The 288,358-nt window shown below is 39.7% G+C and overlaps 2 protein-coding genes across 3 annotated transcripts; one reads left to right on the top strand and one right to left on the bottom strand.

Moving 5' to 3' along the window:
* Positions 1-21,090: 21,090 nt before the first annotated feature.
* slc23a4 (solute carrier family 23 member 4) lies at positions 21,091-165,492 on the bottom strand. The gene is made up of 13 exons (XM_028791533.2): positions 165,304-165,492; positions 145,908-146,057; positions 137,855-138,012; positions 89,315-89,474; positions 70,530-70,711; positions 65,696-65,816; positions 63,180-63,336; positions 53,515-53,768; positions 48,267-48,431; positions 30,964-31,072; positions 30,161-30,256; positions 25,653-26,018; positions 21,091-21,381 (listed from the first exon to the last, which is right to left on the bottom strand). Exons 1-12 carry the CDS (start codon positions 165,349-165,351, stop codon positions 25,747-25,749), a joined length of 1,872 nt encoding a protein of 623 aa, XP_028647366.1. The 5' UTR covers positions 165,352-165,492; the 3' UTR covers positions 21,091-21,381; positions 25,653-25,746.
* Positions 165,493-191,353: 25,861 nt separating this feature from the next.
* LOC127529183 (intestine-specific homeobox-like) lies at positions 191,354-213,960 on the top strand. 2 transcript variants are annotated; one of them, XR_007935868.1, is made up of 4 exons: positions 191,354-191,700; positions 199,954-200,111; positions 209,458-209,574; positions 213,411-213,960. XR_007935868.1 is itself a non-coding variant. In XM_051932102.1 (4 exons), exons 1-4 carry the CDS (start codon positions 192,025-192,027, stop codon positions 213,618-213,620), a joined length of 663 nt encoding a protein of 220 aa, XP_051788062.1. In that variant the 5' UTR covers positions 191,937-192,024; the 3' UTR covers positions 213,621-213,960. The 2 variants fall into 2 exon arrangements, 1 of the variants encoding a protein (XP_051788062.1); XM_051932102.1 differs by lacking the exon at positions 191,354-191,700 and adding an exon at positions 191,937-192,202.
* The last annotated feature ends 74,398 nt before the right edge of the window (positions 213,961-288,358 follow it).

Here is a 288,358-nt window from a genome sequence, read left to right on the forward strand (position 1 = left end):
TCATTACATATCAAAAACTTTTGCTCAGCTGCATTCACATGCTATTTGTGTTTTTGGAGTGCATTCTCACCTCAGGGGATTGGTTGGATTTTTCTTAGAAACGCAAGGTCACTGCTAATTTGTTACTTGCTCTGCAAAAACAAGTGATTAAAGATTAACTGTGTTTTTTCTTTCTGAAAATAACATAAATTGAACAAAACAAAATTTCTCTTACTTCGCAAATGCAATTCAACCATACAAATGGCTTTCTGGCAAACTTGGTTATATTTTTGTATTTTATATTTTACTTTTTACTATGGTAAAAAGTCAAAGTCAATGTTCCATCTGAGAATTCAGTTGACTTTCTTTTCTCTGAAATGTCCAGCTCGTGCTTCCAACTTCATAGGGTGATCACATGAAATTTTGACTTGGAAAATAATATTACTTGTCTGTCAATTGCATGCGAATGCAGCCCCCAACCTCACCCTTTACATGTCCAGTGTTTCTGATTTAACAGAGTGCAGTATGCTGACCCATATCTAGTTTGCCCATTTTGATTTTGTTTTAGGTTTCAGCTGCAACATCTGATAATGGAATTTGAAGAATGTATGCAGCACTAATATTACATTGCCGTGCAGATTTTCTTTTGTTCAAAATGTTCAAAGCAAATTGCAGTTTAGGGCATTTCCCATTATATATTTCATATCTGCATTGTTTACAATATTTTTTTAATACTGGAATTTATAGAATTTTTCATTAGCTGTTTTCTTACAGTTCTTTGTTGAAATTTCACTGTTCTTATTTGTAATATTTTTTTTGCATTGACATTTTTTTAATTCCAAAAGTACTCTTCAAATCTTTTTTTTTTTGATTTCTTTAAAATCTGATAGGAAGCAACATACTTCAGCCATATGTCTCAAATTTTGCTTCCCTTTGGCACCTACAGCAACAAAATGTGGCAGGGAAGCAGAAAATGGCAGAAGGTATTTTATCAGATTTCTCTAGCCATCAAACTAAAGTTTTAATTAGTTAAAACTAGGGGGCTCTGCCCCCTGCTTGCTTCACTCGCCAAACCCCCAGGTTTGGTCCTGTGGAAATACAATTTAAAGTGTTATTTGAATTTTGATCCCTTGTTTCGTCTTACAGCATGATAATGCAACGTATAACTAGCCGTGAGTGAATATCTTTTCTTTGTGTCTTATAAATAAACCGACTTTTTCAAATGTTTGTCCTTGTGTTTTGTTAATTGTCATTGCAAAAGCTATTCTCATGGGAAACTGTAAACATTTTAATATGAATGGCATATTAAGATCTCCTTTTTGCCCGAACACCGTTTTCAGTTCATTCAATAAAAATAAGACTTTCTGAGAAAACAATCTACTTACGAAATTGTGAATATCCAGAGCCGATGTATCAGGTGGCATTGCTTTTTTTTCTGGCCATTGTGGATTGTACGTCATTGTAATAAATAAATCTGGCCGACCGTTAGTTCTGGATATTGCCATTGCATCATGATAAAACTGTTACAATGCTCTTGGACTACATTGATATGATGATGGTAATATTACTGCTTTACCTATTTTGAATTTGTCTGAACTAGTGATATTTGAATTTTGAACGTGATCAATGAGACCTTGCATATGTTCTGTTCTAAGTTTAGCTTGATTCGATTTAATAAAGAAGAGATGATTAGCTGCGACTTTTACATACTATACGTATTAATAATGTATTGTTGTGATAGACATTGAGATGGTAGAACTGGGTTAAATACATAGGAACGTATGGCTAATTTTGACCCGAAATACTGTGTGGGTGTTATGCGTTTTTCTGAATGTGTGTGTTTCATATTCTACGACCATCCTGTTTCGCCATCTGGGAAAAGCAAAGGAAAGAGTAAAGGGTTGGCATGTGGCGATGTATTTGACATTAATGACGAATCATGCTTTGCCTTTGAAAATATACAACTATCTACTCTGTCTTTGATATGTCCGTCTTTCAAAATTATTATCACTGAGAATTCGGATTCATATAGAAATCCAAGAAAATTTCTTTGTTCGTGTTTTGCTGATACATTTCATGTAAAGTGCGATACTTTTGAACGTATGGATTTGTATCTATTATTGGCTGTATAATTTCTATTACGTTGGATCGTTTAACTCTTTTGATTCTATGTTGCATCGGTTTTCCATGATCATAAATATACACCTGACGAAATTGTATTTTTTTCGACATTAAACTTATCGTAGCTTTAATTGTTGCAGGAACACAGATTCTCATAGCGTATGGTCCATTATTGTGTACATCAACATTTTGTGCATTGAATGATGCTAACGCGAAAAGTTTATTATAGACGCATATATTTTGCCTGTAGTGTTTGTGGATTTCACTTTCAGCAAACAATTAAGCGTTTAATTCTTGCGGAAATGCCTCTTCATTGGGAAGCAGCAGTACTTTTCCCTAATGGCAACATGAATTAGACGATCTACAAGTCTCCGAACTTAAACTTTAAAGCCTTACAATATCTACATACTTCCAACAAATCACCTATGTCCATATATGCGATCTCTTTTTGCTGTTCCATTTTTTCACCTAGAAATAATTTCCGTTTGTTTGCATGAATGCGATCTGTACTCTTTTTCTTTGACACTTTTGAATTTTAGTACTGTCATATTTTTTAAACTTGCTCTGTGTGTGTATCGTGGCAAGTTTTTTTTTGAGCCTTTCGAATTCCACTGCTTTCATAATCTGTAACCTGTTCTGCATGCGTATGGCACCAACATTTTTGAACATCTTTATGAAGTTCTACTGTGTCTTTTACTCTTTGTCTTTCATTTCTGACCCCGTTTGGACCTGCAAGGTTTTCAATTCCACTTGTTCCCGGCTGATTATTACTTTCCTTGCCTAGGTCACTGTCTCATGGGAACATGCTTCCAATGGATGTCAGTATGACGTGACTTGACTGTGTCACGGGAAGTGAAAGTGTCTCTGCCTCTCTGAAGTGTCTCACTGTCTCTCTTCAGAAGATCACGTCTCATCGCAAGATTTTTTTTTATAATAGAGAGATAAGATGTAACATTTACAATGGATATGAAAAGAAAAAAGCAAGTAATAGTATAGTAAAGCAGGAATTCAGTTCGATATTTTTTCTAAGCCAAGTTTAGTATTAGGACTTTCTGGGATTTGATTAATTGAAGAGATTTACAATAAGCACATTCTGAAAATAAAAGAATTAAATGGGAGTTTACGTTTTAACTATTTACACTGGTAGATGAAATATTTACAGAATAATAATGAGATGCTAATACAGAAAAATACAGAGTTGTTCAAGTCTACATGCAAGTAGCATGTGCTAAAAACAAGAAAATTTGATAACTAGAGATCTGGATAAACCAACTGGTAATCTTAATGCAGAAAGTCAAAAATAAGGTGCAATATGATAAAAAATGTTGAAATGTTTCCAGCTCTGTCTTGCAAAGTGTACAACTGCCATCCAGATTTTGAAAAGATTTGACTAGTAAATGTTAACAGGGTAAGTCCTAAGTAATATTTTATAATGGATCTTTGAGGCTTTGGTAGGAAATTTCTTCCAGTTCATTCCGTTCCTAATGATAGTTCTCCGAGAAAAGAGAGCTTTTGGTTGACTGTTTTTTTTTGTTTGTTTTTTTAACAGGAAATTCTTGATTCTTGATGAATTGTGTTGCAAACTTAGGGAGATTGTGGCACTGTGATGGGTCAAATTTTAGGCTTGCTATGATTGGCTGATATCATTCCAGCTTAGCCAAACATGCACACTTTGGCTTTCCTGAAGGCACATTTTGAAAAGTTTCTGCTCACACAAACATGTGGGTATGTATGTGTGTGTGAATACATTTTTTTGTTTTTAAATTCAATCTTCTGTGTTTTATTGTTTTTAAAGCTTTTATTTTTTTTCTTCATTGATGTTTACTTTTTTGTTGGCCGGAGGATGCTCATTGTAGCTATGATGAAAAAAAAGCTGCCTGACCTCAGTCAACTAGCAGCATCTAGGAAGTCCATGAGTGGCTGGAAACCACCTTATTAGAGCAAACTGAAAAAGAGTCTCCTCAGAAGAGAATATTGGCTACCTGTTTGTGTTAGTATAGAAAGCAGCAAGGAGAGAGATGTATGCAAATATAACAGCTAATCAAATCAGTAAGTCTAAATAATAAGAATTTGTCATTTTAAAATACCCCAAATAAATACCACTAAGTGAGGGAAGTAAAAATAGATTTTTTAGTTGTAATTAGTTGATGTTTTCAACTTACTATGGCTGAGTGCAACCAAGATGGGCCTTTATTTTTGGATTAACCGAAACAGCATTCCACATGTCGAAATAAGGGTTAGGACCCAGCATTCATGACATAATAAAGTGCACAGTGTTTTGGTAGGGTGAATGTGCAAATGCTCAACTGTTAAACTTAATTTCAGAAAACTGTATATATTTACTACATTTTCTAACACCTAGAAATATGAATTGACTTTTTAACATTAAACCTTGGAGATTATAGTCAAACCAAAAAACCTCATTATATTCACAGCTGGCTTTCTCCATGTCATTCTTTCGACTTAGTTGGTATAATCTGATAATCTATAAATATGTGTCACCTCTATCTAAAGTTTAATGATACAAAAATTGCTTAAATGTCAGTTATTTAAAACATTTAATGAGAAAGAAAGTATGTGATGCACAACACTGAATGAATGAATGCTGAGAATATGTTTATTATTTGAGAGTTTTTGGTTGTAACACATTTAACTAAATCCCAAAACTCCTAGGATAGACTCCAAGTGCATGTGGCCACATAATAACAAAATCAAGCCTTTAGAAAATGGACAATCAAACACTGCATAAGTACACCTGCATATTTAAAAATATTAGATGCATGTTCAGATAAATATTGCACTAAAAATAAATAAAAATAGTGTCTTATCATATTTTCTGTGACTTTTTCATTTTCCTAAAATTCTGTTGAAGATCTAGATGACAACAATCAGTAAAAATATTTATGACTTCGCCAGTGACACTTCATTGAATTTAAGGCACAGGTCTGACTGAAGCCCTCTGTCCTTTGGTTAAGATATTGTAATGTGGACCTGACAATTTGATTTTAGGTACCATCCAGTTGAAAACTAATTTAATTTCAAATCAAATTAAATTTTATTGGTCACATACAAATTACACATACAATACAACATGTAGTAAAATGCTTAGTTGCTAAATGCCAATCACTATGCATTTAAGAAGAAAAGTCATCAGTCAGTCATTTTCCAGCCATCTTAGTCCTGAACAGGGTCACATGGGTCTGCTGGAGCCTATCCTAGCTAGCTCAGGATAAAAGGCAGGAACAAACCCTAGACAGGGTGTCAGTCAATCGCAGATTTAAGGAGAATATTGAAGGATAATGTCAATAATACATGATTTTATAAAATCAACAAAATCATTAACAGAATTTTAATTGATTTTGATTTATTGCAGTCAATGATTCTTTACAGTTTCCTTGCATATCTCATCACTTATTTTCCTGCCAATCCTCATGAGTTTTTTAGTCTGTGCTGGGCATTCCCATACTATTGTACTGGCACCAAGATGTTTGCTGTCACAGATTCACTTTGATATTTTCTGCTGGTCTTGCAGTAATCATGATGGTTTGCATTAACTCGTTTGAAGCAGATTTTTTTTCCTGTCATAGCTCTAGCCTTTTTTCTTCAGAGGAAACTCAACTGATGTGAAAGATATCAAATATGTTTTTTTATTATTCAAATTTTGGAAAACATATAACTACCAGAGGTATACACAATATATATTTTATTATTTGGAAGTGTATTTACCATTCAAAGCAACTGTTATATGCATTTGTAAATTCACACTTTAAAGTTTTTTCTACCTGTTCAATCAAGAAATATCAAAGGGATCAATGCCTGGATATTCTCCCCAGATGACATTGCTCTCACACATGCTCGGGGACATTTCACCAGCAATGTCATTGTTGATTTTTTGTGACAACTCAAAATCTCATTTAACATTACAGACTCCATCAACAATGCGAAACTGGCTAGGATTTCTTTCAAAGAGAGTGACACACAGTATTTGCTGGTGCTGCAAGGAAAGATGCAGAACTCTGTTCTTCTTGCAGTCTGTGCTGCCATCTAGTGTAAAAACTATGCAATGCATTCTGGGCAACTTTTCTCGACATTTAGTTTTATCGCTATTTCTTGATGCCATCCAGCTTTTGTTTTCACCACCCATTAAAAGAGTTTCAACAACATTTCATTTCATCTCATCACAAAAATGTTTTGCTTCATGTCCGCAGTAAAACAATTTGATATTTTTTTCAGCTTAATTAATGACTTCTAAAGTACTATTTAGGTTAACATTACTTGATTTTCAGGTAATTTGGACATACCGTATATACTCATGTATAAGTCAGGTCTTGAAGCCCGAAAATCATAAAATCAGACCTCGATTTATGCACCCATTCAAAAATACGACACTTAAATTTTTTTTTTTTTTACATCTTCTTGCCTCTTTCAATCTCGCAACAGCTTCTCAGGTGCATCGAAGTTTGTTGCAGCAGTGCAGTTACCAATTTCTTTCGCCACTTCAATGACTTTCAATTTAAAACCAGCTTCATATTTCCTTCTGATCGAACACTCCATTTTAGATAAGTAACGCCAATTTAATAAAGGTGTATGAGAGTGTGAGATACAAAAAACACAAATCAGTGCAAACGTTGCTTTGGAATAGTTTGGGTATTACCGTGTGATCACATAGGCACAATAGAGAGAGTGAGAGGTTAGGAGCACAAGCTGATACAGTGCATTGCCGCACCAACATAGAAAAAAAAGGTAGTGTGCTCCGTGGTTACTCTCTCAGGTGGGCGTTAGCATAAATCTCTTGGACCAATAGCTTCAGTTTTCCGCATTTAACTTATACGACCAACATTATAAAATACCAGAAATTATACGTTAAATTCAACTCCTGACTTATCCAAGGGAGAACTTATATACGGTACATAAAAAATGCTTATTTTTTCCCTCCACAGTCATACTATTTTGGCATACATTTTAATTTTATAATAAGAAGCCTACTAGCCTTATTTACATTTTTCCAGCATGTATGCCTACTAGGTTAGCAAAGAGTGATTTAGACAGGTTTTGGTTGCTGTGCCCACTTCCACCTAGAAATTAGCTTTAATGCTGTTCTTAGATGCACAACGATAATTCATCTCTTTGATTTGTTAGTTATGTCTTGTATGTAATTTTCCTAAATTTGTTTTTAAAAGTACTACTATGGATTCCTTATATACAATATATATGTACAGTATATAATATATGTAATACAGTATGTATAAAATATATGTAATATATGTATTTCAGTGTTATTTTACTTTGCTCCCCACTGATTTACTTTACCCATAAATGTCATCCTTACGAATTCTGAATAAAAATATTCAAAATGTTTGCTGTATTCCTAATTTGGTGATACTGTTTTTAACATTCTGTAAGTAACTGTATAATAATTCTCATAATAGAAGTTGCTATATTAAATAAACCCAGACTGAAAAAGTTTTTTTTTTTTGTTTTTTTTTAGCATTTTATGCTTTCATTTATTCTTTTTCTTCCTTTAATCCCTGATGAGCTCAATACAATGTTTTGTATTGCTGTAAACCTTTCTCTCTGCTTCTTTCCTAATTACCTAAAGAGATTTTCTCTGGCAGCTTGACTGCATAGAAAAGCAGTGGTTGGATTTAGCCAATCCTTAAAAGAGAAAACAAAAATGTAAACATTAATGCTAAGCAAATTTTTCATTTTCTAAATTAATTATCTTTTGTTTTATAATATGAAAAAATAGTGTTTCTATATGTTTATTAGTTGGTTTTTGCTAAATATTTCAATCATATCAGTCATAAACCAGTTGCAAAAGGAAGCATATTGTGTATGTATACAGTAACTGATATGTGTGCACTTTTTTGTCCCCTTTTTACTGGTTCAAATCCCGTAAATGCCAAAAGTGACTCTACTTCGTTGGGCCCTTGTGCAAGGCCCTTAACCTGCAATTGCTCCGTCCTTGGTATGATGTTAATTTGCACGTAGCCCTGCATGTAGGCCCTCCAACCTGCAGGGAAAAACTTTGGGATTGGTGGCACAATTGGCACTCCAGCCACCATAAAAAAACATCACACTGGTTTCATTCCATCTGAACTAGTGTGGTGCTGAGGTGTCACCCATTGCATGGCTGTACTCGGGTCCTAACCTAGGGTCCTGAGTTGGTTTTTCATATGATGAGTGCAGCAAAGAGCTGAATCAACACCTGCTCCTAACCTAACTTTACCCACTCTAACCTCTGCTGAAACTTTCATGTAGTTAAATATCTATGAAGATCATGAGCTTGACATGGTCATGTTTTGAACACTGGAGCTATAATGCTCCAGTGCCATCATTTTATATTTACAGATGTACACATTTTTCTGTCTGTGGTATCTTAAGTTCATTTTGAAGAACTTTTTCAAAAGAGGGTAATGCAGTGGCTGAATGTTTAGCACTGCTGCTTTACAGATCCAACATCCTCAGTCTCAGTACCACCTGATTGTTGTCTCTGTGAAGTTTGCATGTTCTCTCCATGGATTTTCCCTGTGTGGATGGACATATGATTGGACCCTGAGGTGGACTGGCATCCTTTCCAGAGTTTGTTACTGCCTTATGTCTTGTTTGGCTGGGATAGGTTCTGGCCCTCTGTAATCTAGAACCAGATTAAGTTCTTAAAATGAAAGAAAATATGAACAAATGTATCCCCAGTATTTGTTTGAAATTATTTTTAAGATTCTTTTTATTTCTGAAAAACAGAAAAATTAAATCACTTATGAGAAGATCTCAGTCACAATATGACTAGGAAGTCTATGTGAAGTTTTCTGCACTTTATGCATGTTGATATCATGTTTAGTTCCGCCACATGAGCGCTTCATGTTTGTTTTCTTGCTTATAAACTTGGACAGATGAGCAAAGATGTACTGCCAATAGAGCATAAGAAAATAAATAAGCTGTATAAACCTTTTTACAATATTTCTGTAGTTGTTTTGAAGCTGATTAATGTTAGTGTCAAGGAGAAGGCTGAAGAATGTTAATGTAAAAATGCAAATCTAGGAAATCACCCTCATCTATAGGTGCTTGGTGTATTTGTCTTGTTTAATCTTGGTGAGGCTGTATCACAAAGTTACTGCAAAGACACAGCCATGATGGTTACATAGTTCAGGCAACAGAGGTAGACAGTCTTGTAATCATTACATTGCTGGGAAAAAAGTAAAAAGGAATCAGTACATCATTTAGGTTTAGACATGATTTTGAGTGAGAAAAAATTGAGAATCAAAACCACTATGATTTTGGGTTGGTTCTGTTGAAACTCTATCCAATGTATTTCATTTATTTAAGATAACAATTACATTTTAGGCTGTAAAAATCCTACCCAATCCAAGTACTCATATGTGTTAGAAAAATCTCAGTTACTTCAAAACAGTAGGCTTTAGGATGCACACAAGAAGCCTCATTTATAAAAGAAGTACGCAAACAGATTTTGTTTTAAAATCCATTAATTTATTCATACATTAGAATCAATGTATAATGTCATTTATAAAACTAGAAAGTGAAAAAGTTTTTATATGATTGAAAATTGAAAACCATGCATATGAGCTTTTCTTCATGGATGTGCAACAGTAAGCTGCTCCTTGCTCACTTCAAAGTGGGATGACTTATTCATGATGGTATGAGATTTGTACAAAAGCAATGACAAACAAGCACACAAAGAGTAAAACTTCAACTAACATCACATATGAAAACCTTAAAACCTAAGGACAAAGTGGAGAGCCAAAATGATCATCCATTAACATATCGATATTGTCCAGCAGAAGGGTGATGCAGAAAGGCTATTCAGACCATGGTACAGAAGAAGTGTTTAATTTTAATTTAATAAAACAAAAAAAGAAATTATATTATTGTGATTTTGCTGTGGAAAATAACAAAGATGTTTGGTTATATTAAATATCGCTAAGTAAAAATATGGTATTACTGGGTGTAGCATTGCTAACATCACTAATCAAGGTAGTGTGTTCACTACATATATGGACCGAAATCTTGGAAGAGATGCAAGTGATGGCTGCACTTATTTTGCTGGAGACCTTTGCCAAAAGCACATTTTGCCATTATAGGGACTGGTTAGACTTTTTCACTCATGGTAATGTGTTGCTCATGAGTCGTTATTGCCTGTAGAGAACAATCCTTATGGACTTCTGCTAGCAGCTGCACTCAACCCTTGAGAGTTCTACCACAAACAGCCACATCATTCCAGTGGCGGTTATAAGCTTCTCTGTATTTTCCATTTTTCAGAGGGAATTTGCAGTCAGACCTGGAGTATCTCACTCTACTATCAGTAAAAACTTAACCTGGTGTGAGACGGTTATTCTTCTCCTATGATGAAAGATCTCAAGATCCAATTAAGAGGTCATTTGAACAGAAGAAGTGCTTTCCAAATATGCTACAATGCAAACACCTTCAGTGAGTAAACACATGTGTAAACAGGAAACACTAACAACTAACATTGTTTAAATTATCTGTCATTTCACATGTCTTTTTAAGTATGGGTAACTTCTTGGCCTTATATAGTATTATATCCTATTAGACAGAAATATTTAAGTGTGTTCTTCAGGCAGAGAAAATGTTCTTGTTCACAAACATACACATTTAGAATGATTTGTGATTTATAAAACAGCCATGAGTTAGAAAAATGAATTTGTGAGTACGAGCATATAATGCAAAAAATTTAAAGCTTTCAACAGCATCCAATCTAATGTAAATGGCAGTGTGGTCTAGCTCCCTGTTTAGAGTTTGCACACTGTATTTCTACCTTCTCTTCAGACACCCCAGCTTTTCTGCTATATTTTTGATCCCCACTCTTGACATACTGGTCTGGTTTGTCAGGATCATTAGAGCTATGATGTCAGTAATCTTGTTAGTTAATCTGTGACTCAATACTGCTAAGATGAGCTTTGTTCACCTGTACCTGAAATATAAGATACAGTACATGGCTTCAGGCTATGGATGTACTGTATATATACATTTCAGACAGAAATTATAATAAATAGGAATGCATAAATTAAGGATCTTATCTGAAGAATTTATACAGTGACCATGGCACTCTTATAAATATAACATCTTTCTTTACATCATTGTCTCATTCCTTAAAACAAATGTTGTCATATGTTACTAATTCTCATTGAGACAAGAAAACAATGCACCTCTTCTATATCTGGCAATTCTTCTTTTAATTAAATTAGTTGTTATATAGTTCTGCTTTTTTCTATTTATAAGCCTTGGCACTGAACCAATTTACAAATACAGTATAGTTTCATTAAGATGAAAAAATGACATACTATAGTACACAAAAAAAGCACTGAACCCAAACAATCATTCTTTTATATAATCTGAAGTTATGTCAGATTTTGATGATTAACATCTTTAAGGAGCCCTGAGTTTGTTGTATTAAGTATTGTTTTGATCAAGAACTTGTCTTCTGTACTAACTTGTTTTTTCAGTTAATATAAAAGTAAAACTGGCTTGTTCAAGCTACACTGGGAACTTCAGCTAAGGCTCTACACTGACAAAGCTTGTGTTTCATCTCAGAAATACATTTCTGCCTCCTAGCCTAACTGATTTTTCAAAAACAGATTTTCTGCTGAAAGATATTTCTTTACTTGACACCAATAGTGCAGCAGCACTCAAGCAGAACACCACGCTGTTAAAACACTTGGGATGACTTGTCTCTTGCTACTGGAATGATTTATCAAGGCGTTTCTGGTTTTTCAGTCATTCTTTGAAGTCCCCCTTAGTAACATAACATATTCATGTTTCTAATTGTTCTCTTTTGATTTTTAAAACTGTGCTGGATTCCATTTAAAAGGGTTTAATTTTATATATTTCTCAGAGATCACTAGAAAATTAAGAAAATGAAAATATCATTTAATAAAACATCACACATAGAACCACAAAAACTTCTGTAACAAAAATAATGTATGTAAATTATAATGGAAAAATATACTATATTTAAGTAAGAGAAGCCAAGGACAGATTTCAAAACAGATGTTAAAACCAAAAAAGGTAGGTGTATACATTTTATACAGCATATTACATGTGAAAGAGGAAGGGGGACGTTCTCATAGTGATCTTCCCCACCCAGATTAACAATATAGAGACCAACAATATTAAAAAAGGGATATTTTACTTTTAAAAACACCAGGAACAGATAAACAGCAAAAGAACACAGAATTACAAAAGACATGACAAGCCTGCAGCTTCTCTGGGTTTTCTTTGTAGGTTTTGATTTTCATACTTTCGGGAAGCTTACCCAACTGAAAATAACATAAAGCACTTCTTTCTCTCCCCTCTTCTCTACACCTTTCTCTATTTCTAAAACCTTGCCTATGTTCTGCTCCTCACAGATGCTTTGCCCCAAGTTAACTCTATCTTTCTAGAGCCACTTGCCGGAGACAACCTTAAAAACACTTCAGATGCCCATTTCAATTCAATCTGGAGTCGTTTCCAAGATCAGTGAAGGGTTGATTAAGTCTTAAGGACAACAATCCACAGTGCTTTCTGGCAGGTGTGGCACATGGCTGGGGGTGGTGCCCAGCCGGGACGCCCAGGAGGACAGGAGGAGGGCTCATTCCTCCTCTGGACCACGAGGGGGCGGCCGCCCTGGTTCCTTTGAGGGACACGGGTGCAGGGCTTGGAAGCCCAACCCTGTAGGAGCCCGTGGTCTCCGCCAGGGGGCGCCCCTATGCCTGAAGGATCTGGAACCCCAACACTTCTGCCACACCAGGAAGTACTGGGGGGAAGAAGATTGGGAACACCCGGAGGGCTTCCGGGAACACAGCCGGCACTTCCGCCACACAGGGGAGTGTCTAGGGAGTGTCAGGGATCACCTGGAGCCCATCCGGGCACTTATAAAAGGAGCCGCCTCCCTGCAAAGAAGGACTGGCGTCGGGTGAGGAGTGGAAAAGGTTTTGGAGGCAGGAGAGAGGAGGCGGCCTGACGAGCAGGCAGAGAGAGTGAGAGCCTGGACTTTGGGGGAGATTGGTGCTTTGGCACTGGGTTGGTGCACTTTATTGAACTGTATATTAGTGTAAATAAACGTGTGGTGGACTTGAATATGGTGTCCGTCTGTCTGTATCCGGGCAGCTTATCACAGTGGCGTAGTCGGCAGGAGGGTCTGCCTGGTTCAAGGCAGGAACCTGTAGAGAAAAAATGTTCTGTGAGCAGCCCAGCGCAGCAGCAGAACCCCCACACGCGCCGCGGGAGCGACGCATGCACAACTCCGCGGGAGCGATTCTCCTCTGGGACTGCCAGTGGTCTGCCAAAAGGCTCTGATCCCTGGGTGCGGAGGAGCACCAACGGGCGTGGCTGGAGTGCAGCAGACTCCGACCGACGTGCTGTCGGAAACAGCGGCCAGGACGGTATCGCTGAAGGAAAGACCAGTGTGCAGCAGATACGGCTGGATGACGGGATCCGGGAGGTGAGTGCCCTGCATAACAGCGGTCTGCCCTGCGGGGTAGGACTCCCCTCTTTTGTTACCGGCAGGGTATGCCCGGATCCACGTCTGTGGCAGAGGCGTGCTGGTCCACGGGCCGTCGGCAGCACGGAGGCGGCAATCGGGAGAGCTGCAGAAAGTATGGAGCTGCAACTCCAAGAGCCAGAATGGCGCCGCACCAGGGGCAGTAGAGCCAAAATGGCGGCAGACCAGGAGTCCCTCCTCATAACAGGCACGGGAGCCAGCGATTGGTCGGAGGCGAGAGCAGGGAATGTCTGTCCTGTGCTCCAAAGACACCCGAGTGGGCTGCAGGAAAGAGCCCACGGAGAGCAGTCGGCGAGTGGCGCCGCCTGGAAGGTAAACACACCGCCGACTGTCTCTTCCTCTTTGGCAGCGATACTGCAGGAGCTGCAGAGCGAGATCCAGCTCGTGCTGTTGCTGCTGGCCGAGCGATGTGCCCTCCGGGCGGAGACGCTGGACTCAGGAGGAATGGCAGTGGCGTCGGATCAAGAGCCGCAGGCAGGAGGGGATCGGCGCCCTGCAGGAGCTCCTGGACGGAGAGGCACAGCGGGGAAGGTAAGGGAGACCGACCCCGTGAAGCTCCGGACGCCAGCGGGGCTGGGTCTGCCCTCTTACAATGGGCAGATCCGAACTGTCGCGGCATCCCACAGTAAACGGAGGAAGCGGCTTGGGGAAGCCAGTTCCTCCGATAAGGGAGGACGTGCAGCTGGGTGCGCACGTTCTTCAAAGTGCCCTAAAGAGCAGCCAGCAGCTGTAGCTGACAATAAGGAAGGCTCACTGCTGGCTGTACTTTTGTCCATGTCTGCGGCTCTACAGGCGCTGGTGGTTGATCAGTGTTCTGTGGAGTCGCATCCACAAGTGCTAGGTGCCCTCCGTGCTGGGGAGCAGATGCTGGAGGGGAAGCCAGTCGCATCAGAGGAAGCGCTGGAAGAGCGGACGGACCGGCGCGGCAAGCAAACCTTCGGCCGGAGAGGTACGGCGGGAACGGTAAGTTTACTGGATCCCGTACAGCATGTTGGAGGTCCCACCGACAGGATCCGTGAACCCCGTGACCGGAGTCCAAAAGGGGGATCTCCTACAGAAGATGTGGTGGTGAGTGCTGCGTGCAGGGTGAGGGGGCTAGCAGGACTTAGGCTGTTAAGTGCCCTGGGTCCTAACGCCCTCTGCCCTAAGCCAGCCGCAGCCTCGAGGCGAATTAAAGGGACGCAGACGCGACGGGTCTCTTTTTATGCTATAAGGAGACTCAGTCCGTCACCGCGTCCAAGAGTAAAAGGGGGAGCCGAGGGAAGAATGCCGGTTCCTCCGATAAGGGCAAACGTGAGGCAGGATGCTCACGTTTGAAGAAGGGCCGCCCTCTGCGGGTGCAGAGGGCAAACCCATGGAAGGCTGAGGAGACGGGCGCGCGTGCGGTCCCATCCGGTGTCCCACCACGAGGGGCAAGGGTGTCACGAAAGGGGGGCCGAGCTGGCAAGCACCGGGGTGCCGGTCAAAGGGGGGAGCATTGCCCGTATAGACGTCAGAGAGATGCCGAGTGGCGGCGTCAGGGCAGCGTCTCCGCCCCTTGTTCTGTCTTCTTTTTTATAGGACCGGACCCTGGAACGAAGTGTGTCGGCTTCCCACCGAGGAAAACCTGCCCTCGCGGGATTGGCCGCTGGGCCTAGGGGCCTCAGCTTGCGGTGGGGTACTGTGGCACGTGGCTGGGGGTGGTGCCCAGCCGGGACGCCCAGGAGGACAGGAGGAGGGCTTATTCCTCCTCTGTACCACGAGGGGGCGGCCGCCCTGGTTCCTTTGAGGGACACAGGTGCAGGGCTTGTAAGCCCAACCCTGTAGGGGCCCGTGGTCTCCGCCAGGGGGCGCCCCTATGCCTGAAGGACCCGGAACCCCAACACTTCCGCCACACCAGGAAGTACTGGGGGGAAGAAGATTGGGAACACCCGGAGGGCTTCCGGGAACACAGCCGGCACTTCCGCCACACAGGGGAGTGTCTAGGGAGTGTCGGGGATCACCTGGAGCCCATCCGGGCACTTATAAAAGGGGCCGCCTCCCCGCAAAGAAGGACTGGAGTCGGGTGAGGAGTGGACAAGGTTTTGGAGGCAGGAGAGAGGAGGCGGCCTGACGAGCAGGCAGAGAGAGTGAGAGCCTGGACTTTGGGGGAGATTGGTGCTTTGGCACTGGGTTGGTGCACTTTATTGAACTGTATATTAGTGTAAATAAACGTGTGGTGGACTTGAATATGGTGTCCGTCTGTCTGTGTTCGGGCAGCTTATCACACAGGCAATGAGACAAAGCACCCCTGAGGCTTCTGTAGCCTATCAAGAGCCAAGTCTTTTGGGCAGATTTAAGGCTACCTTACTTAAAAGGGCAACACAGTTCTACTTTTTACATTAATTACCCATATGCTGCCAAATGAAAGGCTGGAGAATAATCATTGGCTTCCACAAGTCCTCTGAAGACCCTAACTCTGAAAGGTCACCACAGTTCCATTTCAGACAATGAACTATGTGCTACCCTTTTCTGGCGTTCCTGCCAACCCTTCATAGTACAGTAATCCCTCCTCCATCGCGGGGGTTGCGTTCCAGAGCCACCCGCGAAATAAGAAAATCCACGAAGTAGAAACCATATGTTTATATGGTGTGGAGGATTGCCGGCTTTCCAGTCCGGCCCTCACCCCCAGGCCGCTAGGAGGAGCCCTCCGGACAGCATATTGGTGCCCCAAGTTCCAGCAGGGCCTCATGGACTCTGTAGTTTCTATACACAGCCCTGCTGGATACCTTGGGGGCCGCCAGGAGTCGCTGTGAAGGGCCTCATGGACTCTTGTATGCCCTATAACCCGGGAGTGCATGTCAGTCACGTGACTTGAGGAAGTGACGTGCTCCCGGGATGAAGAGAAGGACTGTTTGCCCTGACCCGGAAGGAAAACGGACTTGTGGGTTTGGCTTGGAACCATTTCCGGGTCAGGGGCTATAAAAGGACTCTGGGTAAGCCCAGACATTTGAGCTGAGCTGGGAGGAAGGTGGGCTAAGTGTCTGGGAGTGGAGGATTGTGTTTTGGAGAAATAGTTTATTAAGTATATGAGTGTGGTGTGTGTAGTGCTTGGTGCACTGTACAATAATAAAATAAATAGAAGTTGTACTTTTACCTCGTGTCAAGAGTGGTACCTGAGGGTTCAAGAGGTGGACAAAAGCCTCATCTGTTACAATGGTTATTTTTATATTGTCATGCTTGGGTCACAGATTTGCGCAGAAACACAGGAGGTTGTAAAGAGACAGGAACGTTATTCAAACACTGCAAACAAACATTTGTCTCTTTTTCAAAAGTTTAAACTGTGCTCCATGACAAGACAGAGATGACTCTGGAACGCAACCCCCGCGATGGAGGAGGGATTACTGTACTATGAAGGGTTGGCAGGAACGCCAGAAAAGGGTAGCACATAGTTCATTGTCTGAAATGGAACTGTGGTGACCTTTCAGAGTTAGGGTCTTCAGAGGACTTGTGGAAGCCAATGATTATTCTCACAATTAAAAGAATGCAAACATATCTTCCTCTTCAAAGGAGTGCATGTCAGGAGCACAGAATGTCACATAGATAGAGAAAACAATCTCTAGCAAACAAATCAATAGGGCTGTTTGGCTTTTAAGTATGAGAAGCACCGCGGCACAAAGCTGTTGAAGGCGGCAGCTCACACCCCCTCCGTCAGGAGCAGGGAGAGAGAGAGAGAGAGAGAGAGAGAGAGAGAGAGAGACAGTTTGTTTTTCAGTCATGCGAAGCACTGTGCAGCATGTCGTTTCAGGAAGCAGCTGCACAAAAGATAGCAACGGGAAGATAATCTTTCAGCATTTTTAGACGAGCGTCCGTATCGTCTAGGTGTGCGAACAGCCCCCCTGCTCAATCCCCATACGTCAGGATCAGAGAAAGTCAGCGCAAGAGAGAGAGAAAAGTAAGCAATCTAGCTTCTCAGCCATCTGCCAATAGCGTCCCTTGTATGAAATCAACTGGGCAAACCAACTGAGGAAGCATGTACCAGAAATTAAAAGACCCATTGTCTGCAGATATCCGCGAACCAGCAAAAAATCCGCGATATATATTTAAATATGCTTACATATAAAATCCGCGATGGAGTGAAGCACGATATAGCGAGGGATCACTGCATATCTTTTCCCGAAGTCAAGAGCCAGGAGTCACCTTGTATCTAGTGCAACTTAACTTGGGAACAAGCAGTAGTCAACAAACCAAAAGAAGTCATCAGAACTTAACATCAAAGCCTAAACTAAAAATCAAATTCCTCAAATGAAAATGCCTTATTTGTTAACAAATCACCATCTTATATTGTATAGGGAGAAAAAGATAACATAATATGTCACAGGACCAGCAATGAAAACAATATGGCCATGCAAAGATCGACACAAACTGGCAGAAATTCTAATAAAACAAAAAGCGAAATGGTATTGCAAGAAAATCAATGCAATATATTAACAATTACAAAATTATACATTCAAACATCCTTTAAATTGGGCTTCCTCATGTTCTCTCACTTTTTTTTTTAAACATATCAAGCTGTTCATTGTCATCGCTTCACTGAAGCACCCCTGTGTGGTAGATTGGTATACCAGATCTTGGACAGGCATCAAGAGTTGGTTTCTATTTATGCACAATGCTGCTGGGACTGGCACCCTGTGGACCCCTATTGGATTAAGCAGGTTTGAAAATAGAATGATACTACCTATAATTAATGTTCTTGTACTTTTTATTGTGAAAATAAGATAAACCCTGTTCAGGTTTTTGTTAAGAATGCTATAACAGTTTGTGCATACTATAGAACACAGCCTCCAGCAAAATATTCTGCCTGAATGTGACAATGGACAGCTTCTACCTCAAAAGAAAAAAGACAATGAATGACACATCAGACCACAACTTGCTTCTACCTGTAGGTTAAAAAAGAAATAACTTTGAAAATAAACTCATCTATTTCTGGTATGTACAGAAATCATCTACTAAATGATGCTTTGTCCACGCAGTTTTCTTGGACAGAAAATTGTTTCTTACCACAGTTGATAAATACCTGTGCCAAAGATTTTGACAGCCGTATTCACATTAGCTTGCTAACCTGGCTTGTAACAAATATTTTTCAACCTGTGCAATGAGAATGTTTTCAGTTGGAAAAATAATAATTTGATAGAAAGCCAGTTTATTTTGTGACGTCAGAAACGTAGATGTGTGGTGGTGTGATTTTTGTTTGCTTATTGAATGCGATTCCTTTTGCTACACACTTTAGGAAACATTTCACATGATCACACATTGCAGAATGTGAAGAGTGCAAAGCAAAAAAGGTTTTCAGCCAGTAATGGACTGTACACCTTAGTGTCTTTATTTTTCTTAAATGAGTTCCTCTGCAATAGCACACTTTATTAACATTATACTTTAAAGTTGAATCAGCAATACCTATTACCCTACCATAGAATGACAAGATGTCTAAGGTTACAAATAAAAAATAATGAGTCAGGCTTTAACCTAGAAAATAGGCCATCCTGAATAAATGAAAAAACAACCATCTACAGAATACTGTAAAGAGCACAAGGGAGCCTGTGCTCATATTATTTTTGTTTTTTCCTTGATTTAAAAATTTTCAGTGTTTAAACATCATATTATAATTCAACTTAATTTTAAATGGGTTTACTAGTCACTTGTTTCACATAATAATCTTTATTATGCTATTAACTGACACCTCATCAATGCAATGAAGCATCTCAGTTTCTCTGGTCTATCATATGTATGCATTGGGAAAAATGAGAAACACGTACATCTGTTACAGCAAAAAGTAAAGACGTGTACCATATATTTACAAGCTTTAACACATCTTGAGTCTTTGCAATAAATTTTTAATATGCTGATCATTTTCATCCATGATCAAACTTCCTTAATCTAATCTAGAGTTGCAGGTCCCAGGACAGACCATAGCAGCACTGAGTGCAGTTCACAACAGAGCACACTCACATACAAACTAGGGTAGTCCAAAAAAAAAAAAACCTAACAAATTCCAGTTCTCTCAAAGGCTAGTTTTCTTCATCATATTTATAGCAAACACACAAAATGTTTAAACAACATTTAGAGACCAATCCATTTGGAAGTTTTTAATTCATTTGAACCTTACAGCAGACAACTCTCCCACACGTGTAGGTCTACAACATTAGCACTGTCTATGAAGAATTAGGAAAATTCTTGCAATGGATTGCAACCAATCAAAGAATACACGGTTTGTGTTTCTTTTCCTTTGCCAGTGTGTCATTTGTTTGATAAAACTTACTCCCCTTTCTACTGTGTCATTTACTAACATTCATTATGTGTGCCAACAGTTCACAAAAAACATTGGAAGATTGGATCATCTGTTCACTGTTCTGACGATTCCTTGAGAAATGACTGAGACTTTTCTTTATCTTTTTCCATAAGGACATTGAAGAAGGATGTTGTTCTTTCTGTTAGCAGATCCTCCAGCTTTAGCTGTTCAGATCCTTATGTCAGCTTAAGGTGTCAAGGAATGTCCGGTAATGTTGGCTACTCCAGTCTTTCCACCATCTTTGCCTCCGTTTGTGCTAATACTCTGTCATCAAAAATGGCTAAAATAGAAACTCATACTTACTGTATGACTAGAATGTTCTTGAAACTCCTACTTAATACTTGAATTTTCTGAAAATTCCACCTTAGCAGTAGAATGTTTTCTGTTTCATTTTTTTAATTGTTTATTAATCATTTAGCCAACAAGGAACCCCGTACATGTACGTACATAGTAACAATACAAATAAAATGTTCAGAATGGTGTGAACTTCAAATGTTTCGCAATCAGGCTGAAATTTCTCAATCCCTAATAAACAAAAATAAGCCATATGAAGAAATATTTCCACAAACATCAACTCTTTGCATTGGTTTCTGGATCATCCTAATATATACTTACACTCAATCTGAGGATACCAGTTAAACCACCAAAATTTTTTAGGATGTGGTGAAGAAAAAGGCATTTGAACTCATGAAGAATGCACAAAATAAAGTCAGTCAGTCATTTTATAAGCCACTTAGCTCTGAACAGGGCCGTGGAGATTTGTTGGAGCCTATCCCAGCTAGCAAAGGTTGCAAAGCAGGAACGAAACCTGGGGCAGGGTGCCAGTCCACCATAGGGTGAGCACACACACACACCAATCAAACACTAGGGCCAATTTAGGGTATCCAATTCACCTAAACTGCATGTCTTTTGACTGTGGGAGGAAACCGAACCCCACAAAGACACAGGGAGAACATGCAAACTCCATGCAGGGAGGACTGGGACTCAAACCCTGGTCTCCTTACTGTGAGGCAGTAATGCTACCACTGAGCCAGTCTGCACTTATCTCTTTAAATCATTTGCATTTGCAATTTTGCAATGTTATTAACATTTAGTATTTTAAAATACCACTTAATCTTCTTTCCATTACTCAAAAAAAATTTAACTCAAAAAATAATTACTGATGTCATCTTCTTTAGACTGCAACTGGGCCTTTAGTAGAAATATCTTTGCCAAACCAACTCCAAAAACTGGAGGAAAGTCATCTTTCAGAGGAAAGACCTGAAAAAAGTAAAGTATACTGTATATTTGGGCTATTTGCATTTCTTCCTCTTCCATTTTTCTTGGATTTTTTAGGACATCTAAAATAATATTGTACTTTCTGAGTGCTGTCCTGTCCTGTTTTTGCTCATGTCATAAGGCTGTAGCCTACCTGCAAGATGAATTGGATTAAACAGGCAAGATGATGGATTGTTTCCTCCTTTCACAGCTAAAAAGAACTATTGACACCCTTAAACCAGACCCCAGTCCTCTGGATATTGTACCACCACGTCTCTTAGTGGAAGCCTTTGATGTGTTGGGCCCACCTTTACTAGCCATTATCAATGATTCTTTTTTTTTTTTTTTTTTTTAATATTTTTATTTTATTAATTTTCATTGTAATCATTCCATACAAACAGATCGATTTATAACCCAACAAATTTGAAAACAAATCAAACCCCACCCCTGAGAAGGAGAGCTAGCTTTTTAATAAGGCAACATTAGACAAAAGAAGGGGAGAAGTAAATATCTATATAAATAAGAGATGGAGAAGGGAGTTAAATGCAATAATAGTTATTTCTCTTATTCTAAAATAATATTGATTAAATCCTGCCATGTTTTGAAAAAATTTTGTACAGATCCTCTAACTGAAAATTTGATTTTTTCCAATTTCAAATAATATAAAACATCGGTTTCCCACTGACTTATAAGAGGAGAATTAGGATTCTTCCAATTTAACAAAATAAGTCTGCGTGCCAAGAGTGTAGTGAATGCAATCACCGTTTGCTTGTCCTTCTCCAATTCCAGTCCATCTGGAAGGACACCAAACACAGCTGTTAGTGGGTTAGGAGGGATTGTGATACTAAAGCTGTCTGAGAGGCACTTAAAAATTTTTGTCCAAAATGATGTTAGTTTGGTGCAGGCCCAGAACATGTGACCCAGTGAGGCAGGAGCTTGGTTGCAGCGCTCGCAGGTTGGATCCTGGCCTGGAAACATTTTGGACAGTTTTAAGCGAGACAGATGAGCTCGATATATAATTTTTAGTTGAATAATTCTATGCTTTGCGCATATAGAACTCGAGTGAATTCTCTGCTTTGCTACCTTCCACTCCTTTTCTGATATATTGATTAAGAGATCTTCTTCCCAATGTCCTCTTGGATCTTTGAAAGGTAGGGACTCTAATAAGATTTTATATATTGCGGAAATAGTGTTTGTTTCCTCGGAATTGAGCAGTATTTTTTCCAGCATTGTGGAGGGTGCAAGGTGGGGGAAATCGGGCAATTTCTGTTTAACAAAATTTCTAATTTGAAGATAGTAAAAGAAATGTGTAGCTGGGAGGTTAAATTTTGAACGTAATTGTTCAAAAGATGTAAATATGTTGTCTATATAAAGATCTCTGAGCATTTTAATCCCAAAACTTTTCCAGGTATTAAAAACTGAATATACTTGCGAAGGTTGAAAGAGGTGGTTCCCTTGCAGAGGTGCCACTGATAAAAGATTTTCCATCTTAAAATGCTTCCTAATTTGGTTCCATATTCTGAGTGAGTAAAGCACAATTGGGTTATTAGTATATTTGCGATAACTTTCATTTATTGGAGAGCAGAGCAGGGAATATAAAGAAGTACTACAGGATTTTACTTCTATTGCAGACCAAGCCTGTGTATGTGCATTTATTTGTGTCCAGGTTTTTATGGCTTGTATGTTTGCTGCCCAGTAATAAAACTGAAAATTAGGTAAAGCCATGCCACCTTCTGCCTGAGGTCTTTGTAGGGTCGCTCTTCGGATACGTGGGTGTTTTGAGTTCCAAATGAATGAGGTTATTATTGAATCTAACTGTTTAAAAAACGATTTATTGATATATATTGAAATGTTTTGAAATAAAAAGAGAAGTTTAGGAAGGATATTCATCTTAACAATGTTAATTCTTCCGGCTAGAGTGAGATGAAGGGTTGACCATCTATGCAAGTCTTGCTTAATTTTTTCCATACAGACGCCAAAATTTTGTTGATAAAGAGCTTTATGTTTACTTGTGATATTTACCCCTAGGTATTTAAACTGATCTGCTATGGTAAAAGGTAGGGTGTCTAATTTAATATTATATGCTTGTGAGTTCACTGGAAAGAGTATACTTTTATTCAGATTAATTCTAAGACCAGATATCTTTTGAAATTCTGTTAGTGCTGTTAAAACAGCAGGGACAGTGTTTTCTGGGTCCGATATATATAAGACCATATCATCTGCATATAGAGAAATTTTCTGTTCCAGTCCTTCTCTGACAATCCCCTTTATCTGATAAGAATTTCGGCAGTGAACCGCCAGTGGTTCAATAGCGATTGCAAACAACAGTGGCGACAAGGGACATCCTTGTCTGGTACCACGTTCTAGTTTAAAGTAGTCTGAGCAAATTTTATTAATACAAACTGAAGCTTCTGGACTGGTATACAGTAGTTTGATCCAAGCACAAATATTCGGGCCAAACCCCAATTTCTCCAATGCAGTGCATTATCAATGATTCTATTAGTTCGGGAGTTGTGCCCTCATTTTTTAAACAAGCTGCAGTCCATCCCCGTCTAAAAAAGGCAGAATTAGATCCTGGAGTTTTAGCCAATTTTCGTCCAATTTCCCAACTGCCATTTCTGGCTAAAATTTTAGAAAGAATTATTTATAATCAATTGGTTGATCACCTTAACTCCAATAATTTATTTGAGATCTACCTATCTGGCTTCAGGCATTATCATAGTGTTGAAATGGCACTCCTGAAAGTGTTCAACGACATCTCTCTTATTACTGACTTAGGTGATGCGGCAGTCCTTCTCCTCCTTGACCTGTCCACTGCCTTTGACACTATTGAACATGAGATATTGCTGTTGCGGCTTGAACATCTAGTTGGGCTTAAAGGGGCTGCTTTTAACTGGTTCAGGTCATATTTAACTGGTAGACAATTTTCAGTGACTTTTAATTCATCTTCTTCATCTACTGCTCCTCTTAAATATGGTGTTCCTCAGGGATACATTTTGGATCCTATTTTAATCTCCATATACCTTCATCCTATTGGAGCGATTTTTAGGAAATTTAACATTTCTTTTCACTGCTATGCTGATGATACTCAGGTTTATATTCCTGTCTGCAACTCTACAACAAATCAGCTCCACAACTGTCTGTCTGAATTAAGATCCTGGATGGCTAATAATTTTCTTGATCTAAATCAAAATAAAATGGAGGTGCTTATAGCGGGTCCATCAGCTAAACCCCAAATTGGTCTTGGACTTCTTGGCTCTTTCTCTGTCTTTTCCAAACCTCAAGTCCGCAATCTTGGTGATACCTTTGATAGTAACCTCTCTTTTGAGAAACAAGTAAATTCTGTAGTCAAGAGTTGCTTTTTCCAGCTTCGTTTATTAGGTAAGATAAAGCCTTTTTTATCTTCTAGGGATCTTGAGATAGCTACTCATGCGTTTATCTTTTCTCGCCTCGATTACTGCAACTCGCTGTATTCTGGGATTAATAAATCCCTGATACACAGGTTATAGTTGGTCCAAAATGCTGCCGCTCGCTTTCTGGTTGGGGCAAGAAAGTATGACTCTGTGTCTCCTATATTAGCTTCTTTACACTGGCTGCCTGTCAGTTTTCGAATTGATTTTAAAATCTTGTTGCTAGTTTTTAAATCTTTACATGGGCTTGCTCCTGCCTATTTATCTGAACTGTGTGTTTTACATCAGCCATCTAGAGTGCTTAGATCTTCTGGTCAGCTGTCTCTGGTTGTCCCTCGTATCAAGTGTAAAACCAAGGGGGACAGGGCTTTTGCAGCTGCTGCGCCTCGCCTGTGGAACGCTTTACCTCATCACATAAAGGAGTCGTCTACAATTGAACTGTTCAAAACAAGACTAAAGACTCATTTCTATTCACTTGCATTCCATGACCTTCAGTAATACTGATGGTTTCCTCTTTGTGATTATATAACATTACTTCTATTTTTTATGTGTATAACATTACTTCTATTTATTATATATTTTATTTTATGTTCATATATTTTATTTCTATTTATGTTTTATGTTAATTTGTTTTGTTTTTCTTTTATTCTATTATTGTAAAGCACTTTGGCCACAGGGCGGCACGGTGGCACAGTGGGTAGCGCTGCTGCCTCGCAGTTGGGAGACCTGGGGACCTGGGTTCGCTTCCCGGGTCCTCCCTGTGTGGAGTTTGCATGTTCTTCCCCGTGTCTGCGTGGGTTTCCTCCCACAGTCCAAAGACATGCAGGTGAGGTGGATTGGCGATTCTAAATTGGCCTGGGTGTGTTTGTGTGTGTCCTGTGGTGGGTTGGCACCCTGCCCGGGATTGGTTCCTGCCTTGTGCCCTGTGTTGGCTGGGATTGGCTCCAGCAGACCCCCGTGACCCTGTGTTCGGATTCAGCGGGTTGGAAAATGGATGGATGGACTTTGGCCACAGCATTACTATGTTGTTTTAAATGTGCTATATAAATAAATTGACATTGACATTTAATTATTCAACGGTTTAATGTGACCATTAAAAAAAACAATACATATTTTCTGTATAGTCTAGAACATTTCTGATAATGGCACTATATCATTTAGAGTGGTGTGTCATGAACAGCTTGTGTCAGGTTTACATTTTTGTTTATGTCATTTTCTTTAACAGTTTCCAGTATGTCAGCATGATCCTTTTTTGAATTGCCATGGTTGCTTTTGGGACAAAATGGAATAAACCGAATCCATGAAGCAAAACATGGTTGAGACCCAATGCGAAAGGGAAAGTCATAAACGTCTGATGGTACCAAGATTTCATCTAAATCATCTTCGTGGATCTTCTTCCAAGTTAAGATTCCCCGTTCTTGTGCTGAACCTAAAACAAACACATTAGGAAAATTTCAGAGATGGCAAATTAAATTCATGTCATGATAATCACCTCTAAACAGTATACAGTTATCTCACAGAGATCAGTTGTTAGAAGTTATTTTGTGCAGAAATACAGCCGTACAATGTTTAGTGATAGTGCATTCAATTGAATGATCATTATTTTGATATTTCACAGTACAGAAACTTTTACTGCACTTTTGAAAATCAAATCACAAAGGTGGTTGTAATTGGTCATCATAAATTCACATGAGTATGAATGAGTCTAGGTGTATATGACAGCTTGCTCTGTAATACAGTGACATCCATATATAAATTAAAATTTCATGTGATAATAGAATAATACACTCATGAAATATTTTAAGCTACAGTATGTCATAGTATAAGTGACTTAAATATTATTGGATGTTATTAAAGAGGAATAAAGGTCTGACATTATTTCCTTAATTTTTACATTTAAATCGGCAAAATTTACAGTTTTAATGAAGGCATGTAGACTTTTGATATACACTCTACATAAAATATATTTAGAATATATTGAGACAATATATTTAAAAAAATATATTTATGCTTTTTGGAAAAATTAATTCATTTCATTAAAATGGCAGTAACTTGTTTCAAAATATAATGCTGTATATTGTATGATATAACATATTTTTTATGAATAAAAATCAGTTTTTAATTTCTGATGAAAGATTTCTCATACTGTGAATACTATGATATCCAAGAGTTGACTGCAGTAAATATCACACTTTTCAGAATTCATCCACTTAAAAGTTCTTCTGATTTCTGACTGTGGAATTTGTCAAGTTTCATAAAAATTATTCTTTTGTAAAGTGACATATGACTACCAAAAAACAAACACAAGTCAGTCCGTGTTGATTTTCTGCCCCCTCTACTGACAGGAAAATTATTTTGCAATTAGTAATCTCTGGTGGTGGATTAGGTAGTTGGTATCTATTCCATGAGAAGCCATGGATAGCTTAAGCCACAGTAGCAACTAGCGCTTGTAACAGCTCTATTTAAGCTATAATTTAAGATGCATAATAACTAGCTTACAAGAACTAGCAAAACCAAATGTAATGCTAGTAACGGACATTTATATTACTCAAAGTCTCTTTAAAAACTGCTTTCATGGCATGCTACACTTGACATTAGAATCAGTGGCCCAAGAAGAGCCAGATGTTAGCATTATTTCATAAACACTATGTATTCTAGCTAGATTCTAGCTATGCCAGGTGACTAATAGGCACATCCCATAAATCACATGTAAGCTTTCATATGGCAGAACTTAACTGGAAAGTTTGAATAGCATTGCTCATAAGCCTGGAAGTTATCAAGCTAAATATAAATGGTGATAAAACACAATACAATGATCAAAGAAAGTCCAGCATTTGGTGCATGGCCCCGTAATGAGTAACAGTCAAATCAGCTGACAGTTTGCTCAAAATAAAATTCTGAGCTTGGAATCTTGTGTTTATGTTTTAATTTGCACCTTAAAAACCTGGAGAGTGTCACAATTTGAAAAGGTCCATCCATTCACCCATCTTTCCATCCATTATCAAACCTGTTTTATCAAGTTTGGAGAGCATTGTGAAAAATGCCATGCAAAAAATAAACCAAATATAGCAAATATTCCTGGATGAGAAGGAAGTTTTCCCAATTTACTTAAATGGAAAATAGCAAAATAATACACTATTTATTATTGAATGTGCTGTACTCTGTATTTGTATTAAATGTTCTGAGAAAAGCTGACTTTTAACTATTCATTTTTTATAATTCTTACATTTCCAATAGTTGTTTTTCCATTAAGTGATGCGTTACATGGTGTAGCCACCTTCTTCATTCTGATCCTGGATCTGAATTATGTGCCCAGTCATGTCTGTGCGGAGTTTGGACATTCTCTCCATGTTTTCTTGGCCTGTTTTCTAAATACTCAAGTGTTCCTTCAGCATGCCCAAAAACATGTTGATCATATTCTAAATTGAGCCACTTAGTTTGGTTCTGTGTGTAAATGGGTCCTGTGATGGCCTGGCACCAAGTCCAAGGCTGTTTCCTGCCATGCATCTAATATTACAGCTCTGAACTGAAGTAAGTGGGTTTGAGAATACAATTTTATGTGCCAGATTGTTAATATCCTTCAAGTAAATTGCTCTCCCCACATTCAGAAAGTTTTTTCTGGGTGTTCCGGTCCTTTGTCAAATCAAAAAGGTGGTTGTAATTGGTCATCATAAATTCACATGAGTATGAATGAGTCTAGGTGTGACAGCTTGTTCTGTAATACAGTGACATCCATCCAAGGCTGCATCCTGCCTTGTTTTTAACAGTGGCATTTCTGAATTTTGGACCAATGGGGCACAGTCCATCTAGATTTTGTGCAAATAAGCAATAAGCTTCATTAAAATGTTTATAACAACTCTCAACTTTGCTATCTTATGCCATTTTTTCCAATATTCTGTCATGTGCTCAATGTATTTTCTTATCTAGGAAAATATTGCCTTTGTACCATGTGAAGTTGTCTTAGTGTCAGAAGCTGCAAGCCTGTTTCTGGCTGAAGGGTCTGGACGAATTGGCCCTGCAGTGTTCTCATAGGCCTAATGAATATTCCAGTTTAGTGATAGGGTTTGAAGGCTAGAGCCACTTATTCTCAGCATTAAAAATGAGGACTGTTTTTTTGTTGTTTTTTAGTCATGCATTCACACTCCTGGTTCAAGTTTTTCCATGTAAAGGTTATGCAGTGCAAACTAGAGATGAGGTACAAAAATGTTTGCTAAAGGCAGCCACTGCAATTTTCAGGAAAGAAAATGCAGATTGATATCAGGAGGGCATCAAACACAAGACATTATGTTGATGGAACGCAGTGGCATCTTAATCTTTACCCATTGCTGAGGAGGACTGCCTGATGGGCACTTCATTTTAAAAAAAGTCCACAAGGAAGCTATATGTACTTCTTCCACTTCATGGAAAAGAGCCAAGCCGTATGATGCCCATGTTTAAAGATGTGCAGAGTCCTGATGAAGAAACAACAGGTATGTGGAATATCTCTTTTCTTTCAACTGTTTGCCTGTGTAGTGCTGTCCAGCAAACACCTTGGCTGCATAGTGGTTATTGCTGCTGCCTGACAGTCCCAGAGACTTTTGCTTTAATTGTTCATTGTATATAATCGGTGTGTTCTCTCCATGTTATAGTGGCGTGTCCTTTTTTCACGTCAGATTCTGCTGTTTCAATTTGGGCAGCTCATAGTCAATACATTTTACTGATCAGAAAGTGGTTGTGAGGCTGTTATTTTATTTAACATTTAAATCTATATTGCTGCATTTTGTAGATGATGATGATATAGGCCAGGTACCACCATCCCATTATTTAATTGCTTTTTGTGAAGGAAATGGCTGTTTGAACTTCCACATGTACTAATTAAGAGGGGTACATATTATTAGTTCTGTTAATTAACCAGATTATTCCTGCTAAAAATGGCACTGGTTTCCACTGCTGCCTGAATATACTCAGATTACCCAATTTTGTAAAAACTGGGATAAGATAGTTCAGTGAACCATTTAATATACATACATTGATACTGTATATATCCATTGATGTATTTTTGACACCATAATTTATGGTGGTTGTTGCAGAAAAGTGACTCAAACAAGTGAATTTATACTATGATATTAATGCTTTAACAGTGAAGCATCCACAATGTTGAGATGACCAGTATTTACTCACTGAGAGAGAGAGAGCTTCTTCTTCTCTATGTTATCCTACTCTGCAATGTTTTCATCATTGACAAATAATAGTTGTGAATCAACAAAGGTCGGGTACTTTTTAATGAAAATGTGATTTCCCTAGCTTATTCCATTCTTGAATAATTTATAGACAGATGGACCAGATGAAATCATTTATAAAGAAATAGGAATGCTAAAAAACAAAACTACATTTTGTATTGGAATATTCAAATAGAAAAGAGGAATTTAAAGCACATTTTATTCTGAATTTTAGTATCTTGAAAAATACTCTAAAAGAAATTTAAGAAGTGACATTGTTTTGTATTTCTAACCTTAAAGCCCATACCTCTATAGAAACATTAAAGCTGTCATTTTAGAGTGGAACATGAATGAGTTAAGGATACCTACTTACCTGGAATAGTGTTATCCAACACAAAGCCAAAGAAGCCCCCAACAAACATGCCAGTAGTCAACAGAACTGTAATCACCTGGTCAAGCTCAACCACTCCTAAAAGAGAATTCAAGAGGATGTATTGAGTGTTGTATTATGATTCTTTGACTGACATCTCTTACAGTTTGTGATTTATTTCTATATTAACAATCCGTAATTTACAAGAATATATTGTAATTTTAAGTTCACAATGGCACAGCAATGTGATACCTTTTCAAACATGCTCTCAAACATGAAAGTATATTGAATATCACGTTCTCCAATTCTGATTATTTGAAAGGGTCCGTCAGTGCTACCATTGTATGTTTCAGCTTCCCTGTGAACTTACAAGAAATAAAGGAGGGCCATGAAATGGATTCGCTGATGCTTTAAGTAGAAATTAATGTTCGTGGAAAACATTTAATAATTCAACTTATTGTGGGCTCCTCAATTTGAATATGCTTATAGTACTAGACATATTTACATTATGTTATCACATTAAAATACTGCACTTTATTTCATTTCTAAAAATGTTTCTTCAGTAATAAGTTAACACCTTAAGTAACAAAGCCGAGCAAATGCACATATTGTAGTTTTTGTAATGGAGTAATGGACATTTTCAAGCTTGGTTGTTTGTGCTAAATACCTCTTATTCAGTGTTCTGTTACTTGCATGTATTGTCATCCTTGAAGATTTTTAAGAGCAAATAAAAATTAAGGAGATCAGTTCCACTTACATGTCACAACCATGATGTTCTTCAAAGTAGCTAGCATACAGAAACTAACCTGTCTCAACTGATGATGGGTTCTTAATAACCCAATTTGGAATAACCAGTCCACAAAACATGGAGAATCCAAAGATGAAGATATTCCTTGATGAATTCATATCTGTATACTGGATTTAGGGATGAAAGAAAGAAGCAGAGTGTGTTCACTTTTTTGATTCAAAATTAGAAATGCTGTACAGCTTAATACAAGCTAAAACATCTGAACAAATATGATGTAGTATATGCTTACCTAATAATCCAATTTATGAACTGGTGGAGAGCTTAATAGTTTAATTACAATTCAGTACTTTACTATAAACTGTGTTTGTTTTAAAGTATGGAAGCTTGTACTACATGGATAAAAGACAAAGTACAGGAAAGCTGAGTATCACAAGTAAAACCTTCATATATCTAGAAAAAAAAAATCCATCCAGTCACAAGGAGTTGCTAAAACTTTAAAACCAATCAAATGAATGAATGAAACAACAGTACAAACCACTGAGTCATCATGCCATTCAGGAGGTTTGCTTTGGAAGCTTAATATTTTTATTCTTTTTTGGATACGGATGACACCCATTTCTGTTTATAACACAAAATAATAAGTCGCTTTGATTATTAAAACATATAACATTAGATGACTTAAAATTATTTGTCCTTATATTTGAACACAAAGTTTTACTGCTTTTTTTTCTGGGTAGAATGCCTGCAAATAACACGTAAATACTATGACAGATCTTAATTTGAAATACTTTGGCTGAAATCATAGCAGACTAATTTAGTGCAGATATAAAGTTTCTTTCAAATGTTACTTTTCCACTTTAAAAACTTTTTTATCTACCTGAAACATACTGCAAAATTAAGGCAATTCCTTAATACTCAGGATATAGTCAAGTAAATTTGTTAATTTACATATGTAGAACAGACTATATGACTATATATTGACTAATGCTGTATCATCAGGCTGTTTAAAACATTTGATTTTTGATCTATATTTAATTTAAAAATCTGTAGGAAGGATCAAAATTAAAACTAAACACTATGATACTTGTACCTCTATATTAATTTCTAGTTAAGTATAGAGCACATTTTATAATCTTTTTTCTACATTTAAGATCATTAGTGCCCACCCTACCACACACACACACACACACACACACGCACACTATACCATACATAGCTTATTATTAGATGCATTACTAGACATAGATTGCAATTGCTTTTAAAATTCCCAGAGTAAACTACTGTACAAGAATAAAGGTTTAAGTTATAGAATGTCCAAGTTCTATAAATTATACACCTGCCAATGAAAGAGATGTCCCGTATATATCAGGATTTTAGTTAAGGCTAAATACTTATTATTTTAGCTGTTAGCAGGCCTGTTTCATACAAGTTTTAGAAGTACATAACAATATTTGCAATTGTCTTTTCCAATTTCTTGCTTTTCTTATTGTTCTGCAGTATTGTCTGACCAAACTGCCAATTTAATAAAACTTGCTTTTCTGAACATGGAGTGAGAACTTAGAATTAATAGTAAACTTAGCAGTAATGGAGACAGATAGACTAGTTTTAGTCTTTTAGGTTGAATTCCATTAAACTCATTAACACTGCCCACTAATACAATGCCTCTCTTTTTAAGAATGATAGAATAATGGAAGCCTGCTAGACAAATTCAAATATATTAGTAACATCATTGAGCAAAGTCCATGCAAATGGCATATTCTAATTATCATTAGGAATTAGGAAATTAGGAAACCAGATATCTGTCTATCTGTCTGTCTAGCTCTTTATCTACAGTATCTATATAGAGTATATACAGTATACACGTTCATATATATATATTAAACATATATAAACAAAAGACCTATGTGTGTATGGAGTAGTGTGTTTGGGCTTGTGCTGGAGAAAGAAAAAAGGCTGGAAGGCCAACTGATGTACAGAATTTCCCTGTAGGGTGAAACCCCACCCCTTCCAGCCCTCGTGGTATATAAGGACATCAATGTTCAAACAAGGACCCACTTTGAATGAACCTGGAGCATTGATGCTCTACAGATATTTATGATTATGGTGAAGCACTTAAATAATGCTTGCAACCATATTTTCCTCAAAACCAGCTGTAATTAATCAGTGATTCCCTTGGACCCCAAACTTCATTTTCTGTCTTTGTCACATTTTACTCTGGGACATTAGACAAGAGACTCTTGATAGCATAATGCATGCTCTGTTTGCTTTTCATGATTAGAAAGGACATATCCAGTAACAGAGCTAGAAGTACCTGTGAACAAAGACCACCCTATTAGGTTAAAGCTAAATCCTAGTTGTCTCCCTTCCAGTCTGCAACCATTATAAAAGAAGCTGGATGAAGAGCGGCCGTATCACTTCCAGGCATGAAGAAGGTACTCAGCTAATACAGTATATTAATAGTACTTAGTTTACACAGTATGTTAGCTGTAATAACTAGGAGAAAAAGAGAAAAGAAAATAAAGCTAAGAAACACACTGGAAACCTATTGTGTTTTATACTGTAATTTGGAAGAGCCCAAGGCACTGTAATTCATAATCAAAAAATTTTATTTTAAGAAACCTCTGGTAGGACTTTGTGTTTTGGTTGTCTGAGCAGCCCCTGCAGTGTATATACTGTATAAATTATACCATATTTCTTTGTTTTTCCATCATTATGTTTTATGTTTATGTTGCGGTTTTTTTTTTCATAATATTTGTGCAATTTCTGCATTGTACTCTAGGCTTAAATTGGTAGGACATTGATGTGACACAGCATCACAGGATAGCCCCACTGGGTTTATCCTCTAGATGCAGTCTTTGTGTGGAAATGCAAAATGTTGCTTCTTTTTCCTCTGCAGTTTTTCTATAAACTTGAGATTTTACTTACTTACTTACTTACTTACTTTCTTTTCATGCACTCTGGTTAGCAGTGAGAGTATCTGAGAGATCAAGTAGCATAACATCTAAATAACACTACATGCAGGGAAAAAATGACAACTTGGCAAATGAATATGAGGCCCAGCAGTTCAGTTTGTATCCCTTATGGAGCACCACTTTGGTTCTAGAATAGGGAATGGTTGGGATACCTTTCTAATTTTCTGCAAAGAGATTAATTTTGAGTCTTTTCAATTTATTTTCAGTTTTGTGAAGAATTCAGGATGGTAAAGGAAAGTTACATCTGTCCTTAGGGACTACTTCAAAGAGCTCAATTCAGTTATTTTTAAATCAGCTTATTGTCATTATAAAGTTCAATACAATGAAACCTACTTCGGAAGAGTCCCAATGGTGCATAAAATGCTGTAACAATACGGTAAATTTATCCACTTCAAATAAATAAATATCAGACAAAATATGCAAATTGTATCAGCCAGAGCAATTAACAAATAGATCATATACGCAGCAGACCAACAATCAAAGCAACTGATAGTACAGATGCTTACATATTGAAGGTCAAGATTAGATCTGTATGGGAGATAAATGGGCAAAATGTGGTAAAATTTAGAAATTCTATTCACACAATTATTTTATGGATGTTTAAGAATGTATTTGTTCATCTTTTGGACAATAGATAAAATACTAAAAAGATTTTTCAGGGTAATACAACAATAGGAAAATTCTGAATTTGTCCTTTAAAGTCATTTACTTTTACCTTTAACTTTCCACATTTTCTCTTGTAGGTGGTGCTTATTTTTAGTTAGCTAACTGCCCTCATATAAACAGAACCCATGCCCCCACTTAAGTGAATGAATGAATACCTGTAAACAAAGAATGCTAACAGACAAAAATCATTTAAAAACTCATTATTGACATTTTTCTGCATGGATGAATGATAATTACAGGTGAATAAATCAATACAATTGTTATGTGCATCTGTCAGGCCTGGTTTGGAAAAACCGTTAAGCATGCTATTGACTAATGCATTGATAGAAAATTATATTTTGTTCTTTTCTCAAACTGTACCATTTAGCTGTAACAAGTAGCTGCTTACAGACCATGTGTCTCAGAAACAACTGTCACATTTAAAGAAAGGAATGAAAGATAAGAAATTAAAAGCATTTTAACCCTACAATTTACAAGAGCCATAAATGTAAATCTGGATATATGGCATTTATGGACTTATAACTTTAAATATGTATCTCTCTGAATGTTTCAGTCTTACCCGTCCTTAGATGTACAGTATGTCTGTAATTAGGTATTATGCATGAATTCTAGTTAAAATATTCATACTTGAAGAAAGAGAACTATTGAGAAAAGAACAAAGGAAATTAGCTTGGTTGATTAGCAATTCACTCAGCTGAGCCTACTAATAAATTTTTATCAGAAAGGACCAAAATTAATTAAATCAATCATTCAATCTAAAATGTAATAAATTACAAAAAAGTAAAGGATTTTCTCAATTGACTATGTTTATTTGTTTTGCTTATTCGATTTTTTATTGCATCACAAGAAGCTGTGTTCCTTAGCTCTTTAAAGAATATGACAGGATCCAATTTGAATTAAATTCAATGCATCTTTTTAAATGGATTTCCACTTATAAGTTTGGTGCTCTATAGAAGTAAGTACAAATATATTGTAATATGGTTAGATGACATGCACAGAAACATTAAATATAAAGCTAATGAAGACAAAACTCAGATAATATATGCAAAAAAATGAAATATATAGAAAGAGTGTTTCCAGCTTCCCCCTGGTCAGCTGCATTCTGAAATTTTATGAGAAGCAACTTGATTTTCTTCATAAACAGGCTCTCATATTTTTATAAATGTAAAATTTATTTCTTATATTACAACGTTTGTAACTTATGACTCAAGTATTTGTTCTGAGCATCAGTCAAATTGGATATAGTTATGAATCACTAATACTGATTTCAAGTTCATTGTCATGTGTATACCCTACAAAGAGATTCTTACTTGGGTGTCTTCCATAGACTAGTGGCAACAGAAAAACGTCAACGGCAGAAAATAAGTACAACACTAAATAATATGTAGAAGAACAAACATGAGCATTACAGTAATAATGTCCTAGTTATGCGTATTATTATATTTCTTTACTGTTGTCAATTTCAGTCCCATTCTTGTTGGTAGGTATAGCTTAACAAATAACACATGCTGCATTCTAAAATACAGTTCACTTCACTAAACTGGAACAAAAGGAAATTTGGTTTAAAGTATACAGCTAGGTGACACAACGATTACAACAGCTATCACACAGCTCTGGAGTCTTGTGTTCAAATCTTAATTCAGTCTCAGTTAATGTTGACTTTACAGGTTCTGATAATGTCTTCTTCATTTTTTCATCTCTGGGTACTCTGGTTTCCTCCTACATCAGAAAGTTGAGAACACTACTAAAAATAACGGTTCTTTAATGGCATTTCATTGTTCTTTTCTGGCTTGTATGGGTCCTTGTAGAACTATTGCTTGACAAAGCACCATTTCATTCTGGGAAGGATTTTTTTGCATATCAAGTTGGTTCTTTGTGCTTTGAAAAACTTCCTAATGTTTAGACAAAGAAAATAAAAACTGAAATATTTTTGTTTGTTAGGATGCCTAGCAGGACACTAACAGATTAAAAATCCTGAATTTAGTCTGTGGTATTTTATGCAGCAAGAGTTCTTTTAAAATCTGTTCATGGTTATTTACTGTATAGAGTCTGTTAAAGATCAAAATAAATAAAGGTTCTTTCTGGAAGCTTCATGCAGATGAGTCTTTTTGGAACCATAAATGTAGAACCACTATGGCACCTTTAGTTTTAAGAGTGCAGGTTAGGGTTAATGGAGACACTAAATTGTCCCTGCGTGAGTGATGATGAGAGTGTTATGAAAGTACCCTGCAGTACACTGGTGCCTTTTTCAAGGGCGATTACCTATGTATGTCCAGTATGCCCTGTTTACCCATAACCCTGAAATTGTAATACATCCCTTTACACCCTGAGCAATCTCTGCACGAGGGGGCTACCACAAAATAAAGCCTTATTATTCAAGAAATAAAGGCAGGACAGTCTTTCTTTTCTCTAAAACCTGACAGATAACTTCTCAAATGTGACAGAATATGTGTTTGTGTCAAATTTTAATATTCCTTTACTTAGAATCTACTGCTAAACTAGGAAAAAAATAGGTACTCACAGTATTTTTTTTTATTTTTGTTTTCAAATACTGTATATCTCATATGCAAGTAATGTCAGGGCAGTTTTTCACCTCTGAAGTGTTTCCAGACATGTCAACTGTACCTGTCTAAAATTTCATGTTTATAACACAAACATATAAATAGTTACAGAATTTGACACCATGAGTCCTCCTCCCTTATCCAAAACCTCTCCAAACGGCAATCCAGGTTCAGAACAATTTTATTGCATATTAAACAGTAAATCATATAAAAATACCTTTGCATAAACATTTTCTTGCAACACTAATAAATGTAGGTGAAGAAATATGCATTGTAATATACTGCAAGGGATGGCTGGCAGCATTACCCAGCCAAGACATCCATGAGAAGGAAGGACCAGGGGAGAGAGCATGCACAAGGCATTATCTACCCCAGAGCACTAGATGGCAGCACCCCTGGATTGCAGCAGGGCCTCAGATTGTAGCAAGGCTACATAACTTGACAGTTGGGTTGGCCTTCTGGACTGTCCGTCACTTTATAATGTTGGCTGGGTGGGTGTTTGTGAATAGCCCTTCAGGCACCTTTGGTGACGTCCCAGTGCTGGGAGGACCCCGCCCGGTAAATATTCCAGTTGCCTGTTGCCGGCGTGAGGTTTCCATAACAACCGAGAGGGGCAAGGATGTTTCGGCTGGAAACTTTTTCTTTTTAAGGGGAATGGAGGATCAAGGAAAGGGGGAGGAAAAAAGGAAGGAAAAGGCTGAAGGCAAGGCGGTGACTATCCATGCTCAAAGAATCATTCTTCACCCAGGGATGTCTACTATTTGTGGGTGGCCACCCTGAAGAAATAATCAGGTGACGAATCCCCGAAAAGAGGCCAAGTACTGGTGTTCTCCAGGTGCTCCCGTCTGGTGAGTCGGATCCCTGAGTTTGCATTTCTTCGTGAAGAGAAGCCATTTCGCCAGATGACTGTTGTGTTTCCTCCTGCCATACGGGAGGAACGGAACTGCAGGGTTTATTGTTTTCTTATATGTGGAATAAGTTAAATCTTTCTTTTTGCATTCTCAAAGAACAGGTTTTTTTATTATTTACTTTTTTTATTGTCTGTGTCAATCCGGGGGTTAGGATTTGGGCATCTAGTGAAGGGGTTCACTAATGAGCACTCAGGCACCGGGCAAGTAAATGTAAACAGCAAATGTCAATATATTTATCAGTCCCACTTTCTGTTGCACTTTATTTTTTGGCAATTATTTAACGGCATGCATAGGGGCAAGAGGGGCAGAGGACCAAATATGGTAATGCTATTATATCCTTCAAATATCGTCCACTCCCCTATCGGGTTGTGAAGTGTAGGAATCGCGTTCCCATATTTTGCAGTTGCTACAGAATGGTGCCCTCTCTGAGGAGGTATAAGAAGCATCTTTCATATTTTGGTTCCCTTTAGCCCATTCACTAAAAAAAAAAAGTTAATCATCCATGATGTCTTTAGGGCAATTGGGGCAGGCGATTGCCTGGCCGAGTGACTGCTTGTGTGAAGAAGTGGTAGCCAGTAGCCGCCACGTTACGGTGAGGGCACATTTGGCCGTCCGAGAGAGAGCGAGCCTGCTTCAATCGATGTACCTGAGTTATTCGCCCGGACCTGGGGCCTCATGTATAACGCCGTGCGTAGAACTCACACTATAACATGGCGTAAGCACAAAAGCGGGATTGTGCGTACACACAGAAAAATCCAGATGCAGGAATCTGTGCGCACGCATACTTTCACGTTCTTCCACCACATAAATCCCGATCAGCGTGAAAAGTAACGCACGTGCACGCGCCTTCTGTCCCTCCCCAACTCCTCCCAGAATTACGCCTCTTTGAATATGCAAATCAATATAAATAGCCTTCTGTGAAAAGACAATGGGAAAAGCACGGGAGAAAATATAAGAATTTCAGCGAATACCATGTGGAGGCAAAGGAAAAACGTACTATTTGTTGGTTTAAACAGTGGTATAATCAACAAAAGGAAGCTGATCGAGTGACAGAGTGTCGGAGAAACTCGAAGGCTCAACTTCACACAGTCGCACAGTGCCCGAAATAAAAAAGAAATCACATATCAAAGTCGCCGTGAAAAAGCGAGTCGTAGCCCACCGTCTGAGTGTCATATGAAAGCATATTAGGGTACAGACAAAAAAAAGGCACACAGTGGGGAAAAAAGCACGAAATGTCAACTTTAATCTCGAAATTTCCACTTTAATCACGTAGTTTATTTTGCCATTAAAGTAGAACATCATAAACTTCATCTTAAAATCGTTTAATTTACTAGTTTCTCAAATCCCATTGTAACTAAAGTGGCATGTTAAATGCTTTGTTCTGTATTTGATCTTCTATGTGCTCTATGTGTATGAATCACTACCTGCTTTTTAAACGGGCTTTCTCTTTCTCCGACAGGACACATAATCCATTACATTCGTGATATTACAGCTCTCTGAATAATTAAAATACTGAGATGTATACGTGATATCTTTTTCATGATGATAGGAATGAAAGCATGTTATTAAACATGGGAACACGGTGGCGCAGTGCTTGTTCATGTGTCACGCAAGAGGCTTGCTGCGCCATGCGCAACCTTCAATGAAATAATTTATCACAGCAGTACTGTCTCTTTCAAACGTACTAACCTCCAATTCCTGTCCTTACTTTTCTTTCTCCAAAAACTCAATCGCCACACAATAAGCTATGTAATAGACGTGAAGCCATCTGTAAGCTTAGAACTTCGATTCTTCAAAACTTTTAAGGAACATTGAAATATCTTAGTAGTACATGTTTAATTATTATATCCGTCTATCTTTCCAGTGTCGCGTCAGCACCAGCAAGAATACAGCGCAAGGCAGGAACAATTACTGAACTAGCTAGCGCTGCGGCACCGTGTCCTCACATGTTTAATTATTAACAATACAGATTATTTAAATGAAGTTAAAGTTTTATCTGCATAATATAATCAACATGTTTTGCTGCATTACGTCTTAGAAATGAATACCGTCATCACATGTAAATACGCGCTTTATAAAGTGGCGCAGGTTGTGCAATATTATAACTGTAGTGCAAGTTTACAGTGGGGTAATTGTACTTATAAGTACAAACAGTTCTACAAGGAGCACTTGATGGACTGATTTAGTGCGTTTAGAGTTCTTGGGATGAAACTGTTTCTAAACCGCGAAGTCCGTACAGGGAAGTCTCTAAAGCGTTTTGCCGTGGCTCAGGCAGCATCTGCTTCATGCTGTGTACCGATAATTCTCTTTCCAATCAGCTGCTGCTGTGATTCCCCACTCAGATACAGTGATATAAATACTCCGAGTGGTGCAGTGAGAGTAATGTGGAAAAAGATGATCTGCTGTGGCAACCCTTAACGGGATCAGCTGAAAGAAGATGCAGTGAGAGTTACAACGCTAAAGCAGTTATGGTATTTGGAATACTATGGCTATTCCCTGGACCATTATATTGCTGCAGGTTAATTACAATCAGATGCATTACACTAATAAACAATATGCAGTTAATTTCAGTGTATTTATAAAGCCGCGCCAGGAATGTGGATCTAAGAAAGAAAGGGTGATCACAAAGGAACAGTAGCACTGCTTTGACGCTGGGTGCCGCCAGTCTGCAAAACCGGGTGGATAAATTGCGTACGCCAAGGAATGAGTTACCGTGGAAATGTGTGTGGCTTTACGCCAAATTTAGGTTTTATACATCGCGATTTGAGCGCGGAAAGGTTCGTACGCAACATTTCTGTGCGTACGCACCGTTTATACATGAGGCCCCTGATGAGGTGGATAACGATGGCGCTCCGCCCCTGCTTGCTGAGATTATGGAGTGGATTGAAGCACTTCACAAGCAGATCTCATTCATGGCTGACAACATCCTATCTCGCGAAGATGCTTTGTGAAATTATAAAGATGACTCTATGGAAAAACTGCGAGAATATGCAGAGGAGCAGATTATTGGGCTGGAGCTTGATGTTGTGCAATGCCTGGAGAGGCGTGATCAGCTATGGAAGGAACATCTTCGGTGTGAAGTGTGGAATAATCTGCGTTCATCTGGATCAGTGAACGCGCATTCCACTCCCCGGGAGGCAGCCCGCACTGTGCATTCGTGTACTCTGCCAGCCGTACCGTCCCTTCGCATGGAGTTTCCTGAGTTGGGAGAGTCATATACCTCAGAGGACATAATTAATTTCGTTGAACAGGCAGATGCTTTTCTGTCTGTTGCTCCAATGGGGGAAGATGAACTTTTGGGGGTGATTAATGCCTCCTTGAAGGGACATGCGAAAAGTTGGTGGCAGGCGAGCAAGCAGACCATCCACGCCTGGGATGCTTTTAAGAAGAATCTCCCAGAAGATTATGAGACTGAATTAGAAGAAAAACTTTGGTCCATGGTTCAAGCGCCAACACAGAGTATCCGAGATTTTGCCTATGATTATAGGGCTCTATGTTTGAGATGGCGGCGACTTGAGATGAAGGAACAAGAAGTAGTGCTTTGAATATTGAATGCCTGTAACCCCCGTTTGGCTGGGGGGCTGAGAGGGATTGTGACCACTGTGGATAGTTTGGTAAAGGTTGGGTGTGTAGTCGAACGTGATTGGGCATCTAACAAGGGCTACTGGGAGAGAGTTCATGCCAGTTAAAAGGAAACCCAATCCACGAAATCGCCCAAGCAATCAAAAGGTGGCCAGACTGAGGCAGACATCTAAGTAGTATCCACTATAGCTACCCTCTTATTGATCCCGGTCCATATTCGAGGCTGGGGTGTGGACGCAGTAGTAGATACAGGTAGCCATTTCACACTAATGCAGAAAAGCTGGTGGAACAAAATAACCAGACAGAACGAAAAACTCCTGGCTACCTCGACCATTAAGTTTATCATGGCCGATGGAACGGAGCACCGGGCCCTGGGTAAGGTCTCGCTGAGGTATTTACTCCATTATGTGGCTTGGAGGATGGAAACCTATATTCTGGAGGATGCGCACCTGTCATTGCCTTTGCTTCTTGGTGTAGACTCTATCACTGCAGTAAAGATGACCATTCATTTCCATCTTAGAAAATACATGGTGCCAGGCAGTGGGGAGCATCCCTTTGTAGCAAAGGTCCGGGAAGAACTGCATGTGGCATACTTGGGATTTTATGCTGCAGAGTTGGAGGCCTGTGAGACCAAAGATCCGAATATTGTTTCAAACCAGCTGGATGAAGTTAAACCTCTGCTTCGCCGATGGCCGAATGTATGGACGGAGAAGCTGGGGGCAACACGAGTGGTTACCCACGACATCCAAACGGTGAATGAGGTTCTGGTGCATCATCGCACTTATCGAGTCTCGCCCCTAAGGAAAGGGATTATTAAAGAACATATCGGCAAGATGTTGGAACAAGGGATCATCGAGCCTTCATCGTCAGCATGGGCGGCACCTATAGTTTTGATAAAGAAAGCAGATAGAACATACAGATTCTGTGTGGACTACAGGGGACTTAATGCCAAGACACTCTTAGATGCATACCCCATGCCTCAGGTACAGGAGATTTTGGAATCCCTGCACAGAGCGGCCATCTTTAGTACATTAGATCTACACAGTGGTTATTGGCAAGTGCAAATGGGGGAAGGCAGCATACATAAGACCGCGGTTTCCACACCAGAAGGTTTTTTCCAATTTTGGGTCCTGGCCTTTTGCCCTGAAGAATGCGGGGGCAAGTTTCCAGCGTTTGATGGAGCAGGTTTTGCGTGGGTTGATTGGGAAGATATGTTTTGTCTATATAGACGATATTATTGTTTTCTTCCTGACCTTCACCAAAACCTCCGGGATTTGGACCTTGTCTTTCAGCGACTGGGGAAAGCCCGACTGACGTCATTTTTTAGGACATGTGGTATCAGGAAAGGACGTTGAGGTTGATCCTAAGAAAACCTCAGCTATTCAAAACTACCCTTTGCCCTCTGATCTAAAAAGTTTACAAAGGTTGCTTGGTCTTGTGGGCTGGTATCATAAGTTTATCCCACGGATGGCTGACATAGCTGCCCTGCTCAACCACTTGAAGAAAAAGGAGCATTTCCTGGAACTGGACCACAGAGTCCCAGGAAGCGGTGGACCAACTAAAGGCAGCACTGCAATGTCCGCCCATCCTGGCTCAACCGGACAAACAGTTAACTTTCCAAGTACACACTGATGCCAGCAATGTAGGGCTCGGGGCGGTCCTCATGCAAAATATGGACGGAATGGAGAAGGTGATTGCCTATGCATCTAGGAGTCTGTGAGGCCCTGAAATCAACTATTCTGCTTCTGAAAAAGAGTGCTTAGCTGTGGTTTGGGCAATAGAGAAATGGCGTCATTTTTTAGAAGGGGTGGAATTTGAAGTATATACGGATCACAATGCCCTGACCTATATTTTTAATCAACCCAAAATGTCATCACGCCTTACCCGGTGGCTATTGCGCCTTCAATCATTTACATTTAAAGTTTTTTACCGAAAGGAATGCAGCAACATTGTTCCAGATGCATTGTCAAGAATACCAGAGATGACAGGGGTGGTGTGTATGGCTATAGCACAAAGCCAGTGGTGTGCCCTGCCTTTAAGTTTACAGGATATTGCACAAGCTCAAGATACCTATCTGGCCTGCTTGGAGCTTAAGGAGAGTGTTGCTAAGGCTGAACCTGGCCACATTCATTTCAAGGAGCTACAAGGGGTGCTATATCTAAGATCTACCATCTAAGAGCGGGGGCACCAAGCTCCAACTGTTACTCCCAGAAAAATATAGACTGAAATTTCTATACTATTATCACAATAGCCCTTTTGGTGGACACCTGGGAAAGTTAAAAACCCTACTGAGGTTACTAGAAGTGGCATGGTGGCCGTCGGTCCGCAGAGATGTGTGGGACCACTTTAAAAAAGTGTTAGATCTGTCAAAAGTATAAAGCTCCACCTGGTAAACCAGCAGGGGAGCTTCAATCCATGATTCTTTCAGAGCCAGGAGAGATGTTGGGAGTCGACTTGATGGGACCACTGCCATCTTCTACCACCAAGAAAACTATATTGATGGTGGTAGTCGACTATTTTTCTAAACGGGTAGAGCTTTTTGCTCTGTCTGATGGTAACACTCACCCGATCTGCACCCTCTTAAAGAATGAGATTTTCACTTGGTGGGGGGTCCCCAAGTTCATTGTATCAGACCGTGGTCCTCAGTTCACCAGTGATGTAATGGAAAGGTTATATTTTGCTTGGGGGGTAAAGTGAAGATTGACAACAGCATACCATCCCCAGTGCAATCTAACAGAGAAGTTGAACCGGACCCTAAAAACAATGGTTGCATCCTACATTGGAGATTGTCATCAAGACTGGGACAAATGGCTTCCTGAATTACGGTTTGCCATTAACATGGCGGAGCACGAGCCTTTGGTTGAAACTCCTGCACTGGTTGCCCTGGGTCGTCAAATCAGAGGCCCACTTGATCGGTTAATGGAATCTGTCCCTTTGCCAGATACACCCCAATATCGTATGCTGGCAACCATAGAGGAGTTACAAAAGAAGGTACAGGCTAGGTTGGTGAGGTCAACCTCAAGACAAGCCAAGTGTTACAATGGCCGTTGTCGGAAAGTGCACTACGAGGTGGGAGACTTGGTCTGGGTTCGAACTCATCACCTGTCTGATGCTGCTCGTAAATTTACCTCTAAGCTTGCGCCCAAATGGTTAGGACCAGCTATTATTTTAAAGCAGCTTGGACCGAATAATTACCGGGTACAGAAAGGGACTAACTCCGAGTCCAAAATAGATACGGTTAATGTAAGTAGCATTAATCCATATTTCGGTCCCCCCTTGGGGAAACCTGTGGGGGGGAACTATGTAGCAAGGCTACATAACTTGACAGTCGGGTTGGCCTTCACTTTATAATGTTGGCTGGGAGGGTGTTTGTAAATAGCCCTTCAGGCACCTTTGGCAGGCCCGGTCTTAGGTATTATGGGGCCCTAGGCGAAAGGGGGGGTCCAGGGGCCCCCTGAGGGGGGCGGAGCCCCCCTAGAAGCTCTGTGAAATGCGTGAAAATTAGACCAAGGAGTCGATCCGGGGCCCTAGGCGGTCGCCTACTTCGCCTATGCCTAAGGCCGGGCCTGATTGGGACAAATAATGCTGTAGTATATTTAAGTATATATGACAATTGCTCACTCGGACAATTTGTTTTGGGGGCCCCCAAGAAGGCGGGGGCCCTAAGCTATAGCTTGTGTAGCTTATACGTAAATCCTGCACTGACCTTTGGTGACGTCCCAGTGCTGGGAGGACCCCGCCCGGTAAATATTCCAGTTGCCTGTTGCCAGCGTACGGTTTCCATAACAACCTAGAGGGGCAAGGATGTTGCAGCAGGAAACTTTTTCTTTTTAAGGGGAATGGCAGATCAAGGAAAGGGGGAGGAAAAAAGGAAGGAAAAGGCTGAAGGCAAGGCGGCGACTATCCACGCTCAAAGAATCATTCAGGATCTTTCTCCACCCAGGGACAGCTACTATTTGTGGGTGGCCACTCCGAAGAAATAATCAGGTGATGAATCCCTGAGAAGAGGCCAGGTACTGGTGTTCTCCGGGTGCTCCCGTCTGGTGAGTCGGATCCCTGAGTTTGCATTTCTTCGTGATAGTCCGCGGAGAAGCGTTCTCAAAGAACAGTTTTTTTTTTATTATTTACTTTTTTTATTGTCTGTGTCAAACAGGAGGTTAGGATTTGGGCGTCTGGGGAAGGGGTTCACTAATGAGCACTCAGGCACCGGGCAAGTAAATGTAAACAGCAAATGTCAATATATTTATCAGTCCCTCTTTCTGTTGCACTTTATTTTTTGCCAATTATTTAAGGGCGTGCATAGGGACAAGAGGGGCTGAGGACCGAATATGGTAATGCTATTATAACCTTCAAATATCGTCCACTCCCCTGTTGGGTTGTGAAGTGTAGGAATCGCGTCCCTGTATTTTGCGGTTACTACAAGATTCCTACAGGGCTGCATGGGACATTGAGTTCTGTGGGTGTCACCAGGGGGTGCTACTGGGACTGGGGAGCCCTATTTCATGGGGTTTCTGTCACAGAGTTCAGTGCTTTCAGATCATGTGTATGGAAGACCGGAAGTACTCCTACATAAAAAGGAGCTGCCTGCCTCAAAAGGATAAGCCAGAGTTAGGTGGAAGGTTGACAAAGCCTGCAATGAGGAGTGGAGGAGGCAGTGAAAGAGTGATTGAGATAGAGAAGGGGAAAAGAGTTATTGTGTGCTACTGTGCTTATTGTACTTGTGGCTGTGGCGGGAAATGCTTTATTCAAAGAGTTTCCTACAATAAAAGACTCTTTGTGCCTTTTAACTTGTATCCGTGCCTGTTACACATTATATGTAATATATACATATTATGCATTATAAAGTGTACATTATTGCTGCTTGATGGTGCCACTGTCAATATAACAAATAATACTTTCGAGTAACAAGGATCTACACCGATCAAAACGAAACTAAATACAAATCATACAGAGTAATTGCTCAGTAATTGCTTAGCGGACTCAAAATTTGCCAGGTCTTTGGAGTTAGCCTCCAAAACTTTGCTCAAAGGGCATATTGGTTGACTTGAAGCCATTTTTTCTGGAAAATAAGTGAAAACGATGCTCAATGATGTTCTTTGATGTTCTGCTATTGTTTTCTATTGCGTCTTTGAGAGACTTATAGTTGATTAGGCATGCCCCAGCTGTGTCTCATTATGTTCTTATATGGACATCTACATATCGTTGGATACGTCACAGTCGCTGCCAACCTATGGTATAAGGCTTGTGAGTGTGTGACCTATTGAATCCTAGCTAATGACCCAGCAATGTGAGGTGGTTTCTACCAAAGGTGGCCTGCATCTCCTCTTATTTGGAGGATATCTCATGATTGATGTTTCGTGCAATAATGTGCTTGGACTTGTTTTGATCACGGGAATATACTGTAAGTACTGATGTGTCACTTGTAGATATTTGCTGTTGGGTTGTGAAGTAATATGTGAGAGCACATGAAAAATCAGAAGAAAGGTGTAATGCTGTTTTCTGTTTTCAGCCTGTAGGTTGTGTTTGCTCGGTCAGTGGGTGGGTTCATCACATTGTTTGAAATCTGTTGATTGGGATGTTTTGATTGATGCATAACACTAGGGTATTCCTTTTACAGAATAACTACTATGATTTTTTCAAAATAATTTTGTGACAATTTATGAAACACCACTTTTAATAAATCTACCATATTAAAAGTCAACCATAAATGTTGTAACAATTTGATTACTACTATCCAAAAAAATTCTGTGAAGTTTATAAGCAGCTATACTAGCTGTTTAACTACTGTATATAAGAGTATGCCATATCCAAGGATGGTTTCTTTCTTATACCAGTCACAGTCAAGGTAGGCTCCATATTCCTTAAATCATTATGAGGAAGATTGCTGATAGGATTTTAAGTTTTAGTATAAATCACAAAATTTAGCATTATTTTACACCAGTAACGGCACACTGCATGATAACGTCCAGTGAAACCACTTGACTTGAGCGTTCATAGCTTTCCTAGTCTTTCTCTGTACATTTAGCATTTGTTTGCTCTGAGGTTGCTGTGCTTGCTGCTTCCTGAGCAGCTCTTCTTTTCTCCACCCTAGCGGCCCACTTCTTCTCTTCTTTCGTTGACATCTTTTCACGTTAAAACTGATTAAGTCAGTGTTTGTGTTGTAGTTGCGTTTTTTTCTTTAATTTTTCACTTAAGCTGGCACTTAAGTCTTCAATCTGCCTCAAGAATGATTTAAGATATGAAGAGGTAGGGGAAGTGACAGTGAAGGTGGTAGGGATGAGAACGGCACCCATACACATGTGCCGCATGGCTGCCCTGCTGGCCGCTGCCAATAGTTGATTCTACAATAAAATAAAATAAAAAGAGGAATAACCTTAGTGGTCAATCATCACCCTGAAAGCGGATAGTAGACGTCACGTATTATATGTGTACCAAATTTCAGGTCAATAGGTCAAACGGTTTGCGAGCTACAGGTGATTTAAAATCCTGGACAGACAAACAAACAGGTACGGTAGTGTATTATATATAAAGATAGTGCCTCTTCTAGACCACACCATCACAAAGAAAATTGCAATTTAAAATAACAAAGTAGAATTCAAAATCATTTAGTGCATGCTAAACATCAAGTAAAATTAAACTAATAATACATGAATAAGAGTAAGTAAATACCTGAAGGTTGGAAATTCCAGCAGCAGTTATTACTCCAAACATTACAAGAAACATGCCTCCAATAACTGGAGTGGGAATTGTTGTAAAAATAGCGCCAATCTTCCCAAACAGTCCCATTATTATCATTAGGAATCCACTGGCTACAATTACTATCCTGCTACCAACCTGTAAGTGGAAGGCAAAAATATATTAAATGTATTAACAAAATTATTGTAAAATGTATAAATGTAAATTGTGTCCAAGAGAAAATGTTATTGTCTTCTTAGATGAAAGAAACCCAATTACAGCTACAAAGAAATATTGAAAGTAAATTCAGAGCAAACAGGATTACTGTGGTGCAAATTGTCAGTACTGCTACCTCACTGCTCCAGAAGCCTGGATTTGAATGCTGACCCGGACACAGTTTGTGTGGAATTTCGGTGCTCTCTATGTGTTTGTGACCATTTTTCATGATGGGGTCAGATTCAGACCCTGGAGAGACACGAAATCGGCATGGTTTTGTTACAGCCTCTTTCTCCATTAAATAGCCAATTACTGCTTTTATTTGAACAGACTACATTTATTTAATTATAATTGACTTGCTTTTTAGGACTCAGACCTTTTAATTGTTTCTTTTTTATTAACTAGCAGCTAAACAAAAATGAAATGTAAAATGAGCCAGCATATGACCACCTAAGAAGACGACCTCAGAATTCAACCAATTTAGTAATTAGAAGCCAAATCTTGTTGTTAATGAAACCAGTTATTTAATTCCATGCTTTGCTGGTGCTGATATTTTGACACACAAGTCATTTTCAAAAGTGATTTTCTTTTACCTGAGTGCACCAGTGAATCTTTCTTCACCAACAGATGCCCCACAGCCACTGGACCCAATGACCCTGCCCAGCAACCAGTTCATGCAAGCATTGATCAGGGAGCAAGAACACACCCCTGACAAATCTCAGAATCAACTGAGAAAAACACAGAGGTTGTGCCTCCACTCTGCACCGCACGTGTAGAGGCCGTCCATGACATCCAGCAACTTCAGGGGGATTCCGCAAAGTCTCAGGATATCCCACAGGGCAGATCAATCAACTGGGTCAAACGCTTTACAAAATCAACAAAGACTGCAAAGAAACTCTGCAGATATTTTGTTTGTGCTTGAGGAGAACACTCAGTGCCAGGATGCAGTCAATGGTAGACTTCTTAGGTGTAAAAGTAGACTGCTCTGGTTGCTGGGTAGGTGAGCAAGTGACCACTGGTCCTATTGAGGATGACCCTAGCAAGGACCTTACCTGGCACCAAGAGCAGTGTTACCATCCTGCAGTTGCAGCAATCCAGGCAATCACCATTCCATGACAAGTCCCATTTTCCAGTCAGTTGGGATGACGCCAGTCTCCCAAATGGAAGCAAAGATTGCTTGCTATGACAGGAGGACAGCCTTACTACCAACCTGGAGAACTTCACCCTGAATACCACAGATCCCTGCAGCCTTCCCTAACCTAGCTGGCCTTGACTTTGCTGACAACGCTGGGATTTTCACAGAGTCAATGGAAGCTATGGAAGATCTCCCGGGGCTCTTGAGAGACTGAGCGAGGGGTCTCAGTGTCTGGGGTTGCGAATGTCTGGGATAAAAACTAAGATCCAGGCCTTTAATGACCTCTTGAGCATAGTAATCAGTAGTGTGTGTAGTAATCAGTAGTTGAGGGGAGATAGTGTCGACCATGTTGATATATTTATTTAATTCGGCATTGACATTCATGTCTCTGGTGACTCTTTCTATGAAGTCAGTAAATGGATTAGGAGAGCATGGGGAGGCTTGAGATCGCTTGATAGGGGTGTGTAGTACTCCTGATATATTTGCAAAAGGACAAAGGTTCAAGCCTTTGGAGTCCTGGTGTTCCCTTTTTTGCTATATGGTTACAAGACATGGACGCTATCCAGTGACCTGAGACGAAGACTCCTTTGGTACTGTGTCTCTTCTGAGAATCCTTGGGTACAGTTGGTTTGACTTTGTGTCGAACAAGCGGTTGCTCAAGGAGTCCCAAGTGAGGCACATTACCAGCATTGTGAGGGAGTGTCAGTTATGGTACCATGGCCATGTGGCCTGATTCCCCGAAGGTGATCCGGCTTGCAGGATCCTCTTTGTTGAGGACCCGAGCAGCTGGACCAGGCCAAGGGGATGCCCATATAACACCTGGCTGTGGAAAATGGATGGTCATTTCTGGAGGGTAGGACTGGACCTTGTGTCTTCCTGAGGGGGTGCCAACCTGGATCCCTCGCTGTTTCGTTGTGTGGTGGGAGCGGCAACACATTGTACCAGTGCATGCTCCCTTGCCTGACCTTAGCTTAAGGTACCATCAAAATGTTTTGTTGATCAAAATATATTGATATTTCTCAGGCTTTCACCTGATAGACACATGCTTGTTGTATTGGCTCACTTTACTATATTACTATTGTTTGATTGTTGATTAAGGGAAAAATAATTTAGGGTTGTAAATCTTAAAAAGAAAGTCAATTAAAATTTGGGTAAAAGAAGTGTGGCTTGAATGAAAACCTGCTGCCAGTGTGGCCCTCTAGGATCTGAGTTTGACATCTTTGCCCAAGAAGTTCACACATTAGATGGATGAATGGATGGATGGAAATTAGATTCATTGGCAAACCTATATTATTCTAGTTTGATTCCAGTGGGTGTGTACATGAGTATGCCCTCTAGATTGGTGCCCCATTCAGGGCTCTTTCCTGCTAGGGTAGGCTTTCATTTTTTTAGCTGTGAAATGTTAAAGGCAGACTAGAAAAATAATGAGTAGATGTGTGAACAACATAATGACTGATGAGAAATCACAGTGACAAACTACTGTGTATGGAATTCTAGAACTGAAAGCAGTTAATGCAGTTGAGTGTCATGATGCAAGTGCAAATTGACTTACGACCAATGTGAATAGAATGGAATTCAAGTAGCAACTCTATTTATAGCCAACAGAGGGTGCTACAGAGTGAATACTGGACCTTAAATAGTCTCAGTAAAAGTACAGTACTGCAGGGAAGTAGGGAACTACTATTAAAGTATAATAAGCACACCCACGTCAATAGAGGGCAGTGTGTCTGACTACTTTAAGTTATAGAGGGAGGACAACCTGCCTGGTGTCAGTATACTTAGACCTAGTCTACACTAAAATCGATAACACACCTATTTTATTAACTTTGGTCATCCATCTATACTGAAATGGCATTTTTGGCCATTGAAAACAAATCTTTTCAAAATACTCTCCCAAGTATATAAATTTGAAAATGCCAGGTCTCACACAGCACTGTGGAAGGAATAAACGGAGCTTTACAATGTAATCACTTCATTTTTTATGTTAATTGCCTTTGTGATCTCATCTTTAGTGTAGAATAGTCTTTTCCTGACTTCTCTGCGTCAGCCAATACTGTTGGTAAAGGAAAAGTGAAAACAGTTATTTTCAAATATATTTGTTTTAGTGTGGAATAAGGTTTATATAGTATCTATGGCTCATCTAGAAACAAAAAAGTGATTCAGGAGCATATCTGGAAGTAAAAAGAGACCACAGTGTGAAAGGTGTGTGGGGAGGTCTGCTCAAGTGCTTTGAGTATCTGGATCAGACCCCCAAGATTGCAGAAAGGCCCGGCTCCATGGGGGTGTTAGGCTGTTGTTTTGTTTTGTTTTTTTTTAAATGTGTTATGTTTTCAGTTCTTTCTGTTATGTTAACCTTCTATTAATAAATTCCTTTCATATTTTTTACACCTTTGGCCTTATGAGTGTTTATTTGAGTTTAGGGCAAACTGATAAGCTTCTCTACAGTTCACACCAGTAAAGTTCCTCTTCTTACTGCCGCAGTGTCCCACTTCGTCTTAGCCATTTGAGACTACATCTCACACTGACTGACAAGAATGAACATTGGCTGAATGATGTAATCAGTGGAGGACACAACAGATGTGCAGAAAATGTTAATGTTGCACAAAAGTGAAAATAAAAATTGCAACAAATTGAAAAGGAAAAGGCAGACCAAGTCATGCATGTCTCTATAAGCTTTTATTACTCAGTAACACATTTTGTGCTTAAGAAAAAATAAAACACAGCAGAATTCAAAAATAGAATTGACCAAAGTGACCCAATGAACTCAATATGAAAGTACCTCCCTCTAGCTTTTATTATATACAACAAAGTGAAATAATCAAAGAAACAAAACTAGATGTGTTGAAATCGGCCTCTGAATGATTCATCCATTTCCTGAAGCTATTTCAACCCTTTGCAGGCATGCAGGAATTTAAATCTGAACAAACAAGCTTTCTGGACTGAATGGTCTCCTCTCATTTGTCAAATTTGTTATGTTCTATCATGCAACATTAGGCACAAGGAAGGAGAGAACACTTCATAGGACATACAGTCCTTTCAAGTCACCCTCACAGACAAACTAACGGTCGTTAATGATAAATATTATTGACAAATCTTTGATTTCTTTTAACGTGCTTGTGTGAAAATAGTAAATAAGTCATTTTCAGTGTACTAGATATGCTATGCACATTTGTCAAAAATGCTAAGTTTTGCATGAACATGGTACAATGTTGTCAGATTTGTGCATGCCAGGCTTCAGCTTTGGAATAGATTCTAATCAGAAACAATATATCGAGATCACTCTATATTTGATGGGTTTTTCTGACAAACTCTTATAAAAACAAGAATTTAATGACAGCTGGGTTTCTCTTTAGCTGTCACAAAATATTGAAGTATATATTCACTGTGCTTTTACATTGTCAGAACTGGGCATTACATGTCAAACTAAGATGAGATTTCCAGAGAAAATGTTTGACAGGTTAACAGTATAGATGTATGACAAGTTAAAGTAATTTACACAAGTATGAAAAACTTCCAAATTTCAAATGAATTAATGTTTTATTAATAAAGCATGATGAGAAAACCATCACCATTCATTTTCATGCAAGAGGCTTTATTCATCTCATTTTATAAGGATAGGTAAGACAATCCTAATTTGGCAGTGTTATTACAGTAAAATATAGGATTTCCACTGCTATTTCTTTTCTGTTACATTGCATTTTTGAAATGACAGCAGTAGGGTATTTTATTACCTTGAGACAAATAAAACTCTTTCTTTGAACTATTTAAATCATTTTATGTTGTCACCTAGGAATAAGTGAAAATAAATTTCTTGATTCTCTATGTTCTCAAGAACAAAACAAAATGCTTACATGCCTTTCTCTGTAATAACTAGATGCTTTCACAACCTACCTTGGTGATCCCTAGTGCTCCTACATTTTCACTGTAGGAGGTGGTCCCATTTCCTGTCCCCCATGCACCTGCCAGGAGGCATCCAATTCCTTCAATTCCTATTCCCCTATTGATGGCATGTTTGGGTGGTGGAGGAGCACCAGAGAGTCGAGCACAAGCATGGTAATCCCCAACTGATTCTACCATGGAAGAAACCACACCAGCCAGAATTCCAAACACACCAGCTGCACTCACAGTTGGCTTGCCCCACTGACCTGAAAAAAATACAAAAGCATTGTTACTGTAAAGAAATTGACTGTTTTACAATCATCTGCATATTAGGTTAGACTTTATTATGACAGAGGAAACTTTGTTTGCAGCTTGAGAGTAACAGAACATTAGAACATTAGAAAAACGTAGATGAGAAGAGGCCATATTTCAATCCACCTAATTCCTCCAAAACAACATCATGTCAACTCTTGAATATCCCTAGAGTCGTACTGTCCACCACATCACTTGGCAATTTGTTTCATGTGTCACTGTGTGAAGAAAAACATACACACATTTGTGACAAATTTACAGTTAATAACTTTGCAGTTTTATTGTTGAACTCATTTTAAAGTAATAGTCACAATCCACTGTACTAATTCCCTTCACAATTTTAAACACTTCAATCATATCACCTTTTAATCTCCATTTGAGTAAACTTTCCTTTCCCCTGATGTCCGGGAACCAGGCTATTTGCTCTTCTTTGGACTTTTTCTAGTGCTATGTCTTTTTTGTACTCAAGTTGAAGCCTCAACAGTGAGTTATAAAGCTTGAGCATAAGCTCCTTGGACTTGTACTCCACACATCGTGCTATATAACCTGATGAGTCCACTATGACTCCTAAAAGTCCTTCTTATAAGCAGTAATTTCATTTTAGACCTCCCATTGTGTATTGAATCCTAACATTTTTACTACCTACCTGTAAACTGCCACAAATTTGCCCAAGCCTGTATGCTGCCCAAGTCCCTCTGTAACGATTCAAAGAATTCTAGATTTTCCATCAATTTACCTAGTTTGGTATCATCTTCAAACTTAACCAGCTTGTCATTTACAGTATATACCTATACAAATCATTTATATATATTAAAAATAGCGGCGGCCCTAGCACTGACTTCTTTGGGACATCATTCTTAATATCACTAAATTCGCAAGGTTACTTGCACCATAACCCTCTGCTTCCTGTGTTTTAGCCAGTTTTGCACCCAACTACACACTATGCATACTAAGATAGGATCTGCCCTATCCTAGTTATCACCTTTTTTATATAATGGAAAGATATTTTTGTCCTAAGGAATTTCCCCAGTGTTCATATGGTTTATATAACATAAGGCATTGTTACACTGACTCAAGAAAATATGCCAAGACTCTTCCCATGATCATTTTGATTGCATGTACTGTACGAAAAAACAAATAGTTGTTGCAAGAAGCATCACTATTCACTCAGCCTAAAAATGCAATTACATGAATCAAATACCTTACTGTATATAAGCTGATATTATAATTAATACATGTATATTTTTGGAAGTAGGGTGCACATGACAGTGGGGCAGTCTTGGCTAAATCTATATTTCAAATGAGAAGGCAATAGTGGAAAGTGGAGGATCCTCTAAGTATGGGTGTGGATGCCCTGCTTCTTTGAAATTAGCTTTTGGAATAGTTACTCAATTGCCTTTGAAGCAAGAGAGAAGTCAAGAGAGATCATAGATTTGGGCCAAACCATTGGGTGGCAGCAGAAAAGTTCTTATGTGATGAAACAGTTGGTGCCTGACCCCTTAATCAGAAATGAAGACTCTAGATTGCTGGGAAACATAAAGCCACAGGAATGAGTTTTTTGTGGAATGACCCCATAACTCTTAGAAAGTGTTCTTCATCCCAGGGGTGAATACTAGGATTGTTCTGGAAGTTACCAAAGAGTGGCGTTTCAGAGTCACACCATGCTGGTGACCTTAGAACTTGGAGTCAGGAAGTTAGTTGGGACAAAGCTTGAATCAAAGGCAGACAGTGTGGATGGAGTTAAGAAATGGGAGTATGAGAGAGCAGGAGGTGACTAAGAAATACGAGTGCTGCTTAAGACACCTTGTCTTGTGCTGGGAATTTTAGGGCAAACCACAAGAGACAGACCTGAAGCTGTAATATCAGGCTCTTTGGGGCAGAAAGGATTTAATTTGATTCAGTTGGTAGTCTTTGTTCTTGGTTAAAATGATGCACATTGTTGCTCCCCCATGCCAATAGTTACAAATTTTGTAATAATAACAGATTTGTGATTCACAGATTGTCATGTTTCATTTTCTCTATTTTAATAACTTATTATATATTTAACTAAGACATGACAGTATATTCTGAGTTTAAAGATGCTAAATAAGTGCAGGTGTAGGAAACTGAACCCATGTTAAAAGCTGGTTCACAGTAATCACAACTTTGTAGTATTTGCTTTCCTTAACAATACATATGCATTAAGTGGCCACTTTGCTGGGTATGCCTTTTCATTAACATATATAGTCTTCTTCTGCAAACAGATAATCACAGAGATACATCTCAGTATTTGCAGCATGTAGACATGGTCAAGAGGCTTAGTTGTTTTTGACCAAACATTAGAAGACATGTTTCAAGTAACTGGCCATGGTATTGTTGTTGCCAGAAATGGTGATTCTAACATCTCAGAAATCTCTGGGTTTCAGGTGGTACTCCTTTGTCACTGTTCTGGCACTCTGCTGTGCTGTAAGCATTTTAGCAAAAAAAACTGAAACCATGATAATCTATATTACGTGACAGAACACTTTAATATAGTTCACACTGCTCATGTATAAAACAAGCAGGAAAAAGAAGATGCAGAGGATTTACTGATGGTGATCAAGTAAGAGTAAGTAAATGTTATGTATATGTAGAGTTTTTATTTTCTTATACAATATCTTTGTTTATTTTACATGTTTTTGGCTTGTTTAGGGGTCATGGTTATGTAACAAATCCAAGTCTGTTATTGACTTTTAATTTTGGTTTTGAGTTGAAGTTACTATTTTTCCATATTGTTTATTTCTTATTTTTCAACACCATTTTGTTTTTCATGGGTGTCTCCATTATGGGGATTTTGTGGTTGGTTTCTAACCATAATGCTATAGTAGGGCAACGAGAGATGTGGCATTATTGTTAAACTGGTCAACGTTCTGCACTTTCAGGTTGTTCAAGATTGCAAATACTCAAATAAAAACTTTCCATGTGTCTTTTGTTATAGTCTTTAGTACTGTATGTATAGGTCTTTTTGAAATTACTTTTTACTTTTAGATTTGTTTGAACTTTTTTGGAACTGGTGCCTCAATTTCTGATATCTCGGCTTTGATGCTTAGCCTGATTTTCAATTTTATCTCCCTGTCCTTTATTCACTTGCTTTCATGGCCATTTTTCAGTTCCAAGTGTGACACCACTTTAAAGCTTTAGAATCTATGAAAATTGAATTCTCACTTCCACATATATTGCCTCCTAAGTTTTTTTTTTTCAAAATTTGCAGGCTTTTGGAGCATTCATGAGTCAGTTTAAAGGATTTTGTGTTTGCCAAGTGACTCCCATTAACTGAAAAAGTTCTTAGTTTCCAGCAATTGCTATTTCTGTATAACAGCCTTGCCAACGTAACACATACAGTAAAAACCAATATGTGAGACACAAGTTTTCTTAAAATTATCATAATAAAAATACCAGTAAACACACCAGTTACAGACTCCCTAAATATTTGAACTATATTTCAGTGAATGTATGGAATTCTCCAATTCTCCACAATCCTCAGTCTGTAAATAAAGATTGAAGAGCTCCCCACCACACTGCCTTTTACCTAAACAGGCACTAGCTGTACCATTGTATTCACCCCTGACATTTTCAAACTCCCTTAATCCAATGTCTCAAAATGCTAATTGAATAATACCTTGTTTGTTAAATATCTGTGATACAGTGCAGCATGGGAGTCAGTAGTTAATTGTGTTAATTGTCCATCCATTACTGGGTCACTGAAGTTTACCACCTACCCCAACAATATGAGGTACAAGGCAACTACTCATTCTGGATAGGGTTCCAGATCTGTGAAAATGCTACAGTGTGTAAAAGAAATAAATGTAACTAAATTGAAAAGGTAAACATCTAAATGTGCAATTTTCATTACAGCAAATAAAACCATTAGCTACTTCATAATTAAAAACATATTAAGTTAACACATGTCAAAGCTCACAGGTGTGTTCCAAATTATTTTCAGTGCTACAGTAACACAGTAGAAAAGCTTTATGTAACAATTTTTTGTCTGTTAAGCTTTTAAGTTATATTGCCTTTTGTCTAACTATTCTCAATAGGATGAGTTCATCTTTAGTATGCAGTCCCCAGCTAGCACTTGACCTTCAGCATGAAGTATCAGGTATCTTTCTATGTAACCTATGTAACCTAAAACAGGATGATCTAATGTCCCACATATGGACCTATATGTACTAGATTAACATGTTATCAGCTATATAATAAATATTTCCATCTATATCATTACTCTATAAAGCCTTAGTTTAACAAAGGATTTTCAGCATAACCTTATTTGTAATACAAGACTAACCTTGTGTTTGTGTCTCCAAAGGTATCTTTGTTTAAGATACCATTATATTTGTATATATTGCTGAAATCTGAAGAACCTTTTTATGTAAGTCAAACCTGGGTCAAGAGGTTTTCCCTATCACACAGTCATCTCTCAAAACTGTTTTTTTCACAAAGCAAATGTTCAATAGCTGCCTAACTCCTTTGTTTCCAGTCTGGTAATACCAAACAATCTACTGTATAATAAAGCCTATACGATGATTTTAAACCATTAGGTCTTTTTGTTATGATAAGTGTGAGGTTGAAGGAATCACATGTTTAATATTGAATGTTCAGGATCAGGAGATAAACGAGTGTCAAAATTAACAGACAAAAGTTGCAAACAGTGAAGTCAAAGGGCATTAATTCTATGGCCAAAAAGACATCAAAACCTCAGGCAAAAACAAGGCTTAAAGTCAAAAATACTAATGCTAAAGCCAATACCAGCTTTTGAAGCATGACTCCCAGTGACACCATCCATCCATTTTCCAACCCGCTGAATCCGAACACAGGGTCACGTGGGTCTGCCCAGTGACACCCCCCCAACAATTGATCGTTGTTTAAATCAACTGTACCCCAAAGTGACAGCATCCATATCAAATTAAAATACCATTGTGATGGCTACTAAACAAAATGCTAAATAAAATTACCTTTCTTTCAGAATAAGTACCAAAATAAAATACTATTAATAATAATACATTTTTGTATAGCATCTTTCCCATGCTCTTAGAGCTTCATAGACATTCAAAATGAACAACAGGACATATGCAATACTGGAATCAAATAATATAATCAGAAACATTAAATAAAGATAAATACAGGAAACACAAAGCTTTGAATTAGAGAGTCAACAAAACAAAATGAAAACACAAAATATGCAAAATACTTCAAGAAACCCTGAATAAATAAGTTTTAAGTTGTCTTTTAATGAAATGAATTGAGTCAGCTGATTTCATTAATTTGGGGATGTCATTCCAAAGTCTGGGTGCAATAGATTTGAAAGCTATATCACCCATAGAGCACAGGTCAGTATGGGGCAGAATGAAATTACCAGAATCAGTGGACATTAGTGGGTAGTAGACAGGAGCATAGTGATGGAACAGGTTACTGATGTAGCCTGTTCCACGGATATTTAAAGCTTTGTAGGTTATTAATTAAATGTTATACTCTTATAAGACACCAGGAGCCAGTGAAGACAGAGCAAGATGGATGCTTGCTGTTGCGGTCTATGTAAATACTCTTGCAGCAGAGTTTTAAACCAGATGGAGCTGTGATAAAATATAAGAAGAGGCACCTGCAGTTACAATAGTTAATGAAGGATGTCATAATTCATGTTTCTAATAATTCAGTTTCTCAATATTAGAAGAATAAAAGAATGAGCGAACATGCAATATGTTATGAAGGTGTAAGTAAGAAAGTTTCAATGGGGTCCTTCCTGCGTGGAGCTTGCATGTTCTCCCCGTGTCTGCGTGGGTTTCCTCCGGGTGCTACGGTTTCTTCCCACAGTCCAAAGACATGCAGTTTAGGGGAATTGGAGACCCTAAATTGACCCTAGTGTTTAATTGGGGAGTGTGTGTGCTCACCCTATGGTGGACTGGCACCCTGTCCAAGGTTTGTTCCTACCTTGCACCCTTTGCTAGTTGGGATAGGCTCCAGCAAGCCTGCAGGTTAGGTGCATTGGCGATCCTAAATTGTCTCTAGTGTGTGCTTGGTGTGTGGGTGTGTGTGCCCTGCTGTGGGCTGGCACCCTGCCCAGGGTTTGTTCCTGCCTTGCGCCCTGTGTTGGCTGGGATTGGCTCCAGCAGACCCTGTGTTAGGATATAGTGGGTTGGATAATGGATGGATGGATGGCTGGATTGATAGTTATGTTGCAGTTTAATTTTAAAAAGTTTTGTTCCAACCAGGTTTTAATTTCACTGAGGTAATTTGTGAGCTGAGAAAACTGAGAAACGTTCAATTTTAACACTGAAATATATTTGAGCATCATTCACAAAGAAATGATAACCGAGTCCAAAGCTACAAATAATATGGCAGGGGAAAGTATATCAATAGAGAACAGTAGAGGACTCAGGACTTGAGGAACTCCTTGTGTTACTAGTGCTGAACTGGACGTGCTGTCACCAATCAGATAGGGGATAAACCACTGGAGGGCAATGCTAGAAATAGCCAGAACGGACAGTAGAATATCATGCTTGACAGTATCAAATGGTGCACTAAGGTCTAACAGAATTATTATACAAATTTCCCCAGAGTCTGCTGCCATTACATACTCAAAGCAGAGTAGTTTCACATCTGCTTTGAAACCACGCTGAAAGGGTTCCATCAGCTATTTATTAGAAGTTAAGTAACTAGAAAGATGCTATGTTTATATTCTGGAATATTTTACCAGTGTCATTGTGCACTGTATATAATAACCACAAATATGAAGCAAATTATTTCAGTAGAACCTGCATGTATGTATACAAACAGAATCTAAAATGATATATGTATTTTCTCTTGGTAAAGCATGACTTGGGTCAAATATTCTAGATCATCATTATGTCAGAGCGATTCAGAGGGATTCCTTTCAACAAGTTCGTTGTTGTCATCCAGTATAAAACATCCTATAACTGTATGTACAGTACAAGGGTTTGCTAGAGTCTTCTCAGGCTAGTTTCTAACTTTATTATATCACTGATATACTGTATGTCACATTCACATCATGAATGACTTATCTTAAACGCTCACACTAGATAATTGGCAATTAATTTGTCCTGTTTAGCTGTATAAATAATTAAACAAATTATGTTTAAGGATGTTTTGGTACCATTCTTTATTCATAGCTCTTGATCGGGGCACCACCAGTGCAGAGCTTGCTCAGGAATGGCAGTAGGGAGGTGTGAGTGCATCTGCACGCACAGTGAGGCAAAGACTTTTGGAGGATGGCCTGGTGTCAAGAAGGGCAGCAAAGAAGCCACTTCTCTCCAAGAAAAACATCAGGGACAGACTGATATTCTGAGCGCTACAATCAGTCCTATGCCATGCTAACAGTAAAGCATCCTGAGACCATTCATGTGTGGGGTTGCTTCTCAGCCAAGGGAGTGGGCTCACTCACAATTTTGCCTAAGAACACAGCCATGAATAAAGAATGGTACCAAAACATTCTCATAGCAATTTCTCCCAACCATCCAAGAACAGTTTGGTGATGAACAATGCCTTTTCCAGCATAATGGAGAAATGTGTCTGTGACGATGCGGGTTCTGCTGTTCTGCTGATGCTCCCATCTTCTGTTTGGGAGCCCTTGAACCCAACACCGTCGGTAATGTTACCGATGAGCTAGACAGTGAGGCAATAATAGCAAGGGGATGATGTAAAAAGTGCAAAGTGCTTTTATTTCAATAAATCAAAACAAGTGTTCAAATCAAGTGCAGTGCATTCAAAGTCTTCATTAAATAAATAATCCATAAAAGAAATGTGGAGGTTACAAACAATGCAAAAAAAACAATCCTTTAAAACAAAATTAAAACGTTGTTCAGGAAGCAGTCTTAAAAAACAAATGCCAAGCCAGGAGCTTCTTTTCAACTAGCATCTCACCTGCTTCTCCCGTTAGGGCCCTGCAGCAGGCGAGACGCTCTCTCTGCAGCTGACCTTTTGCCTACTTCTGCTACTGTCAGTCACCTTACCGATCCTTGGCTCCAGTCGGCTCCCCTTGATAGTGACTTGGAATTCCCCAAAGACCACGCTGGAGACACCACATCCCAAGTCCCGACTCCTGCTACCTTCCACGGCCTTAAGCGGAGAGTCACTTCCGCCCTTCAAACTAAACTCTACGGAGTGACCACCTCAACTGCTTACCTGGGTGTTGGCCAAACACCCAGGCTGCCTGCTCAGCTGCCGCGAGCCTGCTCACGCTCGCTCACCCACACCTGCTTGCTTGCTCGCTCGCTCGCTGCTTCCTCCTGCAACCTCCATCTTTCTCTTTCTTTCTTCCTCATTCTTTTTTCTCCCTTCTAACCATCTCGGGCTTCTCTATATATAATAGACGTGGCAGCTGTGGCAATCAACAGTTCCCGGGATCAATTACGCTGCGGACCGTCCCTCACCTGTGCACTTAGGTGAGAAACGCCCGCAGCACGAATCCTTCCTGGAAACCGCTTCAGCCACACTGCCACGCCCCTCGCTACGCTGCGAGCGCGGTGATTATTCATTTAAGACAAACTGGTCTTTGCTTGGAGAGCTGTGGACCCACAACACCACAGTGTCATAAGGCAAAAGTGATAACTAAGTGGCTCAGGGAACAAAACATCACATTTTTGGTCTAAGGACAGGGAACTCCCCAGATCTTAATCCCATTGAGAAGTTGTGGTCATCCCTCAAGAGGCAGGTGCACAAACAAAAACCCACAAATTGTGACAACCTCCAAGCATTGATTATGTAAGAATGGGATGCCATTAGTCAGGATTTGGCCCAGAAATTGATTGACAGCATGCCAGGGTGAATTGCAGAGGTCTTGAAAAAGAAAGGCCAACTGTGCAAATATTGACTCTTGGCATAAACTTAATGTAATTGTCAATAAAAGCCTATGAAACTTATGCAATGCTTGTAATTGTACTTCAGTATAACATAGAAACATCTGAGAAAACAATCTAAAAACACTGAAGCAGCAAACTTTGTAAAAATTAATATTTGTGCCATTCTTAAAACTTTTGGCCATGGCTGTATATCCACACTCTCACATAGGAGGAAAATTTAAAGTGGCCAGTCTGCTTGAAACACATGTGTTTGAGATGTGGGAGGAATTGCAGGTATTGGAAGAAAATTCAGGCTCTACACAGATATTGATACAGACATGTTACAGAACTAAGAAGCTAATAAGTATAATTATAAACAGTTGAGAGACATATATTTCAAAATGAATGCATTTGAACCTCATAGCTCCAGACAAGAACAACACATTAAAAATACTATCACCAATACAAATAATATATCATCATAGAGAAAATGATTTCTCAACAGTATTACTGGATTGGATGTCTAGTAACTTTCATAACTATCAAATTCCTTACCTGGGTAGGGGAATCGAAACCATGGTGCTCTACCAATGACATTTCTTTTGAGATCAGTCCGTGCCTGGTAGCCGTATGCCTGGGGATCTGATGTCAAGACATTATATTCCGTGAGTATGTAACAGATAAGCCAAGACATTGTGATTCCAAGGAGAACCTGCAAAGCACAATCTATTGTTTAACTGTCTTAAATACACTTCACTACACATGGGGTAGCCATGAGAAGAGGATAAACAGATATAGAATGTCTGGGATGCTTGTGCTTCCCACATTATCAAGTTAATAAGGCCAAACTGCTTGACTTTGTGAAGGTCATGTCCTCAGCCAAAACAGAAGTGGTGTAACAATACCTGCAATTTCAAGGAAAGGCTCTCCATACCCTTTGGAATAGATTTGGAAGGCTCTGAGTAACAGTACCACAGGAAGACTGGTAGATTGTGCAATAGCACACATTTCATTGTTTTCCATGATCTAAATTGACAGATGATGTTTCAGAGCTTGCTGCTACGACTTGAAGAGTCTGAAATCTATACATGATATAAATCAAGAATTCTTTAAAAGACATTCTCACTGCTTGATATCAAATTAATTTGAATACAATTGTGTAGTCTAGTCAACCTTCTCAAGTGACAAGCCATCAAGTCAGTGTGTACTAGTCGCTTATGCTACTTTTTAACAACAGTATGACAAAGTGACAATACATGAAAAAGTTTCTGTCGACTGTCTTACTTTTCATAATAAACTTATCAAGTGCCATTTTCCAGAACGATAATGTCAGACTACACATGAAATACAGAAGACATACTGTATGTGTTGTAAGTACCTACTCCCAGTATCTAACTGGAGAGGTGTAACATGATCCTTATTATGAGGCCTCATGGTTGATTAACATATTTACATCATCTGTGGCTTTAAAAATTTATTTGAGACTTATTTTATCAAAACATTACATCAGTTGGTGGTGGCAGTTTCCCCTGGCTCTCCTTAAAATTCCCCAAATGTCAGTTTCATTCACTGAAGTTTTGTTTTTACCCCCATGTTCCCCCATGGATTGAAATTAAAAAAGTCACTCTGGAATATACTCGCGTATAAGTCGGGTCTTGGAACCTGAAAAATCAATCATAAAATCAGACCCCGACTTATACGCCCATTCAAAAATGTGACACTTATTTTTTTTTTTTTTTACATCTTCTTGCTTCCTTCAATCTCGCACCAGTTTCTCAGACACATCGAATTTTGTTTCAGCAGCACAATTACCAATGTCTTTTTCCACTTCAATGACTTTTAATTTAAAACCAACTTCATATTTTCTTCTGATCAAACGCTCCATTGTACAGTAAATAAGGGATGCTCTTATGATAAAGGTGTATGAGGGCGCGAGATACAAAAAACACAAAACAGTGCAAACGTCGGTTAGGAAAAGTTCGAGTATTACCATGCGGTCATGTAGGCACAATACATAGAAAACAAAGTCAGTGTGCTCTGTGGTTACTCTCTCAGGTGGGCGTTAGCATATCATAATCTCTTGGAACAATAGCATGAGTTTTCCGCATTCGACTTATACGATGACATTATAACATACAAGAAATTATACGGTAAAATCAAGCCCCGACTTATCCGTAGGAGAACTTAAACGCGAGTGTATACAGTACCCAAATTTATGTGGTGATTATGTCATGAATATTCAAAATGGCACCTCTTAAGCCATGCATGGTTACTAGAGGGTGTTGAAGGGGAGTAGCTAAAAGCGCATGCACACACGCATAGTTCTAAGTTCAACTGAGAATTATAAAGGAACTTGGTGTAGGACCTGGCATATGTACAGTTTTATAAATCCCTTTTTTTGTACATATGTCTTTTATGCCATTCTGGCATAAACAGCATTTTAGTATTGAATCTATGCAAGGCATGAGGCCCCAGCTCTTTATGTTTTTTACATGCTTATCTATATCAGGCTATTTTATTTACAATCTCAGTCTTATATTTTCAGATTAAGGGAGAAAACTGAAGGACCCAGAGAAAATCCACCCAGATAAAGGTAACTGTTTATTTTGCACAAACAGTTTGACCTGATCAAGACTTGAAGACATTATTCTCTAGCAAAGAGACAGTGGTGAAAACAACTGTGCCATTCTCTATATTGGAAAGGAAGGAATCCAGAGGAATCCACAGAATGATTAGGTAGCCTTTAGAGAGATGCACTGTATGTGCTGACATGTTTTGGGTGTCCAGAAAGTAACTACTAAGTGCACCAGATCAAAGAAAAGGATATGAACAGAAGCATTGTTACTTCAAGTCCCAAAATTATGCAGTGGTTCTGATGTCATTAAAACCCATGTATTTATTCCCCTGGTTCCACTTTACTGTAGCTTATAATTCCTTAACACACTCATTGCCATAGTTAAGAAGTATGTAATGCTTTTACCATTAATAAAATCAACATATGGAGAAATCAAAGAGATAGAATCTGTGTTATTTTAAAAAGTTCAAAAAATAATCTCAATGTGATTACTTACTGGTAGAATTTGAAAGATGTATACTTGAGTGAAGTGAAATTTTTTGGTTTTGCTGTAAGTAGGAAGTGGAACTGGCAGATGCCGTAGATACTGAGAGAATAGCACAATGAGAAATGTAGTCCTGTAACATGAAAAGAGTAATAATATTATGGAATACTATGTGTGCCAAATTGAAACAAATATATATATAGTGTGTTATTTCAAAACATTTTTAAAAACTGTTTTTATTTAACAATAAAACTTTTCTGAATGTCTCTTTTAATACCACAGTTATTTATTTTAAAATTCCTCTTTTCATGATGGTTTTATAATTTACAGTCAAGACAAAGACCACCAGGCTGAACATGTTCTTATTGGTTAATCCTTTGCTGTTGATTACATTTCTCTGATTGCAGGTGACAGACTATCAAAGAACTTTAGTGCTGCTGCTACTGAGTGTGGTATCTCTGTATCCCAGAGCCTCTACCCTGGAGCCCCAAGTAGGTGGAGCTAACTTACTTGACAATACATGACATTATTTGACTCAGATAACCCTCCCACAATGCTCACCTTAAAAATAGTGTAAAAGGCTGCCGTTCTAAAGGTATACATCTAGACTCTATTGGTGCCCATTGGAGTTAACTCCACCTGCGTGGACTGCCCACAGGAGTCTACTCCACTTACTTACAGCTCCATGGTGGAGGATCTGGGCTGCAGAAATATATACTTATTGCTGCTTCACTTCCTACTGACAAAGACGAGGAGGCAGCTGGAAGATGGGATAGTTAGTTTTTCAAACAAAATGGAAAGAGATCATTTAACATATGATACTATCTTGAGTAGTACTGATGATCTATTGGAAATATTCCAGACAGATAATAAACACTAAATAAACACTATTACCACAAAACTTGCCCATAAAGAAATCACATAGGCCATCCACAGCTAGAAATTCTAGGTGGCATGTTTCCACTTATCTTTCCGTGCACAGTGCTCAATCAACTTTAATATCCAAAGAACTTCTTCATCAAAGTAAATCTTTTGGAGAGTTCCATTATTCCTACATTGTTAGAATAATAACAGATTGCTCATTAGATTGGTGGAGCTACATGCTTGAGTGCAAGTAACCCACTCCTGCATTCTATGAAACTCAACACATTCAACATGTCAAGTTGAGACTTTCAGAGAGAAGATAAATAACAGGCCTGTACAGGAGATGTGGATCACACACAATGAACATGAGAAAGAGATAGACAGACAGACAGAGTATTACGTTAAAGGAACAGGAACAGTTTGAGAGTAACGATATTTTGTCTTTGGTGTGTATTGTTGCTTTATGAGTTGTTTCCTGTGGATTGTAACAACAGGAAAGTGTAACTTAGTTGTTAGGCTTTTAAAGTAATATTCATTTTTGTTTAATAAATGTGCCTGTTGCTTGGTACACATTACAATATGTTAAACATCACTATATATTTTGTCTTCAAAACTAACTATTGCAATTCTTACTGCCTCAGTGTTTCCCATTTTGAATGCAAGTAGTGCTGAAAATTTCTGGTAGCCCACTGCCTACAATGATGTAAAAGTACTGATCAGGAAATGATTAAACAATAGGAATAGGTCTAGCCTGTTGGTTTTGATTGACATGATGAGGTAATCACCATGAAAAGAGGAATTCAAAAAAATAATGCTGATAATAAAATAGCCATTCGGAAATGTGTAGTTAGATACAGATGAGTCTTTAAAAATAAGGCCATTTTGAAACAAAGCCTATGGTAATGAAATATAAGGTAACTGCACTATTGAGGCGGAATGGTGGTGCAGTGGGTAGCGCTGCTGCCTCGCAGTTGGGAGACCTGGGGACCCGGGTTCGCTTCCCGGGTCCTCCCTGCGTGGAGTTTGCTTGTTCTCCCCGTGTCTGCGTGGGTTTCCTCCGGGTGCTCCGGTTTCCTCCCACAGTCCAAAGACATGCAGGTTAGGTGGATTGGCGATTCTAAATTGGCCCTAGTGTGTGCTTGGTGTGTTTGTGTGTGTCCTGCGGTGAGTTGACACCCTGCCCGGGATTGGTTCCTGTGTTGGCTGGGATTGGCTCCCGTGACCCTGTGTTCAGATTCAGTGGGTTAGATAATGGATGGATGGATGCACTATTGAACCAAATATAAAACAATGACATTGTATTTCATAATAACTAGATGATTTTCATTTATTTATGCATTTTTCACAATTTAATGACTCATTTACTGTATATATATCTCTGTACTTTTTCATGTCATTGTTTATTTTAATTCTCTTTTCATTTATTTCATTTTGGTACAAATATTATTCCATACATCATCCTTATCAAACATCACATGAAACGAATATATTTTTAATTGTGCTGTTAAATTAACATGGTTCAGAAATGTTGATTCTTGCAATATTTTATTGACTTTAAAATCAGAAATATTCCACACTTGCTACTTTTCAACTTTTACAAAAAAAATATTTGCTTTCTGATATAGTGGTGCCATGATAATAATCTATGTGTTAATGTCAGTGGCACCAATAAAGTGATTACCAGTTTCAAAAAGCAGAACGGAGACTACACTCCTTTTTATATCAGACTGTAAATACTGTAAATATGTTCAACAGTTTAAATTTCTTGGAATTACCATCACTGATGATGTAAAGTGTATATAAATACATAGCAGTACCATTAGTGTTACCATAATTTTGACTCATCCTGTATATCTGAATCCTGCCTAATTAGTGTTTTGGGTTTTCATAATCATTTTGATGTTTCCTTTCTGGTCTTGTTTGTTTTATGGCTACACATTGACTCATGCTTTCTAACCTTTTCTATTTTTTGGTCACACTATTTTCTTTAAACAACAGAATGGATTTTTAACTATGATCTTTAACTACAATTTTTAAGTAAAATCACATTATTGATAATATAAGGGTGTAATCATATTTAGCTGACATAATCAATGTTATACTGAATGACATAATAGAAATTGGATTAAAATTAACATACATAGAATTAGGAATAAAATTAATTTGTTTACTCTAGATGCAAATACCCAGTTATAAACCGAGAATAATAATTCAGATTTACACATGGACTACACACAAGATAATGAAAAAAATATTGAATCAGTTAACAAATGTTGTAAAATAAAATAGAGCCTTGAAAGAATTTTTGAAACCTACTATTAAAACAATGAGTAAATGACAGCATAATGTTCAGCTATGGGTTCATTTTTGCTTCCTTTTTAATGCTGTTATAGATTCAGTTGAGTTATATTTGAGCAAAGCAGAGATGGAAAAAGCACAAGATGAAATTAATTAATTGGGACAAAGTAAAGGCATTCTTAGGATGTATGCTGAGGTCAGTCAGAATACCAAGAGGAAGTCAGAAAAGCAAATTGTCAAAACCGAAAAAAATACTATTCAAAAACCTCACCAGAAGTTCAGTAACTAGAAGAAAAACTTAAGTTTTATTTTTACAGAAATATCCTCAAACTAGGACACCGCTAATTTTTTCTGGCCATTTCGGTTTTCTTCTAAGTTCTAAGGACATGCTCTCTGAGTGAGGATATTTGTGTGATTGAGTATGCCATGTGACAGTGTTGGTTCTTGCTTTGTGCTCAATAGTGGCAAGACAGGCACAGGCTCTTTACAACTATGAAACAGGATAGAAAATGTCTGTGTAGGCAGATGCATTAACTATTGGCATAAACTAATGTAATAATCTGTATATGTCATCTAAAAACTTGACTAACTTGTCAGAGGTTACTATTATTTGCATTTATTTTATGGAAGATACGTGAATCTAAGAACATTGCTTTTAAAATTAATATTTATCATGACATTAAAATCCTCATGCTTACAATATAAATGTAAAACACTTCACAACTTATTTTTTTGTCCTTTTTTAATTGAATTACTGATTATCTGTAAAGCTATAAAATAAAACTGTCTGGCACATCTCTTTTTTGCAGTCAGTCATTTTACAACCCGCTATATCCTAACACAGGGTCATGGGGGTCTGCTGGAGCCAATCCCAGCCAGCACAGGGCACAAGGCTAGATACAAACCCCAGGCAGGGCACCAGCCCACCGCAGGGCACACACACTAGGAACAATTTAGGATCACTGATGCACCTAACCTGTATGTCTTTGGACTGTGGGAGGAAACCAGAGCACCCAGAGGAAACCCACGCAGACATGGGGAGAACATGCAAACTCCACGCACAGAGGACCCGGGAAGCGAACCCAAGTCTCCTTATTGCGAGGCAGCAGCGCTACCACTGTGCCACCTTCTTTTTTTGCATCTTCTCTTTATTTAATAGTTATACATTTCAATTTTTTATTAATGCAAATAAAAATTAAAAATTTAAAACTCACTAGCAGTTCTAATTGTATGCTATCTGCATACTGTATGCATAACCCTGGACTGCTTAATAGTACGCAATTTCTAGTAGACCTACCTCTGTTTAAATATTTATAAAATCCAGTTTCAGTGATGTTATATACAGTATATATATATATAATTTTTTATAAAATTAATTAGTTTCCTTCTTAGCAGGAATTAATATTCATATTGCAAATTTCACCAAGAGGCAGTTAAGGTTAAATATTTAAAATGGTCAGGTTTAGTGGAACTACAGTTTGAATATTAATGATGCTGTTTCTTCAATGATGACATACTTTAAACATTTATGAGTTGTTTTACCTTAGAACATAGTTGCAATTAATCTGGTTTTTTTTTTGCTTTTCTGATTTGACTTATATTAATTTACATTAAAGTTAATTAAAAAAAATTCAACTTTCGAGTGCTTTATCATTAGTCCTTTTATCAGCTGTGTATCACTCACATGGCTGCAATTCCCCAGTGTTTCCCAGCATCATTACCAGCTGAGTCAAACAGTGACAGCCCAATGAGGGAGATGGTGGGTGCAATAGTCAATGGCCCAATAAAGCTCATCAGTAGGCCGATGAGACCAGAGAATCCTACAAAGATCTGGAAACAGGAGGCAACCATGATAGATCCCTGTAGCTGCAAAAAAAGAAAAAACAAATCATTATAGTACTAGGTATATTGAAACCTTAGTTAATACTATAAATTATTGAAAATGCATTGTTGACCAAAAATATACTAACCATGAGTCATTTTATTATCTCTGTCATCCTCTATTTAGATACAGTATTTAAGCTTATATGTCTAAAATAAACAAATGCATAACCATGTTACATTATTAGGAATAGTATCTAAGTTTCCAGAAATAGACTATTACTCTCCAGTGGCCTTATGTATAAATGGTGTGTACATACAAAAATTTTCCATACACCCGTTTCCATGCTCACTTCAAGATGTATAAAAACTAAACTTTGCATCACATTGGCAGCCAGCCAATTAAAATATCTAACCATCACATCTTGCAAAACCCCCCAGTAGAATTTTATAATAAATATGCCTCGTCTGAAGAGCAGCATAGGAGGGACGAAGAAGAAGGGATGAAGACATTAGGAGAACAGAGCAACCAATTATTATTATTCTTGCAATAAATACCATGCTACTTTTAACTTTCTATGCTTTGTCTTAATGTCTAGAGTGATTGAAGTAATAAGGTTGATTTCTTTGAGCACCTGGTGCAGCCAGAGGTTTGCCATTACCTCTGTGCTGTGAGGTTTATTAAGGCTGTGGGTGAGAGCTCCACCCCATAGTAGGGAACAGTAAATAAAATAAGGCACTCATGGCTGATAAATGGCCTATAGTCAAGGATGCTGAATCTGCGTATGTTTAAATGTATTCTTGGAGACCAAAAGTAATATTAAGGTCTGAGATATCTTTAAAACATTGTATGTTGTTCGTGCCGATAATAAGTAAGTCTCTTGAAGTGCCAAGAGAGTGACAGGTTGTGTTATTCCTAAGGCACTTGTGTGGTTTAAAGTGTTAGAGGTTAACCAGTTGTGTGTGTGTCATTCATGGGGCACTGTTGTGGTTAGGTTCTGTGTGTATGTAAGTCTCATGAAGTGCTAGAAAAGTGACAAGTTGTGTTATTCATAAGGCCCCTGTGCGGTTTAAAGTGCTAGAGATGAACCAGCTGTGTGTGTGTCATTCATAGGGCACTGTTGAGTTTCTGTGTGTATGTGTGTGTTAATCTTAAGGTGTAACAGTAGACCAACCCGGTAATGAATCTGATGAGTACACTTACCCCTAGGTAAAGGGTAAGTAGAGAGAAATACCACAATAATACACACAGCACTTATATTCCTTAGTTCATTGACCACATCTCTTAAAGCATCCACTATTGCATTTTGTGACTGCAGAATAGCGTCTGTCAGCACAAAGCCAGATGATCGCCCAGTGGTTTTTGAGGAAGAGGTTTGTGCATAGCAAGGACCTGAAGATGTGCTGGGCATAGCAGCACCACCACCACCTGGTGGTCATCTTTTGCAGTATTGTCTGAAACAAAATAAACAGACAGTGGGCTGTGACTTGCCTTCTTACAGTGACTTTGATATCTGACCACTTCTTTCTTATTTCGGGCACTATGTGACTTTCTGAACTTGAACTTTCAAGTGTCTCCGCCACACTGTACTACTCCTTCAATTTCTTATTGTTGCTTTTACCACTGCTAAAGCCAGCAAACAGTATATTTTCTTTAGCTTCCACTTCGCATTCGCTAAAATTCCTCTTTTTTTCCACATGCGTTTGCCGTTGTCTTTTAATGAAACTTTGAATGGAAGGGGCTATTTGTATTCATTTACATATTCAAATATGCAAAATTTAGACAGCAGTCGGGGTGGGGCTCTATGCACGTGCATATGCATTAAAATTCACGTAGTTTGGGATTTATAAAGGGAAAGTGCATGAATCTTTGCTTATTCAGTTTTATGCATCTGATTTTTTTTTTTTGTGTATACGCACATTTCCAATTTTCAATGACATTTCCATTCTCTGTTTGTCATGTTTTATTGTGAATTCTACACATGGCATTATATATGAGGCTCCAAATATGGAACCATCTGAGTTTCTCTTCACTTGATGTGTTTGGTTGGCATTGTTTTTTAGTGAGTGCCACTATTTTGCATATATGTTGCAAGTCAGCACAATCCTGGAAGTCGTGCTAGGTGACATCTTTGGTGTACTTAAACTGACACTACATGTTTATCAGAACCCAAATTTGTGGATATGTTCTTAAAGCCTTTTTGTAATTGCATTGTGCAATAGAACAGCAATTAGATTTATTGACTATGGGTCACTAGGTAATTTTGACTTCAGATTTTGTTTTATTTGTTTTGACTTTGACAGTGTATTATCATTTGTTCTTCTTTCTATGATTCCCCACTTATTTTTGACTTACAACTTATCTCCTTGTCCACTCTGTTCAAATAATATGTTTCAATATTGAACACTGTCAATATGGTAATAAAATGTGTTTACATGTGAAATTTCAGAATATGTAAACATGATTACAGTTAGTTAGGCAGTCTCCCAAATTCTCAAAAAGATACATACATTAATTTGTGTACTGGAAGCACTGACAAAAAAAATTAAAGGAAAAATCCCTGGAAATAACTAGTCCAGGAATGATTGTTGCCAGCATGGAAGTGTATTGGCTTTTGTCTAGTCTCCTGAATCATGTTATCAGGCCTCCACAGGGATGCCTAAAATTGCTAGTGAGTTTTTTGGGGATGGTTGCATTGGGGTTTAAAGTAATGTTTTTCACATTGTTTATAAATAAGACTCATAATATTTAATTTGTGTGATGTGTTACTACTACAATAGGATGATTTAGATAAGATGGTTGACAGACCCCTGAGGAGAACCCAAGGAGAACCCAAGATAGAAAAATAGAAGTAGCTGAGATGAGGATGTTGAGATGTGTGGACTTACAAAAATCAAAAATTTAAAATTAATGAACATAGCAAGAGTTGTGGAAATCTTGAAGAAACTCCAAGAGAAAAAGCTGCAATGGCGTGTCTAGAAGTAGAAGAAGATACAGTTTTTAACTGAACAGGATAGATTCAATTACAATGCAAATGTGGATCTTACAGGCTAAAGAAAATGATTTTAACGTGGCTGGGATGAAAAAATGTTTTCCTTGGAGAAAGTAGTTTGTGGGCTGATGGGATATATGCAGATTGACTGATGAATATGCTGATCAGACATATGCAAATCTAAAAAAGCACCCTCAAGCATCCACTTACATAATGCTATGGTTAATTCATTGGTTGAGCTTTAAGTTTAAGATAAAATTGTGCGTATAGGCTACTAAGAAGATATAGAATAAGGAATTAAGATCATTTCAGTTAGTATAACATTGTAATAGCTACATAGTAATGTTTGATATGAATAACATGACCATTGATAAGTTATGGGTTTTTCAAGTTTTAATCAGCTTGCAACAATTGCTTTGTTTCTGTAAATCTTACATCATCAGACACCAAGGCACTATACATAAAAAAGAGAAAGTGTGAAAACTTTGGTTCTTGTGATATGAAACTTGCTTAGTGATTCTTCAGGTTGTTTCTTCTTCTGAAAATTGCCACCTGTAAAGGCTCATTTACTGTTCTATTTCTTGTCACCTGCAACACTCACTGATGTCTGTTGAACTGCGTATGTGTTGTACATGCAATTTTTTTCAGAAATGCTACAAAGTCTGCACATGTGAATTGACATCCAGTGTCTGACACAATGGTACATGGATTTCCCAATCTGCTAAAGACTGACGGGAGGAAATCTATAACATTTTGAATAGTGATATAAAGCAGTGAAGGCAACTTCTGACCATTTGCTATGATAATCCATGAGGGTTAGGGCATAGCGACAATTTCAGACAGCTGTTTCAAATGGTCCCATTATATCTATGGCCAACTTTTACTAGGGTTTGAATGGAAATGGCACAGGTTTTAAAGGTGCAGCAGAGGATTGGCTGTCTAGTTAGAACATTGGCACAGTTGACAATTTTGAGCTGACACCATATCATTTATACCTGGCCACCAGTATAGCTCACACAGGCGCTGTTTGGTTCTCACAGTGCCTTGGTGACCTTCATGAGCAAGTGCTATCAAGGTGTAGTGCAGAGAAGTAGGAATAATGAGACAAGTACTATAGAATACAAATTTATCTTGTGCGATGAATTCATGTTGTGATTGGAAATATGGATGCAAAACTGTGTCAACTGCATTAAGAGAAGAAGGCCAACAATGGGTCATCTGATTTTACAGAGCAGACAACGCACTACAGAGACAGAGGCAGAGGCAAACTCCCCAGGTGACAGGGCAGTTAAAGCAAAAGATAACTCAGATTCAGATTCAGAAATGTCTTCAGCAGCAGTAGGTAAGGGCAAGCAGGAGATACAATAGGCAATGTAATTCTGTGACCCAGGATGATTAGCAACAGTATAGTTAATAATAATTCTTTGCATTTATATAACACTTTTCTCACTACTCAAAGGTTAAGGGCCTTGCTCAAGGGCCCAACAGAGCAGAATCCCTTTTGGGATTTTATGGGATTCGAACCAGCAACCTTCTGATTGCTAGTGCAGATGCCTAGCCTCAGAGCCACCACTCCACCTAAAAACGCAGCAGTCATACTGCCCAACATGCAATACATATGCCTGCATAAGCAGACCCTTTTGAGGACAATAGAGTGGTCAACATTTGATGATCAGTGTGGAGAGTAAATTTACAACCCACAAGAACTGTATTTTCTTCATTTTTCAACATCCCACACACATCCATGGAGCTCTTTTTCGACTGTAGAATATTTATTTTCAGCAGCACTAAGAGTCCTAGACATGAAGGCAACAGTCCGTTCTGTGTGGTCAGGATGGACTTGAGCAAGGACAGTATTGAGTCCATAATCAGACGTGTCGGTAGGAACTACAATAGGTAAATCAGGGTCAAATAAAACCAAGGCTAGACTGTCAATCAGTGTCTGTTTCATTGACATAAAGCTGTACAGAGCTTCCTCAGATCAGGAGAATTCCATATCTTGGCGGTGGCAGGCATGTAGGGGTTCTACAATGGTGTCAACATTTTATATTCTAATACCAAGATAAACGTCCAAAGAATGCACCCAACTTAAAAACATCAGGTGGATCTGGAAGACACAGAAAACCAACAAGATGCTCTTGATCAGGCTGTTTCCCTGGTGCTCTAACATTATGACCCACAAAATGAAGACTGGCCTGATTGAAATAACTTTTTGAAATGACAATTTAACTGCAATCCTGCATCTTTTATGCATTTATGCTAGAAGTGTCCGATCATGGTGAGCTTGTGTTCATCCCCACAAAATTATATCATTTAAGTAGTTAGCAACCCCTGCAAGATCATAGCGAGCATCTTTTGAAAAGCAGATGGACCTGAACAACCCTTTATGAGTAATAAAGGCAGTCAGATCAAGGCTGTCTTCATGAAATTAAAACACTGCACTTTCACAATCAATAGTAGACAACACTAAAGCTCCTCTCAGCAATGATAGAATTTCTTCAATGTGAGGAAGAGGAAAGCGGTCTGAAATGATACTTTTATTAAGCTCTCACAAGTAAACGCACATGCAAATACCACCAGTCCTCGTTTGGACCACCACAATGGGCGAGACCCAAGGAGAGGTATAAACGCTTTCAATAATCCCTGCTTGAAGAAGGCGATTTAGCTCTGCACTAACGTCATGCTGAACTGACATAGGTAAATTACGTAATTTTTGTCATGCTGAAGTAACACAGTCTAATAGTTTATTTTTGTGTATGAAGCCTTTTGCACAACCTAGGGTATGAAGAGGTAAAGGAGCTATAGAAAGGTTCATCACAGGAGTTTGTGGTAGCACATGGTAAGACAGTACTGCTGTTAAAGCACAAATGTAGACCCTTTAATAAATCCATGCCCAATCCAGACTCCACTATGAACACTGATGTAGAGCATTAAACATCATCTTTGGACACAGTAACAGGTAAGCAGCCAAGCACAGGGAATGGAGAATGTGAATAAGTTACTAACTTAACAGAAGGTGGCAGTAAACATTCTCCTTGAAAGTTTGCATCGTATATACATTTAGGCGAAATGGATATTGTCCTCCCTGCGTGGAGTTTGCATGTTCTCCCCGTGTCTGAATGGGTTTCCTCCAGGTACGCCAGTTTCCTCCCACAGTCCAAAGACATGCAGGTTAGGTGCATTGGCGATCCTAAATTGTCCCTAGTGTGTGCTTGGTATATGGGTGTGTGTGTGTGCCCTGCGGTGGGCTGGCACCCTGCCTGGGGTTTGTTTCCTGCATTGCGCCCTGTGTTGGCTGGGATTGGCTCCAGCAGACCCCCGTGACCCTGTAGTTAGGATATAGCGGGTTGGATAATGAATGGATGGATGGATGGATACTGATGATACAGAAGTCACAGTTAGATCCACAAGTGCAGTAGCAGTTGAAGTTTTCATTGTGACACTGCAATGGATTTTCTCAGATGCTGAATGGTCATTTAAGTAAAGAAGTTCAGGTAAGGCAACTTCCTGCACAGGGCATTTTTGCAAACAACTGTAAACCCATGCAAAATGGCCAGTCTTTTGGCAGTTTTTACATTTAGCAGAAGCAGCGGGACAGTTTTTATCATTCACAAGATGCTTAACAGATTCACAGTGATAACAAGCTGGAACAGAGGCAGCTGGAGGCACAGCAGTGATGGTAACCACGGGCAAAGTTAGTATGTAAAGTTTGTACTGGAACTGGTCTATCTCACAAAATAAACTTTGTCTGCTCACCAGGCAAAAAAAGTCTACTTCTTTACATAAGAGCTCATCAAGTTAAGAGAATATCATGTCCAATGAAGACAAATAGAACCACCTGCAAGCCAGCTCATTTGTACTATTGACCACGTGCTTTTATAGATCAGACATCTATAAAATCAGGCACATACAGAGACCTCAAAAGTGGCAGTTACATAAGTGAAGTTAACAGGACACATAGGGGTCAGGAAAGCATTCATAATGAAGTTAAATAATTTATTCCAGGTTTGCCAATACAGTTCTACAGCACAGGAGTACACATAAAGTGGATTCAGAAAGTATTCAGACCCCATCACTTTTTGCACATTTTATTGTATTATAGATTTCTTTGTAAATGGATACATTTGCCATTTATGTCCCTCAGTCTACATTCAATAACCAATAACATGCTTTAGAAGGGTTTGCAAATGCCTTTGTAAATTAATATATTCTGATTAATTTTGGCATTCACTAATTTATGTGGCACTGACGTTATAATTTTTGAATATTAATTTTTAGCATTGATTTTAAGCAGTATTTATTTTTTAGTTACTGAACAGAACTTACTGGTAAATAAATGTAGTACTTGCACATGGAAGGGATAAATAAGGTAGTCTAAGATAATTATATCATTCTTTATAAATGCTATGGTGAAATATCTTCTGTGATGTGAAAGAGTGGGTGGTTAGAGGAGAATGTCCAGGAGTGAATGAGGTAGCACATCTCTTAAAACATGTGGCACAAACGGTCTTTGATACAGAAGGGTCTGGGATTTACATTGTAGTAGATGGAATTCTGATGTTTATTGCACTTATCATTTTGCATACCATATATGATACTATACTGGAATCTTGTTTACTCTGTTATAAAACTGAATGGTGCAATATAAAATAAAGATTTTCTAACAAGCTTTGCCCACTTCAGAAATACATATATAGTGAGAACAAGTAAACTCCACACAGGAAGTGACAGGCCAGGAGTTGAATACAGAATGCTAGAACTTTGAAACTTATCACTCACTTATCACTGCACCACCATAGGAAATACTCATTCTGCTGGAACTTACATAGCAAGTACTCAATGATTTATTATGTGGATAGTTTTTTTCCTATTATAGCCTTTCTCATCCTCTTTTCACCTGAAAGGGAAAATGTGTTTGAATCTATACATTTCTACAAAAGCAGCATCAAAAGGTAGAGCAGTACTGTACTTATCCTTACAGCGTAAAAGGATGATAACAACAAAATCATAATCTTACCAAAGCAGCTTTATAAACCATAAACACACTAATTTAATGTATATCCTAAAACAAATTGATTAATGTACAAAATGCAATACAATGGAAATATAATAATCATACTTAAACATCCCTAGTGTCCTGTGTACTATGTCCATGCCACTGTATGGAAAAAATGCAACATCACCATCCTCTTAATGGACGTCATCATTGAGATTATCAAAGGAAAAAAACAACACAGAGAACTTTTTAACAAGCTAGGGGCAAACATAGAGGGAGTCATCAATCAGTTAATTTGTGGTAGTAATCAATAGAGAATGATTATTTGCTAAATTTTAATGCCAGTTTTAATATAAGGCCACTTGGGAAACATATATTTTGACATTGAATTAAATCAGTCTTTATAAATGTTTTTAACACCTAGAATTACAGTCATGTTGTTTGTTTAATTTTATTTTGCTTGGTCTGTATCTCCTATACTACTCTAGTTAGAGGAACATCTTGGCAATGATCTTATCAGACCTGCCTCTACTGTAAAAAATCTTGGTGTCATTTTTGATTCCTCCCTCACTTATTCCGCCCACATAAATCACATTAAGAAACTTTCTTACTTTCACCTCCGTAACATATCCCGTGTTCGCTCCTTCCTCTCCTTCTCTAATGCTGAGAAACTTGTCCATGCTTTTATCACATCCCGCATCGATTATTGTAATTCCCTACTGGCAGGTGCCCCTTCTAATCTTATATCACAGCTCCAGCTTATTCAAAACTCAGCTGCAAGAGTCCTTACCCGAACCAGCAGCAGCGAGCACATCACACCCATCCTGCTCCGTCTTCACTGGCTCCCTGTGTCCTACAGAATCGAATATAAAATCCTACTAATAACCTACAAAGCTTTAAATAACCTCGCACCAAACTACATCAGTGACCTTCTCCATCACTATGTGCCTGCCCGCCCACTAAGGTCCTCTGATTCTGGTAATCTTGTTGTGCCCCTCACTAATCTACACTCCATGGGTGACAGGGCCTTCAGCTGTATAGCACCCAGACTCTGGAATGACCTACCAAAATTAATCAGGTCAGCTGACTCCATGAATTCTTTTAAAAAACAACTCAAAACTCATCTGTTCAGGAAGGCTTTTAGCTCTACTTGACTTTATTACCTTTCTCTCAGTTTACTTCTCTGTCAAGATGCTAATGTAACCTGTGTGTGTGTGTGCTAGACCATCAATTATGTTGTCTGTTTTTTTTTCAGAATTTACTGTCTTAATCTTCTTTATTTATTTATCTGGTTTGTACAATGCTATATACTGTATATTCTGCCATTCTTTATTATATTCTGTAAGTGCCTTGAGAATGGGAAAGGCGCTATATAAATAAAATGTATTTTTATTATTATTATTAACATTGTTATCATTATTATTATTGTTGCTGTTGTATTTGTTTTAGTTGTTTACTGAAAGGGCATTTACGACTGAAGCCAGGAAGCACTTGGTTACGTAGTACATTGTGGGAATCTGGAACAAACTGCGGAGTTAAGTAATTGAAGCAGAAACCTTGACAACCTTTAAGAAGATTTGGTTGAAATATGGGCACTAGATAGCTATTAGCTAAACAAACATGCTTGTTGGACTGAATAGTCTCCTCTTATTTGTCAAATATGTTCAAGCAAAAAAGAATTTATATTGATCATTACTACAAATAGCACAAATATTCCCTAAGAATTAAAAGTAAAAAAAAAAGAAAAAGAAAACTAAATTAGCCTACAATGCTTTTCAGCATGTTTATAATCTCTGTTCTGTTACATCTGAAAACTAGGCTACTCAAATGTTTCAGATGTTTTTTTACAGTCCTCTACTGCTGAATCTTTTCTACACCTTTGACCAGTTTTTGAACTAAAGCAATGAGTGTTGTAAATGGTAGTCTGCTGAATTACATTATTTACAGCATTTATAGTCTATGACTTTTCCCCTTCCTTTGGAAAAGTGAGGTCTGCAGTTGATTGGCACCTTATTGAGCTGGGGAGACTAGGAAGAAGTTGCACAAAAATGTTGCATAAGAACGTTTCCACATTCAAATCGCGACATATAAAACCTAAACTTGGCGTAAAGCCACGCACATTTCCACACCCTGGCGTACGCAAGTTCTGCGCTCAATTTTGCAGACTGGCGGCACCCAGCGTCAAAGCAGTGCTACTGTTCCTGTGTGGTTACCTTTTCTTTTTTAGATCGACATCTCTGACACGGCTTTATAAATATACTGAAATTAACCGCATATTGTTTATTAGTTTAATGCATCTGATTGTAATTAACCTGTGACAATATAATGGTCCACAGAATGGTCAAAATATTCCAAATACAATAGCTGCTTTAGCGTTGTTACTCTCACTGCACCTTCTTCTTCTTCTTCTTTCAGCTGCTCCAGTTAGGGTTTGCCACAGCGGATCATCTTTTTCCATATTACTCTCACTGCACCACTCGGAGTATTTATATCACTGTATCTGAGTGGGAAATCACAGCTGTACAGCAGCTGATCAGAAAGAGAATTATCACTATACAGCATCTAGCACACGCTACCTCAGCCATGCTGTCTATTGAACTGTTCTCATACAGCAAACGCTTCACAGCCTTTCCTGTACTGACCTCGTGGTTCAGAAACAGTTTCATCCCAAGAACTATAAACGCACTCAATCAGTCCATCAAGTGCACCTTGTAGAACTGTTTGTACCTATAAGTACAATTACCTCACTGTAAACTTGTGATACAGTTATAATTTTGCACAACCTGAACCACTTTATAAAGCGCATATTTACATATGATGACAATATTATTTTTAAGATGAAATGCAGCAAAATATGTTTATTATATTATACAGATAAAACTTTAACTTCATTTAAATAATCTATATTTTGTTAATAATTAAACATGTGAGGACATGGTGCCGCAGCGCTAGCGAGGCGCTGGCTCTCCATTAACGGATTGTTCCTGCCTCGCGCTGTATTCTTGCTGGTGCTGGAAGGATAGATAGATAGAATAATTAAAAACGTACTACGAAAATATTTCAATGTTCCTTAAAAGTTTTGAAGAATCGGCATTCTAAGCTTACAGATGACTTAACGTCTATTACAGAGCTGATTGTGTGCCGATTGGGTATTTGGAGAAAAGTAAGGACAGGAATTAGGGGTCAGTTTGTTTGAAAGAGACAGTACTGCTACAATAAAGTATTTAATTGAAGGTCGCACATGGCGCAGCAAGCATCTTGCGTGAGACATGAACAATCACTGCATCACCGTGTTCCCATGTTTAATAACATGCTTTAACTCCTATCATCATGAAAATGATATCATGTATACATCTCAGTATTTTAATTATTCAGAGAGCTGTAATATTACGAATGTAATGGATTCTGTGTCCTGTCGGATGAAGAGAAAGCCCGGAAGCATGTAGTGATTCACACACACAGAGCACAAAGAAGATCAAATACAAAACATAGCATTTAACATGCTACTTTAGTTACGATGGAATTTAAGAAACTAAACATTAAACGATTTTAAGATGAAGTTTATGATGTTCTAATTTAATGACAAAATAAACTACGTGATTAAAGTGGAAATTTAGAGATTAAAGTTGACATTTCGTGCTTTTTTCCCCACTGTGTGCCTATTTTTTTTCTCTGTACCTTAAAAAGATGGTGGGCTACGACTCGCCTTTTCACAGCATATTTTGATATGTGACAACTTCTTTTTAATTTCGGGCAGTGTGCGACTTTGTGAACTTGAGCTTTCGAGTTTCTCAGGCACTCTATGTCACTTGATCAACTTCCTTTTGTTGTTTATACCACTGTTTAAACCAACAAATAGTATTTTTTTTCCTTGCCTCCACTTGGTATTCGCTGAAATCCTTATATTTTCCCTCGTGCTTTTGCCATTGTCTTTTCACAGAAGGCTGATCTTAAGGTCTACTTATATTTATTTGCATATTCAAAGAGGCATAATTCTGGGAGGAGTTGGGGCGGAACAGCAGGCGCATGTACGTGCGTTACTTTTCACGCTGACCAGGATTTACGTAGCGGAAGAACGTGGAAGTTGGTATTCGCACAGATTTATGCATCTGGATATTTCTCTGTGTAAGCACATTTCCGCTTTTGTGCTTACGTCATGTTATAGTGCGAATTCTACGCATGGCGTTATGCATGAGGCTCCAGGTTTTTCAATGTTTTACAGATTATTAATTTATGGATGAAGCACATCACTATTTATTTGGACATTGTTTTGATTGTTTTTAATAAAAACACTGAACACTTTTGCACCTTCCCCTTGCTTCATGTGGTGTCCTCATCTGTACAGTTCATCTCAGTCATGACTATCAACGATGTTGGGTTGAAGAGGCTCCACAAATGAGGAGATGGAGCATGGAGCCAGACCCGCACGTCACACTCCCATGTTTACGAGAAGTTATTGCCTATAGTCAATGCAATAATGAGTAAAGTAAACAGGTGCATGTGCTCCCATCCAAAGTTTGCTTTCTCTCTCTCTCTAGAAGTGTTTATCTTTACTCAGCCCCTCCAAAGGTGCTTTTTCACTGAGAAAAGATAAGAGATGACCTTAGCACTTCCAGCAGATGAGTCAGCCTCCCTTTCTATCCTTTTTAACTGATTTCACCAACAACAAAATAACGCAGACAACTTCAAGCTACTTTTATTGTCATATTGCAAATGAGAGATAAGCAGTGGAAAAAAATAATCAGGTTCTTAAAGAACTTGTAATGAAGGGATCATCAAATAGCTGTCCACAGGTTATGTCCAGACCACATGCAAGCTTTCTTTAGCCCCATGACTTCCTCTAAAACATTTTTAAGTTACTGTGTTTTAAACTGATATAGAATGTATAAAAGTCAGGCATCTACATCTATGGTGTTATCAGTGTTCCCAGAAGGAGATGTTTCATCTCGCAGGGCACTCTGGATATCATCGAGAGGAATTGCAGCGTATGGCCTGATGGGAACTGAGAAGGATGGCTGCGAGGGCTCTGAGGGCAGATAAGGAGGCATTTGTTAGAAGAATCTGTGAGCAAGTGACACACCATCTATGGTCTAGTGACACACATCCTGCTTACAGAGGAATTGAAGCATTATTCGAATCCGAATCTGTTCCTCGGAGAGTCGCAGTCAGAGCAGCTGATGGAACGGTGTTTACAGATGACACTGGAATTGTGACCCGCTGGGCTGACTACTTTGAGCAGCTTTTTAAAGCTGATCCTCCAGCTAGGACGTTTGATATCAATGGGTCCATGGTTCTTGAGGCTGATCCTCCAATTAGCTGTGACCCACCCAATCTCACTGAGATTGCACAGGTGGTGAACCAGCTAAGGGTAGGGAGGGCTGTAGGGATCTATGATATCTGGAGTGAACTTCTCCAGGCTGGTGGTAAGGCTGTCCTTCTGGCACTTCAAGCAATCTTTGCTTCCATGTGGGAGACTAGCGTCATCCCAACTGACTGGAAAATGGGACTTGTCATCCCTATCTGGAAAGGGAAGGGTGATCGCCTGGATTGCGACAACTACAGGGGGATAACACTGCTTTCAGTACAGGGTAAGGTCCTTGCTAGGGTCATCCTCAACAGGATCCTTGATCACTTGCTCACCTACCAACGACCAGAACAGTCTGGTTTTAACACCTAAGAAGTCTACCATCGACCGCATCCTGGCACTGAGAGTTCTCATGGAGCGCAAACATGAATATTGGCAGAGTTTCTTTACAGTCTTTGTCAGTTTTCGTAAAGCGTTCGACTCCGCTGATCCAGCTGCCCTGTGGGACATTCTGAGACTTTGCGGGATCCCCTCAAAGTTGCTGAATATCATGTCTGACCTGTACACAGGTACTGTGAGTGCTGTGCAGAGTGGAGGCAAAACCTCTGCATTTTTCCCAGTTGATTATGGGATTTGTCAGGGGTGTGTTCTTGCTCCTTCTCTGTTCAGTGCTTGCATGGACTGGTTCCAGGGCAGGGTTGTGGGGTCCAGCGGCTGTGGAACACCTGTTGGCGAAGAAAAATTCACTGATCTTGACTTTGCTGACAATGCTGTGATCTTGGTGAAATCAGTGGAGCCTCTGATCGGGGCTCTCGAGAGACTGATCAAGGAATCTGAGTTTCTGAGCTTGCGAGTGTCCTGGATAAACACCAAGATCCAGGCCTTTAATGACCTCTTTGGCACAGCAGTGTGTCTATCTGTGGAGAGGGTGTCTACCTTATTGAAAAGTTTACTTACCTCGGCAGTGATATTCATGTCTCTGGTGACTCTTCCTATGAAGCCAGTAGACGGATTGGGAAAGCATGGGGGGTCATGAGGTTGCTGAAAATGGGATGTGTGACGCTTCCGATATCTATTCAAAAGGATGAAGGTCCAAGTCTTTAGAGTCCTGATGACCTGAGACAGAGAGTGGACTCCTTTGGTACTGTGTCTCTTCAGAGAATCCTTGGGTACCGCTGGTTTGACTTTGTGTCGAATGAGTAGTTGTTCATGAAGTCCTGAATGAGGCACATTACCTGCATTGTGAGGAGCGTCAGTTACGGCACTACAGTCAAATGGCGCCATTCCCAGAGGTTGGCTTGCAAGATCCTCATTGCTGAGGACCCGAGTGGCTGGGCAAGGCCAAGAGGACACCCACGTAACACGTGGCTGAGGCAGATAGTGGGTCATTTCTGGAGAGTGGGACTGGACCATGTTCTGCCTGGGGGGTTGCCAACCAGGATCCCGAGCTGTACCAGTGCATGCTCCTCAACCTGACCTGACCTGACCTACAAAACAGTCAGCATTGTCAGTCAATTTATTAATAGCTAGGGATATATGATCACAACCATGCCCCACAAGACTTTGGCTGTTAACTGTCAAGACATGAACACAATGTGCAGAAGCTGCAGCACATAGGTGCCTTTTTCACAAATGTAATCAGGTTTTTTTTTTCACAAAATCCATCAGGTTTTCACTAGTAAGTTCCAATAAAATGGCTATAATACACTTTTTTAATAGCTTTGCATCAGTGAAGGATTTATTGTGCTGGTCTGTGTAGTTTGCAACTCATTGATGTTGCATTAGTGAACAGTTGAGTGCTTTCTGGCTATTGTCATAGTTTGCTCAAGGTCTCAGTTTTCCAGCACTGGACCTTAGACTGTGGTGATTCATTGAAGGTGCCATATCTCTGAAGATAATGGTGTCTTAAATTGAACTCTTTTAATGCCATTACAAAGTGTTTTGGTCCATTCATCATTGAAATGTTAGTCCTTTGTATCGGTTGTCCTCCTAAGACAGAGATGATTATGCTAGATAACTCCATTTTTAACAGTACCAAAAATTACATACCTCAATTTTGCATGGATATGACTCTGACATGGTTTAACATGTGTGTGATGTGAATAACTGGGTGAAAGCGTCCAGAAATGAAAGAGGGAGGGTATCTGTTAAAGCGCATGAAGTGTGTGTGATGCTGGGGCAAGTCACAATGGGACATGGCCCAAACAGTATTTGGTCTGGGCCCAGGTCAAATCTTTTCTGATGACTACTACTACTATAATGGAATTTCTTGGGTAATTCAAAATGTTTTCAAGGAAATGGAAAATACAGTACATATCAATGGAGGACTAAAAACTAAAACAGGAGATGACATTTTTTTAAGATAGATAGATAGATAGATAGATAGATAGATAGATAGATAGATAGATAGATAGATAGATAGATAGATAGATAGATAGATAGATAGATAGATAGATAGATAGATAGATAGATAGATAGATAGATAGATAGATAGGTACTTTATTAATCCCAAGGGGAAATTCACATACTCCAGCAGCAGCATACTGATAAAAAACAATATTAAATTAAAGAGTGATAAAAATGCAGGTAAAACAGACAATAACTTTGTATAATGTTAATGTTTACCCCCCCGGGGGTGGAATTGAAGAGTCACATAGTGTGGGGGAGGAACGATCTCCTCAGTCTGTCAGTGGAGCAGGACAGTGACAGCAGTCTGTTGCTGAAGCTGCTCCTCTGTCTAGAGATGATACTGTTCAGTGGATGCAGTGGATTCTCCATGATTGACAGGAGCCTGCTCAGCGCCCATCGCTCTGCCACGGATGTCAAACTGTTCATCTCCATGCCTACAATAGAGCTTGCCTTCCTTACCAGTTTGTCCAGGCGTGAGGCATCCCTCTTCTTTATGCTGCCTCCCCAGTACACCACCGCGTAGAAGAAGGCACTCGCCACAACTGTCTGATAGAACATCTGCAGCATCTTATTGCAGATGCTGAAGGATGCCAGCCTTCTTAGGATGTATAGTCAGCTATGTCCTCTCTTGCACAGAGCATCAGTATTGGCAGTCCAGTCCAATTTATCATCCAGCTGCACTCCCAGGTATTTATAGGTCTGTACCCTCTGCACACAGTCACCTCTGATGATCACGGGGTCCATGAGGGGCCTGGGCCTCCTAAAATCCACCACTAGCTCCTTGGTTTTGCTGGTGTTCAGTTGTAGGTGGTTTGAGTCGCACCATTTAACAAAGTCCTTGATTAGGTTCCTATACTCCTCTTCCTGCCCACTCCTGATGCAGCCCACAATAGCAATGTCGTTAGTGAACTTTTGCACGTGGCAGGACTCCGAGTTGTATTGGAAGTCCAATGTATATAGGCTGAACAAGACCGGAGAAAGTACAGTCCCCTGCGGCGCTCCTGTGCTATTGACCACAATGTCAGACCTGCAGTTCCCAAGACGCACATACTGAGGTCTGTCTGTAAGACAGTCCACTAATTCAAACTGTCTACAGCAGCGGTGGTGCTGGTGGTGCAGTGGTAGCACTGCTGTCTCGCGGTAAGGAGACCTGGGTTCGCTTCCCAGGTCCTCCCTGCGTGGAGTTTGCATGTTCTCCCTGGGTCTGCGTGGGTTTCCCCTAGTGCTCCTGTTTCCTCCCACAGTCCAAAGACATGCAGGTTAGGTGCATTGGCGATCCTAAATTGTCCCTAGTGTGTGCTTGGTGTGTGGGGGTGGGCTGGCGCCCTGTCCAGGGTTTGTTCCTGCCTTGCACCCTGTGCTGGCTGGGATTGGCTCCAACTGACCCCCGTGACCCTGTTTTAGGATATAGAGGGTTGGAAAATGACTGACTGACTATCTACAGCAGAAAACTGTTCAACACCATCATCCCCTCAAAACTTGTCTTGAAGCTTGATGACCTTGGGTTGGGGACGACCATCTGCAGATGGATTTTCTCTTTCCTGACAAACAGGCCCCAGGTGGTGAGAGTCGGCAAACACACATCCTCATCACTCATTTTAAACACAGGAGCGCCGCAGGGCTGTGTGCTTAGCCCCCTCTTGTATTCCTTGTTCACCCACGACTGTGTTGCAAAACATGGCACAAACACCATCATCAAGTTTGCAGACGACACAACCATCATAGGCCTTATCACTGACAACGATGAGACGGCCTACAGAGAGGAGGTGCTGGCATTGAGTAACTGGTGCCTGGATAACAACTTGTCTCTTAACGTCAGCAAAACCAAGGAGATGATCGTGGACTATCGGAAACAACAAGGCAGAGAACACCAGGCCATCTATATCAGCGGCGTAGAAGTTGAAAGGGTTAACAGCTTCAAGTTCCTCGGAGTAAACATCACCGAGGATCTCTCGTGGACCCTTCACATAGACACTGTGGTTAAGAAAGCTCGCCAGCGGCTGTACTTCCTGAGGAGGCTGAGGAAGTTTGGCATGAATGCCAACATCACCTCAAACTTTTACAGGAGTGTGGTCGAGAGTCTGCTGACAGGCTGCATTACCGTCTGGTATGGGAGCTGCTCTGCCAGCAGCCGGAAATCACTACAGAGAGTGGTGAAGACAGCAGAGCACATCACGGGCAAGAGTCTTCCTGCCATTGAAGACATTTACCTCCATCGGTGCCTGCGTAAGACAAGCAGCATCATAAAGGACCACAGCCATCCAGCACGCCAGCTGTTCTCCTTGTTACCATCTGGCAGACGATACAGGAGTCTGGCTGCTCGGACTACAAGACTTAAGAACAGTTTTTACCACCAGGCCATTCAACTCCTCAACAGCAACACCTGAACACTTACATACACTTACATTACACCTACATTGCAATACTCATACACAAACTGTACCTGCACACACTCTGAATACTGACTGGAACATGCATCTGCACTTTATGGAATATGCATCTGAACTTATAAAACATTATCTGTGCAATAACTGTCATTTGTACTTGCTGCTCATCCAACTCATATTGCTCTATAACTTCTTTTATATGTACACATTTTATTTTATACGGCTTGTCTATTTTTAACTTGTAAATTTTTAATTATTTTTTTAGCTTTATTGGATCTAGGCTGAGTGACTTGTTTTTCTTGTCATACACATTTCATTGTATGTTGACCCTGTGTTAACCTATATATGACAAATAAACCTAAACCTAAACCTAAACCAAGAAAACATCTTTGTGCGCAATAATGTTGCCTTCAAGGTAAAGACTAACTAAAACTGTTGCTTTACGAATTAGTCTTAATATTTCAAAGAACAGAACTTCATTTAGAATGGACAAACTTAATGCTGTATGTACCATTTTATACATATTACACCATTGTAAATGAATGAAAGAAATCTAACCTCCCGTATCCTTGTTTGCCAGATTTCAATATATTCTGGATCACTGGTATTCACAAGACTTGCATTGCTAGTCCAAGCTGGGCATTTCCATTCAGGCATTGAGAGAACAGCAAGTGTGGGTGTTAAAAAGGCAAATGTACCACCCTGGAGAATAGGTAACCTGTAATTAAAAGGAACAGACATTTAGAGCAGCAGACAAAGAATTAAATTATTTTAGTTATTAAGTGTTATATTATTAAGTGCTATGCCTTCTAATACTTTAATAAAGAATTTACAACCCACTCATAACAGATTCATGCCAGACACTTCTGATTTCTTATTTATCATATTTTGATTTTTATAAATAAAATGTACATTCTTTATTTTCACATATTAATTTTGAATCAAAGTCATAATGGACTAGATCAGAATTTTTATTCTTATTTTTATTCTTTTAAATACTTTCAACCCAAGCAAGATACTGAACTTTCTTCATCATTATTCTCAATTTTTCATTGTCATTTTTGGAATCAATTTAAAAATGTCATGTAGTATTACAGACTATAATGAATGTTCTATTACTTGAAATACATTTTGCTTTGAAATAAGCTACTGTACTTAATGCTTGATTTACATGCAAGTAATAATTAATTGTAAGCTGCTCTACATTAGGTTAGGTTAATGATTTGCTTCTTATTTGTAAAATCACTGGCAAGTGCAAATGTAGATCAAATGTTAATAATGTTCTGAAATGGTTTCATAACTATTACAGATAATTAAACTTAATGCATGATTAAGCAGTGTGAAGGACTCTGTAGGGAAACCCTAAAGAAAAAAATCACTTATGGAAATTTTATTTAATTTTATTTTTATGTAAATGTTTAAGTCAAAAATTGGGATTACATAATTTAAATCCCAGTAGCTGTCTTTGCGAAGTATGGATTTTTTTCTTATTTCTGTTTGGGTTCTTTGCTGGGTACCCTAGTCCACCCCAAGCCACCTCCCACCAAGGCATCTTTGTATGTATATATAGTGTATACAGCATAGGGTCCGAGGATTTTATCCCAATACCTAAAGGCAGTCAAGGGCATTGTTTAGCCTGTATAGGTCTGTGCGTTCCTCCATGGATATGCCTCCCCAGATCATCACTGACCCACCACCAAACCAGTCATGCTGAACGATTACAGGCAGCATAATGTTCTCCACAGCTTCTCCAATCCTTTCACATCTGTCACATGTGCTCAGGGTGAACCTGCTGTCATCTATGAAAAGCACAGGGCACCAGTGGTGAACCTGCCAATTCTGGAATTATATGGAAAATTCCAGTTGAGCTCCATGGTGCCAGGCAGTGAGCACAGGGCCCACCAGAAGACATTGGGAACTCAGGCCACCCTCATGAAGTCTGTTTTTGATTGTTTGGTCAGAGACATTCACACCAGTGTCCTGCTGGAGGTCATTTTGTAGGGCTCTGGCAGTGCTCGTCCTGTTCCTCCTTGCCCAAAGGAGCAGATACCGGTCCTGCTGATGGGTTAAGGACCTTCTACAGCCCTGTCCAGCTCTCCTAGTGTAACTGGCTGTCTCCTGGAATCTCCTTCATGCCCTTGAGACTGTGCTGGGAGACACAGTAAACCTTCTGGCAATTGAACGTATTGATGTGCCATCCTGGAGAAGTTAGGTCCAGGTATCGCCTCATGCTACCAGTAGTGACACTGACCATAGCCAAATGCAAAACTAGTGAATAAACAGAAAAAATCAGGAGGGAAAAATGTCAGTGGTCTCCACCTGTTAAACCATTCCAGTTTTGGGGGTCGTCCGCCACACTGTGTCAAAGGTTTTTTTTTTCTTCTTTCATGTTATTTGCATATTGTATATGTTGCTGTGTAGGGGGGTGAATTTATGGATCCGTTCATTGCCATTTATTTTTGTGTAGATTTATAAGATTAATTTAATATAGTTATTTCCACCTTTGCTGATATTAGGTAAATTATATTTTACAAATCTGACAATATCACAGGAAGGGGTCAGAGGGCAGTTTAGGGTTGACCTGCTATCTGACTCAAATACACCACCAAAAGCATGGTGATGTATAGCGTTATCGTCCAGGTAAGGGTTAAGCATGCCTTCTTTCTGTCTATAATATTTTCCATTTTAATGGAAAGTACTATAGACAGATAGAAGGCATCGCAATGGGATCTGCATTATCAGGACTCTTAGCTGAACTGGTTATGCAACGATTTCAAAGCGCAGCCCTAACTCAGTTCAAATTTAAATTCTGGATACGCTACATAAATGATACATTTATCATATTAAAAAGTAACCAGTGAATGAATTCTACAACCACATCAACTCAGTATTCCCCACTATCCAATTCATAATGGAAAAAGAAATGAATGGACGCATCGATTTCCTTGACATTTCTATTGAAAGAGGTAACCACGCCGGTTTAATTACAAGTGTTTATCTCAAGGATTGTTATATGAAAAAATACTGCACTTTTCCAGCAACCATCCTTCATCACATAAACGGAGTTGTGTTAGGACTTTGTTCAAAATGTAAGGTACCAGAATGGACATAAAAAAGAATTAAAGACATTATCTCTTTCATCGGCATGGTGGCGCAGTGGGTAGCGCTGCTGCCTTGCAGTTGGGAGACCTGGGGACCTGGGTTCGCTTCCCGGGTCCTCCCTGCGTGGAGTCTGCATGTTCTCCCCATGTCTGCGTGGGTTTCCTCCGGGTCCTCCGGTTTTCTCCCACAGTCCAAAGACATGCAGGTTAGATGGATTGGCGATTCTAAATTGGCCCTAGTGTGTGCTTGGTGTGTGTGTGTGTTTGTGTGTGTCCTGCGGTGGGTTGGCACCCTGCCCGGGATTGGTTCCTGCCTTGTGCCCTGTGTTGGCTAGGATTGGCTCCAGCAGACCCCCGTGATCCTGTGTTCGAATTCAACGGGTTGGAAAATGGATGGATGGATCTCTTTCATCTGTTCACATCAAATAACTATCCCAAGACATTTATTAAACAATGCCTATATAGGAGACTCAGACCTCAGCAAACAGTGGACTCCAACTTGGTCCCCATTGCACTTACCACACTCTCCCTTATCATTGTGGCGTGTTAGAAAGTACAGCATGCGTCCTGTCCAGATCTGGGATCAAGACAGTGCACAATCCGGCAAACACTTTACAGACAGTCCTTTTCAATGTCAAACGTAAAAATTGCACCAGAGAGACAAGAAACACAGTTTACAGCATTCCATGCAGTGCATTCCCATTGGTATACACAGGACAAACATCTAAAACATTTGCAACACGTATACAGGAACATTGGAATGCTGTATGAAGGAAAGATCCATGGTCTCTGATTTACACATATGTTTAACTGGGACATTGTGAAAGTAAAATACAGGGGCAATACAAAGAGTGCCAGAGATCTGGCTTAATTGTGGATCTCTAATGAAAACAACAATTAATAGACAAATGGACTTGAACCGAGCATATGAAGACTTAAAAAGAAGAACATCTAAATAATAAAAAAGACTTTATGACCATAACCTTCTGAACTCTACCTTACTAATCCACTTAATCCCCTTACAACCTCGCCCTCCAACCCACACCCTGCACCTGCTATATATTGCCTTTGATTCCTGAATGTATGATCATTTTCCTCTGATGATAGCATGTGGCAGGTTGTTGAAAGCTTAGGAATAAAAAACTACTTTAAGATACGTAACTCATTTTCTCGCTTTGTGAATCTCTAACTACAAATATGCAAACCATATCACAGACCTACTCTTCCATACATATATATATATATATATATATATATATATATATATATATATATATATATATATATATATATATATATATATATATACTAGCTGTGTAAGCCCGTGCACGGGGTCCTAGAAACTATTGAAATCGTCAGAAAAAAAAAATTAAAATGTAGAGATGTCAGGTAATTGAAAGGAACTACTCTGGGCATCTCTTTCCTAGGAGGTTTTGTTTTTGCCGACATGCTCACATCATTTGTGCATTAGCGGCTAAGCGACTGTCTTTCTTCAGAGGTTTTGTTTTACCAACATGCTCACCTCGCTTGTGTATTAGCAGCGGGAGGAAAAGTAAAAGGGATACCGTTTTACTGATGTACCCTCTCTTCGGATGTTTCGTTTTGCCGACGTGCTGGCCTTGCTTGCGTATCCTCGGAGGTGGAGCCCTTAGTCCGACTCCACCTCTTACTTCCGGGCCGGAAAGACACACATACGTCCATGCGTAGACGTTTACATATAAGATACTGCATATATATATATATATATATTGTTGGAATATGGCCGGCCGTTCATCCCGGCCAATACCCCCAGGCTGCCAGATGGAGCCCTCTCCTGCAACATGGAGGTGCCCCGAATTCCAGCAGGGCCTCATGGACATTGGAGTTTTACTGCACAGCCCTGCTGGATACCATGGGGACCGCAAGGGGATGCTGCAGGGAGGCCCAGGGATTGCTACGTGCACTATAACCCGGAAGTATGTCCTAGTCACAGGGACAGAAGAAATGACGTACTTCCGGGATGAAGAAAAGGAGTTTTCACCTTACCCGGAAGTGTTAAGAGCCACATGGGCTGAGGAACAGAAACACTTCCGGGTCAACAAGTATAAAAGGACTGTGGGAAATCCCAGCAGTGAGCCGAGTTGGGAGGAAGGGTGACTCCGCTGCTGGGAGTGGAGCATTGTTTATTGATTGTGTATTTGTTTATTGGAGTATTGTGGAGTGGAGGGTGCTTTGTGCACATTTATTATTATAAATAAAGTCCATCCATCCATCCATCCTCTTCCGCTTATTCGAGGTCGGGACGCAGGGGCAGCAGCTTGAGCAGAGATACCCAGACTTCCCTCTCCCTAGCCACTTCTTCTAGCTCTTCCGGGAGAATCCCGAGGCGTTCCCAGGCCAGCCGGGAGACATAGTCCCTCCAGTGTGTCCTGGGTCTTCCCCGGGGCCTCCTCCCGGTTAGACGTGCCCGGAACACTTCACCAGGGAGGCGTCCAGGAGGCATCCTGATCAGATGCCCGAGCCACCTCATCTGACTCCTCTCGATGCGGAGGAGCAGCGGCTCTACTCTGAGCCCCTCCCGGATGACTGAGCTTTTCACCCTATCTTTAAGGGAAAGCCCAGACACCCTGCGGAGGAAACTCATTTCAGCCGCTTGTATTTGCGATCTCGTTCTTTCGGTCACTACCCATAGCTCATGACCATAGGTGAGGGTAGGAACATGGATCGACTGGTAAATTGAGAGCTTTGCCTTATGGCTCAGCTCCTTTTTCACCACGACAGACCGATGCAGAGCCCGCATCACTGCGGACGCCGCACCGATCCGCCTGTCGACCTCACACTCCATTCTTCCCTCACTCGTGAACAAGACCCCGAGATACTTGAACTCCTCCAGTTGGGGCAGGATCTCGCTCCCAACCCTGAGAGGGCACTCAACCCTTTTCCGGCTGAGGACCATGGTCTTGGATTTGGAGGTGCTGATTCCCATCCCAGCCGCTTCACACTCAGCTGCGAACCGATGCAGAGAGGGCTGAAGATCACAGCCTGATGAAGCAAACAGGACAACATCATCTGCAAAAAGCAATGACCCAATCCTGAGTCCACCAAGCCGGACCCGCTCAACACCCTGGCTGCGCCTAGAAATTCTGTCCATAAAAGTTATGAACAGAATCGGTGACAAAGGGCAGCCCTGGAGGAGTCCAACTCTCACTGGAAATGGGTTCAACTTACTGCAGGCAATGCGGACCAAGCTCTGACACCGATCATAAAGGGACCGAACAGCTCTTATCAGGGGGTCTGGTACCCCATACTCTCGGAGCACCCCCCACAGGATTCCCAGAGGGACATGGTCGAACGCCTTTTCCAAGTCCACAAAACACATGTAGACTGGTTGGGCGAACTCCCATGCACCCTCCAGGACCCTGCTAAGGGTGTAGAGCTGGTCCACTGTTCCACGACCAGGACAAAAACCATACTGTTCCTCCTGAATCCGAGGTTCGACTATCCGATGGACCCTCCTCTCCAAAACCCCTGAATAGACTTTTCCAGGGAGGCTGAGGAGTGTGATCCCTCTGTAGTTGGAACACACTTTCTGGTCCCCCTTCTTAAAGAGGGGGACCACCACCCCGGTCTGCCAATCCAGAGGCACTGTCCCTGATGTCCATGCGATGTTGCAGAGACATGTCAACCAAGACAGCCCTACAACATCCAGAGCCTTGAGGAACTCCGGGCGTATCTCATCCACCCCCGGGGCCCTTCCACCAAGGAGTTTTTTGACCACCTCGGTGACCTCAGTCCCAGAGATGGGGGAGCCCACCTTCGAGTCCCCAGGCTCTGCTTCCTCATTGGAAGGCATGTTAATGGGATTGAGGAAGTACTCCCCACAACGTCCTGAGTCGAGGTCAGCAGCACACCATCCCCACCATACACAGTGTTGACACTGCACTGCTTCCCCCTCCTGAGACGCCGGACGGTGGACCAGAATCTCCTCGAAGCCGTCCGAAAGTCGTTCTCCATGGCCTCCCCAAACTCCTCTCATGCCCGAGTTTTTGCCTCAGCAACCACCGAAGCCGCATTCCGCTTGGCCTGCCGGTACCTATCAGCTGCCTCCAGAGTCCCACAGGACAAAAGGGACCGGTAGGACTTCTTCTTCAGCTTGACAGCATCCCTCACCGCCGGTGTCCACCAACGGGTTCGGGGATTGCCGCCACGACAGGCACCGACTACCTTACGGCCACAGCTCCGGTCAGCCGCCTCAACAATGGAGGCACAGAACATGGCCCATTCGGACTCAATGTCCCCCACCTCCATCGGGACATGGTTGAAGTTCTGCCGGAGGTGGGAGTTGAAGCTACTTCTGACAGGGGGCTCTGCTAGACGTTCCCAGCAGACCCTCACAACACGTTTGGGTCTACCAGGCCTGACCAGCATCCTCCCCCACCATCGGAGCCAACTCACCACCAGGTGGTGATCAGTTGAGAGCTCCGCCCCTCTCTTCACCCGAGTGTCCAAGACATGTGGCCGCAAGTCCGACGACACGACCACAAAGTCGATCATCAAACTGAGGCCTAGGGTGTCCTGGTGCCAAGTGCACATATGAACACCCCTATGCTTGAACATGGTGTTTGTTATGGACAATCCGTGATGAGCACAGAAGTCCAATAACAAAACACCACTCGGGTTCAGATCGGGGGGGCCATTCCTCCCAATCACGTCCTTCCAGGTCTCACTGTCATTGCCCACGTGAGCACTGAAGTCTCCCAGCAGTACGAGGGAGTCCCCAGAAGGTATGCCCTCCAGCACCCCCTCCAGGGACTCCAAAAAGGGTGGATACTCCGAACTGCTGTTCGGTGCATACGCACAAACAACAGTTAGGACCCGTACCCCACCCGGAGACGGAGGGAGGCTACCCTCTCATCCACTGGGGTAAACCCCAATGTATAGGCTCCAAGTCGGGGGGCAATAAGTATGCCCACACCCGCTCGGCGCCTCTCACCGGGGGCAACTCTAGAGTGGTAGAGAGTCCAGCCTCTCTCAAGGAGATTGGTTCCAGAGTCCAAGCTGTGCGTCGAGGTGAGCCCGACTATATTTAGCCAGAACCTCTCAACCTCGCGCACTAGCTCAGGCTCCTTCCCCTTCAGAGAGGTGACATTCCACGTCCCAACAGCCAGCTTCTGTAGCCGAGGATCGGACCGCCATGGTCCCCACCTTCGGCCACTACCCAACTCACACTGCACCCGACCTCCTTGGCCCCTCCCATAGGTGGTGAGCCCATGAGAAGTATTAATAAAGTCATTTTGGACTTTTATCTGATGTTTGGCGTCTGATCAGAGGGTTCAAGGGAGCGAGGGCGCCCCCTATCTGTCACAATACATATTGGCAGACGGCTGGGAGATGCCTCTACAGTGGAAGGACCAGGAGAGAGAGATTATTCATGGCATTATCTCCCCAGCAGTGCCTTGGACTCCCACAGGGCTCCATGAGAGTTGGAGTTTGGTGCAGCCTTGTTGGGTTCCGTGGGTGTTGCCAGGTTGTGCTGTAGGTACTGCTGAGCCCTTTTTTGCAGCACTTCCACCACATCCAGAAGTGGTGCTGGAAGAAGGTCACCAGACACCTAGAGCACTTCCAGGTACCCTATAAAAGGAGCTAGCTGCCACTACCTCAAGAGCCAGAGTCAGAAGCTGAAGGACAGAGCTTGCCAGGAGGAGTGAAGGTGGAAAGAGAGGAAGAGAAAGAGAAAGGGAAAGAAGAGTGTTGTGTGCTGTGTTTTGGAGCTGTGAACTGTTCTGTACAGGTGGAAAACAGGGGGAGAAGTATCTCATGGGAAAAAAATAAGCAGTGTGCTGAACTTGTATCCTTTGTGTTATATTGATATACAGTGCATCCGGAAAGTATTCACAGCGTATCACTTTTTTCACATTTTGTTATGTTACAGCCTTATTCCAAAATGGATTAAATTCATTTTTTTCCTCAGAATTCTACACACAACACCCCATAATGACAACATGAAAAAAGTTTACTTGAGGTTTTTGCAAATTTATTAAAAATAAAAAAACTGAGAAATCACATGTACATAAGTATTCACAGCCTTTGCTCAATACTTTGTTGATGCACCTTTGGCAGCAATTACAGCCTCAAGTCTTTTTGAATACGATGCCACAAGCTTGGCACACCTATCCTTGGCCAGTTTCGCCCATTCCTCTTTGCAGCACCTCTCAAGCTCCATAAGGTTGGATGGGAAGCGTCGGTGCACAGCTATTTTAAGATCTCTCCAGAGATGTTCAATCGGATTCAAGTCTGGGCTCTGGCTGGGCCACTCAAGGACATTCACAGAATTGTCCTGAAGCCACTCCTTTGATATCTTGGCTGTGTGCTTAGAGTCGTTGTCCTGCTGAAAGATGAACCGTCGCCCCAGTCTGAGGTCAAGAGCACTCTGGAGCAGGTTTTCATCCAGGATGTCTCTGTACATTGCTTCAGTCACCTTTCCCTTTATCCTGACTAGTCTCCCAGTCCCTGCCGCTGAAAAACATCCCCACAGCATGATGCTGCCACCACCATACTTCACTGTAGGGATGGTGCCTGGTTTCCACCAAACGTGACGTCTGGCATTCGCACCAAAGAGTTCAATCTTTGTCTCATCAGACCAGAGAATTTTCTTTATCATGGTCTGAGAGTCCTTCAGGTGCCTTTTGGCAAACTCCAGGCGGGCTGCCATGTGCCTTTTACTAAGAAGTGGCTCCCGTCTGGCCACTCTACCATACAGGCCTGATTGGTGGATTGCTGCAGAGATGGTTGTCCTTCTGGAAGGTTCTCCCCTCTCCACAGAGGACCTCTGGAGCTCTGACAGAGTGACCATCGGGTTCTTGGTCACCTCCCTGACTAAGGCCCTTCTCCCCCAAACGCTCAGTATAGATGGCCGGCCAGCTCTAGGAAGAGTCCTAGTGGTTTCGTACTTCTTCCACTTATGGATGATGGAGGCCACTGTGCTCATTGGGACCTTCAAAGAAGCAGAAATTTTTCTGTAACCTTCCCCAGATTTGTGCCTTGAGACAATCCTGTTTTGGAGGTCTACAGACAATTCCTTTGACTTCATGCTTGGTTTGTGCTCTGACATGAACTGTCAACTGTGTGACCTTATATAGACAGGTGTGTGCCTTTCCAAATTATGTCCAATTAACTGCAGAAACAGGTGGATTCCAATTAAGCTGCAGAAACATCTTAAGGATGATCAGGGGAAACAGGATGCACCTGAGCTCAATTTCGAGCTTCATGGCAAAGGCTGTGAATACTTATGTACATGTGCTTTCTCAAATTTTTTATTTTTAATAAATTTGCAAAAATCTCAAGTAAACTTTTTTCACGTTGTCATTATGGGGTGTTGTGTGTAGAATTCTGAGGAGAAAAATTAATTTAATCCATTTTGGAATAAGGCTGTAACATAACAAAATGTGGAAAAAGTGATGCGCTGTGAATACTTTCTGGATGCACTGTATGTATATATACAGTAAGGTGGAAAACGTTCCAAGAAATCCCAGCGCTAAATGAAACAGTGTTAAACAAGGTCATCTTAACACGTAAATAATGGGGATAGGTGAAACAAGACAGAGAATAAATTTTTTTTTGTATTATTTTGTAGCATGTATAATTAAATACTTTTTTGTTACATTAATTATAAAAAAAATTATTGCTCTTGTTGATTTTTATTCATAAATCATTCATAAAAATCAAAAATATTTGAGTAGATACATAATTTATGATTGCGCTGAGGTAGGTTCCTCCTCATTTGACACTTTTTTGTTTTTTTGTGAAGAGTCATCTAACGTCATTTGCCTTTTTCTCTGCCATTCAGCAAGCAATTGTCGATAGCAATGTATCAATGACGCTTCATCTTGCCTTTGAACTTCTAGCAAAATTTGGATCGTTTTGTATAAACTGATCCATTATTTCCGTAATAGTGGATAAACATTTTTTTAGAAAATTGTTGAAAGTTCCTTTTGTTCCTCATCTTCAGAAACGCTAATTTCGATAATTTGGCGTTCAACTGCATCTAATTGTCTGAGCACCTGTGTTTTAGTTTCCAGCGAAATGCTTTTTCTTGTCACATTACTTTCTTTTTCTTTACAACCACTCATCCATCCATCCATTATCCAACCCACTATATCCTAACTACAGGGTCACAGGGTCTGCTGGGGCCAATCCCAGCCAACACAGGGTGCAAGGCAGGAAACAAACCCCAGTCAGGGCACCAGCCCACTGCAGGGTGCGCACATACACACACACACACACCAAGCACACACTAGGGACAATTTAGAATCACCAATGCACCTAACCTGCATGTCTTTGGACTGTGGGAGGAAACTAGAGTACCCGGAGGAAACCCACACAGACATGGGGAAAACATGCAAACTCCACGCAGGGAGGACCCTTGAAGCAAACCCGGGTCTCCTAACTGCGAGGCAAAGTACTACCCACTGCGCCACCCTGCCACGCAACCACTCATTTTAAAACTAAAAAGGGATAATTGTTATTTATTACAGTAAAATAAAATGTTACATTTATATCCTTACACAATAATGAAGGAAGTGTGAGATGGGATGAAGATCATCATCATGGTGCGACTCAAACCACCTACAACTGAACACTAGCAAAACCAAGGAGCTGGTGGTGGAGTTTAGGAGGCCCAGGCCCCTCCTGGACCCCATGATCATCAGAGGCGACTGTGTGCAGACGGCGCAGACCTATAAATACCTGGGAGTGCAGCTGGATTATAAATTGGACTGGACTGCCAATACTGATCCTCTGTGTAAGAAAGGACAGAGCCGACTATACTTCCTTAGAAGGCTGGCGTCCTTCAACATCTGCAATAAGATGCTGCAGATGTTCTGTCAGACGGTTGTGGTGAGCGCCCTCTTCTATGCGGTGGTGTGCTGGGGAAGCAGCATAAAGAAGAGGGACGCCTCACGCCTAGACAAACTGGTGAGGAAGGCAGGCTCTATTGTAGGCACGGAGCTGGACAATTTGACATCCGTGGCAGAGCGACGGGCACTCAGCAGGCTCCTGTCAATCATGGAGAATCCACTGCATCCACTGAACAGTATTATCTCCAGACAGAGGAGCAACTTCAGCGACAGACTTCTGTCAATGTCCTGCTCCCCTGACAGACTGAGGAGATTGTTCCACCCCTACACTATGCAACTCTTCAATTCCACCCGGGGGGGTAAACGTTAACATTATACAAAGTTACTGTCTGTTATACCTGCATTTTTATCACTCTTTAATATTGTTTTTATCAGTATGCTGCTGCTGGAGTATGTGAATTTCCTCTTGGGATTAATAAAGTATCTATCTATCTATCTATCTATCTATCTATCTATCTATCTATCTATCTATCTATCTATCTATCTATCTATCTATCTATCTATCTATCTATCTATCTAACGTCGATGACCAATCATAAATGAACAGTGACACAGCAGGCATACGTAATGTACTGCACTGCATTGTTATCAAATGCGCCATGAGACTGGATGCGACTATTTAATTAAGTTGTGTGATTGCGGCAAAAAACAAGCTTTTATGTGACTACAAAGTGAATCCATGAAAAATTAGAATAACAAAAACGTGTAATACCGAATCAGCATTTAATGGAGCAGCGTTAAGCGGGGTCTTACTGTATATATATATATATATATATATATATATATATATATATATATATATATATATATATATATATATATACTGTATATATAAAGGCCTCAAAAAATTTAAGGGAATACTTAAATCACACATCGATGACACACATTAATGAACGAAATATTCAAGTGGAAAATCTTTACTTTAATCACACAGTTTGTAATGGATTATAACTTGGATTATAACAGACCCATGGAGATTTTTAAATCCAAACTCAAGAGCATATTCCTTCTTCTCATTAGTACATCATAGTTATTCAAGAATTGATTATTTCTCAGGGGTCTCTTCAGGAATATTCTTGGAAACTCTGAAGGCTTTTTAAAGAGGACACATTATTTCATATCTTTTCCACAAAATTAAATTGGAAAACAAGAAAGCATCAGAGCTAATCAGCAAAATTACCAGAATAGATTGGGTTGTGTGGCGCTTCTGATATCTGAGCAATATATGAAGGTCCAAGTCTTTAGAGTTCTGGGGCCTCATGCATAACGCCGTGTGTAGAATTCGCACTATAACATTACGTAAACACAAAAGCTGAAATGTGCTTATGCAGAGAAATATCCAGATGCATAAATCTGTGCGTTCACCAGCTTCCACTTTCTTCCGCTACATAAATCCTGGTCAGCGTGAAAAGTAACGCTTGTGCACACGCCTGCTGTCCCGCCCCAACTCCTCCCAGAATTATGCCTCTTTGAATATGCAAATCAATATAAATAGGCCTTAAGCTCAGCGTTCTGTGAAAAGGCAATGGCAAAAGTACGAGGAAAAATAGAAGAATTTCAGCGAATACCAAATGGAGGCAAAGAAAAACGTACTATTTGTTGGTTTAAACAGTTATATAAGCAACAAAAGGAAGCTGATCGAGTGACATAGAGTGTCAGAGAAACTTGAAAGCTAATGTTCACAAAGTCGCACAGTGCCCAAAATAAAAAAGAAGTTGTCACATTTCAAAGTCGGCGTGAAAAGGCAACTCGTAGCCCACCGTCTGAGTGTCATATGAAAGCTTATTAGGGTACAGTGAAAAAAAAAGACACACAGTGTGAAAAAAAGCACGAAATGTCAACTTTAATCCCGAAATTTTCACTTTAATTACGTAGTTTATTTTGTCATTAAAGTAGAACATCATAAACTTCATCTTAAAATCGTTTAATTTACTAGTTTCTCAAATCCCATCGTAACTAAAGTAGCACGTTAAATGCTTTGTTTTTTATTTGATCATATATGTGCTCTATGTGCCTGAATCACTACGTGCTCTTCCTCCGACAGGACGCAGAATCCATTACATTCGTAATATTACAGCTCTCTGAATAATTAAAATTCTAATAAGTATATGTGATATCATTTTCATGATGATATGAGTTAAAGCATGTTATTAAACATGGGAACACGGTGGTGCAGTGATTGTTCATGTCTTACAGCAAGATGCTTGCTGCGCCATGCGCGACCTTCAATGAAATGCTTTATTACAGAAGTAGTGTCTTTTTCAAACGTACTAACCCCCAATTCCTGTCCTTACTTTTCTTTCTCCAAATACCCAATCGCCACACAATCAGCTCTGTAATAGACATTAAGCCATCTGTAAGCTTAGAACGCCGATTCTTTAAAACTTTTAAGGAACATCGAAATATCTTCATAATGTTTAATTATTCTATGCATCTATCCTTCCAGTGTCACGCCAGCCACAGGATGAATACAGCGCGAGGCAGGAACAAACCGTGAATGAAGCTCAAGTTTCTCGCTAGCGCTGCGGCACCGTGTAGTTAAATGTTTTATCTGTATAATATAATATTGCTGCATTTCATCTTAAAAATGATATCATCATCATATGTAAATACACGCTTTATAAAGTGGCTCAGGTTGTGCAATATTATAACTGTATCATAAGTACAATTACCTCATGGTAACTTGCAAGTACAAACAGTTCTACAAGGAGCACTTGATGGATTGATTGAGTGCGTTTAGAGCTCTTGGGATGAAACTGTTTGTGAACCGCGAGGTCCGAACAGGAAAAGCTCTGAAGCGTTGGTCAGATGAGAGCAGTTCAAATAGTGAATGGCTGAGGCAGCATGTGCTTGATGCTGTATACCGATAATTCTCTTTCCAGTCACTGTAGATCTGTGATTCACACACAGATACAGTGATATAAATACTCCGAGTGGTGCAGTGAGAGTAATATGGAAAAAGATGATCCGCTGTAGCAACCCCTAACGGGAGCAGCTGACAGAAGAAGAAGAAGAAGGTGCAGTGAGAGTAACAACGCTAAAGCAGTTATGGTATTTAGAATAGTTTGACCATTCTGTGGACCATTATATTGTTACAGGTTAATTACAATCAGATGCATTAAACTAATAAACAATATGCGGTTAATTTCAGTGTGTTTATAAAGCTGCGTCAGGGATGCGGATCTAAAAAAGAAAGGGAAACCACACAGGAACAGTAGCACTGCTTTGACGCTGGGTGCCGCCAGTCTGCAAAACCAAGCAGAAAACTTGGGTACGACAGGGTATGAGCTACAGTGGAAATGTGCGTGGCTTTACGCCAAGTTTAGGTTTTATACATCGCGATTTGAACGTGGCTATGTTCTTACGCAACATTTCTGTGCGTAAGCACCATTTATACATGAGGCCACTGGTGTTTCCTGTCTTGTTATATGGTTTGCGAGACAAGGACGCTATTCAGTGACCGGAGAAAAAGACTGGACATCTTCGGTACTGTGTCTCTTTGGAGAATCACAAGGTTCCAAAAGGGGTACATTACCTGTATTGTGAGGGAGCATCAATTATGACACTACAGCCATGTAGAGCGATTCCCCAAGGGTGATCCGACTCGCAGGATCCTCATTGTTGAGGACTCAAGTGGCTGGACCAGGGAGACTGATGGTCACTTCCAGAGGGTGGGACTGGACCATGTGTCTGACAGAGAGATGCCAACCAGGATCTCAAGCTTTTTCATCATGTGGTGGGTGCTGCAACGCACTATACCAGTGCATGCTGGACTACGTGTACAATCTGAATCAGCTGCAAGTATCATTCATGCTACCAGCAGTGACAAGGACACTAGCAAGTCACAAAACCAGAGAGGAATCAGTCAGGGAGGATAAGAAGAAAGCAGTTGTCTGTGGTCACCACCTACAAAACCATTCCCGTTTTGGGGTTTGTCTTGCTGTTGCCTCTCCAGTGCACCTGTTGTCATTTTCATTTACACCAAAGCTGCTGAAGTTGATTCACAATGGCTTATGCTTCCTAATTGGACAGATTGATATACCTGAAGCTTAATTGACTTGGTGTTAGACCATGATGATTTAGTGTTCCCTTAGTTTTTTTGAGTAGTGATATATATAATGTGCTAGAATTCAGGATTTTAAAGAAAATGACATTTCTGTTTGTTGTTTAGTGTAATGGGCTATAAATTAGTGTTTCAAAGAAAAGGCAAAACTCCTGGAAAATTCTGCTACAGGTTAATGTTGATGGCTATCTACAGGACATAAATATTTACCTGTTTTGCAAAAGAGTCACCTGCTTTGAATAATCAGACTGCTTTGATTAGTATCTCATCCACATACAATGTGGTGATACAGAACTGCCTGCTTCATTTAAAAATTAACGAGTTCTGGGGACATTGGTTTCTAATCAGGTACTTCCTGATAGCTGACAACAATAGTATTGTTGAACCAAAGTAAATGTGTTTACACAATTGTTCTGCAGAGGAAATTGGCATGCACCATTGTTTAACTGATAATCATGTTGATCTATGAAGAGATTGAAGCATTTATATATTTCTGGGTAAATGAGAATAAAGATAGAAGAGAGAAGTACGGCCTGAGACTTGTGACTGCTTCTTAATTCTTTTATGCTTTTGACAGCATATCGCTGTGGCTACACCCTGTGACAACAGTGACATGTACCTCCAAGGTTTTCCTGTATATACAGAGAGAGAGAGAGAGAGAGAGAGAGAGGGGGGGGGGGGAGAGAGAGAGAGAGAGAGAGAGAGAGAGAGAGAGAGAGAGAGAGAGAGAGAGAGCTGGAGTTTCTGCCACTAGGTGGCAGCATAACCCTTAACATCCTCCTTTTTCGGCTCTGAAGTAGCATATAACCTCCATTTTGTTCTCTCAGGTGAAGGCTGGCATCCACTTCCCAGACTATGATACTATTCTGCCCTCGCGATTGCGTATTCGTGCAAAGCTAGACAGATAGCGAACAATAACTCCAGTAAACTCGTTTCTTGTTCAGAGTGAGGCTTTTACTGATAAATCTTTCATTCTTGATTGTAAAACTACAAAACACAATACAAAGGGTGCTTTTAGTACAATGTTCACACCAATCAATCCATAAAGAAATGCATTATAAAAAATTTAGTTAACTGTAGCAGATAAACATCTTAACAAACATTTACAAAATAATTATTTAATAGACAGACTTAACGGCATATCTTCGCCAAGGCTTAACATGAAAGAACTGGTGTCATGAACAGCATTCAGAACTTCACTAAACTGCTTTCTTAAGAAACGTGAATTGAACAACTTGACAACGTCAATACTTAAAATGATCGCTAGGTGGCAAACCTTAAAATAAAGTGTGAACAGAATAATACAGAAGGTGGGCTGTTGGCTGCAGCAGGTGCTCCGGCTTATTCTCTACTGTGGCTGTATCAGTGCATCTTGTTGCATTGCCTCACTATGTTCTGTGCAAATTTCAAGGAATTACATGGGCTTGATCAGTGTGGATTCAGCAAGTCTTCCTAGTTGCATTGTTATAGGGTACCCTCTTAATAAACCAAATTGGAGCGAAGAGCTAATTACTGTATTTGAGGGAACTCCCTGATCTCCAGATGCTGGTTCTATCATCTGGAAGAGTCTTCATTTGGATATTTATTCCCACATTCAGCTCAGGAAGATTTCTAGCAGTTTTATCACAAGTTGGCTTAAAATTTGCATGTTACAATGCATTTTATTAGGAACCTCCTTAACTACTCACAGTTCAAGCAGCACACCATCAGTTTTTGTACAGGGCTGGTATCCATTCCCACTGTAGACATGCTTCTCTAAAGCAAGATTGCTTTCCATGAATCACCCTTCTACAAACGCTTTTAATGATTTTTGCCGCAGGCTCCACTTTGACATTCGCTTTGGGGTGTCTTGGAGAGGAGATTATAAAAGAAAATCTAGACCTTTGTCAGTGATGACCTACCCTATTTTACTGGACGTACCCGGTAAAATGAGCTTTGCATCTTTTGATGGTGATGTCTATTGATAGATCATTTGATTTCTCAGAAGACTGAGTAACGGTCCATGATCAAGAGATAGTCCTTACTCACATACTTGAATAGGTCAATGATTAAAATTTGCCAAGGACATGTGGCAAATGGGGTGATGTCATTGTCTCTTTCTGCTGTTAATGTGTATTATTCATTGCATTCATTGCATATGGTGCACTGTCCTGTGAAGTCTTTAATCTTCCTTTATATATTCGGTTTCTCGTGAGCCTGTCTGAAACATGTTTCACCATTTATGTGGCACCAATGAATCCGCGACAGCATCTTGGAATGCAGCTACTTGGGAATAAAGACATGGTGACCTTTAAAAAGTACCCCATCCTGTAGGCTGATTTCATATTCGGTAGGCCCAGGGCTCTGTAATAGCCATATGTGTTTCTGTTTTCTTATCAGGCCATCCACTGAGCTATTTTGACTGTAGGGTCTTGGGGTGCTCATTGTTCTCAGTGAACTCTTTGATTTGTATCAGATACTGGTATGTGACATTCTACCTGATTTATGTTGTCTATATTGAGCAACTCCTGGTACATGTTTCAGACTGAATGCTGAACATATGGCCTTGTATGAGCATGCTGTAGCCCTACTCAGCATGTCACCTCACATATACTGCATATTCAGGTCTAGGTTGAAGATCACTTTCAAGATGTAATTCTGAAGTGAGAGCAACATGCTTTGAAGCCACTAAGTAGTGATTTGTTAAAGGGTTGTGACTAGCAGGGTGTGGTCAGTTTCTACAGAGAATTCCATCCATCCATCCATTATCCAACCCGCTGAATCCAAACACAGGGTCACGGGGGTCTGCTGGAGCCAATCCCAGCCAACACAGGGCACAAGGCAGGGAACCAATCCTGGGCAGGGTGCCAACCAACCGCAGGACACACACAAACACACCCACACACCAAGCACACACTAGGGCCAATTTAGAATCGCCAATCCACCTAACCTGCATGTCTTTGGACCGTGGGAGGAAACCCACGCAGACACGGGGAGAACATGCAAACTCCATGCAGGGAGGACCCAGGAAGTGAACCCAGGTCCCCAGGCGTCCCAACTGTGAGGCAGCAGCGCTACCCACTGCGCCACCGTGCCGCCCCTACAGAGAATTCCCTCCTGCCAAAAAATTAACTGTGAAATCGGTGAGAGGCAAACATGATACTCATACATTCTTTCTCCATCTGTACACATAATTCTGCTCAGTTGGTGAGAGAGTCCTAGAAGCAGATACAAAGGATTGTCCCTTATGCAGCACACAGTAGCTGAAGCCATTCTGGCTGGAGCATTTTTCACTATTATGATGTACTAATGATGTAATATATCTGGAATGGTTTGCAGTGACCGGGCTTTTAACCTTGTTAACTGCTGTCTGGTGCTTCAGCACACATATATAAAGTATATGTGTGTGTGTGTGTGTATACTTGCATACATCCATCTTCTATTGTCCTTATATTATAAATAAATTGTATTGTTTTCTTTATTGCAACAAGCATGTTTGTGTTATTTGTGAAAATAAGTCTGTCATCATGACTAGACCACAACAGAGAAAGTGAAAGTGTTTAAAGTACACTTTTGCCAATTTATGAAACTTGCTCATAAACTGTACAGATCTGTTCATATTTCTGGCATCTCATTTGAAAGTGAAACAGAGATTCCTCACTCAACCCCATTTAATTTGGCATCCCTCATTAATTGTTTTAATACATTTCATATTAAATTGTTTTAATACAATTTAATAATTGTCAAAGGCGAAATTGATATTTAATTAACTGACTGATCATTCAACCCCTCTTCCTACACTGCCCTAGGGCCTAGTGCCCCATGTCATTAATTTTAAAAAACCCATAACTTATTGAATCTCTTATAAAACAATCCTGGTACAGCAAATGTTGTGTTCCGTTGTAGTTTCTGTCAGAATGCTAGTGGGAGTGTTTAAAAGTGTGTTACCTGATAAAAGGTGAGGAAAATAATTCTTGAATAAAAGAATGTCATTGTTGGATTGAATATAAGTGTTTGCCTGTTGTAAAATAAAGAAGTTAACGTTTTGAATTACCCATGGCTGGCTAATTATTTTACTCTGCTCCGGTCACAACAGCATGATTCTGCTACCATAGTCATAATGTGCTACAAAAAGCCTTTCAGTTGGTTGGAATGTTGGTGTAGTAATCAAAAATGCACTTCACTCCTGATTCCATTCTGACTCCTACTGGATATGAACAAAGTTAAGAAGTGGCATTTAAATGTTCTTAATCTTTTAGGATCAAAACTTAATAGCCACACACTTAATCTACCTGTATTGTTTTTATTATTGCTTCTGGTTAAGTTAAGATTTAAAAAGTCATCTTTTGACATGTAAGGCTGTAAATTGATTAGCCCACTCTAGACTAACACAATGTAATATTGTCTATATTCAAAAGCACAAGATGTAGATCTATTTAAAACTGCTAAAAAAGGCTAGCTTTTAGCTATAGAGCCCACAGACTGTAGAATGCTCTATGTACCAGTGCTTCACAAATTCATTTTGCAGCCTCAACTTTAAATAAGACAATTAACAAGATTAAGATATGATTGTTTACATACATTTTTTTGCAATTGGAACAGGGGCAGCTTAAGTGACTTGATCTCAGTCATATACTGTAATCAGTTAGACTGCATTTTTAAAGTCCAAAGCTCTAACCATTACAGCCTCCCTAAACTGACCTAAAATAAGCAAGGATGTGTACATGCACAGGTCTTGTGTCCTGTCCAGGACTGTTTAATTGACTTACAACCAGTACTGATGTCATGTGCTAGGACACTGCACAAGTTTGTCATAAAACTAGTGGATATGGAAAATGGGCAGACCTTTCTATAATGAATTCTATCTCAGTAATGCTTTATGGGCTCAGGTAATGAAATGGAAAACCACATAAATTTAATTCTTTTCAAATTTCGTAAGCAGACAAAATATGGATTGTATAGCCTAACTTGAAAAGTGCACAAAATGAAGCTTACAGTAACATGATGTTCTCAAAACTGTTAAATTCAATTCATAGTTGTGAGGGGTATGAAACAATCCCAGCAGTATCAGACTCAGGGCAGGACTTAAATTCAGGATGTTGAATTTGTGAGGCACAGTGCCACCATGCCACTCACCAGAAAGAAGCAGAAATGAATAATACTTAAGCAGGGTATTTCATAGAGAACAGAAATCTGGTCTAAAGATTTTAAAGAAATTATTTCACATGCTCTAAAGAAAACAGAGGCTATGGAACACTATACCTGTGCATTGCAGGTGAGGGGACGCTGGCGCATGGATGTTGTTGCCGCTCCTCCCTGTTAACAACACTTTTCGCAAAATTCGCCTTAATTCTACACTTTCTTACGCTTGTTTTATTTCTTTTATTGTATGTATAGTTCGTGGATACAGCTGACTCGAATTGTATAGATTTGGCTTAATATTTACAGATTTTATGGACTCTACTTTGACTGGGAACAGCTGAGTCTGTGGATCACGGGACGAGAACCTACGAACATTTCTTTGTACCTGGCAATCTAGAACCTCGGGATGATCTGTCTCCATGATTATATTAAATTCACTATGCTGATCTGCTCCCGTTTCATCTTACAGTACTCTACGACTGGGAACTGATCTGATGTTCATATTAATCTGGCTTTTGGTTCCGGGGCGATTACACCTGAAATTACCAAGCGTTACTGTTTGTGGCTGTGTATTGGAACCTCCAAATCCTGCTACCTCCTCCTGCTATGCTTTCTGCTGCTTGCTATCGCCGCTCACATATGCTACCACACCAACTTGTCCTACCGGATCCGCTGTGCTGTGCTGCTTCTCCACTGCTATTCAGATAAGTACTGCTCAGTATCATGCTAAAATACTCTCATGACAAGCTCCTTCTTATTAAACAGTTTGTCCAGAGCAAATGGTCTGACTGGAACATCCTAAAGGACGCCGGTATTTTGCAGCGCCCAAAATATATACATCGCGGTTCAGGTCGCCGCCACCGCCGGGCTGCGAATGAAAAGACCACCGGCAGCATTTTCTCAGGAATACGCCGTCCTTCTCATGACCCTGGAAATAGAAGTGTCAGTGTGCCAAATTTACATTATGTGGAAATAGACCCTGATCGCAGCTCTGTGCAAAAAGAAGCCTCATTAACTAATATTGCACTGTTTAACTCGAGGTCTCTTAATGGCAAAGCATTGGTGCTGTCAGAACTCATCACTGACACCAAACTTGATATTCTGTGTTTAACGGAGACTTGGCAAAAATCAAACGAATTTGCGTCTCTCACAGAGGCGACTCCAATTGGTTTCACTTTCCACACAGAGCCTCGCAGCTCAAGACAAGGTGGTGGGCTTGCAGTAATTGTCAGAGCAGACTTAAACATCAAATGAATCCCAATTGACTGTCCATTGTCTTTTGAGTGCCTGGCTCTTAAACTAATAACGAAATCAGGTCCTGTCTCACCCATTGTTCTTTATCGTCCCCCAAAATACAATGCATCCTTCATATCCGATCTGATTGAACTTTTGACCCATCTAAGCTCTTACTCTCAGAGAATTATCCTTCTTGGTGATTTCAACATCCATATTGACACACCCACATCTAAACTGAGAAATGAATTCCTATCCTTACTAGACTGTTTTGACTTGACACAACATGTTGATTTTCCAACCCACTCTGGTGGTCATATATTGGATCTGATCTGCACTTCTGGACTATCTGTTGCCAACATTTACAGCACTGATTTGGGACTCTCTGACCATAAAGCAGTATTTTTCACTGTTTCCCTGCCTTTCCCTCCTCTTACCTGTAAACGACAAATTTCTTACAGAAACCTTAAAAATATCTGTCCCTCTATCCTTTCTGGATCCATTTCTGATCTTTTACTGTCTTCAGCTTTTCCATCAACACTAGATAGTCTTGTTGACCACTATAACTCAGCCCTTCATTCAGCATTAGATAAAACAGCTCCTTTAAAACATAAGGAGGTTTCCTTTAAATGTTCTACTCCTTGGTATAATTCAGAATTGTGATCTATGAAAGCAGCTGGCCGATGTCTTGAGAGAATGTCACGTAAGACTGGCCTCACCGTGCACATCCAGGCTTTCTCTGACCACCAAAGAGCTTACAGAGAAGCACTAACTTCTGCCAAGAACACCCATTATGGCAGAATAATAGAAAGTGGCCATGATAACCCAAAGGTTTTGTTCTCTGTAGTTAATAAACTGCTCGAACCCACATCTGGCCCAACTACCTCTTCTAGTGAAGTCTGTGAGGAATTCCTCCACTTTTTCCGTAACAAAATTAACAATCTAAATAATTCAACTAACATAAATACATCATCTGTTTATATCTCTCCCTGTTTTCCCACTCCATCCAGCTCCTTCTCTAAGTTCTCACCAGTCACATCTGCGTTTGTTAATAACCTGCTTGTGTACTGGACCCCATCCCCAGCACACTACTTAAATCCTGCCTTCATGCCATAATCCCGACTGTTATAACAATAATAAACTCATCCCTTGATACTGGCTCTGTGCCACTCACTTTTAAAATCGCTTCTGTAACCCCAATGTTATAAAAGTCTGGTCTTGATGCTGACAATCTTAACAATTTCTGGCCTATTTCCCACTTACCTTTCCTGTCAAAAGTTCTTGAGCATGTTGTAGCTTCCCAACTCACCAATTACCTAACCTCTAATAATTTGATGGAACCCTTTCAGTCTGGTTTCAGGGCGCGGCACAGCTGTGAAACTGCTCTGCTACGGGTAACCAATGATTTGCTTATGGCAGCAGACTCTGGACAAACCAGCATATTAATTCTGTTAGACCTCAGTGCAGCATTTGACACTGTCAGACATGACATCCTACTGTCCAGAATGGAGAACATGCTGGGTATCTCTGGCACTGCCCTCCAGTGGTTCAAGTCCTATCTGACTGATAGGCAAGAGTTTGTTAGTCTTGGCAACAGCAGATCCAGCTCAGCGCCGGTCACACAAGGAGTCCCTCAAGACTCTGTCCTCGGTCCACTGCTTTTCTTTATTTACATGCTTCCCCTTGGCCATATTATCCATAGCTATGGACTGGGTTATCATTTTTATGCAGATGATACTCAACTCTACTTCAATGTTAAAAGTGGAACTTCATCAGAGCTTTCTCAGCTCACAACCTGCCTTAGTGAAATTAAAACCTGGATGGAACTCTTTAAAATTAAATTGCAATAAAACTGAACTCCTGCAAATTGGGACTAAAATGCAACTTAATAAAATGAGCTCCTTCTCAGTCTATCTTGGTGGTGATCTCATCAGACCTGCCTCTACTGTAAAAAATCTTGATGTCATTTTTGATTCCTCCCTCTCTTATTCTGCCCCCATAAATCACACTAACTTTCTTACTTTCACCTCCGTAACATATCCTGTGTTCGCTCCTTCCTCTCCTTCTCTAATGCTGAGAAACTTGTCCATGCTTTTATCACATCCTGCATCGATTATTGTAATTCCCTACTGGCAGGTGCCCCTTCTAATCTTATATCACAGCTCCAGCTTATTCAAAACTCAGCTGCAAGAGTCCTTACTCAGACCAGCAGCAGCGAGCACATCACACCCATCCTGCTCCATCTTCACTGGCTCCCTGTGTCTTACAGAATCGAATATAAAATCCTACTAATAAACTACAAAGCCTTAAATAACCTCACGCCAAACTACATCAGTGACCTTCTCCATCACTATGTGCCTGGCCGCCCACTAAGGTCGTCTGATTCTGGCAATCTTGTTGTACCCCACACTAATCTACACTCCATGGGTGACAGGGCCTTTAGCTGTATAGCACCCAGACTCGGGAATGACCTACCGAAATTAATCAGGTCAGCTGACTCCATGAATTCTTTCAAAAAACAACTCAAAACTCATCTGTTCAGGAAGGCTTTTAGCTCTACTTGACTTTATCACCCTTCTCTCAGTTTACTTCTCTGTCAAGATGCTAATGTAACCTGTGTGTGTGTATGCTAGACTATCAATTATGTTGTCTGTTTTTTTTTTCAGAATTCACTGTCGTAATCTTCTTTATTTATTTATCTGGTTTGTACAATGCTATATACTGTATATGCTGCCATTCTTTATTATATTCTGTAAGTGCCTTGAGCATGGGAAAGGAGCTATATAAATAAAATGTATTATTATTATTATTAATTAGGAAACACATCCTTTCTTAGGAAAAATTTTTAAAGCATAATTTAATAAGTACCATCATGCACCTAGCAAGTAAAGCAATTAAATCAAAAATCAAATATATTTTTTTCAATTCACTGAGTTCCAATTCCTATCCTTTTTTTGAGACTTTCGAATCTTCGTACTTCTATAATCTCTAACCTGCTCTGCATGTGTACCACGCCAACGTATTTGAATTATTTATGACGTTCTATTTTGTCATCTACTCTTTGTCTTTTATTTCCGGTCCCAGGCGTGGTTAAATCTCTTGACACAAAGACTTGTCTCGTGAGATGTGAAAGTGTCTAACTGAGACAATCACATCTTGTCTCCTTGCAAGATTTTTTTTATAATAGAGAGAAATGTTTAATAATGGATAAGCACTTTGAGTGACATCCTTTGTATGAAAATGCGCTATAGAAAAAGATGTTGTTATTGTTGTAAGAAATTATTTGATCCTCTAAACTTGATCTCTCTACCACATCATTTCTGAAAGTGGAATACCATCCTGGCAGTATCAGGCACAAAGCATGAAACAAACATGGATATGAAAATATAGGAAGAATTTGCAAGTTTCTCTCAAAGAGCAACCTGGCAAGGCTAGGGTAGCTATACAGCAGCACTAGTCGCTGCACCACTTTACTGCCTTAAAAGTAAATCATGCTACTACATATTTAAAGGTGTTTAAGAAACAAAACATATCATCTGTTATGTGTTACTCTAGATGTTAAAATATAGACATCTAAACTGATAAAGGATTAAAAATGCAAGTATATGCACTATCCATCCATCCATTATCCAACCCGCTATTTCCTAACACAGGGTCACAGAGGTCTGCTGGAGCCAATCCCAGCCAAAACAGGGTGCAAGGCAGGAACAAATCCCAGGGCAGGGTGCCAGCCCACCACAGGATACACACACACTAGGGACAATTTAGGATCACCAATGCACCTAACCTGCATATCTTTGGACTGTGGGAGGAAACCCACACAGACAGAGGGAGAACATGCAAACTCCACACAGGGAGGACCCAGGAAGCGAACCCAGGTCTCCTTACTGTGAGGCAGCAGCGCTACCACTGCACCACCCTGTATATGCACTAATTCAGCAAATTTTTAGGAACACTATACAATTACTGGCTAGGGTCTTACTTTGCTCTCAAAATAGCCTTCATGGCATGAATTCCACAAGAAGCTGAAAACATTTCTTTGAAATTCAGGTCCACGTTGACATGATTGCTTCACACAATTTCTGCAGATTTTCCAGTTATGCTGTAACTTTCCTGTTCTACCACTGAAGAAGACTGAACTTATTGTAATGTTCATGAAACTAGTCTGAGATGACTATTGCTTTGTGATAAGGTGCATTATCTTGCTGGAAGTAACCATTAGAAGATGGGTAAATTGTGGCCATGAAGAGGTACTTTGTTAGCAATAATGCACTCACTTTGTCTGTGACATTCAAGCAATGATTGATTAATATTTACAACTCCAGAGTGTGCCCAGAAAGCATTCCCCCAACCTTTACACCACCACCAGAGGCCTGGACTGTTAACAGAAGACATTTTTTGCCCGTTCTGGAATCTGATGTGAGCATTAACAGAAGCTTCTGATCTGTATTTGCATGATTTTATGCATTACAATGCTGGCACATGATTGGCTGATTAGATTATGGATAAGCAGTTCTGCAGGTGTTCCTAATAATTTGTTTAGTGAGTGTACATTTATATTTAGTGATAAAAGGTTATTTTTTCAGTAGATGATTGATCCATTCAATGCATGCACATTGCAGAATCTTTAAGAATTTTAAGGATAGCTTTATGTTATTTTCCAAACAGTAATGGAAGCCTTTGGTCCAGCTGTCTATAGAGTTAGCACACATAATAAATAACTAGAGAACATATTAACCTAATAAAAAAGAACAAATGTGTAAAGATTATTTCATTTGGGAAAATTTAAGAAGGTTCACAGAAGCATAAAGTTTAAGCTCGATGAAGGCTATACAACTGAAATTTTGTGTTTCTTACATTTTTTGTTTTTTTTTATTGTGTCTAACCTAATGTCTTAGTTCACTCAGAATGTTCTTACTAATAATTTCTGTTAGCACAGGTAGGACAGCTTAAGAACTCTAGATGTCTCGGACCTGTTTTGTCTCACTCAGGAAGCAACCATAAAATAAAAAACCATCCAACAAACAAGAGAGACAAAATTTCTCAACCTCATAAAAAAATGGAAAACGACCTTAGAACAGGAAGTGTCAGATCCTGGAGGGCCACAGTAATTCAGTCATTATTTTCACAGTTAATGAAACATGTTATCTAATTGCACAGCTTCTGCTCTCATTCTGCCGTTTTTAACATTTCTAATATTTTAGATTTAGCTTATGTGAGAACATAACATATTTTCAGGACCAGAAAAGATTAGTATATCTTGTTTCTTTTCTCCTTCTCTATATTTTTTCTTAATTAATTTTATGCTTCACACTGGTATACTCTTGATTTCCCTTGTTATCTGCATCTCAGGTCCAGGTGGTAGTTAGTTAGAAAAAGAAACAGTCTCAGAACAAAATGGTTTAAGAACAACAGTAAAAGGAACAATAAAGTGTTCTGAATCTTACTAACTGAATGAATTTCATCAAAATTAATACCATGTTCCATTACGGACAATAATTATCTACAGAATAAAAGTTGGTAAGAGCAAGAACCTGCAGTCTCTGTAGACCTCCAGGACCAGAGTCTGAGAAACTTGCTCCACAATGATGACCTCTTGTGGACACTGCCCTGAATGCAGTAATAAATGTGATAAGCACTAGACTGGGACAGTGTGCTGGTGGACCTTAAAGTGACAGGAAGTCTGCCCAAGAGGCTGTCGTAGACATCAACTTGGATGATGTTTAAAGACATTGACCTTTCACAGGAAGCCAAATAGACAAATGAATCCAGCATGACTGAGTTTTAATTTCCCCCTGGTGTGGTCGCGCTGCTCATTTGAGATCACTCAGAAAGTTATTTTCAGATCTTCTTAATTGAATATTGTACCAGCACAACATGAGTTCTCTTTCTTTAAATATTTTTTTCATAAACAGCCAGATGTCACATTGGAGATATGCTATATATGAGAAGTAGTCTCTCAGCTCCAAAGAAAATGGTTCAAATCTCAGATTGGTCAGTTTACTGTGGTATTTTCCTTTGTATGTTCCAGTTTTATTCTATCATCCCAAAGACATTCATGTTAAGTGAATGATGTCTTTAAATTGAAGTGGAGTGTATGAAAATACTAAAAAAGCACTATAATATTTCTGCCTTGAACTGAATGCTGCCAGGATAGGATCTTGCTACCCGTGACTCAAAAGCAAAAAGAAAGTTTAGAAAATCAAGGGTCAGAGAGGCATATACTGTATTTGACTGTGAATTTAAGTTGTTTATTTTGCTAGTTTCATTTCTTTTATTTCCCTAAGCATTTATGTTTCTAACAAATTAATAAATTAAAAAAGACCAAATGCATTTTTAAATGATTTTAGTGAAGGAAACTGATTCAAGGGAAACAACTACTAAGCCAGGAAAATAGCACCAGAAGTAACTGTTTTGACTAAACAAGTCATATTTAGGAACTGATAGGTTCAGTATCTAGAGTGCTCTCTCTCAAGAACACACCAAAAGGACACGTCTGCAGACCTTTGAAATATTTAGTACTGGCATAACTTAGTGACAGGTTATGTACAAAACTACACTGTTCCATTGTGTTAAATGTCTTTACCTTATTCACTGTGTACAGGGAAGCCGGAGAGGTTTGTAGACACGAAAAAATAAGTTTTACTAAAATGTGCACATCTGGGGTTTTAAATAGCATCTCAATACATCCAAACAGTTGCATTTCTTATTAAGTATTAATTAACTTGGCAATGAATAGCCCCTTAATTTACTGTTTTGCCTCCATTTGCCAGTATAACTGAATTCAGTCCCTTATTCTGGCAGTGCATGTGTTAAATCTTTGTAGACTCTTTACAGGCAAAGTTCACACTCTGAATCAGTTCAGTAAAGGTTTAACTTCCTTCTAAAAAGAATGTATAACATTTTACTCATAAGAGACTGTCTTTAAGGAATACATTATTTTGTGGGTGAGACATTTGTATAAATATAAAATATGGAATGAAGTTTATGCCTTAAGGGTCAATAGGGCACAGCCCCACACCATATATTGTGCAAAATAAGTTCAGATTCCCCACACCGCTGCTCTTAATAAGCAGGTTTAGAAAATGAATGGGTGGATGGATGAATAGAAGTAATAAGATTCCTTCAGTTTTTTAACCTACATATTATTAAAACGTTTATAATAATATAATAATTTTGTCTTCTTAAGCATTTTTTCCAATTTTCGAAAATATTCTCAATGTCATTTTTTTTTCTAGAAAATACTTGTTCTTGTAGTATGTGAGCTGAGAGGCTGGACCAATTAGCCTGACAATGTTCTCTACTGTATACTCTTGGATATGAGTGCAGATGTGGAACCTGAACTTTTCAGTTTAACAATGAATGCTTCAAGGTCATCAACCATATTAAGATGAGCCTTTGAACTTCTGATTCAAGCATTTCCCAGTTAAGGCCATGAAGAGGCACAAAAATCTAGTAAATCTTGTTTCCTTAAAGGCAACCACAGTAATATGAAAAAAAGAAAAGTGAACAAAACCAGTAACAAATTGTTCACAAGACATTGCACCACAGAATGATTTTACCCACCACTGAGGAGACCTGTGTTAAATTTGAAAAAGCCACCAAGAAAGCCTACCTGTTCTCCTTCCACTTCACGATAAAAAAGCCAGCTGTTTGATGGTCCTGTTTTAAAGAAGTTCAGTGTCTTGGTGCAGAAAGAACAGTCATTTATGTAGAAAATTATTTTTCAAATTGTTTAGTGCATTAGTAGTTAATGTTTCTACTGAGATCAAGTCTTGAGTCATATGTACTTGAGGTGTTGCTCCTTTAATTTTGACAGTTTATGTCTAATAAATTTTCCTTAGCAGCAGGTGGTTGCAAGGCTCTCACTTAACATTTAAATCTATTTTGCTGTATTTTGTCACATGAGAATGATGTCAGAGAGTAACACAATGATTTGGCGCCAGTCGGGACAGACCAGGCATCAACATCTCATTGTTTTATGATTTTTTTTGTAACATAAAAGGTGCATGAACTTGCATGTTTCACTAATAAATAGCAAATGGATGAGAAGTCAAGCAAAATGACACCTTTTATTGGCTAACTAAAAAGATTACTATATGTACGCTTTTCTTGCTTGAAGAATGGGCCTGAGTTTTCTCGAAAGTTTGCATAATGGATAACACGGTACAACATCCTAGTACTAAAAGGGTCAGAGATATTATTAGTTAGGTAAAATAATGTTTAGGTTAGCCAATTCTGTGCACATGCAGTAGAATTCTGGTATGGTTCCACCAGACTTTTCCTGCCAAAAATACTATTTCATGTTTGCATCATATAAGTTGATAATTCCAAATCAATACATACAGAAAGCTCTATGGTATTTGCATCACAACTGGAGGAATTACACCACAAAATTAAAAACACAAGGTGTTTCAAGTTGGAGTGTAACTTGTCAGAATGAATTATTGTATTTTTGTACAATAAGTCAAGTTGGTTTAAAAATGTTTATAATTTATTAGATTCAATGTGAGCAGTCAAAATGGCTTGAATTCAATATTGGAATCTTTATTTTGCTCCTAGCAGTAGTGTTTGAGAGGAACCAGGTACCATTGTCTCCCTGAGTGGTTCATAAATTATGTAAACATATCGACATTTAAATTATCTAAACACATGTTTCTATTTCATGTCATTTTATTCTTAGCGGAGAGTATTTTGATTATTAAAAGTGCAGACTTTTATTAAGAGTGCAGATTTTATTTCCTTTGGCTGATTTTACGGTTTTTGCTTTTTTATTTTGTTTTCCATATCACAGTGACTGTTCCAGAAGTACTTGGCTCAGCTTAGTCTGCCAGGAATGTGCAAAGTTTAGTACAGGTGGATATTTTGGAGATGATCTCATTTGTTATGTGGAAGTCATTATACACTGTTAATGCCATCATATCACACAGATTGTGCTTTATAGCAATGTACATTGCATAGCTGGTTTCTTCGTCTTTCTTTACAGTGACTCGAACTAGACTGTAGAAAGTTATTTAAAGATTTTTTCTACACTTAAATAGACATGAAAGTAATACCACTGAAGGCAAAAAGTAGTGACATTACAATGTTTCACATAGGTTTCATTCCTGAAAGGTAAAGTGGTAAATATACAGGCCATTCAGACCAACAAAGCTCACCAATCCTATCCACTTAATTCTTCTAAAAACATCAAGTCGAATTTTAAAAGTCCCTAAAGTCAAAAGTCTACCACACTACTTGGTAGCTTATTCCATGTGTCTATGGTTCCCCGTGTAAAAAAAAACATCCTAACGTTTGTGTGAAATTTACCCTTGACAAATTTCCAACTGTCTCCTCATGTTCTTGATGAGCTCATTTTAAAATAACAGTCTCAATCCATCCATCCATTTTCCAACCCGCTGAATCCGAACACAGGGTCACGGGGGTCTGCTGGAGCCAATCCCAGCCAACACAGGGCACAAGGCAGGAAACAATCCTGGGCAGGGTGCCAACCCACCGCAGGACACACACAAACACACCCACACACCAAGCACACACTAGGGCCAATTTAGAATCGCCAATCCACCTAACCTGCATGTCTTTGGACTGTGGGAGGAAACCGGAGCGCCCGGAGGAAACCCACGCGGACACGGGGGAGAACATGCAAACTCCACGCAGGGAGGACCCGGGAATCGAACCCAGGTCCCCAGATCTCCCAACTGCGAGGCAGCAGCGCTACCCACCGCGCCACCGTGCCGCCCCAGTCTCAATCCACTGTACTAATTCTCTTCATAATTTTAAACACTTCATTTATGTTTTCTATTAATCTTCTTTTACTTAAACTGAAAAGGCTCAGGTTTTTAAATTTTTCCTCATAATTCATCCGCTGTAGTTGGGAATCAACCTAATCGCTCTACTCTGGGCTTTTTCTAGCACTGCTATTGGTAGTCTGGACACCAAAACTATCCAGATGAGGCCTCACCGGTGCATTATAAAGTTTGAGCATAACCTCCTTGGACTTGTACTCTACACATTGTGATATATAATCTAACTTTCGTTTTGCCTTCTTAATGGCTTGTGATCACTGCCTACTACGACTCCTAAATACTTCTCATAAGGTATACTTTCGACTTTCAGACCTCCCATTGTATATTCAATCCTAACATTTTTACTTCTTACATATAGTACTGTACATTTACTTACATTAAATTTCATCTGCCTCAAATTTGCCTAAGCCTGTATACTGTCCAAGTCCCTATGTAAATATTCAACGGATTCCAGATTATTTGCTAATCCATCTACCTTGGTATGATCTGCAAACTTAACCAGATTGTTACTTATATTCCTATCCAAATCATTTATGTACAGTGTATTAAAAATAGCAGTGACCATAGCGCTGACCCTTATGCAACACCACTCTTAACATCAACCAATTCTGATAGGGTTCCTTGCACCATAACCTTCTGCTTCCTGTATCTGAGCCAATTTTGCACCCATCTACAAACAACACACTGGACTCCCATTTATTTTAGTTTGACGTTCAACCTCTCATGTGGCACCTTATCAAAAGCTTTCTGAAAGTCAAGATAAATAATATCATATGTTCCATTTTGATCATATATTTCTGTTGCCTCCTCATAGAATTCCAGCATGTTGGTAAAACACGACCTCCCTCTTCTGAACCCATGCTGACTGTTCAGTACTGTTCTTGCCATATGTTGTTCAATCTTTTTTTTTAATAATTCCTTGCATTGATTTACCTGTGATGCACATTAAGCTTACTGGCCTATAATTGCTTAGATCTGCCCAGTCACCCTTTTCCTACAACAGAATATTTGCCATTTTTCAGTCCTTTGGAATTTCCCCAATGCGTAGTGACTTCCTAAAAATATGTGTCAAGGGTTTATATACTGTATGTACTCAGTAACCTCCCTCAGAACCCAAGGGTAAATATTATCTGGTCCTGTTGATTTGTTTGATTTTAGGTTAAAATGGGACATTCATAAAATAGAGGACATGCTCAGTATTCCCACTCTTGGACTTCCACTTACACAGATAAGGCCAAGAGAGCTCTTCAGACTCCTTGCTACTGGCATAAATGTCACCCTTTAATTACTCATTTTCTTTTATTTATATGGTTACATTAGGAATTATACTATTTAGTAGTATTAAATGTACGTACTTGTCTTTTAAAGGAAGGAATTTTGGAAATTAATTCTCAGTTTTGTATGCAAGAATAAAAATTTTCTTAAAAGATTAAAAAGTACAGATGCACTTTCTTTCAAATCTGCTGGCTTTGCCAAATGAACATTTATGTTCAGTTTGTGACATTTCTTAAATATCAAAATTTTTGGTTGCTTGCTTTTGGTGTTAAATAAATTTCAAATGTACTAATTTAATTTTACCTATATAGTAATATATTTTGAACTTATGATTTTTATTGGTCTTCTTTACTTTAAAACTAATATTATATTCATTGCGATTTTTATAGATAACTTACTTGTTTAACAATTGATGATCTTTAATTTGCTTTATAGAGATGCAGATTTTGAGATTTTGCAAAGCGGAATATAAGTAGGTTCAGATGGCTTTAATAAAGAGCAATCCATTGATATGCGCTCAGTAGCCCCATCTTGGTTTGATTTATTCCTCCATACAGATGGTTTTATCTTTGAATTTCATTGTCTGCTGTCTTTACTTTATAATGTGGCTTTGGTGAACAAATAACAAGGAGGGATGATTCATTTTTATTATCTTAAATGGATGTGTTAAACACAAATAATACATAAAGAAAATTAAACATACTCACACATTCTCAATCCAAATGTAATCTTTAATTTTCTAATTCTTTAATGTAGCCATTTTGTTAACTCACTTTAAAATACCATTGTGCCTTCATATCCCATAATCATTTATGCTCTTTTCCAAAATAAAATTATGTTAAGGCTGATTTTTCAGTGTTCATTTTCTTGAATTTGTATAATTTAATGCCATAGTTATGGGTCTTTAAAGTTATTCAGAGTTCATATCATTGTTTTTAGTTCTACTGCCAAAAGAAGGGGGAAAAAGTGCTGTGCCTTTTCCATCTCATGTCCACTGTAGATAACTCTACAGCGGCTTTCCAATTATTATAATGACCTGAGTGCTTCTTTTAACTAGAGATGCACAGCAAAGAACAGTTAACAAATTACTCAATTAGTGCATATAACATAAAGATTTGAATCAAACTCATTCTATTCACATGTCCATACAGCACAGCACATCTGTCAGCTGACACCAGTTTCACAGTTCTTCATTACAGTCCTGTTTAACATGTGCTTGTTGGCAGTGATCAATGGGGAGCTGCTGTTAAAAAGAATTTCATTTTCTACTATAAACAGTCTAGCACAGTGTTCCCAAAGTCGATCCTGGAGACCCACTGTGGCTGCAGGTTTTTCTTCCAACCAGATTCACAATCATTGATAACGGTAACAACTGATCTAATTTAATTAGCTGACCTTTTTTTTGTATTCTGCATTCAGAAAAACACAAAAGTATGTTTTTACATTTATAAGACATTTAGAAATATTTCTATATTTTTCTAAAGCTGTTAATGCTTAACTCTCTTTTGTTGTTTTCCCATTATTTTCTCCTTTTCCTGTGTATTTTCCTCCCTTCATTTAACCCTAATAGTGACATTTAACAACCAGCTAGTGATGGGCCGCTCGATACTTTGGTTTCAACACTGTCGAGCTTTCCAAGCACTGGAGCTTGAAGCGCTGCTTCAAGGCTTGTTTCAAATGCGCCCGTCACATGATTTTGAGGCACGCTAGCGTAATGACGTCATTGATATCTGCGCAGTCAGCAGTCGATTTGGTCAGTTGCTTGTCTGTTGAACTGCTTTGGCTCAAAGCGTTAAAGCTGTTGTCCTTGCTACAGCGGAAAGGTGTGCTGATGCAAGATTGAATCCTAATCGGGGCTCGCATATGTTAAAATAAGGATTTTGTATAAAACAGTTATCCATCCATTTTCCAACCCGCTGAATCCGAACACAGGGTCACAGGGGTCTGCTGGAGCCAATCCCAGCCAACACAGGGCACAAGGCAGGAACCAATCCCGGGCAGGGTGCCAACCCACCGCAGGACACACACAAACACACCCAGCACACACTAGGGCCAATTTAGAATCACCAATCCACCTAACCTGCATGTCTTTGGACTGTGGGAGGAAACCAGAGTGCCCGGAGGAAACCCACGCAGACACGGGGAGAACATGCAAACTCCACGCAGGGAGGACCCGGGAAGTGAACCCGGGTCCCCAGGTCTCCCAACTGCGACGCAGCAGTGCTACCCACTGCGCCACCGTGCCGCCCTAAAACAGTTATGTTGTACTTATTTGTAAGTTAACAAATATATTTTGGAGACATTACGAATGATTTACATGTACACCTTTTTCCTTGGTGCAGAATCGTGTCCACCTAGAATCTGTAACAAATTGATGAGCATATTTTGCGTAAGGTAGCATGTATTATAACAATCCAGAATCAACTCTACCCCATGTCGATCATATCAGACAGGCTAACAAACGCTTCACTAAAGCCGAAGTGGTCATTACACCAGTATATGTGCAAGACACTCCTCATTAAACGTTTTTACTATTCAATTATTCCCAGATCTGTAGTTGATTTGTATTATTGATTTCCAAAAAGCAATGTGAGTAAAAGCGTGTGCTGCATAACTAATCACAACTGTCTTTCAGCGCCATCAACAGTGTCTTCTGCAATTTAAGGAAAGCCTCGGGATTTCTGCGTTAATGAGACAAAAAAGTTGTAAAGAAACTTTGCGAATTCATCCAGAGGTGAACATAAAGATCACTCAAGTACTGACAAGAAGGAGCAGCTGGGTAAGCACATCTGGAGCCAAACTTTCAAAAAAGCACCTGACTTTGTCAGCAACATCCTTTCCTTGTGAATGCATCTTATCAAAGGCTGCGCTGGGGGGGGTAAATAAGTAATCTTCCGAACTGCAGCACAACAGAGTAAATCATTGATGTAAATAGAATTATTGAAAGACAAGGCTTTTGTCGTTTCTGTGTTCTTAAACCATCTTCCAGTTCCACAATCCCCTGCACTCACTGTCACATTTAACGTTCCCTGCTCTTTACCTGTCTTGTCACCCAAAGCATCAACAGTCAGTTTCATTCAAGGCTTTACCGTCCTAACTTTCACAGATATAAAATATGACACACATTTCCTCTACATACGTGTCCAATAATAATAGTAAACTGACAGGAACGAGAAAAAGCACAAGATGGGAATATTCATGACAAAAGCCTACTTATAATGCAATACCCAGGTTCTTAATTGAAATAATCCCATGGCAATTCATCAGTTTCCTTTATCATCAATTGTGTATGAGTTTTATTAAGATAACTCCTAAAATTCAACCCAGAATAGTCCCATCTTTGTAGAATATAAAGAAATGTGTCACTATGGAAAACAAATCTGGAAAATGCAAAGTAAATTTGTTGCACATCCTACAAAAACCAAGAAAAAACCTACACTTTCAGCCCGTTTGATATTTCAAATTAAGTTTTAATAAAGAAATAGTTTGCAATAAACCAAAAACATGAGCGGACAAAGTAATTTGTACAAAAAAAACAACCAGTTCTGTCCAGTTGCATCAATGAACATTTACAGCTTCATATTTGTGTATTTGGAGACCCTGATTCATACTGAATTTGTATTGTAGAAAACAAACTACTGTCCAGCATGCCTAAATGTGTCTTTTTGTTTCTGATCGCTATACGGCACTTCCAACTTGGGACAATTCGCTATAAACAGTTTCAGCCAATCAGCGCCTTCTAAACATGCAGAATGACAGTGTGAACCTTTATTGTAGCGGCGCAGCATCTTCGTTTCAGTCAGTCATTGTCCTGTTAGACTATTTACTGTTAAGTGCTGCTTGAGGTAGCGTTTATAGTACAACAGGTAGCCTACGTAGTTCTTAAATCAATATTGAAATGCACACACAAGTCTCCTAAATTATTTATTGAAATGCCTACGTTTACAGTGTCCGTTTTAGGAAGTCGTAGTTTTTACTTGTTCCCGTTATTAGGAATTATAATTTCTCAGTGTCACATATTATTCATTACTACTTGCGAGTCCCGCATCATTGAGATTCTGTTTTATATTAATTGAACCGACTATAGCAGACTTGTCATCTCCTTAAAATGACTTTATTGATTTGATATTGACAATTAATCATAAGGTCAAAAATCAAGGAGGATATGAGTTTGCATGGACTGTGCTGTTTCTTTTTTTTCGTGACATCGCGTCAGTAGAGAGTGTGTCAAGTTAACAATGCATTCTGTCCTAAATGACAGCACACACGCTTTTTGATATTTTCTAAAGGCCAATGTGTCTCAATTTGCTCATTAATATATTTTGACAGTGTATTTAAGTGAGAATGATTATAAACATATTAACCATGTTCATTTCCCATGTAGATATGTAACGTTTGGTGAGCAAAAGTAACAACACATATAATAGTTATGTTGCATTGTTTATGATTAACAAAATTCATCGTTTATCTGAACTGTTCTACTTATACAGTCGATTTATTCCACTTCTGAAGGTGTACATTGTCGGCATTCTCCATTGCGTTTGCCCCCAGTGTAACGTGTGCCAGTGCAACTGAGGGGTGGCAGACAAGCTCACGTAATGGGTGACAAGGCACATCCTCACCCTGATGCCCACATTACAGTACTTTAGTGCAAATTTAAGAGCATATCACATTAGACTATTGGCAGTGTAATGTATTGTAGCTACAGTACTACTGTTTTTACTAGCAATTCTTCTAGTTATTGCAAAATTTAGAGTGACAGTTAGTGATGGACCAATCGCATTTCCACGAGGTGTAGTCTAGTTTGGTTGAAGAGTTTAATTCAAATACTGATATATGCTGGTTTTACATTGGAATTAGAATATGAATGTACATTGTGCGGATTAAATTCCCGATTAGGAGTCTAACACCATCCAGGGCAGGCTCCTGTCTTCAGGTTTTCAAGGAGCATTGTTGCATAATCAATCAAATGCCTCAGGCAACAGAAATCTGCATTCCCCAGACAGATGCTGACCTGATTTGTTATCGAACACGACACCTGGAGCTGTGCGACTGGCGCAATTGTTCAAGCCACCGTTACGCATACCTTAGGTGCCTGCACTGATTACCGTTGTTTAGAAGTAAACGTATCTAGTCAACGTTGACCCAATTACTGCAGGATAATTGCTTGCTAAGCGTATGCTGAGTTACAATTCTTGACATTATTGCCAATTATAATTTTGACTTCAAAGATGTCTATCACAACTTCATAGACATTCGTCCACAATGCTCTGATAAGACTTTGAACTGTTGGAATGTGCTGTTAATACAAACGGCCAAGAGGTGTCACTAGAGAAGTGAGTGTCAAATGCTTCAAAACTTCGATACAATTTCCGACACCATTGCTTCAAACGTTTTGATGCTTTGTGAGGCTTCACTCCGCCCATCACTACAACCAGCGCAGCAGACACTGACTTGACTTCAGTGTCAGACTAACTAATTAATAAATAATCAATTAAATAACCAGAACACCTGGAAAAGCAGAATGAAAATTAGGTTGAAAATAATGTTAACAGCTACATATTCCCCAAAGAAGTGCTTATTGCATTTTAATAAAAAAACTTTGTAATTTCTAAATTGACTCCAAAACACAGAAACTGGCAAATGATAACTCTCTTAATTAGGCTAAGAGTCCAATGAAAAATGGAACTTGGTTGGAACAAAAACCTGCAGCCACAGTGGGTCCCCAAGATCGAGTTTGGGAACCACTGGTCTAGCAGAGTGTGGATGCTCTCCATGGTGTACAGACCACAGTTTTTTCTAAGAGATGAGGTTTCACTTACTTCACATTATGTTTAATGTGGCATTTAGCAGATTAACAAAAGTAAATTACAAATAAATGATGATGTAGGAACAAGCATTTTTTTGCAGTTTGCATTATTTAATATTAATTACAATGTAAAAACAATAAAGAATGCTCTTCAACTACGCAATAACCAGAAAAGAAAGCTTTATATGTTAAAAACACATTTACTTATATTCAATATACTGTAAACAGGGTGGGAGCATGTGCTGATTACAGCCTGTTGCCGCACCCACCGTACGACAAACCAATCAGATTGGGACCCGAGTGCAGTGGGCGACACCTCAGCACCATACTGGAAGAATGTGATGTTTTTTACAGTGGCTGGAGTGCCAATCCTGCCACCAACCCCAAATTGTCCCTTGCAAGTTGAAGGACTGGATTAAAAGGCTGGATGCAGGTCAATATAAATAGCTAAAGCTACTTACTCTTTCTAAAAAGAAAATATCGTTTTTAATATGTGAATTAAGTCTCCTTTGTTGTTGCCACATTAACAAGGTGAGGTACATAAAATACAATACTTATTCACTTCAAAAATTCATCAATTCATTCATCAGGCGCAGAACAGCCTCGTACACATCCACACTCACTCATAAACATGGGATAATTTAAAGTTACTTTGAAGATGCAATGCAAATTTTAATTTGTCACATATATTTCAAAGTAATAATAACATAAGGACACAGCAAAACAATTCACATCTCTGTTCATTTAGATTTTTCAAGATATTGCTGAGTTGAGATTTCCCAATATGACTACTGTGTACAGCACTTTTCTATGATTCTCTATGTGAAGAAATACTTTTTAACACTAATATGACATCTACCTTATACAGCTTTCCTCTGTGAGACCAAGTTTTTGTGGAATAATTGTTTTTAATTTAACAGCTGGCATGTACCATAAGGAATTCTTTTACTCATCATCCTCATCATCACCATCATCATTATTTCTTATACTAATGAAGGTCATTCTAGAAACATGCTGAGCTAGGTTGACAAGGCCAATTTTAACCCCAGCAGTTTTTTTCAGCACCTTCTGCGTAACGCTGAGAAAGATAATCCCACTGGTATTATGTTGGTCTACCCTTGAGTCTTTTCTCAGTGGGCATGCACCATTCAAGTTTGCACCAAAGGTCACAGTCTGATGAGGCAGAGAAGACAATGCCATCTGCAAACAGGGAGAGATACAGTCCTTAGGTTTTCAAACTAGATACTCTCCAATCCTCATCTTCACCTTGATATTCTGTCCATGGAGATCATGAACAGGACAGGAGACAAGAAAACATCCTTGAATGGACTTGGCTTAATGCCACACATACAAACACCACTCACACTCCTCAATATGAGAAAAAGATGGCATGCAGCAGCAGTGCTCCAAAACCCAAATTCGTTAAACCACCTTTCACATGATGCTATGGAGTACATGATCATAAGCTTTTTCAAATCTGAAAAGAAAATATCCCAAAGTATCTTAGCAACCACAAAGGTTTTGTCTACTGTTTCACAGGCAGAACAACCTGTGCCTAGTTACGCCTGTATCTAGACCCCAACAATCAAACATTTAAATTTTCTATTGCTCCTAAGTATCACGGAGATCATATGCTGCACCATCTTTAATATACATTTAAATCTAAATTTTTACCATTGCTCCTTCTTCCCATATCTAACATTTTCCCCAACCTGCTAATTTAAGACTAAAATGAATGTAAAAGATGGTTAGTTTTTTTTTTAGAGTAAAATGAATGTAATAGAGAGTTTTTTTATATGTTCTAGCCACAAAATCATGACTCTTGTAATATTATTATTTGATCCTAATGGTTCGGTAATCTCTAATTTCTGAATTTTGTCTTGATTATTACAGAACATTACATCTAGGAATGATTCATCTCTGGTTATTGTTTCAAGTACTGGATTAAAAATAATCACTGATTACATGTATGAAGTCCTGTTCCTGTGCTCCACTATTAGTAGGTTTTTGCCTGGTTTTATTGCCTTTATTTCTTATTTTCCATTACTGTACCATCTCCAGTTCCACGGCTTCTACTATAAATAGCATATATTTAATTCACGTATGAGAAATTGCAGCTTTGTAACAATGTGTATCACTTAAAAACATTCTGAGCTTAATGTACTGGTTAAGACAAAACAGAATAATTGCTTATTATATATGGTACACCATAGCACATTCATGTAAGAATTTTTCCATTTCTTGATACACTTTATACATTTCATGAATGTCACTGATATGTGTTTTTTATGACTATCAACCTCAATCAAAAAATAATATTTCAAAAATTAGGTATTAACCATTGAATTTTGAAATAACACAATACACTAGTTTCTCTTGTTTAATAATACACACTGTTGACTAATCACATGGCACATTATCCTGGGATTTTTACTCCAACAGTTTGTTTTCTCACAGAAGCGTTATTCATTGTAAAAGTCTTCCAGAAGTTTAAAAAAGCGGCCACGCAGATTTATCAGTTAAATGGCAAACTTATTTCTGAATACAATACTGTTCCATTGATAAATGTATTGAGTCTTTGTGAACATTAACATTCTGTACTTCTCCAAAACTTAAAATGAGTAAACAAACATGCAGTATAAACTGCTTTGGTTAGAATATTGCAGCACTACTACGAAAAGGTCAAAGATCTGAAACAGTTCTCTAGTTTCTTTTCATGTGAAGGCTCACTGTGAACTGCTTGCAAATGATGCTGGTGCAACACTGCACGCCTAGTCAGAAGGAATAAACGTGTATCTTATGAAGATGACTCTCGATAGGAGGGCCAATGAAGTGCTCAGACTGTAGGTTGAAGTCCTGGTAAGGGCACAAATTAAGTGAACAGAATAGGATGAGTTAAGAGCAGTAATCTGTTCTGAGGGGCAGAGTAAAGTGGAACTACAAGGGATTAAGACACTGAGTAGAAACTTGGTCGTGATGCAAGTTCCAATAACCAAATGACTACTCCATCCAAAAAGATAATTTTTGTATCTTTTACTCACTCTGCATTATCTGTAGTGATGACAGAAAAATAATTTTAATATCATATTTTCATAGGGAATGGAGATAACAAAATTCCTGCTCCAATGGGCTACAAAGGAGACTTAAATCAAGAAACGGTGAACAGTATCAAAACATTGTAATTTTTGGATTCCTGTAATTTTCTTCCTGGGTGAAAATACTTTATATGCACCCATTAAGCTTTACTAGAACAAAGCACAATATAATCTCAATTAGGATATGCTGTGATAATAGAGATTATAAACCAAAACTAAGATATCAGAGTATAGCTGACAAAGTCTCTGTCCAAGTGCGAAGCAGTTCTCATTATGTAGAGCATTTCCTTTAAGTGCTCTAGTGTTTTTCTGGAGCTTTCAACATTTTGATTTACTTTGTGTTTGCTCATGGCTAACAAACTATGTCTGCCCAAATGGCACGATTAACACATTTTTTGCATTTCAGTGGAATGTCAAACTTTTAGAAAGTGATCCTGAAATAATAAAGTGGATGGAAACTTTTGAAACAAAACAATATTTTCAAATTTATCTATGCTAGTGTACCAGCTCCTAGTTTGTATAAGGTAAGTGGCTGCTGAAATGAATGTGGCAGTTTCTTAGTGTGTGGTGAATTTAGTAATGCCGGAGCATTTTAAATTGTGACTCCACATTGTGGAATAATTGGATTACAAAATGGGAGTGTGTACTGAGAATTTTAAATTGTGGCATCTCTGTAGGCACATTTAGGTCAGTCATGATCATGAAAATGTTGTTGATGATTAATTGTCATAAAAAATTATTCAAAATTATGTTTTATTAGTTTTACCAGTGTAACCTAACTAGTACAAGTCTAGTATTACTATAATTATTCACACACACCTGATTAAGAAGAGGCTATTTATTAACACCAAACTTTAGAATATAAAAAGATAAATGCATTTGTAAATATTACAGTACTTCCATTTCTGAATATATCTGTTATCATCCATCTTGTAGGTCCTCCTCATGCAGGTTGCACTTTGTGTTTAATTACACCTCCTGCAGTGAGACAGTTAGGTAACAAACAACATTTTGCAACATTCCAGAGTCTGGTGTTGGCACTGAAATTTTCAGTAAGACCCCAGCAGCAAATGAAAACAAAGTACTACCAGCGCTACTACAGATTGTGCTGAAAGATCCAGGGACACTTTTCCAGTATATGTTGAAGGATCAACCAAATGCAATGGATTTGTTGAATATAGCCAACCCATCCACTCAGCAGGCTGAAGTTCCCAACTTCTGTTAATACAAACAGCTTAGTGGCTCATTGGCACAATAGATGAGGTGCATGGCTGGAATACAATATGATGAAATATGCTTTTTTTAGGAAAATATTCTAGTATAGCTGGTTGTTGTTTAAGCTTTGAGAAATAGGTTTTCAAATGTGCAGTGTGCATTCACCTGTATCAGGACACATTTCTCTTTTTCTAATTTTTGCCCACAGAATGCCCATTCCCCCAATGCTGCAAGAATAAGCAGTAGTGCTGTAGATATGAAAAGGGCTAAAAAGTGGCTGATTTTGTCAGTTTCTGTTTGATTTTCAGTCTTCTGCCTTAACTTGAGAAAAAAGAAATAAAGTAAAAAGGAATTTGAATGATGGTCTGGGGTTAACTTTAGTAAGTTAGATAACGCTTGCCCAATGGAGAATATACCTATGCTCACCACCCATTACATTAGACAGACAGACAGACAGACAGACAGACAGACAGACAGACAGACAGACAGACAGACAGACAGACAGACAGACAGACAGACAGACAGATAGATAGATAGATAGATAGATAGATAGATAGATAGATAGATAGATAGATAGATAGATAGATAGATACTTTATTAATCCCAACGGGAAATTCACACACTCCAGCAGCAGCATACTGATAAAGAAAATATTGAATTAAAGAGTGATAACAATGCAGGTATACAGACAGACAATATCTTTGTATAATGTTAACGGTAGTCCGATGTATATAGGCTGAACAGGACCGGAGAAAGTACAGTCCCCTGCGGCGCTCCTGTGTTGCTGATCACAATGTCATTAGTTGTCAAAAAGTAAGTGAGCCATGTAAGGGAGGACTCCATAGTGATTTATGATCTTAATTGAGAAGAGATGTACTCACAGATTTAGACATTGGAGTGTACTTGAAAATCATAAACAGATTGTCAATTAATTTTCATGAAACCAACATTTGTATAATAGATTTAACTTATAGTAAACAAAAATGTGTTCAAAAAGGATGTAACAACAATAATCTTGTAAAAAGAAATCTCTTGACATTTGAAAGTGAATTGTGGATTCAAGCAATTATGTAAGATGATTATGGTCAGATAAAATTTTTGCAAACGGACAATTATGTAATAATCGCAACAGACTCATACACATCTAAGCATTAGCATTTGATAAAGCAATGTTAATTACAAATAAATGACAATATTGTAAGCATATTTAAAATCTTGGACACATCTTGTATTGCTTTATCACTTTGGTCAATGAGGAGAGTGACTTTAACTCATTTTTTCCAACATTGGTGGGCAAACCTGTGCACAAATGATTAATCAAAAGGTTCAACTTACTTACACAGAAGAAGCCAAATTGCATAATATCCATTGTTTTCTTTGCTATTGGATATACATTATGGCCTGTAACAAAGACCAGAGGGACACTCTACTTCAAAAGGAGCACTAGTGCTGGACCTCAGAAGTGGAAAACAACCTGTCAGAGAGTTTAGCATGAGTGCCAAATAGAGTCCAAGCTTTTTAAAGGACTGCAAGGCACAGAAATGGGAAAGAATGAATGTCTTTCTTACAAACAAGAAGAACTGACTGATTACCAAGTCTTAGAAAATATATTTTATAATAAAAAGGCAGCATTTATATGCTGCTTGTTCATGATTGTTTGATTGATTGTTGGAATCTTGAAATTCCCTGTTTTTTTTAATTTTGAAATTCAGGTTTTACGGAATTGGCTTTGTTGTTTAAGGGTTGCCTTTTTATGCTACCATTTTATTTACTTTTTTACTTTTGTTTTGTTTAGAGAAGTTTTTAAATATAAAGGAGTAGGTTTTGTTATTGTGGACTAGGGTTTTTATGGCACCATTCTCCTTCTTGTTAAATATTTTTCAGGCTTTATTTCATTTTGGCCTTGAAGTCTGATTCTTGAGTTTAGGGCAAGGTCTTTTTGTTACGAAGCCTTATAGGAGTACAGGGACCTTTTTTAAGTATTATTTGAGTTTTGAGAGCTAGCAACTGATACCACTAGGCACTTGTAGTTGTTAGTATTACTTAAGCTAAATCTTTAGCATTTATAACTTTATATTGCCATATTAAGCTTAGGAGAGTATAAGCTCTATCCATTTAAGAAGGTCATTTCCAGAGGGTGGGAGTGGACCACGTGCCTGCCCGGGGGGTTGCCAACCAGGATTCCAAGCTGTTTTGTCATATGGTGGGTGCGGCAAAGCGCTATAGCAGTACATGCTCCCCAACCTGACCTGACAGTGCTTCAGACTCTCTAATACATCCCACATAAATACTGTATCTATATATGTAAGCTGACAGAAAGAGTGCTGTTATGAGAAGATTTACCTAGTTAATGAGGTAATATACCCATGGATTAAAAAATGGAAAATCTCACAAAATAAATGGAAGCATGAGTTTTTCTGGTTCCTCCCACAGTTTACAGATAAGCACAGAGGATGACTGGCAATGATAAAGTGGCCCTTTATGACCATGAATGAGTATGTGTATGAGTACACCAAATTCCTACCCATGTTTTTTTTCCTTGAGCCAATTGCTGTCAGATAGGGCTTTGATTTATTAATTTTTATAAATATGAGTAGGCACAGAATGTTTTTTTATTGTTCAACAACAATGATGAATGAAATTTACAAATGTTTCAGCAGACCTCAGTGTGACTCTGCATCTGACTTGTTTCTTATTCCTCCCCAATGTTTAATCATTTTTCCCTAACACTGGTGATTTAGCTCTGCACTTAAGTACTTTTTCTGGTTGCTGAGTATGGGTGAAATACTAATTGATACACAAACTGGATTTCTTAGTTGCCTATCTAGAGTCACAGGAAATTGCATTGCAGCAGGTATTCACTCATGTTCTAGTTGGGCCTAACATACAGCGCCCAACAATCAGTGTTCAAAAAAATAATACCATTGGAGGTAGTCAGAGGTCTGCATTGAATAATGGACCTGGCTATACATTACTTTTTGTGATATGTCTGCCTTGTTCACTTTTCAACTCTGACCATACTACCTTCCCTAAAAGAATGCAAGTTTAAATTACAGTATATTCATGTTCTGGAACTAATGTACACTGACAAGGAGCAGGTATCTATTTGTCTGAGTTACAGGAGGGAACAGCCTAGTATCACTGCCATGAATAACAATTTAGGGTCACCATCGTACAAGGCACACTCATATACACTTCAACACTAACCCATAAGGAACCATGAAAAAGTAGCCATTAACCTAAACTAATGTGCATATGTTTGCAATAAAACCCATGTATGCAACAATAATTTTATAAGGTATGATTTCTTTCAACTAAACAGTTAATCATGTAATTGAGGACACCAGTGGAATCTAAGGGGAAGTTCATTAAAGGACTGAAGCCAGGAAGCACTTTTTTTATGCAAAGAGTTGTGGGAATCTGAACAAATTACTGAGACATGTAGTTGAAGCAGAGCCCTTGACATCCTTTAGGAAGTATCTGGATGAGGTACTGGGACAGCTTAGCTTTTAGCTAACAAAAGAGTTTGGTGGACTCAATTGTTGGGTTCACAATTGCTTCACAATTGTCTGGTTTCTTATGTTGTATATTCTTATGTATCTACACACACCAAAAAAACCTGGTGCCACAGAGCTGCTGTATTTGACTCAATATTTCTGTCCATTCATAGTACATGTAAACTCATGATTATGACAAATATATTTTGAAGTAAGGTAGCTGTACTTACTAATCATGGCACCAGGATTTTGCTTAATTGGCACATGCCAGTTAGAGATTCACTGTACTCAGTCCATGTGACGTTAATTTCCCTTTAAACAGATATAATATGCCTGATGACTTCAACTCAGGTGACTTACAAAGTCAGGATACAGGAGAGTATAGCTGTTTACGTAAGGTGATCTTATATAGCAGTAAGGGGCTAATATGTACACCACACACAGCCTCTTTTCTAACGTTTTGACATTGTAAGCCATAATAAGATTAAACAAAGTATTTGTTAAGATCTTGTTACAAAACAGCAAATGAATGATAGCTGCTCCTAGGTAGGCCTTATTATAAAGTATTTTCAAATGCATTATTTATAATTAATAATACTGTACATATTAGCATTATAGGAAAAAAAAGTCATACATCTCCACCCCATGACACCAAATACATTTTTGTGTACTGTAGTACTAAAGTGATGTACTGTGTTAAGCCATTATGAATGCAATGAGAAGTCAAGCAAAATGGCAACTTTTATTTATTTTTATTATGTATTTACTAGACAAAGAGCCCGTTTCGACAACGTAAGATGAAACGGGCATGAGTGGAATACTAAGTAATAAGTATAAGCAGCACAAACCTGATATAGGTGTATTGAATGAATGCGTAATTAGGCCTGGAGCTGTAGTCGAAATCGTCTTTCAAGCCTCTAGAGCTTTAATCGAAGTCACCTTTCTTTTTGAATTTTCGCGGCCGTAAATCTGCCGCCTGCCTCAATGTCGGTCTCGTAAGGTTTTTCGGGTAGCTGCGCAGAAGGCGACTGCGCATTCGGCTTCAGACATGCGCAGAAGGCACCTGCGCATTTGGCTTCGGACGGACCCTGCCGCGATGTTCGTCGAAGTCGCCTTTCTCTTTGAATTTTCGCGGTCGTAAATCCGCCGCCTGACGTGATGTTAGTCGAAGTCACCTTTCTCTTTGAATTTTCACGGCCATAAATCCGCCGCCTGCCGCGATGTCGGTCTTGTAAGGTTTTTCGGGCAGCTGCGCAGAAGGCGATTGCGCATTCGGTTTCGGGCATACGCAGAAGGCGACGTGCGCATAAGGCGACTGCGCATTCGGCTTCGGACGGACGTGAGTGAGTGAGTGAGTGAGTGAGTGAGTGAGTGAGTGAGTGAGTGAGTGAGTGAGGAGACTGGCAAATTATATATAAGATCTACATTTTGTCTGAAGAAGGGGCTTGGGCTGTCTCGACAGCTTGCATATTATAATCTTTTTAATTAGATAGATAGATAGATAGATAGATAGATAGATAGATAGATAGATAGATAGATAGATAGATAGATAGATAGATAGATAGATAGATAGATAGATAGATAGATAGATAGATAGATAGATAGATAGATAGATAGATAGATAGATAGATAGATAGATAGATAGATAGATACTTTATTAATCCCAATTAGTGAATGAAGGTGCCATTTTACTTGACTTCTCACTGTTGTACACTGAAATACTTTACAAGCTTAAGTCTCAGCTGGCTTAGTGTAATAGTATGGGCAAAAATAATTTTTTAATTAAAGATAGAATATTACAAACACACAATACAAGTAATACTTGAAACTGTAACATTTTAATAAATGCAAATAATTTTATAATGTAATTACACAATGGTCAATTACTGTGTATTTGGGAGTTAGTAGTTTACTTCATACTGTAATGTTAAAAGTATTAAAAGCTTAAACATATTCATTCTTTAAAGTTTATTTTTTCTTTTTACTAACCTCACTCCTAATGTGACCTGCAGCAGAGTGCATATTCCTGAGACAAAAAAGATGGTGCTGATAAGGTGGCTCTGGGTTAACGTGTCATGCTCCAAGCACAGTTCTCTTGACAAGATAAGAGGGATGGCAAGGATACCTCCGAAGGCTGTCAGGTAGTGCTATAAAGTAAAGAAGAAATATTGCACTCTAATGAATGTGAGAGAAAATGTTATAAATGAATATATAATCATATATGTGCAGTATAATCAATGAATTCATTTTATCAGCTTGAGCCATCACAGTGTAATTTATAATACAAGATTACAAGATAATGTCAAATTTAATAGCTGAGTAGCAGTGTAATATTAGGAATAAAAACAAAGAATAAATACCTGATATGTACTACCTGTAGACCAGAATGACCCTCAAACTATTTCTAACCAGTCGTACTCAGCAAGTGTGAAAAGGAGCTAAATTGCAGGTATATAGCAACAGTGATAAAGATGGTGATAGCAGAATAAAACACAATGTACATTTCAAAGAAATTAAAAATCCGATGATTGGTTAGTAGTAGAAGTTGATACAAAATATAGTTTATGCTATTTTCATGTATGCATAACATCTTATATAGATGTATGCACATAGACAGCTATGTATGTCTTTCTCTCATACAAACTATATATATATATATATATATATATATATATATATATATATATACAGTGGTGTGAAAAACTATTTGCCCCCTTCCTGATTTCTTATTCTTTTGCATGTTTGTCACACAAAATGTTTCTGATCATCAAACACATTTAACCATTAGTCAAATATAACACAAGTAAACACAAAATGCAGTTTGTAAATGGTGGTTTTTATTATTTAGGGAGAAAAAAAAATCCAAACCTACATGGCCCTGTGTGAAAAAGTAATTGCCCCCTGAACCTAATAACTGGTTGGGCCACCCTTAGCAGCAATAACTGCAATCAAGCGTTTGCGATAACTTGCAATGAGTCTTTTACAGCGCTCTGGAGGAATTTTGGCCCACTCATCTTTGCAAAATTGTTGTAATTCAGCTTTATTTGAGGGTTTTCTAGCATGAACCGCCTTTTTAAGGTCATGCCATAGCATCTCAATTGGATTCAGGTCAGGACTTTGACTAGGCCACTCCAAAGTCTTCATTTTGTTTTTCTTCAGCCATTCAGAGTTGGATTTGCTGGTGTGTTTTGGGTCATTGTCCTGTTGCAGCACCCAAGATCGCTTCAGCTTGAGTTGACGAACAGATGGCCGGACATTCTCCTTCAGGATTTTTTGGTAGACAGTAGAATTCATGGTTCCATCTATCACAGCAAGCCTTCCAGGTCCTGAAGCAGCAAAACAACCCCAGACCATCACACTACCACCACCATATTTTACTGTTGGTATGATGTTCTTTTTCTGAAATGCTGTGTTCCTTTTACGCCAGATGTAACGGGACATTTGCCTTCCAAAAAGTTCAACTTTTGACTCATCAGTCCACAAGGTATTTTCCCAAAAGTCTTGGCAATCATTGAGATGTTTCTTAGCAAAATTGAGACGAGCCCTAATGTTCTTTTTGCTTAACAGTGGTTTGCGTCTTGGAAATCTGCCATGCAGGCCGTTTTTGCCCAGTCTCTTTCTTATGGTGGAGTCGTGAACACTGACCTTAATTGAGGCAAGTGAGGCCTGCAGTTCTTTAGACGTTGTCCTGGGGTCTTTTGTGACCTCTCGGATGAGTCGTCTCTGCGCTCTTGGGGTAATTTTGGTCGGCAGGCCACTCCTGGGAAGGTTCACCACTGTTCCATGTTTTTGCCATTTGTGGATAATGGCTCTCACTGTGGTTCGCTGGAGTCCCAAAGCTTTAGAAATGGCTTTATAACCTTTACCAGACTGATAGATCTCAATTACTTCTGTTCTCATTTGTTCCTGAATTTCTTTGGATCTTGGCATGATGTCTAGCTTTTGAGGTGCTTTTGGTCTACTTCTCTGTGTCAGGCAGCTCCTATTTAAGTGATTTCTTGATTGAAACAGGTGTGGCAGTAATCAGGCCTGGGGGTGGCTACGGAAATTGAACTCAGGTGTGATACACCACAGTTAGGTTATTTTTTAACAAGGGGGCAATTACTTTTTCACACAGGGCCATGTAGGTTTGGATTTTTTTTTCTCCCTAAATAATAAATACCATCATTTAAAAACTGCATTTTGTGTTTACTTGTGTTATATTTGACTAATGGTTAAATGTGTTTGATGATCAGAAACATTTTGTGTGACAAACATGCAAAAGAATAAGAAATCAGGAAGGGGGGCAAATAGTTTTTCACACCACTGTATATATATATATATATATATATATATATATATATACATCCATCCATCCATCCTCTTCCGCTTATCCGAGGTCGGGTCGCGGGGGCAGCAGCTTGAGCAGAGATGCCCAGACTTCCCTCTCCCCGGCCACTTCTTCTAGCTCTTCCGGGAGAATCCCAAGATGTTCCCAGGCCAGCCGAGAGACATAGTCCCTCCAGCGTGTCCTGTGTCTTCCCCGGGACCTCCTCCTGGTTAGACGTGCCCAGAACACCTCACCAGGGAGGTGTCCAGGAGGCATCCTGATCAGATGCCCGAGCCACCTCATCTGACTCCTCTCGATGAGGAGGAGCAGCGGCTCTACTCTGAGCCCCTCCCGGATGACTGAGCTTCTCACCCTATCTTTAAGGGAAAGCTCAGACACCCTGCAGAGGAAACTCATTTCAGCCACTTGTATTCGCGATCTCGTTCTTTCGGTCACTACCCATAGCTCATGACCATAGGTGAGGGTAGGAACATAGATCGATTGGTAAATTGAGAGCTTTGCCTTTCGGCTCAGCTCCTTTTTCACCACGACAGACCGATGCAGAGCCCGCATTACTGCGGATGCCGCACTGATCCGCCTGTCGATCTCACACTCCTTTCTTCCCTCACTCGTGAACAAGACCATGAGATACTTGAACTCCTCCACTTGGGGCAGGATCTCGCTACCAACCCTGAGAGGGCACTCCACCCTTTTCCGGCTGAGGACCATGGTCTCGGATTTGGAGGTGCTGATTCCCATCCCAGCCGCTTCACACTCGGCTGCGAACCGATCCAGAGAGAGCTGAAGATCACGGCCTGATGAAGCAAACAGGACAACATCATCTGCAAAAAGCAGTGACCCAGTCCTGAGTCCACCAAACTGGACCCCTTCAACACCCTGGCTGCGCCTAGAAATTCTGTCCATAAAAGTTATGAACAGAATCGGTGACAAAGGGCAGCCCTGACGGAGTCCAACTCTCACTGGAAACGGGTTCGACTTACTACCGGCAATGCGGACCAAGCTCTGGCACCGATCGTACAGGGACCGAACAGCTCTTATCAGGGGGTCCGGTACCCCATACTCTCGGAGTACCCCCCACAGGATTCCCCGAGGGACACAGTCGAATGCCTTTTCCAAGTCCACAAAACACATGTAGACTGGTTGGGCAAACTCCCATGCACCCTCCAGGACCCTGCTAAGGGTATAGAGCTGGTCCACTGTTCCGCGACCAGGACGAAAACCACACTGTTCCTCCTGAATCCGAGGCTCGACTATCTGATGGACCCTACTCTCCAGGACCCCCGAATAGACTTTTCCAGGGAGGCTGAGGAGTGTGATCCCTCTGTAGTTGGAACACACCCTCCAGTCCCCTTTCTTAAAGAGGGGGACCACCACCCCGGTCTCTCAATCCAGAGGCACTGTCCCTGATGTCCAGGAGTTGTAGAAGCGTGTCAACCAAGACAGTCCTACAACATCCAGAGCTTTGAGGAACTCCAGGCGTATCTCATCCACCCCCGGGGCCCTGCCACCAAGGAGTTTTTTGACCACCTCGGTGACCTCAGTCCCAGAGATGGGGGAGGGAGCCCACGTCTGAGTCCCCAGGCTCTGCTTCCTCATTGGAAGGGATGTTAGTGGGATTGAGGAGGTCTTTGAAGTACTCCCCCCACCGACCCACAACGTCCCGAGTCGAGGTCAGCAGCGCACCATCACCACCATATACAGTGTTGACACTGCACTGCTTCCCCCTCCTGAGACGCCGGACGGTGGACCAGAATCTCCTCGAAGTCGTCCGAAAGTCGTTCTCCATGGCCTCCCCAAACTCCTCCCACGCCCGAGTTTTTGCCTCAGTAACCACCAAATCTGCATTCCGCTTGGCCTGCCGGTACTGCCTCCAGAGTCCCACAGGACAAAAGGGTCCTATATACATATAGTATATGGGCGGCACAGTGGCGCAGTGGTAGCGCTGCTGCCTCACAGTAAGAAGACCTGGGTTCGCTTCCCGGGTCCTCCCTGCGTGAAGTTTGCATGTTCTCCTTGAGTCTGCGTGAGTTTCCTCTGGGTGCTCTGGTTTCCTCCCACAGTCCAAAGACATGCTGGTTAGGTGCATTGGTGATATTAAATTGTCCCTAGTGTGTGTGCCCTGCGGTGGGCTGGCACCCTGCCCGGGATTTGATCCTGCCTTGTGCCCTGTGCTTGCTGGAATTGGCTCCAGCAGACCCCTGTGTTAGGATATAGCGGATTGGATAATGACTGACTGACATATAGTATATAGACACTGACGTCCGAGGTTCGATCCCCGCGAGGGGAGCAGTAGAGTGTGTACGCCTGATGAGCCCAAATGAGGGCGAAACACGTGTCGTGTACTCTTTGCATTATTTGACAGCAAACTATGCAACATATACTGTATATGTATATATAATATACAGTATATACTGTGTATATATGGAGTACGTATAAAACATAAAACTAAGATATTAATAAACTAATGTCTGCAGTTTTATTGGTACAAACATCGAAGTAACACTAGTTCAATTGGTAATTCAAAATTGGCCCTTGTGTAAGTGAGAATGTCGGTGTGTCAGTCAGTGAGTCATGTAATGAACTGGTGCCTTGTCTCCTGGTTTGTGCCTTATGCTATCAAGCTGTCAGCCCCTAAAGTCGTATATTGAATTGAGCAAATTTGAGAATGACTTGTCTAACTGACTCAAATCTGTCAATTTATCTTCTGAATTGCTTACTCTAATTCAGTGCTGCAGATTCTGTACCAGATGTGACTGGTTCAGTGTAAGACCCTATCCCTGGAGCTCATCCGAGAATGTCATAATCCTAATCATGTGCACAGGCAAATTCATGTGTATAAGGTAAATGTGTAGATGCCAGAAGAAACTGAAGAACAATGAATTTATCCATAGACACAGCGTGTGGAGCTCCTCTGCTGACCAGTGCCTCACTGAGCCAGTAAAATATGTCATATTTATTAAATAATGTTTTTCTCAGCATATTTTGTATATTTGTAATAGGTATTAAAAATGACAAACTGGAAGGAAAGTAGTAAAAAAGCTTCAGAATTTATTTATTTTACATTTATTTATTTTTACATTAAAGTATAGATTTTATAAAGCATGTTTTTTTCATTACAGGATCCTGTAGAACCTGAAGACTTTGGCAGGAAACCCCAGATGGAAAATCAGTCCAATGAGGGGCATTCTCACCTTTATAATTTACAATCACCAGTTATCCTAACACACACATCTTTGGGATAAGCGAGAAAACACACATGCACAGGTAGCCACCAACCATTCAGTTAACATGATTCCAATTTATTATTTTAAGGTATGAAAAAACAGTACATACAGTAGGTATTTGTACATTACAGGACTGATTCATTATGTGAGGCCATCATTCTTTCAACCTGCAAGGCATGTCATTTTTTGTTTCCTTCTCATTATTCATTTCTGTATTTCTTAACAGTGTGGACATTTTTTCTCCCCAAACCCTAGACATAACTTCACAAAATACCAGTTTAAGTCTACCAATGACTCTTTTATTTAAGATAAATACTAGTACATTCATTTTTTTTCTCTTGTCTTAATCCTTTTTCCTTCCCCACTCCTTTCCAGGTGAGCTCTGTCCAAATCCACTCCTGACTCTGACTCATCTGGTGGAAGCAGAGGATTTTCTTATCAAGCCAGACCTGAACTACTTTCAGCACAAAAATATTGCATTCATGAATAACTTCTGGGTCAAGTGAAACCTCTACAGGACAGCTCCCTCTAGCAGCTCCCAAGTATTCCAGCAGCTTCCATTCAGCCTTGTGGGTGGCCAAATGGGAGTTTGAATAGACAGGTGCTGCCACCACCATACAAAGGGTTCACATGGCCCCAGAGACAGTGTCCATTTTAACAGTGTCCCTTCCAGGTACAGTTCACTTTAGTAGCGATGGACACTGTGAGAAGGACTTTAAAGGCACAGTGCTAATGAGCAACTTCAAGACACAACAAGAGAGCAGGGAATGGGAAGTTAAGCTCATGCTAAAATTTAACCATAGTTTAAACAGAGATAAGAGTTTTATGGCCAGATATGTGGATTGTTTGCATATCTCTGATTCACCCAGACAGTTTGACTACAAACCCACATTGTATGAAAAACTCATCAAAATCTTCAGAAGACTTTGGTGGACAGTTATCTTATCAAAAGATTTTAACTATACAGTACATTGTTCTCCTTTCCTGTTAAATGAATCTGGAGGCTGGAGAGGTCTGATAATTTTTTACATTGAAGATAAACCACTTAAAGGTTTTCCAATGCTTTCTTTGTCCTAGTGTCTATATAAACACAGGGAACTGCAGTTTCTGTATTACAACCTGCCTAAAGAAGGAGCCTCAGTTGCCTTGAAAGCTTGCATATTGTAATCTGTTCAATTAGCCAATAAAAGGTGTAATTTTGCTTGACTTTTCTTGGTGCAGAAAAAATTCTCTGCAACTTAACATCAGCAAAACCAAGGAACTGGTTATTGACTTTCACCCCACCAAAGAACCTATATGTCCAGTCATTATTCAGGGAGTCAATGTTGAAGCAGTGCACTCTTACAAGTATGTTGGGGTCCACATCAATGACAGGGACTGGTCTAGTAACACAGAGGCTCTTTTTCATAGGATAATACACTGCTTTAATCTGGGTAATGACATCCTTCACATATTTTACAACTCTATGATGGACAGTGCAACCTTCTACCCTGTGGTGTGCTGGTTGAGTAACATCACTTCCAAAGAGGCCCACCAAATCAACAAGCTAATTAAAAGTGAAAGCTCAGTTATGGTATGCACTCCAGACACCCTGGAGGTAGTAGCAAAGGAGAGAATTGAAGAAAAAATGACTGCTGTTATGAACTCTCTAACACACTAACACTGAGGACTTTCAGCCAAATGAAATAATGCCTGACTGCAACTGTGCCTGCAAAGTTAGAAGTTTACTTTCTTTTTAGTCATTCCGGTGTGTGTTCAGACTATAACGTGTGTGTATATATGTACATTTATGTATTTATTTATCTGAATAGCTTCTGTAAAAAGCCAAATATCTATCTATCTATCTATCTATCTATCTATCTATCTATCTATCTATCTATCTATCTATCTATCTATCTATCTATCTATCTATCTATACCAGGGACATGTGATTATAATTGTTTCTTCTTGCACAGATCTAGTTTCATTAATTTGAATTCAATGCCCGATTGCCCCTGTGATGATTATACAGTATATTCTCAATGTATTTTCATGGGCTTTTCTCCAAGTAATATGAATTTCCTTTCTCATTCCCAAAGGCATTCAGGTAAATTTAATCAGGGATTTCAAAATGGCCACATGTGGCTATGCGTGAAGGAGCACTGTGAGGACTGGCACTCTGTACAAAACTTATCCTGTCTAGTGCCCGATGTTGTTGAGAGAAGCTTCAGCCTCTTCCATGATCCTTACTTGATTAAGTGGGTGTGTGAAAACTGTCTTAATCTCCTAGTAATGGAAGTCCACTAAGCATTATTATTTTCAGACATATTAACAGAATAAAAAAAAATATTTGAAATTGTATTTTGCAATTTTTCGGTTTGTAAAAATGCTTACAACAATTTATAAATACCACAGGACTCTAAGAGTTTTAAGAGTGAGTTCAAAAATGTGGGAAAAGTTAAAATTATTCAACAGCAAAGAAAGAATTTAGATTTTTATGGTAACACACCTGTGTCCCAAGAATGATGCAGAGATACCAGGGAGGCACATCAGTTACACAATATGTGAGTTTATTTCTGTCCTCATACTGTGCACCACCTGAACTCACTTCTTCTTTGTCATTCAATTGAATGGAGCAAAACTGCTCTCCATTTTCATTCTGCAAAAAATCAGAGAAACATTTTCAAAGAGATTAATTTTATAGATAGAGAAAGACAAATAATATCAAGTAAGAAAATGCATGATGAGACTTGGTTAGCTGGTTTGAAAGTAGGTTAAAAGATATTGTTACAAATTTATTAATTAGCTATTTTTGTAACAATGAAATTGCAAGCACTAGTAGTATATGTGTTTTTAATACAATTTTATTTCCTATAGCTGTTGGCTGCATCCAAATATGATAGCAGATTAATGTGACGGTATGCCATTTAAGTGTCAGAGAAATATTGAATCATTATAATCTTTAGATAATGCAGCCTTGAAGTTGTATTTATAAATACTGAGCAAAGACTTAGTCACAGTTGCATAAATTTATACCAAGTAATCTTTTATTCAATTCTTTATAAGTTGCTTTTATTTTTTACTTTTATATACCTGAACATAATGTACTTACCCACTTCGATGTCAGCTGCACAAAAGAGTGTGGAATTTAACAGAGGCAACAACCAGACTGATAATATATAACAAGACTTAACCCTACATTCTCTACAGAAAGGGTCAGATCAGAGCCTACCTTGAAAGGTGATGAATAAATAACCAATAGCCTTACTGCCTTAATAAATAAATAATTAATATCATTATTAGTTAATTGAATAAACAAATACAAATCTAATGTCATACGTCATATTGTTATACTTGGTCATCCAGGCCCGCTTGCATCTGACCCTGGCCTGTATTATAATAATATAATATAAAAATATAACAATAATAATATAATACATAATAATATGTATAATAATATGTGTCCTGTAGAGAGGTATATTTGCCTCAACATGCATGACTACAGGTGTTTCACTGTTTTGGTGGTGGTGGAGTCAAACAAGTAAAAGAGAAAATTTAAAGTATATCCAAGTTCAAATAAATACTATCAAGGTGAAACTGACAAAGAAAACAGATTTGCAGTTGAAGTCACACAAAATGTTTCTCTGTTTTAAGAGAGATGAGTCTGCAAATTTCCCAATGTTTTTCAATAGAACATTTTGAAGTTTCAAAAATGTGTATAGCACCCTGTAGTTGAGTTGTGTCAATGAAAATTGAACTTTTTCAACAACTTTCCCTGAGGAATAATTGTTGCAGATTTCAACAAAATTGGTAAATTGGGACTTGGGTTGTTTCATAAAGACAGATAAATTTGGCTATGTGTATTACTGTATATGTGAACACACCTTAAAAAATAATAATGATCAGTACAAAAACCTTAAGAGTTCTTATACATGGTTTGTTGACAGCTGTGTTTTATAAGACATTCTTGGGAACACAGGAGAGCTCTACAGATTTACAGAATCTCAAAAGACCCAAATATGGCACTGAAAGACTTAGGATGATAGCAAACTAAGGTTCCTCTGTAAAAGACAACTCTAAAAGATTTATGTTGAAGGGTCAATTTAGTTCTTTCAAAGAGGCATAGATGTTCTTTGCAACAATTTTATAAATAAAGGAATGTGGTTCCTTTCTTAATACTTGATGTAGTGACACAAATACTTAAAGTAATAAAACATTTAGAACAATTGCTGACCACAGAATAACAAAGAAAAAACAACTTTGCATACCCTAATGCAAATGTGATGAACAATAGGTAACAACAGAAATCCACGTAGTAAAACCAAAATAACAATATTTAATCTGTTTCTGCAGTGCACCTACTTTAATATAAACAACTACATAAACAATAAGACAGCGTTACTGCTACATTCACATTCAGAGAAGAACACAGAAAAATAATTCAAAACATCTTTTGTACTTAGAATCATAGTGGTGCAGAGGATAACACTCATGATTTGCAGATCAAGTCTGGGTTCAAAGTACCTGGTTACTGACACTATGGAGTTCACATTTTCTCCACGAATCTGCAAGAGTTTTCCTGTACATACACCTTCTCTATATCTTCCCACATCTCAAAAGACATCAAGGTTAAACTAACTAGCAAATCTAAATTGTCTATGTGTGCCTGACTAGTGTGGACAGCCATGTAGTTCACTCATAATCAATGCATTGTAGTGGTTTGTGTATTCAGTCAGCTTTCTACTCACATAACTTGGTAATGAAATAATATTCTTCCTAATTTTTATTATGGTACATTGCTTCCAGCTTTCATTATTGTGAGAATGTATTTACCCCTCCTCGAACCGCCACCTTATCGTGTCCCAATGATCCTAGGAGCTCTGTTGTCCGGGGCTTTATGCCCCTCGTAGGGCCACCCAAGGCAAACTGGTCCTAGGTGAGGGATGAGACAAAGTGCGGTTCAACAGACCTCCTATGACGAATAAAAAATTTGGACGGCGTTTTCCCTCGCCCGGACGCGGGTCACTGGGGGCCCCCTCTGGAGCCAGGCCTGGAGGTGGGGCTCGTTGGCGAGCGCCTGGTGGCCGGGCTTGCACCCATGGGGCTCGGCCGGGCACAGCCCGAAGAGGCAACGTGGGTCCCCCTTCCCCTTCCCATGGGCTCACCACCTATGGGAGGGGCCAAGGAGGTCGGGTGCAGTGTGAGTTGGGTGGTGGCCGAAGGCGGGGACCGATCCTCGGCTACAGAAGCTGGCTCTTGGGATGTGGAATGTCACCTCTCTGAAGGGGAAGGAGCCTGAGCTTGTGCGTGAGGTTGAGAGGTTCTGGCTAGATATAGTCGGGCTCACCTCAACGCACAGCTTGGACTCTGGAACCAATCTCCTTGAGAAGGGCTGGACTCTCTACCACTCTGGAGTTGCCCCCGGTGAGAGGTGCCGAGCGGGTGTGGGTATACTTATTGCCCCCCAACTTGGAGCCTGTACATTGGGGTTTACCCCGGTAGACGAGAGGGTAGCCTCCCTCCGCCTTCGGGTGGGGGGACGGGTCCTAACTGTTGTTTGTGCGTATGCACCGAACAGCAGTTCAGAGTATCCACCCTTTTTGGAGTCCCTAGAGGGTGTGCTAGAGGGCATACCTTCTGGGGACTCCCTCGTACTGCTGGGGGACTTCAATGCTCACGTGGGCAATGACAGTGAGACCTGGAAGGGCGTGATTGGGAGGAATGGCCCCCCCGATCAGAACCTGAGTGGTGTTTTGTTATTGGACTTCTGTGCTCGTCACGGATTGTCCATAACAAACACCATGTTCAAGCATAGGGGTGTTCATATGTGCACTTGGCACCAGGACACCCTAGGCCTCAGTTCGATGATCGACTTTGTGGTCGTGTCGTCGGACTTGCGGCCACATGTCTTGGACACTCAGGTGAAGAGAGGGGCGGAGCTATCAACTGATCACCACCTGGTGGTGAGTTGGCTTCGATGGTGGGGGAGGATGCCGGTCAGGCCTGGTAGGCCCAAACGTGTTGTGAGGGTCTGCTGGGAACGTCTGGCAGAGCCCCCTGTCAGAAGTAGCTTCAACTCCCACCTCCGGCAGAACTTCGACCATGTCCCGAGGGAGGTGGGGGACATTGAGTCCGAATGGGCCATGTTCCGTGCCTCTATTGTTGAGGCGGCTGACCGGAGCTGTGGCCGTAAGGTGGTCGGTGCCTGTCGTGGCAGCAATCCCCGAACCCGTTGGTGGACACCGGCGGTGAGGGATGCCGTCAAGCTGAAGAAGGAGTCCTACCGGTCCCTTTTGTCCTGTGGAACTCTGGGGGCAGCTAATAGGTACCGGCAGGCCAAGCGGAATGCAGCTTCGGTGGTTGCTGTGGCAAAAACTCGAGCATGGGAGGAGTTTGGGGAGTCCATGGAGAACGACTTTCGGACGGCTTCGAGGAGATTCTGGTCCACCGTCCGGCGTCTCAGGAGGGGGAAGCAGTGCAGTGTCAACACTGTATATGGTGGTGATGGTGCGCTGCTGACTTCGACTTGGGACGTTGTGGGTGGGTGGGGGAGTACTTCGAAGACCTCCTCAATCCCAATGACATGCCTTCCAATGAGGAAGCAGAGCCTGGGGACTCGGAGGTGGGCTTCCCCATCTCTGGGACTGAGGTCACCGAGGTGGTCAAAAAACTCCTTGGTGGCAGGGCCCCGGGGGTGGATGAGATACGCCCGGAGTTCCTCAAGGCTCTGGATGTTGTAGGGCTGTCTTGGTTGACACGTCTCTACAACATCGCATGGACATCAGGGACAGTGCCTCTGGATTGGCAGACCGGAGTGGTGGTCCCCCTCTTTAAGAAAGGGGTGTGTTCCAACTACAGAGGGATCACACTCCTCAGCCTCCCTGGAAAAGTCTATTCGGGGGTTTTGGAGAGGAGAGTCCGTCGGATAGTCGAACCTCGGATTTAGGAGGAACAGTGTGGTTTTCGTCCTGGTCGCGGAGCAGTGGACCAGCTCTACACCCTTAGCAGAGTCCTGGAGGGTGCATGGGAGTTCGCCCAACCAGTCTACATGTGTTTTGTGGACTTGGAAAAGGCGTTCGACCGTGTTCCTCGGGGGATCCTGTGGGGGGTGCTCCGGGAGTATGGAGTACCGGACCCCCTGATAAGGGCGGTTCGGTCCCTGTACAACCGGTGTCAGAGCTTGGTCCGCATTGCCGGCAGTAAGTCGAACCCGTTTCCAGTGAGAGTTGGACTCCGCCAGGGCTGCCCTTTGTCACCGATTCTGTTCATAACTTTTATGGACAGAATTTCTAGGCGCAGCCAGGGTGTTGAGGGGGTCCGGTTTGGTGGACTCAGGATTGGGTCACTGCTTTTTCCTCAGCCGGAGAAGGGTGGAGTGCCCTCTCAGGGTTGGGAGCGAGATCCTGCCTCAAGTGGAGGAGTTCAAGTATCTCGGGGTCTTGTTCACGAGTGAGGGAAGAATGGAGCGTGAGATCGACAGGCGGATCGGTGCGGCGTCCGCAGTGATGCAGGCTCTGCATCGGTCTGTCGTGGTGAAAAAGGAGCTGAGCCATAAGGCAAAGCTCTCAATTTACCGGTCGATCTATGTTCCTACCCTCACCTATGGTCATGAGCTATGGGTAGTGACCGAAAGAACGAGATCGCTAATACAAGCGGCTGAAATGAGTTTCCTCCGCAGGGTGTCTGGGCTCTCCCTTAAAGATAGGGTGAGAAGCTCAGTCATCCGGGAGGGGCTCAGAGTAGAGCCGCTGCTCCTCCGCATTGAGAGGAGTCAGATGAGGTGGCTCGGGCATCTGATCAGGATGCCTCCTGGACGCCTCCCTGGGGAGGTGTTCCGGGCACGTCCAACCGGCAGGAGGCCCCGGGGAAGACCCAGGACACGCTGGAGGGACTATGTCTCCCGGCTGGCCTGGGAACGCCTCGGGATTCTCCCGGAAGAGCTAGAAGAAGTGGCCGGGGAGAGGGAAGTCTGGGCATCTCTGCTCAAGCTGCTGCCCCCGCGACCCGACCTCGGATAAGCGGAAGAGAATGGATGGATGAATGGATGTATTTCCTTGGTCTCTGCAAGGAGAATCATTAATGAGGTTTTATTGCTCCCGGAGATTTTTTTAGCATAGCGTGAAGCTTCTAGTTAAGACACTAATTGGATTAAACTAAAACAATTTCATCTTAGAGTTACACAAAGTGTTACTACACAAACTGCATCTGAGACTCCATAACCATTGAACCCTACAACATGCTATACAAGTAAACACTATTATCGATTGATTTGTCTGACTGTTGAAGTTATTTTGTCACTGTTGAGGCTCTATGACACCACTATGATGAGAATGACCTTAACATACTGCACTTCCTGCTGGACACAAGTAGGTCATACAATGGATTTGCACCCTTTCAGAAGTTGGTTCTTTCATGTTCCCAATGCTGATGAAAAATGCTACTGAAACCGTGAACTAGATTAAATGGGTTTAAGAATTTTATGTTATGTACATATACAACAAATTTCCATACCGGATCGGTCGAGCCCTTGTTAACAACGACCACCACCAGTACTGTTAGGCAACAGGGTGCTGGCAGAAATTAGGCTACTGTTGGCCGAAGAAGAAGAAGGGGCAGACGTGTCCAGAGGCAGGAGGAGAGGAGGAAAGTAAAGAGAGTGGAACTGAGGGTAGGAACTTTGAATGTTGGCAGAATGACTTGTAAGGGGAGAGAGTTAACAGATATGATGGAAAGAAGTAGGGTTGATATATTGTGTGTGTAAGAGACTAAATGGAAGGGGAGTAAGGCCAGGTGGATTGGAAGTGGATTCAAATTATTCTATCATGGTGCGGATGGAAGGAGAAATGGGGCAGGGATTATCCTGAAGGTACAGTATGTCAAGAGTGTTTTGGAGGTGAAAACAGTGTCAGACAGAGTAATGATTATGAAGCTGTAAACTGAAGGTGTGATGATGAATGTTGTTAGTGCATATGTTCCACAAGTTGGCTGTGCGATGGAGGAGAAAGAAGATTTTTGGAGTGAGTTGGATGAAGTGATGAACAGTGTACCCAAGGGACAGAATGTGGTGATTGGGGTGGATTTCAATGGTCATGTTGGTGAAGGGAACAGAGGCGACGAGGAGGTGATGGGTAGGTATGGTGTCAAGCAGAGGAATGAAGAAGTTCAGAGGAAAGTGGATTTTGCCAAAAGGATGGACATGGCTCTGGTGAATACGTATTTTAAGAAGAGGGAGGAACATAGTGTCACATACAAGAGTGGAGGAAGATGCACACAGGTAGATTACATCCTATGCAGAACAGTCAATCTGAAGGAGATTGAAGACTGCAAAGTTAAGGCAAGGGAAAGTGTAGTTAAGCAGCATAGGATGGTGGCCTGTAGGATGACGTTTGGAGATCAAGAAGAGGAAGAGAGTGAGGGTAGAGCCAAGGATCAAATGGTGGAATTTGAAAAAGGAAGACTGCAAGGTTGAGTTTAGGGAGAAGATGAGACATGCACTGGGTGGTAGTTAAGAGTTTCCAGACTTTGGGAAACTATAGCAGAAGTAGTAAGGGTGACAACAAGAAGAGTGCTTGGCATGACATCTGGACAGAGGAAGAGGTGGAATGGGGAAGTACAGGAGAGTATACTGAAGAAGAGGATGGCAAAGATGAATTGGGAAAGTCAGAAAGATGCAGAAAGTAGACAAAAATACAAGGAGATAAAGCGCAAGGTGAAGAGAGAGGTGGCGAAAGCTAAAGAAAAGGTGTATGACGAATTGTATGAAAGATTGGACACTAAGGAGGGAGAAAAGGACCGTGCTGGGAAAGATGTGCAGAAGGTTAGGGTGATAAAGGATAAAGATGGAAACATACTCACAAACGAGGAGAGTGTGTTGAGCAGAAGGAAATAGTACTTTGAGAGGCTGATGAATGAAGAGAACAAGAGAGAGAAGAGGTTGGATGATATGGAGAGAGTGAATCAGGAAGTGCAACAGATTAGCAAGGAGGAAGTAAAGACAGCTATGAAGAGGATGAAAAATGGAAGGGACGTTGGTCCAAATGACATACCTGTGGAAGCATGGAGTTGTTTAGGAGAGATGGCAGTGGAGTTTTTAACCAGATTGTTTAATGTAATCTTGGAAAGTAAGAGGATGCCTGAGGAGTGGAGAAGTGTACTGGTGCCAATATTTAAGAATAAGGAGGATGTGCAGGACTGTAATAACTAAAGGGGAATACAATTGATGAGCCACAGCATGAAGTTATGGGAAAGAGTAGTGGAGCTAGGTTAAGAAGTTAGGTGCTGATTAGTGAGCAGCAGTATGGATTCATGCCAAGAAAGAGCACCACAGATGTGTTGTTTGCTCTGAGGATGTTGATGAAGAAGTATAGAGAAGGCCAGAAGGAGTTGAATTGCGTCTTTGTGGACCTGGAGAAAACATATGACATATGCCTCGAGAGGAGTTGTGGTATTGTATGAAGAAGTCGGGAGTGGCAGAGAAGTACGTAAGAGATGTACAGGATATGTACGAGGGAAGTGTGACAGTGGTGAGGTCTGCGGTGGTTCTATTCAATAAGGGCGCGCACAAAAAGACGAGCTTCAAAAGGGCGACCTCAATTGGACGCAGTGAATAAAGGCGCGCGTAAATAAAGGTGCCTTTATTCGCTGCGCCCAATTGAGGTCGCCCTTTTGAAGCTTGCCTTTTTGTGTGCGCCCTTATTGAAGGATACCGTCTGTAGTAGGAGTGACAGATGCTTTCAAGGTGGAGGTGGGATTACATCAGGGATTGACTTTGAGCCCTTTCTTATTTGCAATGGTGATGGACAGGTTGACAGACAAGATTAGACAGGAGTTCCCATGGACTATGATGTTTGCTGATGACATTGTGATCTGTAGCGATAGTAGGGAGCAGGTTGAGGAGACCCTGGAGAGGTGGAGATATGCTCTAGAGATGAGAGAAATGAAGGTCAGTATGAACAAGACAGAATACTTGTGTGTAAATAAGAGGGAGGTCAGTGAAATGGTGAGGATGCAAGGAGTAGAGTTGGCAAAGGTGGATGAGTTTAAATACTTGGGATCAACAGTACAGAGTAATGGGGATTGTAGAAGAGAGGTGAAAAAGAGAGTGCAGGCAGGGTGGAATGGGTGGAGAAGAGTGACAGGAGTAATTTGTGACAGACGGGTATCAGCAAGAGTGAAAGGGAAGTTCTACAGGACGGTAGTGAGACCAGTTGTGCTATATGGGTTGGAGATGATGGCACTGACCGGAAAGCAGGAGACAGAGCTGAAGGTAGTACAGTTAAAGATGCTAAGATTTGCATTGGGTGTGACGAGGATGGATAGAATTAGAAATGAGTACATTAGAGGGTCAGCTCAAGTTGGGAGACAAAGTCAGAGAGGCGAGATTGAGTTGGTTTGGACATGTGCAGAGGAGAGATGTCGAGTATATTGGGAGAAGGATGCTAAGGATAGAGCTGCCAGGCAAGAGGAAAAGAGGAAGGCCTAAGAGAAGGTTTATGGATATGGTGAGAGAGGACATGCAGGTGATGGGTGTAACAGAATAAGATGCAAAGGACAGAAAGATATGAAAGATGATGATCTGCTTTGGCAACACCTAACGGGAGCAGCCAAAAGAAGTAGAAGATGTTATATACACCACTGTGTAACCCAACCTAAAAGAATTAGAGCTAGCTGATTAGGAAGTAAAGATTATTTTCATAAAATAGACCACAACTACTAATAAATGATAATACAATAAAAAGTAGTAGGAATGCCTTGTGTTGTCCAAAAATGTATTGATATCTTATGAGATGGCTAAACAACACAGGGCAGCACAGCAATTCCAAGCATTAATAAAATTCCACCAATGGCACACCTGATTCAGATTAACTGGGTAGCCTTTAATTGGTTGTAATAAATGATTGCTCAAAATAATGGAGTGACTTGGGGAGAAGTTTGGAAGTTGTAGTTTAGTATCAACAAGGCAAGCAATAGCATCTCAAAATGTAATAGTCAAGCTCTCATAAAGAAATTTGAAGTTAATGGTCTACCTGAAGATGGAAAATGCAATGGAAGAATCAAAAAGATGTCTGCATTTGAGGAACAGTACATAAAGATCACTTCCTTAGGGAACAGAAGGGAATCCAGTGATGTATCATCTGACACTATATGCTTTGACTTTATGTAGAAGTCTTAAAATATATTGGCTTGTAGGGTGTATTGCAGCTAAGAAAACCTTATAAAAAGGCAACACTCTGGACCCGCCGAAGCTATTAGTGGAGGACAGCAAAATTACAGCAAAATTGAGTGTTTTTATGAACAATGCTGCACACCCTGTCTCTGACACACTAACATTGAGTACTTTCAGCCAATGAATTATTCAGCAGAAGTGTGTCAAGAAATATTACTGGGGATCCTTTATACCAACAGCAATATGTCTGCATAATGCCTCACTGTGACTGTGACAGCCATGTCAGACATTTTCTTTCTTTTTAATTTTCTCTCTTTATACTTATTCTGGTGTGTGTTCAGACCAAAGTATGTGTATTTATTTATTTATTTATTTATCTATCTATCTATCTACCTTTTTGTCTATTTATGTATTTAAAAAGTTTCTGTAAATCTATCTATCAAAGTAGTAGAGACTGAAATACACAAAAGACTATAAATCATGCAATGACAGGTGGGAGAAAGTCTTAAAGAGTAATGAGTTCAAATCTGAAATTTTTGGTTCACAAAGATGCCAGCATGTCAGAAGATGAGTTGGCAAGGAATGCATTCATGGTTGTCTGCAGGCTGTTATGAAGCTATTTTAACATCTCTGTCATTGTCTGGAGCACATGTCAGCCAATGGTGTAGGGGGTCAATTCAAAATTGACGGAATGATAACTGCTGAGAAATATGAACAGATTTAATTTACTTATGGGAAAACTAATTATTCACAAAAACTTAATATTTCAGTACAATAATGACTACAAACACACTGAAACCACTATGAAGGTCTACTGGAGCAGACATTTGCAGTTGTCCAACTTAGAGCCCTGAGATGAACATAACTAAAGCTGTGTAGGACAGGGAAAAGAAAAACGGTAGACAGAAGATGACTTATGGCAAGTCCTTGAAGAACCGTGGATTAGTTTACCATAGGACTACTTGCAAAGCAAAGTACTTAATTTCTGCATTCTAAGGGAGGCCACACAAAGTACTGACTTGTTTAAATAATACAAGGCATTCTTGTTAATTTTATCATTTTGTTTATTTTTGTTTACTGCAATATTATACAAAGTTTTCAGAAGAAGATAAACTATTCTGCTTAGATAACTACTGCAAGTTAATGGCTTCTTGGATGGCCTAAGTCTTTTGAGAAATATATTGTGTTAATGATTGGAGTTAACTCTGGAAATTTGCTTTTCTGATATTTGCCCTCACCCAAGGTGCTTTTCTAGCATTGCAGTGTAATTTTTTCTTTTCATTTACTGTAAACAACAGGTTAACTATTTTGTTAATTTGCCTGTGAAGCCACCCATATCCGTGTATTAATTGGTTTAACTTTTTTATCCATACAGATGTTTAAAAGTCCATTAACTACATGTAAAGTTAACTAATGACTGTCTAAGGTATCTTAAAGTTGCTTAGCCAAGCTTTGGCATCACTTTAATAAATGGACATACTGTAGCTGTACAACTTTGGATAAAAGTGTCTGCCAAGCAAATACATGTAAATTTAAATGTAACGTGACTTATGTTACTTTTGTCGCATAAGGGGCAATTACTGAATCACTAAACAATTTCATACATCAAGGCTATCACAGGAAGCAATCAGTAAATTGCCATGGCGTAAGTCAACAAAACAAAACAAACAAAAAAAATGTCCCATATTAAAACCTAACATAATTCCTGGGAACATCAGGGGTTGTTAGCAATGATAGCAATTACCAGTCTAATCAAAATCACTAGGTGAAGCATGAAGGATGTCACTTAACACACAATTCTAGCAAGTGAACCAATCAAAAGATTCCAGGGTAAACACAAATAGATGTCTACAAGCAGCTTGATCATTTTGCAGCCTTTTAATCATTGACTTAGGAACCATCAAGCACATGTCAAACTCATTCATTTGTTCATATTACTGCTGTGATGTAGTAATTACAATATAAGTATCCTGAGATTCCCATAACTGAAGCCTGCATTGTCATGACCTTTCAATGGTGAGTCAATGGTGAGTCCAAAGTACTGTCCTCCAGTCGTGGGCATTGCAAACATAATAATTTGCAGACATAGTCATGATGATGATTTACAATGCTTGTTTTCATACAGATTGAACCATGTTGGCTTAGACAGCATGCAGGGACTGGTATACCTACCAGGATGGACTCCCTTTCCTTCATCTTGCTGGCAAGGCCTGGTGACAAATAGGCAAGAAGAGTGACATGGTGTTTCTTGCTTAAGCCAGGCGGTCCACAGAAGATGCCAGTATCAAAGTGGGTATGCTGGCATCCTGGCTGGGTTGAACCAAGGAACATTACCTGGCCGGCAGGCCAGTGTAACTGAAGGAAAAGTGAGACAACCTGTCAGGGTTTCATGCTTCCCTGACATGTTAGTTGATAGTCTCACTAGTATGGAAATCCACAAGGCATGCTGGGAGCAGTAGTCTCATGGGGCAGCATTGTTGCATTTCATGTGTGGTGCCAGGACTGTGACCCTAATTTGTGAGGCTTCCACATGACCCGGAAGTGCTTCCTATGAGCCATGCCGTGGCACCAGATCTCTGATAAAAGGAGCTGCCTCACACTGGCAAGTTGGAGTCAGATGGAAGAAGGACAAAGCTTGCCTGTGAGGTGTGAAGGAAGAAAAGAAGTGAGAGAAAAAGTATATTGTGCTTCTGCATATGTTTGAGAAAACTGGTGGAGGTATTTTTGGTTAATTAATTATTATTTAAACCCAGAACATGTGTCTGTGGAGTTGTGTCTGGGATGCTGAAACTGCCTCTACAGGTCATAGTGCATTTTTAAATGTTTTGTTTCCTATGTGTAAAATTCATTTAACAATCATTATTCGTATATATCTGTTGAGTTCCGAGTTCTCTTCAGGCTTATGTGTATCAGAATCAATGGGCATCTAAATAAAATGATTGGTTTAAGATGTATTGATTTTGTAAAAAAATATGAAATCTAGGTTTTCTGGTCCTCTTCACTGTCCTTGACTATGTCTCTATTTTACACTGTTTCTGCATTCAATCTCCTGGTTGTACCTTTTTATTAGAACATTTGAACACTCTAGACCAGGGGTGTCGAACTCCAGTCCTGGAGGGCCACAGTGGGTGCAGGTTTTCATTCTAACCATCTCCTTAATTAGTGATCAGTTTATGCTGCTAATTAACTTTTGCCTTTGTTTTAATTGACGTGACTCAGACCCCTTTGTTGTTTCTTTTTCCTTAATTAGCAGCCAAACAATAATGAGACACGAAACAAGCTGCCACATGACCAGCTAACCTGTGCCCATCACACAATAGCAGAAAATAAAGAAAGGTGAAAATCTCAGTAAAACAGAAAATCAACAGTTTTGGAAATGTCTGCTGTGGCAGAATGAAACAAGCCATGAAATTAAATGACAGGTTTAATTAAAAGCAAGAATCAGCATCTCATTAAGAAACTGGTTGGAGTCTGAATCCCCAGTTTAATTGGTCATCTGTTTACTCATTTCACGTCTCATTTCTGTTTGGCTGTCATTTAATGAAGACAAGAATCAATTCAGGGGTTAGGCTTAAAAACAGGGCTAAAGAAAAGAAGTTAATTAGCAGTGAAAACTGGTCACTTATTACGAAAAGGGTTAGAATGAAAACCTGCAGCAACAGCGGCCCTCCAGGCCTGGAGTTTGACACCCCTGCTCTAGACCATAACAGACCAATCAATCCAACAAAGCACAACACTCCTATCCACTGAATTTGAAAGTCCCTATAGTCTTACTGCCTACCACCAAGTGTCTATGGTTCTCTGTGTAAAGGAAAACTTCCTAATGTTTGTGTGAAACTTACCTTTAAGAAGTCTCCAACTGTGTCCCCTTGTTCTTAATGAATTCATTTTAAAATAACAGCCCACTGTAGTAATTCCCTTCGAAATTTTAAACACTTCAATCATGTCACCTCTTAATCTTCTTTTGTTTAAATTGAAAATGCTCAGCTTTTAATTTTTCTTCATAATTCATCCCCTGTAGCCCTGGAATGAAACTAGTCACTCTTCTCTGGTCTTTTTCAAACACCAATATGTCCTTTTTGTAGCCAGAGACCTAAACTGCACACAGTACTCCAGATGAGGCCTTAGTATTACATTATAAAGCTTGAGCATAACCTCCTTGGACTTGTACTCTACACATTGTGATATATAACATAAAGTTCTTTTAGCCTTCTTAATGGCTTCTGAACACTGTCTGGCAGTTTATAGTGTCGAGTCCACTACAACTCCTAAATCCTTCTCTTAAAGTGTACTCTTGATTTTCAAACCTCCCATAGTGTATTCAAACTTAATATTTTTATCTAAACTCCCTGCCCCTCCAACACTCTAGTTTAAAAATCTTCGACTAACCTACTCCTATGCCTCCCCATCTCATTGGTGACCCTCCAGTTCAGATGTAACCCTTCATGGTGTAACAGGTCCCATCTGTTCCAAAAGGAGTCCCAATGCCCCATAAACCTATACCCTTCTATCCTGTACTAAGATTTGAGCCACGTGTTAAGCATTCTAATCCCTTTAAGCTTACTTGGACTGGCACATGGCACAGGCAGAACTTCAGAGAAAGACTACCTTGTCAGTTCTGCACCTCATCCTGCACCTATCTCTTTAAATATGGATTGCAGAACTGACAGACTACCCTAATACATATAATTTGTTCCAACAGTGACAATGACAACTGGATCCACCCAGGCTTTGACCAAGAGCCTATACATCCTTCCACCCTTTTTAGCTCAGTTTATTTCACAGTGCATAACAGAGTGAATGATCTTATTTCATTTAAGCTAATCAGGCTATAACAAATCTTTTATTTTTTCAACCATGACTGAATGTTTGAATGAACAAGTTCTTGAATACAGGTGTTTATGGCTTTATTATCTGAAACTAATCCTTCAGGAATGGAGTACCTAACAAAATGTGTGTAGCACAGTGATAATTTATATGAAAGTTTATGGTTATAGATTACCAGGTGTAAAATCTACATAACAAGAAGGCAAGGTAGTGAGTATACAACCAAAGGAAGTTACAATTTATTTTTTTCCAGTTTAGAGATGAGCTTTTCTACAACAATCAGTTCTTAGTCAGTGTTACTATGTCACCCTTGGGCCAATCAGATGTTAAGGTGTGTTGTTTAAGCCATACTATCAGATTATTTTATGAACAGAAGACCCAATCATGTGTGATGAAATATCTTCAGTGTATGGGCTTTGAAGATGAGCAGGACTGGCTTAGTTGCCCATTCTGTGTACCCACTGCATATTAGTCCACTATGAAAAAGCTTAGAATTTGATCTAATTTGAATTGGAATTAGAACTTGATTTGAAAATTTAAATTATATTCTCACTTCTTGGTCTCACCTCTTCTAATGGCCCATTATGCTGGAGTGTAGGATGCTAACTCCTCATGTGATTAACCATTACACAAACTAGTATACCTGTATCTGCACTTTGATGCCCTTTCTTTCAAGTAATGGCCTAATCTGAGACAGTTTAGCTTGTCTCTCTTCTGTTTTCCTCTTACCAATATATGTGACAAGCTCAAAACCATGAATTGTATTCTTTAACATCTCTCCAATAATTCCATTTGCCATCACATTAAAAAAACATTTTTAAACATGAACATGTGGGTAGCCCACCAAAGATGACAGTTTAAATCTGTATAATAATTTCTCTGATGTAAAATGTTCCCTGTTTGAGAATTACCAGTCTGCTAGCTACATTTGACTTTCATTCTCACACTTGCAACACAGTTCTACAATTTCCCAGAAATATTTTCTCAAATGCATAATATGGATAGTAACTAGAAATGTCTTTAAGCAAAGAAATGAATAATGTTGTTTTTGACATACCAGGATAAAAGGTCAACTGTAGTTCAAAATCTGAGGCTGCACTGTTTCAAAAACCAAGATCAAAAGGTCAGATTACCACAGAATCAATCTACATACAAAAATTCTGTTCTTCTTCATGATCTGGGTAAATGAGACTGCTGTCACTACTTTCTTGAGTTACCACCAATTGCTACTACTGAAAACAGTTTGCCGATTGTGTGTGTGAGAAAGAGACAGAGAAAGAGAGATGGAGAGAGAATATCCATCTTAGTAGGCTGTAGCTTGTGGCTCACCAACATTTAGAGTCTGATTTTTGTTTTGTTTGGATTAGTGCATCACAATAAATACAAAACAATTACATCATCAGTTTCATTTCTTAAGTGATGGAGTTTTCAAAGTATCAAATATGACTGTAGTCAGTTAAATAAGTATCCTAATTGAACACTTTAATTGAGTCTTTAGAACACAAGGGAGAACCAAGCATGAAAGTCAAGGGAAAAACAGTCAAAGCAAAATTCTCTTTTTCTTGTCATTGCATCTCTTTTTTCTGTTTTTTCAGGCACTCGGGCAGACTTTCACCTTCCATCAGATAATGCAAAGCTCAAGGAAGGAATTAGAGCAAATCACCGGCTTTCAAATAAAATGATACCTATGATGTCAAAATGCATGCAATAAAATTTACTTGCAGAGATTCAGAGTGCTTCCTAATGAAATCATCATTCTACATCCATAAAGTGCTAAGTAAGGCAAAACAAAACACAAATAAACAATCATTTGATTAAAAAAAAGCAAAAAGTAAAAAAAAGCATACTGAAAATAATTTGACAATAGAGTCACCTATATTTGATCATGATTTTCTCTTGATAAAGTACCACATGGAAGCCAGCAACCAAACTAAATGAAGTGACTAGATGATTAGAAAATTGGCTTAAACACCGAAAGCAAAGGATTATTGTGAAAGGAACCTTTTTAGAATTAGGTGATGTTAAAAACTCTTCTTCAGTGATCAGTTTTGGGGCTGTTGATCTTTTTAATATTCATTAATTATCTCAATGAGAATATACATAACAGCCTGGTTATGTTTGCCAAAGACACCAAATAAGGTGGGATAGCAGACAGACTTAGGGGTTAATGTAAGTAACTAAGTGGCACAATACTCAAATCTAATTGCATTTCCCAATAATGAAGTAGTGTAACATGTTACAGTTATCACATTATAGGTACCAATTTAAATGAAATAAATGTCTTGTAGAGCAGGCATTCTATCTCACTTATCATTCGAGGAGGAGGTGAGTGTGTTGACCCGATCTGTTTCTCTGCCCAATTGGCACTGTACATGTGCAATATTTTTACTTAGACGTAGACTACATTGACTATCACAATGCTGCTAGATCTGTAACGGAGATGGGTGTTATTTCACAACAATACATTTTTGTATGAGTGTGGGTGGATATATATGTAGTTCATTTTACTTCAGGATTGTATTGAGATTGACTTTTTTTATTATGTAATGAAGACTTCATGTTTTACTTTGAAAGGTAACAATGCACTGAAAAAAATTGTTTAATGTAATGTACCTGGGAACTTTAGAGTTAATGCATATAGCTACATGTATGTAATGTAGTTAATTACAAACTGTATCACCACATGACTTTTTCAATAGTGCAAAAAGCACAAAGGCAGGAGACACACAGATACTTATTTATTGCAGGTAGCTACTCCACACCCTGATCAATAAGTGCTTCTATCTGCTGGCCATTATACTTACTGACTCCATGTTTGCAAGCATTTGAGTGATTAAGTCAGTTTTATTTTTAATTATTACTTTTTTTTAGGAATTCATTTGTGAACTAAAGGCCTCTAATAGCTGGTTCATATTTTTAAATGTTGGATAATGTATGTCATTTAATTTTCTTGTTTGACTAGTAACTTCATTTTCACTGTTGTTGGTTATTTCCTCTTTATTAAATAATGAAAGGACATATGGGTATCATCCTTTCATAGTGGTACATTTTTACATGGGTATAGATAGTAACATAAAAGTAATTAGTTTGAAATGTGATCACCTTCTCCATTAAGTATTGTGTAAAGTAACCCCTTTACAATTTGAGAGGAGTAATTAGTAATTTGGGTTGATATATGGCAGGTGAAATTTAATCTAAATAAAATGTTACATGTAGAAAGAAAAAATGTTAGATTTAATTGCACAATGGTGGTGGGCGGATCTAACATTTAAAAGTACATCTCCTGCGAGGAGTTAGACGTCTTACTGGATTCTACACTGTCTATATCCAAACAGTTTACAAAAGCCATTCAGAAGTCCAATTGGATATAATAGGTTATATAGCCCAATGTGCTGTACAGTGCACGAGTCATAGGAGGTTATATTCAATGTACACAACTCACTAGTGAAGCCTTATCTGAAATAACATATACATTTCCACACAGCCAAAAAAGTATAGCAGCAGCACTAGAGAAAGCCCAGGGTAGCGAGGATAGACTGTCACCAGGACTTTGGGGTAACATTTATGAGGAAAGACTGAGAGAGCTAAGCCTTTTCAGCTTAAGAGGTGACATGACTGAAGTGTTTAAAATTATGAAGATAATTAGTACAGTGGCAGTTATTTTAAAATTGATTTTTCAAAAAAACATAGGACACCGATGGAAAATGGTTAAGGATAAATTTCACACAAATTGTAGACAGATGCTTTTTATGCTCAGTCAACTGTAAATATGTAGCATAATTTACCAAGTAAGTAGGTAGATAGTACTACTTTGGAGATCTTCAAAGCACAACTGGATGATATTTTGCAAAAGTCCATTGGATGTCCTTGCAGGTGACGCAGTGGTAGTGCTGCTGCCTCGTAGTAATGGGTTCCCATCCCTACATGAAGAGTGCTTTGAGTAGTGAGAAAAGCACTACAGTATATAAATGTAAAGAATTATTATTATTATTAATGGAGATTGATGGACTATGATAAGCTGCATGAAGTGTTCACATTCAGATTGCTCACAAGTTTACACAACAGCATGATCATATAGTCCCAGATCCTGATAAATAATTGAGTTACTGCTACTTGCCTAGTGCCCAATGCTGCCAGGATCAGCTCCTTCTGCTCACAACCCTGAACTGTATTAAGTCAGTTTGAAAAAGAGTGGACAAATGGATTTGTGCTTCATTTTTTATTATATTAAATTAGTAATACTGTGTTGTGTAATTTAATTCCACAACATGAGCATTTACAGCATATTAAATTTACATTAAGCAATAAAGTATATTTTATCTTATCAGAATTATAACCTTGATCTTTGATTTAAATGTGATGTACTATCACATATCATGCTATGAAAAACGAATTCTGTAGTTAGCTTTAAATAATAATATTACATAGAGTTTCATTTTGTTTTTCTTTTTGGAGGTTGTTGAATGATGTAAATCATTAAATAAGATAATGTACCTACATTGTGATTTTAAAATTTGAAAAGAGCCCAAGAACTAAATAAAGAGATTTTGGAATGAGTGGCACTTTCAAAACATATTTAACTATTTTCCACAATTTATTAATTGCTTTATTTATATTTTCTTTATATTTGCATTATGATCTACCAATAGGTTTCAGTCAAAATTATTGATTATAGTAAGGGCAATAAAGTGCCCTTAAAAGTGGAACAAAGAGTTTTTTTCAGTTGTTTGCATAATACTACTTTTATGTGCAATAGTAGAAGAGAAGATCAGTATAATAAAACATTAATTTTAAGTCTATCTTGCAACTGAGACTTTTCTCAAAATATACCTAATTTGTACAGATAAAAACAATACTTAAGTCAAAAAAGCAAATGTAAAAAGTTTACATGAGCTTATTAGCATATACTTACAGTAAAAGCTGAGTTATCCACACCATTAGGTTTTTTGTCAGGAGCCATCACTTGAAAATTGTTGATTGTTTATAATCAATTTTTCAAAAAAGCAAGAAAAGAAAAACAAAGTATAAAATGTACCAGCCTTGTGCCTTTATACGATAAAGTCTGGCTGCTTCTCATGTGAGGCTGATTACACAGTTCATACTCCAGTCTCTAGTGAAGGATTAATCTGATCTTGTTTTTCTTTGTGAAATAATTTAACTCTACCCACACCCCCTCCAAACACATGCATTCTTCTGCACACAAACAAACGTTAACATAATTAACATTTAATGGAAGGGATTAGTACTTTCTCACTGGTGAACATAAATTGTCACTTTAGCAAAATTAAATAGATTGTGAGTGTAGACAATACAATACGTCCTAACAATAAGAAACAAAGGTCAAATACTCTTTGTTTACAACATTTTAGCCATAGTATTATCATACTATGAGCTCTCATTATACATGCTGAGAGAAACTATTTTAATGTGCAGGTACTACAAGTCTTCATGACTAACAGAAGGGTACTTTTCTAGAATGTGGGATTTACCCTTCAGAAAGTGACTGTAACTATCTGCGTAAGCAGGACTGTCTCCATTAAGGGACAATCCTGGATGAGTCAGCATTTACCCCCAATTTTAAAAAAAAAAAGTTATGAAGCACAAGTGTAAATTAAAATGTATAGTGAAGTGGACATGCTCGCTTTTATTGTGGACCAAATGGATCAAATACCAACAGATATTAGCATCACAGATTTTATGAACTTCTTCAATGAGAAAATTAAATTAAAAATATAAGATCCCAGATCTCAGAATCACAGTGCAAACCACATACTAGCCTGTCAGATCCTGTCTCACACTGCATTCAACACTTTAGTAATTTTAATCCTGTAACTGAGCAGGAAGTCTTGACTTTAATTTCTAAAATGAAACCTACTACTTGTTCCCTAGACCCAGTGCCAACAAAACTAACAAAAAGTACAACGGGTGTTGTTGCAGCACCTATTTTTAGCATTATCAATACAGTAGTTCATAATTGCATGGCACAGTACCTGATGCCCTAAAAGTGTCAGTCATCAAACCATTACTTAAAAAGTACATACTTAATAATTATAGACCTATTTCAAATTTACCCTTTCTCTCTAAAATACTAGGAAAAAGTAGTTGCCAGTCAGCTTCAGTCACACCTTATGCATCACAATCTACTTGAAAAATTCCAGTCTGGTTTCCGCACTGGTCATAGTACAGAAACGGCACTAACGCAGGTTGTAAATGATATTCTGATATCCTCTGATGAAGGAAACTCCACTGTAATTATGTTGTTAGACTTAAGCGCAGCATTTGACACCATTGACCATTCTATTTTACTGCACAGGCTAGAAAATGAAGGTGGGGTTACAGGCACTGTGCTCGCTTGGTTTAGTTCTTATTTATCAAATCGATTCCAATATGTACAGAAATGTGCTGACAGTACTCCATCATTATACACAGAACTGAGCTATGGTGTCCCGCAGGGCTCAGTACTGGGACCTCTGCTGTTTTCACTTAACATGTTTTCACTGGGATCTATCATTAGGAAACATAATGTTAATTTTCACTCGTATGCAGATGACACCCAGTTATACCTTTCTTGTAGATCAAATGAAGTTTCTCCAATGTTGTCTTTAATTAGATGTGTTAGCGAATTAAAGGAGTGGATGGATGAGAACTACCTTAAAACATAGATAATACAGAGATGTTAATTATTGGAGGGAATGATGCTGATCACAATAATATTTTGTCATCATTTAACTCAGTTGGAATCACCATTAATTTTACTGAATCAGCCCGCAATCTAAGAGTTATCTTTGACACTAGCATGTCATTTTAAAGCGCACATTACAAAGTTGTTCAAATCATGTTTCTTCAATCTTAAAAATGTTGGAAAATTAAGGCGCTTTCTAAATAAACAGGATTCTGAGAAATTAATTCATGCATTTTTTTAGTAGGATTGACTACTGCAATGTGGTGTTCCTTTGGATGTTCAAACTGTTCTTTATATAGCTTCCAGTTAATCCAAAATGCTGCTGCAAGAATTATTACAAGAACAAGAAAATACGAACACATAACTCCAGTTCTTAAATCCTTACACTGGCTCCCGGTTAAGTTTAGGGCAAATTTCAAAATCTTCCTTTTAACATATAAAGTCTTAAGTGGCCAAGGTCCGGCTTACTTGTCTGAACTTATCATGACTTACAAACCTGAGCGCACATTAAGATCTCAAGATGCCGGTCTGCTTATGATTCCAAGGATTAATAAAATAACAGTGGGAGGTCGAGCTTTCAGTTACAGGGCCCCTAAACTGTGCAATGGTCTGCCTGCTACTATAAGAGATGCCCCTTCGGTCTCAGCTTTCAAATCCCATCTGAAGACTCACTACTTCAGTTTAGCATATCCTGACTAGAGTTTCCCTGAGGGTGATCCAGCTCATAAGATCCTCATTGTCGGGACCCGAGTGGTCCACGTAACACCTGGCTGCAGCAGATAGAAGGTCATTTTCTGGAGGGTGGGACTGGACCGTGTGTCTGCCTGGGGGGTTGCCAACTGGGATCCCGAGTTGTTTTGTCGCGTAGTGGATGCGGCAATGCACTGTACCAGTACATGCTCCCCAACTTGACTTGACTTGACTATTATTATAAGCAGAGATGTGTGTCTTTAATGTAATAAAAATAAAAAAACTGTTGAAGAGCATGTTAACCTAACACTATTTTAAGTCTACCCCTCATTTTAAAATTCTAATAGTGCTTAACATACAATGACTAAACCATCAGGCTGACAATAATCCTCATACCATTAAGATTTGATGTGTGCCCACTATGTGAAAAAACTGTAAACTGGGAAGGCCAGGTTTCTATTCCAAATAGAGAATGAGCTATAGTAAACACAAAAAGCAAACTTAATCTTGGCTACAAAGACTCTGACCACTAAAGGTCATACAAAAAGAATTTCAGAAATTAATAGTGCATACCAAATATGTTTTATTCCTATAACAGACTATTGCATCAGTGTGCAGTATGTCTCTTGCCTTCTTATAACTGGGTCCAAGGGGTTTGTGCAATATAATAACAGAAGGCTTAGACAAAAGTTAATGTAGGTAAGCAATATAAGGGTGTGTGCGCACTCATGTGTCCTGTGCTGAGCTCTTGAGTGCCACAGACATAAACAGACAGAATCAAAAAGGCAACACATATCAGACCTGCATCACTTTGCCATAGTCCCCAGTCTCACCGTCTCACTGTGATAACACAGGAGTAGATCTTATTGTGATGAACCTTGAAATGCTGTGTTTCTAGTATATTCTTCAATTAGGAATTGCAGTAACTTATGTTTGAGTTTTGCAGATATTTTTCAACAGCTGATTTTACCAACTATAGATAGATAGATAGATAGATAGATAGATAGATAGATAGATAGATAGATAGATAGATAGATAGATAGATAGATAGATAGATAGATAGATAGATAGATAGATAGATAGATAGATAGATAGATAGATAGATAGATAGATAGCACTTTACAGACAAAAGGACATAGAGGTGCTTTGGTGCAGAAAAAGTCAATAACCAGCTCTCTACCTGATTCCTATATTGTTTCATCTCTCTTGTCCATACAGCTTATTAGTGTAAAATCGTCAGAACATTTCTGCAAGTGACATAACGTGGTGTTATATTTATAGCCCAGGTTGCACATGTTGAACACAAACGGTGACAGGACTGTTCCTTGTGGTGCCACAGTTTTGCTCATGTCCACATTAGCAACACAGTTCTTGAGACTCACAAGTTATGGTCTGCCAGATAGAGAGCCCATTATCCAGTACACCATGGACTTATCTAATTGCATATGCCTTACTCCTGGAAAGGGATGGCTGGTGTTGAAGGCACTGGAGAAATTAAAAAACATAATAGTCATAGTGCTGTGTGCTTTGTCCAGATCTGAATAAGCTTGTGGAACAGATATATAATTGTATTTTCCACTCTAATCTTAGGCAAGCAGCAGTGGGTCAAAGTAGTCTTTTATAAGAGGAATCATATTATCCAGTACCAGTCTCTCTGTCTTCCCATATTAGACAAAATCAATGCAGTATTACAATAGTGTCAAGGTTTATCAAGTTTAAACCACCTCTCTCTAATGTCCAAAATACCACATTATCTGAACACACTATGACTCACTATGAGAGTTGACACTTCATCCAACTTATTTGAAAGTGAATGAACATCCCTGTTATAGTCGATGGCAGGCTAGTTTTGAACACTTTCCACCTTGCATTTATTCTTGCTCTAGCTCTTTGCCCTCATTATTCAGATGAACAGTTACGCCTATAAGGCATAAGGCTCAAGTAATCAGGATTAAAATGCTAGCAGATGATTATGGCAGTTTTTAGTGAACCCCTTGCTGTGATTTCTGCAAAAACAAAAAACAAAAAGGGGAGAAAGGCACAAAGAATTGGACACACCCCAGGCAACCTATCCCAAAACTCAAATGGCAACCTTCCTGTCTACACATCCCCAAAACTAGGGCTAAGGCATTTTAATTGTCAAATTATCCACAAAGAAAGAAAGGAAAAAAACAATAAAAACCTATGGTTCACAAAAACTACATAAAGTTCCTTTAATATTTTAAAGTTGTTTTTTTTTTTTAAAGTCAATGAAATACAGAGTAAGAGCAAAAACAGAAAGGAGCCTAAAAGGTTATGCCCAAAAGGCAAACAAAATCGATCTTTAACCTTTAACAAGCCACAGTTCATAACCGAAAAAATCAAGACAATAAAGCACTTACAAAATCAAAAATGAGAAAGATGGACATATATAGTGCAACACCAAAGTGCTGTCTAGTTGTAGCTGTGGTCTTTTAAAGATCTAAGTGAGATCCCACAGTTCCTTTAGGCTTAACTTAAAGACAACAAGGAATATATAAACAAAAACTAATAGATACAGAAACAATATAACACAATAAATCATAGCTAATAAACAAAACAATATTCATTGAGGAGAAGCCAGGATATACAATTTTATATTTCCAATAGAACAAAAGAAATAAATAAAAAGGAAAGAGACTTGGATGATTGATGAAACCTAAGCTTTTGTTTGATAGCAAACCAGCATTAGGGTTTGTGTCCTCTGCTTTACTATAGAATCCCCAGGAGGGAGTTGGCTCGAGGTCTCCAAGACTGTGACTGTGACTGATAGCTTTCCAAGAAACCCCAGGAGGTTTATTTTCTGCATGGTTGTTGCCACGTGGAATGTTTGTTTTCCTCTCCTCCATTGTCAACTGGCTATAGTTCAATGTTAATGTTAATGGACAGGTATTGTTAAGCTCCATTTATGTTAGTCAGTTTGAAACTGCTTTGTTTTACTGCATGTTTTGAAAAATATGTGTCTCTACATGTATATATTATGTTATAATAAGAGTTTGTAATTGCATTTTACCTGTGAACTTGTTATGACACTCTGAGCCTACACTCAGTGAACAGTTCTACACAAAAATAAACTGAATTCGAGTGTCAATCTGGTATTTTCACTTTTCATATTCTTTAAAAACTATGTTAATTAAGCTTAAAATTATTTTTCTATATAAATATATAAAAGAAAGTCATCATGACTTTTTATTTATCATTTAACATCATGAGTATCCAGAACTTGTATGTGAAGACAAATTTTCTCCTAGAATTAGAAACATGTCTGACTTATCCATGTTGAAATGCTTCAAACATATATTTGTGATGGACAGTACCCATGGGCTGGCACCCCATATATAATGGGTGCTGATGCATTACCTGACATAGAAGCCAGGAGGAAGGGAAAATGGAACGTACATGTTCTGTCCAACAGTTTGGCAAAAGATACCAATACTATGAAGAGTGTGTTGACATCCTGCTGGACATGGAGGCCAGTACATTGGAAGGACAACGGGAGACAATGGAATGTGGCTATGGTTTTCCCTGGTACACTAGATAACAACACCCCTGGGCATTGATACCCAAATGAAGCTGCTCAACCTCATCCAGGCATGTCGGAGTCTGGTGGAAAAAGGACAGAACCTGTCTGAGAAGGGTGGAAGAAAACAAGAGAGAGAAGAAGTAAATTGTATTTGTGCTCACATATAACACACCTGCGGCGTTATTGTCAAAGAAATTACTATTTAAACTCGAAACATGTGTCTATGGGGGCGGCACGGTGGCACAGTGGGTAGCGCTGCTGCCTCGCAGTTAGGAGACCCGGGTTCGCTTCTCGGGTCCTCCCTCCTTGGAGTTTGCATGTTCTCCTCATGTCGGTGTGGGTTTCCTCCGGGTACTCTGGTTTCCTCCCACAGACATGCAGGTTAGGTGCATTGGCGATTCTAAATTGTCCCTAGTGTGTGTGTGTGTGTGTGTGTGTGCCCTGCAGTGGGCTGGTGCCCTGCCCGGGGTTTGTTTCCTGCCTTGCGCCCTGTGTTGGCTGGGATTGGCTCCAGCAGACCCCCTTGACCCTGTAGTTAGGATATAGCAGGTTGGATAATGGATGGATGGATATGTGTCTGTGGAGTTATATCTGGGGTTTGGGGTGCTGCAATGCCCCCTACAGGTTACACTGCAAAAAATGAAATCTAAGCAAGTGAAAAGTATTTATATCATGACATTAAATCTTTTTTTCCTTATTGTAAGAATTATTGACTTGTCAAAAAATCTGTATTTACAATTATTTACCATGTTTTGAGAAATCCTGTCAAGTAAATTTTGATTACCCCATTGGCAGATTTCTTTGCTAAATAAAAGCAAAACAACTCTCATTTAAAGTTTCTTTGTCTAGTTTTTGCATATGCATTTTTTGCAGTGTACATAGTCTATATTACTGTAGATCCTTGTACTAAACAATTCATTTTATTACAAGAATTCTGTATATGAATGATGCTATACTCTACAGTTTTAGTTATGCTTTATGCAGGCTTTCTTAAACATACATGTTTATTTTCTATACATTACAGGTATTTTTTTGGTGCATACCTTTTAATTTTCAAAGACAGCTTTAAATTTCATAAAATATCTTAAGCAATATGTTATTAAGCAAAACATAGCATCTAATTTACTTACTGGTATTTATTGTTTTAGTATCTTCTGTTTGTGATATGGATTAATATGACTTTTGTGTACATTTTCTAACATAGTTTTTATTTATTTTTTTAAAACAATCATGTTTGCAGTTTTTTAATACAATTGATATTACAGTGATCCCTCGCTATATCGCGCTTCGCCTTTCGCGGCTTCACTCCATCGCGGATTTTATATGTAAGCATATTTAAATATATATCGCTGATTTTTTGCTGGTTCGCGGATTTCTGCGGACAATGGGTCTTTTAATTTCTGGTACATGCTTCCTCAGTTGGTTTGCCCAGTTGATTTCATACAAGGGTCGCTATTGGCAGATGGCTGAGAAGCTAGATTGCTTACTTTTCTCTCTCTCTTGCGCTGACTATCTGTGATCCTGACGTAGGGGGTGTGAGCAGGGGGGCTGTTCGCACACCTAGACGATACGGACGCTCGTCTAAAAATGCTGAAAGATTATCTTCACATTGCTATCTTTTGTGCAGCTGCTTCCTGAAACGACATGCTGCACAGTGCTTCGCATACTTAAAAGCTCGAAGGGCATGTATTGATTTTTGACTGAAAAACAAACTGTGTCTCTCTCTCTCTCTCTCTCTCTCTCTCTCTCTCTCTCTCTCTCTCTCTCTCTCTCTCTCTATCTCTATCTCTCTGCTCCTGACGGAGGGGGTGTGAGCTTCCGCCTTCAACAGCTTTGTGCCGCGGTGCTTCGCATACTTAAAAGCCAAACAGCCCTATTGATTTGTTTGCTAGAGATTGTTTTCTCTATCTATGTGACATTCTGTGCTCCTGACACGCACTCCTTTGAAGAGGAAGATATGTTTGCATTCTTTTAATTGTGAGACAGAACTGTCATCTCTGTCTTGTCATGGAGCACAGTTTAAACTTTTGAAAAAGAGACAAATGTTTGTTTGCAGTGTTTGAATAACGTTCCTGTCTCTCTACAACCTTCTGTGTTTCTGCGCAAATCTGTGACCCAAGCATGACAATATAAAAATAACCATATAAACATATGGTTTCTACTTCGCGGATTTTCTTATTTCGCGGGTGGCTCTGGAACGCAACCCCCGCGATGGAGGAGGGATTACTGTAAATGTGTTACTTTTACATAACATTGTTTATACCAAAATTGCATAATTAAAAGTAATATTTTACCCACATCTTGCTGATTAAAACACTGATTTCTGTGCAGCGCTTCTAACTGAAATGTAAATACTTTATATGTTTAAACTCTTTGTTTTATAACATTTTTGGCAGTGTTAAAATATGTCAGTTAAAATGAAAAATTGTATTATGATACTAAGCAGTGAAGTTGCAAAAATCTGTTGACTGGTAGCTCTGTTATTGTGTCCTAAAATGGGATGTCCCAGGGATGTTACAAGACAGACAGCCACTCTCATGTTAACAGTACCTGAGCCCTCAAAAACTGGCAAGAGGCAGTAACTCCTTGTGATTCTCTGAAGTGTCTGCAGCCTGGCATCATCCATTTGACAGGGCATTGATAGTCATGAAAAACAAAACTGGCGCAGAATGCATTGTGCTTTTATTTTCAAACAAAGTATCCATAGTGCACTGCTATTGAAAATTCTTTATTAATAAATAATCTATACAAAAAATGTGTGTGAGGATAAAACCAATAAATTCCATATATATATCCATTAAAAACCCAGGAATAAAATCATATTCAGGGTCATCTCTTCCCTTGCCTCTTCCCTAGTACTCTTTCCCTCACTCTCTCTTTCTCTCGATTCCCCTCTTCAACCTCCTAAGGTCCCTCAGCGACACCCTCTCATCCCAGCCACCACAGTGAGTTCCACCTGAAGCCAATCCTTTGCCGTCTACAGGTTTTCACAAGCCCTGCTCATTCCTGCTCTTTAACTCATCAAGGGCAATTCTCTCCTGTAGCAATGTTCCCTTCACTGCGCCAAGGGTTTTCCTGATTTCTTTGTCCTCCTACTCTTACACTCCCATCTGATCCTGCTTTCTTTTTCTGTTTTCATTCTTTCTATTTCTCTCACCATTCCAACTACTCAGACTCCTTTTTACCCAGGCTAGTGTAGGTCATGTGCTTATTGACCCACAGAACTGCTAAAGAGGGATTGGAGTGCAAGTTATTCATCAACACGTTTGTAACTAATCACACTAATACTTTCGCCACTCCATGGACAAACGTCTATCCAACATACAATTCCCTGCGCAAGAGACTGAGGGAGACAACAGGAATCAATGATATATATCTGGTGTCAGAACTAAAAATATTATCATTATGGTCAGCAAATGCACCCCTGAAATGAAAATACTGCAAATTTTTTTAAACACATGTGGGGTACAAAGCCAATTAGATCAGGCCACTGATGCAACAGCAGATCTGCATAAATTTTACAGTATGCTTGAATAAAAGTTCAGCCCATGGCTGCTACAGCACTGTGATCCCACACTGCCCTCAAAAAAGAATCATGGGACGCTATGGAAAAAAATATTAGTCTAAGATGGCCACACAGAGAATTTCCAGGAAAATATTCTGCAAATAAAGTCAGTGGTGAATGCAACATATTTGTTTTGAAAAATGCTTCAGTGAATTTCACTGATCGGCACTATTAATAATAGATCCAAGAATAAAACAATCAGAAAGAAGATTCACTTTAATTTTCTCTCCTGTAAGTCCAGTGCATCTTTCTCCCTCATCTCCCCTGTTCAACCAATAGGTTTACTCAGACAGGCTAAGATGCTGACAAATGTGGTTCCCTCTCTAGCTCTCATTCCTGCCACCTCAGTTGATCACTGCTGGGATGTTTGGAGCCAGACCATTATTGTCCTGCCACTGACCTGCAGTGGAGCAGGACCTAAGGAGTGACCTACCCCTGGAGTACCATTCCTCTCACTCCCTCACAGGGACAGCGACTGCTCTACATCCTTTCCACTGGGCCTAATTTTAATTTTTAATTCCCTAATTTTAATTATTTATTTTGTCTTTTTTCTCTTTCTTCATCACGTAAAGCACTTTGAGCTACATTGTTTGTATGAAAATGTGCTATATAAATAAATATTGTTGTTGTTGTTGCACTAACTGCACCCATGCATGTTAAGTACAATTGGAACATTACCTCATCATATTCAACATGACTGCATGGCTTTACACTGGCACACACACACATCCACCAAGTATGAGCTGCACTGTTTTTGTTATTATTATTATTATTATTATTATTATTAACCCAGCTACAGGGGACGCACAAACCAGTGTGTTTCTTCATGCCGGTCCCAAGCCCAGATAAATGGGGAGGGTTACGTCAGGAAGGTCATCTGGTGTAAAATTTTGCCAGATCAATATGCGGACAAAGATACAAATTTCCATACTGGATCAGTCGAGGCCTGGGTTAACAATGGCCGCCATCAGTACTGTTAGCTAATAGGGTGCTGGAGGAAATTGGGCTACTGTTGGCCAAAGAAGAAGAATAAGAAGGAGAAGAAGAGGGGGAGACGAAGGTAAAAAGAGTGCAACTGAGGGTAGAAACTGTTGAATGCTGGCAGTATGACTGGTAAGGGAAAAGAGTTAGCCGAAACGATGGAGAGAAGGAAGGTTGATATACTGTATTTTGCATGCAAGAGACTAAATGGAAGGTCAGGTGGATCAGAGTTGGATTCAAATTGTTCTATCATGGTATGGATGGGAGGAAAAATGGGGTAGGGATAATTCTAAAGGAGCAGTATGTCAAGAGTGTTTTGGAGGTGAAAAGAGTGTCAGACACAGTAATGATTATGAAGCTGGAAACTAAAAGTGTGATGATGAATGTTGTCAGTGCATTTGCCCTGCAAGTTGGGTGTTCGATGGATGAGAAAGAAGATTTTTGGAGTGAGTTGGATGAGGTGATGGACAGTGTACCCAAAGGACAGAAAGTGATGATTGGAGCGGATTTCAATGGACATGTTGGTGAAGAGTACAGAGGAGATGAGGAGGTGCTGGGTAGGTATGGTGTTAAGGAGAGGAATGAAGAAGGTCAAAGGATAGTGGATTTTGCCAAAAGGATGGACATGGCTGTGGTGAATACATATTTTAAGAAGAGGGAGGAACATAGGGTAACATAGAAGAGTGGAGGAAGATGCACACAGGTAGATTATATCCTATGCAGAAGAGTCAATCTGAAGGAGATTGAAGACTGCAAAGTGTTGGCAGGAGAAAGTGTAGTTATGCAGCATAAGATGATGGTCTGTAGGATGACACTGGAGATGAAGAAGAAGAAGAGGATGAGAGGGAGGGCAGAACAAGGGATCAAATGGTGGAAGTTGAAAAAGGAAGACTGCAAGGTTGAGTGTAGGGAGGAGGTAAGACAGGCACTGGTTGACAGTGAAGAGATGCCAGACAGCTGGGCAATTGCAGCAAAAGTAGTAAGAGGTACAGTAAGAAGGGTGATAGGTGTGACATTAGGACAGAGGAAGGAGGAAAAGGAAACCTGGTAGTAGAAAGGGGAAGTACAGGAGAGTATACAGAGGAAGAGGATGGCAAAGAAGAAGTGGGATAGTCAGAGAGATGTAGAAAGTAGACAAGAGTACAAGGAGATAAGTCACAAGGTGAAGAGAGAGGTTGTGAAGGCTAAAGAAAACGCGTATGATGAGTTGTATGAGAGGCTGGAAACTCAGGAGGGAGAAAGGGACCTGTACCGATTGGCTAGACAGAGGGACCAAGCTGGGAAAGATGTGCAGCAGGTTAGGGTGATAAAGGATAAAGATGGAAACATACTCACAAGTGAGAGTGAGAGGCTGATGAATGAAGAGAATGAGAGAGAGAGAAGGTTGGATGATGTGGAGATACTGAATCAGTAAGTGCAATGGATCAGCAAGGAGGAGGTAAGGACAGTTATGAAAAGGATGAAGAACGGAAAAGGTGTTGGTCCAGATGATATACCTATGGAAGCAAGGAGGTGCTTAGGAGAGATGGCAGTGGAGTTTTTAACCAGATTTTTTAATGGAATCTTGGTAAGTGAGAGGATGCCTGAGTAGTGGAGAAGAAGTGTAATTGTGCCGATATTTAAGAATATGGGGGAATGTGCAGGACTGCAGTAACTACAGGTGGATAAAATTGATGAGCCACAGCATGAAGTTATGGGAAAGAGTAGTGGCAGCTACGTATGTTAAAAAGGGAGGTGATGATTAGTGAGCACCAGTATGGTTTCATGCCAAGAAAGAGCACCACAGATGCAATGTTTGCTCTGAGGGTGTTGATGGAGAATTATAGAGAAGCCCAGAAGGAGTTGCATTGTGTCTTTGTGGACCTGGAGAAAACATATGACAAGGTGCCTCGAGAGGAGTTGTGGTATTGTATGAGGAAGCTGAGAGTGGCAGAGACGTATGTAAGAGTTGTACAGGATATGTATGAGGGAAGTGTGACAGTGGTGAAAACTGCAGTAGGAGTGACGGATGCATTCAACGTGGAGGTGGGATTACATCATGGATCAGTCCAGAGCCCTTTCTTATTTGCAATGGTGATGAACAGGTTGACAGATGAGATTAGACAGGAGTCCCCTTGACTATGATGTTTGCTGATGACATTGTGATCTGTAGCGAGAGTAGGGAGCAGGTCGAGGAGACCCTGGAGAGTTGGAGGTTTGCTCTAGAGAGGAGAGGAATGAAGGTCAGTAAGAACAAGACAGAATACATGTGTGTGAATGAGAGGGAAGTCAGAGGAATGGTGAGGATTCAGGGAGTAAAGTTGGTGAAGGTGGATGAGTTTAAATACTTGGGATCAACAATTCAGAGTAGCGGGGATTATGGAAGAGAGGTGAAAAAGAGAGTGCAGGCAGCGTGGAATGGGTGAAAAATAGTGTCAGGAGTGATTCGTGACAGACAGGTATCAGTAAGAGTGAAAGAGAAGGTCTACAGGACAGTAGTGAGACCAACTATGGTTTATGGGTTAGAGATGGTGGCACTGACCAGAAAGCAGGAGACAGAGCTAGAGGTGGCAGAGTTGAAGATGTTAAGATTTGCATTGGGTGTGACGAGGATGGACAGGATTAGAAATTATTACATTAGAGGGTCAGCTCAAGTTGGACGGTTGGGAGACAAAGTCAGAGAGGCGAGATTGCATTGGTTTGGATATGTGCAGAGGAGAGATGCTGGGTATATTGGGAGAAGGATGCTAAGGAAAGAGCTGCCAGGCAAAAGAAAAAGAGGAAGGCCTAAGAGAATGTTTATGGATGTGGTGAGAGAGGACATGCAGGTGGTTGGTGTAACACAGCAAGATGCTGAAGACAGGACAGTATGGAAGAAGATGATCCACTGTGACAACCTCTAACAGGAGCAGCCGAAAGAAGAAGATTATTATTATTATTATTATTATTGTGAAAATCCTGCACTGCCACAGACCCATAATGTGCTTCACCACACTCTTGTAGATGACAACAAATATCCCACCTGAGACTGGTGAGATACTGCTGCTCATGAAATAAGACAGAACCTGGCCCATTTGAAAGCTGCTTATGGCTTATCAAATGCAGAGACTGTGATCACCAATGGAGGTGCTTTTTTGGTTCCTAAAATGTGAAAAGTTAGAGATGTCATCTGACCAGTTTGGAAGAGCAATGCGCCTAAGTTGTATATTTACATGAACTTATTTCATATTTTACAAGAGTCTGTAATAAAATATGTCTTGACTAACAAAATTAATTATCCATCTACTTGATCATTTTGTGAAACCATTTTATCCACTTATGTTACACGATACCAGGGATTATCAAACCTGGATTGAAAGCCAGTTCATCACAGGGCACATTCATTAGGAAATTCATATTTGCTGCCAATTAATAAAATATAAATGTTTTATCATAGTGGGAAAAAAGTCAACACATACATGGAAAGAATATGCTAAATGAACACATATTAAAGATGAGCCATAATCTGAACCCACCCTGCTGCTACTAATTATTATACTAATGCTGCAAAATAATTGTATTCAGTTTTTGTTTTTACAAATGTTAGACTGGAACATGTGCATCCATAAAACATGAAACATTTGCTATTACAACCATTATCTATTTCACATCCTGTTTGAGGACATTTTAACACAGTCTTGGTGTTTGAACTACTAAACCAAGCCACTTTACAAAGACAAGGTCAAATTCTGGTACTATTCATTCTGTCTCTAAATAGTTTATCAGTTTGACCTTGTTGTAGACAAATGTTCAGGGGATAGCTTTATAAATAGGATCCTGCCTGTAATTTGTATGTGGTTCACTAACATTCTTGACCCTTTTGAAAGTACAGAGCAGAACATTTTCAATTAAAAATAGCTGCAGGATACTAATTTGGATCACATGAAACTGATTTTCTGGAATGGGATGGTGCACCACATGTTGTATTTTATACCATCTTACACCCCTTACACTTAAAGCACATTGATTTGAAAAGTAACAGTGCATTGAAAGACAAACACAAAAAGTTTGACCTGAATACTTTTTACAAAGAACTTTCAGGTCAGGTCAGGTTAGGGAGCACGCACTGGCAAACTCAGGATCACCAACAGATGCCCCACAGCCGCTGGACCCCATGACCCTGCCCAACACCCAGTCCATGCAAGCATTGAACAGAATAGGAGCAAGAACACACCCCTGACAAACCGGATCAACTGGGAAAAATGCAGAGTTTCTGCCTCCCCTCTGCACAGCACTCACTGTACCAGTGTACAGGCCGGCCATGATATCCAGCACCTTCGGGGGGATGCTGCAAAGTCTCAGGATGTCCCACAGGGCAACTCAATCAACTGAGCTGAACACTTTACAAAAACTGAAAATGGCTGCAAAGAAACTCTGCCAATATTTGCATTTGCACTCCATGAGAACCCTCAGTACCAGGATGAGGTTGTTGGTAGACTTCTTAGGCGTTAAACCAGACTGCACCAGTCACTGGTAGGTGAGCAAGTGATCACGGTTCCTATTGAGGATGACCCTAGCAAGGACCTTACCTGGCACAGACAACAGTGTTATCCCCATGTAGTTGCCACAATCCAGGTGATCACTCTTCCCTTTCCAGATAAGGACGACAAGTCCTGTTTTCCAGTTAATTGGGATGACACCTGTCTCCCAAATGGATGCAAAGATTGCTTGCAATGCCAGGAAAACAGCCTTACCACCAGCCTGGAGAAGTTCACCCCAGATACTAAAGATCCCTGCAGCCTTCCCTACCCTCAGCTGGTTCACCACCTGTGTAATCTCAGTGAGATTGGGTGGTTCACAGCTAAGTGGTGAATAAGCCTCAAGAACCGTGGACCCGGAGATGTCCGATGTCCTAGCCCTAGGATTAGCACTAAACATCTGCTCTAAAGTAGCCAGCCCAGTGGGTCACAATTGCAGAGTCAACCATAAGGACCATTCCATCACCCAACCTGACTGGCACTCTCTGAGAAACAGATTTGGATGTGAGTAATGCTTCAATTCCTCTGTCAGCAGGAAGTGGGTCACTAGACCATAGATGTTGTGTCATTTGCTCACAGATTCCTTGAAAAAATGCCCCCTTACAGTACAGAACTGAGTTGCCATCAAGCTGTGCTCCTCTCAGTGATGTCCAGAGTGGAGTGCCCTGCGAGATGTATCACAACCTTCTGGGAACATCATCCACACAAACACAACCCTCAGCAACCTTCAGGGTTTGTCATGGAAGGTCTCCCACATCACATTAGGATAAGCAGTCACACCCAAGTCTGCAAGTTCCTCACAAAAACTGCATCCAGACTCAGAAACAGCCTTATCTTGGAGTCTGGCCAAGTCCAGCCTCATTCTCCATGCAGATGTCAGCCTACTAGACCTACACTGGATCTTCAGATTAGCAACAAGTCCGTGGTCAGGATTCACAAACTGAGCACTTCTGTGGACACTACAGTTCTGTAGGCGCCTCCAGTTCTCTAGGCGCCTCCAGCATGTGCCCACAAGAATGTTATCAGTCTCCTTCACCAAACCACCAGTATTGGAGTACCAATTACAACAATGTGGCTCACAGAACTGGAATCAGGAGCCAGTGATCTGCAGCTCCTGACCTTTTGCAAAGTTGAGGAACATGGAGCCACTTTCACCACAGTCGCCAGACCCATGCTGACTGACACAATCCTTCTAACTAGCCCTGTCCGTGCCAGTGGTCGCACTGAAGTCACCCATGACCAGAGGAGTGTCACCTTGCAAGCACCTACCAACAACCAAGTGAAATTGTGAATAAAATATTCTCCCTCACTTAGCCATCACTAACCACAGTCAACAGCTACTCCTTGAGTATGACAAACCAATAAAAGGTGTACCCACGTACAGAGATCTGGCCAGTCCCAGGTCTGCGCACCTCTGAGAGTGCTGCCACTGAAATACTGAGTTTATGAAGTTCCTCCAACAGCAGAGGAAGATGATCATCATACCAGAGAGACAAGATGTTCCATGTGCCTACCCGGATGGGCCGCCTCAAATTGGGACCCAAGTGCTGCCATGCAGTGGCCAATGCTAGGGCAACACACCAACTCCGATCCTCAACACACCTGACCCCATTGGCTCTCCAATGGTTTTGACTCTTTCGTGGATGAGACTGCCAAGGGCTTTCCCCCATCCACTTCATAATGCAAGCAATCTTCCTATGGTCTGCTGCAGCAGACATACTCCGGCAGAGAGCAGAAAGGAGTTATGTGTACCGTTTCGGAACTGCGTGGAGTGCCAGTCCTGCCACCAATCCCCAAGATTTGCCTGCAAGTTGGAGGACTGTTTGCTGGGCCAGATGCAGTTTAATGTCATACCCAGAACAGAAAGAACTTCCAAGCAACAGTTTTACTACTCTGAAAACAATGTCACATCTTTCTATTACCATGTATGGGAGCACATACACCAGTGTACAGACATTCTCATGGATAAGAACTACAAAGTCAAGGGTGAAATCTAGCCTCTCTGATGATCATCTGCATACTTGTCTGTGGATTGCTGTGTCCAAATTAACCCCAGATATTAGCCACTTAGCAGCTAAGAAGCAAGCACGCACATCTCACTAACAGTGTTGTGATGAATCAAGTTGTATGGCTCCCAAAGGTGAGTTGAGTTTTATTACTGGTCCTTGGAGTGAAAGGTTTACTGACTCCTGATTTAGGTCATCATACCTCCCCATCTTCATGCTTAATTGTTGTTAAAAATGTGAAGCAACATCTTGCCGGTTAGCAGAAATTACTGAATTTGTTAAAGTAACATAATGAATGTCTTTGAGATAATATCTAATTTAGTTCTATATTGTGGTTTATATATCTTATGTGTTAAAACACTGTGACTTTATTCTGGTTTTGAAAGTTTGGCATTTACAATTCAGTTTATTGTTAACAGTGCCCCTTGCTGAGTACTGGTTTAGAGCACTGTAACAAGTTAAAAGATAAACGCAAACACATTTTATAAATTACTAATTACTGTACATAATGAGTACACAGATTTCTTTCCTCTTCTTTCGGCTGCTCCCATTAGGGGCTGCCACAGCGGATCATCTTCTTCCATATCTTTCAGTCCACGGCATCTTGCTCTGTTACACCCATCACCTGCATGTCCTCTCTCACCGCATCCATAAACCTTCGCTTAGGCCTTCCTCTTTTTCTTTTGCCTGGCAGCTCTTTCCTTAGCATCCTTCTCCCAATATACCCAGCATCTCTCCTCTGCACATGTCCAAACCAACGCAATCTCGCCTCTCTGACTTTGTCTCCCAACCGTCCAACTTGAGCTGACCCTCTAATGTACTCATTTCTAATCCTATTCATCCTCATCACACTCAATTCAAATCTTAGCATCTTTAACTCTGCCACCTCCAGCTCCGTCTCCTGTGTTCTGGTCAGTGCCACTGTCTGCAACCCATATAACAAAGCTAGTCTCACTACCATCCTGTAGACCTTCCCTTTCACTCTTGCTGATACCCATCTGTCACAAATTACTCCTGACACTATTTCCACCCATTTCACCCTGCCTGCACTCTCTTTTTCACCTCTCTTCCATAATCCCCGTTAATCTGAATTGTTGATCCCAAGTATTTAAACTCATCCACCTTCACCAACTTTACTCCCTGCATCCTCACCATTCCTTTGACTTCCCTCTCATTCACACACATGTATTCTGTCTTGTTCTTACTGACCTTCATTCCTCTCCTCTCTAGAGCAAACCTCCAACTCTCCAGGGTCTCCTCGATCTGCTCCCTACTCTCGCTACAGATCACAATGTCATCCACAAACATCATAGTCCACGGGGACTCCTGTCTAATCTCATCTGTCAACCTGTTCATCACCATTGCAAATAAGAAAGGGCTCAGAGCCGATCCCTGATGTACTGTAATCCCACCTCCATGTTGAATGCATCTGTCACTCCTACCGCAGACCTCACCACTGTCACACTTCCCTCGTACATATCCTGTACAACTCTTACATACTTCTCTGCCACTCCCGACTTCCTTATACAATACCACAGCTCCTCTTGAGGCACCTTGTCACATGCTTTCTCCAGGTGGACAAAGATGTAATGTGTGTAACTGTGCTATGTGAAGTAATTACAAGTATTGATCAAAGGAGCTTTGACTTTGATTAAACAGTGTTTGCTTGTGCATATGTTGTAGAATAATTCACAGTAGGAATAAGAAAATAGCATGAAATATTAAAGAACTAAAAGAATAATATGAAACTTAAATCAATGTGATCCATCCCGCTATATCCTAACTACAAGTCTCTGTCTGCTGGAGCCAATCCCAGCCAACACCGGGTGCAAGGCAGGAAACAAACCCTGGGGAGGGCGCCAGACGACCGCAGGGCACATACACACACATACCCACACTAGGGACAATTTAGGATTGCCAATGCACCTATCCTGCATGTCTTTGGACTGTGGGAGGAAACCCACACAGACATGGGGAGAACATGCAAACTCCATGTAGGGAGGACCCGGGAAGTGAACCCAGGTCCCCTAACTGTGAGGCAGCAGCACTACCCATTGTGCCACTGTGCTGCCCAATCAATGTGATATATTGATTTTGTTCTTGATTAAATGGTTTCATATTCACTGTAATTTAAACTGAAAAATCAATAAACTTTTTAAAAAGAGTGAAATTTTAACAAAATGAGATTATCTGAAAAATATTCTTCTTCCTCTTCATCTTTTTCCCACTTCTATGTGAGGTCGATGTGCTTGATCAACCTTCTCCATACAGCTCGGTCCTGCACCTCCTCACCAGTCAAGCCCTTTTCCTTCTTCTTTAACTTGACCCAGCCACCTCTTTTTTAGCCACCCTCGCTTTCTCTTTCCCTGTACTTACTTTCCCAACACTCTTTTGCCAGCATATTCATTGTCTCTCCTCATCACCTGTCGATACATGTCGAAACATCTATCTCAACATTCTAACTTCTGCTAAATCTAATTATCTGAAATGTATTACAGAACCAATATAAAAATTCAGTACTGTACATCAGTGTTTTTAAATAGGTCTGAAAAGTCAAACATATCTGCCACTAGATGGCATCCTTTGCACACAGTAGAATAGTTATAGGCAAAACTCATACTGCAGCTTCTATTTCACAATTTTTGTGCATAATTTTCTGACACCATTATTCTTCAATGATTATACAATTATTACAATGTTAAAAATAATACCTGAAATAATCATATCACCTCAGTACCACCTTTTAAGTCTGCACATCACTACATGAGAGTTTTATGTATGTCTACACCCTGTTAGGGGAAGAATTCTTGTTTTAATATTGATTTGTTTTTAAATTTTACAATCATTATGATTGGCTGCTATTATGTCTTTCCTATTGTCTTTGTTTCCTTGTTGTCCTTCTGTGGCAATAGGAGTTGTTCATGAACCAGGAGCTGAGAGTGGCTAGGAGCTACTAAATAATAAATTCAATACTTTTGATGATAAACTCATTTAGTGTTTAGTTTTTCCCCAGAAATTTGTGTTTGTAATTGAACCAGGTTTTATACATAAAAAAATTACTTCTCAACAGCTTACACTGTGGCCAATTTACTCAGGCTCTGCCTGAAGGCAGGGAGTGGGATATTTGTTTCTGAAGATAAACAAGATCTAATTTTGGACTACTGATATATCCAACAATAAAAATGACAAATGCTTACTTACCAATGAGGAGCTGCATTAGCCTGAACATGAAAGAGAACAGAGAGAGGCAAAATCAGAGAAGAAGCCATTTTTGAAATGTAGAAATAAGTTGGTGCACCTGGAAAAATCCCATATAAACAAAGGAGAACATGCCAATTAGTGTATTGAGAGTGGCTGTATGGCATCCTGTCCAGTTTCAATACATCCTTTTCAGCTGTAAGAACTAGGATAGGCTGCAGCCTCTCCACGGCCCTGTAGCCAAATAAACATGTTTGGAGAGAAGATAAATCGGTAATACATGTAGTGCTAAGATTTGAATGTATTAATAACACTGTATTAACGTAAGTTCATTTGAATATATTGTGCATTGTAGACAAGGTATACTCCAGCTTGACACTGTAATTCTACAATGACTTCCGATTTTCACTTTAATAATTTCTTTCTAAGTATAAGGTGTTTCTGACTGATAAGAGGACATGCTTTTAATTAGATGACTTGATCCTTTACTCATAAGCTGTGCTTGAAACTCCTTCCTTTTTAGCTTTATGAAAAATAACTGTTTTCTTTTATTTCCTTGTAATATTTTCAGCAAAACAACTACTCTTTGATCATTAAATATAAGAGTAAATGGTTCAACAGGTTATGATATTATTATTGCCCTTATTCTTAATTATCCTTTACTACTAGCTGAAATGCCTGGTGTTGCCTGGGAGGAAAATAAAGTGAGAAAAATATAATAAAAAAAACACAACTTTAAAAATAAAAATAAATTAATAAACAATGAAGACTCACTGGGGCGGCACGGTGGTGTAGTGGGTAGCGCTGCTGGGAGATCTGGGGACCTGGGTTCACTTCCTGTGTCCTCCCTGCGTGGAGTTTGCATGTTCTCCCCGTGTCTGCGTGGGTTTCCTCCGGGCGCTCCGGTTTCCTCCCACAGTCCAAAGACATGCAGGTTAGGTGGATTGGCGATTCTAAATTGGCCCTAGTGTGTGCTTGGTGTGTGGGTGTGTTTGTGTGTGTCCTGCAGTGGGTTGGCACCCTGCCCAGGATTGGTTCCTGCCTTGTGCCCTGTGTTGGCTGGGATTGGCTCCAGCAGACCCCCGTGACCCTGTGTTCAGATTCAGCGGGTTGGACAATGGATGAAGACTCACTAATGTGCTTGTACTGTTTACTGAAGATCCTTGTTATATACAATGTTTTTAGCCAATATATAAATGTTCTTAGAACTTCCTACCTTTGAACATGGCACATAACGTTGTCCATGTGAGAAACAGACTGTGTTCAAATTGATTCCAGCAATTTTCAATGACACATAAAGTGGATGATAACAGACATACAAGACCAAAACTCCAATTAGTCTGTTCCAATTGAAATTCTTTTACAATCAATTAAAGGTTAAATAGTTTACCTATAAAAATAAATATTAAAAGTTAAATATCATAGCTATATTTGGTCTATGCTTTACCTTTAATTTTGCTAACTTAATTAAATTAGTTTTTTGATTATGAACATATTAAAAAAAATTCCTATTTCTTTTTTAAGAAAAAAAAAATTTACAAAAAAAAACAATACATTAGCTACGATGTTGCGAAACAAATGACATTTAATTCATTAATGAATAAACAAGAATCGCAAAGAGAGCTATTGAATCCACAAAATAAATAAAGGATGTTTATGGTAGATAAAAATAAAATTGCTTACTTATCTTATATATAATATAATAGATAGCCTATTTTAATGAAAATATAATTGCGGAATATGTTCAAAGTAGTGTAAAAACGATGGGAAAAGCAAAGCCTTTTTAAGGTTTTTTGACAGATTAATTTTTGTTTTGTGGTGTAATAATAAGTTTTAACATGCAGAATTTTTGACGACTTAAAAAAAATCAATTAAATTAATATTATAATTAGTTTGATTTAATTCTATTACCACTATAACATTGTTACAATAAGAATAATGCAGGATGAAAACATATTTTTAATTAAAACAAATTTAAATTAAACGACAAACGAATAATACTATGGATTTTCATGATAAAACTGTTGGTTGCTTTTATGGACCTCACCAGAAATGTTCTGAGCGTCAACTGGATGATAACATATATACAAGACCGATATATGTATATATATGTACATATATACAGTATATGTATATATGTATAGAGTAAACCCTCGTTTATCACTGTTAATCCGTTCCAGACTCTACCGTGATAAATAAATTTCCGCGAAGTAGGATTCTTTATTTATAAATCGAATATTTTCACAGTTACAGCATAGAAAACCTGTTTACGGCCTTCTAAATACGTTTTCTAACATTATTAGAGGCCTCTAGACATGAAATAACACCCTTTAGTCAAAAGTTTAAACTGTGCTCCATGACAAGATGGAGATGACAGTTCTGTCTCACAATTAAAAGAATGCAAACATATCTTCCTCTTCAAAGGAGTGCGCATCAGGAGCAGAGAATGTCAGAGAGAGAGAGAGAGAGACAGAGAGAAAAGCAAACAATCAAAAATCAATAGGGCTGTTCGGGCTTTTAAGTATGCGAAGCAACGCCGGACAAAGCAGCTGCAAGGAAGGGAGCAATGTGAAGGTAGTCTTTCAGCATTTTTTAGAGGAGCGTCCGTATCCTCTAGGCCAGTGTACAAACAGCCCCTCTGCTCACACCCACCCCGTCAGGAGCAGAGAATGTCAGAGAGAGTGAGAGAGACAGAGAAAAACAAACAATCAAAAATCAATACGTGCTGTTCGGGCTTTCAAGTATGCGAAGCACCGCGTGGGAAGCATATCATATATTATTGAGGAGTTTTATTTAATACATAATACATGCTCTGGTTGGGTAGCTTCTCAGCCATCTGCCAATAGTGTCCCTTGTATGAAATCAACTGAGCAAACCAACTGAGGAAGCATGTACCATAAATTAAAAGACCCATTGTCCACAGAAATCCGTGAACCAGCAAAAAATCCATGATATATATTTAGATATGCTTACATTTAAAATCCACGATGAAGTGAAACCGCGAAAGTCGAAACGCGATATAGTGAGGGATCATTGTATATATATATGTATCTATTATAATAAAAAAATCCTGACTTTTTCAGAGAGATACTTTCATGTCCTGCGAGACGAGACTTTGGGCCAAGAGATTTAACCACGCCCAGGGCATGAAATACAAAGAGTAGATGACAAAGTAGAACATTGAAAAGAATTCAAAAACATTGGTGCGATACACATGCAGAGCAGGTTAGAGGTAATGAAAGTACTAAAATTCGAAAGTCTCTAAAAATTGATAATAAAGATCACATTAGCGCAAACAAACAGAAATTATTACTTGGTGAAATAACGGAACAGTGAAAAGAGATTGAATATATTGTTCGGATTTAAACTTTAAGTCGTAGACTTGTAGATCGTCTAACTCATGTTGCCATCAGGGAAAAGTAGTGTTTCTTCCCAATGAAGAGGCGTATCCGCGAAAATTAAAAGATTTGTTGTTTGGTGAAAGTGAAATTCACATACGCGAGCGGCAGAGACGCAAAGTGGCTGACGCATAGTGCAGGCTGGGGGGGTTGGCGAGCGAAGCGAGCAGGGGGAAAAGCCCCCTAGTATGTATATATATTTATTTATATATTTATATATAAATCTAAGAATTCTAAATGTGCAGAGAGCTGGAATATTATAAATTTAATGCGTTCTGTGTGGCGATGCTGCTGTCAGGTAAGGAGGAAGCCCCAGAAGCGTGTAGTGATTTAACAACTGGGTCGGTTTTAAGATGACATTTACGACGGTCTGATTTAATGATAAAGTAAACTACAAAGTTAAAGCCGAAATTTCCACTTTAATCACAAAATAGACATTTTTATTATGTTCTTGTTTTTTTTTCTCTGTGGCACAAATACCCCGCCGTATATTCCGATGGTATTGTAAAGGTTTCAAAAAAAAAAAATATGGCACAGAAGATGGTATGTGAGACTTTTAAAATATATTGTGTCATTACTTTGGGGAATATGAGACGCTTGAATATAAAAGCAACACAAATGCATTTGTATGTCAGCATTTTGCTTCACCACATCGAACCATTCATCAAACATTGAAACACGCACATCGACCCTGGAGGATCCTAAAAGCGGCTGGAGTAGCAAGAAATTCAGGCTGAAATTCAGGGTTTGAATGTGAAGAGTTATGACGATATTCCAGAAGAAGATGACATGACTGTATTTGGATAAATGTATATTGTTGTACATGAATAAATGTAAGATATCCCCCAAAAATAAGCCCTAGTGCATCTTTGGAGCAAAAATTAATATAAGACCCTGTCTTATTTTCGGGGAAATATATATATATATATATATATATATATATATATATATATATTCATGGCATTCGTAGTCTGAATCACAATCTGATTGTATGGGTGGTTACCTACTAGGTAACACTTGTGGTTGGTCAGCAAGTCGGCTAACATCCGCCATGGTGCCCTCTTTCAGTTGCGAGAAGCAGATCATAGAATGGTTGAATATTCTATAAAAAAATCTTGGGTCGAGACGTGATATTCTCGGAGACACTTAACGTCCCACGAGACATGGATGACAGCTGATGTGCAGGCTTTTAAATGTTTGAAGCACTACACGACATACAGATCACACAGCACGGCACGAGCAGCAGCAGCAAGCCAGCTGATTGAGCATAGAGGAGGTAAAAAGAAATGTATTTGTTTTCCATTGTAGCACCATTTAAGAGGGGGTTTCGGAGGAGTGACCACATCTCCTTAGCGTGCGTACAGCCCCCCTCCTCACAAGTGGTGGGGGGAGGCAGGGAAGGGGGTGGACGAGCGAAGCGAGCAGGAAGCAAAGCCCCCTAGTATATATATATATATATATATATATATATATATATATATATATATATATATATATGGCGTCTCAAGTCACAAAAACAGAATGAGCTCCAAAAATAGTTGGGATGCCAACCCAGCCAACTCTATTTCATTTCAAAAGGAACAGGCATGCAGTGGTGCTCAAACATAAAGAATGATGGCAGTCACCTCCAGTTCGCCTTCTGGTGGTCATTCGTAGTGTCAATTGGATGATAACATGCATACAAGACCGCAAGATCACCCTACCCAGAAGGGAGTGGGTTAGAGTTGATTTCACCCTACAGTATTTTTAGTCGACCAATAGAGAAACATGCATACCAAGTTTCATGAAAATCACTCCGGAAGTGATACTGGAACATACATACACACACACACACACACACACACACATTGACTTTTATATATATAGATTATATCAAATAATAGAGAATCAAAATATCCAGCTTGATAACAGAAACTATGGTCAGCTGGGCAGATAGGCCGTGAAAATAAAAACTCCATTTGGTAGGATACTGGAGTACACTAACCTCCAGGGTTTCCAAGGCCAAGTCCACCAAGCCTTAACCCTTAAAAGTGTAGAGTATATTTGGAAATTAGTGTTTCTATCAATACACTTTAAGTTATTTTGCTGTGATAGTAAGACAACATCCAACCCGGGAGAGGATGCCAATTCATCAAAGGACACATTTTTGTATATATGCAGATATGAGGTCACCAAGTAGCATAATATGTCTGGTCAGATGTGGAATGCCTGGAAACAACTCATGTTGGCATGGAAAAAAGTTTAATGCTTACAGTAACAGAGCCTCAAATCTAGATTTGTGAGATGGTAGTACAGCAGTGCTATCCACTGTGCCAAACTGCCTCCGTTAATCTTTGTTTTTAAAACGCCACATGTGAAAATGCCTTACTGTGGTCCGTCTTAAAAAACACACTATTTCAATAAGTGTTGAGTCAGCCAATGCAATGCTTCCCAATAATTTATTTACTCTGAAGAAAAGAAAGTGACCTGCAGCCAACTGAATAATGCAGGCTCTGTTCATTAACCAAACACTTTTATAGCAGGTTAGTTATTCAGTAAACCTACATCTAATTAATGATCATATGATGTGCTCCCTGTATTATCAACTTATTGAGTGAAGTACAAATCTTTGATGAGGCTGTTCCATAACAAAAGGATAAGGTCGGCAATATATGCAATGGGGGTAGGGCAAAAACAGCCAGGAGATAAGCACAGTTCAAAAATAAGGACGAAGACAGTGAAGATGAAGAAGCTACAATGTGAAAGAAACATTGTGATTCAAACACAGTCCTGGAAAATGTAATGAAATAGTTAAATAATAAAAGTATTTTTTTTCAAAATATATAGCATTTTTTATATAGAATTTTTTTATATCAACAAGCAAACTATAGTCATAATAATATTTGTCTAATTAGGAATGAGCACTTTATAAAATTGGACTTTTTTAAATAAATCAGAATGTAGAGTAAATTTGCTCATTCTGGAACTACAGTGCATGGACTGTCAAACACAGAAGACATTGACTGGATCTGCTACTTTGAATTTACTGATATTAGCGATTGTTTCATCTCTTTTCAATGAGTAAACACATATCAAGATGGAGGATTCAAATCATGGATGCCAAATCAAAAATTCAAGGCATGTTACTTCAGGTGCGCTTCCTCACTCTATTGAAGAAATTTTAAAGAAAGCTCCAATTCCCCAAGTTGTGGAAAAAAACAAAGAGATACTTAAACAAATTGTTGGTTACTCTCTGTCTGTGGAGCCAAACAAAGGTAAGCTGTTTCTTTTAATTTATTTTGAAATGTTAGTCAGATAAATTGAAAGTGACGTAGAGTTAATGCCTAAAATTGAGACAATGAGTACAAGATAATGTTCTACTTGAGATGAAAAGATTATTACCATCTATTTTCTATCCCGTGTGTTCAGAGTCACAGGCAGCAAGTGCCAGTCTTGGAGCACTGAGTGCTAGGTGAAGACCAACCCTGAATGGGGTGCCACTCTGTTGCGGAGTACATTTATGCACATATCCAAACTCAGTCACTGAGAGGCATCAGGTGGAAGGAAAACTCACACAGACATAGGGATAACATGCAGAGTTCACATAGATAGGACTGGGCCAGGATTTGAATCCCCAATTCTAACCATAGTGCCATTCCTGGCCCTTACTAATTCTTAAGAATAGTCACTCTATCGATGAATCAAAGTATTGTGTGCTGCAAAATTTAAAAAGTAAAGTGGACTTTTTAAACTATTTTTTTTGCCTTTCTCTTATAAAACTAGTGTAAGAATAAACCCAAACAGCGAAAACATTTTGTGTAATTCTCCAGGCTGGTGAAGTATTCCACACAATCAGAAGCTTTGGTGAAAATTACCATGAAAAAAATACAAACAAGTGACTACACCAAAATAATGATTTAATAATATAATTACTCCATCTGTACATTCAACCATTTAAAAAATATGTGGTATTTCAGTCAATATAGTTGGGAGATTGATCATTTTGGCAAAAAAAAATATATGCATATTGAAAAAAAGGCAAAATGGACTTGTCAGTCCACCAGAATGTCTATATTTTTTGGGAAGACCCATTAGAAAACACTGATGAATGCCAGGAAAACAAATGTACTCATGCAAACAGCCAACTAACAGTTTGTAAGTTGTATTTATAACTTGACTCAAACCTCTTGATATAGAAAAGTATAATTTAAAAAGCAGTGGAGTGGCAGAGCAGTGCTTAATATTGTATACCAGGCTTTGGCACAGCCTATGCAGTTTTTCCTCAAAGTACTCAGTCTTTCTTCACAAATATTGACAATAAACTGAAATTTGAGTGAGTGTGGATGTGTGTATGAAGGAAGGTATTCTCCAATGGGTAGCACCCTATTCAGAACTGGTTCAGGCTCTGACCCAACACTGAATTGTGCATAAGAAAGTGGATACATTTTAGAAAGGGAAACATTTAATATACTTGATATATTTGAGAACCATCATGTAAGACATTAGGTTACAACCTTCAACTGTAAGTGTATGCTTTTGTTCAGGTTTGTCTTCATAGCTAGTGACATCTCTGGAACACTAGCATACTCATTGTTGTTTCATTAAATATAGCACTGGAACTCAGTTATTCGCCTGTAAACTAACCCCAGGAAAGATAGAAGAGTTTAGAAAATGTCAATGGAGACTTAATCTTCAGTGAAACGTTTTTGTTTCTATTGATTCTTTCCAGCTACTGCAGTTTTATTCCATATTCCATAGACACATATGTCAGGCTAACTTTAAAGTCTAAACTGGACAGTCATAATTGTGTACGGGTAAACATTTCAATGTACCAAGGTTATTATAGTTTTGCCATTTTAGGCTAATGTTTATTTCTATATTACTTCTAATATTAATTGGAATTTCTGTTTAGCTTTAGTTTAATTTTTACTTCACAAAAACATTTCTATTTTATTTATATATATATTCGTTTCACTTTTAGCTTTAGTAATTATGGTATTTTTAACAGTTATTATGGAGTTTAGGTTTGTGTTGCAATCAGACAGAAATGTACTTAATGGGTTTGGATATAATATTTGTTTAATTATGGTAGAAGCCAATAGGTATGTCCCATAAAAATAAAAAAAAACATACTGAATATGAACAATTTTATAAAATGCTGATATTTTTTAATTATGTGTGCTGAGCTTTTGCATAAAAATTAAGGATCTAACGTTAACTGGAATAAAGCAAATAACAGCGTAATACAGCAAAAATATAAAGGAGAGGAAACATATTTTCTTCATTGAACAGTTCACTTTTCTACAGTACCACCGTAACATTTACTCACGTAATACATGTTAAATTTGGGGTCGAGGGAAGCAGCAAATTCCCTAAATGACTGTGCATGTGAACCTTGCATGCATGCCAGTTTCAAGAGACGCATTAACTTGCTCTTATTTGTGTTTTGTGAGTTTGTTTTCCAAGATACTGACTGTCCTTTGCTAAAATTATATTAATGTTTTCTGTGTTGCATCGTTTGGACTGGACACGCACAAGCCCTCTGACTCTTTGTGCTTTTCTTTCATTTTCATTCCCCAGAAACAGTCTATAGACTAATTTGTATTGTATTCAAAAAAAAAAGTCTATAAAGGTTTTTGTCCATGCTGACCTCTAGATCTTTCTCAGTTAGAGGAAGTTCATATTCAGCATTTTGCTTTTTGCAGGCTTGAAATGTTATGAAAAAACAGAAAATAAATTCTGTTGTGTTCTGACAGTGTTTTTCACTAGTGATTTTCTGCCTATAAATTTCAAGTTTTGTTGATGAGCACATTTAAACCTCAGGCTTTTGAATTTACGCCTTTACATACAAGAAGTGCAAAGAAAACCAGCAGCTCAGCATAACTGATATTTTCCGACATGTGCACCCAGGAATTTGGCTTCAGTGTGTACTGCTGTATCAGTTGCCATGCATGTCTGTCTGTTGCATCTAAAATGTCATCACTTAGGAACAGACTGAAAATTTGCAATGGATCATTTGTATCTGATACATCTGCCTTAAGCCCTGGAGATCTAGTCAACGGCAGCTTTGAAAGCTGCCCAGCTTTCTTCTTATTTCACTGTCACTAAAACTGTCATCTATCATATTGTCACTGTCAATTTCTGAAGGGTGGCATGGTAGCACAGAGGTTGTTGCTGCCTTAGTGCCCCTGAGTCCTGAGTTTGAATCCCAGCTTGAACACTGCCATTGTGGATCTTCCATATTCTCCATGTCTCTGCATGGGTTTTTCTTCAGGTATTGCAATTTTCATCCAATATACCAACAAATATTTGAGTTAATTGAAGAAATTGGCACCAGTGTCTCTGAGTGTGGGTGTGCGCATGACTGTGCCCTACATTGGATGGATGCTCAATGTTAGGTGGGTCCAATGTTTCAGATTTGGAGCTTGTACCCTGAAATCCTGTACTGAACAGGTGGGTTAAAAAATAGATGGATTATTAACAGGATCTCTGCCCAGACACTGTTAAGCTGCTAAGGTAATGGATGGATAGATAGATACACATTTGTAAGAATTATGATTTTTTTTTAATGACTAGCTTTGAAATGATGTACTAAAATTACTGGGGATACCCTTTAATGCACACCGAATGGTTAGACTGGATACAGATTAAATATTCTGTGAGACATATTTTGTATACATTAATTTGCACTTTGTTCATAATAAACTGAACACTGTGTACTATAATGGTTATGGCCTGTAATTCAGAGTATTATCTTGCTATGAATAATTATCAAGGTCTTCCTGTTTGGAGTAGAAGTCAGTAGATAAACCCACTTGTATTTATCTTTGGCGAAAGCTTTTATTGTCATATATATAAAGCACGTCCAAAAACATGCAGCAATGGAGATTTTTCACTTTTACCATTGAGGCATCACTTGATTTCTGAAAGAATGCATGCATAAGGAAACAATGTAGTAAGGAAAACAAGACAGGCACTTAAGCCACAGTGATCTTTCTTATTAAAATGAGACAAAAAGGTACCTTGTTCAACTGAAAATTTGTGATGCCCTAACGGTTTAAACAGAGTAAAGCCAGGTCATATTGCAGCCTATTAAAAAGTGAAGTATGGTCATGAGTGTTATGAGCACTGGGGACAAGTTGACTTTTGAGTAATTTATGGAGATACTTTTAGTCACAATCAAAATATCCTGGGATATAAATTTAAAAGAATTTCTCTTTCAAAAATACAGCTTAATGATAAAACTAATGAACAAAAGGTTAGTGGCATGGAAAACCTCTTGCATAAATTTATATTACATGTTGGAAATTTAATTGGTTATTAATTTCACATTGGCAGTTTTAACAATTCGTTCATGTGTGAATCTATGTGCCACATTGTCTGTGGATTATCACTCCCCCATCATAACATTTGTCATTCTTAGATTTACATCAATTACTCGTAAGAATTCTCTTTTCATGAAAATGTAAACTCACATTTTAAGTATTTCCTCTGTTTTAATTATCTGCTCATCCAATTATTTATTAAGTCATGCATAATGATTTTGAGATTAATAACACCAATGCCACACCAGTAACAAAATACTGCTTTTTATAGACAATACAGAGAAGGGCTTCTGCTTGTATAACAGTATGCTTATAAATTAATTTCATATTCAGAACAGTCCATAATAATGTTATACAAAAATGAACTGTCGTGTAAACCTTTAATAAACTGTAAAAAGTATTGCTATGTGTATTTCAAAAAAATTTATTCATTGACCCATTTTCAAACCAGCCTAATCCACTTCAGGATCAAAGCCAGTTCTGCCAGTATTAGGCACATGGCAGTGTAATATATGCAGATTGGACCTGAGAGTGATGGGTTGTTTATGTATCCAAAGACTATCAAAAGGTGTGAAGCCACCTGGAAAAGCTGGCTATAAAAGGAACCCATGCAGAGTGTGGAAGGAGAGGAAGGTCGTCTTAAGAGCTGACAGAGAATACTTCTGTATGAGAGATTCAGAGGTGCTTAAGTCTGTGAGCTTGTGTGTGTGGCTACTGGCAAGACTTGGATAGGATCCTGGAATTGGATCAGATCACTGTGTTGCAGAAAGTATCGCAGCTGGTATTGTCTCTGACTTTCAGAAAGATCACAATGGTGGAGCAAGGAAGCAGAAGGTGGTTTTGGCCGCAGATAAACCAAGAGTCCTTTAAGGGCCACCTACCACCAGTGTTCTCTAAGTGCTAAATGTATTCCTCCATCTCTCACTCCCACTGGGCCATTACAGTGTTATTACCCTGGACAGGGTGCCAGTAAAATTAATTATGTATAGAAAAATGTATTTCTTGTTACAAAAGGTTATTTAGAACTCTGAATCTGGTGCAATTGAAAGTGTATCTGTGCCTAAGGGCTGGACTATACAGACTTTGTGTTGCACGACCTGTGATGGAAGACTTGCTACCAAACAACATTTTACACTCACTTTAAGCTCATTAAAGTGGTTCAGCAATATTCTCCCAATTGTGATTGTTCATGGTGCTCATTAAGCCTCTGCTGCTCAATTGCTGAGTTTTGTCAGTATTTGTTCTTACATTATCATTTCTGTATTTAGTTAATAGGTTTATCTTTTTCAATATTCCCATTAGGAGGAGGAGGTTTGGAAAAGCAATAAATATAATAATAAAGGCTGCAATACTACCTATTTACTTTTCATTTCTACAATAATGTGAAGGGATTGCATATTTCTTTAAATCAGATGCCTTCAGGTTGCTTATGAACTCTCACTGAGAAGTTAGAAAGATGCTTGGATCTTTGCAATTCAGTAAATGTCGAGTATGTTCATAGTGTCACATAGTTAAAGTTTTTTTAAATTTGTGTAGCAAACTATTAAAATTACTCATTACAAAATGAACACACATAAAGAGGTAATTTAATTTAGACACAAAGTAGCTTAAAGCAGTTCCAAACTGATTAAAGACTGACAAAAGAATCCAACAAAATATGCCCATTAATATTATTTTTGAGCTTTGGTTTTGCTATGGTCAGTTGGAAACAGGAGAGATGAACGTAAAAACAGCCATCAGCAGGATGCCTGGAGAAAATTAAATCACTCAGGGATCCAAGGCTACAATTCAAAGTTATAAGACAAAGTAAGACACAGTTACAGTTCTGGAAGACTTCATTAGTTCACTAGCAGCCTTATGAGATTGTACCTTCAAGGCAACAATCATCTCAAAATCAAGCATTCTGGAGGCACAAAGAAGGCTAGAGATGGAGGAGATAATTATTCAACACCGTAGAGTCAATATGGGTCAGCACAGAGGTGCAGTGGTAGTGCTGCCTCACAGCAAGGAGTCTGGGGTTTGCATCCCAGGTGCTCCCTGCAATGGTCTGGTGCCCTGTTCAGTAATTATTTCTGCTTTGTGGCAAAAGTTGACATTGTCTATTCTGCAAGGCTTTAGTGGCACACCAAGCATGTTAAGAAAGCAGATTTAACAGGGATGCTGGATGCACAAAACCTACACTTGCATTCCAAACTAAGTGACTGAACTCCAGCTTGTACCAGGATCTGTCTGGACATCATCTGATAACAAAGGTGTACATCAGAGGCCCCTCTTGAGCCAGAAAGTGTGAAATGGACACAAACAAGGACAAAGAACAATAATTCAAGGAATAACAACTAAGATAAACAGAAGAACTGACTTATTAGAAGTCGCTGGTTTTGTAACTGGAAGTGACTTTAATCCAATCAGGAGAAGTTTCAGCCTTCCTTTAAAACCTCATGTACCCCATCTCTCGAGGTGGAAGAGGAATCTCTCTCTTACTGGGATATTCACTAGACACTCACTGGGGATTCTATCAAGGAAGGGCAATCCGGGATTCCCTTACGAAAGGGGAACTCACCAAAATGAATCTTCTCTCAAACTAAAAGCCTCTTACTTGGAGAGCCTAATTCAACAAACTCTTATCTTTGTGGAACAGGAGCTAAGACTCAGTTTGTCAAGCCGTGTGCCAGTAGCCTGATGAAGCTGAGTAGCAGGCAACACTTCAAGAAGGTAACTTCAACATCTACAGATCTACACTCTTGTGCCAGAAAGAGAAATGCTTTTCTCTAAGATGCAGACAGTACAGCAAAGGGCCTAACAGCAGAAAGCTAGCTGAGAAAGCATCAGCACAGCACTGACAAGGATCTTGCAGCAAAGTGAATGAGTACATTCCAACACATGAAGAATCCTGCAAAAACAAAGCAACAACTTCACACGACATTGGACAACATCCTTACAGACTTGGTATCGTAAAACCATTTAACTGTGCCAAGGAAAAGCAGAACTCTAAATACCAGTAAACAGCCAGGCTATATATTATATGTTTGCATGTCTAGTCTTTCTGTGTCCAGTCAATATGTCAATAATTATATGCAGTTATCATATTTCTATACTCCTTATGTTTATCAATAAATCATATTGCTGTGTTTCTTGCAACAAGTGCACCTCACTTACCTTAATATAAGTCTAAAGGCCAGACACCCACCTCCAACAACAGAGAAAGGTAAGGTATATAAAGCAGGAGCCTTACTGAATTATGGCATTAATCCCACATTATTATATAATTCTTCTGGGTGGCCATCTTATTGATTATTAATCTATAAAAATTCCTACACTGTACCCTGAATAAAATTTAGAAAATTGATAAAAGATCAATGTATATTGTCACTATATTCCTCCAGTGTCTGAATGTGTTTCCTTACACTTCCTAAAGACATGCATATCTAACTTTAAATGCCAACTCTAATGTTTGCATTCTTAGAGGAAACCAGAAATCCTGGAGAAAACATAAAAAGACAAAGAGTTATGGAGATTAAAACTGAACCCAAGTATCTGGAACTACAAGACATTAGTATATCATACCATATGACTTCCTAAAAGAAAAGCCAGGTCTAAAATATATAATCTAACAAGTATAGTATGGAACTTCATGAAATATTTCATTTCAATCACTTCATATTATATGTTTTTCAAAAACTGTTTATTTTTTTCCTATTTAGCTGCTTTAAAAAAGAAAGGACGACAAAGAGTTCGGACCACATTCACTAATCAACAGCTTGAGGAGTTAGAGAAGATCTTCCAGATAAACCATTACCCAGATATTCATACCCGAGACCAGCTGGCATTCAAGACACAGTTATCTGAAGAGAGGGTGCAGGTACAAGTAAAGAAGTTGAAAACATACTGTACAGTAGTATATTCTCTCAAAAAAGGAATTTATAATCTTTACCATAAGGATCATTTATTTACCTTTTATTGACTTACATTAAGATATAATATAATACTTATATTAAGATGAAAAAATACTGTAATACTCTTTTGTGTTAATTACTCAGTGCACCGTTCTGCCACCATATTCTCTGTTTCTTGGATAGGATCCTGGAATTGGATCAGATCACAGCGGTTGCAGAAAGATCACAAGTGGTCTCTTTTGTAAAATCTGCCCCGTGGTTTACAAGTGAGCTTCAACAGATGAAAACAGCTGGGCGAGCCCTCGAGCAGCGTTTTGTTGCAACCAGTTCAAAAGTCCACAAATTAGCTTATCGGGAACACCAAAAAAACTACTCCAGGGCACTGACCACTGCCAGATCTCAATACTATTCAAATTTAATCAACAACAGTCCTGGAAATTCCAAACAACTTTTTTCCGTGATAAACCTTTTACTCAATCCTCACACCTACGCCTGTAATAATTTCACAGAGGAGCAGTGCAATAATTTTATTGAATATTTCACCTCTAAAGTGGACAGCATCCGCTCCTCATTGTCTGCCTCCAGCCCTCCATCGCTGGATGTTTCTACATCAAAGCCAATGGGCTGCCTTCCCCAGTTCCTCTGTACTACAGTTAAAGAAGTTGAGGACATCATATAGAGGATACCTTCAACGTGTTCATTGGACACTTTTCCTACTCCTCTGGTAAAAGCTAATGTATCAGATATAAGCCCTGTTATTGCTGATATCATTAATCATTCTCTCCAGAGCGGCTTAGTCCCACTGGCCTTGAAAACCGCAAAAATTAGACCTCATTTAAAAAAATCCTCTTTGGATCCTGAAGTGATAGCAAAGTATCGTCTGATCTCCAACCTTCCATTTTTATCTAAGGTTTTGGAAAAGGCTGTTTTGGTTCAGCTTCAGGATTCAATCTGTTTGAAAAATTTCAATCTGGTTTCTGAACTTCTCACAGCACAGAGACAGCCCTGGTCAGAGTCACCAATGACCTCCTGATGGCTGCTGATCATAGCTCTCCATCACTCCTTATCCTCCTGGACCTTACAGCTGCATTTGATACGGTAGATCATAATATTCTCCTTCATCATCTTCACTATACAATTGGACTTTCTGGCATTGCTTTGGAGTGGTTCGAGTCCTATCTTACAGACAGGACTGAGTATGTGGCCTTGGGGGATGCTAAATCTCATACCCAGACTGTCACCTGTGGGGTCCCACAAGGATCAGTCCTTGGGCCGACCCTCTTTAATATCTATATACTACCCCTGGGTCACATCATCCGCAAGCATGGAGTTTCATTCCATTGCAATGCCGATGATACGCAGCTCTATGTGAGACTGGATTCGACTTCTCTTACACCTCCATCAACTTTTTCCTTTTGCTTGGATGAGATTGAGGCCTGGATGTCCAAGAACTTCCTCAAGCTGAACAGCACCAAAACTGAAGCTCTTTTAACTGGCACCTCCCATCAACTTCGTTCCTCTGTAAATTGTATTTCCTTTTCTGACTGTATCATTACCCTCTACCCTTCTGTTACAAATCTGGGTGTCAAGTTAGACTCCCATTTGTCGTTTGATATACATATCCATCACCTTTGTAAAATTGCATTCCTTCATCTCCGAAACATAGCCAAACTCCGTCCCTACCTCTCCCTCTGTGATGCTGAAAAGCTGGTTCATGCCTTTGTCTCATCCAGACTGGACTATTGTAATGCACTCCTCATCGGGATACCCAACAAGACCCTTCAAAAGCTACAACAAATTCAAAATAGTGCTGCAAGAATCCTGATGAGGGTGCGGAAATATGGACACATTTTACAAATCCTTCGATCACTTCATTGGCTCCCTATCCATCTCCATATTGAATACAAACTCTGTTTGTTTACTCACCAGTGTATCAATGGAAATGCTCCACAATATCTTAAAGAACTCCTTATATTACAATCCACTACAAGAAACCTTCGTTTTACAAATACCTACCACCTTCGCCCCCCTATGACCAAACTTCATACAATGGGAGACCGAGAATTTGCAGCCGCTGCTCCACGGCTCTGGAATGCCCTACCAGAGAGCCTAAGAACACAGCAGATTGTGGGCTATTTTAAAAAACAGCTAAAGACTTTTCTATTTAGGAAAGCTTATTAACAAGAATGCTATAATTATTGTTGTTTTATCTCTGTTTTTATCTTGCCTTGCCTTTGTTTAAACTTTTTATGTTGCACTTTGAGATTTACTGCTAATGTAAAGTGCCCCTATAAATAAAATGCATTATTATTATTATTATTATTATTATTATTATTATTATTTTATTAAGTCAATTTCCCAGGGCAGTGGAAAAGGAAACAGTCACTTGTATGTCCTGATCTTGCAAATGCACACCAAATGAATGTTTAAATCTGACCCTGTAAAGATTACATAGAGATTGGCTACACAATGGATACTCAAAGATGTTTCATTTCAACTCAGGCAGTTTGGAAACCTAAAAGACTGATCACTATCACAAGTCTAGTCTGCCACGTAGACACTTTTTATAGAAGTATTGATAAAACCAATACAAGTTAAGTCAACTCACATTTATTATTATGTGTACATGGTACAGTGAAATTGTCTGTTGATTTCTGGTAAAAGATTTTGCAAGGCTTTTGACCGACTCAACCAGAATGAAGTATCAATAACATTCTGTGGTTGGAGTATGGCTGTGAGCACCCTTACCTTCCAGGTCAGTTTACAATTGCCAGTCATTTATACTAGTAAGTATTTTAGGATTTGTGAGGAAACTAGAGTACCCAGAGGAAAAAATCATGTACTTGATGACAATGTGTGAATTCTCTACAGATTAAAAGAACATTCTTTGTAATAGGCATTTAAGTGTTTTATGCTATTAGGTATGCTTCAAGAAATTTTAATCAATTAGAGGTCAAGATAAAAATAATCATTGGCCCACACATCCCCTAAAGAAAATTCCATATAGTGTAACTCTGTTTTGGGAAATGACTTGCCAGCTGGCTGGCATGGTGGCACACTGGGTAGGACTGCTGCCTCAAAGATTCAGCATTCTAACTTTTAAATGACACATCTGGTTGTTGTCTGTGTGGGGTTTGCAGATTCTTCTCATTGCTTTGTGGACATTTTTGCTCCTAATTGTTTGGCATGACTGGTAATAGACCATCAGGGCCACTAAACTCAAATAATTCATTAATGGAGAAAGTAAGTGCTTTAAAAATTTGGATTTGGAATATCTGGATTAATTTATTCACACCAAGCATAGCAGTGGAATAAGTGATCTCCAAGAACAGATGAAGAGATGATTTAACCAATGCCATTGCAAATTCTTAAATTTATACTACTCAATCATTGTTTATTTATTTTATAAGAGTTTCATATATAATTTTTAATATGTATTTTCTCTATAGTAATTAAAGTGACAATTATTAATCTTAGTGCTGTGAATTGGTATCCTTCAATAAGGGCGCGCACAAAAAGGCAAGCTTCAAAAGGGCGACCTCAATTGGGCGCGGCGAATAAAGGCGCGCGTAAATAAAGGCGAGCTTCAAAAGGGCGACCTCAATTGAGCGAATGTTTTAATATTCTTGCTTTCGCCTTTTTATACGTTCAATCATTGCCTTTATCTAATAAATTTTCTGTAATAATTTTGTTGCGTTTGCCTTTATTCGCTGCGCCCAATTGAGGTCGCCCTTTTGAAGCTCGCCTTTTTTTACGCGCACCTTTATTCGCCGCACCCAATTGAGGTCGCCTTTTGAAGCTCGCCTTTTTGTGCGCGCCCTTAATGAATAGAACCCTGTGAATTGTGTACCCCAGAACACTCCAAAAAGACCCGAGTTCAAAAATAGACCTTAAAACTTCTAATGGACCTCAAAACTCACCCCTTCAGGTTCAACATGTAAAATGCAAGGATAATAGCAGACTACATTACCATAAATAAACAAGTGAAGAAAATAGGAAATTTTAAAATAATTAATAAACCAGAAAATACTAAAAGAAAAGCAATAAAATGCAACAGAAATGAAAAAAAATATTAAATAACATAAATCACAATAAAAACAACAAAATCAAAACAACAAATCCCTGCCAATACGGTAACACTAATGAAATGCTATTAGTAGAATTAAGGGACTTACAAGGGGAACAAATCAAACCACAGACATATGACAAGCTTCTTAATTGATAAAAAATAAGTTAGCAAATATATACATATATACTACATATCATCATTAGTTTAAATGCCATTTTCCAGTTTTACCCAGATTTGCTATTTGACCCAAAAATCTATTTATTCAACTCTCCACAGTCCTGAGCATGAGGCTCATTCTTTTCATATTGTCTGATGCCACCTCCAACCATGTCTTCTTCAGTTTCCCTCTAGACCAGGGGTGTCAAACTCAAATAATGAGTGGGCCAAAATTTAAAACTGAACAAAGCCGCGGGCCAAGGTTGAAAAAAATTACCTTTTAATAGGCACCCAAACAAGTTTTGCGTTGAAAATTGAACAAGCAAGGCTTATATAACTTTATAATGACATGCAAACCCGAGTTTCATGTTTAAATATAAAAATTGAATGCCTCTTTTCTATTTGCAGCCTTCTGAGGTAAATATCAAAATAAACTTTTTTCCACAGGCTAATAAATACATTTGAAAACAAAATAACAATAATGAATGAATCAAACATTCAAGCCTTGAAGTAGCAAGAGAAGAGTGCATGAATAAAATGTTTTTGCTCAGTTTGCTACACTGATTTGCTTTAACACTGAATATGGAACAAGCCATGCTTATAGCTTAACTTAACTTAATAGTGCAAAATCAACTGTCAAAGAACAAACGAAGAAACATCAATGGCATATTAAATAACATTTAAATAAAAAATGAATGCCTCTTTTCAATTTGCTAAATATCAACATTAACTTTTTCCACTGGCTAATACATAAATCAATCATTCAGGCCTTTTTACTGTTCAGTTTGCGACACACTGATCTAACATGGTGTGTTCAAGCCAGACACCTGGCATCTTTTCTTGGATGCTAGTTCATCAGTGTCGGGGCTCAGGCTTTGAGCTGAGGCAACCTTCATTATCGAACGAAGGTGTTCATCAGTGAGACGTGCCCTGTGAGATGTTTTCGTCATCTTCATTGAGGAGAAAAGTTGCTCACATAGGTAAGTGCTGCCGAACATGGAGAGCAATTGAGCAGCTTGGGTGCGGAGCTGAGGCATTGTGTCAGGGATGTGTTGTGGAAACTGTGCGGCGCCAACAGCATCATACTTTGACTTCAGCGTGTCATCACACTGGAGTTCAATCAGCTCCATTTGAATGTTAGTTGGTGCTTTTTCCACATCGACTGCGAAGGGATTACTAAGCAGTTCAAATCTCCATTTCTGACCATCAAAGTCGCCAAATCGTCGGTTAAACTCAGCGCCGAGTACACTGAGTTTTTCAGCAAACTGTGCGCACACGGCGGTAGAGATCTGCGTATTTATGGTTTGGCAACAGGGGAAATGGCCAAGGTTTCCTTGCAGCAGCTGATTCTCCCACAGGCAGAGTTTAGCTTTAAAAGCTTTCACTGACGAGTACATCTCGGTGATGATGCGGCCCCGCCCCTGTAGCTGCAGGTTCAGCGCATCAAGATGGCTTGCGATGTCAGACAGAAAGGCCAGCTCACACATAAACTTTTGCTCCTGGAGTTCTGCTGTGTCCTTCCCTTTGCTTTGCAGAAACTGACATATTTCTTCACGCAGCTCGAAAAATCTGTTCAGTACTTTTCCGCGGCTTAACCATCTCACCTCTGTGTGATACGGCACGTCTGTGTGTTCCGAACCAAACTCTTCCAGAAAAGACTTAAACTCGCGGTGATTCAGACCTTTGGCTCTTATAAAGTTAACAACTTGTGTTACTGTGGTCATAACATGTTCCATCTTTAGGGCTTTAGCACACAGTGACTCTTGATGTATAATGCAGTGATAAACCGATAGCTCACCTGCACAGTTCTCTTCCCGCATCTTTTCACGCATCCTGCCCACCAGACCATTCTTTTTACCACTCATCGCTGGCGCACCATCAGTGGTTAATCCCACGAGTTTATCCCACGGCAGGTTTATTTCAGTTACACATTTGCAAACCTCCTCAAAAATGTCCGTCCCTGTGGTTGTGCCATGCATGGATTTAAATCCCAAAAGCTCCTCCGTAACACACATTTTTGAGTCGACACCGCGGATGAAGACTGACAGCTGCGCAGTATCAGACGCGTCAGTGCTCTCGTCCACAGCGAGGGAAAAAGAAACAAAATCTTTCCCCTTTTCCATCAGCTGGTCATGCAGATTGGTGGCAAGATCACATATGCGCTCCGCTATTGTGTTCCTGCTCAGGCTTACGTTTGAAAAGGCCTGTTTTTTCTCTGGGCACACTTGGTCACAAACTTTCAGCATTATCTTTTTAATAAATTCTCCCTCATTAAAGGCTCGGGTTGATTTGGCGATTTCTTCTGCCACGATATAACTCGCCTTTACAGCAGCCTCGTTTTGTGCTGTGGCTTTTTTGAACATATTTTGTTGTGAAACCAACCCTCTCTTCATCTCCTCTACTTTCTGGCTCCTTTGAGTCGTGTCCAGGTCCTTGTACATGTCCTGATGTTTCGTTTCATAGTGTCGCCTAAGGTTGTACTCCTTAGGTACCGACACGTTGGCTCCACAAACGAGACAAACAGGTCTGTCTTTCAGATACGTAAACATATATTCTGTCTCCCACCTGTCCCGAAAAGTTCTGTTTTCTCCCTTCCTTTTCGTCATTTTTGTTAGGGGTAAAACAGTGACACCTAGAGTTGTAGTATTGGGCCGCAGCACGTCTGGAAAGAACGCTGCTTGCTAGAAATCTACTGACACAAAGCTGGCGCGCCAAAACAACCGCAGAGCATTATGGGATTTGTAGTATTCGCAGTGAATGCGGTGTTACAGCAACACCGCCGCTGTATAATACCGGTGGGCCAGCTCTAATGTAATTTGATATTGCCCCACGGGCCAAATGAAATTACACGGCGGGCCAAATTTGGCCCGCGGGCCAGAGTTTGACACCTGTGCTCTAGACCATGACTCTCCACTTTCATATGGGCACACTTCTTCATCCAGTCATCCTCTGCTATTTACTTCACATGTCCTAACCTCCTTAGTCTATTTCTTCTTAACACATTTATCACCTACACACCAAGACTTTCTCTTAACTCAGTGTTCATCTTCCTTTAACTGGAGATCTGGAAAAACCATCACATATGGAGAGAACATGCTGTACAAACTGCCTACAATATTCCCGATGAGAACTCGCCAGAAGAAAGTGCAGCATAAGTACAGTCAGGTCCATAAGTATCTGGACAATGACCCAATGTTCATAATTTTGGCTTGATACACCACCACAATGGATTTGAAACAAAGCAATCAAGGTGTGATTGAAGTATAGACTTCCAGCTTTAATTCAAGGGGTTTAATGTAAATATTGCATGAGCTTTTTTAAGAAAGTCATTTTTATACATGGTCCTCCCGTTTTCAGGGGCTCAAAAGTATTTGGACAAACTAACATAATCATAAATATTATAATTATTATAATCAATGGAGTCAATGACTACCTGAAGTCTGGAGCACATGAGTATCTGCAAGTACTGGGTTTCCACCCTAGTGATGCTTTCCTAGGCCCTTACTGCAGCTGTCTTCAGGTGCTACTTGTTCATTGGACTTTCTGCTTTTAGTTTTGTCTTTTGCAAGTGAAATGCAGGTCCAATTGAGTTGAGGTCAACTGATTGACTTGGCCATTGAAGAATATTCCACTTCTTTGATTTGAAAAGCACTTGGTTGGCTTTTGCAATATGTTTTGGCTCATTGTCCTCCTGTACTGTGAAGTCAATCAGTTTTGCAAGATTTATCTGAATCTGAGCAGACAGATTAGCCCTATATATTTCAGAATTAATCCTGCTATTTCTGTCAGCAGTCCTATCATCAATACATACTAGTAACTAACTTCCATTGGTAGCTATGAACACCCATGCCATAACACTGCCTCCACCATGTTTCACAAATGATAGGGTATGCTTCAGATAATGAGTCACTTCTTCCATTCTCCATATCTTGTCTATCCATCATTCTGGTACATATTGATCTTAGTTTCTTTTGTCCAAGGAAAACTGTACTGAACTGAATTTTTAAAAATGTTTTCTGGCAATGTCTAATCTGTCCTTCCTATGCTAGAGGCTTACCAGTCGTTTGCACTTTGTGGTAAACCCTCTGTCTTTACTTCTGTTAGGTCTTCTCTTGACTGTAGACTTTGACAATGATTATCCTACCTCCTGGGTAGTGTTCTTGGTTTGGCTAAATGTTGTAAAGGGGGTTTTCTTCATCCAGGAAAGAATTCTGTGATCTTCTTTCACAGTTGCCTTCCATGGTTGTCAAGGTCTTCTGGTGTTGTTGAGCTCACCAGTGCATTCCTTCTCTTTAAGAATATACCAGATTGTTGATTTAACCAGTCCTGATGATTCTACTCTCTCTCTCTGATGGTTTTTTTTTGTTTTCTCAGCCTAATGATGGACTGCTTTTACTTGCATTGACAGCTCTTTGGACCTCATATCAACAGTTCACAGCAACAGGTGTCCAAATGCAAATTCCCTACTTGGAATCAAATCCAGACCTTCTACGTTCTTAATAGTTAATTTATAAATGAGGGACCTGTTCCCACTTGGCTATGGAACAGCTTGTCAGTCAATTGTCCAAATATTTTTGAGCCTCTGAAAATGGGGAGACCTTGCACGAAAATGTCTCATGTGATATTTACATTAAACCCTTTGAATTAAAGCTGAAAGTCTATACTTCAATCACACAATGATTTCTTCATTCCAGATCCATTGTGGTGGTGTACACAGTCAAAATTAAGAAAATTGTGTTACTGTCCAAATAGACCTAACTGTATAACCTCCTTCAACTTATACTCGGCAAATTGTACTATGTACTTAACATGCTATAACCCTTCTTAATTTCATTTTTACATTCTCTTGTTATGGACATAGATAGGTTCACTGATGTCTCCAAGGCATTTTTCATATAAATATAAAGTGTATATATATATATATATGTATATATATATACTGTAACTATACATTTCAATATTCAAACCTAGAATTGTGCAATTATTATCTGTAAAGAAATTTACTTCTGTGAGATTTATTGGTAATGTGCATACTGTAATATAACATTTAAGTTTGTTTATTTTTATTTTTCTATTGTTTTCAATAGATATGGTTTCAAAATCGACGTGCCAAATGGAGAAAATGCGAGAAACTGAAAAATATTAGTGTGCTACAGCATGCCAAGTCTTGGGATGTATTTTCATCACCACACACTAGTTACCTGGTAAGTAGTCAAAGGTATAGTCTAATGTTGTTTCCATTGAAGTACTTTATTTATTTTATACATTTTTCTCAAAGAGGGGAAAGAAAACTTATATGATTTTCTTGGGGTGGGCAATGATAAAAGATAAAATTTCATTTTGAAGTGTTCTAGCCACTTGGCTACACTGCCTACTTATGCCACATTCAACTGATTGATACTGTGTTTTAACTCACTTTATTACTACACTCACGGCCACCATTTCTGTTAACAACAAAAATGTATGCCCCTTTAAGCCTTAAGAAGCATAGGTTTATTCAAACTATAACTCAGAAAACTGGAGCTCTGCTCAAAAGCCCAAGGTGTCCTTTTTACTTCCAGATTATCCCTTTTTTACCTGCTAGTCAGCTTTTCCACGTCCATGTCTTTGTGTTTGCCTTCCTCCTGGTTCCAAACTCCAAACAAACATCAGATTGTTTTACAGTAAGCCATTTCCAGCAATTTGGGAAGTTTAAAAGTGTCTCCTTCTGGGGATACCGGGGTCCAGGAGAAACTGCTGAGCTGGCCTCTGCTGGAAGTTTTACTTCTTTTACCCTTCAATCCAGAGTGTGCCATTCTACAAATCTCAGATGGCTACCTGGTCTGCTCAGTGGTCTAGCCCAGCTCCTGGACAGCTTCCTGGCCTCCAGCTCTGGCAATCACCTGGAATATTCCTTGCAGTGTGACATACCGTCCTTTTGGTTTTCACAACTGCCATATACGCTTGAACAATGTACAATGTAAATCACATTAACCTGCCCTTGTAGTCTATAACATACCAAAGAAAGCAAAGAATACCAAAAACATGCATAGTAAAAAAATTATTCCATAACACAGCACATCCATTCCCTTTAACTCTGTTTTCCATGCTATATAGAATATATATTTATTGAAAATTATGAAATATAGTTTAGACAAAATAAGTGTCCAAAGGAAAGTATTCTTTGACATCTTGTAAAATGCTTAGAGTTACATTCTTTGTATGAAAATGTGCCATAGAAATAAATGCTGCTGTTGTCATTCATTCTATTAACTTTGTGAAATAGGTCATTTTCAAGCCCAAAACCAATCAAGACCCCCTTCCTACACTTCAGCTCTTTGTGTCATTATTGTAAACAGATGGAGAAAAAAGGCATATGAGTATATTTGTAATTGCACCCATTTAAACACACTGACTTCTGGAGTGATCTTTCTTAAATATTGTTTATTCATTTCAAGCCTTTTCTCTGCTAAACTTTTGAATCCTGTGATGCACCTAAGCAATCCTTTGCTGGCTGGTAAAAATCCAAGTAGTTAGGGTGTATTGCAAAAGCAGAGGCAATCTTAGGGGCTCTGGGGTCCCATGGCAAAAAGCTCCATAGGACCCTCCAACTCACCTTCCCTCAAATGTATCAGCATGGTAAAATTTATTACCAGTATTACCGTAAGATCAAAAGGAATGATTTAATAAACACAAATCCTTTATTTTAATTTTCTGGAAAGCAGTGTATATAAACAAAACACCACAATAAATAATACATTCATATAGAAAATACAGAAACAATAATAATAGTACATAAATTTTAAATATTTAAGTAACTGAAAAATTAAATAAAATGCAAATAAGTTTAAGGTAAACATGTTAATAAAGATACAAATTACATTGTAATATTTAAAAAATGAAAAGGTGCACACATAACAGAAATTTAAAAAACAAAAAAATCACTTGTAAATGTGTCACTGTAACTTAATAATCATTGCTTGTGGGCTTTGGCTACAGCAAATGCAGCTACTCCAAGGCCAAAGGCATTCAAATACTGCACTATTGTAAATATAGAGCTTGGGCTGAAAGCCTCTGCTGGCACATAGTAAACCTAAAGTAAGATTTAAACAGAATTAAAGATGAAAAACTTCTCTCTTCAGCTCTGATTACATTTAAAGTTACTAAAAAAGTCAACTTCATCACAAATGCTTTGATGGTTTTGCAATAGAGATTGGGGAACTTCTTAGGTGGGGACCCGATTGTTTTGCTGTAGTGTGTTGATGCTATGCTTCAAGAGAAGTTTGTGATAGTAATGACTGTCACCCCCAGGGAGACTCAAACCTCTGCTAGAAAACAGACAGGAGGAAGATTTATCCTGTTCTAAGTGGTAGTGCTACCATAACAGAACACTGCCACAAGATGCATACAGCACACTGTAACAAGCTGCACACCCTTATAAAGGTTACAAAATTAAACTTTCTACATCACACAAAGTCTCTATTATCATTGGTTGCTTCAGCTGCTAGCTGGATGCAGGGTAAAATGAGTCTTACAAAATTATGAGTGACTATGGTCAGAAAAAATATGCATTTGACCTAGAGACAGATCTCCCGCAGATTTGTCTTGGCAATGAGTGCCTATATAAATGGATGCCCTCGGGGGGGCCCCTATCAGTTCAGGGCCCCAGGCAATTGTCTGCCCTGCCTGTCCTGTCACAACACCTCTGTACAAAAGTATTCTGATCCTTCAAAGGTTTCCCATTGTTACTAGATCACAAATGATACTTAAACATTTGCATTCAGTCTGTATTTACAGCACAAGCATCCATGCTGAAAAAAAATGAAATTATATTCTTAATTTTGCAAAGACAAAAATGCTTATTTGTTAGTACATATCGTTTATATCAACAGCTGAAATTTCCTTTCCTTCATTAGTTTTCAGACCCCTGTGCTCTGGTAGCTGAAATTACCCTAACAGAGTAGCTGAAATTACCCTAACAGAGACATAATTACTTTCCACATAATTACTTTCCCTGTATGCACACTACTGAAGTCACAGTCGCATTAAATGGATAAAGTGTTGATTCTATTTGTGAATCATTGATCACATGGTGAAACTAATGCAAATGTCTGAAAATGTTTTAAGTATCTATTTGTGGGCCCTGTAATGAACTGATGCCATCCAAAAATAGATCCAGGTTTTGGTGTGATGCTGCTGAAATAGTAACCAAATGCCCACATCTGAATTATAATATATGGATTCACCAAACTCCTTCATTTTCTTTGGTAGTCTTGGGAATTTGACTATTTTAACTTTATTGAAGCAATCCAGATGATAACACTCTTTTATTCCTCACACTGACATGTATAGTTGGTGGGCTTTAACATTGTGGGCTGTGCTGTCTCTCTGTCTCACTGATGCTCCCCTGTCCTCTGATTTCTTAGACATGCTTTTGCCCCTGACAAACTCTTGCCATTATAGCAACAGCATTGGAAAACAGGAGCCTCACGGTTTCTTTACAGAGGCTTTATCCTTTATTTTGACAATATTGACTGTCTTCTTTTTACATATGTAGTATACCATGATTAAGTAAAATATACAGCATTCACATCATTTACAACAAATAAGCAAAGGCTCCCTACAAATTTAGGCTAACTGAAAGCTGAGCTTATAATTATGAAAGGCAGTTTTGTTTTATTGAAGTGAAACAAGTAAAGTTACAAGTAAAGGGGCAGTGGTGAGGCAAAGGAAAGCCACAATGAGGTATACACATATACCTCTTAATAGAACAAACACTTTTAGAAGCATATCATGGAAAAATCAGTAAATGTGGGAATATATGATAAGTCTGGGATTTTCTGAAAAAGAATATCCAATATGGATTTTTCTTATTCATGAGGTTAGTAAAGTAAAGTAATTTTCACATATTTCTGTTTGACATATAATTATATATTTATTTCGTACATTATTGCTTTTTACTTATTGTTCTTCATTTGTACTTTCCTTTACAGTATCTTTTTTGATAAAATAAACAAACAAAAAGAAATTTAAATTGTAATAATCATTTTCTTATTTGCAGGACGTCTCTTTCTGCCCCAAGTATACCTCTGGGCTTTATCACCCTACATATGCATCATTATCATTGCACCTTCCCCTTTATCTCCACGGATGCGGCAGTGGACATGTTGATAAGTTGTATTCTCATACTCTCTGCAGTTGTCTGCTTCATGGATCTTTACAATCTTCTCCTAATATTGTTCTTGGCCAAAAGGAGAACTTTTTCATTTAATATACTGTACTACATTTGGATCAGATTGTCTTTCTGCCTCAGTAAAAGTGGTCAAAAACTTCAACCTTCCCCTTCATATACTGAAAAATAAGTCAGGTTTCCATATTGAATATATCAGAGGAAAACAATTAATTTGTATTACCTGGTTTGAATACACATTTTCACTGTTCATTTCCATTTACTTTATTCCTATACATAACTTTTTTAGAGGACCGGCTGAGAGAACCATTCAGCTTTACAAATATGAAAGACTGGTAATAAAATACAAAACATCATTCAACATTTATCTGTCCTATCCATTTACTAAGCCTGAGTAATCCATCTCAGGGTCACAGGAAGCTACAGCTCCACATACATCCTTACAAAGATTTTACAGTAATACTGGGGCAAAGCTCTTAACGGTGGAAAAGTTACATATGGTGACCTCCCAGATCCCAGGAAAAGTCTATCTGACCTAGACCACTGTCCTCTCAGCCTGTATCTTCAACAACATATTATGGTGTGGCCAATGTGTATTACTGAGAATTAATTGTATGATATAGCAGCATGATTTTGGAACCTGGCAATGATCACACCATTATCTCCTATCCACACTAGAGTCCTGCTTCAAACACCAGGAGGACTAACCTACTCAAAGTAAAATTGAAATTATTTACCATCAAAGGAGGTTAAGAAGAAAAGCAAATGGGAATTATCCATCCATCCATCCATCCATTGTCTCCCGCTTATCCGAGGTCGGGTCGCGGGGGCAGCAGCTTGAGCAGAGATGCCCAGACTTCCCTCTCTCCGGCCACTTCTTCTAGCTCTTCCGGGAGAATCCCAAGGCGTTCCCAGGCCAGTCGAGAGACATAGTCCCTCCAACGTGTCCTGGGTCTTCCCCGGGGCCTCCTCCCGGTTAGACGTGCCCGGAACACCTCACCAGGGAGGCGTCCAGGAGGCATCCTGATCAGATGCCCGAGCCACCTCATCTGACTCGTCTCGATGCGGAGGAGCAGCGGCTCTACTCTGAGCCCCTCCCGGATGACTGAGCTTCTCACCCTATCTTTAAGGGAGAGCCCAGACACCCTGCGGAGAAAACTCATTTCAGCCGCTTGTATTCGCGATCTCGTTCTTTCGGTCACTACCCATAGCTCATGACCATAGGTGAGGGTAGGAACATAGATCGACTGGTAAATTGAGAGCTTCGCCTTGCAGCTCAGCTCCTTTTTCACCACGACAGACCGATGCAGTGCCCGCATTACTGCGGATGCCGCACCGATCCGCCTGTCGATCTCACGCTCCATTCTTCCCTCACTCGTGAACAAGACCCCGAGATACTTGAACTCCTCCACTTGGGGCAGGATCTCGCTACCAACCCTGAGAGGGCATTCCACCCTTTTCCGGCTGAGGACCATGGTCTCGGATTTGGAGGTGCTGATTCTCATCCCAGCCGCTTCACACTCGGCTGCAAACCGATCCAGAGAGAGATGAAGATCACGGCCTGATGAAGCAAACAGGACAACATCATCTGCAAAAAGCAGTGACCCAGTCCTGAGTCCACCAAACCGGACCCCCTCAACGCCCTGGCTGCGCCTAGAAATTCTGTCCATAAAAGTTATTAACAGAATCGGTGACAAAGGGCAGCCCTGGCGGAGTCCAACTCTCACTGGAAACGGGTTCGACTTACTGCCGGCAATGCGGACCAAGCTCTGGCAACAATCGTACAGGGACCGAACAGCCCTTATCAGGTGGTCCGGTACCCCATACTCTCGGAGTACCCCCCACAGGATTCCCCGAGGGACACGGTCGAACGCCTTTTCCAAGTCCACAAAACACATGTAGACTGGTTGGGCAAACTCCCATGCACCCTCCAGGACCCTGCTAAGGGTATAGAGCTGGTCCACTGTTCCGCGACCAGGACGAAAACCACACTGTTCCTCCTGAATCCGAGGCTCGACTATCCGACGGACCCTCCTCTCCAGGACCCCTGAATAGACCTTTCCAGGGAGGCTGAGGAGTGTGATCCCTCTGTAGTTGGAACACACCCTCCGATCCCCCTTCTTAAAGAGGGGGACCACCACCCCGGTCTGCCAATCCAGAGGCACTGTCCCTGATGTCTATGCGATGTTGCAGAGGCGTGTCAACCAAGACAGTCCTACAACATCCAGAGCCTTGAGGAACTCCGGGTGTATCTCATCCACCCCCGGGGCCCTGCCACCAAGGAGTTTTTTGACCACCTCGGTGACCTCAGTCCCAGAGATGGGGGAGCCCACCTCTGAGTCCCTAGGCTCTGCTTCCTCATTGGAAGGCATGTTAATGGGATTGAGGAGGTCTTCGACGTACTCCCCCCACCGACCCACAACATCCCGAGTCGAGGTGAGCAACACACCATCCCGACCATATACAGTGTTGACACTGCACTGCTTCCCCTTCCTGAGACGCCAGATGATGGACCAGAATCTCCTTGAAGCCGTCCGAAAGTCGTTCTCCATGGCCTCCCCAAACTCCTCCCACGCGAGTTTTTGCCTCAGCAACCACCAAAGCCGCATTCCGCTTGGCCTGCCGGTACCTATCAGCTGCCTCCAGGGTCCCACAGGACAAAAGGGACCGGTAGGACTCCTTCTTCAGCTTGACGGCATCCTTCACCGCCAGTGTCCACCAACGGGTTCGGGGATTGCCGCCACGACAGGCACATGGGAATTAGTAAAATTAATTATAATTGCTATAATATAAGTCTTTATACTCAATTAAATTCAATTTAATTTATTGTTGTATAGATTTCTTAATTTAGGTAGAGAGTACTGTAACAGGTTTTCAGGTAAAATGTAAGTATAGGTTTTACAAATTAATAAATACAGAATTAGTACACATAAAGACACAGGTTTGTTTAAACACACAGAAAATAAAGTACAAACTAATTAACATAACTGGAAGCCAACAATATCTGTCCATTAATTAATTGTTGAACAAAACACCAAGCAAAACATTCTAAGCAAATAAATAATGGAAAAACCAAAAAAAATTCAAAAGCAAAATTGAATATATGGTGTACAAAGACTGTGTTTAGCTTTAGTGGAAGCCTCTTTTGTCTGGGAAAGATAAAGTGACCATGGGGACCCACCTTCCAGACTCCCCTTTGAGCTCTGCAGCAGAGGTAGTAAGTGGTTGATAATAAGATTTTAAAACATGGAAAGAGGTGTAGGTTTTAAATATTTTAAGTTTAATTTCTATATGATGACTTGTTACTCATTCCATATAATAATTTTGACTGTGAAATAACTGAAAATGCCAGAAGATATACATGGAGTGCTTGGAACCACAAAATAACCTGCAAAAGCTAATGTACAAATAAAATGTTAAAAGGATACTGTTTGTTTATAAGTCTTTTTGTAAAATTTCCATTGTAGTTTGCATATACTGTACTGTATATTTGTGTATCCCAGCCATTTTATTCAGAAAGTGGACAATTCTTACATGTTATAAGATGGTGCCTAAACAGAGAGGCTAATATGGAAAGTAATGAGTTAGAAAATCACATCTGTGTAGAGTAAAACACAAAAACAATGCAGAGCACAATGTGTTGTGACATTTAAATCAGTCTTGTTTGTGAAAAAGGGATTTTGTGTTTGTATTTGTAAGATAATGAAACGTAAGTAAACTACAGACAGAATAACAAATTTAACAGAGACAAACTAAAAACACACATGCCTACAGATCTAGCTCCTGACCAGTCTATTAAAGGGGGAGGGTCTTAAATACTGGGGGGGGGGGGGGGGCTAATATGATAAAGACCCAAAAATGTAGCAGGTAATATTATACTTGTCCACCTTGGTGAAGTGGCTTGGAGGAGCTTTGCCCAGCTAAATGACCTCTTGGAGCCAGGCCTAAGGCACTATTTCCTGATAAGAAATCAGAATATTTTTAGAGTGCACGTACTTTGTACATCAGCTAGTGGACAGTAGGCAGCTATTGCAGAGAAGGGGGATAAGCTGGTTATTTATATGCATTTGAGAATGCTATTAAAATTTTAATACATATGCAGCTTCTAAAAGTCATGTTATTGATAGTTTTAAATGTATGATGTGATAGTGAGCAGCACCACGGCAAAAAGTCATCCACTGCAGGAAAGGCAGAGAACATGGAGTAAGATTTATGTCATAACACTGAGAGCAGGAATAAATCAGACACTGGTGCAGACTGTCCAAACAAAAAAGAACAAAGGGTTATGGTTCAAATTCTAATTTCAGTCACTTTACTTAGCACCTTTTTCAAAGCAGACTATTATTGTTTAGCTTATAGAGTGCACAAGAACACAATCTAATTGACCAGATTTCATAACTAATTTTCCATAAAGCATATGCATGCATGTGTCAAATGTACAGTATTTTTGTCCAAACTATGTAAAAACATATAATCATTTTTTATACATTCTCTTTACAGTTTGACTGGCAGTTTTTCTTTCAGTTAAGAGAACATTAAAATGTGACTGCCAAAAACCATCCTTATCAAGCAGTTAAATGTGATAACAATCCAGTCTGAACCATCTTTGAAAATAAAGATGACACACAATATCACAATAGAAATTGTGAAAATGGAACAGACCTTGGTTTAAAAGCACCTGATGAGAACTGCATGTAACAGCCATTAAAATGAGCTTCAAATGTGCTCTTAATGAGGAAAATTATTCAATGGTAAAAAGTAGGAAGTGTTGTCAAGACAGTTTTAATGTAGAATCAGAAACAGAATTCACTTTATTGGGCAGGTACACTAATGTGTACTAAGAATTTCGTCTTGATCATAGTGGTACAGTATACAAGGACAACACAGAATGCAAAAGATAAATATAAAAAGATAACATATAAAATTATAAAATATGATGCAGCATACAAGGGCAATCCAAAAAATAAAGAGATATTAGGAATAAAATATACAGGCAGTCTAGTGTGCAGGTATACATAGATACAGAGTGGAAGCTCAGACTTGATTAGTAAAAATAACTGCACATGGAAAAAAATTGTTCAGGTGACAAGCTGTTTTAGCTTTCACGGCACAAAGACATTTTCCGGAGGAAAGTCTTTGGAATAGGTGATGCCCTGGGTGAGTCAGATCAGCAATGATCTTTGCAGCCCTCTTCCTTAACCTGGACTCATATAGGACTTCAATGTGCGGTAGGTTACAAACTATGATCCTTTCATAGCCTTTGATGATATATTTCAGATTGCACTTAGCCTGGACAGAGGCAGCACCAAACCAGACAGTTTCTGACTTGAGGTCAGATATATTTGATGATGGCCATGAGGAATTGGACCAATATTGCTTGAGGGAGATTGAATTTCCTCAGCTGTTGCAAAAAGGGCATCCTCTGATGGGTTTCATTAATAATGCACAATATTATGATATTATTATCCTACTTAAGATTTTGTGACAGCATTGTGCAATGGAAATGTAAATGATTTCACATGATTTTGTCATGCCAACGGTTGTGTCACTTATAGCAAGTGATAGGTGAGCAGGTGACTGTTTCCAGAAATCAATGATCATCTCCTTTGGTTAAGAACCAAATTATTATGGCTGCACCACAATGTCAGATTTTCCACCTCTTGTCTGTATATCATTGCTTGAAATAAAGCCTATTAGTGTGATGTCAAATTTAAATTTGACAGATGAATTGACAGAGGTATAGTTATTTATATATAGTGAGAAGAATAGTGGGGAAAGGACACATGCCTGCAGTGCACCAGTACTAAGGGTTAATAGGTCAGACATGTGTGTGCCCAACCACCCAAACTGTTTCCTATAATGTCTGTGATCCAATGTCAGATTGAACTGGGCAGGTTGAACTGGATTATCAAGTTGTTGGTAAATAATGCTCAGACCTAAATTCACTGCATCATACACAGACTGGTTGGCTCTGCATGCAAACAGAAATGGGTCCAGGAAGTCTTTTGTAGCATTTCTGAGGTAAATCAGAGTAAGCCATTCGAAGGTCTTCATTACCACAGAGGTTAAAGCTATTGGTCTGTAATCATTTAGGCCTGTGACCTTTGATTGTTTTGCTACTAGATTGATGGTGGAGGTCTTGAGGCAGACAGGAACAGTGCACAGATCCTGAGATAGGTTGAAATTGTCTGAAAATACTATAGACAAGTGATCTGCACAATATTTTGCTTTTTGAATAAGCTGCAGATGTCTTTTGCAATGATGACAGGAAGATGAAGATGAGAAGAAGAGGAGTGCAGAGATTTCAGATCGACTGATTTAACTGATTCACCAGACTGGGATCAGCAGAACTCTTTGATGTTTGTTCCTTGTAGTTAGTGGCCTGTTTAAGGCCTCTGGAGACTGATGTGCTGTCATTTGCAGACAATTGTTCCTGCAGCTTATATGAGTACTTTATTTTGGCATCTTTGTTCCCTTTCTCCAAGATATATTTGGCTTTCCTGTATTTCTCACAATTGCCAGATCTGAAAGCACACTTTTTATTGTCTGAGCTCTGGGATGAACAAAGGCTTATCTTTTCTGAAGTTCAAAAACTAATATATGAAGTTACAGAATCAGTGTATTTGTGTATGTTGTAGGTGGCAGTTGTAAAAGCACTCTAGTCTGTACAGGCAAAGCAGTCTTGAAGCTCGCATATTGCCTTACTGGTCCACTTTTTAACTGTTCTTTTGACTGGTGTAAGATAAGAATGGGCATCCAGGGAGGAGCAGGGTTTATTACCTGGATGGGAGGAACGAGAGATGGATTGGCTGGCTGGATGAAAAGATAACTTTATGCCTAGCCGGTATAAAATAATGGATGGACCAGCAGAAGCCAGGACTTGGGAGCAATTTAAAGTCTGAATATTTAACTGGAGAATGGAAGGAGGAAGAATTGGTGTTTTATTGTATTGATTATTGTATAAATATGGCACATTGCTGGGAAGACGTCTGTATAGGTGCTTTGTGGAATCAATTTCCTTTGTTTTATTCAGATGTCATGGGTTGTATTACTGTGTCTGTGGTCACAGTTGGAATAGTCAGCAGGATTTTCTGGTCGTCTATTTGTTTGAAAACCTGCAAACTAAATTTATTATGGCCAAAACACAAACCAGCAATCATACACAACCGGCACTGCATCTCACACTAGTGATTGGCAGAAAATCAGGCAAGACGGGACAGTGATAGAAGTGCAGAAGACCCCTGATCACTGTCTGAGAACACATGTATCTCAGAAGATAGATGGCAAATATATTGGCTCCACATAAGGGATCTGTACTAGCTGTAAGAGAATCTTGCAGGAGGGACACTAGAAGGCCCCTTCAGCAGGACACACAATGAGGTATGGACCATCTAAGGGTCCAGATCCCCAAAGAGAGTTGAAATGACCTTCACAAAGCCTCTCCATGAAAATGGAGAACCTACAGTGGGTCATCTTCTGCTTTTTCCAACTGCACAACAGGAAGACCGAAAGACAGTGACAGATGGTGATGACACCATCATCGAAAGCACAGATGCGAACCTGAAGGATGGAAATCTTGGCCCGAATACCATGCAATCTAACCCAGAGGTAAGTGACTTTCCTTCATTCATTAATGAGTCATGGAAGCAGTGTGTAAAATCCGTTGACAAATTATAGGAGATAGAACAGTTGGTCCCAGAAAAGGGACTTTCGGACTCAATTTCCCAGGTTGCTGAGCGAAACCTGACAGAGCATGAGCAGAGCCAGCATATGGCCAATGACTCAATGTCAAATAGTGAGAGGAACTGGAGTTTACCAAGCCCAGCTGAAAGTCGCTTTGATCTCCAGTATTTGGAAGTGCTCCATCAGCAGGTAAGAACAGTCCAGAAGACATTAATGTATTTACAAACCGAAGATTAAGGAAACCACCAGGGCTCTGCTCGAGGCTATGCACAAACGCCTCCACAGCACAGGAATAGGACTGCCTGAGTGTATTGATTTAGCCATACAGGTATGTGAGTCCTGTATGGCACATAATGAAGAGAGGCAGTGCAAAATGGACCCTGATAAACATGAAGGGAACCACCCAGCACTCATTCTAACAATTGAGTTTAAAACTTCAGAGAATTTTCCCAGGGAAGAGCCTCAAGTCTCAGAGGTGTCTACTCAGACTAACAAGGTCTGACCTGGAAGAGAAACAGGGACACAGTGCTAAGGGACCCTGGATGATGTAATTGGGTGTCAACTAGTATGTGCTCCCACAAAACAAGAGAAGAGGAGAGGTAAACAGAACCCTAGTGTTGCAAAGGCCACACAGACAGTGAAGGGCCCCTCTTTAATCAGTAGAGAGTCACAAAAAAGAAGACAAAGCAGTCTAGCAAAAATTAAAGAGGTGGACAATCAGATGCGACAGCCTGAACCATGTGAGCTTGTGTCTCTGCCAATGGCACCTACGTCAGGAGATTACATGCCCAAGCAGGGTGTCACACGAGAAAAAAAAGAGCAAGAGGGGGCAAAGTGTATCCAGTTTCTGCTCTATTATACTAATTGCAGAGGACAGTTTTTTCTATGTCATACATAGGGACACTGTTGAGACACTGCCCTACATGACATACCAGGGGGTCAGAGGCACTCCTGTTGTGACAGCAGCCATCAAGATCTCCCAGTGATTGTGTTCTTTTTGCAGAGGTTGTACTGACTGCAATACACCTCCACACTCATGGGGGTAGATGCTGATTCCTACAGGGCTTAGCTATGGGGGAAGTCATGTAGGATAAGAATGGGCACCCTGGCCAGGGAGGAGCAGGGTTTATTACCTGGATGGGAGGCCCAAGAGGAATAAAAGATGGATTGGCTAGCTGAACGTTTGAAAAAAGGAGAGAGCCAAAAGTGAGCAAAATAAACAAAAATGTAGGATTTTATGTGTGTGTGTGAGAGAGAGAAATTATTTATATTTTATATTTTAAATAATAATATTGTTTATATCAATATATAATCATATTGATATTTTGGGCATCCCTATCAGGAAAGGTTCTGGAAGTGGGTGGGGAAACTTTTTTGCAAAATGCTGTAACAATTTCTTTGTGTTACCAACATGAAACATTAGACAGGTACAGTTGACATGTCTGGAAACAACTCAGAGGTGAAAAAACTTAACTGGCATTGCTTGTACGTGAGGTTTAATGTATCATAAAACAAACATTGTTGTTTTGCTATTTTGGCAGCAGTTTCTAAATAAAGGAATGATTAAATCTGACACAAAAACAAATTTACAAATTCAATCACAGTTAAAAAGTTATCTGTCAGGTTTTAATGAAACATTGAGAGTCCTTCCTTTATTTTTTGGATAATAAGGCTTATTTTGGTGTTCTCCACTCAGGCATAGTGAGAAGTCAAGCCAAATGACACCTTTTATTGACTAACTAAAAAGATTACAATATGCACCCTTTTCGAGGCAACTCAGGCCCCTTCTTCAGGCAAGATGTAATACAGAAACTAGAATCCTCTGTGTTTATATAGATACTAGGACAAATACAGCCTTGGAAAACCTTTAAGTGAGACATCTTAGATGTAAAAATTAGTAGACCTCTACAGGCTAAGATTCATTTAGCAAGAGAGGAAAACAAAGTATAGTCAAGATCTTTTCATAAGATAACTGTCCACCAAAGTCTTTTGAAGTTTCTGATGAGTTTTTCAGTAAAATGTGGATCTGTATAGTAGTCAGGTTGTCTGGGTCAGTCCGAGAGATGTAAACAGTCCTCATATCTGGCCATGAAATTCTTGTCTCTATTTAAACCATGTTGTAATGTGTTAAATTTTAGCATGAGTTTAACTTCCCATTTGTTTCTCTCTTGCTGTATTCTGAAGTTGCTCATAAGCACTGTGACTTTAAAGTCCCTCTCACAGTGTCCATGGCTGCTAAAGTGAGCTGCTACAGGAACATATCTGCTGCTGTGCTTAATATGGAACCTGTGTAAGTTCATTCTTCTTTCATTCTGTCCATTTTCTCCCACACAGAGTGCAGTGTTGGTACATTTCTTAGACCACATTAGAGGATCTGCAGGAAAATGATCCCTTTATGTGATGTTCTAGTTGGCAGTGTGGTGTGACTACACAATCTGTACCATAAATGTAAGGATACGTTTTATCTTTTCTGTAGGTAGGGAGATGTACCATTATCTGTTGGTTCACTTAGGGAGCTTCAGACAATTAGTTGCTGCAGGTTTGGTGGTTGTCTGTATGCCAGGAGGGGTGGTTCTAGAAATACATTTTTCAGTGTTTCGTCATTGTTTAGCATTGGCTGAAGTTCTTTTATAGTATTTCGAAGTGCTTCAAGATGTGGGTTATAAGTGACAACAAGGGGGATGCGGTTCTTTGTTTTTTATTCCAGAAGTTAGTCTCTGGGTATGACAGTAGCTCTTCTTATTTGAGGGTCTGTTGTTTTGGGGGGTATAACCTTGTCTGATGACATCTTGTCTAAGTTCCTGTGGTTGTTTAACCTTTTCTGTCAGGTCTGAGTAAATAAGGTTGTAACGTATTACTTGGCTGAAAATAATGGAGTGCCTTATATGCTTGGGGTAGAAGCTATCACTTCTCAGGTAGGTCCGTCTGTCTTTTGGTTTGTGAAAAACAGAAGTTACAAGGTTGTTATCTTTCAGTTGAACACTGGTGTCAAGGAAACGGACTTCTGTTTTTGAGTCATTAAGCTTCATCTTTATGTTGGGAGTGGAAAGATTTACATTCATTTTGAAAATGGAGGAGGTCCTTCTCACTGGCAGTCCAGATTATGAAGATGTCATCTATGTAACGGAGATACAACATTGGTTTTAAGACACACACTGACATAAAGCTATCTTCAAATCTTTCCATAAATAGATTTGTATAGTGAGGCTCAACCCGACAGCCCATTACAGTCCCCATTTGTTGCAAGTAGAAGTCTTGTCCAAATGAGAATAAATTGTGAGTCAGAGAGAATCTTATCTTGTATAACTGACTTTGTGGGTAAATCATGTTGTTTAAGGTATGTTTCACATGTCACTTCCATGACATTTCTACTCAGGTGCCCTCAGGATATAAGAGGTAGATCCAGGAAATTCATTCAGCTCAAGGCTGAATCGTTAACTTCAGAACACCAGTGAAAAGAATCAGAACACCAGTGAAAATTAAGGGGGATTGTATTTATGGAAAGTCCTAGACCAGCATTTTGGGGCTATTCTAATCAGTTATTTTAAATCAGTGTCAGGGCAGATAATGTAAGACAAACAGTCAGGCATAGTATATAGATGACAGCATAAGGAGTGCCAGAAGTAGAAGTGGAAGCTTTGTGGTGGGTGGGATAGAAATACATTAAGTCATTCCAAAAATTACCTAAGGCTGAAATATTAAAGCAGTAAGGTTCATCTAAGCTATGTTAGTGTCAAAATCACTTTAAGGCAGCCTTAATGTCATGTGGCACTTAAACAGTAGTCTAACAGTGGAGATGTTTGAACTTATAGGATGAGCTCTGATATTCTGAAAGTGACATTGTGGTGGAGTCTACAAGTAGAGATCTAGAAGAAGACAAATTCCCAGCATCTTTGGCAATGACCAAGTGCAGAAAGCCCTTCTTATTTAGTGTGACCCAAGTACCAAGAATTCAGATTTTTCAATATACTAAAGCAAGTGTTCCACTATTTCTGTTTGTGCTTCTGAATTATGAAAACAGAGGATACACTATTATCATGAAAATGGCCATGTAAGCTTGAAAATATACTTAACAGAAATCAAACACAAAATTACAGAATGGCAGTCTTGAATAATTTTGCATCAAATACCTTTTATTTATCCAAACACACTGAAACAAATCTTGACAGTATTGCCACTGTTAATAGAAACAAGAAATTATTTTTAGTGCTTTCAATAAAACAACTCACAAGAAATGTTTGTATTCATTATATCATGCTATGTTACATAAACTGTTTTTCAGACACAGATGTAGATGTAAATATTAAAGCATTCAGTGCTGTTTATCATCATGGAGGTTTTCCCCATAAATACTTCAAGATCTATTAATATTGTGGAATGTCCTGCTTTTTTAAACACAGATCTGTTAATCTGTAAATTCTCTGGTGCTCTCATAAAGTCTGATTAAGAAGCTGAAGGTAGTTAAAAGATATTTAGCCTGAGAGCATCAGGAAAACATATTGAAGGCTGACAGAGAATACTGTAAAAATTCTGCAAAAGAAGACATTCTGAAGGGTGATTAGGCCCACAGACAAAGCTGATACTGCAAAACCACGTCTTAAAGTGGTTCATGACACATAAACAATTTAATTTGCATATTGTCTGTGCTTCTTGGCTTTAGCAGTTAGTTGTCTGCCTAAAGCTTCAAGCCAAATGTGTGCATTCATTCAGTTTTTTTTAATGCAGCATATGGTTAATTTACAGCTCAGAATTCTGTACACATTAGCAAATATAATATAGTTAAAATTAATAACAAATACATTGCATATATTGCATCTTGTAACAGCTGTTCTTATCAAATTAATGTTAGTGTGAAATTGATGTAAGTCCTTGCTTAGGCATAATAAGAGGCTTGTCTTTTTATAGTTACTGTATATGGTAAATGGAAAATTCTGACTTATCCCCTACAAATTAATATGTGAATACAATATCCTGCCAACTTGCCATAATTATGATGTATTAAGCAAAAATTTTGGATTGAATAAACAATGGGAGGTCTGAAAATTGAAAGTACACCTTATGAAAGGGATTTAGGAGTATAGGAGTATAAGTGAAAGGAATTAATACTCAAGATTTATAATGCACTGGTGAGGCCTCATCTGGAGTACTGCATGCAGTTTTGTACTCCATTTTACAAAAAAAGAAGTGCGAGAAAATGTCTAGAGAGTAGTGACTAGACTGATTCCAGTGCTACAGGGGATGATTAAAAGAGCTGAGCCTTCTCAGTTTAAGAAAAAGAAGATTAAGAGAAGAGATGATAGAAGTATTTAAAATTATGAAGGGAATTAGTACAGTGGATTGAGAGATACAGTTGCAAATTAGTTAAGGGTAAATTTCTTACAAACATTAGGAATTTTTTCTTCACACACAGCTCCATGCACATATATAATAAGTTGCCAGGTAGTAGACAGTAGGACTTATTGGACCTTCAAAACTAGACTTGATGTTGTTTTGGAAGAATTAAGTGGATAGAACTGGCGAGCTTTGTTTGTCTGAATGGCATGTTCTCATCTAGATTTTTCTAATGTTATAATTAGTAAAATAGATTCTGATTGCTTTTGTTTGCAAATAGCAAGGTATAAGGGCATGCATTTTTCACATAGTTATATAGTAATGTAGTAACATAAAGAAACATAACAAAACTATATAAACTGTTTTTTCTTTGAATTTCTCTAAAAAGTCTGAAAAGAAAATACCTGGACTGTGGAATTTATTGTGTTATACATTATTCTCAATGCTTGACCCTTTGCCATCTCAGTAGCTGTGCTGTTTGCAAACACAGAAGAAATATTAGCTTCTTATAGTACCTAATAGCACTACCTGAATTTATCAACCTATTTTCTGTTTAATGCATCATTCTGTATAAACTAGAGACTCTAGAGACTGAAGGGCATGGAAGTCCCAGGAGTCAGCTGTTTCTGAGGTGCTAGAACTACTATATCTGGCACCAACAATCATATCACAATGAAAGTTACCTATTCTTTATGATTAACATTTTAGCAATTCAAATATTTGACTGAACAACTACTAATCTTCCTGATCACATCAGCATGCCACAAATACACTTAGCAGCAGCCATATCAGTGTCCATTTGGATAAGCAAGCTATTTGAATTAACTAGCAACGGATCCTTACTGATCCTTAAACCAACAACACTTCACTGCTATGAATTAGTCCCACAGAGGAAGGCCAAAACATCCCAAACTATCCGAAAATGTAAAGCCACAGTTTGAATCTGTAAATAAATATATTAAAATGAATTAAATACATCTGAACAAAGATTAAAAAGATCAAATAAATACATTTAATATAAGAGCAGGGTATTATATTAAGGGAATACAAAAACAAGATCAATGAATGGAAAAAATATTAAGCTGCAACAAAACTCAAAATGTAGCCTCTTATTTCAGAAAATCTAAAGTAGGAAACCAGAAAATACTTCTAAAGAAAAGGGACCAAAAAAACTGAAAGTCTACTTACCAAAAAAGTTCTAAGATCAAATTTAAACAAAACCAAGGAAACACAAAACTAAAAACCAATAGGCCAAAAGATTTTAGCTCTTGATTTTTATACTCCTTTGTTGTTTCATCCATGAAATTGACTTTTACAATCACTTTTTTGTATTGTCTGCTAATTTTATTATTTGAATAGTGACTTCACTACAGTGCCACTTTTAAAGGGTTTACAGCATGATCACCACTGTTGTGTGGATTCCTATTTTGGAAATGGTCATTGTTACAAACTTAGAAACATGCAAGGTCCAAAAGTTCCAAATGCACTTAAAATAATGCCCACTGGGGAGGTGATACCATCATCATCACTAGCTAGATACAAAGATACAAACAGGCCTCGAAGAATCTTTATAAAATAAAATACTTATTTTTCACAAAAAGGCTTTCAATACAATGAAGCTTAAAGGATCACAAGAAGCAAAGGGATTGCCCAGAAACATTAAGGCAATCCAATGCACATAAAGTTTCAATGCAGGGATCCAGAAACATATTCCAAAAATATACCAAGAAGTTCAAATTCCAATAACCAAGCATAGGAAAAGAAAAATAACTAATCAAAATTCCCAGAAAGCCTTCACAATGAACCAAAATGATTTATGGGAGTGATTGGTAGATGGTCCCGCATCTTGGGGGACCACCCATAAAACACATGGAACATCACCAAGGCATCATAAACAAAGCACATAATACATTAACATTAACATAAAACAATGACCCAAAAATGAACAGAAAATACATAGAACAAGAATATGAACCTCAGCCAGGGGAAGAACCCTGACTGAAATACAACAGTTGTGTTATTTATAACTGTAGCAATCACTGCTGGACAAATTTTTGAGAGCCATTGTTGGGTATGATATCATCATTGGATATTATCTAAGAGGACTTAGATAAATAACAATTAAAACACAAATCTACAAAAACAAAAGCTTAGTGTTAATTAGAGGTAGTTACTCTTAATATTTTACCCAAGTATTTATTAAGGAAGAAACAAGTGGAATGCCTCATGCGGACATAAAAACAAAACCTTCAGGATTGGGTGACCACCTAAAAAAGTCAGTTTAATGTAGAAAAGTCAAAGTGCTACCTGTAGGCAAAAGGAACATCAACTATAAATATAAGATGGAAGCCAATTTCATACAGGAAGCAACCTCTGAAAAGGATTTAGGGGTATATGTTGACACAACATTTTCGTTGACTAATCTATGCAGTGAAGCAATTAAAAATGCAAATGAAATGTTAGGTTATATCATAAAAACTGTTGAATTTAAGACAACAGACATTGTGCTCAAACTATAAAATGTACTAGTAAGACTGCATTGGAGTATTGTGTGCAGTTCTGGTTACCACGGGAGAAGAAGGACATCAGCTGTGCAGAGGAGAGCAACCAAGTCCTCCCCAGAACTTGTAGCAGTGCTATGAATTAAAGGACTCCATTTCCCAGCTGCCCCAAATGTATTGCCCTGATTGGACAACTGAAGGGGGCACAGGGGTTGCTGGGGACAAGTGGGTACAGTGGGAATATGAAAGGAAGCTGGCTAGACAGTTAAAGGAGAGAGAAAAAGTCTGTTGTTTTGTGTCCGTGTTCACCTGTCTGTTTTGCCATCTGCATCATTTGCCTTGGAATATCGCTTTTTCCTGGATCACCACCTGTATGGATGCATGGAATTTTTTGTGTCTGCATCTCAAGTGAGTAGTGTATCAGATTTACCGTCACCATCGCTGGCGGGCGCACTCCCAAATCTCACCACCCCTCACCGCATCAGGAATACTGGTAGGACTGTTTAAACAGTACATTTCTTACAGCAAGCTGTTCACTGGATCATCATTTTGTTCCTTTATTCCGTAACATATGTTCCTGCTGCCCTTGGACTGTTTATGGACTTGGTTGTTAGTGTTTACTGTTAGGTGTTTAGTTAGTGTTGTGATATTTGTTATCATCATATCATCATGGGGGAAAGTGAGGACTATCTATTTATTTGTTGCATAGCATAGAAGAGGGCGCTTGCCACAACCATCTGATAGAACATCTGCAGCATCTTATTGCAGATGTTGAAGGACGCCAGCCTTCTAAGGAAGTATAGTCGGCTCTATCCTCTCTTGCACAGAGCATCAGTATTGGCAGTCCAGTCCAGTTTATCATCCAGCTGTACTCCCAGGTATTTATAGGTCTATACCATCTGCACACAGTCACCTCTGATAATCACAGGGTCCGTGAGGGGCCTGGGCCTCCTAAAATCCACCACCAGCTTTTTGGTTTTGTTGGTGTTCAGTTGTAGGTGGTTTGAGGCGCACCATTTAATAAAGTCCTTGATTAGGTTCCTATACTCCTCCTCCTGCCCACTCCTGATGCAGCCCACGATAGCAGTGTCGTCAGCAAACTTTTGCACGTGGCAGGACTCCGAGTTGTATTGGAAGTCCGATGTATATAGGCTGAACAGGACCGGAGAAAGCAGAGTCAGATCTGCAGTTCCTGAGACGCACATACTGAGGTCTGTCTGTACGATAGATCAGGATCCATGCCACCAGGTATGAATCTACTCTCATCTCTGTCAGCTTGTCCCTGAGGAGCAGAGGTTGGATGGTGTTGAAGGTGCTAGAGAAGTCCAGAAACATAATTATTACTGCACCACTGCCTCTGTCCAAGTGGAAGAGGGATCAGTGCAGCATGTAGATGATGGCATCCTCCGCTCCCACCTTCTTCTGGTATGTGAACTGCAGAGGGTCAAGGGAATGGCGGACCTGTGGCCTCAGGTGGTGAAGCAGCAGCCGCTCCATGGTCTTCATCACATGTGACATCAGGGCGACAGGACTGAAGTCATTCAGCTCACCAGGACATGATACCTTTGGGACTAGGGTGATGCAAGATGTTTTCCAAAGCCTCGGGAATCTCCCCTGTTCCAGGCTCAGGTTGAAGATGCGCTGTAGAGGACTCCCCAGCTCCAGCACACAGGCCTTCAGCAGTTGTGACGATACTCCATCTGGACCCACTGCTTTGCTGGAACAAAGTCTCCTCAGCTCTCTGCTTACCTGGGCTGCTGTTATTTGTGGGTGGGGGAAACTCTCTCCTATGCTGGTATCAGCAGAAGGATTGGTGGAGGGTGCAGTACTCTGAGGTGAGAGTGAGAGTGGGTTAGGGTGGTCAAACCTGCTAAAAAGTTGTTCATCAGATTTGCTTTCTCCCTGTCTCTCTCGATGGAGGCACCCCACTTTGAGCTGCAGCCAGTGATGATCTTCATCCCATCCCACATTTCCTTCATGCTGTTATTCTTCAACTTTTGCTCCAGCTTTTTCCTGTACTGCTGCTTCAACGCCCTGAGCTGGGCTCGGAGTTCCTTCTGCATGCACTTGAGCTCATGTTGATCACTTTAAAAGCCCTTTTCTTCTGGTTCAAAAGGCTCTTGATGTTACTTGTAATCCATGGCATGTGTGGAGGAGCGACAACGGGCATTGCGGGAGTGCAGCGGGCTCCGACAGACGCGCTGTCGCAACGGACGGCCAGGATGGCATCACAAAGAGGAAGGCCACACCGAAGCAGACACCTCGGAGTGACGGGATCCGGGAGGTAAGTGCCCTGCCCAACGGCGGTCAGCCCTGTGGGGTTGGACTCACCTTTTGTGTTGCAGACAGGGACTGCCCGGGTCCGGTCCACGGGCCGTCGACAGTGCGGAGGTTGCAGTCGGGAGTACTGCAACTCCAAGAGCCAGAATGCCACCACACCAGGGGGAGAGGAGCCAAAATGGCGATGGACCGGAAGTCCCTCCCTGCGACAGGCACGGGATTGAATGGTGTGTCTTGTGTGCCCGCCAATGACTGTATAGAGGCGGGACCAAGGAATGTCCATCTCGTGCCAGGAAGAGACCCAATTGGGCCAGAGGAGAAGGCCCACAAACAGCAGCCAGCGGCTGAGGCTGACGAACCGGTAAGCCCAGCACCAGCTATGTTTTTGTCCCTGTCTGCGGCTTTACGGGCGCTGGCAGTTTGCCTGCGTTCCGTGGAGTCGCTTCTACAGGAGCTGTGTGCCCTCCGTGCTGAGGTGCAGAAGCCGGAGGGAAAGGCAGTCGTGTCAAGACAGGCGCTGCGAGGTGGATGGAACGGCGCGATGCCCGAACCTTCGACCGGAACGGTACAGCGGGGACGGTAAGTACAGCCGACCCCGTACAGCATAAAGGAGGTCCCACCGAATGGATCCGTGAACCTCGTGATCAGAATCGAGTAGGGGGATCTCCTACAGTAGATGCAGCGGCGGGTGGTGCATGCATGGCGAGGGGAGAGACAGCAAGGGGGCTGGCAGGATGCGGGCTAATAAGTGCCCCAGGTCCTAGCGCCCTCCGCCCCAAGCCTGCCACAGCCTCGAGTTGTTCTACAGGGACGCAGACGGGATTGGATCTGTGCGTTTGTCATGCGTAGACCCAGACCGTCAGGGCATCCAAGAGTAAAGGGAGGAATCGAGGGGAAAATGCTGGTTCCTCCAATAGGAAGGGGCGTGCTGCTGGGTGCACACGTCCAGAGAAGGGTCGCCCTCTGCGGAGGCAGAGGGGAACTGCAAAGCCAGCGGAGATTGCACGAGAGCAAGCGTTCCCGTCAGTTAACCCATCAAGAGGGGCACGGAACCCACGGAGGGGGTGCCGAAGAGGCAAGTCCCAGGGTGCTGGTCAGAGGGGTGAGCGCTACCTGTGTGTGACAAAGAGGGACACCAAGTGGTGGCGTTCAGGCAGCTGCTCTACCCCTGTGTCTCTTTGTTTTGCAGGACCGGACCCTGGGTACACAGTAGGACCCACTGCGTTGGGGACCTGCCCTCGCGGGACGGGCTGCTTCAATGGTCGGGTCTTTGCTGGCGATGGGGCACTGTGGCACGCAGCTGGGGGTGGCACCCAGCTGGGACGCCCAGGAAGACAGCCTCCTCTGGATCACGAGGGGGCAACCGCCCTGGTTCCTTTGGGGGCCACAGGTACAGAGCTGGGAAGCTCAATCCTGTAGGGGCCCGTGGTCACTGCCAGGGGGCGCCCCAGTGCCTGGAGAGCCCTGGACCTTAGCACTTCCATCACACCCGGAAGTGCTGGGGGGAAGAAGACTGGGGACACCCGGAGGGCTTCTGGGAGTACAGCCGGCACTTCCGCCACACAGGGGAGTGTCCACGGAGGAGTGTCGGGAAGCACCTGGAGCCCATCCAGGCGTGTATAAAAGGGGCCGCCTCCCTGTAAACGAAGACTGGAGTTGGGCGGATGTGGACGAGAGACGTGTTGGAGAGGAGTGGAGGCGGCCTGAAGGAAGCAGGCACTGTAGAGAGAGGCCTGGACTTTGGGGGATTGGTGCTGGAGGCACTGGGTGTGTGCAACGATAAACTGTAAATATTGTATAGAATAAACGTGTGTTGAGTGACATAACGATGTCCGTCTGTCTGTGTCCAGGCTGCTTCTCACACCGCTTAGCCTTTAGCTTAGCGCCGGCTCTGCTGCCACGATACGGCCTTCTTACCTCATCAGGTAAATAGGGAACCACACCAGCACGGGCCTTTGTTCTCAGCGCTAGAAGTTGACTACCTGAATAGATGAGTCTATGTAAAAATAAACTTTTTATTCAAAAAATAAAAGTGTAAAAATCCATGTCCAAGTAGTAAAAAGTGTCCAGGAAACGAGTCCACATAAAAGAAAGTGGTAGGAGTGATCAGAGAGATAGAGAAAAATGTAGAAAGATAAAGAAGATAAAGTCCTACACAGAGCTGCTGGAAAGGCTGCCACTAACGGCGGCACCTATTCTATTATTATTAATATTATTAATTATTATTATTATTTTGTTTAATATACAGTTTGTGGTATATGACCCAGACACAAACAGGCAGACACCATAGGTACAAAACCGCACACACGTTTATTCATATTTACAAGTGACACAGCACACAACCCAATTCTCCCCCAAAGTCCAGAGCTCACTACAATGCCTCTCTCTCTAGGTCCGCCTCCACTCCTCTCCTCCTGAGCTCTGTCTTTCTTCCTCCCGATTCCAGCCCTCGAAAGGAGGGAGGCAGCCCCTTTTATATCCATCTGGATGTGCTCCAGGTGCCTCCCAACGAGCTCCTGCCAGTACTCCCTGATGTGGCGGAAGTGCTGAGGGCCAGGGCTGCTCAGGCATCAGGGCTGTCCCCTGGCAGTGACCACAGGCCCCTATAGGATTGAGCTTCCATGCTCCTTTCCCGTGGACCCCATAGCCATCAGGGCGGTCGCCCCCTCGTGGTCTGGAGGAGGCGTAATCCCTCCTCCAGTCCTTCCGGGTACCGCCCCCAGCCGCTCGCCACAAGCTATATTTATATACTGTTATATCTCTCTGTGTGAGTGGTGTGAGTTCAGCCAAATTTAGATGCGTTCCTGGGGACCTCACCAAACAAATAAACAAAATCACTGTCTCTACAACAGTGTGAATCAGAGTGACTCCAGACCGCTACAAACTTAAGGACATGTCCTACTCTGACAGTTTCAAAGAATTAAACTTGTTTACTGTAGTCTCAAGCAGAGGAGACTTGAGTAGGGACCTAACCCAGGTATTTAAAATCTTCAAAGGCATTTATAAAGTAGATCCAGCAACATTCTTTTGCCTTAAAGGTGAATCACATACTTGAGGACATCAGTGGAAATAAAGGGGAAGTGCTTGTAAAACTGAAGCTAGGAAGCACTTCTTTACACAAAGAGTTGTAAGATTCTGGAACAAACTGCCGAGACATGTAGTTATAAGAATAAACCTTGACAACCTTTAAGAAAAATTTGGATAAGATACTGGGACAGCTTAGCTTTTCGATACACAAACAGGCTTGATGGACTGAATGGTCTCATATCATTTGTCCAGTTTATTGTGTTCTTGTGTTCTTATGTTCTAAATTTGTTAGAACAAATTTCTGTTAGAAGACCTCCTTTAAATTGTTTTTGATTATTGGTTCTGATGTAGTCTTTCTGGTATTTATGACTCTGGCCTGTTTAAAGTCTACACTTTTGCCTGTTCTTTTTGCCAATCCAATTTTCAGGTGTGAGTACAGTGATCCCTCGCTATATCGTGCTTCGCCTTTCGCGGCTTCACTCTATCGCGGATTTTATATGTAAGCATATTTAAATATATATCGCAGATTTTTTGCTGGTTCGCGGATTTCTGAGGACAATGGGTCTTTTAATTTCTGGTACATGCTTCCTCAGTTGGTTTGCCCAGTTGATTTCATACAAGGGACGCTATTGGCAGATGGCTGAGAAGAAACCCAACTTACTTTCTCTCTCTCTCTCTTGCGCTGCCTTTCTCTGATCCTGATGTAGGGGGTGTGAGCAGGGGGGCTGTTCGCACACCTAGACGATATGGACACTCGTCTAAAAATGCTGAAAGATTATCTTCACGTTGCTACCTTCTGTGCCGCCTTCAACAGCTTTGTGCCGCGGTGCTTCGCATACTTAAAAAGCCAAACAGCCCTATTGATCTGTTTGCTTTCCTCTCTGTTTCCTTTGAAGAGGAAGATATGTTTGCATTCTTTTAATTGTGAGACAGAACTGTCATCTCTGTCTTGTCATGGAGCACAGTTTAAACTTTTGAAAAAGAGACAAATGTTTGTTTGCAGTGTTTGAATAACGTTCCTGTCTCTCTACAACCTCCTGTGTTTCTGCGCAAATCTGTGACCCAAGCATGACAATATTAAAATAACCATATAAACATATGGTTTCTACTTCGCGGATTTTCTTATTTCGCAGGTGGCTCTGGAACGCAACCCCCGCGATGGAGGAGGGATTACTGTACTCCTAATTTAAAATTCTGCCACCTGGGAGGTCATAACATCAATAATTCAAAACTACCCAAAGGCAAAGAGAGAAAGAGCACTGAAAAATATGGCTTAGACCACAAAAAGAAATGCCAACAAATGCCACAGTGGTTGTCTTGAAAGTAACTACAGCCTTAATAGTTTCAGCACCTGTAGCTCATCATCCTATATAAAGACATACAATTTCTGGCTCCATAGAGAATTGAAAATAATTCATTGTTAACAGGAAAATGCTTTAATGAAGAACAGAAACAGCATAGAAAGTGGAGGGAAGAGTAAACTACAGGTAAGAACCTCACACCCAGAAGTTGTAGGGGTCAGAATCTACCCCATAAATATAAGGCATTAGGGAACTATTCGATTGCTGTGCACACTTATATTCACACTCAATTTCAAGATTGAGAAGTATTTTTGAATAACAGTTACCACATCCAGACAGTGTAAAAAAGCAAATAAAAAGGCCAACAAACTGTTATGTTACACAGTGCCCCTCACCTTCAATATTGTGTGCTATTTTTTGCTCCCAGAAAAAGATATAATTGTGCATAGAACTTGTCCAGAGAAGAACTACTAAAATTACTGTGTGGAATATGACCCGGACACAGACAGGCAGACACGTTTAAATCACCCCACACACATTTATTCAGGGTCTCCATGGTATACAAATGCACTACTCACAAGCCCCAGTACCCCTCAGTCCAGGCCCACACAATGCCTTCTCTCTCTCTGTCTCTTCAGACCGCCTCCTTCTCTCCTCCAGAAACCTTGTCCTTCTTCCACCCGACTCAAGTCCATCTCTGAAGGGAGGCGGCCCCTTTAAATAAGCACCCGGAGGTGCTCCAGGTGTGTTCCCGGCAATCTCACACCGACACGCCCCAGTGTGGCGGAAGTGCCGGCTGTCTCCCCGGAAGCACTCCGGGTGTCCCTGTTCCTCTTCCCCCCAGCACTTCCTGGTGTGGCGGAAGTGCTGCGGTCCAGGGTCCTCCAGGTATTGGGGTCCCCCTGGCGGTGACCACGGGCCCCTACAGGGTCGAGCTTCCCAGCTCTGTACCCGCGGCCCCCAGGGTGATCGCCCCCTCGAGGTCTAGAGGAGGCACAAGCCCTCCTCCGATCTTCTCGGTGTCCCGGCTGGGTACCACCCCCATCCGGGTACCACAGTGCCCCACAGCCAGCGAAGACACGTCAGTCGAAGCGACACATCCCGCGAGGGCAACTCCTCCTCGAAGTGGGTCCTACTACATGGCCAGGGTCCAAGCCGGCAACCTGGAACATACCACTTCGGCACCCCCTCTGAGGTTTTCGTGCCCCTTTGGATCAAGCCGCTTGCGCCTCCGTATCCCCCGCCAGCAGTGTCGGTGTAGCTGCGTTTTCCCAAAGTTTCCAAAATTCAGCAGCTCCAACTCAAAAAATGGGATTCAACAAAAGCCTGACGCGCAGAAATGATTCTACAGACAAAATATCTTTGTTTTTAAAAGTTTAGTTAAGTTTGAAAGTAAAACAGTTCACACAAAAAAGAAAATTAAAAATAGCAAAAATGGAAAAATTATAATAAGAAAAAATGTAGTTCTAAGCTTAATCTTGTTACATCTTAAATCGTTACTAGTCACTTATAATACCATTTCAAAACGTTTCTGAACCATTTCAAAGCGTTTCTGAACCATTTCGAAGCGTTTCTGAACCATTTCAAAGCGGTCAGAAAACTGTATGCTTATCCCATCTCTGAGTAGAAAATGGGTCTTTCAAGTCCCTGTTTACTGGGACCTGTTCTAAACACAACTAAACCTAATATCACACTGTTCCTCAATTATAGCAAGAAGATTCTATCTCTTACTAACTTATAGGGGGGAAAAAGACTTTACCATTGTCTATGACTATAGGAGAAATTATATTCTATTTAAATAAAGCAAACATTAATATGAGTTTAACTCAAAACTTTAAGTTTCTAAAATTGGTTCTTACAGTCGGGGTCATATTCCACAATGGCGACCAACATGGAGCCCTCCGTCTGTTCCAAGACGGGGACACCAAAACAAATATTTTGTGGACGGCCCGGAGCAGCAGGCACCCCCGCACACGTTCCGAGGGTGCGGAGTGCTCATGGCCCAGAGAAGACAAGAAAACCCCCAGATCGCCACCAGAAAGCGGTCAGATCCCTACCTGGTGTGGCAAAGCGTCGATGGGCGTTGCAGGGGAGCAACGGGTTCCTATGAGTGTGCTGCCGATGAAGGCGTCCGGGACAGCATGGCGTATAAGAAGGCCAGGCCGAGGAAGGCGCCTCGGTCAGACGGGATCCGGGAACCATGGTCCCTCCATGCCGGCAGCCAGCCAGGGAGGGCTGCGCTTGTTTTGTGTTTAGCAGGCAGGGGCTGCCCGGGTCCCCATGGATCAAAGACGCACGCCGAACCAAGGCGCTTTAAGGACGCGGCAGCTGCAGAGAGAGCTGCCATGAAGGAGACGCTGCAACCCGAAGAGCCAGCATGGCATCGCACCAGGAGGAGTGGAGCCAAGATGGCCGCAGACCGGAAGTCCCTCCTTGAGACAGGCACGGGATTGGACGGTGTGTCTTGTGTGCCCGCCAATTAATGTATAGAGGCGGGACCAAGGAATGTCCATCTCGTGCCAGTGAGAGACCTGATTGGGCTACAGGAGCCTCACAGGAAGCAGTCGGCGAAGATGACTGACAACCTGGTAGGTCAATCGTCGGTTGACTTTCTGTGCTTGTCCCTGATGCAGGTGCTGAGTGTCCTCCGTGCTGAGTTGAAGCGGGAGGCGGTCGCGTCGGAGACGTCAGAACAGCGCGACGCCAGAGTCTTCGGCCGGAGAGGCACGGCGGAGACGGTGAGTAAAGCTGACTCCGTAAAGCATAAAGGAGAGCCCAGCGAAATTGGCCGTGATTCGAATCATTGGCATCGAATAGGTGGATCTCCAACACTGCATGTGGCGGTGAGTGCTGTGTGCGAGGTGAGGGGAAAGACAGCGAGAGGGCCTGCAGGATGCCGGCTGACAAGTGCCCTGGGTCCTAGCGCTCTATGCCCCAAGCCTGCAGCAGTCTCACGTCGCTCTATAGGGATGCAAACCGGGCAGGGTCTGTACCTTTCCTGTAGGCAGACTCAAACCGCTACAGCATCCCAGAGTATAAGGGGGAATTGAAGAGAGAATGCCGGTTCCTCAGATAAGAAAGGCCGTCCTCAGCGGAGGCAGAGAAAAGCCCCGGAGTTGGCGTGGATGACGACAGTGGGAGCAGACCTGTCGGGTCCAGTCAGACGGGCACGGAACCCACGGAGGAGGTGCCGAAAGGGCAAGTCGCGGGGTGCCGGTTCGGACTCCGGCGCGCAGTAGGACCTGCTCCGTTGGGGACCTGCCCTCATAGAACGGGACACTTCACTGGAGGATTCTTCACTGGCGATGGGGCGCTCCCACTGCTGGAGGGGGCTACGGAGGCGCAAGCGGCTCAAAACAGAGGGGCGCGAAGACCTCGGAGAGGGTGCAGAAGAAGAGAGTTCCAGGGTGCCGGCTTGGACCCTGGACAAAGAGTAGGACCCACTTCGGGGTTGAACCGCCCTCTCGGGTTGTGTCGCTTCGACCGACGTGTTTTCGCTGGCGGTGGGGCACTGTGGTACCCGGATGGGGGTGGTACCCAGCTGGTATGCCCGAGAAGATCGGAGGAAGGCTTGTGCCTCCTCCAGACCTCGAGGGGGCGACTGCCTTGGGGGCCGCGGGTACAGAGCTGGGAAGCTCGACCCTGTAGGGGCCCGTGGCCCCCGCCAGGGGGACCCCAATACCTGGAGGACCCTGGACCGCAGCACTTCCGCCACACCAGGAAGTGCTGGGGGGAAGAGGAACAGGGACACCCAGAGTACTTCCGGGGAGACAGCCGGCACTTCTGCCACACTGGGGCGTGTCGGTGGGTGATTGCCAGGAACACACCTGGAGCACATCCGGTACTTATTTAAAGGGGCCGCCTCCCTTCAGAGATGGACTTGAGTCGGGTGGAAGAAGGACAAGGTTTCTGGAGGAGAGAAGGAGGCGGTCTGAAGAGACAGAGAGAGAGAAGGCATTGTGTGGACCTGGACTGAGGGGTATTGGGGCTTGTGAATAGTGCATTTGTATACCATGAAAACCCTAAATAAACGTGTGTGGGTTGATTTAAACGTGTCTGCCTGTCTGTGTCCAGGTCATATTCCACAACTGGTTGGCTGGATGTGAGCTATGAGGAAAGATTGAAAGAGCTGAATTTTTTCATATAAAGCAAATAGAGATTAAGACCTAATAGAAACATTCATAACTTTAGGGGAATTACTGAAACTATGAGCAAATCAGTAGAATATATGCCAGTGGTTTCTTTAAAATTAGTTTTTCAGCTAAAACACAGAAATCCAAATGGAAGCCAGTTAAGTGTAAATTACACAATAAACATTAGAAACTTTTTCTTTACACAGAAACATTGCATAACTTACTAAGTAGTGTGGCAGATACACTATTAGTACCTTGGGGGCTTTCAAACCTAGTTTTGATGATTTTTTTGATTCCCTGTCGCTGCTTGAACACATGTGCTGCATACTAGGCAATGCAATTCATCAAATTTTAAAAATGTATATTTAGTCGAAAATGCCAAAATTCTCCATAAGGTTTATATTTCCATCTATCCATCCAATATCCAACCCACTATATCCTAACTACAGGGTCACGGGGGTCTGCTGGAGCCAATCCCAGCCAACACAGGGCGCAAGACAGGAAACAAACCCCGGGCAGGGTGCCAGCTCATCACAGGGCACACATACCCACACACCAAGCACAATTTAGAATTGCCAATGCACCTAACCTGCATGTCTTTGGACTGTGGGAGGAAACCCACGCAGACACAGGGAGAACATGCAAACTCCATGCAGGGAGGACCCGGGAAGCAAACCCAGGTCTCCTAACTGCAAGGCAGCAGCACTACCTACTGCGCCACCATGCCGCCCAGGTTTATATTTAACATCTGAAAATACAATTAATAATGTTTAACTGTAATAGGAAAATAATTCTGTCATAGCAAATTATACATTCCAGTAAACCTGGCAATTTTCTCATGTGATATCTCACTTCACTAATCCACTTCTTAACTTACTACAAGTTATCTTTATGTCCATCAAAAAACATTGGACCAGACACAGTACTTTTTCCTTATCTTGTAATTTTTCTTCTATTTAAAGAATGCCAAAATTAAATGAACAAAAAACTGCCTTCAGACTTCTTGCTCATCACGTTGAATTCAATAAAGAAAATAAATTACCTAAATGGCAAAACAATTCACAAGTATTTCATCATTACTTTCCTATGAAGGTCCTGCAGGACTGACTGGCACCATCAACAGAAGCTGACATATTGCAGACATCTTTTATCTTTGTCAGCTTGTAAAATTAGTAGAAATTAAACTAAAAAAAGATTTCAAATAAAATTGAAGCAACAGCACTGGACAGCACTTTGACTACCTCTAGCGGTAGTCTTAGTCTATACAGAAAAATATAAGCAAAAGGCAGAGAAACAAGACCTAGTCAAATAATTTTTTTTTAATTTGCTAATTGTGACATTCACTCTGGTGCCCCTTATAGGGTCAGTTTCTGTCACACATTCTGGTAGAGTAAGCACTGACTACACACAAATTTGTAATGGATAAGTGGGTTCAAAAATGTATGGACGGATGTATAGATTGATTGAAGTTTGTTGGCATTAAGTGTTTGGCTTCACACCATGAGATACAAATTCACTAAGATACAGAAAGATAAACTTCCATCCATCCATCCATTTTCCAACCCGCTGAATCCGAACACAGGGTCACGGGGGTCTGCTGGAGCCAATCCCAGCCAACACAGGGCACAAGGCAGGAACCAATCCCGGGCAGGGTGCCAACCCACCGCAGAAGATAAACTTTATAATATGAAAATTTTTGTTTAACCCATCCACATGGGATACACAAACCAGTGTGTTTCTTCGTGCCAGTCTCAAGCCCGGATAAATGGGGAGGGTTATATCAGGACGGGCATCCAGTGAAAAATTTTGCCAGATCAATATGCGGACAACAATACAAATTTCTATACCGAATCGGTCAAGGCCCAGGTTAACAACAGCCAGCTCCAGTACTGTTAGCTAAGAGGGTGCTGGTGGAAATTGGGCTACTGTTGGATGAAGTAGGAGAAGAAGAGGGGGAAGACATGTCCAGAGGCAGGAGGAGAGGAGGAAGGTAAAGAGAGTGGAACTGAGGGTAGGAATTTAGAATGTTGGCAGTATGACTGGTAAGGGGAGAGAGTTAACCGATATAATGGAGAGAAGGAAGGTTGATATATTGTGTGTGCAAGAGACTAAATGGAAGGGAACTAAGTCCTGGTGGATCGGAGGTGGATTCAAATTGTTCCATCATGTTCTGGATGGGAGGAGAAATGGGGTTGGTGTTATTCTGAAGGAACAGTATGTCAAGAGTGTTTTGGAGGTGAAAAGAGTGTCAGACAGAGTAATGATTATGTAGCTGGAAATTGGAGGTCTGATGATGTTAGTGTATATGCCCCGCAAGTTGGGTGAGTGATGGATGAGAAAGAAGATTTCTGGAGTGAGCTGGATGAAGTGATGGACAGTGTACCTAAGGGACAGAAACTGGTGATTGGAATGGATTTCAATGGACATGTTGGTGAAGGGAACAGAGGAGATGAGGAGGTGATGGGTAGGTATGGTGTCAAAAAGAGGAATGAAGAAGGTCAAATGATAGTGGACTTTGCAAAAAGGATGGGCATGGCTGTGATGAATACATTTTTTAAGAAGAGGGCGGAACATTGGGTGATGTACAAGAGTGGAGGAAGATGCACACATGTAGATTATATCCTATTCAGAAGACTCAATCTGATGGAGATTGAAGACTGCAAAGTGGTGGAAGGGGAATGTGTAGATAGGCAGCATAGGATGGTGGTCTGTAGGATGACATTGCAGATCAAGAAGAGGAGGAGAGTGAGGGCAAAGCCAAGGATCAAATGGTGAAAGTTGAAAAAGGAAGACTGCAAGGTTGAGTTTAGGGAGGAGGTAAGACAGGCACTGGGCGGCAGTGAAGAGTTGCTAGGCAGCTGGGCAACTACAGCAGAAGTAGTAAGTGTGACAGCAGAAGGGTGCTTAGTGTGACATATGGACAGAGGAAAGAGGAAAAGGAAACCTGAAGGTGGAATTAGGGGTGGTACGGGAGAGTTTACAGAGGAAGAGGATGATGAAGAAGAAGTGAGATAGTCAGAGATATGCAGAATGTAGACAATGGTACAAGAAGATAAACCCTAAGGTGAAGAGAGAGGTGGTGAAGGCTAAAGAAAGGGCTTATGATGAGTTTTATGAAAGGTTGGACACTAAGGATGGAGAAAAGGACCTGTACTGATTGGCTAGACAGAGGGACTGAGCTGGGAAAAATGTCCAGCAGGTTAGGGTGATAAAGGATAAAGATCAAAACATACTCACAAGCGAGGAGAGTGTGTTGAGCAGATGGAAAGAGTACTTTGAGAGGCTGATGAATGAAGAGAATGAGATAGAGAGAGAGAGAGAGAGAGAGAGAGAGAGAGAGAGAGAGATAGAGAAAGAAGGTTGGATGATGTGGAGATAGTGAATTAGGAAGTGCAACGGATTAGCAAGGAGGAAGTAAGGACAGCCATGAAGAGGAAGAAGAATGAAAAGGCTATTGGTCCAGATTACATACCTGTGGAAGCATGGAGGTGTTTTTGAGAGATGGCAGTGGAGTTTTTAACCAGATTGTTTATTGGAATCTTGGAAAGTGAGAGGAAGCCTGAGGAGTGGAGAAGAAGTGTACTGGTGTTGTTTTTTAAGAATAAAAGGGATGTGCAGAGCTGTAGTAACTACAGGGGGATAACATTGATGAGTCATAGCATGAAGTTATGGGAAAGAGTAGTGGAAGCTAGATTAAGAAGGTAGGTGATGATTAGTGAGCAGCAGTATGGTTTTATGCCAAGAGAGTGTACCACAGATGCAATGTTTGCTTTGAGGGTGTTGATGCAGAACTATAGAGAAGGCCAGAAGGAGTTGCATTGTGTCTTTGTGGACCTGGAGAAAGCATATGACAGGGTGCCTCAAGAGGAGCTGTGGTATTGTATGAGGAAGTCAGGGGTGGCAGAGAAGTATGTAAGAGTGGTACAGGATATGTACGAGAGAAGTGTAACAGTGGTGAGGTCTGCAGTAGGAGTGACGGATGCATTCAAAGTGGAGGTGGGATTACATCAGGGATTGACTTTGAGCCCTTCTTATTTGCAACGGTGATGGACAGGTTGACAGATGAGATTAGACAGGAGTCCCCTTGGACTATGATCTTTGCTGATGACATTGTGATCTGTAGTGATAGTAGGGAGCAGGTTAAGGAGACTCTGGAGAGGTAGAGATATGCTCCAGAGAGGAGAGGAATGAAGATCAGTAGGAACAAGACAGAATACATGTGTGTAAATGAGAGAGAGATGTAAGTGGAATGGTAAGGATGCAAGGAGTAGAGCTGGCGAGGCTGGATGAGTTTGTATACTTGGGATCAACAATACAGAGTAACAGGGATTGTGGAAGAGAGGTGAAAAAGAGAGTGCAGGCAGGGTGAAATGGGTGGAGAAGAGTGTCAGGAGTAGTGAAAGGAAAGGTCTACAGGACAGTAGTGAGACCAGCTTTGTTATATGGTTTGGAGACGGTGGCACTGACCAGAAAGCAGGAGACAGAGCTGGAGGTGGCTGAGTTGAAACTCTGTTAACATATTCAGGGATTGCCTGTTCACCGCCAGTGCAACTGCAAGTTCAGAGGCTTGCCATGTAATGCACCTGTCACCTGCTGGTTGATGTGGGGAACATTTTAAACTGGCCACTGACTTGTCCATGTGTTCACTTGCTGTTTTCTCACTCGTGCATGAAGCCTGTCTACTCTTTTAATCTGAGAAGGAAACAACTGCAACATGATGACAGTGTCACTGTGTACATGTGGAGTTTTCTGAGATGCTGAAGAGACAGCTCCCGTTTGGATAACTTTTCATCTTGCTCTACTCTCTCAATTATTTTGACTTGTGTTTCCATCATTATTGCCTGGTACTTCTTAGCAGTACATCACTGCTGCTTTTACGTTTAATTCCATACATCTTTAATAAAGTGAAGCACAATCTCTTGTAGAGGATATACACATGTGACTGAGAATGTAAGCAATAATACCATGGGTTTTGTGCTCTCCCTGGAGGCAGACATACAAATTAACTTACATGTTTCCTTGAAATTTCAATAATTTAATTTACTGGACATGCATGTTCACATCTTTGAAAGTTCTTAACTTGCAGGTTTGTATGTAGGGTTACTTACTGTATTAATTTTTTAACAGGTCCTCTTACTACTGTTGTTTCCAAATGTTGCTAATTAAAGAACTGCTTTGTTAAACTTTATAAGGATCCATCAAGAAATATATAAATTATGAAAATGGCAGATATATAGTTGTTACAGCATATAGCAAATTCTATATTCAGGAGAAAATGGTCTTTCACAATAACTAACAGCTGATGAGCCAGTATTGACTACAAACAAGGATCAGTTTGAGTGTCTGGAACCAATCTTTAAAAGAACCACAAACAGCTCACATGCTATTTCAGTGTTTTAGTTACACTGCTGTACACTTTGGTTGTGCTAATTCATTACTTTAAAAAAGCACAGATTGCAAACAAATTTTCCATGCTATGCACAATCAGGGAGAAAACATACAAACTGGTATAATATTTCTGGATAAAATAGGAGGTAATAAAATCACACCCTATTTCTCTTCAAAATGCCAAAGATAATGTAACTCTAAGTCCAGAAACAAACATATTCCTTGGACAATGAGTGCTTGTAATGGCACCAGCTAAAAATTGTGTTTGCACAGAGCATCCCAATTTGAAAAACAATTGGAAAATGAGACATGAATTAACATTAATATTAATAAACAGATTTATCCTCCCAATCATCCATTTTAGAACAATTTACTCCAGTTATATGGGTGTGGATACTTGAAATCATTCCAATCATCAGCACGTGTCAGTCTAACACAGACAGATTGTCCATCAAAGGACGCACTTTCACACATTCTCAATACCATTTAGCCAATTTAATGTCACCAGTTTGCCTATTATGACAATCATTCGATATTTGAGAGTACTTACAGTGTATACTCTTTTTAATGTTGCTGTTAGAACTATTTATATTGCATTATTATCTGTCTTACTAGTTTAAATATTGTAATTGTAATGGGCTAGAATTCAGTATTCTAAAGAAAATGACATTTCGGTGTGTTGCTTAGTGTAATGGGCTATAAACCAGTGTTTTAAAGAAAAGGCAGAATTTCTGGAAAATTCTACTACAGGTTATTGCTGATGGCTATCTGTTTTGTCTTGGTAGAGTAATATATATATTGCTCTACTTTCCCCTATTGTATTATTAATATGTAGCCTTAGAATGCCTAATCTCACAGACTTACCACTGTTTATAAGGTATTATTGTATATAACTTATCCCCACCTTCCCTTCTATATCTATAACCTTAGGCAATTAGAAATAGTAAAAGACAAGCAGAAGTTAAGTTACAGTTTAAACAATGTATTAGTATTATTGATAATATTCATAAATAATAACAAAATGCAAAGTACATTTGAATATTGGCAACCATACAACCTGATTAAATGATGATATGTAGTTCAGGTGGCACACAGTCTTCTGGTTACTTAAATGTCTCTAGTTAAGGCATCACTGATGCTCAGCTTTCAGCCACATGTCTGTTCAAAATGGCTGCTGAGCTGTGCTGTTCATTGTGTTCTCTTCAGGTTAGCAAGAGAGATGCTTCTTCATCATATGTTGGTTAGTAAGAGAGAGATACTGAGGTTAAACACATACATTTATAGATGTTCTGTCCAATCCCGAGAGCCAATAGGACATCATGGTACTTAAAGGCTTCTGAACCAAGCCCATTCTAAACAGCCATACTTCAGACCAATGGGGGAAATAGAACATCTTAACACCTGCCCCCAAACCATATGTTAAAGTACACCTTAGCCCATTTGCGGGGGTAGAAATGACTTTAGCAAAGGAACACTTGCCAAACTGGTTTAAAACACACATCCCCCAAATCCTGTCGTAAAATTCAAAGAGGCTCAGCCGTAAAAGGGGGGCAAACACGAATGCCTCTCACCAAAGTAACACTAAATTACATTGCTTTGCCTAAAAATCAAATAAAGACATACAAAAATATTCATCAAATAATATGTAAAATCTCACATCACAACACTATCTACAGGACATAAATATTTACCTGTCTTGTTAAAGAGTCACCTTTTTTGAATAGTCAGACTGCTTTGATTTAGTACAGTGCTCCGCAACCGGTGTGCCACGGCACACTGGTGTGCCTTGAGCCGATATAGGTGTGATGCGGTCAAATAAGACAATTTTCTAACTAAATAATATTTCAACGGTCCTCCTTAGAAACACAATAACGAGAATATGTGCAATGAAATATTCGCGTAAATAGCCTTTTAAAGGTTTCATAATTTTATGTGTCATTTCTCTGAAATAATAAATCCCATCGCCTGGCGCCTGTCGCCTAAGACTTAAGCCCTACGTAGTCGCCAGACAACTCCGTAGTACGCTTTGATAGGCAGAGCGCTCCGTACCCTCACCTAGATTCAATTCAAGCCGACGTATTAGTCGTGCTACGTCGCATTCACTCGTCTTGCGACAGTAGTTATCATTCATTACTATTAGTTGTGTTGCTGAATTGTGTACGGTTAACGTTCTTCGTGTGATTCATATTTAGTTTTATACCCCTTTAAATATGGATAAATTTTTACGTGGAAAAGATTCGTCTTCACGTACAGATGATGAAGAACCCAGCACAAGTGTTGCAAAAAAAACAGAAAATTGTGAAAAGGGAGTACAACGAAGACTACATTCGATATGGATTCTCGTGGTGTGGTGACGAAACGGCTCCAAAGCCACAATGCATCATTTGCGGTAATCAGCTATCAAACGAGGCAATGGCACCCAGTAAACTAAATCGCCATCTAAATTCAAACCATCCCAGTTACTCCAAAAAAGACAAACAACTCTTGTGTTAATTAAAAATGATAAGCGGTCATGCTTAAAAGATCTTGACCAAGAACTTTGGGTTGCGCTGTCAAATATTGAGCCGAATATAAAACTTCTGTGTTCATTGAAACAAGAGCAGGTATCACATTAATCAGTCATTATGTTATAATTATTAAGATTGCATAAAAGTAAATATAGTATAGTTTTTATGTATGTATACTTATAATAAATGTATACATATAATAAAAAATGAAAATTTATTGTAAAATTTGTGTATTAAATTAATATCTATATATCAGTGGCGTAGCTGGAGTTCATGTTGTCCGGGGCGGTGAAAAATTTGACGCCCCAAAGCTGATAGAAATTTTTTTTTGCGCCTCCTCAAGGAACAAAAAAAAAAAGGAAAGTACCGTAGTTTGGACGTCCCTAAATAGCTGGCGCTCGGAGCGGACCGCCCCCACTGCCCTAGCTACGCCACTGCTATATATTTTGGCTTTTGATGTGCTGCGGAATTCTAGGAAGAACTTTGGTGTGTCGTAGGTGAGAAAAGGTTGCGGAGCACTGATTTAGTATTTCATCTACACACAATGTGGGGATACAGAACTGTCTGCTTCCTTGGAAAATTAACGAGTTCTGTGGACATCGGTTTCTAATCAAGTACTCAAAGTAAATGTGTTTACATTATTTGTTATACAGAGGAAATTGGCTTGCACCATTGTTTTCACTGATTACCATGTTGATCTATGCAGAAATTGAAGCATATATATATTTCTTGGAAAAGGAGAATAAAAAAGGAAGAGAACAGAGAAGTATGGTCTGAGACCTCGGGACTGCTGTCTGTTTCTTTTATGCTTTACACCATATCGCTGTGGCTACACCCTGTAGCAACAGTGGCTTGTACCTGGCCCAGGTTCCCCTAGGCCTCAGGTCGGTAACATAATCATCATAACTAGTTCTTAATGCACCTTCCTATTTGTGTTTGTTTTTCTGTGCTCTGCAATAGAATTTGGGTTTGCTGCCACTTTGACCAAAGCAGCCCTCCTGGTTTTGGAATATGGCCTCAGGGTGGAAAGAAAACATTAGTTTCAGTTTCAAATGAATATATTGTATAAGTACAACTTGGATATACGTAAGATCTTGCTCTGCAGAATATTCTGTAACACCCAGCCAATTTCTCTAGACCAGACATACAGTACCTTGACAATTCCAAAGGGTTATGTAAAACCTTGTTGTCCTCATTGCACAATCTTTTTGAGAACTGCAGCAGTACCTTTTTACTTTGGCATAATTGTAACACTATAGGTCTCTTAGCCTTTATGTTTTGTGTAAATCAACACCAAATAAAAATGCAAACTGCAATGACAACTCTCTGTCGTGTTCAATATCTAGAAAGTGGAGATGCTAGGACCAGTTTGGGAGTGTGGTTTTGTTGTGGTAAGGTGCTATAGAAGTGTGTCCTTACGAAAAAACTTGTAAATTCGGCCCACCTTAAATCTGCTCGCACCTCTCTGTCAGCCTCTTTTGTGTTGTAAATGTATCGATAAGCCCAAGCAGCAAGCAGCCTACTATCCCATCCTCCCACCGCCACAGAAACAGCAAAAATCGCTCTCCCAGCTCAAGCCTTGTTTATCAGGCAGTCAGGTAGTACCTAAAGCTGTATAGGCTAAAAAAATACATTGTTATTTGGAACACATGCATTTCATGTGTGTTCCGTGTCTACAAAGATCTATGTAACAAAACAAGTGCGCTTTTATTCAAGACTATAACCAAAGAAAAAGAAATCGGGTTAGTGTGGCTTGTTGTCATGACTTCTTTGGTAGTACAACGGTAAGAACTGCCGACTCCTATTCAAAAGTTTGCCGGTTCGAGCCTTCCCGCATCTCAAAATAAATGTTTTGAGTAGTGAGCTGCTCTTATTGTTACTATTATACAATAAAAACATACATTTGATTTGAGTCTGTAACAGCCGATGTAAATGTATGGTACTTGTAAAGGTTAGTGTTTTTTTTTTAATTCAGTTTTATTCTCTCACTCGCATTCAGGGCGCACCCTGATCTGACACTGTTAGTTTTCAAATAATGACGAGCTATAACAGAAGTGAACTCAGATGAAGATGAGGAACAAGCGCACTTGTTCTCTTATATTTGTAACTTTTGCGAAAGTGCTTATTTGATATTTGGTCTTCAGTCTTAACATATTATAGACTTCATGTCAAAATTTTGTCATTAGTACTAAAACATGGAAAAAGTTTATCTTTTAGGTGTGTGTTCAACATTTCTTGTATTTCCTGTCATCCTGCACTTATATAGATCTTTGTAGATACGGAAGACACATGAAATGCATGTGTTCCAAATAACAATATATTTTTTTAGCTTATACAGCTCTGGGTACCTGACTCCCTGATAAACAAGGCTTGAGCTGGGAGAGGTTTTTGCAATTTCTCCAGCAGTGGGAGGATGGGATAGCAGACTGCTTGCTGCTTGGGCTTACCGACACATTTATAAGACAAAAGTAGCTAACAGGTGCGAGCGGATTTAAGGAGGGACAGATTTATGAGTTTTTTCGTAAGCTTTGGTAATTCTAGTGTTAAAGGTAATGACCTTTTTTAGGCTTTTTCTGCTTCAACCTGGTGAGAAAAGAGACTTTCAGCAGGACCGAGTTGCTATGTGTAACAAACAGTAGCTACTTTACCTTTGAACTGAACCATACTCTGTAAATAGAAGACTCTTCATACTCTACAGTTTCTTACAATATACAGTCAGGTCCATAAGAACTAGGACAGTGACACAATTTTTATACTTTTGATTCTGAACAACCAGCACAATGGATTTGAAACAAAGAAATCAAGATATGATTGAAGTATAGACTTTTCATCTTTAACTCAAGGGGTTTAATGTGGGGAAAATGTGAGGGCTATGCCGCAAAAATGGCTGTCATTCCAAAATGGCTCATACGATATTTTTGGTAAATTTCTTAAATTAAAGCTGAAAGTCTACACTTCAGTCACACAATGGTTGCTTTATTTCATTTCCATTGTGGTGGCATACAGAGCCAAAATTATAAAAAATTGCATCACTGTCCAAATACTTGTGGCCCTGACTGTATGTTTCCTAATTATTGAGTTATCCTACAATACTCAAGTAAGCTACATATTTTCTTCTACTTGTTTCTAATCCATTATGTCTCAAAATATCAGTTGTAAGTGATTTAAATTAAAGAATATATTGTGCAATCAAGGTATTGAAAAAGATGCATTTTCAAATCTTTTGATTACCATCCTACCAGTGATAACTTCAATGACATAAACAGCCACACAGATATAGTATATTGCAATAAGTTACTTGATGTTAAACTTTTGACCTTTTCAACTTTTTACCTTTAAGTTATCTCTCTTTACAGCTGCTGCTACCCACAATATCTTATCTACAATCTGTTTGAATTGCTCCTGTTCCAGGTATTTATTTATTCTTACAGCGATATAGAATAAAGAGTGCCAAAACAATTACATTTCACTTCTTGCAAAAAATGATTAAGTGACTGAGACTTCTTTCAGCATACTTAGAAGAAAAAATAGATCTGGAAGCAGTCTAAGTCTTTATGAAAAGATATGATAGAAGTGAAAAATGATTTGCCCAAAATAATCTGATTCTTTATTATAAAGTTTACTTTATAAATTTTAAAAACACAGGAAGCATAGGAAAAATATAACTCAACAAATATCTGATATGCATATACATTTAAGTTGCTTTAAAATGCAGCTTTTAGCTCCCACAACTTTGAAGGAAACTTTAGAACAGTACCATAATCTTTCAATCATTAAAGACCACACTGAAGAACTGTCTGTCCATATTATGAGGAGTCTGAGAAAATTTTATATGCACATGCCAGAGCCTCTGGTCTGTCCATTTTGGCAAGCTTAACTTCAATAAAACTCTGATAGTCTTTTATACTCGTTTGACAGTCCTTGACAGTCCTTGGTTCCAGTAGTAGCCATTCACACTTTCTTCTGACCAATGCTATAGATATTGTCACAGTTTATGACATTCATTGAGTATCTCCTTGACCACAGTACACCCATTGACCTTCATTGCATTACTAAATATGGAATAGTGTTCCTGTCACACTCATTAAACATCAGATGTTTTCTTTTTTTAAAATGCTTAGATTGTTACAGCTACCTGGAAAAATTCTTTTGTTTGTAGTCTCTGTTAGCAAGTTGTTATTTATGTATTAGAGGGCAGTATATTGCTAAAACTTTATGTATGTAAGCTAAACTCGGGTCAAGTCAAGTCTTATGTTCATAGAGCATTTTCTGTGAGTGCACTGTAACACAACTAAAAAACAATTACAAACTACGGCAATTATAAAATGCCGACACATAAAAATATTAATTATTTTAAACAGACAGTAACACAGAGACACTACAATCTAAATAATACAAAACATACGCTCATATCCTAACAGTATATTTGTCTCTTGATATTATTTTTAAGATATGGCCAGTTGGCAATGGAGGAGAGGAAAACAAAAATTCCAATGAAGAGCATTCTTTAGACACAGTCACAGTTCTAGAGACCTAGGCCAGCTGCTGCTAACCTCCTCCTAGGTCACAGATCAAAGTGTCATATTGTTCAATACTTATTTTGTTTATCTTTGACAACAACATTTAAGGACACTTTCTACAGTACAATAGTAAATGACTTAGATTGTTTTATATTTTATTCAACAATATGCAAAGAAATCATGTTCTATATTAATTAGCCATGTATCAATGTTAAAACTAGTTAAAAGTGGTTTCTCTCAGGGATAAGTGTTCAGCTGCAGCACCAGCTCCCAAACCCAACACAAATAGGTACAAGACACACACAAAAGGCTTTTATTCGTTTTTCACCTGCATTATTATCATTCTTTAATTTAATATTATTTATTGTATCATTATGCTGCTGCTGGAGAATGTGAATTTCCCATTGGATTAATAAAGTATCTATCTATCTATCTATCTATCTATCTATCTATCTATCTATCTATCTATCTATCTATCTATCTATCTATCTATCTATCTATCTATCTATCTATCTATCTATCTATCTATCTATCTATCTATCTATCTATTCAGTGGGAAATGTTTCCCAAGTTTCCCACCAGCACCAAGTACAGTAATCCCTCCTCCATCGCGGGGGTTGCGTTCCAGAGCCACCCGCGAAATAAGAAAATCCGCGAAGTAGAAACCATATGTTTATATGGTTATTTTAATATTGTCATGCTTGGGTCACAGATTTGCGCAGAAACACAGGAGGTTGTAGAGAGACAGGAACGTTATTCAAACACTGCAAACAAACATTTGTCTCTTTTTCAAAAGTTTAAACTGTGCTCCATGACAAGACAGAGATGACAGTTCCATCTCACAATTAAAAGAATACAAACATATCTTCCTCTTCAAAGGAGTGCTTGTCAGGAGCAGATCACGTCACAGAGATAGAGAAAAGCAAACAGATCAATAGGGCTGTTTTTCTTTTAAGTATGTGAAGCACCACGGCACAAAGCTGTTGAAGGCGGCAGCTCACACCCCCTCCCTCAAGAGCAGACAAAGTAAGCTGTTGAATGCGGCAGCTCACACCCCCACCGTCAGGAGCAGACAAAGTGAGACAGAGTTTGTTTTTCAATCAAAAATCAATACGTGCCCTTCGAGCTTTTAAGTATGCGAAGCTCCGTGCAGCATGTCGTTTCAGGAAGCAGCTGCAGAAAAGATCAAACGTGAAGATAATCTTTCAGCATTTTTAGACGAGCGTCCATATCGTCTAGGTGTGCAAACAGCCCCCTGCTCAATCCCCCTACGTCAGGATCAGAGAAAGTCAGCGCAAAAGAAAGAGAAAAGTAAGCCAGGTAGCTTCTCAGCCATCTGCCAATAGCGTCCCTTGTATGAAATCAACTGGGCAAACCAACTGAGGAAGCATGTACCAGAAATTTAAAGACCCATTGTCCGCAGAAACCCACGAAGCAGCGAAAAATCCGCGATATATATTTAAATATGCTTACATATAAAATCCGCGATGGAGTGAAGCCGCGAAAGGCGAAGCGCGATATAGCGAGGGATTACTGTACAGTATAATCACAGCAATAGCACACCTTCTTTTCTTCTTTCTCTATCAATATGTCGATCTGTCTGTCTGTCTGTCTGTCTCTCCATGTCTGTCTATCCATCATATTAGAAGGAGATTCTGTAGGCGAAGTGAGGCCATCAACAGAGATCCTCTGGGTTCTGGAGTTGGACTGTTGTTTTTCCTATATGATAAATTCTAAGTTAGTTAGTGTTTGTATAAACTTGAATTTATGTGTATTTTATGTTTTCTTGTAGTTTTTGTTAAATTTGAATTATTATTTTCTATGTATTTGTATGTTTAATGCTGTATTTGTTTTGTTTTTCTGTAATTATGTGTTTCCATTCCTTGTGTTCTGTGGTGGTGTTCTGTGTGACCCCTCCTGAGACCTCCGTCTGGCTATTTAAGTCAAGGAAAAGAGGATCTCAGGCAGTGGTGCACTGAAGTTGTTTATAGTCTTTTGTAAGTATTGTTTTCTCTATGGATTTATTACTTTTTTCTGACCATTTTGCTCTGTTTCATGAATTATGGTTCTTGGATTATGCTTTGGAATTTTTCTGCTTGGAATTGTCTTTTAGGCAACTCATTTATGCTCTTTTGAGCATTTTCGCTTATATTTTGAAGCCTGCAGGTTGTGTTAAAGGGTAATGTGGTCTAGGGTAAGCCTCTTCTGAACTGGCTGCTAGAGGCTCTGGCCTACTATTTGTGGTATTTTTGGTAGCCTAAACCCCTTTTTGCCATGTGTGAGACTCTACCTCACAGCAGTTAGTTAACTTGTGACATTCATAAATAACACCAGAATTGAAAGGATAGCAAACACAGAGGAGGCATAAAGAACAATTCATAAATATATGGGTAATATTCTAAATTAGGTAAAAAAAACTGGGAAATGCAATTTAATGTAAGCAAGTACCAACTGCTCCACATGGGAAAAAATAAAATTAATTATAAATGCATGATGAGTGATCCTGACATACAAGATACAATCTTCGCAAAGGATTTAGGCATTTATGCTGATACAATATTATCAACAATATGCAATGCGCAAAAAATAGAAAATAAAGTCAAATACACAGTTAGGTCATAAAGTAAAAAAAACAGTTGAATTCAAATTAAAAGACTGCATGTGGAGTACTATATGAAGTTCTGGTTACCAAACTTCAATAAAGGCATTGCAGTCTGAGACGAAATGAACAAATGATCAATGTAGTCCACTCAGAATCAGACATCTCACCAGTCACAAGGTATACTTTTAGGTGCACCGACAGCTGTACCTAGGAAAGAAAATGTAAAAACAAAACAGCATTGTGACAAATGTGTGCAGCTAATGGGTTGCTTTTCTATATTGGGCAGAGAAAAGTGGTGGAATTTAATTTTGTTTACTATTACAAAAACAACTAATTTCTTCCAAGACAAAATGGAATAGAATGGAAACCCACTGCTTCTGAAGAGCCCGTGAACACTTTTATACATAAATCATGTTACATTGCAAAAAGTAATGGGAAATGTGATGTTTTTTAGGTGTATTAATACACAAAACATTACATTTAAGACATTAAGTTATATGTGTATAATAAGTGAGCCAAAAGTGCTGTGCAATTTAAATCAATGTTGGCAATAGAGAAGATAGACATATAAAGTGTTAAGTGTTTTGATTAAGTGGTGCACCTGTTTGGACAATTAATCTTTAATGCAGCACATGTGTTATCTGTTAAAAACACATTTCAGTATATATAAATACATTTTGTTGGTATCTGCTGAAACCATTTAAATTGCTTAAGTAGAATCTGACAAGGATTTTTGGCCATACTGCCCACTTCTGCATCCAAATCAAGATAAGTCTAGCTTATTTCCTGCCTACAACAGGTAATATTGACATATGGACAGGTGCCGCTTTTAGACTTGTTATGAAGGATTGCACACTGTCACAAATACGCACAAGAGCCATAGGAAGGTTTTGGGCACCAAGCTGCTAAATTGCAAACAAATGATAGCACTGATGTTCACAAACCAGAGTCCAAAACAGAACTGAGGGAATAGGGAAAGGTGGAGGCTTTTAACACTAGAATTACCAGAGCCTACGAAAAAGCTCAATACAACTCTAAGCAACTGACAGGTAAACAGACTTGAGCTGAGAAAACTGTGCGGCAGTGGGGGATGTGATAGCAGGCTGCTTGCTGCTTATTGACACATTTACAGGACAAAAGACGCTGATGGAGAGGTGCAAAGCGATTTAAGGTGGGACGGATCTACAAGTTTCTTCGTAGGCTCTGGTAATTCTAGTGTTAAAGGTCAGTATAGGAAGTGACGTTAAAGGGGTCGGGACCAAAAGGGTCTTCAACCATCGGCTCGGGCCCGGACATGACATCAAGGGTGCCGGAACCAGAAAGGTCTTCATCCATTGGTTCTGACCCGGAAGTGACGTCAACAGGGCCAGGCAGAATTTCCTGTGAATGGTCTGCACAAAAGCGAGAAAAACAATCAGTGCACTCTGCCACATCCCGGTCTGATTCGGAATTGCCCTCATTCCAGGCCATTAGCTGCCTCCTATGCACACATGTGTGACAACAGTGACCTTTTATTTACATTGGTTTGTGGACCCCCTTCATTTGTGTTCAATGTATACTGTTTTTCATTGCATTATATGTTTTGTTACGGTACACATACAGTACATTTAATTTAAATTACAACCCCTAATCCAAAAAATTGAAAATTCTAATAAAAACAAAAGGGAGTGATTTGTAAATTCTATTCACCCTGTACTATATTGAAAACATTGCAAAAACACATTATCTGATGTTTTAATTTGTGAATTTATTTATGACTTCATTCAGTATGAATTTAACTGTTTAATTGTTTTTTTTAAATATACACTCATGTCAAATCTCATTACTGCAACACACTTCAAAAAGGTTAAGCCTCTGTGCAACATCATCATTTCTTTCAGTAACATTTATTAAGCATTTGGGCATTAAAAAGGCAAGTTGGTTTATCAAGTGGAATCACACCCCTCTTTGCCTTGGAGAACACAATGGCTGTATTTTCCAAAATCTACTTAAAATGTTGACTCGTGAAACCCCAGAACATGATTCCACTGTTTTACTTTCCATGTCAGATAAAACCAAGCACAGAGATGTGGGTGGCGCTTTTGGACATTGCTGATGCCTTTTCACAGTAAAGTTTTAACTTTTATCTCTGGATACAGTGGTGAATGGTGTTGACTGACAAAGGTTTATCAAAGTATTCCCAAGTCCATGTGATGATATCCATTAGGTATGTGTGATGGTTTTTATCTGAGGAATCAAAGTTTACACTCATTCAGAAGTGGTTTTCGGCCTTGCTCCTAATGTAACAAGATTATACCAGATTCTTTGAAACATTTAATTACATTGTATGCTGTAGAGTAGGGGTAGGCAACGTCGGTCCTGGAGTGCCACAGTATGTGCAGGTTTTTGTTCCAACCCAGTTCCTTAAGGAGAACTCAATTATTGCTGATGAAGCACCTATTGCTTAAGTGACATTTTAATGCTTCATTTTAGTGGTCTCGCTTGTTAAGGTTCTCCAACCTTAATTGCTTATTTCAATCTTAAACTGCTGCATTCAGTGTTTTAATTGCTCCTTATTAGCAATAAGATGTAAAACAGGGGTAGGCAATGTCGGTCCTGGTGAGCCGCAGTAGCTACAGGTTTTCATTCAACCCAATTGCTTAATTAGAAACCAATCATTGCCAATCTCAGACCTTATTTAATTTTATGGCTTGTTAGTCTGTGCAATGTAAGGCTTTTATATCGTAGATTTTTTTCCTTTCCAAGGATATCATCCAAATGATTTGAAGCCTAAAACAGATCATTTTCAGTCTGTCACATTTTTCTATTAAGTGTTTTATTAAATCAAACCGTGCATGATGAACACACACAGATGTAATTGGAAAAAAGCTAGCTGGAGAACTGCTGGCTGCTTTGTCTTTTACATCTTATTGCTAATAAGGAGCAATTAAAACACTGAATGCAGCAGTTTAAGATTGAAATAAGCAATTAAGGTTGGAGAACCTTAACAAGCGAGACCACTAAAATGAAGCATTAAAATGTCACTTAAGCAATATGTGCTTCATAAGCAATAATTGAGTTCTCGTTAAGGAACTGGGTTGGAACAAAAACCTGCACATACTGTGGCACTCCAGGACCGACGTTGCCTACCCCTGCTGTAGAGAGTGAATTGCCCAAAATCGTACTGATTTGTCTTTGAATAATGTTGTTCTCAAAGCACTGGTTTATTCGCTGACACATTTGTCAAATTGACGTGTCTCAGTCCATCTTTGCTCTTGACGGACTAGAGCCTTTTTTGAAGGCTCTTTGTATACCATAACACAATTACCTCACCTGTGTAATGTCAAATGTTTCACATCACCTTGTTATTTCAACTTTTCACAATGTTATTAGTCCCAAACTACACCCTGACTTTTTAGAAATGTATTACAAGCAACAATTTCAGAATATACATGAATTTTTAAAAATGCACATCATTAGGTAAAACATGAAATACCTTGTCTTTATACTTACTGAATATAAGTTGAAATAAATTTTTGTTTTTATTAGCATTTTATATATATATATATATATATATATATATATATATATATATATAGAGGAGCAGGGAATTGAATATATACATATACTGTATCTGTTGATATGTCAACAGAGCATGATAATATCTATACACAAGTTGTTGTGTAGCTACATAATAATAATTATTTGTTTTTGTCTGTGCTGAGTGCGTTTTGTTTTCATCGTCCCATTTACTGTCTATTATATGTGCGTCAGTAAATGTTGTCCTCGTAAGTGAAGAGGGGAAGGATGATGGAGGGAGTCCGCAACCCAAGACGGAAATCACCTGTTGGATCCACCAGTTACATCCAGGACATTTTGCATTTAAACGAGAGGAGCGAAAGGCAAGAGAAAGAAGAAGCAAAAAGAGAGATGAGAGAAATCGAGAGGAGAAAGGAGACAATTTACCCGTTCATTTACAAAATCACTGCCGTTTATTGCATCATTCCACTGCTTGCTTTTTCAACATCCAATTCAACATCAAGACAGCCAGAGCCAAGAAACCCGGATTCATACCAGCAGAGGTGGATTAAGGTGGTGATGGGCCCCTAGCTTACTCTTTGTGTGGGCCCCCTGTTGCAGAGGATATAGACAGCCCCACTTACTCATAATGCTTTACCAGAAAAAAAAAATGATTTAATGCCACGTGTAATAGCATGCTGGAAATATTACATAGCCGAAATGCACCCACTCAGGGTGCACTAGCATAAACAAACATCGCAAGAAATACCTTGACAGCCTTTACTATAAATAGCAACTCCACATATAAAAGGCATTAACAGTGGATCTGCAAATTAATAACCGCTTTTAGCTTTCTAAACCAACAGGTGCAATAATGACAGTAGTATACAGGCCACACTATATTACTGAGGCAAAATCACACATATCAAATAAAACAAGAGCCATAAAAATACAATACATTAACACAAAGTAATAACACAACAGCATCACAATCATACGGCAAATATACATTTTCCTACCTTTAGAAGATTTTCTTTCTTGTTTTCCTGAAAGAGAAGTCCTTGATGAGGCTGGTAAAATCCAGTTTGCACAAAATATCACTTTCAGTTTACATCAGAGATAGGTGATTCAGTCTGTTTTGGCCCATTGTGGATCTCAGTCTGTTTTTAACTAGTCCCTGTTTTGAAAATGAATGCTCCGTGCTAGCATTCGTTACAGGCAAAGTCATAAACATCCGGTGTGCTATACTAACATTTGGGAAAACTGACTGTAATTTTCTTCCTCGTATAACTGGCAGCAGTGACCTTGCTGAGATGTCCTTCTTTTATTTAATAAATTCTCCAAATTGTTCAATTTCGGCCAAAAAATCTTCCTCCAGATGACCCGCATATTTCTTTTGCAGATTAGCTACTCCAGTTTGAAGATCTTCTACAGAGATGGAGAGAATATTGTTCAAAACCCAAACATCTGCTCAGTGTCTTTGTAGGAGTGATACCTCCAATCCATGTCGGCAACGAGTCAGTCTATGATGACGACAAAAACTGTTGTTTTAAACTTGTCTCGGGCTGATCACTCACAGTCAAATTCAGTGGATTCATCTGCTTGTTTTTTCCTTTTTCTGTGCCTCTGTGAGTCCACTTTGTAGTGTTGGAACACAGTTGGTGACATGTTCTTTGCACCACTCTCAAAGTTGTCAAAATCATCTCTCAGGCAGGCTACATAATTCCTCAATGAGATCAACAATGTTACATAAATCCAAATCAAGGAGATCTCTAGTTTTTCCATCTTTGCGTAGAGTGTCCTGGCTTCATCCCAAGCAGTAAGGGTTTGGTTCGGGTCATCAGCTAACTTTTCCAATGACTCTTGAATTCTGGCGTAGTGCTTTTATTGCTAGTGCATATGCCGCCCATCTAGTGTCTGAAAAGCCTTTCATAGCCTCTATCCTGTGGATCAGCATTTTGTTGCTGACTGGATGAAGATTCGACAGCCTTGAAATATCCAGTCAATTTAGGGATTTTCTTTAGCAGTTCTTGGTTACACTGTTCTTTCAGTTGTTGTGCTTTTCGTTTTTTTGCTCCACTATCATATTTTGTTTCAGCATTTTGCCGATATACTGTCCAGTTACCCAGAATAACACAGTGGTGTGGTATGAACTCAAAACAAAATTAACTTTAACCAGGTCACATCTACCCGATCAGCTGTTTAAATTTAAAATGTTTCTTATTGGCCAATGGGCGTCAGGGAGGTGGTTTTCTTTTAGCAAATTACAAAAATAATTAAAAATATTGTGGCCGATCCCAGGCCCCTGCACACGTGGGGCCCCTAAACTGCAGCCTAGACCAGCCTGTGCTTTAATCCAGGGGTCCCCAACCACCGGTCCGCGACCCACTACCGGGCCGCAGCCGTCTGACAGCCGGGCCGCGAGAGAACTGCCAGCAACGGAGACTCACTCAGACTTTTCAGAACGCTTGGCGGGCGGGGCTTTGCAGCGGCGCAGAGAGAGGAGAGAGACCGAGGTGAGAGAGTATTACAACAAAGTATTGTTACGGTCCCGACAGTTTCCCCATATGACACGAGTCTATAGAAATCGCGTTACTACGAAGTACATTCAGCAGATGCTTTCATTACAACGAAGTGACCTTGAAATGCCTGAATGAATCATCCACAGAGCAGTTAGATCTGTGGTCACAGCTCAGATGTGTACGTTTGCACAACGATCCCCAAACAGAAACATTGTAAAAAAAATTCTTTCTTCGAACTTTCCTCGTACTGTTTTTTTTTTGCTGTTTTTGTTTTCTGTGGTTTTCAGTGATACCTTTTGCTTATTGCTTGTCAACATTTGAAAAACGTCCATTGGAATTTAACTCATTGTCACCCTCCTACAGAAACGGCAGACACGAAAAAAATGATAACAGTGTTAATGTTTGTGATGTGCAATCTGTTGGAATGACAAATGCAAAGCATATGTCTTTGTTATATGCAAAAAAGAAGAAAAATCTCAGGTTGCAAACGTATGCGAACTGCTTAATAACTTAATAATAATAGAAATGTTATGTAAATTGTGTATAAAACTGCCCCCCCCCACTCCCCCTCCCGACCGGTCCGTGGAAAAATTTGCATCTAATAAAGTGGTCCTTGCTGTCAAAAAGGTTGGGGACCACTGCTTTAATCCATGCCTGAATACCAGCCATTTCCAGGACTTTTCACTGTGAGGTCGTTTTGTTTTCGGGAAGGAGCACAATAACATTACAACCAGTATCAATACCGCCGGACTTTATTTTGGACTCATTTTTCACCATATTTCAATTGCTGTGTTTAACTAATCTGTGTTAGTATTTGTGTCCATGTTTCTATTAATTGTTTTGGGGCAAGGGAGGGTTTTTTGTAAATATTGGTATATTCGTGTTTTATATAGTAATCAGTCACTGGTAGTGACAGTGGGTAGTGGCAGTGGGTAGTGCTGCTGCCTCGCAATTAGGAGACCAGAGTTCGCTTCCTGGGTCCTCCCTGTGTTGAGTTTGCATGTTCTCCCCGTGTCTGCGTGGGTTTCCTCTGGGTACTCCAGTTTCCTCCCACAGTCCAAAGACATGCAGGTTAAGTGCATTGGCGATTCTAAATTGTCCCTAGTGTGGGTGTGTGTGCCCTGCAGTGGGCTGGCGCCCTGCCCAGGATTTGTTTCTTGCCTTGTGCCATGTGTTGGCTGGGATTGGCTCCAGCAGACTTCTGTGACCCTCTAATTAAGATATAGCGGATTGGATAATGGATGGATGGATGGATAGTCACTGGTATCATTGGGATAGTGGTATCTTGTGCACACATATCTACGTTATTGAATATTTGTTTGTCTTTAACATTTACAATATATCCGTGTTTGATTTTATATTCCTGTCTACTGTTTGCTGGTTATTTTGTCATGTGGGAAATAAAAGAACAACTTGTAAGGAGTACGGCTTGTTATTAGAGCAAGAAGCCTCAGGTTATCCAAGGTATAGTCTTGGTAGTGTAGTGGCCGGTCTGGGTAAGGGGTCGGCTGTTACAAAGTTACAGATGAATTGCTAGGTATAATTAAAACTATAGGAGACAGAGACCAAAGATATAACTCCAAAAAATTGTTCAATATTCTACATACCAGTATTAGAGAGACCCATTGGTCTCAACGTTTAGCTGTTGGATATACAATTAGCTGATGGGCAGATATTGTTGTTTGTCATTTATGTTAATTACTGCTTACATTATTCTTGATGTATATAAACATATCTGTGTCCTCATATATGACAGTTTTGCATTTAGTGAGTGGTATAATATATTATTGCATTTTGCCTTGTAGTTCGTACTATTGTATTATTTATTGGCAAAGACAGATTGGCCATCTAGCTCTGTGAAGTGGACTACTTGTGTTGTTTTATGTATTGTATTTACCCCATTTTTTTACACACATTGCACACCCAACATACCTGGAATCAGGTCTCTCTCTAAATTGCCTTTCATAAGATTTCTTCCTTTTTTTCCCTACATTGTTATATGTATGTAGCTATATATCGGAAGCTCCAAATTCTGGTATCTTCATATGCATCTTATCTGCACCACCCCACCCTACCTGTCTCACTTTCTCTGCTGTGCTGTGCTGCTTCTCTGGTAAAATCAGATATGTATTGCTCTGTGCTATGGTAAAATACTCTTGTGACAAACTTCTTCATATTAAACAGTTTGTCCAGAGCAAATGGTCAGACTGGAATGTCTGGAATTGTGCAGTGCTCAAAATATTTACATCACAGGTCAGGTCACCACCACTGCCAGGCTGTGAAAGAAAAGTTCAATGGCAGCATTTGTTCAGGAATACATCATCCTACTCATAACTTTGGAAATAAGAGTGTCAGTGTGCCACATTTGCAATTTGTTAAAATAAACCCTGATCATAAATCTGTCCACAATGAACCCTCATCATCTACTAGTGCATTGTTTAACTCAAGATCTTTTAATGGCAAAACGCTGGTGTTATCAGAATTCATTACAGACTCCAACCTTGATATGCTATGCCTAACAGAAACCTGTCAAAAACCAAACAGTTTTTTGTCTATCACAGAGGTGACACCATCCAGATAAATTTACTTCACAGAGCCTCGCAGCTGAAGGCAAGGCGGAGGAGTCGCAGTAATTGTCAGAGCAAAACTACTCATGAAAAGAATCCCTATTGACTACTCGTTATCTTTCAATTGTCTGGCTCTTAAGCTAATAACAGGTCTTGTCTTACGCATTGTTCTTGGGTTGCCATGATAACCCAAGGGTTTTGTTCTCCGTAGTTAATAAGCTACTTGAATCTGCATCTGACCCAATTACCTCCTCTACCGAAGCCTGAGCAAAATTCCCCTATTTTTTCCGCAATAAAATTAAAGATCTAAATAATTCAACTAACACCTAAACTAAACTAACAACTAAATACATCATCTATTTATATCTTTCTTTTTCTAAATTTTCACCAATCACTTATGCATTTTTTAATGACCTGCTTTGTAAGATGAAGCTCACTACCTGTGTACTGGACCCAATCCCAACCTCACTTATTAAATCCTACCCTCATGCCATAATCCCAACTGTTATGACAATATTAAATAGATCCCTTGACACTGGCTTTGTGCCAAAGACTTTTAAAATTACTTCTGTAACTACAGTGTTGGAAACGTCTAGTCCTTACGCTGACAATTTTAATATTTTTTCTGCCTATTTCTCATTCACCTTTACTGTCAAAAGATCTGGACAGAACCTGTACTCTATGGGTGACAGGGCCTTCTATCTGTATAGCATCCAGACTTTGGAATGACCTCGCTAAATTAATTAGATCAGCTGACTCCATTCATTGTTTTAATAAACAACTTAAAACTCATCTGTTCAGGAAGGCTTTTAACTTCACCTGTTATTCTGCCTCCTCTTTCAGTCTTCCTCTCTGTTCAGATGCTCAGTATAATTTGTGTGTGTGGGTCATATCACAAATGATGTTATTTGCTAGGCTTTTCTTTTAGTATTGAATTTTGCATTTTACTCTGGTTTATTGTCTTTTATTCTGTTTAATGCTTTTGTATGTCTTGTATCTATCTGTTTTAGTGTCCTATTCAGGAAACATTTGTATCCAATGTTACATATACCTGCTGTTTCTTTATGAGACTCTGAGTATGGGAAAAGAGCTATAAAAATAAAATGCATTATTATTATTATTATTATTAAGTGGTTTTCTGTTTGGAGCTTCCTCTTGTCTTCTTGGGGAGTCAAAGCTGCAGGGCTATCAAAAAACATGGCTTGTTAAAGGCCATTGAGGCATTCCATGTGTTTTTGGGCTAAACAAACAATAAATCATTGTTGTTGTTGATGTCTTGGGTGATGCTCCATTGGTTTAGAGTCATGTAGTCCTGCTGCTGCAGAGGCGGTTCATAGTCATTTTAACAATCATGGCAGTCATTATTTGTTTTACTATATTTTTAGCCTTCACTACTTCTATTAGTTGTCCTGTGGTAATGTAAAGTTAAATGAGCAAATTCATATGCTTTGCCTATATGTTTTGGCTGACTCCGTTCTCCTCTAATTGCAAGTGCTGTTGCAATATCTTCAGTGCAGTCTTATATTCATCGGTAAAATACTGGTGTTTGACCCAGCATGCCCATGCTAATGAGTGATCTATTAGTGATTGTTACCAAATAAAAATGCAGAGGGTCACAGTTATGTTGTCAATATTAGATGAGCTGGATGCCTTCTATGTAACAATAGTTTGGAATGTTTCCAAATAGATATTGCTGCAGACTGGAGTAAAGTGGGTGTGACATATCATTTTCAATTTCAGCAAATCATATATTAAGTTGATGCACGTCAGGCACTTTTCAGCCAATCGCAAATTAAAATGTTGTGCTCAATCACTTTTTTTTCAACAAATTGCCAATCAGTGTTATTTGTTATTCTTGTTCTACTTCAGCCAATTGCCTTACTGATATTTAAAAAGAAAGACGGGAGTAATTTCCAAAAGTGGACTGGCAATCGAAAGTAACTGTAATGGATGGAGTGTATATTTATAAAATACAACTGCGATGATAGCGTACTAGTGCCAGTCTTACACTATAGCACTCTTTTGAGTGCATTATTAAGACTGTAGTGTAACCCAGCCATAGGGGATGCACAAACCAGTGTGTTTCTTTGTGCCAGTCCCAACGGAGGGTAAAGTCAGGAAGGGCATCTGGTGTAAACTTTTGCCAGATCAACATGCAGACAACAAGACAGACTTCTATACCAGATCAGTCGGAACCCCAGGTTAACAACAACCACCACCAGTACTGTTAGTTAACAGGGTGCTAGCGGAAATTGGGATACTGTTGGCCGAAGAAGGAGAAGAAGGGAGTGGGGGGGAAATGTGTCCGGAGGCAGGAGGAGAGGAGGAAGGTAAAGAGAGTGGAACTGAGGGTAGGAACTTTGAATGTTGCCAATATGACTGGTAAGGGGAGAGAGTTAGCCGATATAATGGAGAGAAGGAAGGTTGATATATTGTGCGTGCAAGAGACTAAATGGAAGGGAAGTAAGGCCTGGTGGATCAGAGGTGGATTCAAATTTTTCCATCATGGTGTGGATGGGAGGAGAAATGGGGTAGGAGTTATTCTGAAGGAACAGTATGTCAAGAGTGTTTTGGAAGTGAAAAGAGTGTCAGACAGAGTAATGATTATGAAGCTGAAAATTGGAGGTGTGATAATGAATGTTGTTAGTGCATATGAGAAAGAAGATTTCTGGAGTGAGTTGGATGAACTGATGAACAGTGTACCCAAGGGACAGAAAGTGGTGATTGGAGTGGATTTCAATGGATATGTTGATGAAGGGAACAGAGGAGACAAGGAGGTGATGGGTAGGTATGGTGTCAAGGAGAGGAATGAAGAACATCAGATGATAGTGGATTTTGCAAAAAGGATGGGCATGGCTGTGGTGAATACGTATTTTAAGAAGGGGGAGGAACATAAGGTGATGTACAAGAGTGGAGGAAGATGCACACAGGTAGATTATATCCTTATGCAGAAGAGTCAATCTGAAGGAGATTAAAGACTGCAAAGTGGTGGCAGGGGAAAAAGTAGTTAGACAGCATAGGATGGTGGTCTGTAGGATGACGTTGGAGATCAAGAAGAGGAGGAGAGTGAGGGCAGAGCCAACGATCAAATGATGGAAGTTGAAAAAGGAAGACTACAATGTTGAGTTTAGGGAGGAGGTAAGACAGGCACTGGGCAGCAGTGAAGAGTTGCCAGGCAGCTGGGCAACTTTAGCAGAAGCAGTATGGGTGACAGCAAGAAGAGCGCTTTGCGTGACATCTGGACAGAGGAAGGAGGAAAAGGAAACCTGGGGGTGGAATGGGGAAGTATTGGAGAGTATACAGAGGAAGAGGATGGCGAAGAAGAAGTGGGATAGTCAGGGAGATGCAGAAAGTAGACAAGAGTACCAGGTGTAAGATGAAGAGAGAGGTGGCAAAGGCTAAAGAAAAGGTGTATGATAAGTTGTATGAAAAGTTAGAGACTAAGATGGGAGAAAAGGACCTGTACCGATTGACTAGACAGAGGGACCGAGCTGGGAAAGATATGCAGCAGGTTATGGTGATAAAGGATAAAGATGGAAACATATTCACAAGCAAGGAAGGTGTGTTGAGAAGATGGAAATAGTACTTTGAGAGTCTGGTGAATGAAGAGAATGAGAGAGAGAAAAGGTTGGATAATGTGGAGAGAGTGAATCAGGAAGTGCAAAGGATTAGCAAGGAGGAAGTAAGGACAGCCATGAAGACAATTTAGAATTGAAAGGAATTGGTTCAGATGACATACCTGTGGAAGCATGGAGATGTTTAGAAGAGTTGGCAGTGGAGTTTTTAACCAGATTGTTTAATGGAATCTTGGAAAATGAGAGGATGCCCGAGGAGTGGAGAAGAAGTGTACTGGTGCTGATTTTTAAGAATAAAGGAGAGCTGTATTAACTACAGGGGGATAAAATTGATGAGTAATAGCATGAAGTTATGGGAAAGAGTAGTGGAAGCTAGATTAAGAAGGGAGGTGATGATTAGTGAGCAGCAGTACGGTTTCATGCTAAGAAAGAGCACCACAGATGCAGTGTTTGCTCCTAGGATGTTTATGGAGAAGTATAGAGAAGGCCAGAAGGAGTTGCATTGTGTCTTTCTGTACCTGAAGAAAGCATATGACAGGGTGCTTGGAGAGGATATGTGGTATTGTATGAGGAAGTTAGGAGTGGCAGAGAAGTATGTAAGAGTGGTACAGGATATGTACGAGGGAAGTATAACAGTGATGAGGTCTGCGGTAGGAGTGACGGATGTACAGTGTCCATTTTAGGACATCCTCCTCCCTCCGAAAAAACTCCATCCTTCCTACTACCTTCGACAAAATATTCCTCCTCCCTGCGAGGAATCCCCAGTCACCCCTCCTCCCTCCTCTCTCCTCCATCCGCTCTCAGTTCTCCGCTGTCCGTTTTCCGCCATCCACCCTCCTATCTCCGTCATCCGCCTTCAGCTCTCCATCAAACCCCCCACTCCCCCCCCCCCCCCCCCCGACATTTTCGTTAATGAAGTGACGTAATACTTCAGCTCCACCTTCTTCACAAGTTCATTAACCAAATTATTTGTCAATTATATTTCACAGTAAGAATTTACAGCACGACTCAAACGTGGGAACGAAAGTAAATGACGTTAATTGTTGAGTGTCTTTTAATATTGTTTAAGCATACATATTAACACATGTGCAATTAAACGTGTGCATTTACGGTGTGATTTTTCAGGCTTAAAAGCTCGCCTTTTATTAAAAAGGTAAATGCAAACTTTTTTCATTCTGAAGGGCACAAACCACGCAAAAATGTCGGTACACCAGATAAATAAGCGCAACATATTATCAGTTGTATTGTATGCTTACAATACATATAGAAATGTGTTAATCGTTAACTAATAGTATGGGATGGTGTTTTTCAACTCAAATGCAGATGGAAACCAGAACTGCTTTGAAAAATATGAACGCCTTAGGACCGATCTGGAATAAGGTAGCACAGCGCCTTGATTTAAACGATTCCATGTCTTGGTGGGTTTGCGTTGCTTGTTGTCAATATCTTTACACCTGTTTTTAAGGCTTATTGACTGAAAGGGGCTTTCGTGAAAAAAGTTAGGGCTTTGCTACAGGATACACCCTCCACAAGTTAAGGAAGTTAAAAATAAAGGTATATATTTCTGTTTTATTTAAACCTTTTAAGTTTGTATGCGGGCGGCATGGTTAATGAAATTGTGAAGAAGGTGGAGCTGAAGTATTACGTCACTTCATTAACGAAAATGTCGATGAGGGGGCGGGGGGAGTGTGGGGTTTGATGGAGAGCTGAAGGCGGATGACGGAGATAGGAGGGTGGATGGCGAAAAACGGACAGCGGAGAACTGAGAGCGGATGGAGGAGGGAGGAGGGAGGAGGGGTGACTGGGGATTCCTCGCAGAGAGGAGGAATATTTTGTCGAAGGTAGTAGGAAGGATGGAGTTTTTTCGGAGGGAGGAGGATGTCCTAAAATGGACACTGTACGGATGCATTCAATGTGGAGGTGGGATTACATCAGGGATCAGCTCTGAGCCCTTTCTTATTTGCAATGGTGATGGACAGGTTGACTGACGAAATTAGACAGGAGTCCCTGTGGACTATGATGTTTGCTAATAACATTGTGATCTGTAGCGAGAGTAGGGAGCAGGTTGAGGTGTCCCTGGAGAGATATGCTCTAGAGAGGAGAGGAATGAAGGTCAGTAACAACAAGACAGAATACACGTGTGTAAATGGGAGGGAGGAAAGTGGAATGGTGAGGATGCGGGGAGTAGAGTTGGCAAAGGTGGATGACTTTAAATACTTGGGATCAACAGTACAGAGTAACAGGGATTGTGGAAGAGAGGTGAAAAGAAAGTGCAGGCAGGGTGGAATGGGTGGAGAAGAGTGTCAGGAGTGATTTGTGACAGACGGTTATCAGCAAGAGTGAAAGGGACGGTCTACAGGATGGTAGTGAGACCAACTTTGTTGTATGGGCTGGAGACGGTGCCACTGGTAGGAAAGCAGGCAACAGAGGTGGAGGTGGCAGAGTTAAAGATGCTAAGATTTGCATTGGGTGTGACAAGGATGGACAGGATTAGAAATGAGTACATTAGAGGGTTGGCTAAGGTTGGAGGGTTGGGAGACAAAGTCAGAGAGGCAAGATTGTATTGGTTTGGACATGTGTAGAAGAGAGATGCTGGGTATATTGGCAAAGGATGTTAAAGATAGAGCTGCCAGGAAAGAGGAAAAGAGAAAGGCCTAAGAGGAGGTTTATAGACGTGGTGAGAGAGGACATGCAGGTGGTGGGTGTAACACAGCAAGATGCAGAGGACAAGAAGATATGGAAAAAGTTGATCCGCTGTGCCGATCCCTAATGGGAGCAGCCAAAAGAAGAAGAAGAAGAAGAAGAAGAATTAAGACTTTAGTGCATTTTTACCACCGTCATTTATGATTAGTGATTTTGAAACATAAAGATCATAAAAGTTTAGATATGAGGTGTTTATTGTTACTAAACAACATCTGAAGAAAATTAGGATTTAAATGAACATATGAATACAAATGTGAGTCTGCCTAATTTTAATGGATTTACGTAGACTTAAATGTGGGCTATGCTTAATTGAGTCAGTCAAATTAAAACAAATATTTGACTGTTGTTGTTTGCTGGAATGTCCAAATGAAATAGTCGCCTACATTTAACAAGTCACACTAAAGACAGGCTATAAGCATATTACAATTTTAAACTTTGAATAAACTGTCAAAGTTAAATGTTCACTTCTATAATACATAACCCTAAAAACTGTTTTATTACTTTCATTACTATTTATCTACATTTATTTATTTATGTATTCCTAATATTTCATTGTACCCCTTTCTGCTTACAGAACAGCTGCTGTTCTTTGTTTGCTATTGTGTGTTGTCACACAAGCACAATTAGGAGACAGTCGCAAACACCCAATGGCGAGTAGACGGTCGAAAGACGGAGGGATACAAAAGGGTACTAACTTTTCTCTCTCTTTTTCCGCAGAAGCAAAGAAGAAAAATAAACCACCGTATCGCAGAGCGAAAATGGCCGAATTGTCTTTCCATCGTTTATTGATGACATCACGAAGAAGTCAGAACCAAGACGTCACTTCCACCATTTAATTTCCTGTAGCCATTTTTTTTCTGCATAAATATCCCCCCTATTTGCTATATGATTTTGTCAAATGCTTGGTTGAACCCTTATGTTTCAGCTTTTTTTTGACCTGTCTGTTTGACATTATACAGGGCGGTTCCCCAAAAGTTTATTTGACTGGCTGTCAAATTTTCATTCTATTACAGTGTCAAATATTTTATGGTATTCATGTCTGTTCTCAACATACCAACAGCTCTAGTGAGTTTGTTGCCTGTGGATCCTGTATTCAAGTTTTTCAGCTGTATTAAGATTACAGAATATTGCAAATCACCTACTTGACACTCTCAAGCTCATGTACCAGGGAGTAGACAATATTAAGAAAGCTGGCAATAAAATTGTGAATTGAAAGCATCCTTTGGTTGTCTCTACACATTAACAATGTTAAATATAATGAAACACGGTTATCATAGTCTGTGAAGAGCAAATATTCTGCCTTAAACAGAGTAATAATTTTGCAGTTTTTGTGACTATGCATCTGTTAACCAGGCTATTCAATTACTTGACTTAATTGGACCTTTCTTACTTTTTGGATTTTTAAGACCTCTTTAAGACTATCAAATAAATGTTTATTATAATACATATCACTTATGCAAAAGTTACAGTTAGAGATTACAACGTGACAGATGTTTCTTTGTAGTTAAAATCTCATTTAGTCTCCATTTGACTTCATCAGGTCCTTGTGGTGTGCTTAACACATAAGCCTATCTTTGGTGTCTATAAGATTTCATGAGGCCTTATTGCCATGAGTCCGATTATATACTAGGCAATTATGTGCATTAGCATCACTACTGTTAAGTTAGAAATAATGGACATTTCAGCTGGACATAATCATATATGACTACCCAAGGAAACAGCATTTTAATAGCACAAAAAGTGTGTATACTCCAGTATAACTGACATAATTCTTTTCTACATAACAAACTGTACAAGCTGTAAATGACTGCACTTTACTGGACATTTTACCACACACTACACAGCATCTGTATAGTCTTAACCTTTAAGTAATGCAACTTGAACAGCTGGAAATTTATTTTGAGAAGCCCTCCACACATGAAACAACCATTCACACATATGAACAACGCAGCTGCTCCAGGGGTAAAGGCGAATGAAGGCACCGTTTGGCAACGTATCTTCCTACAGCATCAAGTCACAAGTAAACTGCAGAGCTTCCTCTGTTTGATCGACATGGGCATGCTCACAAAGTACATATGTAATGAAGTGACTTCAGCAGCAGGTGGAGGGCTGCTGTTCTCTTTTTCCGATGTAGAACACTCATCCTCATCTGAGTTCACCTCTGTTATAGCACGTCTTTATTTGAAAACAGCAGTGTCAGATCAGGGTGAGCGTGAATGCAACTCAGAGAGTAAAACTAAATAAAAACAAAAAAAAAAATCGCTAACCTTTACAAGTACCATACATTTACACCACCTGTTACAGACTCAAATTAAATGTATATTTTTATTGTATAGTAGTAACAATAAGAGCAGCTCACTACTCAAAATGTTTATTTTCAGACAGGGCAAGGCTTGAACCCACAACCTCTTGACTATGAGTTAGCAGTTCTTACCGCTGTACTCCCAAAAGCAGTCGTGACAATGAAGTACACTAACCCAATTTCTTTTTCTTCGGTTATAGTCTGAATAAAGGTGCACTTGTTTTGTTATACTTGTGTGACAGGTGCCTGGTCACACTTACAGGTAATCTAAGTTAGACACCATTAAAATACTGTATCCGACTACGGCACCCAGTTTTAATAAGAGACTGGGAACTCTTGAAATTTACCGATAATAGCACACAGGTTTGTTTAAATGGGGTGGTGACTAAACACACAATGAAAGACACAACAGTAATTTCAGGAAAGGCAACACTAACTTCTATTACACAAGTCAATAAAAAGTACATTAAAAAGATAAATGAACATAACAAAATCTAAAAATATCAGGAACAAATTTCTTTTTTTAAAAGGAAAACACACAGTCCACACTGTAAAAGTCCGTTAAAAACAAGAATTGGAGGATACAACCTTTAGTGGTGCAGAGTCCAGTTTGCAAACTGTTACCCCAACCATTAATCATCCAACTGTCCACCGATGCACCCTGTTCACCAGACACTCGTTTCCCAACAGAAGTTTTGTCAAAATTGTGGAATCCCTGTTAGCGTCTCCACGTCGTTCTTTTTTCACTCTGGGCTCCTTGTGCTGCTGTGACCTAGGCACGCCTCACTTCTTGTCCACCAGCTTTGCTTGGTCCTTTCATGCAGCTTCCCTCTCTCTTTGGACCCATAACTGTCTTCTTGTGGAGCTGTCTCTTCCTCCCTCGGGGTAAGTGTTGCTGTCCGTGTGCCTCACTTCGCACCAGTCTGCCAGCGAGCCCCTGTACTCTCTGCGAATATCTTGGCAGCATTCTCAGTGGACTGTCCCTTCCCTGCCTTCTCCTGGACAGAAGTTTAAATCTCCTTCAGTCCCTGCCATTGTCAGTCCTGGACAATCGGTTTAAACAATGGCACATCTAAATTTTCTGGGTTTAACAATTAATGAAAACACAAGTTAACAAAATGTATTGTTACCAACCATTAATGAGTACAGATCTGCTGATTAGAAACCAATATTGTCAGACATGTTAATTTCCAAGTCAGAATAATTCAAACATCCTCCAAGGAAAGAGCAGTTCTACTATCACAACTTTGTATTGTTTGTATACTCAACCAGACAAAACTTCAAAGCGGTGACTCCTTTGCAAGACAGCAAATACCTACATCCTGCAGACAGCCATGACAATAATTAGTAACGGGATTACCCAGGAAATTTACCTTTTAACTTCTCACCCCAGTCCCAACAATGGGTGCCTAATGGAACCACCCAGTGTACAAAAAATGTCCCCCCTGACACTTGTACCTTTTGTGAAAGTGGTTATTTGATATTTGGACTTCAGGCTCCACATATTATACACTTCATATCAAAATTTTGTCGTTAGTACTAAAATATGAAAAAAGTTTTTCTTTTAGGTATGTGTTCAACATTTCTTGCATTTCCTGTCATCCAACAATTACATAGATCTTTGTAGACACGGAACACACATGAAATGCATGTGTTCCAAATAATGATATATTATTTACCCTATACAGCTCCGGGTACCGCACTCCCAGATAAACAAGGCTTGAGCTAAGAGAGCTTTTAGACCTCCCTGTGGTGTTTGGGGGGAATGGGATAGCATGCTGCTTGCTGCTTGTGCTTATCGACACATTTACAAAACAAAAGACACTGAATGGAGAGGCGCGAACGGATTTAAGGTGGGCTGAGATTACAAGTTTTTTCGTAGGCTTTGGTGATTCTAGTGTTAAAGGAATTTCTGGAATCCATGTAGTGCATTGTTCGCCTTTTTGGTCTCATGACCTATAAAAGTACACTTTATGATGGTTTTCCCACAAACATGTAGCATAGTTCAAACATATACTGTATCAGAGCAAAATGGTAAACAAAGTTACTGGTTGACAATAATTGATTATTAATTTAAATGAAAATGTAGAATTGTACTGTGTTGTCTGGATAAATTCAGACATATCACCCAGTGTCCTGGCTGTCAAGCTGGAAGCAAAAGAACATCCTTTGATCCAACATCAGGCTGCATTACAATAATTTTTGCAAAATAAAATAAAGAGAAATTTTATACACTAACTTTATATTACTTTATGTGAATAATACACATTTGGCAATAAATCACTAATTAGAAAATAATTTTAAAATGATATTTACTGAGAGAGAGAGAAAAGGATCTTGGTTCAAGGGTGGTTTCCATGTCACAACCATAAATGCATCTACAACGTGCACATCCTTTCCGTAAATAAATTCTTACATTAACAAATCCATTTTCTCTTTATGCAAAGTAGTAACCATCCCATTAAATACAAAATACTTGAAGTCTGCCGATTTCACTGATTAGCCACAAGCAGTAGTTGACAATCTGTCAAAGACAGGAACAAATGAAAAGGTGGATAGTATTTCCTGAAATAAAGCAATGAGAAATTGTGCAAGAAAATCTTATTTTCTCATTGTTGCCTCTAGTTATCTGTTAAGTTCCAATCCATCCTTTTTAAGGTAGCATTGTTTAACTGCACAGTGATCTCATCGTGAGGCTTCTGAGCATGCAAGACTTCATTTAGCTTTTAATGAAAAAAAAGGAATACTTTTTTTATTTCTGTTTGTGGGCATAGCAGTTTTTTGAAAACTCATTTTAACTACATACATACCAAACTCAATTCACTTGGAGACAGGCTTTGGTGACCTGGCCTTCCATCACATATGGGCCCACTGCTGAGAAAGTTAATAATCATGAACTGGCCTATATGGTGTTACGTGTTACACTAGGGCTGTTGTAAAGCACCTCACTTGCTTGTTTTGAAATACTTGCTGCTACTGCACCCTCACCTTAAAAATAAATACATGCATACATAAATAAATAGCACAAACATTTAGAACAGAAATAACCTCCCCCTCACACACACACCATCAAAAATCAAAAAGAGCTTAAATCTACCTATTTTTAGTTGCCCATGTGCAGAAAAGGAAACTTTGTTTTGACACCAGTCCCTTATGGACCTGTCAATGAGGTCTTTATTCTGTTCATTTTCATGGTGTATAATAGAGCATATAACAAAAACCTGGGTTGTTGGGGACATCATATTCAAAAAATAATTGTTCCTTCCCATTTTGGAAAAGAATTGTTCTGCGACTTGGCTGTTTAATTAGCCAACAAGCTGTGGTACCAAGTTAATTCTGTGGAGCAGATCCCGGTCATCTTTTGTGTTAGTTTCATGCAAAGTGTCATATAGGACATAATGCTCAGTAGACCCAGTGACTACATGACTGTCCACATCTGGCATCTTCTTTCTTTCATGAACCCAAGGGGGACTGACAGAAAGTTTCCTTTCTTTTGCCAGTTTTATTTTGTTTTCTGATGGCTCCGTGAGTCTTCTCTCATAAGGACTGAAGGGCAATTTCTCTGGTTCCCATAGATTACCATGTGTTGCTAAACCTCTAGCAAAATCATATACTATGATATATGGGCATGTATTTACAAGATAAAATCAGGTTCATATAGACTCTTGGGCTTTCTGCTCACAGATAGAACTTCACACTGTAGATGATACCACAGGGGCACATTATTACTGCACAACCACCTATACAAGGAAAACATATGGATGTTAATGCAGAAGTCAATTTATGAAAAATTGTGAACACATAATCAAAACATTTTGAAATGTTTAAAAAGCAAACACAGTATCCTTCAACCAGACAGACAGCTTGTACCATTTTCGGAGAGGGTCAAGAGGACCATACATCTTAAAAGAACAGGTTTATGCTACAGAAATAATATTAATAATTTATCGATTTTTGTGTAGTCATTTGCATTATTTATGCAATAATTAAAAAGCTATACATGTCATTTCAATTACATGACCATTTCAGTAATTGATGAACCAAACATGTATTTGTAAATACAGTAATCCCTCCTCCATCGCGGGGGTTGCGTTCCAGAGCCACCCGCGAAATAAGAAAATCCGCGAAGTAGAAACCATATGTTTATATGGTTATTTTTATATTGTCATGCTTGGGTCACAGATTTGCGCAGAAACACAGGAGGTTGTAGAGAGACAGGAACGTTATTCAAACACTGCAAACAAACATTTGTCTCTTTTTCAAAAGTTTAAACTGTGCTCCATGACAAGACAGAGATGACAGTTCCATCTCACAATTAAAAGAATGCAAACATATCTTCCTCTTCAAAGGAATGCGCATCAGGAGCAGATGTCAGAGAGATAGAGAAAAGCAAACAAATCAATAGGGCTGTTTGGCTTTTAAGTATGCGAAGCACCGCGGCACAAAGCTGTTGAAGGCGGCAGCTCACACCCCCTCCGTCTGGAGCAGAGAGAGAGAGAGAGAGAGAGAATCAGAGAAAAACAAACAAGCACAAATCAATACGTGCCCTTCGAGCTTTTAAGTATGCGAAGCACCGTGCAGCATGTCGCTTCAGGAAGCAGCTGCACAGAAGGTAGCAGTGAAGATAATCTTTCAGCATTTTTAGACGAGTGTCTGTATCGTCTAGGTGTGCGAACACCCCCCTGCTCAATCCCCCTACATCAGGATCAGAGAAAGTCAGCGCAAGAGAGAGGGAGAAAAGTAAGTTGGGTAGCTTCTAAGCCATCTGCCAATAGCGTCCCTTGTATGAAATCAACTGGGCAAACCAACTGAGGAAGCATGTACCAGAAATTAAAAGACCCATTGTCCGCAGAAATCCGCGAACCAGCAAAAAATCCGCGATATATATTTAAATATGCTTACATATAAAATCCGCGATGGAGTGAAGCCGCGAAAGGCGAAGCGCGATATAGCGAGGGATTACTGTATTTTAACAATCATCCAGCAATAAACATTTAAAATACTTTATGTGCCCATTTATTCAGGCAAGTCATTTAAAACATTTCTAGCAATGGTCAAAAAAAGTGTGGGGGTGAATGAGGATAACATCATCCTATACCTACTATGATATTTCACAGATACAATGTAAGGAATTCTACATATAACTAAAACTAAGATACCTGAAGCTCCCCATATTTTTTTCTAATTTCCTCATGCAGTCGGAGAATCAGGTCCATTTTGGAGCCTGTATTGTCCAAACCACTCTCCTTACACAATTGCTTCACGGTATCAGCTTTAAAAATCAGAAACTAAATATTCAGTCATCTAAAGCCATTTCAGTACATAAGACATTCTAAATTACAGCTAAGCCTATTAAAGAAAGAAAAAGGTTGTACTGTTCTAACCTTTAAATTCATGACTTCATTTAAAAGTCTATCTTCTGTTACACAAACATCAGCATATTCAGGTTTTGGACAGTGCAACGTTTCGCATTCAGTCTTTAACACAATACTAGACTTTCTGGTATGCGGGGCAATCCAAGGAGCCCAGAATTCAAAAGAAGGATGGGTAGCAACTGGATTTTCTCTTGTGCCTGAAAGTAGTAAGGAGTACAAATCAAGCTGTTCATAATTACACGAAAGAAGAAAAATAAATTAATTAAATAAATGAATTTTAAAAATCCTACTGTGAGAAAACCCATGGGAAATACATCTCAAGGCAAACAGAATCACAAAATTCCACAATATTTACTTCTCCTGTGTAGCATTCAGGAAGCTCATGGATGTCAGTAACTAAAAACTGAATGCAGTTAAATGAGTTGTAAAATGTTGATTTAAACCACCACTATTACATTAAGAAAAAAAACAGTTATCTATAAGGATCACATTGAAATAATCTGAACTAGAAACTTAATGCACTTTCCAGGCATGCTAAAAACTTAATGGGAGTTAATGGGAAAAATGGAACACACGTACCTCTGTAGGAAACTGCAGATCTGCAGTGATCTTGCAACTGTTCTTTAGCTTGTATATTATATGAGAGTGAAGAATATAGCTGTGGATGACAGAAAAGTTATAAAAACACATCTGAAAATTGCAGTATGGACAGAATGTCTATAGTATTTTTGGTCATGATATGCTCCTGTTTACAAATAATGTAAAATAACATTACAGTGTTTAAATCAAACATCTCGCAAATGTAAGTATCCACAGTGTTGATGTGGAACCAAATTACTGGCAGTAATTTACTCGCATTCCACTGAGCACTGGAGAGTGGATGGGTTTAGATGGATGTCCCCCGTGAAACTTGCCTTGTGAAATTTGAAGAGTTGCTGGTACCGGTGAGTGCCAGCCCACTTCAAGCACTGAATATGCATCAATTACTCCAGTGAAAATGATTATTAATACAAACGTAAAGGTTCACGGTACAAACAAAACCATGCAACAAAAAGTTATTTGCAATTGCAAATTTCAGATATTTGGATTTTTACTTCCAATGACAGAAATAATGAGCAATTAGCTTTGTCACTTCTTCTGCTTTTGTTTAAAGGAGTTTTGTTGCTACTGCTTCTTCTTTGTCTTCTTGTTTTGTTTCATGGAGTTTCATCGCTTGGTACAATGGCAGGTTATTTAAGAGGAAACTCTATGAGGTGGAACCTCAAAGCAGTAGGGGCCACAAACTGTGATAAGTTTGGTTGAAGTTATACTTGATAGACAACTTCAAACTATTGATAATTAGACAAGTGAGTTTTTGATTGACATGCAGTAACAAGAATTTGATTTGTTGAAGTTCCGAATTAGCACAATATGATTTGCTGAAGTCAAATTTGATTGACAGTTATCATGTCTCTAGATCCACTCATAATGTCTCCAGTCTGCAGCAATACCCTTCTCAAGGTTTCAGCTTTGTGCATTGAGCGTGTGCGTGTATGTGTTTTTTAATTATTATCTTGTGCCCAAGAGCTAACCAAATTTAGGCAGGGGCTCATCATTAATATCTTTACAGGAACTTTAGTAAAGCAAAATCTTGCAAGCTTGGCAATATGGCTGCCAGTCTAGCTTCTTTTTGCAGGTGTCATTCATGCACATCTGTGGATCTCCCTATTTTCTCCTTCTTACCCTGCAGCACTGAGAAACCGCTTAGCAAGGTTACCTAGCCCCACCACTTCCATTCCTGTGAGAACAACTGCCGGACTCTCTGAAGGGGATGTTACTCATGAGAGGATCATACAGCTAGTCGGAGCTTGAGAGATTGACTGCAATTTCCTTAATTTTTATTTTAAGCCCAAAGATAAGGCAGAACAACGTCACAACAGGCTTCACCCTAATTTTTGATTTTTTTGTTAAATGGGATAACCCAGTTGGTGCCCCTAATCATCTTGAAGTCTTCGGTTGTTCCTGTACCTGGCTACACGTGATGTATTTGGCAGGATTCTGAGGGAATGGCAGACCTAGGGAACATTGCAAATGACTAGGTTCACCTTGTGGGTTTCCCTTCTTCATACCTTCTAGTGAGGTACAGCCAGGTGCAACACTGCAGAGATTGGCGATTTGATGTGGAGAAGCCTGCCCATGCCCAAGCCTTTAATCTTTGGAGCAAGTTGGCTGCACCCCAGCGAAAATTCAGTGGAGAGGATAGTAGAAATGGTGGCTGCCAACTTCCTGCTCCATGTCTTCCTAAACCACTTGGTCCACCCTGTCTGAAGACAACAGTGGGCTGATATAGATGAACTCACCAAGCTGATTGAGCAGGGAGAAATATATTGTCCTGTGATTGCAGCTAACCCACTCATGTTTCCCTTTTCAGGTTTTTTCATGTTTTTTATGATTCCAGCAGCAACACATTCATTGCTGCAAGCCATTATGTCCCTTTGGAACAATGTGACAGAAGGAAGGCCAATCTGACCTGTATTCATGGAAAGTTTTGGATATACCCCACTGCAGTCTGTTGGCTGTTAGTCCATAGGTGCCTGTAGAGCACCTTGCCCAAGTCGCCATACACCAGAATTCTAGGAAGAGATTGGCCCTACAGAAAACCTGATAAGGTGATGTCGTGCCTGCCTGAAAAGATGAGCAACGTGATGTTGCTTTATGTGGACATCAAACAGTTGGACTACACGGACACCCTCAACTCTCAAAAGAAGGAGGAACTCAGAGACAGCATCTTTAATGTCACTGGGATTTTTGACAACAAACTGGGCCAAACCATGCTGTTTGCCCACATTATTGTGACTGAACCAAGGGTAGTAATCTGCGAGAGTCTGTACTGTCTCCCGGAAGCCAATATGACAGAGGCAGAGCTGGAAGTGTGTCAGATGTTGGATCTGGGAATAATTGAAGCCAGCAACAGCCCATGGTACAGTCCGATTGTACTAGTCCCAAAGCCCAACAGAAGCTGGCGGTTCTGTAACATTTTCCGCTGGCTCAACCAAGTCTCCTGATCCAATTTCTATCTTATGCCCAGAGTGGATGACCTCCAGGATCATCTCCTGGTACCCGTCCATCCTTGATATGACAAAGGGCTATTAGCAGATCCCCTTGACGGATGCGGCAAAGGAAAAAACAGTGTTCAGTACCCTTGGTGGCCACTGACAGTACTGTATCTTACACTTTAGACTGCATGGGGTCCCAGCAATTTTTCAACATCTAGTCTAGACTGTTACAGCTCCATAACATCTGTAGTGCTGTTTAAATGGATGATGTAGTCATCAATTCCAACACCTGGTCTGAACATCTGCAACATATTTTAAATGTCCTTCGCATCATTCATGATGTTGGCCTCTAGATCAATCCACAAAAATGTTTTTTCAGGTTGACTGAGACTAAATACCTAGGTTACGTGGTTGGTAGAGGACAGATCAATCCTCAATGGAGTAAAGTAGCCATCATATACAACTGGCTCCTGCTGAAAACAAAGAAAGCAGATACAATCTTTCCTGGAATTAGCAGGTTACTACTGCTTCTTCAAATAGGCCGTGCCTCTAACGTAGCTCACAAAGAAGAAGGCGCCAAACATGGTGACGTGAACCCCAGCGACTTAGGCTGCATCATGTGACTTAAAGATGGCCCTAATGTCAGCTCCAGTGTTTCTTTCTCCTGACTTCTCTCTCTTTTTCATTCACCAGAATGATGCCTCAGGCACCAGTCTTGATGCCATGCTAAGCCATGTTGTCGATGAAGTCGAACACCCCATCATATATCTCAGTCGGAAACTGTTAGACCGGGAGACGTGGTATGCAGCGATTGAAAGAGAGGCCCTCACTATCAAGTGCACCATCAACCAGCTCCAGTACTATCTCCAAGTAAGGGAGTTCACTTTGGTGATGGACCACTCACCTCCTTGGGCCGATCTGAGGGGGGAGCCGTGTCACACGTGCGTGTCTGTGTATTTGCTCAAAGACTCTGTCAAGGTATATAATGATCTGCTGCACTTCGAGAGGGTGCTGCTGCTAACCCTATTTTCTCCTTCTCTCCCTGCAGTGGTGAGAATCTGCCCAAGGAGGGTATCTGGCCCTCGCCCCTTAAGTCCCCACAAGATCAAAGCCACCAGACTCCTGGAAGGAGATGTCACTCACAAGAGGATTGTACCACTAGTTTGGCCTCGAGAGACTGACTGCAATTTCCTTAATCTTTATTTTATTTAAGCACAAAGATAGGACAGAACGATGCCATAATGGACGTCACTCTAATTTTGCCATTTCATTAAACAGGATGACTTGGTTGATACCCCAATTTATCTCAAGGTCTTCTGTTGTTCCTGCACACGGCCACACAAGCTAGCTAATAGAACAGTTTCCCCGCTGCATTAGCCAGTCATATTTTTGGAGAAAAGTCAGAGATACATCACGTGTATTCAGAAAGCTTTTTTTTTTTTTTGCTGTGTGCTCTCCTTGACACAGACTTTGCCCAGAGTGAGAGGTGATAATAACAAAAGGTTGTGGCACTGTATCTTGAGTAGTATGCCCTTTTTGGCTGATATAGATTCCAGGCACTTTTTTAAATTACTGAACATATCAGATACTGTATGCTCTTAAGTGACAAAGGACAAAGCTCCACTAAGTTCTCTTTGCAATTTGTAGATAAAGAGCAACAACCTGGAAAAATCCTCCATCCACTCATCCATAATTTTTTACAGTTTTTGATTTTTAAACAAGTACTTCCTTTTTATGTGAGCATGAGTTCTGTTCTATATATTAATGTTACTGCTGTCATTTTATGTCTTTTGATTGAAACAATTTTATATACACTTTCTGTATTCACCTGACAATGAAAAAGCTTGCAGTTAAATTCCTTTTTTATTTACAGCTCACTTTTTTTACCATGGCACAGTGATTAGTGTTACTGCTTACTACATCTATTATTCTAAGTTTGAAGGCATTTGTTCTCTACATATCTGCATGGGTTTTCCACCGGGTACCCCAATTTTCCTTATACATCCCCCAACACATGCAGGTAGGACTCACAGGAGATTCTAAATTGGTACCAGGTTGGGTGTGTACATGGGTATGCTCTGTGATGGGCTGGCATCCTGTCCAGAGCTTATTCGATCATTGTGCCAGGATATTATATCAAGAATGTTTGATTGCGATACCCATTTTTTTCGCGGATGTTACTGTGACAGCATGGGTTGTCTAGTTTCAAATCCTGGGTTCTGCCTGTGTTAGCTTGCATGTTCTCTTTGTGTTTATGTGAGTGTCTCTGGGAACTCAGATATCTCTCCCGCATCACAAAAAATTACTATTTGGTTAACTGGTAATCCTAAACTAGATGGTATAACTGAGTGTGTGATGTGCAGTCGATTCCTGCTTGGCATGTAGCTTCTTACAAAATTGAAATAAGTTAGATTAAACAATGGCTGTGAAGATTTTTTGTCATGTGCTAAATTGATTGGTGAATTGTTATATTCTGAAATATATATATATATATATATATATATATATATATATATATATATATATATACTAGGGAGCTTCGCCCCCTGCTCGCTTTGCTTGCTAACCCCCGTGTTTGGTTTTCCGGATACACACTTTTAAGATTTATTTTTCTTTGAATTGTTGCTATTTCATTAGTTTCACTTTTATTTCAGAACTTCTGTAAAAACAATATTTGTAATCTTGCGAGTCCCAATATGCTGAATCTTTTTAATGAGGTCAGGACAGGTTTCTCTGTTTGGAATTTCAGCACAGACAAAACGATCTATATCATCAGCAGTTAATAATTTTTTTTTACAAAGTAAAAAAGTAAGTAGAGTTCTGCATTGCACTCCTGTCTTTAAAGTCATGCTATTTTCCTCTCACAGTTCCAAAAGTACATGGGGTCACCAAGGTGATACCCCCGCTTTTGTCTAGGTTTTTGTACAAGGGCTAGACAGAACGTTTTTGACTCCTGGGGTAAATGTAGCTTTTTAAATAAGCAGACAGATAAATATATATACACTAACAAAGTAACCAATAAATGCATGTGTGGTAAACTCCGTTTTTGAAATTCTCAAGATTCTTTATTTGTCACATGCATAGTTATACAGGACAACACTCAGTGAAATGCATCCTGATCTGCTTATCAAAAACTGTGCAAAGTTAGAAGAATATCAGTTAAATTAACAAAAAGTCATAGATTGAAAGATAACAGTATAGTAGAACATAATAAATAAGTAAAATTATGTGAATAAAGTAGAATTAAGTGTTACGGTGCAATAGTGTAGTAATTATTGTGCAAAACCAAAGTTAGACTGGTGCATAGTTAAATGAGGCAGTTTGTTTGTTTGCGCTACTGCAATCTTTACTTTCTTTTCTTATTTTTTCTAATTTTCCTACTTTCATATCCTTTAACTTTCTCCATATGTGTATAGCGCCGTTTTTTTTTTTTTTTTGTTTTGTTTTTGAGCCTTTCTAATTTCACTGGTTTCATAGTCTCTAACCTGCTCTGCATGTGTTTAGCGTCAACATTTGTAAACGTCTTTATGAAGTTCTAGTTTGTCATTTTACTCATTGTCTTTTAATTCTGAGCCATACAGTACAATACATAGAACAGAATAAATCCTCAATACAATATAAAAATAAAAATTCTAGAAGTACGGAGTAGAATTTCACATTAGATGATATCACATAATATGATTTGGATTTGTTTTAGGTCCTGGAGACCTCATTCATCAAGCTACCTCCCCCATTTTGCCATTCCACATCTGAAATAGCACTAATCCGATGAAAGAATCCCTCATTCCTATGTCCCCATTCATCAGGGATGACTTTACCTTAGGCAGGCAATCTACAATTTAAAGAGATTGTTATTTTCTTGTGAATTGCTACATATGCATTATTTTCACTTTTACTTTAAAACCTTTTGTAAAAACAATACTTTTTTCTTTATTTCCTGCCCCGCGCGTGTTTACATCTCTTTCTTCCCAGACATATAATACTGCTCGTGTTGTGAAGGGTGTTGCGGCTGAACGTACGCTAACGAAATGCCTTTGGATCATTTGCTGTCTTTTTGCTGCTTGCTAGCTGCCTCTTCTTCCTGTCGCATGTCGTTGTTTTAAGAGCTCCGAGCACATGATGCTTGCCTGCCAAAAGCAATCCAACAACTGCTAGATTAGAGGTCTGTTGACTTGTTTTAAATGATGGCTCACTGCCTGGCCTTGCGTGACTTTGTAAAAGCAATACCTGTCTTTTATTTCTGGCCCCGGGCGTGTTTGAATTCTTTCTTGCAGGATGTATAACGCTGCTCGCATTCGTTTGGGGTAGCTGCTGTCGTGCTACCCTTTGATCTTTTTAAAGCCTGTACAGCCGCTGTCCTTTTTTGCTATGGCCTTGGGACAATCTCTTGGCACCAAGTCTAATGTTTACGGTCCCCGCGAGACACACCGTAGCAAGTCTCCTTGGTCTCACGGGTCTTTTAAATGTCTTTCGAGATTATCACGTATCGTAGCCTTGCATTTGCTTTCCATTCCAGGACTTCCTTTTATATATATATATATATATATATATATATATATATATATATATATAGTGATAGAACAGCCCCCCATATACAGACAGGCACGACACCAGATGCCCAAAACACACACTTTTAATGGTTTCCTTGTATAGAACACCACACAATGCTCCAACCAGCCTAACTCAGTCCCTTCTTTTCTCTCTCTTCTTCTCTTTCTGCCTCCCTCACTCTTCCACACGCACGCTCCATCCTCTTTCTCCCAACTCCAACTTGTCTACTGGAGTGAGGAGGCCCCTTTAACAATACCCCAGATGTACTCCAGGTGCTTCATGATGATCTTCTGACGGCACTTCCTGGTGTGGTGGAAGTGCGACATGAGCACCCGGAAGCACTCCAAGTGTGCCTGGACTCTCGGAAAGTGCTGCAGTCCAGGGCTCCATAATCCTTCAGGCGCCTCCTGGCAGTGTCCACGGGCCCCAACAGGGTTGAGCTTCTAAGCTCTGATCCTGTGGCCCCCATGCAGACCATGGCGGCTGCCCTCTCATGGCCCAGGGGAGTTATTGTCTTTCTCCTGGTTCTTTCCAGGCGTCCCGGTTGGGAAGGATCCCCAGCCTTCTGCCACAATATATTGCCTCCTGAAGCTGAAATTCAGGTAAAAAAGATATGTTTGTATTTTGTTTAATTTGCATCAAGAAATTACTCTTCAACTATTTTTTACTTACTGTGATGAATTTACACCCTGCATTTTAAGACTGCTGGCCTCATTGAAAGACTGGTAGTTTAACTTTTTGATCCTGAAGGTAGAACAGATGAGAAACCCCCACATACTAGCTATTTCTTTTACTGCATGTTGTAATATCAGTTAATTTGGCTAATCTTCACTTGTTTATCTAAAAAGATAAAATAGTCTCACACTGTTCAAAAGAACATGTGTTGGCAAAAACAAACAAGTATCCAGATGTTGGCACTTGGGCAGGTTAGTCCAATGACTAACATACATTCAAAAAATATATAATTGAGCCAGAACTCATGGGACAACAGCATTCCTTATTAGCAGTTAACAAGCAACCAATATGTTAAACTGGTCTTTTTAAGGTCAGCTGGTTTCTGGTGCTATCCAGTAAAGAATACATATTGTTTATGTACAGTATGAGCCAGAAAAAAGTTCCAGAACTATATGCTGTATTGTTGTTAAAAATTATTCAACTGTTTGTTTTCAAATCTTTTTTAATCCAATTTAAGGCCATAGAAGTTTACAGTCTGTCTGGCAGCATCCAACGTAAGGCAGAAAGAAACCCTGAATGTTCCATTACAGGTGTCATACACGTGCACATGGGAGACAGTTTACAGACTTAAATAAATGTGTTTCTCAGCCAGACCAGGGGTTGGTGCTGTCCTGTAAAACTTTTCCCTCTAACACTTTTTCCCTCTGCCAACAATCACAAGAACCCGCCTCCTAAAGGTAACACTTCCAGTTCCAGTCCCCTTGATGTCACTTCCATTTCCAGTTCTCTTGAATCTTTCTTTATACAGGATATATAACTACCATGTTTTCTGTTGTTGTCAGTTCCATTTTGAACTCATGTCTGTAAAGACTTCATTTCAATCTTAATTTTCAAGTACAGTATATGGGATGGAATCCCCAATTCTTCATGAGCTTGTTTCTGTTTATTTTACACAGGGAAAACTTATTCATTTACCCCCTCCAAGTCAGTCTGAAGCCACTAATTAACATAATCAGTATGTCTTTCAGATGTAGGAGAAACACCCATGTAGACACAAGGAGCATGTGATACGTAAACTACACAGAGAGTGATTATGCCAGTATTTTAGAGCTGTGAGGAAGCAGCTGTGAAGAACCATTACAACACAATGCCATCCTTGAAAACAATTTTGAATAACAAAATAAAACATAGGTATTGAAAAAAAACTATGGTATGTGCCTATCACACAAGATGATGACTCTCAGAAATTTGCCTTCTGAATGGGTTGTGACTTTGGGCCTGCCAGATCTCTTTCTATCCAAGTTTCATCCAGTTTCCAATTGCCTTTGAATATTGTAGGTACTCATGAACACTTTTAATTTTTCTGCAATTTCTCTAAATGAAACATTTACACTTCTAACAGTAATAATGCTCAGTCTCATTTAATTTGTTAAATGCTGTTTTCTTGCCATTATGACTAGAATGTTATTCACATAGTACTTTAGAGCAGGGGTCCCCAACCACCGGTCCGCGACCCACTACCGGGCCGCAGCCGTCTGACAGCCGGGCCGCGAGAGAACTGCCGGCAACGGAGACTCACTCAGACTTTTCAGAACGCTTGGTGGGCGGGGCTTTGCAGCGGCACAGAGAGAGGAGAGAGACCGAGGTGAGAGAGTATTACAACAAAGTATTGTTACAGTCCCGACAGTTTCCCCATTTAACACGAGTCTATAGAAATCGCGTTACTACGAAGTACATTCAGCAGATGCTTTCATTACAACGAAGTGACCTTGAAATGCTTGAACAATCATCCACAGAGCAGTTAGATCTGTGGTCGCAGCTCAGATGTGCACGTTTGCACAACGATCCCCAAACAGAAACATTGTAAAAAAAATTCTTTCTTCGAACTTTCCTCGTACTGTTTTTTTTTGCTGTTTTTGTTTTCTGTGGTTTTCAGTGATACCATTTGCTTATTGCTTGTCAACATTTGAAAAACATCCATTGGAATTTAACTCATTGTCACCTTCCTATAGAAACGGCAGACACGAAAAAAACCGATAACAGTGTTAATGTTTGTGATGTGCAATCTTTTGGAATGACAAATGCAAAGCATATGTCTTTGTTATATGCAAAAAAAGAAGAAAAATCTCTTGTTGCAAACGTATGCGAACTGCTTAATAACTTAATAATAATAGAAATGTTATGTAAATTGTGTATAAAACTACTCCCCATCACCCACCCCACCTCCCGACCGGTCCGTGGAAAAATTTGCATCTAATAAAGTGGTCCTTGCTGTCAAAAAGGTTGGGGACCACTGCTTTAGAGGGTGTAGTAACAGTCTGTTCCAAGTCTGCTTTAAGATAGACAGAGGGTTTTAAACTAATCAACAGACATTGCAAGGTTTAATTTACTTTAATTGCTGCAAAACATCTGTAGGTTGTAACCTATTAGTTGTTACCTGAAGAATGCCTATTTGTAATATTCTGATATTTCCTTTGTTTCAGTTTTTGCTAACCTAAACTTTAAATGTAAACCTCTGGCAGTTTAATGTTTACCTTTTCACCATTTTAGGTCATTCATTGCATTTCAACTGATTAAATTTGAAGAAAAACGGAGGTGTTCTAAAATTTTTGATCGGTAGTGTATATATGTATGTTTTCTTATGTATTACTTTTGTGCTTACTTACTTGTCATTTTTTGTATATTTTATTTTAGTTTTGTGTTTTACAAATATATACAGTGGGTATAGAAAAGAATCATCCAC

This window comes from Erpetoichthys calabaricus, chromosome 1 (assembly GCF_900747795.2).
Source record: "Erpetoichthys calabaricus chromosome 1, fErpCal1.3, whole genome shotgun sequence".
Lineage (NCBI taxonomy): Eukaryota > Metazoa > Chordata > Cladistia > Polypteriformes > Polypteridae > Erpetoichthys > Erpetoichthys calabaricus.

Coding starts and splice junctions, on each gene's coding strand:
- slc23a4 (XM_028791533.2), bottom strand. CDS start 165,351: ATGGCTCCTGACAAAAAACCTAATGGTGTGGATAACTCAGCTTTTACT. Junction 146,058..165,303: donor TGGATAACTCAGCTTTTACT/GTAAGTATATGC, acceptor GATTTTTTGCAG/AATGAAAATGGAGAGCAGTT. Junction 48,432..53,514: donor GAGCACTAGGGATCACCAAG/GTAGGTTGTGAA, acceptor TTCCACTTACAG/GTTGGTAGCAGGATAGTAAT.
- LOC127529183 (XM_051932102.1), top strand. CDS start 192,025: ATGGAGGATTCAAATCATGGATGCCAAATCAAAAATTCAAGGCATGTT. Junction 192,203..199,953: donor GTCTGTGGAGCCAAACAAAG/GTAAGCTGTTTC, acceptor TTTCCTATTTAG/CTGCTTTAAAAAAGAAAGGA. Junction 200,112..209,457: donor TATCTGAAGAGAGGGTGCAG/GTACAAGTAAAG, acceptor TGTTTTCAATAG/ATATGGTTTCAAAATCGACG.